The 255,033-nt window shown below is 35.2% G+C and overlaps 4 protein-coding genes across 9 annotated transcripts; 3 read left to right on the plus strand and 1 right to left on the minus strand.

Annotated features, from left to right (window-relative positions):
* Positions 1–5,356: 5,356 nt before the first annotated feature.
* On the plus strand, positions 5,357–15,490 carry LOC145672570 (uncharacterized). The gene is made up of 2 exons (XM_081741728.1): positions 5,357–6,146; positions 15,327–15,490. Exons 1-2 carry the CDS (start codon positions 5,357–5,359, stop codon positions 15,488–15,490), a joined length of 954 nt encoding a protein of 317 aa, XP_081597854.1.
* Positions 15,491–29,569: 14,079 nt separating this feature from the next.
* Paip1 (Poly(A) binding protein interacting protein 1) lies at positions 29,570–74,433 on the plus strand. 4 transcript variants are annotated; one of them, XM_081742972.1, is made up of 10 exons: positions 29,570–29,591; positions 34,364–34,608; positions 38,376–38,515; positions 40,422–40,550; positions 40,722–40,913; positions 57,284–57,393; positions 58,851–59,073; positions 61,872–62,096; positions 65,803–65,915; positions 73,082–74,433. In XM_081742972.1, the coding sequence occupies exons 2-10, from the start codon at positions 34,398–34,400 to the stop codon at positions 73,182–73,184; spliced, it is 1,446 nt and encodes a 481-aa protein (XP_081599098.1). In that variant the 5' UTR covers positions 29,570–29,591; positions 34,364–34,397; the 3' UTR covers positions 73,185–74,433. The 4 variants fall into 4 exon arrangements, with proteins under 4 accessions (XP_081599098.1, XP_081599097.1, XP_081599094.1 ...); XM_081742971.1 differs by lacking the exon at positions 29,570–29,591 and adding an exon at positions 29,655–29,808; XM_081742968.1 differs by lacking the exon at positions 29,570–29,591 and adding an exon at positions 29,739–29,895.
* A 24,219-nt stretch (positions 74,434–98,652) lies between these two features.
* Positions 98,653–150,299, minus strand: Gem2 (Gemin 2). Of its 3 annotated transcripts, XM_081742975.1 has the most exons (8): positions 150,143–150,287; positions 142,378–142,475; positions 139,703–139,815; positions 131,132–131,213; positions 116,164–116,316; positions 106,147–106,305; positions 101,310–101,489; positions 98,653–98,857 (listed from the first exon to the last, which is right to left on the minus strand). In XM_081742975.1, the coding sequence occupies exons 2-8, from the start codon at positions 142,405–142,407 to the stop codon at positions 98,765–98,767; spliced, it is 810 nt and encodes a 269-aa protein (XP_081599101.1). In that variant the 5' UTR covers positions 142,408–142,475; positions 150,143–150,287; the 3' UTR covers positions 98,653–98,764. The 3 variants fall into 3 exon arrangements, with proteins under 3 accessions (XP_081599101.1, XP_081599102.1, XP_081599103.1); XM_081742976.1 differs by lacking the exon at positions 142,378–142,475 and having other exon boundaries at positions 150,143–150,299; XM_081742977.1 differs by lacking the exons at positions 142,378–142,475; positions 150,143–150,287 and adding an exon at positions 149,858–150,015.
* A 1,199-nt stretch (positions 150,300–151,498) lies between these two features.
* Positions 151,499–243,578, plus strand: LOC145673348 (uncharacterized). The gene is made up of 12 exons (XM_081742974.1): positions 151,499–151,966; positions 169,519–169,674; positions 174,531–174,681; positions 177,354–177,685; positions 181,997–182,168; positions 205,572–205,649; positions 208,904–209,108; positions 211,130–211,332; positions 218,506–218,658; positions 226,474–226,614; positions 227,926–228,136; positions 243,116–243,578. The coding sequence occupies exons 1-11, from the start codon at positions 151,925–151,927 to the stop codon at positions 228,114–228,116; spliced, it is 1,824 nt and encodes a 607-aa protein (XP_081599100.1). The 5' UTR covers positions 151,499–151,924; the 3' UTR covers positions 228,117–228,136; positions 243,116–243,578.
* Positions 243,579–255,033: the final 11,455 nt, after the last annotated feature.

A 255,033-nucleotide genomic window follows, 5' to 3' on the forward strand; every position in this document is an offset into this window, starting at 1 on the left:
GTAAAAGAAGATCGAGTAAGACTTCATTGAACTTGCAAACGTATTCTATATATGCCCCGACGCAGTCTATTGTTGTTAATCAATTTGGCACACTTTTGTTATGTAGCACCTATCGACACAGATATAATGGTTGGTATGTCTTTAACATATGTTACAGCTAATACATTTCCAGTAAAATGTAAGTGTCGATTCAATTTCACAAGCATTTTAAAATATGGTATACCACATGTAGTGTTAACATATAATCTGATAAAGGAAACTAATGAACGAAATATCAGATATACTTGGGATACACCTAAATTTAGTTGAAACTTGAGCCTATGTTACAACGGGATCAGCTGAAAGCATAGTAGTTTGTAATATAACTATCGAATCATACATATTCATGTCTCGATATTTTGATATTGTAGCAGTTCTTAATGATATGTTGTAATTACATTCACGGGCGGTCGACTGTTTGAATTATTGATGCACCTTCGTCTGCATATTAATGATCTTGTAAATGACACGGAAGAAATACGATAATATATGCATCTATGAATTACTAAGCTTACGGAGGTTGTATATGGGAAGAGAATGTCACGTATAATGGATGTTTTCCGCTTGAAATAATACTAATGTGACAAGCAGGATATAAATAAAACCTGTAGAAAATGAAATATAGGCATCACACACGTATAACAAGGTAATATATTGTTGTTATATTTATATACATGACATGTAACACGGCAACGGATGTTGGTCGTTGGAGAATATTCTGGAATGTTGGTCGTTGGAATGGGGGAATGAATAGTCTGGAATTTTGGTCGATGGAATATGGGAAACAATATTCTGGAAGTTTCGAGATTCGTCTCAAGATTATTAGAGTTATATAAATAGCGATTCATTTGCATTATGTGTAGACTTACGAAGAAAAACATATGAAGAGCAAGTGCTAAGTTTGCGAAGAATACAATCGACACGTAAAAGGCACTGGAAGAGAAAATTATTGGTAAGTACTAACTTCGTAGCTTTTTTCGTTTCAAACTTGTTCATTTTTTATATGGGAAGTGACACTGGAAAGGAAATACACGTAAAACATATTGTATTTAATAATTGTCGGGAGGATAAGGGGAAGTAAGTGTTTGTCTTTTAAGCGGAAATTGATTGCGGGTTTTCCGGCATTGAATACCATATGACTCGGTATACTTATATGTAATTATAATTAACTAACATAGTGTAATATAATATGGAGGGTAGAGGGAACCAACATTGGTTATTGCACCGGGAATCGAACCAGGATTCTCCCACGTGGAGAACCGTACGCTAAATCTTGTGTTTGGAGTGCGGAGTTTTCACTTAATAATGTTATAAACGTTACTTTATCAACAAACTTATACTGAAGAAGAAGTCAGCAAAATTCTCTCCGGGAATCGAAGCAGGTCTCTCCCACGTGGAAACCGTATGATACACCTTTTGCTTAGCACGTTTTGTTACTTATATGTAGCTAGGAATTGTGTAAGACGTATAACTGATATTTATAAAATATATGTTAACAAGGAAGTTATATTGGACACGGAGCCATGACACTGCCATGATGAAGCAGGGGTTTTCCATCTTGAGAACCGTATGCTAAAGCTTTTGCTTGCACTGTGGACTTTTCAGTTATAAATGTTATAAATTTTACTGTGTAAGAACAAATTTACATTGGACAGGTAATTAGCATAATTTGCAAAAGGAATCGAACCATGTTCTCTCACATGCAGAGTCAATATGGCTGGGAACGTGCTACCTTGCTGGGAACGTGCTAGTGCTACCTTGAATATCATATTTTTGTAATCTGAAAAGTCGTAATACGGTAACTAATTGCAGTTTTTTCTGTTCTAGGTTCTGAAGCAAATAAAAAGTGATAGAATCAAGAAAAAAGCAGAGCGACAAAAGTAGTAAATTTGAATTGGATCATTAATTAAACAAGAGATAAACTAATATTCGGTAAGTATTATTATTATTTTCAAAATTTTGTTCGCTTTCAGGTTTTTATTCATTGTATGCATATATTGATTGCACTTTTCGTCTTGTATTTTGCAGAAAATGGAGTTTTATTTTGAAAAGATAACGTTGTTGACGAAGCAATTTTCGAAGGAAGACTGAGAGGTTTAGATAGTGCTGATTGTGTCTTACATACATGGCAACAGGTAGTTGATCTGCAAGCAACAGTGTACATTTGGTCTCCCGAAATTGTAAATGATCTACTACCGCTTTTGTACTTATATTTTAAGAAGAATAATCAACATATCGTATTGAATAATGTGCGCCCAGCAGCGGTTATTATAATCTCTTTCACTACGGTTTTATCCGTGAAGATCGATTGTATGATGCGGCTTTTATGTCGTATTTAAATTATATGGCCTCTAAGAAGGGACAGTTACAGCGAGTTAGTGATAAGAGTGTATCTGAGTTTTTTCATTTATGGGAAATTGTGAAAATGCTCAATCAGAACATAATGTTGATGACTCATTACATATTGATTGGGCACTATTAGACAAGGGATAAACTACAAGAGATAACATAATTAATTTGGACGAACGAATAAAAATTTAAAATTCCGAAACAAATAACGAAGCCGACTTTACAGAGATGTGGCAAAAATTGCAAGAAATTGAGAAAGAAAATGCGCGTGTGGATCATCTCAATAATGCACAGACTGTAATATGTTTGAAATTGTGGGGAAAATGTGAAAGAGTATCCATATGAAATAGGAGGAAATTATTGTAAAACCAAAAGCGCAACATGTATTAACAAATCACATGGATTATATTACATCCATGATGGGCTATGCACTCTGAGGGATACACGCTCCCACGATTTTGTCGGTTTAAGAATAAATTCCGACAGAGATCTTCTGAATAAAGAAGCGTTTGTTTCATGGCGAAAACATCATAATTTGAATACTGATGTTGTTCTTAGAACGGTGTAGAACGTACTAAATAGCAACGAATCATTTCTTTTGGGGAATCAAATAGAATTTTGGTTTGATATCGTTGATGGATTACACGGACAGGGTGTGCCTAAGCGCGCAGCGGTGAGAAAATATGCAGACACGTTAACTTTTTGAAGGATCATGTGATAGCCACAAATGTTAGCGATTTCTTGTCTGCCAAAATCCATAGTATATTGGATTTCAAAACATGAAGAAAGTAAGGATTCACTATATGTTATGACCCTGCCTACGCGAAAAACATGGCAGAAATAAGCAGAGAAATTATGTAAGGACCCAAAAATGTATGTTGAACGGAAGCAAGGATTTGATTTGGAAAATGTAGTTGCTTTCCATAATTATCTACTTAAAAAGAATTATCAAATTGTAGTATATGAACTACCTTAAGGTTTAACAACACCTGTGGTGCGCTACCCAGGAATAAATGAGGAAAAAAGATATTTATTTTGTATCAAAGAGGGGGTACTGTGGGCCATTTCCAACCCATTAAGAATGTTACTTCATTTATGGGTAAGACCAGTTTTTGTTTTCCGTGCTTGGAAGGATTTTATGAAACACGTGCGGCTCATCAATGTCAGATAAAGTGTTCGTACTGTGAATATTTACATATTAAGGAAAATAACGCGAAAATGGTACATTGCACACAATGTAATAGGAACTTTGCTGAAGGCACTTGTTTTAATAATCATTTAGCACTGAATAAAGTAAAGAAATCCACGTGTGATTGCGTAAAATTGTTCAACTCATATGACGTAATTTACGATATGCGAAAAATAAAATCTCCTGATGTATGCGTCAACTACTATTGTAGTCTTTGTAAAGTGCACGTAACTGTTGATCATTGATGTTTCGTTCAAAAGTGTAAGCTAAAACGCACTGAACGGTTTTTGTACATTATATTTGATGTGGAAACAATGCTATTAGCATCAAATGAGAAAGGTGAACGGGAGCATGCCGTAAATTTGTGTTCTTATTTGAATGTATGTTTTCACTGCATAAATACTAGACAAGACAGCTTGGCTTTAAGTGCGGAGATAAAATAACCGGGAACCGTATATTTTATTTTACAACTATGGAGGCATTTATTGGATATGTGCTATGGAAAGACGACAGTATCAGATCATTGTGACACTTGCTTCCAATAATTCGCGATATGATGGTTTATTTTGTTTTTGGACACTTGAGAAACAAAAAATAACTCCTCATGTTTTTATTCACTGCTAAAGATATTTCAAATCAGTATCAATAATTCATTTTATTTTCGGGATACTTTTCTTTATCTTGGTTTAAAATTATCGAAATTATCGAAAACATTAAGACTGAATGTTGCATTGAAAAGAGTGACTTTCCATACCTCTTTAATACAGAGGAACATCAAAATTATGTCGGAGAACGGCCGGCATTGCATTATTATAACCCACACTCACGTAGTATATCAGAGGGGGCAGAACTTATTCTGTGGCATGAAGAGCGAGTACGGAATGGTGATGTTTTTTGTTTTTCAGAAAGAATTGTTAGGGTACCGCCGGAACGATGTGCGTATTTTGACCATTGATTAAATTTACCTCCATGATTGAAGAGAAAACGAATGGTATTCAATGTTTTATTTCCAGCTCAATGATTGCCAGTCTAGCAATGTTGAAAAGACAATTCCAGTTATTCCTACAAACGGGTTTCATCTTGCTTAACAAAAGAGTATTAGAGCTTTAAAGTGGTTGAAGTATATGGAGCACCAACAAAGAGATCCATTGTTACTACGAATAGTGCGTTGGAGGAACGGTTTGGCAGACATAAAGTCGATGGTTTTGACGCAAAAACAAATACTATATACCAATTTATGGGATGTAACTGGCATTCCTGTAAAATTTGTTATAAAGATAATTGAAAAAGCATTTTATGCAAGTAAATGGTGCGTACAAAACTTTTGAGAAGAGATACGAACAAACAGTGCACTGCTGCAACTATCTGAGAAACTAGGTTATAACTTATTAGAAATCTGGGAAAGTGAATGGGATGCAATGGTAAAGCGTGATAAACATATACAGGATATCCTCGAACAACGGTGCAAACATATTCGTGATCCTCTCATTCCGAAATTTGCATATCAAGGAGGTAGAGCAGAAAATTTTAAGTATATGTAGACTGTGCAGAGGTCAAATATGTGGTTTACGTAGATGTTACATCCCTTTATCCAATTGTAATGTGTAAACGAGGCATGCCTATGAATGTACCTAAAGTACACAATGGCCCCAATTTCCCGAATGTGCGAAACATTCATGGGCTTGTAAGGGCAGTGTTCTTCCACCCTCCGATTTATATTTTCCAATCCTCCCTTATGTTACGGGAGGCAGATTGTTCTTTGGATTATGTAAATTGTGCATGGACGAACAAAATGATGACGAATGTACGCACAAAGATATTGAACGTATCATTACCGATACATTGTGTACCCCCGAACTGCACAAGGCATTAGACAATGGGTATGAGCTAATTGAAATTCATGAAATATGGGAATTTGATTTATTAGTCCCGGAAAAAGATGTTTGTAAAGGATTATTTGGCTCATACATGAAATGCTTTTTACAACTGAAACAAGGAGATTCAGGCTTCCCTGCTGAATGTAGTACAAAAGAAGAGCAGGATAATTATATTGTAGAATATTTCAAACATGAGGGGTTACAGAAAACAGAATATAATCCAGGCCTGCACAATACAGCGAAGCTGTTTTTGAATTCGCTGTACGGAAAATGGGGACAAAGAACAGACCTATCTCAGCGCAGAATTGTTGATATAGCAGAGGATTTTTTGAAAATTTTAACAGATCCTAAATATGAAATTCAAGCTGTAACACCAGTTGGTGAAAATCATCTAATTATTCAATATAAAGACTGTGAGAATGAAAACATTCCATTAACGTTTTCAAATGTTGCGTTAGCGGCATTCATAACATCATGGGCACGACTGTGGTTGTATGATCTACTAACGAGTATTGGACAGCAGAATGTAATCCATTGCAATACGGAAAGTATCACGTTTATACAAAGAAAAGATGAGCAACTTTCATTAAAATTAAATTCTTATTTGGGGGGATTAACAAATGAAGTTCCCGAGGGTTGGGAAATACGTAAAGTAAAAGCATTAGGTGCTAAGAATTACGCCTACGCTTTACGTAATGCTAGTGGGGAAATTAAATATGTATATAAAATTTGTGGAATAACATTAAATCACAGAACGAGTGATAAAATTAATTTTGATAGTTTTTATGATTTAGTGACGGGGAATCCGGAAGCAACTATAACTGAAATGCCATCCAAAATTGTTCGGAAACCAGACATACGCATCTTTTCTCGAAGAGAACTAAAGACACATCGAATGGTGATCAGGAAACGCAGACGAATAGACGCTGACATAGTGACTGACGTACCAAAAAGTGTTATTCCGTATGGCTATAGATCTCATAATTGATTGTGGACATACTCGTTTCTTGGGGGAATAAAAAGCAGAGTTTCTATCACATTCTGTCATTTGCAATGAATATGTTACGTTTTCAACATCCCTGCACTATTCTCGTCGCAGATCCGTCACACGCTGGTAAAACTCACTTTCTTAATCGATTAATCAAAGAAAGAAATGAAATGTTTAATGTTTCCTTTAAAGAAATTGTGTGGTGTTATGGCTCAGTTATACCAAACTTGAACGTTGATGCAAAAATACATTTTCTGGAAGGTATCTCAGAAATAAATACTTTTGATATAACTGAAAATTCATTACTCATATTAGAGGATTTAATGTCAAAAACAAATTATGATGTAGCCAAATTATTTACCAAGTACGCTCACCCTAAGAAATTACCCGTAATATTTATTGTTCAAAATCTATTTCCAAAAAGTCGCCATGCTCGAGATATTAGTTTAAATACACATTATATAGTGGTATTTAAGAATCCACGCGATAAGCTACAAATTGAATATTTAGCGAGACAAATTATTGCTCGTGAAACCAAACAACTCGTGAATGTCTTCGAGGAAATTACACGAAAACCACACACGTATTTATTATGTGATCTTACACAACAAACACATGATGCCCTACGACTGAGAACGAATATATTTCCGGAGAAATAATGCATGTGTAGAGTAGTGTTAAAAACGCAGCCACACCGTTTTATGTTTAGTTGGCATCAAGAAGTTGTAGGTAAAACATCATTATAATACGCTCTGCACGCTTGCGAAATACATCCGATCGGAAAGTTACTCTTCAAAACGCACCTGGTGATTTGACTCATACCAAATCACAAGTAGCACAAAACGCTATAAAGGGAAATATTTCCATATCATTAATTCAGAAGCATAGGCTCCGTAGCATTAGAAGATCTTAATGCACCACCTTGATTGATGTGCTCTCTCCTCAAAACCTTCTCTTAAAAAGAAAAAGAAATTATTACTACAGAAAGGTGGTGCATTACTTCCATTAATTCTCGGGCCACTCATTGGTGCTTTAGCCTCAACAATTTAGAAGATAACATGTCGGAATTACGTAAAATGCTGTTAGTTTCGGAAAATGCACTTCATAGAATACAATCTAATTTAAAGACTCATGAAGCACATCAATCAAGACTAGAGAAAGATATGAGCGAAATCTTACAACGTACAGATTTGAGTAGAGAACACAAATGGAAATTGTATCAGCAAGTATTACATCGATATTTACATTATAAATCGGGTCGCACATCGCAAAATCCTATTGCCTTACCAATTGTTGACTCAGAAAATGAAAGTATTCGTACAGATAGCGGTATTTTAACTCTTGTACCCGATATATTACAATCAGTACCGAAAACACTTTGAAGGAAAACGGATTTATTACTTAAACACCTCATTAATTCACAGAAAATCTCCTGGGATCAAAATGGTACAGTGGCTATCGATGGAAATATCATTTCCGGTTCCAATATTATCGATTTAGTGAATGATGTTGTTCGTACACGGAAATATTCAATACAACCAGTAGGATTACAGTCGTTTAAAACGTTATTGTATGATGTTAATGTTCCTCGGGAATTTATTAGCTCCCATACACCAGGACCGTCTTCACCTGCTTTTGCAATCTCGAAAGTGACTGGCCATAAAATTCGAAAACGGCATTCTTCTTCGACTGCAGTGTTTCCCGCAATTGCAGGTAAAGTATTTCAGTATTAGAAAGAATATAAAATGTAAATAAAATGACAAAATTATCAAAAATCTATTACAAGTATTAAGATCCTACATCTTTATCCAGTGTAAGTACATTAGAATGTAAAACAAAATTATCCCGAGAGAAAATTAAAGAATTTTAGCATCACAAAATGAATATACACTGCATACCCCAATGCAAAAAACATTTCCACGGAAACAATATTATGTTAGCGGTACTAATGAAGCATTACAATGCTATTTGGCGCATATACAAAATATTGCAAAGTATAATGATAGATATTGCCAGGCCTGAGGCCAGCCCAAAACTGTAGAGGGGCCGGCTGAAGTTAGGGGGGCCCGATGCAACCATATTATAGCTCATCACCATATTATAGTTCATTTGCCAGTCTACTGTGAAAATTTTAGGGGGAGCAGTGAAAATTTATGGGGGCAGTCCCCTAGACCCCCCTGGGTACGGACCTGGATATTGCTATATTTTATGTGCAATTGACATTTTTTCGCGGTACTTGTATTGCATTTCTGTGAAAACAAAGAAAGGACCTGAAATTGCTAATGCAACAATTTCAATTTTAAACCAACTGCAATCACTGGTTCACGTTCAAACTGATTTAGGGTCAGAATTTTATAATCGCCATGTAAAGAAAGTGTTGAAAGATTTTGGAATTAATCATTATATTGTACATTCGGAAATGAAATCTGCGTTAGTAGAAAGAGTGATTCGTGCCATTAAAAGTAAAACATATCGTTATTTTACTGCAGAAAATACATGTCGGTACATTGATGTGTTAGATCAATTTCCACACAATTATAATCATAGTTATCATTCAACTATTAAAATGGAATCCGCAGAAGTAAACGATTCAAATATCAATCAAATGTGGAATATACTGTACGGAAAGACTGTAAAGAGAAAGAAATTAACGTGTGAATTTCAAGCAGGAGATTATGCTCGCATTACCAAATATAAACATAAACTTGAAAAAGTTTTTTTTGCCGAATTGGTCTCGAGAAATATTTCTCGTTGATAAGTGTATGAAATCAAATCCTGTAACTTATAAATTAAAAGACTGGAATGGTGATAAAATTAAAAGAATATTTTATGCTGAAGAATTACAAAAATATTTCTAAGCTGAAACAAGACCTATTTAATTGAAAAAGTCCCTCAATGTAAGAAGGGGTGGGTTTTCGTAAAATGGTTATGCTAACCAGAAAGTATGAATTCGTGGATTCGAGTATCTAGTATTCAGTCTGCATAATGAATTCGTCAATGAAACACGATTTTACGTGACGTTACCTTCCAGTGCAAGTAGTACTCTTTTTGATAATTCAACATCCTCATTTCCAGTAAAATTTGCACGAGACAGAGATTTAACGGACGGAAGTGGGTTGTGGGCTTAACACAAATTAATATACCGTGAAGTTTTTATAAGTCGGTCCGGGTGAACAAATTACAATCGATACATTTATTGATGGGGAATATATTCGATAGTCCGTTAAAGTAACGGAGGGATATTATGCATCCATTAAAGCCATCTTAAATCTAATTCCTGAGAAGGTACGTATAATAAAATATAATTATTTTAAGAATCAAGTGTATATTCAAGTCCTTCCGGTCACGTGATCGGTGAATTCTAGACATAATAAAAGATTTGCAGCATATACTCGGTTTTATGAATGAAAATTCATTTTTTTATGATTCAGTGATGTATATAAAAAATGAAAATAGGGAATAATTCCTGACACCTCAGGGAAGATATCCCTGTATCCTTGATTATAATATCCCAACAGAAGTTAACGTATGTGTGGATATTGTAAAACAACAAGAAATTGGACCTTTACTTCGTAAAATTAGTATATTTTACGAGCGGTATGGACGTATCAAAAATATTTTATTTAATAACCCGCAGTACCTAAAAGTCGAAAAGAAATATTTTGACACGATAGAAGTAGACTTAAAAGATTAACATGGAATAAACTTACCATTTCGTTTTGGAACTTCGAACTTGACACTTCACTTTCAACGAAAATTATTTCTTAAAGCATTGAAGACCGCTTCTACACTACACTGGTTTCAAATGGAAGTACAGACGTTTATCCTAAAAATAGTCCAACCCATTTCATTAATAATTTGCAAAATACTGTACGTTTAACAGATACGGATTGGTGTGTCGGATTAAGTGAAATACATATTCCTTTAAGGTGTCATAATGTCACTGAAGATGAAAATATTGTTTGGTACAAATTAGAAGGTCATGAAATTATGAAAAGTAAAATTACTCCTGGATATTATGCAGACATTGAACACATACTGAAAGAATTAAATAAAGGTTCAGAATTTATACGATCTGACGCTTCCAATATTGTTCAGGTTACTTCTGAACCAAAGGTTGAATTCATCACACTTTCACCTACTTTAGCTATACAACTAGGATTTCATGAAAAAATGATCTCGTTATTCAAAAACAAGGATTTAAACAACCATACTTACACGGGAGGATCCTACAAGTTGTCGCTAAAATCTGATTGTCATATAGCACATCTGATAGCGCATCATGAGAAATGAAAATGAGCAAAATTTAAAGTGCTATGGACCAGAAGGATAGGAACTATGGGGCTTCAAAACTTGAATATCCAAAAAATTATATCATGGAATTATGTACCTTTAAAGTAAATATCTTGAAAACCGTTAAAGCAATCAAAACAAAAGTTGCACAATTTAATGAGAACAAAATTCCCTATCGTAAACCATAACTATATTGCCATAGATGAAGCAGTGTTGCCAACTCAGCGTGAAGGTATTTTGTTTCAAATAGTATTATATACAAGTGTTTACAGATTTAAAACGCTCTATTATTGCTAAAGATAATAGTGAAGTATAGTGGCACAGTGTTACACACTGTTAGAGCTGCGTGTGCTGTAATGTACTATGGAGAAGTCTTATATGTTACAACAGATGGTTATAATGGAATCTGGTTCTCATAATATGAATTTAGTTCAAATGCATAACACCGATAGTATAACTTAGCAAAATGTCAACAGTGTCACAAAATATTGATGCATTTGAAAAACAAAATTGAGTGATGCTATATTAACGTCTTGTGTCAGCTCCGAAGCTATATAGGACGGGATCTATAGTATAAAATAGGATCCGAACTACTATGATAAAGGAAGATAACAATGAAATGTAAGGTGAAAAGTACAACAAAAACAAGTCCGAGGCAGAATTGGAACCCGCATCCCTAATAGGTTGGTTGTCTAGCCTTCTAGACCACACGCTATCCGGGCCGACTAAAAACAAAATGAAATAGTCATAAAATAATTATATTTCTAACGTGAATATGTTAATATTACAGTTTACAAACTTACTCATATTGTATATAGGAAAGGAAGTAAAAGAGTATGTCATTTAACACGAAAGACATACGGCAAGAAACTACTCTTCCAAATCTGGAGAATCGTTTTACAGAATTAGAAAACACGTGTTTCTTTACAAGCGTGTATTATTTGTTTTCCCGAGTTATCTGCTTATTCGCCGTGGCTACGGAAGTGTAATGCAGATCCGTCACTTTTTTCAATGCATTCTTTTATTACCCTGTGTTGCCATATATCAGACTTCCCCATTGTACATTTTCAGCATAGTAGCTCCAACAGTGTCCAACACTGTACCACTACACTTCACTGTTATGTTTAGTGATAATAGTGCGTTTTAAATCTGTGAACATTTGTATATGGTACTATTTGAAACAAAATATCTTTATGCTGAGTTGGCAACACTGCTTCATCTATGGCAACACTGTTTGTGGTTTTCGATAGGGTATTTTGTTTTCATTAAATTGCGCAACTTTTTTTTAATTGCTTTAACGGTTTTCAAGATATTCACTTTAAACGTACATAATTCCATGATATAAATTTTTGGATATTCAAATTTTGAAGCCCCGTAGCTCCTATCCTTCTGGTCCATAGCACTTTAAATTTTGCTCATTTTCATTTCTCATGATGCGCTATCAGATGTGCTATATGGCAATCAGATCTTAGTGACAACTTGTGGGACCCTCCCGTGTTGGATATTGGATGTCCCTTTCAAATTTTTGTGTATACTGATCTTATTGAATATCAAATGGTGGGAGATACGCAAGCTCCCTTACTACGTATTGCAACTGTTGGCAATATGAATGATGGGAAAATTCAAACGTTACGATATAAGATATTCACTATATACCACTTCAGTAGCGTAGCGTGATATTCCGAAAGGGGGATGCCAAAGTTAGTCATCTGTGCGATATAGTACTACTGCAAGCAGCAATACATAGCTATTCCGAATGGAAATATAGGGTTATACAAAATTTAGGAGGAAGCCCCCCTAATTGGAGGTCTAGTGGGGCATAGAGAAGCGAATGCGTGGATTACGTTAGAATTTAATAACCAATTGTCTCAGCTCCTTCTTGCCACTACCATTGTGACGAGAAAACTAGGCCCCACTTTTGTATGAACATTGTTTCCAGTATCGTTCCCTTCATTTCTTTCTCGTGGGCGGCTGTTTTCTCCACATACCACACGTCAATCTCGTTCTTTCAAATATATATATATATATATATATCGCCCCTAAAAATTTGTCATCTTGGGTCCGGAACTCAGACGCCCGTTCGTGAATATGGGCCTGAGTGTATATATCATTTGAAGATGTAAATACAAAGCACTTAAACCAACTATGGGGGCCTGGGGCCCAGATACTGAAGTCAAGGGCGCAAATCTGTCTTCAACGTTCGTGGGATGGGTAAGACTGTTCCCATAATCCTTTCCTTTTTTTAACGATGTTCAAAATATTTATGAAGTTGAAAAAAATGCTGTGGAGGATTAGGGGAGCAGAGTTGTCTATAACATCGGCAGGAGGGCACATTTTAAGGCTTATTGTGGGGGAGGGGAGAAAAGAGACTCATATTACAGTAGATGAATCAGATTTCTGAGGTAAACCTGTTGTACTCGTATATTATATACCAAGTGATGTAGATGAAATAGTGGTACATATCATTATTACAACTCAGTGCCGTGAGCACATTCTGAAATTTGAATATATGCATAATAATAGTTGACATGTTTCTACTTACGCATCCACAATGATCCACATTAAAATTTTAGGACATTTGTTTTATAACAATACAAATAATGACTTCCCCAAAACTATGAATGAAAATCAATCAAGCCTATATTTGGCGTAACAATACTCTTATCTGAGCAAAATTATGATTACCACAATAGCATTATAGGAATTGTTACAGGAATTAAATAGTTGAAAATAGACTACTAATAATTAATGACAATGAAATATTAAAGAATACGATTCTTTTTTAAAAATGAAACAAGTCAAAGGACATCAGTTTCCTTTGTGGCAGTCGGATAGAAATCATCATCATCACAATCTCAAATCGGATTATTGGGGGGGACAAGATTGTAGGGAACATGTTCCCCTTGTCCCTGAGATTTGTGGCAGTGACTGAAGGGCCCTGGCACAATCTTTGCGAGTGACGGGGAGTGGTGGCTCTCTTGTCCTACCAGATCGGTGACCGTAATTCTACAGAATGCTTTAAATTTATGCTTGTGTCTGTGAGCTCCTTTACGATGAAGATTACAATTACGATGCATTTAGTTACGATTGAGGCATAACTATTTTAATACTATTATTTACATAACCGGCATGCTTCAAAAATGCGTTGAACTAACCATTTCCGTTTTGTTCTATTTCCTTTATATTAGGGCTCGTACGTTCTGTTCAGAAACTATAGCTTAGTGCAAAATATATATAGTTGGAAATACTTGAATATGCCAGCGTATATCTAAAGCGAATGTAGGGTTGCAAGGGATGAGGAGGAGTGAGAAGGGAAGTATTGCGCATGCGCATTCAACAGAAAGCAGACGAAAACCCCGATGATTTCAGTAGGCCTTGAAGCCCGAGGAAAATAGCATACGACGACAGGAGGAAAGACAGAAAATGTGCATCTGAGCGACGCGCATGCGTAGGTTCCTCTTGTCAAAGTAAGTCCAGAGAGCGCGCCAGAAGATTGCAGTGGAAATAATTGTGATAATTACAAGCAGACAATTTATATATAATGAAATACGTACTTTTTCTTATTAACAGGGGATGCCGGGCATACCGGCGTTCCCTTACGCTACGCCGCTGTACCACTTTCTAAATTTTGCTTTAACAGTATTGAAATACTACTAAAGTACCACGCAGGACGAAATTTACCACTTCGTTCCGGGACATTGACAGTGACACTTTATTTTAAACGTTCTCCTGGAAAATGAAAAAGAAGCATACGTGACGTGGACTCCCCTTCTTTTCAGGTCCAGTTTATCAGCGGGGTCATGGGATTGGTAGTTTCTTTAAAAGTTTATTTCGTTTTGAATTACCTTTGTTAAAGCAAGGTGCCAAAGCTGTAGGCCGGCGGGCGTTACAAACGGGATAAACAAGTTGTAGGTGATGTATTGGAAGACCGTCCATTTAAAGAATCCGCTCGTGCTTGCGTAGAAAAAGCTGGAGAAACATTAAAACGAAAGCTGCTAATAAACTTAGTCAGCTGTTAACCGGTAGTGGTAAGAGACGTCCACGAAAACGTAAGGCTCCTGCTGTTGTACAATTCGGTCCTCCGGTCAAACGTAATCGAAAATATTCTGGTGATGTATTTAGTTAATTATGGCTTTACTCAATGGAAGTAGTCCTGAATGTTGTACAAGTGAACTTGATTTGTTTACTATTCCAATGACTCAAACTGCTATTGAATCATCTTCCACTGTTGAATATCGTCCGGTTTCTAATTTATCGTCAGAAGGACCAATTGAATTTGTTGTTCCTGGTGAAACTGGTAATTTTATTCACAGTGCATACTTGTATCTCTATGTAAAATATAAAATTACAAAAACCGATAATACAAATTTAGTTGAGGCGGATATTGTTGCATCTGTAAATAATTTTCTTCAATCATTATTTAGTCACGTTGATGTTTTGTTAAACGATAAATTAATTAGTTCATCATCTGGTTCATATCTGTACCGTGCTTATATCGAAACATTATTAAATTACGGTAGCGATGCCACTCGAATTCATTTAACTGGGGGATTATGGAATAAAGATACTGCAAAGTAATTTAATGTATTAGACAATGCAAGTACTGGATTTACAAGTCGTGCCCAGTATGACAGAAATAATGCATCGTTCGATATGTATCGCCGTATCCATGCTGATATTGCCGGTGTGGGATGTATACTTCCTAATACAGTAAGCTTACGTGAAGACCGGCGGTACTTCACGTGCGGTGTCTAGATATTGCTGCCGACTTAGCTATGCAAATCAATGCTGGCATGGAACACATTACGGCCAACATACCTCTTACCCGTGTTGGAACTCGTACATATACCATTCTCGCAGAAGCAAGTTCATATAATCTCGATTATTTATTTTTGGGTAAAGTACCAAAAGGGTCGTTATAGGTTTTGTATCAAATGCTGCATTTAACGGTCAACCACATGTGAACCCCTTTTGAATTTCAACATTTTAACGTTAACATGTTGCAATTACAAGTTGGTTCAGAAGTATTTCCACGGACACCTCTCACTCCTGATTTTGCAAATGGATTATATGTTCAAACATATTCCACTCTGTTTTCCGGTACCGGTATATATTATCAAGACCATTCACATACTATTACCCGTGAGGAATTTCGACATGGATACACCTTGTAGCCGTTCATTCTATCTCCAACAGGAACATTAGATGATTCTACGTGGGATGTCATACGTAATTCTCCTGTTAATTTAAAATTATCATTTTATCAACCTCTACAAAGTTCCATTACATCTATTGTGCACGCTCAATTTGATTATCTCATTCAAATCGATAAAGACAGGAATGTATATACTGATCATACAATGTAAAATTTCGTCATTTGAGTGCCATGAGGGTTATTGTTCACTTTTCCGCATTTAACGATAATGATGATCATATTATTATTAAGAAACTTGCAATTGTAAATCCTGATATCCCCTTTGTACAAAGCTGGATTTTTAAACCACATATCCATTACACGAATTATGTGTGCCGCTCATACTTTCGAACAAATATCTAGGACAACATGATTATAGTATTCATTGGTACGATTTCGATGAAGATTACTCATTGTTACCTACTATATTGAAACAATATTATGCTAATACCTGTACCTTGTATACTTATGGTAAGACACATCATGACTATCTGCAGCAATTATCGGAACGCACTGTTGTGAATTTAAAAGATTTACAGTGCCCAAAAGCTTCTTCCTTAGGATTTCATGTCTACTCTTGTGCTTATTTAAAACACAGATTTGGACAATTTAAGTGTTATGTGCGTGAAGCTTTATTATATGCCGAATACTTAAAAGTCTATGGTTATGTTTTATACGTAAATCCAAATAGTGCTACGTATGTTCCATCAAAAGTTAAAAAAGAGGAAGAAAGTAAGGACTAATTAGACTAATGAACTTGTACAGTCATCAATTATTGAAAGTCTTACTAAAGGACTGTATTAGTGGTGCAAATGTGACTGGAATTTATCCCATTGATCGTTTGCCTATACTTGTTCAACACCCAGTAGGGCTGATTATTAATTTGGACAAGTCTAATTTACCTGGTAGTCATCGGGTAGCGATCTATATCGATAACAATAAACGTGGGTACTATTTTGATTCTCTGACACAGGGTGTGCCTAAACTAATTCAACAGTTCCTACAAAGAAATTGTAAACGCTATTTTGTAAATACTGTACAAATTCAAGATAATCATTCTATCATGTGTGGATATTTTGTATTATATTTTCTGTATTATATGATACGTGGTGTCTCATTTGAAAAATGTATTGCAATGTTTAATCATAAAAAAATAAAAAAAATAATGATAAGCTTGTCAAAAAACATGTAGAAAAAAGTAGATGTTTGTAGATTTTTAGAAATAATTAAATACCATTTTTTTGAAATTTTATATTTTTATTTCTCCATAAAATATTTGTTTCTGACAATAATTTTAAGGTTACAATGAAAACATTAAACTTGCTATGCCCTTAGTAAGTACCGGTATTGTGGATCGCTCATTTTTCCACCACTAATTCAATTGCTGTGCATTTCGATATGCACATGCCGATTTTTATTCTACTTGCTTATGAAATGAACCAATTTCATTACAAACTGTACCTTGTAATTCTGCTAATGGTGGACAACCTTTTGCTTCCAGATCCACAACGTTTGCCAGTGCAAAGATTTTCTTTATTCAAATGGATTTTCCCCATATTTACAAAGGAAAGTTGCATCTGATGCACAAAAATCATACATAATATTCCGAATATGTGATACGAGATAGCCAGTCTTACTAGACTACGACAAGAAATGCAAGTGGTTTGTAAGCCAATCGATTTGCTTTTGGCAACCTCTTGGTAAATCGTTAAATTCACATGGTGCTTTTACTAAAGAATGGAAATTTAATGTATCATCACACGCAGTAAGACAAAATTCACGTATCACAAATTTATTCGGGGAAATCTTAAATCCCTGTATGTCTACAATATACATTTTAAATCAAACTGAAATTTCACACGAACGTTCCATGACAACTGGAATGAGTTGTCCAATAATTTCAGTATTCTTTAAACATTCACCACTTTTTAACATAAAGATTGTGATTGAAATTTCACAATGCCGTTCATGAAAGATTTCAAAGAGTTCTACTAAAGTCTCATCATTCAACAAGTGTTTTTCAAGAAAAGTTCCAGGATTATGCTGCATACCACTTATTCCATTTGAGCGTAAATATACAGTTATAGTTTCCAACACACAACTTTAACTAATGTTTTGTCCACAATTCTCACTATCACAATACATTATTATTATTATTATTATTATTATTATTATTAATAATAATAATAATAATAATAATAATAATAATAATAATAGTAAAAGGAAATCAAACAATTAAAATTGAAAACAATACACAATTCACCATATGCCCACGTATTTCTCATAATCTTTCTCTAGTAAAATTTGCACTAGCGTCGGCCTATATTCAAAGTACCACACAAGATCTCGAAAACGTTCAATAAAGTTCCATATCATCGCAAAATGCTGTCCATGCTTTTTCTGTAAATTGATAATAATTCTTCACGAACCTCATATTTTGTTATGGCATCTATAGCTTTCCGTTCAAGAGATTCCGTATCTAACACCAAACAATCGTGTGTCCATTGACTGCCGTCTCCGAACCCGCAAGCGAAACAAACACATATATCGTCTGGTTTCCAGTATATTATATAGTCTTTTATGCAATCTAATGATATTCATTGCACAGTACACTCACATGGTAAATCCAAAAATTCTTCCAACTCCCAATTCTGCACCGGGGAATTAATCACTGTTGGTGAAGGTGTAGTGGAATATTCTTCTTTTTCATGATCGGCCCACAATACGTCCAAGTTGGCCGGGGCAACTTCTGTTTCCAGTGACGGAGGTTGCGGGCTCACCACCGGTTCAGATGAAAACTCTGTTCCCGGTAATGATATAAATACATCCAATTTAGATGAAATAATTTCTGTTTCCAATGGCGGAAAATGCTGGGTCACTTCCGGCAATGTTGAAAACTCTGTCCCCGGCAAAGATAACAACTCTGTGAAATCACTTTTACTTCTTGTACTAAGATTCAAAGGTTTCGGTAAATCCATGTTTTAAAATCAAATTATAACACTTTTCGCTAAAAATACAGGGTATTTAATATGCTTAGTCCATCACGTAATATCCCATTCCACATCAACCGGATCTCCACAAATATATTAACTTGTTATACGTGTGTGATCTGCATATTTCATTTCTAAAGGCAAGTTATATCCTGCTGGTCAAATTAGCATTTCTTCAAGCGGAAAACATTCATTATACGTTAAACACATTATTCATTCTTCACAAAGCAATATCCGCCCTTCTTAATATATGCTAAGAATCTACACAGAAAAATAATTATGAACTATCAACATAATTCAGTATCGAACAGAGCAGCTTCTTTTGCTTTCATTCTAATATCACAATTCAACGTTTGAACAACCTAATGTGTCGTATCTAAAGAACACGTGCCATGGATGTATAACTCATTCATATGCAACAGAAATGTAAATATATCATTAAAAGCTATTCATCAATGTCAAGTTTGATTTTAAAATGCAAAAAAGTAAAGCAGCTTGCTACGTGTAATGAATATATAATTAGGAACTTGCTTTACTATTGTCCATGAATCTACTAAGCATTAACGATGTTGTTGAAATGTACTTATAACCCATGATTTAATGCTAATATTTTAGGTGGGTATACGCCCCATTCTTTGTTACACACACACTCAAACAAACACACACACACAACGCTTGGGGATTGGAACTAGACACGAAAACAAGCAAAAAAAGTTTACTACACTGAAGTCGAAAGCGGTGACCTTTTCGAGTTACGAGCGCGAGTAAGTGCAAAAAAATTGAACTTTGAGCATTAATGGTGCAAACACTAATAGTGTTAGAAGAATCTGTAATATGGTAAATTTCAGGATAAACCATACAGGTTTACTTGTATTGCAGAAAAATACTACATTAAAGATATTAGGGAAATTTCGCAAGACTTAATTAAACCTTGCTCCATTTAATCCACAATTATCTTTGAAGTACTGTATCTACTTTCTCCATATTCTTAAACTTGGTATTTCCTGACAACACAGGTGTGGTTTCCTCTGAAATTCAGCAGAACGCTTCCTCTAACACTTATTATTCTTTGCGTTATTAAGGTTCGAATAAGCAGGATGTGTATATGAAGTAACAAAAATAAAAATCTGGATGGAGATCTACATTTTGGAGAATAGTTATCGAGCCATTTAACCTATCAACCAGAGACCAAGGAAACGATTACTTATAGTATCATAGATTACGTATAGTATCATAGGCTTATTTGAGTATCTGCGTTAAGTAGGTCAGGTTGTATAAATGGTTTTACAATCAATTCGAGGCCAATTTATGACTGAATTAAGCCCAGATGCCAGCTCCGAAGTTAGAGTCGGGTAGTATCGATGTACCTAGCCATTTAAAACTTTAGTCCAATAATTTCGATCGGGTCGAGGCTCAACTCTTCCAAACGACAATCTTATCGAGCGAAGTAGCTCAATTGCTAGAGTGTTCGCCTCGCATTCCGGAGTCGTGGATTCGATTCGCACTGCCGACTATCCTGACTGGGGTTTTCTTCAATCCTACCAGACAAATTCCAGGATAGTACCTACTGAACAGGCCATGGCCGATACTTTCCCAAATCCTTTCCATTATTATTGTTCTTGTTAGGTATCCAGTATAAAATGGCCTTTAGCTGTATCTGGGTATTGTTAAATAAATTAAATGAAATAAAATAAAACAAATACATACCCTTAAAAAAATGAAAAATAGATAAAGAGAAAAATGCTCTCCTATAAGTCTTTCCTAAAATAAATAAAGTTGTAAACTAAAAAATGTGAACTTTTCCACTTTTTAAATTCAAATTTGAATTTTAAAGATTTTTAAAAAATGAAAACCGAGGAAACAAATAAGAAAACCCACAAGTCTAGCTCTTGTAGGTAGAGTACAATTTCCGTGATCCAGACATTTTCTAAGATATTGAAAGGTGTTCCATCACTGCTATATTGAAAGGTTAAATTATTAAACCTTGAGCACAATGTCAGATAAAAGGATTTGAAAAGGACGCTGTCCAAACTCATAAGCTGATGTACTATTCCAGCATTCACTTAATCTTTTAAAGGAAAGCTTAGAAAAAACGGTGAGGATGGCCGGCTATCATTTAAAAAAAAAAAAAAATAGAATTACTCGCACAGCTGCTTCCAGCTAAATTTAAACCTGGTTCGTCCACACAGGTGTAAAGTCCTATAATAATAATAATAATAATAATAATAATAATAATAATAATAATCTTTATTTTAGTGCCGCGAACAGCTTTTGACAAAAATACAGCACTTGGCATCAAAGTATGCGATGGAATAATAATACTACTAAAAATAAATAATAAGAGAGAAAACAATAAAAAGAAGGGTACTAATATAAAACACAATGTAGATAAAAGTCAGTTAAGCAGAAATAATTCCTTGTCAACGCAGTAAAACTTATCAAGTTTTCCATCCATCTAAAACAACAAGGAGCTAAGAACAACAGTCATAAAATTACATTTGTCTTAATGTTTCTAAACGTCATTGATTAAAAACTATCAGTCAGATCACATAAAACTTTTACATTGTTTAATACAATAAGTCTGAAATGGGCTTAAAGAATATGTCAATCTTTTTAAAATTCCACATTTCCAATTCAGAGGAACTAAAATCATGGTATTTCTTATGCTGATTTGGCACTTTAAAACCTATGTTTTGTAAACAATATTCACTGATATAAATGTTATCTAGTATTTTTTGCATGCATACTCTGTCGAAATTTTTTTGTCTATTCATAAGGCTTTCTAAACCCCAATAATCAATCAAATATTCATAACTATGGGAGTAATAGCTCATTTTCATTTTAAAACATAACAGTCGAATAAAACATTTTTGCACAGATTCAATCTTGTTTGTCAAAGTTTTAGAAATGCTATTACCGAACCAAATTCTAATTTTGGTCTTACAAGTAATTTATATAGAAATATATACGTTTTTCTATAATAATAATAATAATAATAATAATAATAATAATAATAATAATAATAATAATAATAATAATAATAATAATAATAATAATAATAATAATAAATAAATAAATAAATAAAAAATATAAACATCGGTGAAGAAGGTGTGGAAACCCCTTTGCAGATCAAGTATCTTGACAGGTTTTTCTTCATTCGCGCCACGCAAATATCGGAATAGTGCTAACTTATAGGCCCCAATTAGTATCTTTTGCAATGTCTTTAACGAAGGATCTTATCCCTCTGATATCTTCGTCATCAAGCCGGAGATGCTATAACAACCTTTATAATGTGAAATAAATAAATAAATAAATATACTTACGTCTTTTTTTGAAATAGTAGCTGGTCAATTAACTTGTTCTTTGGATTTTTCTGCCCTATTTCTCGATATCTTTGCTTTTACACTTTCGTCAACGGAATTTACACGGCTATTGCCTCTTTTCCTTTTTAACAAATTTTGTAACATCTTCTTGGACATCTTGAAAATTGCGAAGCAACTCATAATTCGTCAACCCAAAAAGAAAGTATAAACACTACTAAGCAAATGAAGTTCGGCTAATACAAGTGACGGCTCTACTGAAATGTTCATAGGTCTTTCCTGACTTTTTTTTTTCCACCTCCTCCTGTTAACAAATCTTCTTCAAATATGTTTTTTATCTGAACGAAAACGAAACAACAAAGAAAAGTGTTTATTTTTACCCCATTCCTTTTTTTATTATTTTACCTAGTAGGTTGCGGAAAAACTACTAAGCTCACTAGTACTAGCTGCTGAGTATTTACGAAAATCAGTCGCCACTTTCTTTAATGTCAATTGCGGCTACAAATGAGCAATACTAATCCGCTGTTGTATTTGATGGTATTGGGAACAACGGTGAAAGCTTTAACTAGACCGACGATAGGTCACGTTGTTTCATTATTTCTGTGAGGGCCAACGATTTCTTGGCGTAAATACTGTATATTCATTAAGTATTTCCTCCTCACCCTTGAACTAAACTAAAGACTCATTTTTTCGGAACCTCCTTACACGATTGGAAAGGAACTGGTTCCATCCCGTATTGCCTTGCTCAAATTGTATCAAATAGGTAGACTTTAGATTTGGATCAAAGAGGTCGTGAAAACTGTGGCCATTGCTAAATCAAAACAGAACTACTTCAATGTCACCAGCTGGATATACGCCCTACTCCTTACTCTCCACATCACTCAAACTCTATCTCCCACTGATCTGTAGAAACAAAAGAGTTTCTAAGTTTCCAAGAAAAACATTTAGAAACAGATTGGTTTTATTTTATTATAGTACCAGAGGTCAGCTTTCAGAAGATAAGGACAGCGCATGTGATACCTTGAGAAAAATCACTGCAGGTTTAGAGTGATGTTTTCTATTATAGAAGGGATTCTCAGAAAACTCGATTCCCACATCCCGAAAACGCAAACATTTTTAAACAGCGCGCTCCAGTCAAACGAAAGAATTTCTTCTGTTTCATATGCGAAACCCCTTGTAAGAATAGAGTGGGTAATGGTTCAAATCAAAAGTTTAAAATATATTCTCAGAAATAGCGATAAGAATGGGAACGCGAGGAAATTTTCAAGCGGTAGTTACGATCGCTAACAACTAACTCCAGAAAAGCGTTTACCGTAAATGCATTGCGGCGATAGCCACAAAACAGAGCCTTATTGTAGGGTTATGTATGTATTTATGTATACATGCAGGGTTCGTCACCAGTCATGTTGGTGTCTAGTAGCGTCTTCAAATCCCTTCTGCATGATTCAATTTATACAAGCTGTATGCTCTCAGTTTCTCAAAACAATATAAATATTTATTTATAAAAATGAAAAGAACTGAATAAAATTATTAGTTTAAAAGATTTCGTATAAACCTGAGAATAAAAATAAAGATTAGAGAAAAACACGTTACGTAACGAAGACGTTAACCCCTACTCCCTCGTGTCATACTTCGTAATGCAAGGCCGAAGACCGTCTCCCCCTTTGCCGCGTTACGTAATATGTGAACGACCCTTTAGATATGTATCACATTCATTGAACTCGCAGATCCCAGTATGCCGGACAAAATGACGAAATTCGTATTCAAATGTCTATCTGCCCATTCAAATTTCTGTCTGCCCGTTAAATTGAAACAATTGAAAGTTGTTTGTTTTGACAACAATAGAAGCAAGCGGGAAAAGTGCAGAAGTGTTTTCACTATTTTGTTTGGCTTCTTTCTTTCACTCTTGGTTAGGCCATGCGTATGTGTGTTTATGTCTGGGTATAACAAACGGTTCTGCGAACTCGAAACATTTTAACAACCGGTTCTAGCGAACCGGCATGAATAGGCTGAATAGCACCACTGTCTTTAGGTGTTTTACAGATACTCAGTAACACAAAACAATTTACTATGTACCGAATACGATGTTACTGGAAATTTAGTGTAGAATTAATGACAAAGAGATCGTGTTTTGTTTTTTTTTTAATTTATTGCATATGTATCACGAGGGATGTACTAGAGAGTATGGTGGCAGAGAAGAGAGGGAGAAGGCGAAGGAAATTACAATTAATGGACGATGTGAAAACAGAATAATCGTAAGTGAAGACGAGAAAATTAGCCGAAGACCGTGGAGCAGGGAAGCTTCTCGGTTGCAGCAAGTGGTGTGCCAAAAATGGCAGAATATCTATGATGATGATGAATATGGAAATAAAGCATCACATGTTCTTTTGAAATGTAAGACTCAAGCTTACTTTTTGGTAACTAGAGGGCATATTCGCTAACGGTTTTCATGAACCAATGCAAAATTTACTATTTATTTTGCGATAACTAGCATAGCAACTGTAATGACTTTTTCCATTGCAATACACAGAATTTTGCGAAGACTCGTACGAAATGTGGCCCTAGATTACTAGCAAAAATACGGACTTCAGCAATACCCTTTTTCTAACCTTCTAACTCTTCATATTTCTCAGTGGTAGAGCGTTCATCCTTAGTACCTGGCATCATTGGTTCGATCCCAGCTCGCACCAAGTGAACTTTGTAGTGGACAAACACCATGTGCGTGGGTTTTCTCGGGGTTCTCCCATTTCCTCCCACTTTCTTCATTTCACCATTTCCTTCATTTCTCATCATCACCGTCTCCTTTAGCCTAGCCGACACAATCGTGGGACGTAAACTTAAAGATTTCATTTTCTTCATATTTCTTTCAAGCTCTGACACTGGATTTATTATTGATAGATCTAGTTGTTTGATAATATCGATCTAGGAATATAATTTCTGCGGATGTGCCACTAAATAATAATAATAATAATAATAATAATAATAATAATAATAATAATAATAATAATAATAATAATAATAATAATAATAATAAACTCTAAAAGAAAAGTAGTATTTGATTTCGACAGTTTAAATAAAAGGTACGGTCCACCGCACTAAATTTTCTCGCTCCAGTTCTCTAAACGGAAATATATTGTGTTGAAGTTATTATTGAAATATTTTCTTGTGAAATACGAACAAAATTATGACGTTTTGGGAAAACTTAGCCCGGAGAAAATTCATTTCCGAAAGTAAACTATCCTTTGCAAATTCTTCCAAATGACTTATGCCATACACTAGGGTTATTAATGTTATATTTGCTTATAAAATATCAACAAAATCGAATGAGTCATAGTGCACAAAACTGCGAGAAAAATTTATCCCCAAGAGTAAATTACTAAACAACATTGTAGGATTACTAATGAAATATGAACAAAATCGCCTGAGTCATTTTCTTGAGAAAATTGTCCGAAAAAATACATTATTCCAAGAATAAAGTACCTGTCTTGAGAAAATTGTCCGAAAAAAAAACTATTCCAAGAATAAAGTACTATTCCGGAGATCTTTCAGAACAAATGGATTATGCTTCATTGTCAGGTTATTAATGAAATATAAACAATATCGCCTGAGTCGTTTTTGAGAAAATCGTCCCAAAAACTCATCCTCAAAAGTAAACCACTTCTCAATTTTTCCCAGAAAAATTACTTATACCACAGTTTAGGGGGTGTTAGTGACATATTGATATTATGAAGTATAAAGAAAATCGTTACAGCCACTTTTTGAGCCAGTCACAATTTTTACTTTTATCCTTCAATAAACAATCCTTATTTTATGGATAGAAAGAATGTTTCAACCTTCCTGGGGAATCAGATAAAAACTCAAATTTTAAAATTTTGTTCAGATATGTTGAACGATATGGCCTCTAGCCGAGCAGACATCAGAATGAACGAACAGGGGCCTATTTCTCAAATCAACAAGTCCTGTAATATGTTTTTGACAAGTCGTAAGATATTATGAAGTAGAAATTCTAGAATAATATTATTAGTCATTTCTAAATACTAATGCTGATACTTCTTGTCATGATTTCATGTATGTAAAATTGTACAACTGAACTAACGGACAGGAGTTTATTTCTCGAAGTAACAAGTCTTGTAATATATTTTTGACAAGTCGTAAAATATTATGAAGTAGAAATTCTAGTAGAAGTAGAATACTAATGATACTTCTTGACATGATTTCCTGTATGCACAATTGTACAAGATTTGACTTTGAAAAATTTTACACTAGTATTAAAAGACTAGTATTTTTGTGAAATAGGCCCCAGATGTCAAAAAATCACTTTTTCGATATCTAAGGGCCAGGAAAGGTATAAATCCGTTGAAATCTCGAATTCGATTTTTTCCCACGATCACAACACTTCCTTTTGATTTCTCGTTCCTCGAAAGCAAAAAAATGAAAACAGAAGAAACGTACTGGATTTGAGTAGCGTTGATAAAATATATAAGTTAAAAGTTTAAATGTCTGCTCCCCACAGACAAGTAGAATAGCTTTGAGAGAAGTATTTGGACCTTTATCGTCAATGAAGATACGCATTTCAATGAAAATGTAATAACATTTCATACGATATTATATTTTTTGCATCAATTGTGAACCCCCTCCTTCCTTAGGATATGACCTTTAATGAAAATCATATGATAAAACCCAGAGTGAGCTAGGTACTACAGAAATTCATTTCAAATGGGTCAACCGTTTTCCCGTGATGAGATCACAAATAACAGACAGCGTTGATTTCAATATAGTGAAAACAATTATAGAAATTGTCTCCCTTTTAGAATTTTGGAAACACTGGTATACGTCCCCTTATTTTTAATGAGGAACTTACTTATCGAGTGTCATTGTCCGAACTTCAGATGTTTGTAAGACACTCTGTTTTTGGTTGAATTTATATACCGCCACATTTCCCTTATGATACGCTTTCGAATAAAAGTGACATTGATAAAAATCTAGCTCGAGGTAGATAGTAACAATATTCCAGAATTCATTTCGAAATATTCAGATGCTTTCGCACGATAAGATCACAAACAACAGACTACATCTCTTTTAATGTGTTGAGAAAACACTGGAACACATATGCGTTTATTTTAAAGGAGGAGATACTAATACTGGTCTTTTCGAATACCTTTAAGTCCTCATACTTTACCCTTCCTGGCCCAATGACGATAATGTGATAAAAGCTGTTAAGCCATGGCCTAGTAATGTGCAAAAAAGCAAAAATCATCAAACAAAGTGCAGCAGACTAGGAGGAGTTGACCGTCAATAACACTCAAATTTCATTTTTATTTATATTTAAAATCCCCCATCCTATGGACGGAGGTAAGGGAGACACTGCACCCCTCAACTTTTTGACAACTTCACCATCTTTATTCCTGACTTCATGACCATCTGTATTCCTGAAATAAATGGTCCGAGACCGACCAAAAGCTCCGACCCCCCAGAGACAATTCCTTCTCCGCTTATGCCCTACCCTCCACTAAAACGGAAATTTTCAAAACGCTGAGGCACTGTCCCATTATTTCTAATGAGGATTTCATAAACCGTGTGTGATATTCCTAACTTACGGGCTCATGAGATATTAAATTTTACACATAAATTATGATCATGATTTTCATTTTCCTTCTTAGGATATGCATTTTAAACAAAGTAACATGATAAAAATCCAGTTAGATGTAGTTGATAACTATATACAAAATTCATTTCAAAATTAATTCCTATCCTGTAATTCGATCATACACAGAATGGCTTTCTCCTTTATATACTAGAATAAATAAAGTGAATGATTTTGTCATAAAAACGAAGGTTCACTTCCTGGATCGCATAATTCTAATTTTCCGTTTCTTGACGGTATGAGAAATTCAGAGCCTAATAAAAAGAACTCTATATGGACATATTCGAAACGAATTAAATGCTTAATCAATCTATGTACTGTAACAACGTGAGTATTTCTTTCTATTCAACACCCCTGATACTACTTGTTTTCTGTTATGCTTTTTATTATCATAGTTGTTCATAACATACGACATACGAAATGGCTCTTTCAATTTAAATTTCTTTAACAATTTGTTACACACAAAGCAAAATCTTCAAATAAAAAGAAAATCTTGATACATATTCATAGTTAATACCAGTGCCTTTTCTTCCATTATAATACAAGTTGAATTAAATGATCCTAAATTACTTTGAAATAAAATCGCGTTATTAAATTTACCTGTATTACGGCGATTTTAAAGGATATTCATTTTCCTTTCTCACTAAAGTTACCCTTCAAAAGAAGAAGTATACTTTGATTGGCAATACTGCACCGAATACATGGAGGCTTATGAAAGTGACGTTGATTGCCGAATACAGTCGAAATTACACGAGGTAGTGTAGCAGTATTGTAAATTTTAGAATATTTTTTGTGCTCATATCTCATGCAGATTAAAGAAATGAATGGATGAAATAGGATATGGAGCGTATTCCGCAAAAATTGGACAACGTGAGCAACATAAAATTTGCAAAAATTAATTACATATGCAACGCCCATTATGGCAAATGAAAGCTCAGATTTTGTGTTGCGTTGACGCAAACCGTTACGAAATGGAGGGCCTTTAATAATATTGATTTACGAAAAAAAAGAAACGACTACATGATTTTAAAACATTTAAATTTAATTATTTCCAATAAAAGACCAGTTTGGAAAATAAAAATTGAAGTTGAGAAGGAAAATTATCAAAAGATTAAACAACCATGGACTAAGCATTCAATTTTATTTAACCCAAATTAATATATATCCCCCCCCAAAAAAAAAGATACATGTCATAATTTGCCTCTTGAAGAAAAGTACTAATTATGGGGTTCGGCAAAAACGCCCAGTATTCGAAATTCAGACAAAGCATCTCACTACAGGAGAAGAATTTGATTTCCCTTTCTGCGTACCTCTCTGGACTTGTATATAGAATAATAGGCCGTGACTGGTGGAATGCATTTGTAATCTAGCTCCCTTGAAGGGCAGATAAAGTGGTGGGGAACAGTACATTTTGTAATTTGCTTCATTTTTTAGTGGTTTGCAATAATCGGCATATAACAATTATAATTACTTTACGCATTATTAGCGTCACCTTTTCATTGACAAATTTTGAGAAGACTGTTACAGGATGTTCCAAGGTTGATTTTCCTGATAATCTGTGTGTCCCCCAACTGCACCGTATTCATCTCTGGTTGTGGTTCTGAATCTACATTAATACTAGATTCTATCCTTCATAACCTCGGCGCTACATAAGGACATACACAACTCACGAAGATGGACTTTCTTGTGCTTGACTAAGGATAGTTTGGTTTGTTGTAGTAATTATTTGTAGATATAGTCAATTAATTTGTTTCTATATAAAATTTTAAGCTTCGGCTTCTTAAAAACTTTCTCATCTATCGTTCAATTTTTCTAACATCTTTGTCTTCTTTTTAAAAAATACAAAAGTTTACAATCCTGGAACAAGCTAAGCAAAACAATTGACGGGTTGAGGTGGAGCAGAAATCTTCATATCTAGATCGAGGGTTGGTAAAACATATCTCGTTGTTTTGTTCTTGAAAAAGAGTCTTAGTTGAAGAAATTAAGTAGTTTGAATATTACTTCACCTAAAGGTAAGAGATGTTGACACATATTATGCTCCGAAGCTTAATAACAAACATTAGCATGCTCCGGTCAAAGTGAGATTACATTTGACATCTTCCCTTAGTAACGAGATGTTTAGTATCTATTTTGAGCGACTTGTGTGTTGAATTAACGAAAGGAAAGCATTCACTTAATATATTCGTACAAGCACAAAAACGTACTGATTAATTAAAAATGCATTTGGAGGGTCTACTGGGTATTTAAGTAAATAAAATGTTGAAACAGTTGGCAGCATTGATAGCTTCTTTGCATCATGCCATAGTTAATGTTTTTATTAGTAGTGTTCTAATTGCACTTAGTATTCGCACTAGAAGAAATTAGTTGAATAAATTTTATGATTTTCAATACCTGGAATCCAATGTTCAGACACTTATATACATTGGCAAGTGCCAAGAGCAATGTAAATAGTCGATTGTGAATCGATGCGGAACAGGCTGTTTAGATAGGTTCAGTTGTAGATTTTTTTTTTTTTTAATTTATCGTTGTACATTCTTCTATTTTAGTTAAACAGTAATATGAATGCTATATAAGTTTAACTTGGCGGTAGTTATATATTTATAAGCGTTGCTTGGGTAGAATATTGTCATAATTTCTAAGTAGATAAATTTACAATTTTCAAACTGTAGTTTACATAGGAATAGGATAAAATGTACAATGCCCGCTCTAGTTGGTATCCTCACGCAGATACGAGAAATTACACTCAATTAATTTTAACAAGAATATTAGAAATGAAAATCTTGTGCAGGTTCTACTTCATCTGGGTTGAGATGTTCAGATATAATCGGTATTCTGTTTTGTAGAAATCACGGGCTGATATTTAGTGTCTCCCCCAATCTTGCACATATAAGATATACAGTGTGTTACTTACTTTGCAAAATATAGCTGAGCTAGGGACAGCTAGCGAAGAGAGAATGCCCCAGGGCCCTTGTACTTCTACCTTTATCGCAATTTAGACAAAAACAAGGTACTCTGTACTGGAACCATGAAACTGAGTTGGGGGAGGTACTAAATGCCATCCGAAATCACGATTACATGTGTACAATACAGAGGAGAAACCTGATAACAGCAGCACAGATAAGTAATCGTGTAATGTAACGTAAGTTAAGAATTGCTTTGCTTCTTTACATCAAGGGCTTCATTTCGTATCATTTTGCTCAATAAAACTCAAACATGCTTTAATTTGCAATATTCGATACAATTACATACTAATTTTATAATTTAACGTCAGTGACGCAAATTATGCGCTTTGGAATCCTCTATCCTTCTCAGGTTTTTTAAAACACTCATAATCATGATCTACCGGGATAAGGTTCCAAGCATATATATTCATAACTGACACAGATGAATAAAATATTTGTAATGTCCGTGGTGTGTACGTCTTTGAGAAAGTTATAGAATACAGGCCCGCATACATGGTAAAGGTAGATTAGTTCCTTTCTTTATCAAAGCTCAGTGTTCAGTTCACACACTAATGCTGCCTGAGCTATTGCGAGTGAAGGCTGGTTAGTAGCCAGGTTAATTACTTTCTTTATTACAAGTCAATGGATGCGGGCTTAGAACCGGTCTAGAACTCTACCCATCCTTTCTCGTTTCGTATGTCTTTTTGAGATTTAGCATGTTTTTTCAGTACCGAAAGAAATGAGACGAACACGCTGCTTAACGTGGAATCCGATCTACGTTCTTCCAGCGCATATTATTTCCTCCAAGGTAACTGTGCGTAACTACTAAGTCATAAGAGAGCTTGTACCCTTCTTATGAAGAGGTATTAATAATTCTGTTTGAAACATACATGTTTGAATAATATTAAGAAAAAACGCAGACTGACATAAATGAGAAATGGAAGTAAATACTCAGGTGTACTTCATTCGAAGGCTGGTAACCGGAAGATCTTTCTGTTTCGGTTTCGAATCCCGCTCAGGGCATGATTTTTGTTTGTAGAAGGTAGCAGAATTGTAGAAGTTAACATACAAAAATTCACCAAATAAAAAGGAAGTGTTACTTGAAAAGTAGTCTTGTTAAAAACACCTCTCTTTAAGTAGCTTGGTTTCCCTGTGTATAAGTGGAATTCGAAAGATAGTTCTAATTGAAGATATGAAACAGTTGACTTCCACTTACCTGTTCATTCACAAACTGATGGACACATTGTAAATGAAAGTTCAACGTTTTCCTAAAAATACCCGAATTTAGCAACTACTGCTAACGTTTCAGCTATAATTTGTTGTTTTAAGTTATAGGGCAGATATTACATGAATTTCAAGAGACTTACCTTTGTACTGCTATGAATATCGTGCTTTAATCCTGGCTAATTTCAACAAATGCTGTGATCTTAGTCACTTAACGATTTAAAACAAGGGATATTCATCTCGGTACAATAGTATAGGTCCACTGAGGTTTAAACGATAAAGTTTCACTATCATCGAGGCATTTTTATTGAAACTCTTAAGCTGTTTGAAGTACTATATTTTTTAAGAATATTTTTTACTGTAGAAATAATGATAAATAATTGCTCTTCGGCGTTGTAAACGTACACTATGTGATCAAAAGTATCCGGATACCTGGCTGAAAATGACTTACAAGTTCGTGGCGCCCTCCATCGGTACTGCTGGAATTCAATATGGGATTGGCCCACCCTTAGTCTTGATGACAGTTTCCACTCTCGCAGGCATACTTTCAATCAGGTGTTGGAAGGTTTCTTGGAAAATGACAGCCCATTCTTTATGGAGTGCTGAACTGAGGAGAGGTATCGATGTAGGTCGGTGAGACCTGGCACGAAGTCGGCGTTCCAAAACATCCCAAAGGTGTTCTGTAGGATTCAAGTCAGGACTCTGTGCAGGCCAGTCCATTACAGGGATGTTATGATCGTGTAACCACTCCGCAACAGGCCGTGCAGTATGAACAGGTGCTCGATAGTGTTGAAAGATGCAATCGCCATCCCCGAAGTGCTCTTCAACTGTGGGAAGCAAGAAGGTGCTTAAAACATCAATGTAGGCCTGCGCTGTGAGAGTGCTACGCAAAACAACAAGAAGTGCAAGCCCCCTCCAAGAAAAATACGACCACACCATAACACCACCACCTCTGAATTTTACTGTTGGCACTAGACACGCTGATAGATGACGTTCACCGGGCATTCGTCATATTCACACCCTGGCATCGGATCGCCACATTGTGTACCGTGATTCGTCACTCCACACAACGTTTTTCCACTGTTCAATCGTCTAATGTGTACGCTTCTTACACCAAACGAGGCTTCGTTTGGCATTTACCTGCGTGATGTGTGGCTTATGAGCAGCCGCTCGACCATGAAATTCAAGTTTCCTCACCTCACGCCTGACTGTCATAGTACTTGGAGTGGATCCTGATGCAGTTTGGAATTCCTGTGTGCTGGTCTGGATAGATGTCTGCCTATTATACTTTACGAGCCTCTTCAACTGTCGGCGATCTCTGTCAGTCAACAAACGAGGTCGACCTGTACGCTTTTGTGCTGTACGTGTCCCTTCACGTTTCCACTTCACTATCACATCAGACATAAGTGACACCCAATCACCTGACCACGTTCGAAGTCCGTGAGTTCCGCGGAGCGCCCCATTCTGCTTTCTCACGATGTCTAATGACTACTGAGGTCGCTGATAATGAGTACCTGGCAATAGGTGGCAGCACAATGCACCTAATATGAAAAACGTATGTTTTTGGGGTTGTCCGGATACTTTTGATCACATAGTGTATGTTGTCTTCCCATTATTTGGGATAGTACTTGAAGTGAAGAAACATCGACGAATTGTAAATTGTGTACGAAAATATTGTATCATTTCACACCACTTCCTTCCAATTAGCCTTAAATTAATTTGCACCGCATTTGAAACATTAGCAAAATACAAACATCAGTGTGTATAAAATTTTAACTTTACTAATTTATAGCTTTCCAATGTGTTGATAATAAGTCTAACCTTGATTAACTGAACTACAAGAAAGTTAATCAAAAAGAAAGAAGATTCTTAAAAAGGTGAAGTGCTTCAAGCAACATAGATTTTCAATAAAGGGTGCGGTGATGATGGCAAAAAACTTATCGCTAAAATTGCTAAACTCGTGTTTTCAGGTAAGTGTTGTACTTTCATTTATATATTACGTGCATTCTATTGTTCCATGAAGTGATGCATTTAATGTTATAATAGAGAAAGAATATATAAACTCGACTGTGTAATAAGAGTTTATTTTATAGGAAAATGGGCTATACATGGCATTTCTTCAAGTATAGTTCTCATACGTTACGAGACAATTCATTCTAAGTTAACCAATTTATTGTGTTCAAGCTCTTTTCTTGACATAGGAAAATAGTGAGATGGACTTTCAGCCTTTTCTGCAATTTTCATAAGAGAGTCTTGGTTCTGTGTTCCCATTTAGTTTACTGTGGTTACTTTTTTTAATAAATGTATATTTCAGAAATTGTATGTAGTGTGTGATACAGAAGTTTCCTATGAATCCCACGGGAGAAGCCAATGTAATGGAGGCAAAAGGAAAAGGAGATAGTAGTTTATGGAAGCCTTGTGATCTACCTGAGTTACGTCGTCCACGCACCGAAACTGGTGAGCCTCATCGTCCATACAGCGAAACTACTGAGCTGCGTCGACCTTTTGCTCATATATCGCAGCCACAAGAGAGTTCAGGAGTTCAAGCCAGCACTTCGGGTAAATATAAGGATACCGTATTTATTTCGGATGCATATTTAGTATATAGAGGACAAAAGATTATTCATGCCTTGCTTCTAGTATCAAAACAAACTGTTTCAAGGCATCAACGATCCCTTTTATCTGTGTCTGTTTCCACTTTGCTATCAATTAAAATATAATAGGTACTGTTCATCCGTAAAAGCCTAATCTTAAAATAGGAAACCTTTGTCTTTCTATATGATGCAGTTCTACATCTTTAATCAACGTATTTAACACGTGTAGATTGAACTTAGTTATTTGCTCCTTGCAAAGTTTTCTATTTAGGAATAGGCTTTACGGATGGACAGTACCTATCACCAGGGCCAGATTTACAGAATTGCAACCTTGTGCAGTGCACAGGACAGCATTTTTATTGTTAAACAGAGCCAATTTCATACAGTAATGCTGTTTATTGCACAAACTAAAATGATGAACTACCTGTAAATTATATTATGTATATATATATACGTAAACTGTCATATATATATATATATATATATATATATATATATATATATATAATTATAATTATAAAACAAATGTAGTTCTATTAAAGAAGTCGGAGCATTAAATTTATAAGTTGTATTTGAAATATCAATGGAGAGGGAAGTCTTATTCGATAATTGAGCTATTGTTGTAAGTGGGCAAACGAAACGTGGGCTATGTAGCGTACAACCTGTAGGGGTGATGGTGCCTGGTTCTGTAAGAAGGTGGCAAGTTTGGCTGTGCATGTGGGCAGCAGCTAGCCAAAATCCGGCCTTCCTTGTCACCACGTTTTTAATTGGTAGCATAGCAAAAGATGATACATTAAGAAAGGAGCCAGTGAAGCCTTGAAACATAATTTTTGTCTCTACCGTAAACTATAAGAATATCCTGATTCTAAATAAGATTATATACTTTTCGACCTTCGTCCGGATCATGAAGCAACTGATTCTTGAAGTAACCGTTAAATGTAGGATGACCAGACCTATTGTTAACGGAATTTTCCTTTTTTTTTTTTTTTTTTTTTTTTTAACCCTCATAGAAAGTCGTGGGGTATCCCGAGAAAAATGGAAATGAGATACGGATTTTTTTGTAAGTGTTCTGTTTTTAGCTCACACTTACGTAGTGTAACTTTTACGTATTCTGAAACATCGAAGTTTAGCTTTTGTTTGAAAATATTTCGAAATTTTGTAATATAGTTTCATATTTTTCGGGAGGGGGGTGGGTGTTAAGACATTTAAGAAACAGTCGGATCGCGTAATCTTGGTTTGTGTTAAATGGTAATATAAAAATTAAAGGTAGACTAAGGTTGAAAATATGTAAATCTGTTTATTCTCAAAAGCGAGAGACTACCTCTTTACTTTCATGAATAAGAACATAATAATGACAATACCTAGGTGGATTATCAAATTATCCCAGTTTCCGGAGTGACTTTTTTCTTTTTGTTTGTTTGTTATCTAAATGTGGTCACCTTGTTTAACTACCAACGCAAAGTTACCTTAAACCCCAGATAAGTAGTCATTTTTTAAGGTTTCCCGAGACCTGTAAGATCTGTGTTACTTTCCATGATATTTGAAAAGAATCAGTGCTGCACTGAACAGATCAAACTTCACGATAAATATGTTGTGATGATTGATCAATGTGTGACATTACGTATGTCATGTACTAAAGTAGTCTCAAGTGCAAGGAGGGGGGATGTTATCCCATATTTAACAGCTGCTGGACGTCTGTTGTACATTAGTACACGAAATAATCCTGCGTACGTTTTGGTACTGTGGCTCAGGAATTGCGAATATGTATCCCTTAGAGTCATAAACCATACCATATTGTGTATTGGTGTTAGTATTATTTGCATCGCTCAAGTGAGAGTTACAAGCGATGACATATTGTCTTGCCTCTAATTATTCAATTTTCTAAATTTTAAGTTGTTTGCAACCATGAAGTATGGAAGTTGCTATAAGATTTTTCTAGTTTTTTTTGTTTTAAAGCCTAGTTAAATAGAGAGAGGAAGGCAAAATAAATTTGGGGAGCAGTTGCACTTTGGAAACCTGGTGCGCTGTTCAAATATTCCAGTTTGCCCTCAACTGAAGTTTCAGGCTTTCGGATTTCCAAATACGCATTTAGTAACAGTAATAATCCATAAAACTTTTTAAGTTGTAGGGAAAAAGGATGAGATAATTTCCGTAGCATGAGAACAGTCCATAAACAGTTCGTGTGATTATTGTAAGCCTAAGCTAAGGAACTAAACTATTTTCTTTGTCTGTCAATGAATGATATGCACAAAGTGGCAGACAGTGTGTAGAAGAATGCAAATCATAATTTCCGATCGATTGATTCTCGCGGAATATTTAATCGATCAGTAGATTATCAAAAATTTAAAACGGTTTTGTTTATCGATGGCTGGAACCGATGTCAGAAACGCCGTATGTTTGAAACATTATACATAGATATTAGTAGTAGTAATTTGAAACTGATTTTGTCAGAAAGTAGTAGGTTTCCTGTTACGAGGAATGATTATCCAGATATATATAATCAGTCTTTGTTTAGAAAATCCCGTATCAGCAAAAGTGCCCTGCTCACTACATTAGTAACACTTACGGTTGTTAGTCCTCGAAATCTGGAATTCCTGAAAAACTAGTTACGTTTCTAAACAGGAAATAATTTTCCTTCATTGATTTTCAATACAATTTTGTTACATTACATAGAAGAGAAAATGCATTACTTCACGCAGATGTTTTCTTCGATTTTCCGATTCAGTGCGAATACTCTAAAACGTTATCTTTGCTTGAAGAACTACATTACTTATCATCTTCCTTCACCATAGTGCTATTTATATGTCTTTGCTTATAACCTGACCGCATATCCGTCCGTCAGTCTGTGAGACAAATCATCTCAAGAATTTCTTGCTGGATCACCATCAGTTCGGCCAGGAAGCAGAGAGACAAAGGTAAGAAATAAAGAGTTCGTTAATGGAGATGATATTCAATGAACCATTTCCGTTAGATTGGTAGAAATCAACCATTTCCGGTTTTACCGTTGATCAGTATAGAGTAAAACGGCAATAGATCGCGCGAAGCACTTTTCTGCAATATATTAAGCGTCTTAAGAATGTATTTCATAATTTCTGTAGTGAAACCCGGAATTAATACCATTTACGGTTTCAGTGTTAATTGTGAAAATATTACGCCATTCAAGCCAAACTCCTTTACGGGCTGTACACATGACACTGCTACTTATATAATGGTACCCTGTAAAACTTTTCTTTACTGTAACCTTTTCTTCACCGAAGAATGTTATTTATTATCCTTGCTTTTATTTGCATTATTTACATTAGATTATTGTATTAATTGTATTAGAATTACTTTAAAAAATCCCATCTTCTCTATACAATTAACAGATGGCTTTAATTTAACCTTGGCCTTTACAACTTTGTTCTGTGAACTGAACATAAAAGTAATATTATATGAAAATTGAATGTTATATCATAACCACAAAACCCTAATCGATCCCGACCGATAATTTTTTGAACTTGTTTTGTATTAGATATACATTCTATCAGTTTAGTAAGATAGAAGAATTATTGATAAAAGTAGATAAGTTGAATATGAGAAGTAATTAATGTTATTGTATTTCCTGAATATGCACCTTTTAAGTTTGAATTTAGTGTCTATTGGATAGTAAATATCAGGCATCTACGTGACTATCTTTCATACAAAATAACTTTTTGAATATTCTCGCTGTATCTAATATTTTTTCTCCGTTAGGTTCTACCTCCAGTGCTAATTTGACTGATGCGAAAGCTGGAGGAGATACGAGCAAAACGTTCAAATTATCCGCAGATGCAAAAGAGTTTTATCCTAAAGGCTATCAACCAGAATCATCAGCAAATCTTCAGGTTGAACAGGTAATATTTGCGTGTTTCTCTGTTATTCTATATTAAGACACACTGTTTAAAAGGTGGAAAGTAGTGTAATATTTTAGACTCCAGTACGATGTGTAATTATTAACTATTTGTATATAGTAGAGTAAAATGATTTCTGTGACTTAGTTTATTATAGTGTGTATATGCAGTTGCATATTCAAAATCGGTCTCAAGGCAAATGTCTAAGTTACTTCGGTAAATAACTTATCAATAGGGCTCGGAAGTTGAAGACCTAAAAATTACCCAAATAGGACCTATAAAAAGATCTAAAAATATCTGAAGAAGGACCTAAAAACAGGAAAAAAGGACGTAAAAATAAGATTCAATGTAATTAGAATTACATACTTAATGAACATAATGCTCAAGAAATACAAGCTTCTGGTAGTATACAATATAGAGTTGAAAGAAACAGTGCAGCGGTGCACATACTCCTTTCGGAGGGTCGACTAGTCAGGAATCTTCTGACTTGTATACTGCTCCAGAAACATTTTGAAAGTTTCATTGTTTATCTGTGCCAACAGGATATTTGCTCCAACTAAGGCACTGCAAAGATCTTTGTAAAACGAAGACGACGACAGTATATCCACTAATACTTTGCTCTAACAGAAGCTGCTTTTCCTTTTTCTCCGCGGCACGGGAAGCTGCTTTCACCACCAACGTGCTACTGGACATGGAATCATTTTTTCTGCACTCACTTTTACTTCGCAATATTTCCAGAAAAGAATATTTCCATCCCAAGAAGAAACTTCTGCTCCAAATTTAGACACAAACTGACGCAAAAAGGAAGTTTTCTTAGATTTAATTTTAGGCATGTTAACGGTCTGTCCTTCTTCCACAAACTGAAGTTCAAACCAAAATACGAAAACTTTCCCACCCTCATACCTCTGCTGGAGGACATTGTTACGCCTCCTTATCTTACTTGTAATTTTGCAGATCTTGTCTTATCAGTACAGTCGTTGAAGAATGTCTTAGTTTTGAATTCTCTTTAGTAAAGAAAAGATGTTTAAGATTTGGTGGTGATTCGAATTAAAGGCCAGTAAATTTATTATCGAAAGATGAAGTGCCAGAAAAGACGTTAAGACCTATAAAAAGCTATAAAAAGACCAATAAACAAAAAATCGCCGAAAAAGGCAAAAAAGGACAAATAAAATCCACCATTTTCTGGCCTACAATGACCCAAAATGAACATATGTTAAGCCTCATCTTCGGTCACTCGTAAAAAAGAGGATTTTTCCTCAACTTCCGGGCCCTATTTATCACTGTTCACTCGGTCTCACTTCCAGCATAAAATTGTCTCAAAATTAATAATGGTATATGGGGAGTAAATTGTTTACAGTTGAGGGAATCGTGAAACTAAGTGTTAATCAGTAATACATTGTTACATAAAAGAGCACTATGTGGTGCAGCATGGAATGTTATTTTATTAAGTTTCATAAATTTCTCTGCTTTTTCAGCAATCCTTTTCTCTGAATTACTTTTTGAACTCCTTTTTATTCATGTTTTCCCTCTTTAAGTGGTGAAAATCCTTTTACTTTTCTTTTTCTTTTCTTTTTTCTTTCTTTTCAAATATAAGAGGAAAAGCGGTTCAACAAGTAATTCAGAGAAGAGGTCAACTGGAATAAGTAAACAGTAAAGTTTGTGAGAAGCAGCAAGATAACACTCCAAGATGTACCACACAAATAACAATATACATAGGCTTATATATTTGTGTAAAAATTAGTGCATTAAAATGCACACATTAATGTTATGTAGTTACATCGAATTGATATACATTTGTACTAAAAGAGCAGTTGAACAAGTTTAGGTATTTCTAATGCTGTATGTGGGGTGGAGGATATAGAGAGCTTACTACATGCATAAGTATGAGAGTTAATTTTTATATTTATAGGGGCAACCCTCACCCGTTCCAGTAGCAAACAATGCTGGCTTCTACAAATCTACATACAATTCAAGGCCTGGAAGAGGCCGAGGCAATTATCACCAGCGTGGGAGATATTCAAGTTGGCAGGCCCCCAAGGTTTGTCATGCAAACTTTTGTGTGACATCCCATTAGTTATGTAGTTGCTTGTGCCTGATAGTGCTAGCATGTAGCCTGAATTAAAATTAAATGTAATAAAATTAAAGTTTATACCTTTCTATAGTTCGTGTTTAAAGCATTTCATGGTTATTTGTATTTTTGTATTTTAAGGTTACAGAAGCTGGTGACTATTCACAAAACGCCCACTCTGTTGTAATGGAGCGACTGAATGATGTCATGTATCACTTGACCCTAAATCCAGGAAAGTTTGACAGTTTAGTAAACCCTTTAGCTGAGACTCTTCGCACCATGGTCAGTGATCTGTATACTGTACAACATATAGTTAATGTCATATTTGAGCAGGTAAATTGATTTTAATGTTCATGTTTGTGTTAATTATAAGTAATAGTTTATCAACTAACATTGCATATTACTAAATTGAATGAAAAGAAGAAAATTCAGACAGAAATCGAACAAAAGTTAGTTACTAAAGTCACGGAACAGAGGTTCATTGCAATATAAGTCACAATGCTAAACTGGAAGTGTTGCTGTGAGACTAAAATTACAACTATCCTCAAATATTCATGTGACTTACGTTAATATGTGTTCCTTACGTTTATTTAGCATTCATTTTGCACTTGGGTTCTTCAAGTACTGCCAGTAAATTACTTTTAAGTCTACGAATCCATTCAGACTCTTTGTGGTCCTTTGAGATGAGGGATAAGATTAAGTATATAATTAGAAGTTGGAGTAAAAGTTGATAAACCACTAGATAAAGAAATAGGAAAAATGCATTTCAAAGTTTGCAAAAACATATATTAAAAATATGTTTGTGATTCATCAGTGTCCTCCTGCCTTCAACCAGGTACTGAATGAACGTCGTTCAAAGTGGTACCTAAGTAAAATACATGTAGAATTCAAATTATGTACAGTTAAATTTCGACAGATTTATCGAAATCAAATTTGTCTCAAGCCACACAAATTAAAGGTAAAGATGTCAGAAAAGGGAGGAATTTGCTTGGTGAAAGGAAGAAACTTCCTTAAATTCTAGACGTAAGTCAGTTAAAAATTGCAGATTATTTGCCGATTGTGGTTGAAGTATACCATTGCACAGAAGAATCAGGAATTGTCCGAAGGGTTTGCTTAACATGTAATAATAGGGCTACTGAACTTGAAAAAAGATAAATACTACAGAAATATAATCAACGTAATAAACAAGAATATCTCAGTTTAGATACAATGTTGGGAGCGTGACTTGTCATCATCACAAAATGAGAGCACAGTATGATCAAAGCGATAGTTCATTTAACAGTGGAAAATGTTGAGAAGTGGAATTTCGAAATCATTTACAGTATGAAATATAATTCCTTTGATTATGTACACGTCGAGATACTGGTATTATTCAAAGACAATAATTGACGCGAAGTAAATATTTCATTTATTTCTTTAACAATTAGATTATATATATATGCATGATCATCAATAAATGTGTATCATGCAGGAATTACTAATTCTGTAATCTCTGATTTGTTTTAGTTGTTTTTGTAGAGGCAATCTGATAAAAATTAAATTGTCATCATTTATAAGCTATCCTGATGTTTAAATTATTAACAATGCAATTTGTATGTTTCTATTAAAAGCTTAGTCCATGTGAAGTGACAAATCGTAAGAGGTGGCTTATGTTTTTCCAGGGGAATTTCGTTATTCGTTAAGGCTAGTAAATAAGATTTTACTCTTGTAGGTTACTCAAGGATTAGGCAATGAAAAATTAATAACGTGTTCGATAATCCTAAAGATACAGTAAGTCTTAAATATATTTGAGGATTATCCGGTACGTTATTCGTTTTTCACCAATGTTTTAATTTAATTACGGTATATTTTGTCACGTTCGGCCTTTTGAAACACTTCCATAATTCATATTTTGAACAAATCAGGTCTAAGAAGTACCAAACTTGCTATTCCAAACTACGAGTTCTAATTCCAGAACGTTTCAGAACTAATCGGGTTCTGTCATTAGTGAAACTATTGCATTAAGAAAACCATGGAATATTTACTTCAGCCTTGTAATTAAAATATCTTGGATAGGCAGAACTGCGTCAGTCTACGTTGTCTTCATATACCATGATGCACAGGTATATATGGAGTTGTGACTGAAATTTCCAGTTTAATGTCCAACTACTATGCACCGACTCTTAAGGTAGACAGTGATGATGACAATGAATGAAATGTTGGAATTAAGAAGTGCAAGGAAACGGGAAAACCTCAACAAAACCCACGTACACGGGTTCATTGTGTTTGTCCACCACAAAGTCTACTTACCGCGAGCTGGGATCGAACAAGGGACCCCACCCATCAGAAATGAACACTCTACCACTGATCCACCAAAGTTACAAAGAAGGGAACCTACTATTAACGTGAGCCTCAAAACTATACGTGAACTTGTAGATCAGTGATTCCCAACAGGTGTGTCGCACAGCCCCCTTAGGGTGTGCCGCGAAATTGTAGAATGTAAAAATATTTTTTTTTTTTTTTTGCTCAACTTGTTCTCTTCCCCCTGAAGTTAATGAAGCCTTTAATATTAAGTTAAAATTAAGTTTGAAGGTCTTGATTTCGGTTTACATATAATCAGACCCGTATTTATGTATTTTTCGCTCCTATGCTCTAAGTAATTTGCCGCCCTCCGCGAAAACAATCAATATTAGAGTTGAATTCACAGTTTTGGGGTCGATGAGATGAATAGTGGTAGTTTTAATCCAATTCAACTTCAAGGTCGGGGCGAGACTTTAAAAGTAATTGAAAAGGACAAATATTAGTGTTAAATTCATAATTTTCGAGGTCGCCGAGTTTAACGTTATCAGTTTTCATGATGTTCAAGTTTATCCTCACCTCTTGGGGTGGGAGTGGAAGACGATGACTTTTTAAAAATAATCAGATAAGCTAGCTAATAGCTGTAATTAGAGCGAATTGAACACTTACTTACTTAAGCCATCCTCTTCTACCTTCCAATGTAGAGGGGTTTCCAGAGAGCTTTCCAATCATCTCTGTTTCCTGCTGTTGTTTGCGACGTCTTCCATGGAACCTTCTTGTTCTTTGCGATTTCTCGAATACCTTTCAGCCATGTTTTCCTCGGTCTTCCTTTTGGTTTCTTTCCTATAACTTTCGCCTCGTATACTTGTTTTACTGTTCTCTTTTCATCCATTCTTGTTAAATGATCAAACCATCTCAACTTTATCTTCTGTATTTCATCTTCCAATGGAGCTACTTTAAGCATTTCTCTTATTTTGACATTCCTTATCTTATCTCTTCTGGTTTTACCCTCTATTTTTCGCAGAAACCTCATTTCCGTTGCTTGTAGTTTCATTTGTTAGTTTGTACTCAAGGTCCAAGACTCACAAGAATGTGTTAATATCGGCTTATATATCGTTTTGAATACTGTTGTTTTTGTTCTTTTTGTTACTTCCTTTTTATTCAGGATCTGTGTCTTTAACCCATTAAAACATCTTCCTGCAGCTGCTACTCTGTTAGAAATTTCTGTGTCTAGTTTTCCTTCTTTATTTATCTAGGTTCCGAGGTATTTGAAGTTATCCACTTGTTCTGTTGTTTCATTTCTGATTTTGATGTGGTGCTTTTTGTCTTCGTTAGAAATTATCATCGATTTTGTTTTGCCTATGTTTATTTTTAAATTTCTCTTTTCCAACTACTATTCCCACAGCTCTAAGTTATAATTCACATTTTCTTCTGATTTGGCTATTAGAACTACATCGTCTGCAAATGCTAATTCTGTGATTTTTTTATTGGTTTCATTTTCCAAAAATCTACATCGTACCATTTGTTCTTTTTGCGGCATTCTTTCATAACGTCATCTAGTACAAGGTTGAACAAAATAGGGCTGAGTACACAGCTTTGTCTTACTCCTGACGTGTGTAAAATTCTTTTGATGTTTCATTACATGTCCTTACGTAGTTCCTTGTTTGTCTATAATAATTCTGAATTACATTTGCTAACTTAGTATTTACATTTCTGTTTTTGAGGCTTTTCCATATTTCTTCTCTTCTGACAGTATCAAATGCTTTCATTAGATCTATGAAGCAAAGATGGATTTCTTTATTTTGATTTATTCCTTTTTCTATGACTTGCCTCAGCGTATTTGATCTTGTGTTCTTCTGTTTGGTCTAAATCCGCTTTGAGAATCTTCCAGTTGCGGTTCGATCTCCTTCCTTACTTTTTTATGAAGAATCTTTGCAAAGATTTTAGCTACTGTACTCAGGAGCAAAATCCCTCTATAGTTATTGCAATTTTTGTTATCTCTTTCTTATAAATGGGTACTGTCACTGTGATTTCCCATCACTGGGCAGTTTTTCGTTCTTCCAAATCAAGTTAACTAGCTGTAGCAGTATTTTTCTTCCAAACGTTCCTAGATGTTTTATAATTTCTGGAGCAATTCCATCATGTCCTGATGCTTTTCCGGATTTCATTTTCTTTGTTGCCGTCTCTAATTCTTCTTGTTGGATGTTATTTTCTGTTTCTTCTGTTTTGTGTCTGTCGTCTTCTTGTGTCTGTTTTTCGTTTCTCTATGTGCATATTTCCTTAACTTTTGCCTTATGTTTTCGACTCTTCTTTCTCTGTCTTGTATTGGGCCCTCCTCCTCTTTCCGTGTTTCTTCGAAGTATTCTCCCCATCTTTTTATTATCTCCTCTTCCTTAACCAATATCTTCCCCTCTTTATCATATATTCTTTTAATTATTGGTTCTTTTTAAAGAAATAATAAACACTTTTGACCAGAGTATATACACTTGTTTATTAAAAACTAAATTACAGTGTAACGGTTTCGACAACTTAACGTTGTGTTCATCAGACACTAACTGAAAGAGATATCTTAGAGCGTACTATAACTATCTACGCTCTAAGATATCTCTTTCAGTTAGTATCTGATGAACACAACGTTAAGTTGTCGAAACCGTTACACTGTAATTTAGTTTTTAATAAACAAGTGTTTATACTCTGGTCAGAAGTGTTAATTATTTCTTGAGTGAGTTCCAGAGTCGTGATGGATGGTGTTGCATGGTTCTTTTTGTTCTTTTCTCATAGATTTTAGTGTGCCATAGATTAACTTTACGTGTCCTTGATAATTTTCCTGTAACCTTTTCCTGAAATCGTCCCAAGCTTCCTTTTTACTAGATCCTTAACCTTTTTTCTCTGTTCTTTGTATCTTTCATAGTCGTTATCCGTACTCGTTGATAGATAGTTTTTCCATCTCTTCTTCTTCTCTTTGACTTCCTTTTGAATTTCTTTATTTCACCATGCTGTTCTTTTGATTTGCGATCCCCCAATTTTGGATATCCCGCATATCTGCTCTGCCTTTTTTATGATTGTTGTTTATCCAAAGTTCTTCTAAGTCCTCTATTTCTTCTTCTTGTAGTAATCTTTCGAACACTTCTTCTGTTTCTTGTGTCTATGCTCTTCTAGGGCTTTCTTCTGACAATTTCTTCTGTTATTTTCTGTTCTGTGTTCAAGTTATTTTCTCTAACTTTCCTTTTTCTAGTGGCTGGTTTTCTTGTGTCTTCTCTAGTAACTATTAATTCTATTGCTAAAAGATAATGATCGCTCCCTATTTCTAGTCCTCTCATAACTATTACATTCTTGATTTCTTTCCAGTTATTTTTAGGTACTAATATGTAATCTATTATAGACTTCTCGTTCTTTGATGGTTCTTCTCTTGTATACAAATGAATAATTTTGTGTTTAAATTTTGTATTTGTTATTACGAGATTGTTTTCAACGCAAAATTCGAGGATTCTTGTTCCGTTGTCGTTTTGTATTGTTTCCCCATATTGCCCTAGTAGCCCATTATAGTTCCTGTAGTTTATTCCAACTTCCATTTAAATCTCGAATTACTATTGTTGATATGTTGCTGTTGTCTATTGTTTGTTGTAATGCGTCCCAAAATACTTCTTTCGTTCTACTGAGGCATCTTCACTTGGTCCTACCCTATAACTTATTTTTTGTCGTCTATCTTCTTTCTCATCTAAAATGATTGTAACTGCCATTATATTTTCGTTCACAAACTCCCAATCTTATATTCTCTTTATAATGTTCTGTTGTACTATACAACCTACTCCTCTCCTTGCCCTTTCGAATTTTGATACTCCTGAATAAAATAAAGTGTACCTATTCCCTATGTTTTCTGTACCTTGTCCTTTCTTTTTGGTTTCGGTTATTCCTATAATTTTCACGTTTAGCTCCTTTGCTTCTGCTGTTAATTCTTGTTCTTTTCTTGTTAATCCTCGGACATTCCAGGTTCCAATTCTCATATATCGTAATCCTCGCCTTGTTGTCATCAGATCATCCCAACCGGCTCTCTGTTTCCCTGTTCTTTTGATGGTTAACGATTTCGGACATACGAGTTAGCAGCCCGTAGTATCCTATCGTGATGAAGATGTTGCCTTCTTTAGATGCTCACGCTCACCTTAGTCTGGCTGTTGGTCTGCCGACTTCTTGTTTTACAGGGAATTAATGCCTAACCCTCCTCCTTTCTCATCCGGGCTTGGGACCGACAATGGCGGAGTTCGAATTGAACACATTAACATATTTTTCGCGCTTGCACGGGACTCTGCGGGTTGCTAGTTTTAAATATTACTTTGTGAAGCTTTAAAAAAATCCAAAATTGTGCCGCCCCCTAAATTCTGCCGCCCTGTGCTCGAGCACAGAATGGCACTTACCTAAATACGGGCCTGCACATAATATATCAATCAGTAGTACAGTAGTTAATCTAAATATATCGCAGTGTCGTGGGCTTTCAGTAAAGTGTGTCGTCAGATAAAAGAACGTTGGGAATCACTGGCTTAGAACACCGTACAAGAGCAATCCTCTTAAGCAATGACTCTCAACTTGTGAGTCGCGACACTCTAGGAGGGCATGGAAAGATTGTCGGAGGGTCGCGTATACTGGTAAGAAGCATCGTATTGAAAATAAGAAATAAAGATGATTTATTAACAAATCACTAAATATTACATGAAATGTCAAAATGCCACTGAAACAGTACTACCTAAAGATAGAGAAGACATATGGAATAAACACTAAAATTAATGCACTTGTAGAACACTTGAAATTACAAAAAATAATATTATACATATAAGAACTAATGTGCAATTTGACATTCCTTTGTTTAGAAATGATTTGAGGGGATAATCTCAAGTCTAGAAGAAAAAAAGGGGGTCGTAGTGTTCAAAAGTGTGAGAACCACTGCTCTTAAGTATAGCCCGTTTCCCACCATACAACCTCCTCCAAGAGAACTGGATTATAGAACTACGCCACTGGTTTCGTCTACACAAGTATGTGGAGGACATCGTGTATACACCATTAATTCTAAAACGTCATGAAATTGGAACTTGAACGTTGGAATGGTTAGCTTGATATTTTTCAGTTCGATAGTAAAGAATCATTCTTGGAGGCTATAATCTAAAATATTTTAGTTAAGAAAGAAAAGAAAGAAAGAAAAAAAAAAAAAAAACTTTTAGATATTTATTATAATATAAAGTCTAAAATTTATAAGTAGACTACAGTAAGCTATTTATGTTGTTCCAGTGCTTTGATGCTTTGTAGGAGGATACAAATGTGCTGCATTAATAATGTTACTTAACCCTTTTATTAATTATGTTTCGTATATAATTAAATTTGTAATGAAGAAGAATTATTAATACGATAGGATGCACATCTATTACCAGTAAACATTATCAGGTTGTCTGAAAAGTATTGAGCCTTTGAAGGTCAAACTTAAGAATATTGCTGTTTGAAAATAACATCATGAAACTATATATGCTTCATTTTGTTCGATGATCTATTATTCCGGCAACATCACAGTTCCGTCGCTAAAAAACTTCTGTGGTTTCTGGTCCAAAAAATTGCGAAACGTGGTTTCACAGGCCTTTTTTGAAACTAACGTAGCACCTATTCAAGGAGCTCTGCAGAGACCAAAACAAACAATAGTCTGACGATGCCAGGTTCGGACTATACGATGGATACATTAAAATATCCCAGCCAGATTCTCTCAATTTCTGACAGGTCGTTAGGATGTGTGGAATCTGGTGTTGTCAGCGTAGTATAAGATACTCTTTCTGTTGTCTAGTTCTGGCCGTGTTCTTTGAATTGCTAGATGCACTTGTACGAATTGTTGACAGTACATGGCCGAATCTACCCTTTTGCCCGGCCGTAGAAGATCGTGATGCACGATACCAGTACAATCCTATCAAACACACAGCATAACTCCCATCAACGTCAGTATGGGTTTTGCTACAGACTGTGGAGCTGCTGCTCGCTTCGGCCACAATAATTTTCGCACATTTTGTTGTAGGTTATCCACTTTCCGTCACTCGTAATCAACTGTTTCAGAAATGACTCGAGTTCGTTATGTTGCAGTAGATAATTCGCCGATAGAAATTCGATAAAATAAATATTTTGGCATTCAAATTGCGATTTTTTTTTTTTTTTCAGCTTTCTTCAAATGATTTTACGTTGTTTAGTGATGAATATTTAGGGCATTGCGATGTCATGATTGCTTACATACCGGTTTTGCACGATTTTTTCCAGAATACATCCGCTTTTGCTGTGACTGGTCGCGCATTGCGAGGAGCATATTGGATTTCGAAATTTCCAGGACGAAAGCGGCCGTACCATCTTTTGGCTGTTACTTTTGATAACGTACATTGCCTATAAACAGCACAAGTTTTCTCACGGCCTAGCGCAGCATTTGCGTCTTAATCTTAATCAAACTATAAAATGTAGCACATTTTGCGAAATTCACTCAACTTTATACTGTAATACCTTCCGTCTGAGTATATGAATTCCAACACCTTTTGCATATCTACAAGCTCCAACTGTCAGTTGTCAATTGAGGTTAGATCTGACTCGCTGCGACTCATAGCCTGAGATTTGGGACAGAAACGCCATCTCATACACTATTTAGATGACCTGATTTAAAAATTCTTTCACCTTAAAACATTCAAGAGCACAAAATCTGCAAACTGTTTTGAGCCACTTCTCACCTCCTCGTCAGCGCATCTAAAGAAAACTTGTTACCACGTAAAAAGACCTGTATTAAATTCTCTAATTGGTCATTCTGTAGAATGAATATGATGGAGTAACTTTGTAGTTCGATAGTAGTAGGTTTCATTCTTTTCCAAATTTATGGGTAAGTACGTTCATACCAAGGAATTTTCGTTATTCATAAATCACCACGTTTTCTTCAGATCTTCTGAGGAAGAGGTGAGAAGTGACTCGAAACCATTCGTAAGCTTTATGCTTTTGAATGCTTGAACGTGTGAGAATTTTTATTTAGTGTTGTAATGAAGCACTTTTACTTTTCTGAAATAAATAAATAAATAAAATAAAAAGTGCACGCACTTTTAAACTTAACGATTTCTGATATTAATATTCTAGTTCAAGTGATTATTGTGAAATTATTTTGAATCATGTTGTGCCGAAAGAGTGTTTCATGGTAATCATTTTTATTGTTTCAAAATTTATTTTTTTACAGACATATTTCTAGCACCACTTGTACATTGTGTTTTCAAGAATTTGAATGCCATTTGTTGCATGGTTTTTGCAATACTTTACTTTATGTAAATCCTAAAAAGTAAATATAGTTGGGACATAATATGCCCCAATTGTATTGAATTTGGGTTGAAGCAATTAAAATGTTCTCAGTTCTTGAGTTAAACAATTTTGCTACGCTTTGTAGTTAAAAACAGTTGAAAATGGAGGAAACAACACTCTTGAAGTTGTTCAAAAGATGAGCTCCTTCGTGGCTAAGCGGTTAGCATACGCGCCTTTGGCGTGGGAGACCCGGGTTCGATTCCGGCGGGAGCTCGTGGCTCGGATTCCGCTTTAATTAGTAGGTTCCGTCTCGTGTAGCCTCGCTGCTGGGAGGGACGTTAAACTTATCAGCTCAAAAACTTCTACAAAAGATTTCAAAATGAAATTAAATGTTTGTTTTACGTCCCACAGTTATGCCGGCTAGGCTAAAGGAGATGGTGATGATGAGAAATGAATAAAATGGTGGAATGAAGAAAGTGGGAGGAAACGGGATACCCCAAGAAAACTCACACATATGGTGTTCGTCCACCACGAAGTTCACTTGGCGCGAACTGCGATCAAACCAAGGGTCCCACACACCAGAAGTGAACGGTGTACCACTGAGCCACCGCGACCCAGAAAATTTCAAGTACATTGTTCCTACTGATTAGGGAAAACTCCAGGGAAACTCGGGGAAAAGACTGAAAATCAGGGAAATTTTATAAAATTTAATTTTTCTAACATTAATTGTACACCAGTTTCAGCTTAGCCAACCATGAATGATAATAGTATGGAATGTTGCTCAGATTTTTATGCGTGGTAAGTGGATGTACGTATGAGCAATTGATTATTATTTGTCTCTATAGAATAAATGTTCTCAGATATAAATATTCACCGTTATTTACTCCTTATTTATATGTCAACATCATCCTACACCTGTCACGAGTCAGGGAATTTCCCACCAAAGATCAGGGGAATAGATTTCTCCAGATCAGTAAGAACCCTGAAGTATCCTAATAGTTTTCGTACTATTGACAGTCGTATTTAAATGAAAAGCGGACAGATGGAGAAACCAACAGTTTTTTTTTTTTTTTAATTTTATAATACAAGTAACTGAAGTGACTGTTCTTTTCCCCGTAACGCAAAATATTGAAAGGAAAATAAAAATAAATACAGGGTTATTATAAATGATGGACCGATTTTTAAAAATTCGTAGTAATTAAAGTACAAATCAAAATGAACAATCTTTATACCAATGGAAAGAGGAAGGTTGAAAGTTTCGGTGGGCAGTGATGGTTCCCGAAGCGGGCGGTAGAGTTTGAAAGAGACTCACCAAAGATAAACGTGTTCTGTGCCGTATCCCGTACAAAGGTTCATGGACCATTTTTCTTTGCGGAAAGAACTGTAACTGGAACAATGTACCTGGACATGTTGAAACAATGGCTTTTCCCTCAAGTTATGGAAGATTCAAAGGACTTCATTTTCCAATAGAACGGAGCTCCGCTCCATTGGCACCTTCCTGTATGAGATTTCTGAATGCATCCCTTCCTCAGCGCTGGATAGGTCTTAGGAGAAATCACACTCCCTGGCTCTACACTTCTGGCCACCGATATCTCCTGATCTCACCCCATGTGACTACTTCTTATGGGCTTATGTTTAAGGAAGCTGTTTACGTCCCACCTCTACCAATAACTCGGGACAATTTGCGAAACCGTATCGCAGCTGCCGTGTACTCAGTAACAGTAACTTGCTCGTGTGTGGGACGAGTTCAGCTACCGCATAGATGTTTGCCGTGCAGCAGACGGTGGACATATTGAACATTGCAACATATTAATGTATTGCAAAAGAACTTGGAAACTTCCACTTTCCATTTGTATAAAGATTGTTCATTTTGGATTTGTACTTTAATAAATACACATCTTTAAAAATGGGTCCATCATTTATAATAACCCTGTATTTAGTTCAACGTTCCGCGGGTATGCTCTTTAGGTTAAAGGAGACGGATGATTGATAAAATATAAATGATTATAGAAGAATTGTTGGGATGAAATTGAGGAAGGAAACGTGAAAATGACGAGAAGTCCCACGGAAACAGTATTGTCTATCACAAACCCGAATGAGCTTGGATCAAACCAGGGACTTCTCGCACCAGATTTGATGCTGTATCTTTCCGGAAGAAAATATTAAAGAAAGACATTTGAAACATATACAGACCTCTGACTCCTCTATCGGAAAATTATGTAACGTGCGTTCAAATTCAAGGGCCTTCCCCGTTAAATTCTCGGTTTAATCCAACAATTCCATATTGAATTTGCTCCCTTCTCGTTCTGGTAGATTTTTCCTAAATTCAAATAAGTGAATGAAATATGCAAATGCTGTTTATGACGAGTTCACCTACACCAAATTTGATAGCTTTATATTCATTGGTTCAGAAGAAATATAATAAAATTTTAATTACCCCAACTTTTTTGTTCCTAGTCCTCGTGGATGGAATTTCCAAAATAAGTCCTTTGGGAGTCAAATTCTCGTATCATGTGTATTAGAAACCCCATATACCGCGATTGTCTAGCCGTTGAGAAAAAATATATAATAGTAATTAAATTTACGCATTCCCTCATTCACCCATTCTAAAATTTGTGTAAATAAATGTTACATTCTAATTATGTGATAGCATGACTCAGAAAAAGCTTGTAGTGGTTAAACTTTTCCCCTCCTCTCCCGTCCCTTCAGATCATGAAACGAGAAATCTGTATTCTGTATATTGTAAGATTCTCGTATAGAAAAATTCCATATTCTAATATACCTTCTTTTGTATAGTCCGGTTGCTAGGGGGCGTCTCTGTGCAGCACAACACCTTTGATTCGATTCGCCGTGGGAGAATGTTTAACGCAATAAGTGTAAATTCTCTTGCGTCTTCCCATCCCTTTGAGCCATGCAAGTAAAAGAAATCTCCGTATTCTGTTTACTAAAAACTTCTCATATACCGTGACGAAAATATAATTGAACTTAGCGATTAATTCAAAAAATAAAAGATCTGTGTTTCATGCAGTTGATCTCAAACCTCAGATTTCATTTCTTCATACCAATATTTTAGAAGAAACATGTAATGCTAATTAAATATCCCCATCACTTGTGATAATAAGTAAATATCCTGTCACTCTTCATTTCCTTTGGAGTGAAATTTCCCAGATATGTGCAAATGGATATGTTTACATTTTGTATAAAGCTTCCATGTGCAGTCCGCAGCAAAAAACCTGCAACATGAGCATGTAAGTTTATTGTGGAACTACGAAGTCTTTTGCTTCAAAATAAGTGTGCAGGGGAGGACGCCGAGATTTCTCCTGGCGTGATTCGTGCCACTTAGACGTTATGTTGATTCCTTGGGCTGTTAGGCATAGTTTCACAATAAACTTGCCCAATAAATCATGGTGCAGGTTTTTTTTGCTGCAGACTGTATCAAATACCGTAATCTTATGTTTACTGATCAACTGCTGAGATGAATCATATAATATAAAAAGAAGAAAGTACTCACCATTCGAATTTTAATATAATTTGTACTGTGCTTCGGACTACTTCGGCTCTCACCCAAAGGAAATATAAAAGTAAAGGCAAGTGAAAGAAAGAGATAAACATACGAGACGCGTTTTGTAAGTAAGTACCGATATTTTTTTTTAATGAATAGAATTTCTTATATTTAATATTCGGTTTAATTAATCATTTCAACATACTCTGATGTTTCCTTCAGTAATCCATAACCTAGTTACACACCAAACTCATTAAAAGCATATTCTACATGCTGGACTATTCTAGGGGAGTTAATGAGACGTAAGTCATCGAAAACAAATTTACACAGAAATTCCGGAGAAACTGTAGATAATGATTTAGAAGAAGAGCTTTCGATTAATGGATTTCTGTTAGTAAAGTGAACTTTTGGTCCTCATAATAATCTTCTAAAAAGTACTTGTTAATATTAAAGTGCCACTTTACAATTAATCTGGATTAGGAGACATAAGTTGCAGGCGATTTTTCATGAAAAAAGTAACTTTAATGCAGAGTTTCTCTACCTCGAGTTTTTGTGGAATTTCTGTGTAAATTGTTTCCCATGATTTAGGTCCCATTGATCACTCTAGAATAGTCCAACATATGGAAGATTCTTTGAATAAATTTGGTGTATAAGTAGGTTGTGGATTACTGACAGGGTTTGCCCAAGTGGGCCCAGCCCGAAAAAACCCACCGGGTTTTTTCGGGTTGGACCCACCTGAAAAAACCCATCTTAAAACCCACCTGGGTTTTTGACTTTTTTGTTAGTGTATTATTGGTACAACTAAGGTGATCACATTGAAAGTTATTTTTATCACATTTTAAACTTTCTTTGGGCGAATTATATGCTTTCATGTTAAGATAGACAACAATATTCAACATAAGACCTTTATAAAGCTCCAAATGCACTGAATGAATGAATAAATAAATAAAACTCTCACCTTAGTTTGAGATAATTGTAGAACAAATTAATGTGTGGATTATGCTTATAGCCTATTTGAAGTAAAGTAAACGATTGTATATTTTAGAAAATACTTTCCATGAATAGTATGTTATCCCTCATACGTTGACGGGTTTAAGGTCATAGGTGCCGGTACTAACAGTAAATATGTAAATACATTAGTAAAACTATTAGTATTGTTTCTTACCTTTGATGGTAACAAAAGTATTCAGTAAAATTTTGTTTTCCAACAACAAGAGTTAAGTTCAGTGATTTGTTGCTAGCCTTCAAATAAGCATTCTGTAGAATCAACACTAGCAATAACGTAAAAATTCTTGTCAAAATTAAGAAGCTTAATGCTCGGAGCTCCGAAGACTACGTATCGCTTACTATTTTAAGTGCTGCATTCAAACTTCAGTATTAATGGAAGTTTCGATGTATAGTAAAGCAAGCTGCATTTTCAGGGAAAACTCGTCGTGGAAAAAGTGTTCGCGAAATTCCCGCAATTGAACCCACAAAGCATCGAAAGTGAATACTTCAACAATAAAACTATTTATTTTACGCTGGTGGATGTTTCATTTCATTTTAGACATTTTGAAACATTTACTTTATAAAATATGAATTATAGGCCTATCTTTGTTAATTGTTTTAAATTAATTTTCGGAAAAGAACGGTCTTGCAACAAGTGCTCGGGTAATTCCCGTAATTGAATGCACAAAGCATCGAAAGTGAACTTCAACAATAAGACCATTTATTTTACGTTGAAAAATATTTAAGACTTTTTGATGAACTATGTCTTTGTTTTAAATTAATATAGCTATTTGGTATTCATATTTGGCGAACACTGATTCGATCTACATTTGTTCGTTTGTCTGCCTTTACCACACAGTGTTCAACTTTCGGTCTTTTAAATTTTCAGGATACAAACCAGAGGCACTATAAATTTTCTGTTTAGATTTTGGCATCATACCAACGTAAAATTACAAAATGGCGCGCTTTAAAAAAAAAAAAAAAAAAAAATAGCTGTTATCCACTGGCAAAAATCCCGGGGGGATGATGGGGACATATCTCTTACAATCTTGGAACTGTCCCCCCTCAATAATCCGATTGGAAATGTGTCTTTTAGGAAGAAATGTGATGATTTGTGTCCAACTGTCACAAAGGAAAGTGAGATGAAATTGATACCTCCCAGAATAAGCCTCAAATCTGACCGCCTCCCAATGTTGAAGACAACTCTGCTCCCCTACCCATGTTGTCCCTGAGTCCCACAGAGGGGACATAAAATATGACGATATTATTATTACTTTACAACTTTAAAATCAGACTGGCAACACTGAAAACTGTTTACAGGGAATGATCATATTTGGATCATCCCTTGTAAACAGTTTTCAATGTTGCCAGTCGGATTTTAAAGTTATAAAGCAATAATAATGTCGTCATATTTTATGTCCCCTGTGGAGGACGCCGGGACCGACATGGGTAATCCTCCCCAGCATTGTTTTTCTCCTTCATAAATATTTTGTACATCGCATATATATATATATATATATACCGTCTTACCCGTCCCCCCAATGTTGAAGATAAATTTGCGCCGCTGCTGATATCCACGCTACAAAGCGCAATTTTAGGTCTTTCAAGTTGAAATTTTCAAAGTAGAAGCACGAGAGACTAAATTAGCTGTATATATTTTGGCGGCATAAAATTTCAAAATGGCGGCCATTTTTCAAAATAGCGGGTATGCATGCTACAAGGTGCAATTTTCGGACTTCTTAGGTTGATATTTTGAGGGTAGAAGCACAAGACCTTCTAAAGTTGCTGTATAGATTTTTTCGGAGATCCAATATAAAATTTCAAAATGGCGGCAATTTTTTCAAAACAGCAGTGAATAGAAAGTTGTTGCAAGTTGTGACAATGATACTCATAAAATGTAAATCATATTTTAACATTTTTACCCCAAAGAGATTGAAATATTTCGAAAAAACCCAATTAAACCCGAAAAAACCCAATAAAACCCGAAAATACCCGAAAAAACCCACATGGGCCCAGGTGGGTTGGGTTTTTTCAAAAATACCCGGGTTTTTTCAAACCCTGATTACTGAAGAAGATACCAGTGTATATTGAAATGATTGAATAATAATTTGTTGAACAGTAAATATTGAATAATAATTTGTTGAACAGTATACTAAAGTAAGAAATTCTATCCATTTATGACAGTTTTATTTTCTCAAGCAAGAATTCTCCACTTACGAAAAAAAAAAAAAAAAAAAAAAAAAAAATTCGTGTCTTTATGTTCAATCATTGAAAAGATAGAAGTAATAATATAAAAATGTTTCGTGTAGTAATAGTATTTTCACACACTTTGATCCACCTTTTATGTTAGTGGTCAGTTCCCTTGAGCCAAAACGTAGATATAACAACCATTCTGGCATTCGTATAGGTTTCAGTTGAATTTGATCTGGAGTTTTTGAGCGATTTCCAGCTAAAGTAGGTACACACCTACTCATTAGTAACTAAAAAGGCAAAATAAGTATTGTATTAATACTTGTCTTTTTAAAGTATTTCTTCTGCACACTTTATCGGAAGAAAGAAAAAAAAAAAGTATTAGTTTGTATGTGATACCTCCTTGAATATATATTGTATTAATTTTTGTGTAAATTGACTTATGCTAAATTGCTTTTTCCAGTCCGTTGTAGAATCAAACTTCCGATATAATGGGGCAAGATTGTGTAGCTACCTATCATACCAAGGAATACAAGTTGATGGAACAAATTTCAGAACACTTCTCTTGCACAGGTAAGTTCTGTGTATTAATGCTATAATCCTGTTTAGAGAACGATCTATCACTTCATTTATTTTTTAATTTAATTTAATTTCTTTACTTGGTATTTATACAGTCTTGTAAAATTATATATATAAAAATGAAAGTCACTATGTGTGAGACTTCGTTCCTCTTGAACCACGCGATCAATCTCGATCAAATTTTCAACATAGATGAAGTTCGGACCTAGGATGGTTTTTATCATTTCACTTTGACGGTGCAACGTAGTGGAGGGGGAAAGATATTTAAAAATGATCGAAAATGACCAATATTAGTGTCAATCCGTATTTCGGGATCGCTGAAATGAACAGTGCACTTTCGATGCCGTTTAAATCCGAATTCAGTCCCGCAGCTTGTGGAAGGGAAAAGGGGGAGATATATAAAAAGTGATCGAAAATGACCGATATTAGTGTCAAATCCATAATATTCGGGGTCGCTGAGACGAACAGTGACACTTCCGATACTGTCGGTGAGCAACTTTTAAAGTCTTTTCACAGATGCAGGTCATTTCCGTTTAAAAAAAAAAAAAAAATCACATGGGGTAATTTACTCGTGAGATTGAATTCTTTATGTACGATTTCGTCATAAATGATTCTGAAGAGTTTGTTCATATTTCATAAATTTCATTGGTTACTGATTCAGTTTTTTCTTTAATAACTTATAATATGGTATAGCTCATTTGTCCTGAAAAAATCTACAGGGTTGTAGTTTGCTCGGATTTTTTTTTTTTTTTTTTTACAATTTGCAAAAAAAAAAAAATATTCATGTGATTTTATTTATATTTCATTAATACAATATGGGGCAAATAATTTTTTATGAAAAAACCCACAAGGGATAATTTACTCCTGGAAGTGAGTTTTATGTCCACAGTTTCCTCAAGTATGACTCTAGCGATTTTGTTCATATTTTATAAGCAAATATTTCGTCAATAAATGCAGGGTTTCGAATCAACGGTGTGGGAGGATGAGGGGAATCCCCACCACTCGTCAGTATGTTTCACATCAGTGAAAAAAGAAAAAATACATTGGAGAAGCTTCCCCCTTTTCGTAAAAAAGCTTGATTTGAACCCTGAATAAACCTAATATATCATTAAGTCGTTTGTCATAAAATAAATCTATAAGGGTGTTTACTTTTGGAGTGCGTATCTGTTAGTAAAATACCGGACAGTTGGCAATCCTGCAGATAACACGTCTTTTGTGAATGTGAATTCGTTTCGAATTTTTGCTCTGAGTGTAACAAATGATTATCAGTTCGTGATGTACACACTCATTTGATTACTTAACGGGATTCTAAGCAAATAATACCTAACAATAAGCAAATCATTACCTGACAATTTATGCGACCGCTCCGAGAATTAAATGACCAAATGCATATCGGTATAGGATCATTGTCTCAGTAGACCTAGTATTATATGTTACATTTTTTCTCGTAGGTGCAATGACGAGCACAGACGACGAGAAGAACTCATCCTGTCCACTCCCCAACGATTTCATGGATTCGTTCTTTTCCAAGCTGAATTATACCTTCAATTGGAACCAGTGAAAGGGTCTGGAGAACGATTAGAGGTACTGGGCAATGCCCTTATCGAGCTTATCCAACTCCTCCTAAGCCATTCAAATTCAGATAATTTGAAATGCGCTTGTCAAGTGTTGAAGGTAAGTTCAATGAAGTAAAATAAAGTTCTCAATTTTATGCAAATTCTGTATTGAAGATGGTACTGCTTACCTTATATTGCATAAATTTTATTTATCCTTGACTATCACTCCAGTTGATTATTCTTCAACCTTCAACTGGTTAGTTTTTAAATGTAGACAACACAAACTTGCTGCATGAACATATCAGGGACGCCAAAGATAATAATCCAGCTTATCAAATTTATCTAAAGATCTAAGTGACTGTAAGCCTCTATTAAAGGCGTAAAGGTCGTACATAAGATATCATGCATGGTAGAAAGATCTGAACACGAATCTTACTGCATCAGAAAGGTCCAAAATTAAAATTAGACAATTTAGATATTCAACGGGATTGTATAAAAATAAACTGGGCTACAAAACATTGGTAAAATTTTCTTTAGATGTAATTTGGCACCGAAATTTCCATTGAAATAATTTAGTTGTAATATGTACAGAAGAATCCATACAAATCGTGGTATGGCAACATTAGAAGCTAATGTTAAACAAGATGGCGGTGACTTTATTGTTTAGAGCGTATTACATACATTTCCTTAGAAGTTTAAGTTTACATTAAGCGCACAGCAAATTGAAATAGTTTTGATGCATACGTTGTTGCTCAAGAAGTAGAAGATATACAAATGATGTAATAAATAAATTATAGACCTAGCTCTGTAATCCAGAACGAATTTTCATTTCATTCATAAATAATATCGATTCGTTCTGTGACCTTCCTCAGCATCAGTTATGATTGTAGTACTTGATTTTTAAATAATCATTGTTGAAAGCTACCCTGGAAAATTACAGGAATGCAGGATCATCAAAATAAAACAGTTTTGGTATATTATTTGTTACTCCCCCAATTCTTCATTTTTGAAATGTTTTTCTTCTTATTGTAGGAAATTTGTATAGGGAAATATCACCGCTATTGTTTTCTTGTAATCCTCCTATCGAAATGATGAAAAAACTTGATCATTCCTTTTAATGAATTCCTGTAAATGTTGTTTCTTAAAAACCAATAAGTTTTGCACTGATTTTTTTTTTTTTAAACACGTAAAGCCCTTGCTTTACGTTACAAACTGAACTTTTAGTAGAAATAACAATTAAAATTAAATTATTTAGTATGTACACACTTAACTAGATATTTCTGCTTCATCGTACTGACATCGAGTAACGCCATAATATTCTGTTTGGGTTGTTACTTGGGCAACGCAAGGAAGACACATGACTGTTCATTGCCATATAAATCCTACTGTGAGACATTCAAAACAACATTGTGAAAAATTAGTAACACTTTTTGTACAATATTATAGATAAAATAAAATATACAAGTATAAGGTTTTTCTTTTCTGAAGTTGGTAGTGACGTCATCCCATTTGTGATCTAAATTATCTTTATCAAGATTGAATAGGGGATCTTGAGCCCTTATGAGAAAGGATTCAAATACATTTCTATCCGTGCTAGTGGAGCAAAAGTGAAGTACTATAATGTGAACTATTTAATGTCCAGTTTCTTGCAGATGCCTAGACAGACCAGGTGTGTTTAACACTTAACGTGTTCTTTTGCTCTGGTCATGTTCCTCTTAGTCATTCGTACACTCCTGCAGTGATTAACTCACTATGGTAATATTTTAAAACACAGGCAAGAAACATAATCCACAGAAATTCGTTAAAAGGAATAGTCACATTTTTCTTTATTCTGATAAAAGGACCTCTAAGAATAAGATAACCAACAGTAAGATTTTCCCTACACAAACTTTCTACGATGAAAACAAAAGTTTCCAAAAGTAAAGCGGACCGATATTATTCACGAATAAAAGGAAATTCGTCATGGGATACAAGGGTAGGTCTATCGTTTATGTGGTATGTATCCTGTAGCATCTATTAGTACATATTGTGCTAGTAATGATGTAATATGTAAAAGTAAGTTTAATAAGTGGTAATAAGTTTGGGTTCAATCTAGATATAAAACTTGACCAGTTGAAGGTTCAAGACTAATAAACGAAAATTATAATCATTAACAAATAAAATTTACGAAATAAAGATAAGCAGTACCGTATATTCTTTATTATTCAAATAATTGGGGAACTTCGGAGAAAATGACAACAATTTTCGAAATTTTTCACGAAAATAGGTTTAGAGAGTGCAGTGTTGTATAATGTGTGATACATCATTATTATGTATGGATTTATCAGTGACAGTTGATCTTAAAACTAATCACTCCTTTGCTGACCCTACTGCACAAGAAAGTTACTTGTAAAACATCTTGAAAAAAATGAAGGGGCGTCACGACTCACGAGCGTGAAAATTGATTTAAACAGTGATTTCTTAATTTTTGAGCATGATGTTCCATTGTTAACTTGCATAGCTTTGTAAGCTGAAGTATTAATTAGCCTTTGTTTTACACATCGCAATTTCAATGGAACGAGAGCCGCGGGAGCAATCACCTCCTCTTCATTATTTTATAGAGAAGCAGCGTCTTCCGCTATTTTTCCTAAGAGTCAAAATCAAATATTAGTGTGTATGATGAACTATGCATCGAAAATCGAAGTTCCGAAAGATGATGAGCTTTAGTTTTTTCGTATTCATGTTTAAGACTTCAATCCGATGCTTCTGCACATTGTTGTTGGTATGAAGTTCGTAAAATTTGACGTAAAATTACATTGTAGCCATTAGCAATAAAATGCATTAATAATATGCTTTTAAATTGATTGCTAATAACCTTACGTTTCTTTAATGACCGTCTATCTTTTTAATAATAAATTAATTTCATTTCATTTGTAGCTGACAGGTTTTGCATTAGAAGACGATAAGAAGAATGAAGTACAACAATTGATGCAACAAGTGGCCAACACAGTCCAAAATTTGAACGAAGATTCTAGTATACAACGGATGCTTGCTAATGTGGTTGACCTTTGGCGACACGGTTGGGGAAGAAATACCACAACAACTGCTCCACAAAATCAGATTTGGAATAACACTACACAGCCTCAGATCAATCCTTACGTCGTAAGTTATTATCTATATTATTAGTATAAGCAGGATCGGTCTCGGAAAGTGTTACACAGAGAATAAAAATATATGACAGATATTCTACTGTTTAAATATTATTTGTCTCTGGCTAGTTTATTATAAATAGATATAAAATTTCTCAAGAAGTTTAGTTGGTGATAACAATATAATCACATGGGAACAATTTTGTGTGTAAATATGTGTCGGTATATGAAGCTAAAAGTTTTGTTAAACTCGCGTGGAATTCCCTTATCACGTCTAATTTCATTTTTCTCTCTAGCTACTTCCTTCTTTTATATATATGAGCTCCCTACTTGGTATATGGTTAGCATACGCGCCTCGGGCGCTGGAGACCTGGATTCTGTTCCGGTTAGGAGCTATTGCCGGTTGGATTTCTGTTTAACTGTAGACCAATGCCTCATATAGTCTCACTGTTGAAAAGATCACTAAACTTTAATCCACCTATCCATATAAAGAAAAATAGGTTGCTGTTTACTGATAAATAGGTTCATTGTACAGAAAACAGGAAAATTTACCCAAAAAGAGAACATATGTGTCTTTATATTCAATTTATTATTTAGAGTATTGTGTTGTTTTTCCATATATTTAACCTATTTGCTAGTGAACTGCAACCAGTCCTTTTAAAAAATACCTTGTTGAAGAATTTAGGGAAAAACATGAAAATATTAGGCGTAATCTTGTAATAAAAAGGAATTTTCAGGTGTGTTGAAACATTATCCATGTAGTTTGCATATCACGTAAGTATGCATGTACATTTTGTATGATCATAGTATACAAACTCGAGAAATGTAATTTTATTTTATTTTTTTATTATTTATTTTTATTTATTTATTTATTTATTTATTTATTTATTTATTTATTTTGTAGTCTCTACATAGTTGTTCGCTTGAACAGTAGAATTGTAAACATGTTGCACCTCCTCTTTCACTCTTTAAATTTGTATTTTGCCTCTGCCTCAGTTGGCCTAGCCGTGGGTCGTAAAGCTGAAAGATTTCATTTCATTTCTTTTTTTTTTTTTTCTTTCTTTATTTTGCCTCTTCATATATATATATATTAGTAGAAAGAATACGAGTTTATGCTTATGCTTTAATAGTAGGTTGTTTCTTCTGATACAATCAACTTGTCGAATTTTTAGTGTAATAGAGCACTTTATATCATCTAAAGGAGCATCGGAGTTTCCCAAGGTTAAGGTTGCAAATATTGTGCACCGTTAAGTGCTTGGCGAATCAATTTTCTCCTACTGATAATTTCGAACACCTTCTTATTAGCAGCTGGATGAGGGATCAAATCCATCTTCATAAAAGTACTAATCCACTAAAGAGTATTTCCGTATCTTAAGCACAAATACTGTTGTATAAATTGCACCAAGGCCACCACTGCCAACAGCATTAAATAAAAAGTTATTCAAAAATATTCACTAAAAAGTTATTCAAGAATAAAAATTCCTTGGCAATCCAAATCTTGTTCTGATTTCGTTTTGCAACACAAAAAGTGAGGAAAAGAAGAGTTCTCTTAAAAAAAAAAAAAAAAAAAAAAAAAAAAAGTAGGTAGTAGGAAAACTGGAATTAATTGTTCTTAAATCTCATAAAGTGCAAGAAACAAACTTGTAACAAACGTATAGAGGCTACCAGTAAATGACAACAAAATCAATTAAAGAAAAATGTTCTTACGATTTCTTCATATTTCGTTAATCTTATTGCACCGTGTGGTATTTCCCCTCGTTTTTTTGGTATACAGGTATTCTACAAAATAACGTTTTACACACAAAATGGCGGTATTGTCCCAAATCTCAGCGTATGTGGGTCATGACAGTAGATCTGCAAATAATATTCGAATTCTTATAAGCAGACGAAAAATATTGCGCCGTGAAGATAACTGAATTTTCTTCAAAATTGCACTACATTTTATAATATTATTTCAGTAAAGGCGCAGGCCCGTGAAGAAATTTGTGTTGTTTATAAGCATGATACATTATCAAAGGCAACAGCCTAAAGATGATTCAGTCGCTTTCGTTCTGAAAATTTCGATGTCTAAGATGCTCCTCGCAGTGGGTGACCAATTATAACAAAAGTGGATGATATCCAGGCAAAAACCGAGCAAGACTGGCGTGTAAGCAGTCATGACATCACCAGTGACCCTAATATACATCATCCAACAGTGTTAAATCATTTAGAGAAAACTGGCTTCGAAAAGAAGCTCAGTGTTTGAGTGTCACGTGATCTAAACCAAAAATATTTACTCGATCAAATTTGTGTGCGAATCTCTACTGAAACGTAACAAACTCAAGCCATTTTTGAAGCGGTTGATCACAAGTGATGAAAAATGGATAACCTATGACAACAAGGTACAAAAAAGATAGTTGTCGAAGCGAAGAGAAACTTCACAGTTTGTAGCAAAGCTCACATTGACGCCCTTGGTGGGATTGGAAGGGCATCGTGCATCACGAGCTGCTGCCGCCGGGTAAAACGATCGACTCGGACTTGTACTATCGGCAATTAGTGCGAGTGCACTTAATAATTCAGAAGGAACGCCTGGAACGGGTCAACAGTAAGGGTCTCATATACTACACGGACAACGCAACACTGTATATATCTTTAACGACCCATCAGAAATTGGAGGTCTTTAACGATCCAAACTCTATGAGAAGAGGACCTAGAGTTTAAGATGGAATCCGAACCATCGTAATGCGGTTAGTTGCGCGCGCTATCCACTAGACAAACGAGTATATATATACTCGTTTGTCTAGTATATATATATATATAGAAAGTAAGAGTGTGAGTAAGTGTGTGTGTGTAAGTAAGTAAGTATGCACCTATAGAAGATTTGCTCCTCCAAAATATGGAGTGTAGTGTATATATCATGTGTGCCATTAATTAAACTGTCGTACGTGTTAAATGCAATTTACGTAGCGGTCAATATACCTCACGCTAGTTTTGAGCCCGGGGCCTTGTAAAGCGTATATAAGTCAGGAGTCACATAGTTCGCAGGTAACTCACTCTGCCATATCGTGGTATATATATGTTATATGATGGATGGCTTCCTGGACAAAACCCTGCGGCTGGTTTTTGAAAATGTAACTTCATTTTATTTTTTAAATTGTTATTCTATTCTCAGAAGACATAGTGTCTCCAAATATTTCTTTTTCTGTCTCTTCTGGTTTTCATCCCTAATGTGGCAGTCACTGTGGTATTTAATGTAAGTACTGGACTGTGAAAGTGTAATAATTAACAGTTGTGGTACAGTTTATGTGGCCTAAATGGTTGAACACCGAACTTCAAGAGAGAGAGTGTTTACTGATTTAGGAAAGACTGAGTATCATACTTGTCAGCCGGAGACCCTGCATTCGATCCTTGGCCCACTCGCATTTTCACTGTGAATTTCATAGCATGTTAGATAATTTGCTGTATATAAAACTGACATTCCTTAGAGATAATTTGCTGTATGTTGTTGACCTGCCATGTACACGTATACACAAAGTAATTGCATTAGCAGACAGCCCTTCTTTCCTAGTTAAATCTGTTCAATTGAATTTTTACATGTAAATAAGTAATAATGTATGGTTTTATAAGTGTACACATGTTGCACCATACGTAAGAAATTCGTTATATGCAATATTATTACTATTACTATTATTCTTGTTTCTTAGCACTGGTTAATTATTTTTTGCCTGTTTTATTTGTAGAATGGCCCTGTGTTCTATGGCCCAGACGGTAAAATTCTCACACCTGAAGAAAGTCGCTTTCTACAGGAAAGTGTTGAGAGTTCCACAGATACAGAGGAGTACGAAGACTATGGGTAAGTATCGTAGCTTAACAACCTCTGTATAGTTGCTTAGCGTGTATGATAGTAAGGAAACTTAATATGCTTTACATTCAATCATTCAAATTCTATAATAAACATGATAATAATAAAAACATAGCCTTTTCAACTCTGAAAAGTTTTGGTCGGACCATATGTTCTTCTATTTGATGATTGGTCATTGCATCGTCTTTCAGGGCTTTATTTTTGGCCGCCTTGATACACAATCAGCTAGATATCAGAGAAATTTGAATGATCTTGATTCGTGTTGTGGAACCGCTATGTATACTAGTTTACAATTGCTGAATGACCTTCAGTAATATCTGCTGGATTTCAGGGAAGTTCAGGATTGCTTACGTATTTGGCACTGGGTTTACTAACTGTGTCCTAGTTCTTATTTGTGCTAATGATTTCGTTCACATCTTATTTCTTGTGTTGTCGTGTACTAGTATTGCATTCGGTTTTGTTGTGTGCTCTACAGTAGTATTTCTTCTTATATCTCGATCTGTATTATTTTTACTACCTACTATTCTGTAAACTCTCTCTCTCTCTCTCACCTACAATCACATAAGTACAAAAATAATAAGGCTATACAAATCAACTTTACCATGCGTACTCATCAAAGTACAACAGCGTGAAAAAGACTAACATTATTCAGAAAGGTCTACCTTATTCTTAATAGAAATTTGCAAATAGTAAGGTCACGCGTCTACTTCCAGCCTGGCAATCCGCACAGCTGGTAAACTTGGGGGCTCTGTTCGCGAGCCGCTCGCCTATTGTGTTGGCCTTGTACGGAGGAGCAGTCCTATTAAAAAACCCAATGTGTATTTTTAAAGAGGATATTGTTAAGAAGTATCACTACATGATCTGACAAATTGCTGATACAAACACACACTCTCTCTCGCTCTGTCTGTGTGTCTGTCTGTCTTCCTTTCTTTTTTGTGAGCCTGAAAACTTGAGTTAGAAACTTCTAGTGATAGGCACACCTTCCAAGATCATAATGAATAAGACGTGTCACGGTTCTGGGGGATAATTTTATCTCCCTGGCCATGATCTATTGGTATCGCACAGGATTTCAAGGGATTGTGGCCTTGGCAGCTTTTGTAGCCTGTGGAATTGGCACACTGCATGGTCTGCCTGATCTTGGGGTAACGATGGTTGTGTTAATCTCACTGAGTCTTGCAGTAGTCGTGTAAACAAATCGTTCGTTACATCCAAGCTTTTCCAGGAGTCAGAATATCGTTTGTGTATCGTAGCCAGCTTCGTACAAGCCAGTAATTGTTATTCTCTTTTTCTTTCGATCGCCACTCCATTTTATTTGTCGAAGCTATTGAACTGTTTCATCTGCAGTTAAGCAAAATATCAGTACTGGTAAACAGGATAAGATTTATTGCTATATGCAGAATTATGTGGAATAGTTGTATACTCATAGGTGACAGACAGGACAGAATTTATGGCATTACTGGGTACATGGTGACGAATTTTTATTTCCTTTTATCGTTGTTTATTTATTAATGGTTTTAAGTTTTCGGGTTAATTTTCAAGTATTAGTTTATTCTTTTTCCTTTCCTACTTTTTGTAAGGGGTATGGTGGCTATTTGGAAAGACATGAGCATCAGAAGCACATATTAGTTGCTTATTACATTAAGAATCAAATCTAATAATAATAATAATAATAATAATAATAATAATAATAATAATAATAATAATAACTTACGTCATTGGTTGTAATCTTCATAATGACAGTTGAGTAGGGTTCATACTACATGTTCTGTATTGTACGGGAATATCCCTTATTACGAAGTTGTGGCCCAGTGTCCAGACAATATTCTTCGGGACGCAGAATTATCCTGTAATTTGTGGATTTGTGTTCAGCGTTCTCATTCTTAAATTTAAAACTTGGAATTGCCTAGAAATTGTACAGTTCTTCGCAAAAATGTATCAATTGACAATACCGAATGTTGCGAGATTAATGCCACTAGCGGACACAATAATAACTGACTTGATGTGACACTGATCTACTATGAATCGAAAGTAGTTTTATTATTTTATCTGCCTCCAAAATTCCGAAAGGAATGTGTTCTTACAGGAAATCTAAGGAGTAAATACTCCTTTATTATGTCATGTAGAATTGTGAATGGACAGTGTCCCGTATTATTCAAATCGAACACTTTCCTTTTTTTCCGTGTTTCTTCAAAAACACACGAACTTCGAGAGTTGGCCCAAAGAAGGGCTTATAAATCTAAATGCCTTTGTTCGGCAAAACACGTCAATGTTTCATTATTAGGACAAATTTTCATTTTAATAGCTTGATTCTTTTGAACAGCATATGATCTATCGAAGTAGTGTAGGAAATGCGTTCATCAAGATGACATTGGTACTCTGTGGCCCACGTGCTACTTACATGTGCCAATAAGTATAGGTTTGAACATGATCCAAAGTATTTCAATATTGCTTCTTCGTTCATTTTTGTGCTATAATAGTGTAGACAAATTGTTTGTTAAGTCCATTTTTTTTTTCAAGAGTCAAAATATATAACATTTTAAATAAGGTAGAGATAATTGTTTCCCTGAAATGTATTCATGTATTCGAAGATGATGCTTACGATTTTTTGAATAGTAACAAATTTTTAGTTATAGTTATGAAAAGTTGGTAAAAGGCTTACTTTTTTTCTATTGGGGAATGTGAGTTTATTCTGATTTTTCAAATAATATAAATGCAAAACACATTTTTTCGCATGCCTGATTAAAAAAAGAAGAAGTAATTACTTAATGACCTACAAACTTCAAATCTAGCATTGAGATAGTGTTCAGTCTCAATGAAAGGAAAAGTTACAAAAAATGGTATTTTCGAAAACTAAGGGACTGTGGGGGGTGTGTGATTTTTTTCATAAGAATAACATTAAAGAAATAGGGTGCAATAACTTGGAAACGAATTAGTGTATGGACATACTCCCCAGTTATTATCCTTGTGATTGTAGTTGTAATGCATGTGCTCGGCAAGACATACCGTAATTCATTCTGCATTGATCGCATAAGCATTCCAGTTCATATTTTGATTATTCCATACAAAACCTCGATCTGAAATATACATTAAAATACCCAGCAATATGAATGAATGAAAGAAAAGCATCGTTCAATAATGATTTTGTTGTTTATGCTACAAAATGTGAAGCTTTTGAAGTATGTTCTTAGGAGCTGCCTCTTCAATATTTTGTTTTCAAATGAAACTTTATTCTTTTCAATCCTGCAGTCATGGTTAAATTTACATGTTAAACATTCAGCATTATTTTAAATATTATCATTTTTAATCATTAGAAACAATAGGAAGGATACCAATTCTTATACTGATTTCTATATTGGAGGCCTGGATTAGTTTTCAACATTGTTCATACAATTCATAATATATGAAAGCGAAATAAATGTTGAATTGAATTGTGTTAGGAACCAAATCCGGTATCTTCGTAAATAGTATAATGGTTACAATGTTGCCATAGTTAGCTTTCCTCCAATAATAATATTCGGAGACACGGTTTCATGATGCACTCTTACATGTGAAAACGTCAGTGGTAGACATTCCGTCGCCTGCAACTTGAAAGAAAATAAGCACAAAAGATATGCTAGTTTGGTTTGCTTATGCAATACTTGTCTTTGGATTCCATTTGTCATTTTTAACTTGCGCTTGACGTGCGCTACCAGAATTGTGGATTGGAAGAGTTTCGTGGATTTTCCATTGCGATTGTCTGACTATTGTTTGTGAACTTTTACTTGTGGAATCACGTGAGGATAGAAATCTGCAGTGAAGGTTATGAGCATGGAACGTCTCAAGGAAGAAAAAAAAGTTGTGATCTCATAAGACCAGAGACTGTGCAATCTGTTTAGCTTTAAATAATTGGAATATATTTATATCTGAATTGTATCATGAGGGACGTCCTAGAGGGTATGGTGTCGGGAAAGAGAGGGAGGGGGCGAAGGAGACTACAATTAATGGATGATATAAAAACAGAAAGATCATACGCGAAGACGAAGAAGTTAGCGGAGGACCGTGGAGCATGGAAGCTTCTCAGCTGCGGCAAGTGACCTGCCAATAAAGGCAGAATACCTATGATGATGATGATATATCTGGAATAATGGTAGTTACTGAATGTAGTACGTCAAAGATCGAATGCAGGTGCTTATATATGTAAACTTCTACCACACTCTGTACAGAAAAGATGTATTTATGCCTTTTTAATATCGATGAGCCAGAATAATTATTTCTTTTCGTGTTCACTTTGCAGTTGATATTAATTGGTGCTGATCACGACAGTTGTTTCGTAGGGCTATCAGACTTCGTACGTGACAATATCAAAGTAAATGCTCATTCTTACTTTAAAACATCCACCTAGCATATCCCGAAATATCCACCTAACAATATATTGCCTTCACAGAATACACAGAATCAACAGAAGTTGAGAAGTCAAGGTCGGACAAGTGAACTGTACAATACAGAAGACTGATCTGCTGCTTATAGTTATGGCTGATAGATCGTCTGCTCGGTTTTCAGAAGGGTTTATTTTCTCTCAAGTCATGCAGTTTTTAGTTTTTCCAGATAGAATCGCACACTCAATAATGTGTTTTAAAGTACTATCATGATATCTTAATAAAAAAAAAAAGCTCTTAATATTGCTCCAATTTTTGCATTACATCTCGATAAATAATGACAAGAAAGTGTTTTAAAGACAAAAATAATTTCACAGATATTTTTTATAATATTTGTTGTGTTTCGTACGAAAGAAAAATCTGGTTAGTACAGAAACTTAGAGATCATTCTGAAAAATATATATATAATGTGAAAATGGTTGGAGTGATCAGTATAAGACAGATGCATGTACATTACTAGAATTTTAATCTACAGAGTACAATAAGTATTTTCCCATCTAAACGCTCTGGCAGCCAACACACGTCTGCCAATGTGTGACCAATTTCATTAATCCAGTCATTATAAAACTTTTTATCTTGATGATAGAATCACAGCGTGACCACTGCATCATCAAAATCAAAATGAACTCCTTTCATGTGTTCCTTAAGTTTTGGAAAAAGATGAATATCTGATGGAGCCAGAACTTGACTGCATTCAGGATGAAGTATTATAGTAAAACCAAGGTGCTGGCTGAATCTTCTCAGTTGTTATTGCACTAGTGTAAGATCGAGCATAGTGCTGAATGAGAGGCTCCATCTGTGGACGAACTCACTGAATCCGTGCCTTCAGTTTTGTGAATATGTTACCATACTAATCAGAATTAATGGTAGTCCTTAGACAGGAATTCTAATGACAATCCATGGACAATCCAGATGACGATCAGCATGACATTCCCTACTGATCCCACAGCCATTTAACATTTTTGGTACAGGCGGTACTCCTTGGAGGTGCTCTTGTTTTGAGGGTTGAGCTAGTATACCGAAGTTCCATTGCCTGTGACAGTTTTGATCAAGAACTAATCCCTTTCACGTGCATGGCGCTGAAACAAGTGTTTGCTGTCATTCTGCTCTGCTTCATGTCAGGGATCTGCTTTCACGACACCTACCGTGCACAAACTTTCGGGTATCCCAGATCTGCGTTTGTCTTTCGCACTTGCTCTTGTAATGTGTTGTATTTCATAGCAAACTCTGCGTATGTGATGCGCCGGTTCTCTCCAATCAGTTCATCAACACGATTGCAGTGTAGTGTTTATTCATTGCAGTGCGTGACCTTTCACTTTATTGTTTATCAACCAAGGGGCATTCTATATGAGCACTAACAGCTCAACCTCTTACTGTACTGATGTGTATACAGTCTTCCCCGTAAACAGCAGTTATTTTTCGATGCATGTCAATGGGGTGACACCTCCTGCTGAAGAAATTCGACCACCAACGTACTGCTGTTCCATGCCGCCATGTTTTTTACTATAGTTCGTGAACCTCAGTAGTAATAACCCGTGTGAAACCTTCAACATATCAAGAGAAAAATATAATTAATACAATGTAATGGTAGTCATAATCATGTATGTGTTTACATCCTGGAAAACAAATATGAGAATTCATTTCATCACCTTACATATTTAAGCTGACTTTTTTTTTTTTTTTTTAACTACATTATTGAAGCGAGCGACAGTTCTACTTAACCTGCATTTGTGTGTGTGTCTCATTCAATCTTAGCAGATAAAGCTTTTGTTTGGGGTTGAAATCCATCAAGAATAAAAGAGTAAAATCCAACCTATTTAATATATTGCAGGTTTGCAACACACCATACTGTGATTTTTTTTTTTTTTTTTTTTTTAAAAAAGTAACTGACGTAAAAATTATTTAATTTTATACAATATAATGTATATTTTCTTTTGAGCTTGTCAGTGATTTATTGCGATTGAAATCATAAGGTTAAAGAGATAAAAAGGATAAGTCTTCCCAACTCAGAAATTTCCTTGTAGTATGATAAGGAAATACTTTTTTTTCCTGATAACTTTTATCAAAATTATTCTGAGTCAGTATGACGTTTATTTCATTTAAAGCTTGCGAATCATCATCATACTTGAAGTTGAAATCTGTCAAGAATGAAAGAGTGAATACGTCCCCTGTCCCCTCCCTCCCACACACCGATTTCAGAATGTTCCACATTAACTTTTCTGAAATTATTCGAATTTAACCTATTTTCTTTGGTCCTTTTCAGTAATTCACTGCTTGGTGTTGAAATCAATCAAGAGTGAGGAGTGAATTTAGCCTTCCACTCCATTCAAAAAATAAATAAATAAATATGGCTTTTCTCCTGAGTTTTAATTCATCTACGTTGCTTTGAGTTGATATCGGTTAGTAATGAAGGAGTGAATGTTGTTCCTTCCGCATAAAAGAAAATATTTTCTACTTTTTTTTTTCTTTTCTTTTAATGAAATAATGAACGTTTTGTTTGAGATTAGATATCCCTCTTTTGTAGTGTTGCAATCGTCAAAGGAAACAGGGTGAATTCGTTCCCAATTCACGAAAGTATGTTAACCTTTAGTTTCTTAAATAATTATCCCATTTTTGTCAACCATTTCGTAAGCTTCCTTTCAGGCTTCCCAACTTTTTTTTTTTTTTTTTTTTTTTTTTTTTTTTTTTTTTTTTTAAAGCAGAAAGTATAAAATAAATTAATTCTGTTTTATTTCCTTGCAGCGACTCCGAGTGGAATGAAAATTGGTCTTTGGGTGATGATGAAATGGATGATGTAATGCAAGCGGCATTTGAACAATTTTTGAGGCTTCCAAAATCAACTTGATAAGATAAAATTAATAACAACGTGTTACTGGTGACAAGTGGGGATAATTTGTTTCATACCCATGAAATGTTAATTTTTTTACAGTGTATATTTTAAATTTAAAAAGAAAAAAAAAAAGAATTATGTATTAACTTTTGTACAATGTTGTGTGTTGAGGAAATGTATGTGTGTGTTTGTGTGACTGCATGGAATGAACGCATGTGTAGTTATTTATTATAACGGTGTTTGTTATTGTGGACATTAAAAATAAATAAATAAATAATAATAATAATTGTATAAAGAAATGGGGGAGCGAAAATGAAGAAACAATGAAAAAAAAGACAAGTCCATCTCATCACATAATGACTGTTTATCATTTTGGAAATGTACGTACTATCTTCTATTTTGTTTGATTGCTCACGTTTGGAAAATTAAGTTCGTTTAATTGCTGGACAGTGTGAGCACTAAAATGCATGTGATAAAAATAATAGGTATTAGGAATCTCTGCAAAAAACTGAACTGCAGTTAAATATGTCGGTTGTGACGAAAACTTGTTACTAAAAAAACAAGGAACAGTTTAGGGAAATGTGTAATGTCATATACTTGGTTGTATTTATTAGGTTAAATATGCACTCTTTCTTTTCTTCATTAAAAAAAAAAAAAAAAATACAATACATATATTTTGTTTAATATACGCTGTATATAGGTTGTATGGGTATGGAATTTTTGATAACAGTCCATTCTAGTTCCATAGATGTGTAAACAGACTTTTCAAAAATTAAGTAAATTAGTAAACAATGTTTTTTCCTTTCCATTTTTTTCTGTCTTTTTGGGGTAAAAGTATTCGTGGTTTAGAAAAAAAATTAGAAAAAACAAAAAAATAATAAAAAAAAGGTTGGGTTGAAAGACTTTGTTACCAGTAACCATATCAGCGTTGTAGATATATATATCTGTTACTTCTCAGAATTGGTACTGTAATAATGTATACGTAGTTTAAAAATAAATATTTGAGGAAACAAAATACTTTGTAGCAGGTCTGGTTTCTATGATGAAAATGGAAACAAAGTAACATTTTAAAAAATCTTAATTTAGGCAGGAACATCTTTTGGAAGTAGTCATTCAAGCTTTTTGGTAACTATATAGGTTTTTTTCTTTCTTTCCTGGAAAGGCATGTCAAAAATTTTCATTGTAAGATATTTACTGTATTATCATGTCCTGTAAGAGCAATGTACATTTAGCTGCAGTTGAAATACATGAGACTAAATCCTCAGTTCATTTATTTTATTAATTTTCCCAATTTAACTTTGCAGTGACAAACAGTTTCGGTTACGCCGGATTTGTAACAACATATAGTATGCTTAATTGTATTTCATTAAAATATGTTTTTCTTTGCTATGGCAAGCATTTTGATTTAACTAGTTCCACGGATAAATAAGGTGTATAAGAATTCTCAGCTTGTTGAACTTTCCAGAAAGTTCAAAGCAGTCAGTCATATAAAAATCAAATTTACTGGTTTGGCGTTGTTGCTTATTAAGATGATATGTTTTAAAAAATAAGGGAATTAGATTTTTTTTTTTTTTTTTATTATGAAAAAGGTGAAAACAAAATTTCTGAAGAATTAAAAATTAATGTAATAATAATGCTGGTATTGCTAATGAATGCAAAACAAGTTAACCAAGTTCTTGGAGTTCTGATGAAAATAATGAGATTCTTTCAGAACACTCAACATCGACATCTGATCTAGACAAAAATAATAACAGCGTGCTATATTTGCTATACAATGGTTCATATGATTGTTTCATTACTGATGAAACTATTGATTTTTTAATAAAATAGGTATAGGCTAAAACAAAATGATGATTCTGATTTTTCAAAATCAGTTCATCTATATGATGAGGTAGAAAGTACTGTACTGATAGTTAATTTAAAAGAATTTTTTTGAATGGGGATGTTGCAAACCAAGAATATCTAGTTTATTTACTAAGTCAATAAATTATATATATATATAGATAGATAGATATAGATATATAGATAGATTCATCTACGCAAGATTGTTTCACCTCTGATTTTATTTCTCTATTGCAACCCGAAGTTATAAACATCAATTAGCACTTCCTGTTTCAGCATAGAACAAAAATAGTAAGTGATGAGCGAGTAATGGCCATTTGATATGAATTCAGCGTCCGAGGAACGGTTTTAACATCATTCCTTTCTTGCAACCAGTAGAGTACCGAGTTCTCATAGGTTGAGAAGTGTACCGTAGTGTCACACTGTGAAACAAAACTCACTTTCTCTCTCTCTCTCTCTCTCTCTCTATATATATATATATATATATATATATATATATATAAAATGGCGCCCACAGACCACATAGCACTATTCTAAAGGCCAAAATAAAGCGAAATGTTATTCCCTCCGGGGCCTCCTTCAGCCGCTACGAGAAATCAAAATTTTATTTTGTGGCAACGTCGCAGATTAACTTGGAGCCATTAGCATTACTCTACTCTTACGAATACAACAAGCAGTTGAATCGATTGCTACACTAATAAGTGATGCTAATGTCAATCAACATCGACTTTAGCTGCCATCTGGAAAGAATCGATATAATTATTTGATAGATTGGTAGATCTAATCTATGGTTCTTTATTTGCGACGTTCCTACAAAGTGTAATTTGTCTCTCCAGACGAAGGCTCGAAAGGTATACAAATATATATTTTTTGCTTTATTAACTCTTATAGAATAATGCTCTGTAGTCCGTGGGCGCCAGTTTTAGAACACCTGATATATATATGTTTGTATGTATAGAATACAGTATACGCATACTTTCTTATTGTAAATACTATAAGTCAATATTCTTTATTTGAAATACAATACAACTTAAACTAAATTAATTATACTATCGTCTTTAATATCTAGGCATTCTAAATACACTAAATGTAGACAAGTAAACGTAATTTGGCCTATCTACTTGATTATTTACAACAAACCTATTTTTTTCTGTAGTATTTGAATTTTTGATTTAATCCGTTCTTCTTTCAAAGTTCGAAAATTTAACATTTTTTAGCGCTCCTCAAGCTTATTTCTAAAGATAATTTTCTTATTTCAGCCTTTTTGGCTTGATTTTTAATATGTTCTTCATATCCTCCGTGGGCAGGGCAGCTAAAAAAATATCCCTGACTTGTGAAATACAGCAACTTTTCTGACTTGTGGGATATTTTGAAGCATTTCCCTGATTTCAAGGCCAGTGTGAACCCATGAATATTCGTATGCACCACAACGGTGCATTTATGAATGCAGATTTCAACTTTGCAAAAGCATCATCTTATACGCTTGTCCAAATATTTTTTTCCTAATTAATGCATTTAATGATTCTATTAATAATGCATGATCTTCACAATATTTCCTAACAATTGCACAGTCCTAAAAATAAGCGTTTTTAGTTTCTTGAACTTCTAATGCTATTTATAATTTTGTCACTTATACACATAAGAACTTACTTTTTGTTCCACTGCCACAATGTCAGAAAATGTGCATTTATATTTTCCTACTGATTCTTAGGAAAATTCAACATGTGCAGTACATCATTTTTTAAATTTTTGTTACTGTTAAGTATGACGTAATCCAATATAATAAGAAACATATTCAAGTGCCAGATTAAACAAATAAACCGACATTTCTGTATTAAATATACCTAGTGATGATAACCCATGGATATCGATGTAACACCCAATACCTCGAAGATCGAAAGCTGTTTATATCTCGCTAACCTCCGTCTAACTTTGCCATTGATAAACTTGCGAGTATCGCAAATCGAATAATAGTAATGTTCTCCAACTTATGCTAAAACATCATAAACTAGTAAAAACTTACTCTATGTATGCTTTATTTTAATACCTAGCTTCAAAAACAACTCTAATATGCGCATTGACTTTCATATGATTAACATGGATGAATTACATGACTTTCAACTGGCGCTATTAGAGGAAAGTGGGGGAATGGTGCACACCTGAGAATGACATCAAATTGTGAACCTATTTTGTTAGCACAAAGTTCAAAGATTTATGACATACATTGAAGGCTTTTTGTACTGAGTAAGTTTTTTTTTTATTTTTTTTTTTAAATAATGAAATAAATGGGAAAATAATAATGAAATAAATGAGAACAAAGGTGTTCTACTGCGAGAACACATCGGTGAGTAATAATGCGCACTTGGCAAGAATCGTACACACATCAATAACTACTAAGTTTTCAAGTGAACATTGAATTAAAACACAAAGCCAGGAATGTATCGGAGGGTATACGGTATATGCTCATCTAATAATTTTATACAAGGTGTGAATGTAGTTGCACAGTGCCATCTATCGATGTTGTATCCATTTCAACTAGTAAGCTCGGTAGCCTAAATCTTTGATACAGTCAATGTCGACTTTGAACGAGTTGTGACATGTTAGTTGGCTTCCAGAGGCAAAAGAGTGAGGGCGTGTTAAGAGTGTGTCGCGGGCCAACATTAAGCCGTGGTCTAAGCTGCAAAAAAGTACCAAAGAAGCTTACGAAATGTCAAAATCAGTGCATGACGATGAAGCGGTGGCATTGAAGACTGTTTACAAATGGTATGAGCGGTTCAAAATCAGCAGAGCCGGTTGAAAGCGAGCAACGATAGGGATGTCCTTTAACGTCAAAAACAGATGAAAGCGTGCAAAAAGTGGCATAAACGATTTGTTCCAACAGGCAAATGATTATTCGAGAGCTTTTCGAAGAACTAAACATCCCGTATGGGTCGGTGAAAAACATGTCAACTGCCGATTAAATGGTCAAATGGCTTCCTTCTTCATCACGAAAACGCGCCGTGCCACACCTTGCTTTTGATCCACTAGTTTTTGGACGAAAAAATATTCGTGTCTGTCCACCTGCGCTGTGTTTCCGTGCGACTTCTGGCTCTTCCCAAAAATTAAAACTGAGCGTAAAGGAAAACGTTTTGACACCATTCCTGACATTGAGGGGGGCACGACAGAAGCTGAACGCCCTTTCAAAAGAAGCCTTCCAGAAATGATTCCAGTCATGGATTCAACGTTGGAATGACAACATTGCTAGCAAAGGAGAGTACTTTGAAGGAGACTTGAATCAAATTCGATGTAAGCTTATTACTTTTTTTTTCTAATAAAATTATTCATCGTATTTTTTGATCACACCTCGTAGTTGAGCGTATATTCACTTTAAATCAGGGATGTAATGAAGGACATGGTGCGTTTAGAGCACAAGGAAATCAAGTGCGATTACTAAAATTGTGTGTGTGAGAGATTTACTTCCCTCACAAAAGGGACCTTATGAAGTTTGTGCGGTATGCTTGTGTGTTGGGAAACAGATTAAAAAAAAAAAAAAAATGGATAAGATAATATGTGGTTAAGTGAATTTTAAGAAGACGAACTATTAAAATGTTTTGTTCACTTAACTTGGCCTAAGGGACAAGATAAACAAATGAACAAGGCCTCTTAATTCTTTAAAGCGTGATAAAGTTGGGAATATAAGGAGAATCCAGGCTGGCTACGGAGGGACGGAGGCAGCCATAACAAGGAGAGAAGTTATTCAGCCATGTGAGTGAGAGGATTCCACACACTCATGTAAGATCACTTCCTATTAGTAAAACTTAGCTAAAAAAGACTCTGAGCAAAGAAAGTTAGGTCTTCTAGCGAAAACAGTTTTGTGATCAGAATTAATATTTTGTGAACGTTCTCTCATTTTTTGTATATTTTACTCATTCATACTGTGTGAATAAAAGTTAGAGACTAAATATTATTTTTGCTAAATTAAGTTCTTTTACTGACTTCCATAGAGAAGAGATAAGAATAAATCCCCAATTATTATATGACAGCGTAGGATACTGACTACCGATACTCAAGAATGTTGAATTACCATTTTTATTAATCATGGCTCCCCTGGCGACATGCTAATGCTCAGATTCTTTGTTGGCTAGATTTTACATATTTTATACCAGATTCTATTTTTTAAATTTTTTTTCTCTATTTCTTGGTTACGGCTGATGGGTTTCTCAGTGCAATTATTTTTATAAATTTAATATCCTTATATTTTTTGTTTGGTTGAGTGATTCCGTATGCCGTTAACGCGCAGTGCAGTTCAATCACGGAAATTAGGTGTAAACTTCACCGAGATGCAGTCGGTTACAAACAATCTTACTAATTCCTGGTTACATTCCAACCCCCAGCACCAGCTCCCACCTCACATCATTTCTCTCATCAGATTCACAATGTTACATCAAGTCCTCAAGTTAATTAACTAACATTTCAAACCTATCCGTTGTTAATCCCCCAACTCACAGCTCAGGGCCGACATTATCGGCCACTTCACCACCCACACAAGGACATTCAAGTGATCCCACCATTCCCATACATCCAAATTCACTCACCATATTTTCGGCTACCCCGTTCGAAAGAGCAGACCTATTCATTACTAACTTTGAGCGTACATCTAAAATTGCGGGTTGGAGTGAAGACAAAATGTGTTCCATCTTTCCGTTATGTCTTGCAGACATTCCGCTATATTGGTATAAAAGTACCGATTCATTTTCCACCCTTCCATGGAATACACTTAAGGATAAATTCCTAAAGCAATTTGGGCCAAACAATTTACCGCTTTCCGCAGCTGAAAAATATAGATCCAGAGTTCAGGAACCAACAGAATCATTCCTCCACTATTTATATGTCAAGAAGTACTTGGCCACTCAACTCGATCACCCACCCTCCTTTGAAGATTTTCTGTTGGATTCAATTACAGGGTTATTGCCCCACTTTACTGTAGAATTTTCTCAAAAGACTATTAAGTCATTTGATGAACTTATCGAATTAGCAGCCACAAGGGAGAGAGCAGACAGGTTAGCCCAGCGGCGCCTAGCCAGCTTAACCAATCCTACCCCCCCCCACCACAAACACATCAGCAAGACCCCTTAAACAACATCATTTCTCGTTTAGATTCACTTCAAGTGCAACTTAATACCCATCTTAATGCTCAACCCGTCCAACATACTGTTGCATTCATGGAACATAATCAACCGCAGTACAGGCATCGCAACTCAGATCGTTCACCGTCTCCTTCCTACTCCCGAAATTTCTCCCGGGGGCGGGATGACCACACTCATCGTTCACGGCAACGATCACACAGTAGGGAACGGAATGACAGGAACCCACCTCAATCCCCACCTCCTACTCCCACACCATCCTCAGCTCACACCCATAAATGTTGTTCTTGCCAAACTCCAAAGCCACAACAAAACTCTAAGCACACCACTCAGACCCCTCCCCAGAAGAATGTTAATAGAAAAAGTCGTCCTCCTTTTAGAAAAGGTGGGAACAATCGAAAGGGAGCAAACTATAACGAGGCTGCCTTGGCTACTATATATCCTATGCCTTACCCACAGTTTTATCCTCCACCATACCCATCTCCCTTTCCACTTCCACTACCTACAACTTCCCAAACTCCTTGTGGTCCCACCCCTTTTGTTCCAACTTTACCTTCGTTACCCTCAACAGAACAGCCGCCAAAAACCGGCTAAACTTAGAGGAGGACCGTCCTCCTCCTCCTCCAACTAACCATTCTCTCAATGACTTACAATCACAACAAACATCCGACCTACACAAGAACACAAAGCTCCAGCAACCTTCTCCAGTTGCTGAAAATAATCATATTCCTCCTACCATACTAACAGACGAGCCTATTAATCAGTCTGGTAAACAGTGTACATTGGATGTCCCATTGATCTTTAGAAGGCATTTAACTTACATTGAGGGCTCTATTGCTTCAAAACGACATTTAATAATCCTTGACTCAGGAGCAGAGCTAAATTTAATTCCTAGCTATTTAGTTCCTCAAAAAGCGCGACATTTTCCTTTGGCCACGGTTCTTCACGGTGTCTCTAACCTCCCGTTTACCCTTACCCACGCAGTTACATTACCAATTACAATAGCGGGTCATACATTTTCGGTTCTTTTTCGCATTTCACCCCTGCAGTCATTCCCCACCATTTTAGGAAATCAATTCCTCAAACAGCATCTGGCGGGGACGCGGCAGAAGTCCTAAATGGCAGAAGTCCTAAAATGCAGAAGTCCTAAACGGCATTAGACCTAAAATGCACAAGTCCTAAAAATTATTTCGCGGCACAAGTCCTAAATGGCAGAAGTCCTAAAGTGCAGAAGTCCTAAAATGCAGAAGTCCTAAAGTGCAGAAGTCCTAAAATGCAGAAGTCCTAAAAATCATACCGAGGCAGAAGTCCTAAAAATCTCTTGTGGCGCTACGATCGCGTCCGTAAGAAGAATACTGTCAATCTGTTAGTCAAGTTTTAGATATACTGTTTCATATTACAGAGCCTTCAAGTTATTTGTATAAATACATATTCTATCGTTCTGAAATAATAAATAAATAAATAAATAAATGAAGCCTATTGTCCTTTCTTACTCTTTCCATGATATATTTCTATGTTGACAAAATTTTAACTTTCTACCAAATGTGATTCCCAGATCTTTCATAATGTCTGTTTTTCTCTATTTCCACACCATTGACTTCATATTAGTAACATAATATTGTGTTTTAGTTATGTACGTCATAAATTTTGCTTTCCTTGTGTTGTTTTGAAGTAAATTATTTTTACACATATATTTCTTGTACAGAAGTCTTTCTGTAGCAAATAATTGTCATATTCGTAATTAACTACTCCTGGGATACGGCTGTTTCGGTGTAGGACGTCTTGGTGCAGGGCGTTTCGATGTACGGATTGCTCGCTGTAAGGACGTTTAGGTGTGAGGCTGGTTCGGTGTAAAAGTTCTAATGTTTACACCGAAACGTCCACTCTTCAAAATGAAAATTATTCGTTAGGGAGAAATAAATTCACGAAGTAGAATATATAAATTAATAAATAAAATAAAAATTAAATGTTTCTGTAATTGGCAAGGGTTACTTATTTATAGTGAGTCCCCTCGCTTCACTCTATGTCAGAACTTCTTATATCCTCAAATGTTATAATTATTAATTGATTGGGAAAACGTTTTACGGTAATGATATATAGTAAAAAAGTGTGTGATGCATAAACATTGTGTACACAACACACACCTTATTACGGCAATAACTGTGCACAAATCGCAAAATGCTGCACAATCTTTGAAAGAAAATTTTCAAACACAGATGGTTTTTCTTCCAATAACCGCTTTTATATCATGCATACCCAATTAGATTAGCAAATCTAGGAAAAGAAAACTGATTATGAATCAGTGATGAGATCTTAATTATATTATTACGGAGATGTAAATTCATGTTATAGTTGTAGAGAAGGACAGTGTCAGAAAAATGTCTCAAGAAAATTTTTAACGGCCTAAAGAACACAACAAGAGGCTGAATCCTACCAGTTGTTCCTGCAGAAATTGTTTCTATTATGAGTTACTCTTTTGTTCTTAAACGTGTTTAATAATTACAGCAAATGAAGGATGTTTATAATAGAATGTGAAAGAATACAGTTTTAAAAGAATTAAACTACGTCAACATGTTAAAATAATTAAAAGAACCTAATTAATTAGCCACTTTGTACTCTCATTTGCTTAACTGGAATAACCGAGGCCTAAAGGAAAAGAGTTTTCTGCCCAAATCTTATAAGCAGTGGGATATTTTAATATTATAGAAATTGACCCTCCTTCCCCTTAGAAGTGTAATTTTCAAGATACTGAAACATATAGTATTTTATTACTTTTAGTTAATAGTTCAAATACCGAGTTTCACGCATCTAGCTTAAACAAATCCTTCCTTAATTTATTTACATATTTTCTGAGTAAGTAATGGGGAATTCGAACATTAAAAAAGTGCTCCCTTTGCTCTTTCCTTTTTATGTGTTCAATTTTCAGTTTTTTTAAACGAAAGATTATATGCCAAGTTTCATTTTACTAGCTTCAGAAACTTGCGAGATACACTACCCTTTAAAAAAATCTTGCCCCACCCGTTTTACGATACTTATTTCCGAAAATTCTTTCTTATGTCCTGCTTTCATAAGAAAATTATATTTTATAATTAAAATTTAACGACTCTACTTGTAGTAGTATGCCCAAAAAATCACTCATCTTTACTCTTTTACATAAGAGTACAGAAGATAAATACAGTCAAACAAATGGATTTCCATGAACAGTTTCCGATTTCTTATAACTACCTGATTCGTACATTTCCCACAAGCTGTGATTTTAAATTTACGCTCTGTCAAGGTCCAGGTTTCAAAAAGGAACTAACTGGAAATATAATAATATTATGTATTTGTGTACATGTGTAATATGTATAAATTTATTGTCTTATTGAAGCTTTCGTAATCTGGAAATAAACTTTTGATTTGCTTTTAATATATAAAAATCATGCTCCCCTAGAAAAATTTGCAGGCTACACCCCTAAATGACTATGTAGTAATTTCTGCAAAAATGGCACAGGACCTAAAATTTAGGTCTAATGCCTATATTTTTAGGACTTGTGCCATTTAAGACTTATTAATGTCACCCACTGTATTGCATAATAAATGTTGTTTGCTCAATTTTAAATTTACTGCGTTCTTTATGTATACAGTTGGTATTTAATGTTCACTCGTGAAATGTCTAGTGAGCTTTTGTCCTAATTAAGTAAACTTTGGTGGATTTTTGTCCTACTCTTAATAAAATACGCTCCGCACAGTATATATTGCAATTCTGAATGTTTGCTTGGTTTTAGAAGTCTGGTAAAATATGCTTTTTAAACATTTTTTATTATTTATTTATGTATTTATTTATTTTTGTTTTAGGAATTTGTCTTGGGATTCTCGTATCTCCATTCGAAATAAACGAATTTCTTAACAAATTATGTAATTAATTCTTAGAATGAAATAGGTTGTATTATGTAATTCGTGTATAAGTGCAGAACAGATAGTGATAATAACGATCTTAGTAGTACAAATATAGCTGTTACTGTTGGAATTAGATACGTTCGTAACATTATTGCCAACTAGTTGCTGCATCGTCCCAATTTCGTGTAGTGGTGGCGAATTTCAGAACTAAAGCAAGTGAACGATAAAGGCACAAGTCCTAAATGGCAGAAGTCCTACAAGGCAGAAGTCCTAAAAGGCACAAGTCCTAAAAATCATATCGCGGCAGAAGTCCTAAACGGCAGAAGTCCTAAAAGGCAGAAGTCCTAAAGTGCAGAAGTCCTAAAATGCAGAAGTCCTAAAGTGCAGAAGTCCTAAAGTGCAGAAGTCCTAAAATTTAGGTCTAGTGCCCATATTTTTAGGACTTCTGCATTTTAGGACTTCTGCACTTTAGGACTTCTGGATGTCACCCCATCTGGCTAAACTTGATTACGAAACAGGCATACTAAGCTTAACATATTTTGGGCGCAAACCGGCACAACCCATATCACATAAACCTGAGGAGGTTCGTTTTCTTTCAAATTTACTGGCAGTTAAGAAAAACCACAAGTTTGTTTTTCAAATTGCTAAAACACAAACCATTCCGGCAAATAGTGTTGGCATGCTAAGATTAACAATTCCTCTAAAAACAAACATAAAACATTTTTACATAAATTCCCCTATACATGCCAATCTTAAAGGGTGTTACACGGTTCATACGGCAACCTCAATTGACAACCTTCAAATACCAATTATTAACCTCTCTCCCTACGATCAAACTTTTTTCAAGGGCTTACCTAAGGCATGATTCAGTATAAGTGTCGTGTGGTGTAACGTCATGCCAACACGGAACAAATTGCACGAGAAGCGCCATCTATAGGTCCTTGTAAAGTGTGTTTATCACAGTTTCTAGCTAGTTAGTTGTAGTGTAAGAGTGGATGCAGAATGAAGTGCGAAGAGTCAAAATACCTGAGCAAGGCGATAGGCAAATTTTTCTAGAGCCAAAACGGGAATCGAAAAGCAACTTTAGAGCATTTCCGGAAGCAAGGTTTGTCTGACAGGACAACCCAGAGAGACATAAAACGTTTTGTGGATAGTGGAAGGACTGATCTAAGGCCGTCATACCGACCGAAACCAAACACCAAGTTAGATGTAAGGCTCAAGAGACTATTGGTCCAAAATCCATCATGCTCAGAACATCAGTTGGCAAAGCGCGTGGGAACGTCGCAATCTACAATGAATCGAGCAAAAAGGAGGCTTGGGATTTTCACTAGGAAGAAGCAGCATAAACCAAAGTACGTGAAAAATCAAGTGGAGCGAGTAAAAAGGGGCACAAGAAAACTACAAGATGAGTGTTCCTAGTGGCGGAGAACATTTTTTGTAATGGATGACGAAACATACGTGTTCGCGGGTCCCAAAGAAACGGCTGGAACTGGGTACTATAGCTTAGTTCCACGACATGCTATCCCATACGAAGATCGAGTGCAACAAAAAACGAAATTTTCAGCTAAATACTTAGTTTGGCAAACCATTTCTGAAGACGGTGATGTGTCCGAACCATTCATTACCACCGGTACCATGAACCAGGATATATATATAGAGAAGAGTGCAACAAGAAACGGCTGTTGCCATTTTGGGGGAAGAAGAGGACCATGGGTAATGTATTATTTTGGCCAGACCTGGCAACTTCACATTATGAGGGTACAATAACGAAGCTTTTAGAGGACAACATCAACTTCGTTCCCAAAAACATTAACCCCAAAAATGTGCCTCAAAATCGACTTAATGAAGGATATTGTGCAATATGCAAGGCTGAATACAAGAAAAGGAAGACGCCTCCAAATAATTTGAATGGTTTCAAGCGCGTGTGGTCAACCATTTCCAAGCGAGTAGCAGAAAAGTCCGGAAAAAAGGCTGTTCATGAGGCTCTGCAGCAAGCTAAGGAGACCTACAGGCATGGACCCACGTCAACCAAGTTGTAACATTTTCTTGCAGCGTTATGTACCTTCTGTTCGTGTAAGAAAGAATAAATAGTTTATGGCGCTTTCTATCTTGATTATAATTTCGCGACACTTATGCTGAATCACACCTTATTGCCTCGGGCACAATCTTCCCTACAGAGCCTCTTACCTACAAGGCATATTCTGTTAGGCAACTTTTTGAACCGACAGAAGAACATGCGGAACAAAATAGAAGGGAAAGGATGGGAAAAAATAAAGGATCACATTGATCTCACTAAATTCAACATTAATCCTGCACTTTCTCCATCCCAGAGGCAACAAATGTTGGAAATTTTAGAAAAGCGGGTCACTAACTTTAAATGGACAAAAACTGATTTTAGTAAAATAAAAACCTTCGAAGTCTCTTTGGACTTAATCGATGATAAACCTTTTGTTATGCCCAAATTTGTAATTCCACATCGCCTTAGGCCTATGGTGAAAGAAAAAATCCTACAGTTTCTTGAACAGGGCATAATCCAACCATCTAAGAGTCAGTATTGAAATAATATTATTGCAGTGCTGAAACCAAATAGTAAATCGGACATTCGTCTAGTTTTGGATCTCAGAACTTTGTCTAGCAAATGCCAAACATTAGCAGATCCCATACAGCCCATGATACGTTTTGATGTCGGCTGCTCGCTGGATTATTCACCTTGACCTAGCACAATCTTTCTATCAGTGTCCTTTGGCTCCTGAAGATCGCAAGGCCACGGCATTTTCGGTTCGGGGTCTTCATTTGCCCCACACGCAATTTGAACTTACAGTGCAACCGCAAGGACATAAATCTAGTGCGCTTAACTTACAACGCATACTACGCACTATCTACCGCGATATACCAGCTCAAAATTTCTCCCTGTATGTTGATGACTTTATTCTTCTTCATACTCGCATTTATTGGAACTATTAGACCAAGTCTTAGCTATTGCTGAAAAATATTTCGGGGAAATCCAAAAACATTAACCTGGAATTCTGATATGGATGAGGCATTTGAGACAATGAGATCAGCTCTGGTCAATCCTCCAATCTTACAATTATATAGTACACAAAACACAGAGCATATGTTAATTACGGATGCTTCGGCAGAAGGCATAGGAGCGTATCTCTTTCAGAGAAAAGTAGGCGAAAAAATTATCATCCGGTATGCTACGTCTCAGCCCGTCACCCCCACAGAATCAGACCTCTGCCAATTCACAATTTAGAACTTTTGGCTATTTTCTACTCGCTAATGAAGTTAAAGAAATATCTACTAGGTAAACATATTACACTGGTAACGGATAATAAGAGTCTGCTAGCATTAAAGACTACTACCCAATTAACTCCTAAACTTACGAGGTGGTTGGAACAGATACAAACCTTTGATTTCACCATAATCCACGTCAGGTCATATCAAAATTCACTGTCAGACCTATTAAGTCGGAACCCCTTGCCTTTTGATGAAAAAGACATGGAACTTCTCGACACTGAAATTCATCCCTTTCATCTCTTGACATTAGATGGAAACACTGACATTGCGCAACTCCGAAGGGATGATCCCTTCTTCTCTAAAATAGTGCGAACCTTACTAACGGAAAATAAAAACGATAAAAACTACAAAACATGACAAAAACAATACGTTTTCAAAAAGAATTTACTATACCGTAACATGTATTCACCAACACAACCGCGCACCTTGTTATGCATATCGAGGGTACTGCGTGATACGGTATTTAACGAGTTTCACAATAACTCTTTAGTTCATCCTGGATACTTGAAATTATACTACCTCATTCGTAGCAAGTATTATATACCGAATCTGAAAAATTGGTTACATCACAAAGTTAACTCATGCTTAGATTGTGGCCCCTTCAGCGGACTGGAGGACTGGGTCATGCCATATTCTTGTGTTCATGGAAATTGAGATGTAGTGTAGAACATCTTTATACAGTGATACAGTGCGATGTTGTGAATGTGAATTGTGATTCCTATTCTCGTTTATTCCTTTTTTTTATTATTTTTTTAAAAACATGATTCACATTATTTTGAATCTTAATACATTCTGTGACAGTGTTAAGTAGCTCACTGCCAGGACAGATAAAAAAAATGAATATGACAGACACACACTAAACGGTGTTATTCGAATCATATACCATTTCAGTGCGGGAATGTGTTGGGAAACAGATTTTAAAAAAATGGATAAGATAATCTGTGGTTAAGTGAATTTTAAGAAGACGAACTATTAAAATGTTTTGTTCACTTAACTTGGCCTAAGGGACAAGATAAACAAATGAACAAGGCCTCTTAATTCTTTAAAGCGCGATAAAGTTGGGAATATAAGGAGAATCCAGGCTGGCTACAGAGGGACGGAGGCAGCCATAACAAGGAGAGAAGTTATTCAGCCATGTGGGTGAGAGGATTTCACACACTCATGTAAGATCACTTCCTATTAGTAAAACTTAGCTAAAAAAGACTCTGAGCAAAGAAAGTTGTCTTCTAGCGAAAACAGTTTTGTGACCAGAATTAATATTTTGTGAACGTTCTCTCATTTTTGTATATTTTACTCATTCATACTGTGTGAATAAAAGTTAGAGACTAAATATTATTTTTGCTAAATTAAGTTCTTTTACTGACTTCCATAGAGAAGAGATAAGAATAAATCTCCAATTATTATATGACAGCGTAGGATACTGACTACCGATACTCAAGAATGTTGAATTACCATTTTTATTAATCACTTAAGTACGTGAAAAGTTACATTATAAGCAAGTTATTTACAATATCTAGACATTAATAATGATTTAACAGGGTGTCTATCGGTCACGAAAGTCACGAATGTCACGAAAAAGTCACGAAATCAGAAAATGGTCATGAGTCACGAAAAAGTCACGAAATTTAGCTTTTAGGTCACGATTTTTTAAAAACTGTTCAAATGTAAGTACAGATTGGAAAATTTTGTTCTATAAAACGTCAAAGTGCACCACCAAAAACGTCTATGATCGGCTTTAGACGCTACCAAATCGCAAGTAAAGTACGTTTTAATCGCATGGATGAAAATTCGGCCTAATTCGCACCGAAATTCGCTCCTGAAAATATTAGGAAATTTTATAATTTGGTAAAGAAAAGGTCACGAAATTTCGTTTTGGAATTTTAGTAGAAACCCTGTTTAAGCTCTGAAAGAAGCTTCAGGTAGAGATCTTAAAGATGAAATATGTCAAAATGACCCAAAAAACTGGACTTGATTCCCTTGTGCTCTGAACGCACTATGTAAGGGTGAATATCAATATACACTATATTTTTTAAAACGGTCGAGTGTATACCTACCAAGAATTCTAGTAATACATCACTGCACGAAGTTATTGTTATAAGTAGAAGGTATTTAAAAACTAAAATATGTTAAACGAGAATATACTTCGGATATTCGCATCAAAGAAAATACTTCGCTTAACATTCTTTGACGATGGAAGTATCATTTTCTTCAATGTAAGAGGAATGAAAGAAAGTACGTTTGAATGTGATAATTATATAGTTCCAGGGGCGCACCCATGGGGATCCATCGGGTCCGGACCCCCCCCCCCCGTTCCAAAAATGCTAACATACATCTGTACACTTTCTGAATAAAAGTGTACTTGTTTAACTTGGAAATGACTGATGCAGCATGAAAATTTGATCTTACACTTCATTTATACTTTCTCTTACAAAAACAATCTATTTCTCTCATTTATTTCTGAAAATATACCTGGAAGAATTTTACAATTATTTATCGTCTTTTCGGATGCAGGATAATACTCGTTTAATACTACCCAGACGTAGTAGCTTGCAGTATTTGAATCCTCCCAACCGCCCCCTTTCCCAAAGTTTGAATATCCCCCCCAAAAAAATTCTGGGTGCACTCCTGTCACCACAATTCATTTCAATTTATTTCATGCAGAAGTCATACGTATAATTTTCTGCGCATCCCAACCACTGCATTCAGTTGGAACCAAGCACACAACGATGGCATGATTCTCTGACTCCAAAACCATTAGAGATTGAGACCATGTATTATATTAGAATTTTATAAGCCAGCATCATCTAATTCATCATCATACAGCAGTTCTTCATCGATGTCCTCAGAACCAGAATCTTCTACAAATTCAAATTTTCTTCCATTAAAAAAAAATCCCATTGTCGTTTTGTGTTTTAGGTGCAATCGTGATAACCTTCCGTGTTGTTGACTGCGTTGTATATATAAAGAAAAATTAGTTTTCACTAGTCTAACTGTAAGTATTATTAAAGGTTATTTTCTGGTAGTATTTGACTCAATTCTTCTTGTTTTGAGTTTATTCTAGTTGATCAATTTTGACATGTGAATTTACTTTCCTATTCAAAATGAAGTCTTCATAAAATGACCACGTGAATCCTTCAGTTTCTTTTTACACTTTTAAGAACTGTATTTTTAAAAACATTGTACTATTCACGGTAAATGATTACGTAGTACAGTACAACCCCTCAAATCCGAACTAATTGGGGCTGAAGCCTGTTCGGATTACCCGGGAAATAATATTACGTACTTATTTCGTCACTGAATTGGCGGTAAAACAACGACTGAGGTTAGACAGGGTGGCCGAGTGGTCGAAAGGGCAGTGACCTTGACTGGCGGGTGTACACTCATGTCCAAAATGATTGTCGCATATCTATAACTGTCTTCTTGTAAGAATATAATTAGATAATGATTTTGAATAAGCACTAAGTCTAAAAATGTTAAAACCTTAAAAAAAACTAAATTTGTGTGATTATTTTTTTTTCATTTTCCAGCTGTAGTTTTTTTTCTTCTGAGAATGTGTTCGGATTTGCTGGGTTTTCGGATTTGAGGGGTTGTACTGTATTTCCCCTTACTTCATTTGTTGAACGTGATTTATCGAAGACTGAAGATTTTACACGAAACGAAAAAGAGTTAATCTTTAATCTGTAAGTTTTAATCGTATAGCAAGGTTATACAATAAAAGTTTCCTATTTTCACCTACCTCTCAAATTTCTTTAGCGAAAAATTAGATCACAAGTCATTTTTTCTTAAATCGTCCCCTCACGCGACAAATAAGATTCGCATTTGCTAGATACTTTTAGCTGCTCTTATTAGTCCTAGTATTGTTTCCAGCGTTGCTAATACTGCAGTAAGCTTCTGCGCAGTATTCCCACATGTTTCTAAATATTGGTTACCTAGTACTTCTATTAAATTCACTGGAACAGAATGGTGTTTATTGAACGGAATCTTGCTTAATATGATGTTCACAGTTCTTAAGGCGAAGAACTTAGTCTTGTGACTACGCGAATATATCTGAAAATTAATACTTTTTCTATGCACTTTTCTCCTACCTAAATCACATTCTTTTGGTAGAAATTTTTACTTTTGACTATTTCGTCGCCAACTTCTGTCGTATTGTACTACTTTCTTGTTCAGTTGAAAAAGAATTCCTAACATTACGAAACTTTGCTTCTTCTCCATATCCAAAACTTTTTTTTAATACTTCAAAGGATTTACAAGTACCACTTTTATTATCTTGTTTTCGTTTGAAAATAGTATTTGAGAAATTGAAGTATTACATCTTTCTTGGACTTTTTGTTTGGCTTCCATATCCTTCAAGTATTATCTTTCAAATTTTGTATTTCTACAAGAATATTATATTCGATATAACTGGTATTTCTACAGTACACGTTAGAACAAATATTATATTTTAATGATTGACTCAAACAATTGCCTATATTATCCGAAACTAACTGGATCTACATTTCTATTAACAGTACAGTTTGTCCCTTGCCAAATCTTCGGAACACTATTTCCTTAGTTTTGTAATTTATTTGAGGCTTTCGTGATCCTAAGAAATCAATGCCCAACAAACCTGCATGTGTAAAATTCTATATTCTAAATGTATGATAAAATCCAAAATTTACTACATTAAATTTCACTAAAGTCAATGGGCCTTATGCAGAGTCGTTTTTTAACGTGATTAGTGCCATACTAAAGACTTCGACTAAGATATGTTTCCTGCAGTAGTCAGTCATTTAGTATGACGCTAATAATGCGTCAAAACGACTCTGCATAAGGCGGAATCTATTTATAACTCTGTTCTTGTGTAACTCCTCTTATTTTATTCATTTTCTAAATTTTACATTCCACGATCATTCACTGAGACTAAGCAATACGAGTCTTCTTTTTTGCGTTGACATTAATGATCTTTGCATCGTTTGGTAATAGGAGGAGTAGACCATAAGTAAGTTTCCCCATGCTGATATTGCCCATGTAGTGCTAGAACGTTTCCATCTTGTGCAGAAATAGATACATAATGTCCTCCATTTATCTACACAGTCACCACTGACATTAAGTCACTTGTCATAACGCTCCACTAGCTTGAAGAACGCCTGTTGATAAAACCTTGTATTCTGCATACGAAAGGAAAAATCTGTGAACCCCTGCTTTCATTTCTTCATTGCTTGCAAAATGCTTTCCGCACAACCATTTTTTCCAGGGCACGGAATAGGAAAAAGAACATTCGTTGCAAGACCCGAACTGTAAGGAAATGTTTAATGCGTTCCGATCCAAGGTTATGCTTATGTTCCACAGTTTTTGCTATATGAGGTTAACGTCAAGGAGAAAACACCTGATGTGAGCATGCCAGATTGTTTTCATTTCATTGCAGTCTTCAAACGCGGTTAGTCTCCAGTAAACGATCTACTGTTAAAGCAAGTACGCTAAAAGTAGCACTGGTTGAGGGAACCTGACGCCACACAGTAGACAATACTTCGCTTCTCCGGGACAATACATAGTTGCTCCAACTCTGGCACTTCGAAGCTTTAATGAGAAAACGAGGACCCACGAACGGTAATAGGATGCCAATGACGAGCAGAGAGAGCCCTCTTATGGATGTTTGCCGTGGACCAAAAAATGGGACGCGCCGTCCTGGATCTTTCCCTCTGCATTCTAAGATGAAACTACGGGTAGCATCTATCACAGTCTTCTGAAAGAGATGTACAGAATAAACTAGGAAGAGCTCATCAGGAAGGTGAAATTTACTGATCTCCCGAAATGTTTGGCAATGAGTACGATTTAAGTTAAAACAGGTAACATTCAGATAAGCGTCAGGCAGACCACCAAGAGAATACCATTTTTACGTTTCCTGATGTTATTTAACTTGTCCGAATGTGCATGTAATACATTTGCTTATAACAAAAGAGGACAGACTTAATACTATTCGGACCGTTAAAGTCTACATATACGTATTGGGCAAAAACATTCGTAAATGGAACTCAGGAATCGCATTTTCTTTCTTTATTCTCTATAGAAGATTAATCTTCGGACTCACGTCAGATTTGAGAATTCCACTAGAGGGTGAGGATGGACCTGAAATGAAAGATTTTTTACTCATATGAGTGAGTTCGTAACATTTTAAAAGAGAAAATTCTCTGTGGACACCGCAAACGCAAACTATAGTGCAACGTTCATATATATATATATATATATATAAACTAACGCTACTCGAGCAATCCTGTAACCAAACCATGCCTGGAGAATGAGTGAGACCGACGTGGTAAATGGGAGGTGTACCAAGCCAACATTCTCATCGATAATCACATTTGAACCCTGAACATGGACATAAACAAAGGAGAAAGAAAAAAAGTATCGTAAGTGAACAAATTACAGCTTCAGCAACGAAAATAAATATCTTATGAACACAACGAAAATAAATATCTTATGAACAAAGTTGTGGTTTTTTTTTTTTAAAGTTATGCTAATACATACATTTCAGAGGTTTATTATTATTTTTAAGGAATTTGGTTTACCAAAGCTCCATTATGTATTTACCCTGTCTGTTCATGTATTCATCTGACTGAAAGACAAAATACTTCAAGAAGTACTGATGGATTACCACAAATTTTAACCAAGATGTTGATGGCCAAAAGATTGGAATCTTGCTTGTTGATAGAGGTGTTATTCAAACCAGAGATTGTAGAAATAGACCATTCCCGATTTAAACCATATATTTCTCGAATTGTTTTTCGTCACGGATTTCGATGATATTTATAAATATTAATTAGTGTCAATAATTGCTAAAATGGTGAAAAATAGTTTGATAGTTGTAATGAGTGCATCTGTAGAGGGGTGGGTCGAAATCGACCCTCAGGGAATACCGTGGCTAATACTCTGGGTCGTTTTCGACCCCGTGGGAAGATAGGTATAGGTTCTGTGTATATATTTGAAATATGTATTTACGTAATTTTATTTTATTTTCAATTGTTTACATATACCATTTCTTTATGCGTCTTTTCTTTTTTAATCCACATCTTTCTAACTATTTTTATAGATGTATACTTGTCTATGTATTTTCCTTTTGTATAATATATAGTTTAAGAAAAATCTCAAAAAGACACCTTGAAACGAATCTGTTTTAAGGAATTACAAATCACATATTGAAATGTCAATTTACTATTAGTAATAATGCACATTCACAACATTTTTGAATACAACAGTATACAGTAAATAAAGATTTTTTTGTCAATGTACTTTCTAACCAGTACTAACTGTAATATGCATTCTAGTTGTTAAGTCCATGCAGCTTCCAGGAACTGCACTAATTTCTTATTCCTTGTGAAACTTTTCGGGGGCATTTGTCATGCTAAAAGACATCAGAACGAAAAGAACACCTATTTGTTTTGTTTCTACACTAAGCAAATCATCATCATCATCTCTCAATATTTTGATGGCATGATCGACATTGTTTTATCGTACACATTCTTCAACTTTTTTTTTGAAGCGTATAAAAAGTGTTTGCGGTCTCCCTGGTAAGTCCATTCCTTTGGCATATCTACTCAACGTAATAATTCCAATGCATCTTCTAAACTGCACAAAGTCTCAATTGCACCCATATTTTCGTACGATTATCCAACACATATCAATCATCCAAAATAGCCATGGAAAGTACAATTTTTACCTCTTATTGCGATTTTATAATACTGGAAGTCTTGGTCTAGCTTATCCACGTCATCTATATTAGCACTGTATACAGAGATGATAGCAGGCATTTGTAGCTGAATTCTGTCTCTAGTTGCTGACGAGCTTTTAGACGTTATCTTCAATTGCGCAACACCATCACAGGAAGACTGTAAAATAACCACGGTGTTATTATTTACTCGAACAGCTGTGATGCCTGAATTCTTTCCAATTTTGAAATAGTATGTGGCTCTTCGTTTCCCCCCCCCCTTACTTTTATATCTACCAATGGTCAATTTCTCAAGCCTAATCGGTCTAATTGTACAAGTTGCCTCATAACCTCGTCGCTGAAGCTCTTCAACTAACTTGAAGGATGTGAAAAACTTCTGAAAGAAGAATGAAAATGATAGGCGAGAAAAACTTTGTGCTAACATATCAGCAAATTTTAGTAACACTGATGTTTTTGGCGTGAGTATCTTTGTCCTTTCCTTGATACATATCAAAACTTATCACACAACCCAGTCGAGTAGACAACATCCATACTTTATAGCCCCAACATATTTTCCTTCCAAAAATTGTTTAGCTCCGTGTCTTCCGTAATATGGAATCATTGATTCATCAACGGAAACAACATATTCTATGGGGAAATTGCCAATAGTGCGTTTGTTGAGTTGCAAATCTAATGAACCTATTCTCGAAAGTCTGTCACTCATGTCTAGTTGTTATTTGCCAAGTGCAGTGCTGCCATAATTTTGTCGAACCTGTTACGTCTCATTGAGTTAGAAACTACAATGTTGTGGATGTCATGTTCATTTTCCTAGTACACACAAGGCGTCGTATGTCTAGGAGGCAGGACATACAGGAGTCGTATGTCTAGGAGGCAAAGGTACGTAACCACTTAGTATAAGAATAGCAATAAGAGTACGAAAATCCTCACATAAAAGAGAAAAGTTATGTTTTTCTTTCTCTGTTTTGTAGATATTTTTTGTGAAATAAAGTAGCCCTCATAATACATTAGTACTTCAGTTGTTACTAATAGTTTTAGTGTATATGAGAAAATGTAGCTTCTAAATCGGACAGAACATTAGTTAACATATTCCTTTGTTAGCCACGGTATTCCCGCGGGGTCGTTTTCGGCCCCTTCGTATAAAACTTGCAAATATAACTACTGTGCGAAATATAAAAGAATAATTTAAGTATATATAAAAAACAGGGTAATTAATAAATATTATATCCAAAAAATAAATTAATTAAACAGGAAACGAAAGAGTATTTAACTCTTTTCTGATACAGCTATAACGCAATACCATATTTTCAAGCACGTAAAACAAAACACTCGTATCATCCCTTAAACATGAAGAAATAAGTTGCTGTACTAGTAGAATATGGAAGATTGAGGTGTTCACTGTAATTTTTATGACAACAAATACGTAGTTGCGAAACTTACAGAAGGTAATAAAAGCTGAAGGATAGAAACGGGGTTGAAAACGACCCCATGGGAATATATGTTTTAATGATGATTACTACGGTAATAAATGGCAAAAAGTGGTTTCTCTCTAATCAATTAAGCGTCCAAGGAATACATTTCAAGTGACAGAAATCCACTATAACTTCGTGTTTTAGTATTGATCTGTCTAGAGGAGAAACGATAACAAAGAGCAATAATTTTTTTTTTAATCGATTCAGCGTTCTAGTATATATATATATATATATATATATATATATATATATAAAATCTCTTAACCTTCTATTGAAATTGGAACTATTCTATCAGGCCTTGTTTTCATTTTGTACTAATACACAATAACACACTGAGCAAGGCTATGTGATAATATGTAAAAAAGGCATCACGTAACAGTTTCAACACAATAACTGTTACGTGATACTTTTTTTTTTTTTTTTTTTTTTTTTTTACATATTATCACATAGCGTTGCTCAGTGTGTTATTGTGTATTAGTGAAATTGGAAGTGGTAGAGATCAACTATTTTCGGTTTTAACGTTGATCGCTATAGAGTGAAACCGTAGTAGAAGAAAAGAAGCGACTTTCTGGAATCAAATGTTCCACGAATATATTCTATTTCCATTTTAATCTACTCAAAACCCGAAGTGTACAGTCAATGACAAAAGTTCTTTCCGTTTGGTAAAATTTATGTGGGGAATAACGGTGATATGGCCGGAACGTACAACGGTGGTATAGCTGGAATAGTCAGAAAATTACATTCTTCTTAATTTCCTGAAAAACTTTACTCAAATTCTCTTTCCATTCTGAAGTTATTTACGAAACTAATTTCATCAAACAGAAAGAACTTTTGTCGCTGACTATACGAATCTACTACTACTTTCGGTTTCAATACTGAGAAAATATCACCATACAAACCAAACTCCTTTACATGATGCACGTGTGACACTGCTACTTATTATCTTTGTCATTTTGTATTTAACATAACGAAGAAAAATGAAGCCCATAACCAACAGGTTGGGATGCGTATACATTCATCTCAATCAGAGGACGACGTCCATTAACACTCGGGCCATTTTTGACCTATAAATGTTTTACTTTTTCCTATTTCTTCTTTTTTTTTTTTCCGGTCCGAGCTACGTATGCTTCTTTTAACCTATGTACCATGCAGTAACACTTCTATTACCGTAGCATTCTCTATTTGTCAACCACAAATAAACAGTTCTTTGTCTGGGTTTTGAATGACCCGATCTTCGTTGTTTACGTGAAGGATATTTTATTTGTCTTGTCTGCCTCACATCGTCCGTTTTGTCGCCATTTTACGCATTCCGCATGATCACTTCTACTCTTTGCTCATTCCCTTAGCATGCTCCAACGTCATCAGTGTTGCCAAGTGGCAAAAATTCTCACAAAACGGGAAATTCATATCAGTGTCGGGAATGCGGGTATTTCTTTCCAAATAATGTAGGATACAAGATAACTTTCTTCAAAATATGTACCAATGGAAACGCATAGTACAAACTTTATATATGCATATCTAGATATGTTTGTGTGCATTATTTATTCGCGGGGTACATTGAATTATATTGGGAAATTCCATATCTACGAATGGGAAATTTCCCTTCATGAACTGGTAACACTGCCTGTAAAAGTAAATATCAAATAATTTAGTCCAGTCTCACTCGTGCAGGCGAAGAATGTAAATGAACTGTGCGCGTCTGTTCTCTGTGTGGTAATAATGTCCGAGCAAAAGTTTTTGAAATCTTCAGATAAGATATTTCGTGAACTGATTAGACAGCAAGAAGAAAGTGCTGACGCTATCATAGTCTGGGTTCTGGCAGCCCCCTCCTCCAATTTTTGCCTTCTAGATCCACCACTGAAGACCAATATGCTCATCACTAATATCAAGCTTTAAATTAATTGAAATCTAGTAATAAAGCCATGCTCTCCTTAAAAAACAATGAAAATATTGATGGGCCAAAAATGACCTTATGTTCGTCGGATACGTTACTTCTAGCATCTTCGCTGGGCGAGTGTTAATCATTCTCTTTTCAGATTCTCCAAAATCAACACCATTTCACTACACATGTATCACGAAGTCTCAGAACATCCCGGATTACACTAATGAAATTATATGGCACACCTGAAGGTAAAAACACAACAAATTCGGAAGGAACAAATAACTTGTTTATTATTATAAAATTATAAACTTTATTTACACGTTATCTAAAAATACAATACGCAATGCAGAAACACTTATCCGTAATTTTCATAACACACACTTTAAAAAAAAAAGCTAGTTATCCGCCAGATCCGTCTGACCAAAATATCTTGCCACCAGGCAAATAAACAAATTAAGTTGTGGAAGATGAGGATGCTCAGCTGAGTCCTAGAAAACAAAGAAAAATAAATAAATACCGGAGGTTAAAAAAAATACCTACGTATTTTTAATATTCTATATACTGATTCATGTTGAAAACAGTTCCATAATATAAAAGTATTTATGAAGATTTCACATTGCCTGCTTTCCTTAGTTCAATCGCTGACCACTGGAAACAGCACGCGCAATGTAAACAAACACGGTGGACCCCTTATTTGCTTATGATCGACTTCAGACCGTTGCGCAGGGCCTCACGAATGGCTAGCAAGAAGTCCAGGTCTTATTCCGTGTGATTTTTATCTTGTGGGAGGAGATGTAAAAGTTCAAACCTCGCACAGTGGAGGAATTGGAGGCACACATTTAAGAGATTATTGCCATAATCCAAATTGACTTCCTTCAGAAAAAATATCAATTGTATCTCTGGCCGTTTGCGGAAACCGATTAATGAAACAGGTGCCTATGTCGAGATTTAACTTATTCTTTGGTTTTCTTATTTAACGAAAGACATGTACCTAGGTACATGTTCTTTTTAATAAATAAAAATCAATATTACAGAATTTATACGTTTTTTAATGCCTAGTTGTTTTTCACCCACTAAGTATATTTATAAATAAAAACAGCAAAATAACTTGCGATTTTTTTTTTCTTTTTTGTTTGTTTGTTTGTTTCAAAGGGCAATAATATCGGCATCTGTAAGAATACCTGGTACACTTTACCAGTCCGCTTTACCATGAAGAATGAAGAAACAAGTTGATTACCTACATTTTGAGGTTCTCTTTTTTTACATATTCTGAATTCTTTAACATTCACTTGCTGCAATATTATTCAACGAAATTGTTAATGACTTACATACTAGTTCAAGTATTTAATTCACTCAAACTATGAATTTTTATGTACTGCACTTTCTTCCTGTCCTTCTTTTAGAAGTAAAGTCTACTTATCTCTTCTTCACTAAACTTAATGCTTGTGTTTCAGCGAGGAGATAATTGCACAAAAACAGCAGAATGTGAACTGTCATACAAAATTGAATCATAGCTTTTTTCACAATGTACGTGTGCGCTATTTCAAGTTTAATACAGCAGATTGCTTTTGTCTAGTGAGAGGTTTGAATTTATTTTCTTATACGAATAGAATCTTGATGATCAAACGTCGGTAAGTTTAACTGTTTTCGTTTAACACTGCAATTGTAAACACAAGGTTTGTTATATTTAAAACGTTAAAGTACTCATTGTTTATTTATAATAAAGTAAAATAAAATACGAGCGGAGATTAGAAAGTAAGTTTACAAAGTCTACAGTGAAACGTGCATATATTATTTCATACAACCAAGAAGCCAACAGATACTGCATACATGAAGTTATTTTTCGACACAGTTTCCATATCGGAGGCACGCATCATGAGATGAGTTTGAAAATTCCTTCCTGGTAAAAATCCTGTCTGGGCTGTATGCGGGTGCGCGTTTTCTCTTCCAGCCGCAAACTTTCGACACCATTCTGCGACATGCTGACGAGACATTAGTCTCTCTGTAAACCTCTACCAGCTTCTGGTGAATTTCAGTCGGGGTTACATCTTTCGGCCACAGAAACCGAATAACTGAGAGGACTTCTTCGCAGAACTAGTTTTCCAAACGAGTCGCCATTTGTGCTTATCTACAACTAGCGCCGTAGCTGGCGAGTGGCTGAAACTTTGCACAGTTGCCAAGTCCATGTATTACGATTACTACACACTCCTCTTTCCTCTGTAACAGAAGAAATTCCAGCAATATCGGCCTTGTAACCTTAGTTTCTCATCCTCCCTCGTATTTATCTTCGTACGTCGTCTTTTGTTTGTTTACCCTTCATTTTAGAACCTCTTGATTGTTACTTTTTTCCAAGGACGAAAATTCGACGAAAAGACAAAATTCCAACTTACATTTCTGATTGGTGTGCTTAAATTTTTCTTGTGTATATCACAGAATCATTTATTTAATTTGGTCTAAAGAGTCTGTAAATCCAACACACATGAAGAAAGAAAGAAAAAAAAAAAATGAGCATAAACTCCCAGTATTTACAACTAAGGACTTAGAAATCGGTAACGCTGAAACAATATAGAAGCGAGCAAAGGAAGTTGTAAATAATAGATGTTTATGCTTAAGGCCTTCATATTTATTTTTTCGTAATTTGAACTGGGTTTACGGACTCCTTATACCAAATGGAAGAAGTAAGTCGATGGTATATACAAGAAAAAACCGAAAAATCCTCAACATAGGATAAAGGACCACAAGTTTTGGAAAACATCAAAAATGTAACCAATTCGAATCTCGTTTTTTCGTCGAATTTTCGTCCCTTGAAAAAAATAATGAAAAGCTGCTGAAATATGCGCTAAATAAAGGAAAGATATACAAAGGTAAATATTTTATTTTTCTTTAATATGTTACACTTACTCATTTAGAAGCAACACCTCTGCGAAAAGATCAACTTACCAAAGACGCTCTCAGTCGACAACAAGTGCGAACTAACGACCGTAGAACACTTGTTATTTCCGGCGTAAGTGGTCTCTCTAAGCACACCAACAGGGCATACAACCAACATCCTTGTTGCTCTGAAAATCCTTCATCTTCTAACCATTCTACATGATATTCTACAACTTGCTCTACATTCGACTGGAAAAGACAAAAGAAAGCAATTGGAGATTAGAACCCCCAACGTAATCTTGTAGTTACTACTAAAATACATTTAAAAAATTACACAACACTAGTTGAAAAACACATTAAGCAGAAGCAAAATTTTATCTGAAGAACCTTACATCCCAATTCTATCTGAATAATTTCAGATGCGTTTCTTTTATGACAAGTAAGTGAAGTAAATTTCATCTAACAGTTCCAGGTTTGAGATTGTTGACTTGATGACTTTAGAGGCACCAATATTTTACTGAAGAGTTTAAAAGTTAATTTGGAACTCAGCCGTATCTAACATTATAGTTCTAATCAACTTTCAGAAAACATCTGTAATAGCGAATAGTATGTATTTTAGGTTTGGGTACAAAACCTCGCCGCCCTGATCTCGGGACACAGAATCTCGCCTGGGCTAAACTACGTGAGACCTACTCTTGCCTGGGAAGAAATGTCGTCAGTATAAAACCTCGTCACGACGATTTCTTCGATGTAGAATGCTCTATATATTGCTATATGTATATATGTTCTATTAACACATAATTGCATTAAAATGATGACAAGAAAAATCCTAAGGAATGTTTTGACAATCTCTCTCTCTATATATATATATAAAAATGAAAATGACTATGTTTGTGACGACATACCTCTTGAGCCACCCGACCGATCTCGATCAAATTTTCAACATAGATGAGATTCGTGCCTAGGACGTCTTTTGTAATTTCAGTTTGACGGCACAACGAAGAGGCGGGGGAAATATATAAAATAAATAAAACTTAATAACTCTTGAACCACGAGACCAATTTCCATCGAATTCCCCAGACAGATCAGGTTATCACCTGGGATGTTTTTTATCATTTCACTTTGACGGGAAGGGGGAGACATATAGAAATACATAAAGATGAAAGTGGCTGCGTTTCTGACTTAATAACTCTTGAACCACCCGACCGGTCGATCAAATTTTCCACATACATGAGGTTTGAGCCTGGAATGTTTTTTATTTCACTTTGGCGGTGATCTTAGGAAATTCTAACAAAATCAAATAATATTTGTGAAAGTATGAAATACTATCTGAGTTTTTACGTCCCTCGATTATATCCTGTAGGTTAAAGACAACGTAGATGATCAGGATGAAGGAAATGATGGAATGAAGAAAGTGGGAGGAAACGGGAATACACCGAGAAAGTTCACGCATACGATGCGATCTTCTTTTTTTATTATTATTAACAACAACATCAATAATAATAATAATAATAATAATAATAATAATAATAATAATAATAATAATAATAATAATAATAATAATAATAATAATAATAATAATCATCATCATCAATTATTATTATTATTATTATTATTATTATTATTATTATTATTTTATTATTATTATTTTATTATTATTATTATTATTATTATTATTATTATTATTATTATTATTATTATTATTATTATTATTATTATTATTTGTAACATGGAATTGCATATTAAGAAACTCAATGGGTAAATTTTAAGGAAAGTTTTCATTCTGCAAGTTTTTGGCCCGGCGAGATTTTGTCCCGCAAGGTTTCGGGCGGCGAGGTTTAGGGCAGCGATGATTCGGCCGCGAGATTTTGTCCGTATCCCTGTATTTTAATTGATGCAATTAATAAGCGTAGGTTCGGATCCTATCGACTACGCCTCTGATAAAAAAAACTCTGCCTTAGTACTTGGGGAATGGGAGGGACAACCGAGGCGTGGAGAAGAAAAAGAAGAAAGAAAAGAAGACATGTGTGTATATTGTAAAAGAAAATAACTTAATAGTGCACTTTTTATAATGTGCTTTCACTAATATTTGATCAACCAACCTACTGATTCAATACTAATACCTTACATGCAACTATCATAAATATTAGTCATTAAATCGTCGGAAAAGATAATGAGAAATGTCCACAACTGATTTAAAATTCGAATCGCAAAAAATATGACATGCATCTTATATACATACACATTTTTTTTTTATTCCTATTATATACTAGGTGATGCGCCCGAGTCTCTAGCCCGCTGCTGCACACTATAGATCAAAATCTTGCTTAGTTAAATGATCTAATTGTTTACGTTTATATTTTTTTAAATTAGCCGCACCAACGAACATGAGGTTACGCAAATATTAAAGCTCAAATCTAAATATATGGTTACGGCCCTTGTTCTAATAATAAAGAGCAAAGCACGTCAAAGCACGTGTATATTCAGTTTCGTCACTATCCGTTTTGAAATAATTAAATTCAAACAATACAATGGTTAAGTTTCAATTAAATCGTCACAATAGCTTTAAATCAGCAAATTGCCTACACGATAGAGCACTAGTGACATCTATTAGCGAGACTCTTTACTTTTGGAAATTTGTGTGGCGCACTAAGATGTTTGCTGTTTATAAATAGAATTATATATTTATACATCCTATATAATTTTCACGGGGGTATCTGTACTAAATAAAACACGAGTGGAATACCAAAAATTGAACCTTTTTAATAAAGGAATATATTTATTAAGATTTAGAAACCACAACAAATATAACATAAAATAGAGCCCTTCAAAGTTGTCAAGTAAGTTCCATAATGTTTTATTAAATCCGAACATAACAACTGATAAACAAAATAATATAAAAGCTGCCTCAGGGTTCAGTCACACTTTTCTACCACTTTCATTTATTTGTGCCCAGTTACAAGTTGTAGGCAGTATTTTGTAAATACTATTCCAACAGCAACCAGAAGTCCGGCCTCCCTTTTGGTTCTTTGGCTACCTGCTATCACGAAACAAACATTTTTCCAGAATAAATGAGTTATTAAGATTAGCCAATGTTAAAAGAATTGTAAGTGCAAGATATGGCAGAGCGAATAAGGTGATTATGAACAAACCGTACGGAAGTTAAAAATTATGATTGTATTGTTAAAACTTACATTAAATGAAAACATAATTCTTAAAATTTTACGTCAACATACTGTGATTTATAATAAATACATCAGGATTTACAAATCTTCCGTTTCCTTTCACACGCTGTAACACTCTGCTGAGTAGGACTTGTCTATAGAAGTCCATCAAATCTGACAATACCGTACGATACACAGAAGAGCTTTATACTTCCAGATCTTTCCGTCATTGCAGAACCCATTTTCTCAAAGTTCTTGATCCATGTTTTCATGAAACGTCCAGACGGCTGAGGATCATTAGGTGGAACATGTTTTCGACATGCATGCTGCACGCAACTGACATTGGTATTATAATAGGCTTTTACAGCGAATCCTCGTAGTACACTATTCCACGATTTCATCACAACTACATGATAGAACATTAGTGGCTGCAAAAGGCAAGTCACACGTAATCTCTGACTAAATAACTATATCCAGTATTGTCAAATCACCGATCCAATGTCGCATGCTTAGGAACGAAATTATCGCAACAATTTTGATATTTTGTAGCATTAATTATCACAATTTTCGCATTTGTGTCGCATTTACTTTTTTTAAATGTAGCATAAAAAAATATGGTACTTATAAACAATATATTTTTGGTAGTAAGGTGTATCTGATACAAAAATAAGGATATGCCTTGATTAGGTGCATTATAGCTAATGTATTCACTGAAATATAGAAATGAATGCAAAATTTTAAACACTTTCTCTAACCTCATCCTTAGATAACATGCAGGAAGACATTACCATTTCTTCTTTTAACTTTGTTGTCCTGTCAGTAACAATGATATTATACTTGGAAAAGAATCTCTCGGCTTTAATACTCGAGACTGGCAACAATATAGAATGTAACAAGCTGACTGCGAATGACCTGTGGTTAATTTTAAAATGTTTAACAATGATACAATGTCAACTTCCTTATCCTCACTGCTGAGAACTTCAATAACCTTACTTTTAAATTCGCCGTAAGCAACCTACAGACCATGAAGGTTTTCAGCACAAAACACAGTCAACGCTTTAAACAAAAGTTCAGTTTTGTTGATGTCTACATCTTTATGAAGTGAAACAGATTCTGGATTAAATAGCTTGCAGAGCTTTTCGTAAGCTCTCCACACAAAATTGTCGTCACTTGCTTGCGTGTAATTTTGCAGCTTCATCAATACTTTTGATATACAGGTTTTCAACTTTACTTCAACTTCAGCCTGTGAGAAGCATTACCCCTTTTAATTAACTCTGCAGTAGCACACCCAAATTTTCCTGCTTGAGCTAACTTGCAATTTTGCAATAGTGACGCACAAAAAGGCGTTGAAAATCCCAGAAAGTGACATCACGCCATGCAAGCTTACGGATTTTATGGAGAATTTAATTTAGCGTCGTACACGTTTTCGGTAAAATGAAACGATTTTTACGTTATATAATATTGGAAATACCTTTTTAATTATTATTAGCAATAATTCAACTTTTTCGCTTTTATTCGCGCTTATCGCAAGTAATGCCGAATTTCGCGAAAATTCGCGATAATATAAACATCATTTCTGGCTCTGAAAAGAAAAGTTTGATGTTTCCTGAAATATATACGCAATTTTTTAACGTTTCGCACATATAGCATTAGCGAAAACGTTTCGTCTCTACTCATGCTGTATTAAAGGTGAATTCACTATTGTTAAATTATTATGTTTTTCATTATTTCTACCAACTTACTGGGGTCATTGCTGTTACAACACTTAAAAGTGGAGGTACTCCTTGTTCTGAGGTGTCAGTTCGTTTAGATAATACTTCTTCCCCTTCTTCTTTCAATACTTTTTCTAACTGACGCCCAAAACAAAACAAACACCATCCGAGCTTATCATCTCGATCAGGCTAAAAAGACACAGAAATAATAATAATAATTAGCTGATATGAAAGGCACACTGCAATAACAACAGGTCACAATGAAAAAAGAGAAAGAAGTAAATATACTAATCTAACTAGAAACACGATAGTCTTCCTAGTTGGCAACTGTTTCGTTTATTGTAACTATTATTTCAAATGTTTCGTCTAAATCCGCACTGATAATCTCAGTGCGGATTTAGATGAAATCGATCAACTATGGACCAAATATTTACCATTCGCCAAATACTCGAAAAAAAGTGGGAATACAATACCCCGATGCATCAACTATTTATTGATTTTAGAAAAGCGTACAACTCGGTTAGGAGAGAAACATCATACAACGTTCTTACAGAACTTGGAATACCGAGAAAGCTAATTAGATTAATTAAGATATGTTTAAATGAATATCAAAGTAAAGTCCGGGTAGGAAAATTTTTGTCCACGAGCTTTCACGTCGAAAATGGCCTGAAACAAGGAGATGCGTTGTCGCCATTATTATTTAACTTTGTTCTGGAATACGCTATAAGGAAAATCAAAGATAGCAACCAGGGCCTAGAGTTGAACGGTATTCACCAGGTTATGGCATATGCTGACGATGTAAATTTAATAGGGGATGGTAGGAGAACAATAGAGAGAAATGAAGAGAAAACTAAATACATGGAAGTGCGTCGGAACCGTAATACAGCAAATTATGGATGCGTTAAAATATTAAATAATACTTTTGATAAAGTGGATAGTTTCAAATATCTAGGATCAATATTAACAGAGGAAAATCATATCCACGAAGAAATTGAATGTCGATTAAAAGCAGGGAATTCGTGTTACTATTCGGTTCAAAATCTCTTGTCGTCACGAATTCTGTCGAGGAATTTGAAACTTAAAATATACAAAACGATAATCATGCCTGTTGTTTTGTATGGCTGCGAAACATGGTCACTTACTCTGAGGGAAGAACATAGACTGAAAGTATTTGAGAACAAGATCCTGAGACGAATATTCGGACCCAAGAGGAACGGGAATGGAGAATGGCGGAAACTTCATAACGAGGAACTACACAATTTATACGGTTTACCCAACATTGTTAGAGTCGTCAAGTCTAGGAGGCTTAGGTGGGCGGGTCATGTAGCTAGAATGGAAGAAAGTAGAAACGCTTTCAAAGTCTTGACTGGAAGACCAATCGGAAAACGACCATTAGGAAGACCTAGGCGCAGATGGGAGGACAATATTAAGATGGATCTCGCAGAGATTGGAATACAAAGTAGAAACTGGATGCAGTTAGCTAAGGATAGAAGTCAGTGGAGAGCTTTTGTGAACGCGGCATTGAACCTCCGGGTTCCATAGACCATGGAGTTAGTTAGTTAGGTAGTTATTATTTCAAATGTTACCTTAATAAAAAATCTCAGTATAGTAGAACGAAACATATACGCATTACGAAATTTGGCCCATTTGGAGCAATATTAATGTGACCAAGATATACATGTTATTAATTTCTATAATGGAGAATAGTACATATCGAACAGTTAAGGATTTCAACGGCTGTTTCCATACTGAGAGAATAAGTTCTACTCTATGAAAAACTACAAGATTGGCAATGTGAAAATTACATTTTTACTTCACAAAGAGAAGCAAATGTGATTTCGGATCATTTACTCATTAACGATGCTATCCAAGACCAGTTTGTTTGTGGTGTATTAAGAAAGAAGAAAACGGATACGAAAATATTTGGCACCTCTAAACTTGATAATGACGAAACCGGGTTAATTGTTCTGATTAAACTTCTGCAGTTTTTTTTTTTTTAATTTTTTTTTTCCAAAAACAAAATCACTGAGTAATTACATTACCAACAGAAGTTCCAGTAAATACACGTATTATCTGTTAAGACAACAACCAACCACATTTAACAATTGTGAAATTTACGGGCGACACCATAGTCCTTACTGGTATGCAATAAGAGGCAAGCCATATTACAGATGTGACCACAATATTATTTCGCATAGTATTGCAAAATCAGGCAAAAACTAACACATCACTCGAAGGTACTAGTAGCAAAGAAGGATAAATGGCAAATTTCATACGACAAAATAGAATACTTCGTGATATAACCAATTTGATCAGAATACAACAGAAATGATGGCCTATAAATATTTTTTGGCGACACGCGAAAACGCGAAATGCATCACTTTTGTATGAAAACGTTATGCACCTAAATATATATTTTTTCACTATTTGCTAGGCCATATAACGCTCGCGATTAAACGCGAAATTCTGTTGAAATAGCGAAATTCGCAACAAGTATCGATATTTCACGTAATTTATGCAAACGTGGCAATTTTTTCGACGTTTTTACAATTTATTTATTACCAGAAGTTCAAGGAAGTTGGCGGCATGCAGCAACAAACTGGCTGATATGCTTAAGAAGTATCCAATTGGTGAGATCTTTGACATTGACATCATTATTTCATCTTCCCCAGCTCAAACTTGCAAAACTTGATGGTAAGTTTTCTAGCAATGTGATGAAAATTCCAATTTTTGAGAAAATAGACCACCATGAGTTTTTGAAATTTCACATGCTATTACAAAATGAGCTCCAAACGGTATCTACTGATGAAGTGGATAGTGTGGAAAGAGTGTTGCAAGGTATGCTAGATGAGCATTCAGTAATCGCATATCTATAACTGTTTTCTTGTAAGAATATAATTTGATAATGATTTTGCAGGGTACTTTTAACACTGATACTATGTGTATAATTAGGAAATGTATATTTGTGATAAATTTCATAGGAAAAGAATTATGAACACGAAAATTAGAATGAGTACAACAAAGTGTTGCTAAATGGACAAGAAAGTTTTATTTTCGTTTTATTGTTCTTATTTACTGCTCTTTTGTCATGAAATTTGCCAAATATATGTCTTTGCCGATTATACACATACTAACATTATAAGAAATACCGGACGAATTCGTTATCAAATTATATTCCTACAACAACATATTTATAGACATGCGACAATAATTTTGGACATGAGTGTACATATCAGTTTCGAATGTTGATGGAGAGGGCTCTACTCTTATGACATACTTACCGACAAAAAAACAAATTTAACACCAGAAAACATTGAAGCAATGCTTACGTGTTATTTGCATAACTAAACTGTGAATACTAAAGTTATTTTTTTCTATTAATGTTCTCTGTGCGCTTTTTTTCTTTAAATTATACTTTTATTGAATGAGAATGCTTAGTGTTATTAAAAAAAAAAAAAAAAAAAAAAAACCCTCAAGTTTGTTTAATATAGTCATGCATGAGCTCTTGAGTCATGATGATTGATGAGTGTAAATTAAGGTGAAATAAGAGGTAACTAATTATAATTGCCAAGGAAAATATTGTTCTTACATTGAATTGTTATTTACCGATTTTATCCTGCTTTAGCATGTTTTTATAACGAAGTTAAGAATTCTTATTTACCAGAAAATCGTGTCTCTACCTATAAAGAATTCCAATTACATAGACTTGAGCTGGCACAGCAATACAGTACTATTGACCAATCAAGAAGACAGAAATAAGTTGTCCTTGATACGCAATTCCCAACTAGATCAGAAGGACGTATGCACTAAAGTGAAACATCACATGGTCACTACTACGACTGATAAACTTAACACAGCTTTACGTGGAATAAATATCAACATGGATTCAAAGGATAATGGCACTACAGTCATAAACTGGAACGGCATTGCTGACACATGAGCGCAATCCATCTATCCATGGACAGATAGATAGATAGCTAATCTTCGATCTGCATGTTACAAGACCGAACTTTAGTGTATAGACTAGCCGTCGGCTATCTGGGAGCTCCGCCCCAGACCCCTTCGTTCTCTCGGCCTACGGCCTCGTACCTCTTAAACCCACAATTCTACGGAATTTCAACTTTTATTTCCTATTTCATCTAAAAGATAAGATTTTGCATATCCCAAGAAAACATCCATTTAAATAACATGGGAATTTCTTCTCTCCTTTAGACCCCTTAAAAACTAAAAATATTCACTTTTGGCAATTTTCCTGTGGGTTAGTACCGGAAGGTTACAATCATGCCAAACTTCACTGTTGTAATCCTGTCGGAATTGCCTAAACATTTTGGGGTGTAGAAGATGTCTCATATAAATAACATGTGAAAGATTATTCAGCTCCCTATAAAACCACTGTAAAGTTGGAAATTTTAAATTTTGGTGATCTAGTTACGTAACGCTAACGAAAACGTACAAGCATATCGAATTTCAAGTTTTTATTCCAAGCTAAGTATCTAAAATATGAGATTATAGGTCCAGAAAAAGCCCATTTAAATAACATGGTGAATTTCTTCACCGTCCTTTTAGACCCTCTAAAAATTAAAAATATTCACTTTTGGCAATTTTCCTGTCGGTTAGTCCCGAAATGCTACAATCATGTCAAATTTAATCATTGTAGCCCGACAGGAAGTGCCCAATAATTTCGGGGTGTTAAAGTTGTCCCATATATATGACATGGGGAAGATTTTTTTAGTTTCCCATAAAATCACTCTAAAGTTGGATTTTTTTTTTTTTTTTATTTGTAATGATTTTGTTAAGTAATCCTATAGAAAACGTACAAGCATACCGAATTTTAAGGTTTTATTCTAATTCCAAGTACTTAAAACATGAGATTATAGGCCCAGAGAAAGGCTCATTTAAATAACATACGGAATTTCTTCATCCCCCTTTAAACCCCCTAAAAATTAAAAATATTAACTTTTGGTAATTTTCCTGTCGGTCAGTCCCGAAATGCTACAATCATGTCAAATTTCAACTTTCCACGTCAACCAGAAGTAGCCCTTTATTTCAGTCAGTTCATGTAGTTTTATATATAGTTAGGATTGTGACGGCATAATTTTGCCAACTTTCTTTTTCTAGACAATCGAATATATCGTCATAATTCAAGATCTGCCTCAACAACTTTTATCTAATGCTATCAGCAATAATTTTATCTAATATACTTCGTATTTTTTCTACTTGGAGGTATTATAATATTTTAAAAAGCTACAATACAATTTACGTTAATATACTATACAATTACATTAACAGCAATAAGAATTATTTGTTTTTATTGTGACATACCTCTTTTCACCTTTGAGCTGTTCATCTGTTAATTAAATGGGGTTAGGAGGTTAGATAAGGCCTACGTTATTTTAAAAGATTCTTGAACCAGCCAATTATGATGATATTGACAAAAGATATTACAGTCTAAGTGCACAACAATACAGAATAACAATTAGTTTTGTATATTACTTGACAGTCTACTTAGACTACCGAATAAATAAATCTAAAAGTTTTAAATGTTTACAATGCAATAAGAAATTAAGTTTGTTGCTCATGTTTTATATTTTAGAGGAAAAATTCTACTCAGTTTTTAACATTTTGTAACAGAATTTATACAGTATAACCTCGTTTATCCGGACAAAATGGGACCAAAGGCAATCCGGAAAATCGTAAATCCGGATAATATGGGTAATAATCAAAACAAATCCTTAACAAGCAGACTTACAGTTTATTATGATAACTTTTCACATCATTTATTAACAAAGAATTGGTTCACTGTCTTCTGTTTCAAACACATATAGCGTTTGAGTGAAACAGTCACACAAGCGCTTTATCATTAATAGTTCAGCTAGAGTGGTGTCCAAGTACGGCTGACACTCCAAGTACGGCATGATGTTTGTTACCTAGTGCGCAGCATCTGTATGTGTCGACAGCTGTTTTTTGAAATGTCTACAAAAATCTGATCCGGATCAACGAGGGCAGGATAAACGAGGCTGTACTGTAATAACTTTGTAAAATCAAACTGTTCATACGACAACTTCATAAACTCTTCATTGCCTATTTCGATTCAAATTGTTATTTCTTTGATATAATTGCTTTTGTGAATTTTCTTAGTCAAGGAGCTGCTTGACTCTTATCTTTCTTAAAACATCTGAAATTCCAATACATGATATGGATATATTGAAATAAACAAATTTCAGCAGTCTATTTATCTTCTTATTTTATATGTTTCATACTGCTGAAAATCCTTTCTACTTAAACGGCTTGGAGGAATAGTAAATACATATATTGCATTATGTTCATTAAATTTGGATTTCGGCCACTGTAATATATTTCTATAAAGTCTAGATTTAGTTGGAAAATTAATTAACCAATTAAAATAAAATTCTTCCAAATAAAAAGGCCGAATAAATGGCGTTTAATTAATGAACCAAACAACGGACAGTAAAACTGAACTGTCCGGCTGAAAACCGAACGGCTGGCCACACTATGGTGGTAAATGGTTTATTCACTAAATTTAACAGAAGTCGATCCACCAATAACAATGGAAAATGATTGAACTAAGGCTCTTGTTTCGTCGTGGAGACATATTTTTACTTGTGAAAATGAAATGAAATCTCTCAGTTTAACGTCCTGCGATTATGTCCTTTAGGCTAAAGGAGACGGGTGATTAATGCAAATGAATGATGGTGGAAGAACTGGTGGAATGAGAAAGTGGGAGGAAACGGGAGTACCCCGAGAAAACCTACGGGCACAATGTTGTCCACCACAAACTTATTTCGCCTGTGATCGAACTAGGAATCTCACGCACCAGTAAGCGCTCTACCAGTGAGCCACCGTGACTCCGTATTTTTACTTGTGTAAAAAAAAAAAAAAAAAGAAAAAAAAAAGTTCAACGTGTGATGATAATTTTTGATCTGAACAAAATTTTCCATGACAGGCAGATAAAAAGTTAGATTAATTGGATGATCAATGGATAGAAAGTCCTTATCTACCAATTAATATTGACAAGACATATTAGAACCAAAAATGATAAATGAAACTGAACTGAAACGATAAAACTCGGACGAACCACTAATGGTATAACTAGGGTTTGGATTTTTGGTGCTTCCACCAAATCATAAAATTTGGTGCGGGGTTGCTGAAACTGTTTTCAAGTCAGCACACGATTTTTGGGGTTCCAAACTCGAATTTTATGTCCACCAAATTTCACCAAAAAGAAATCAAGAAATTTCTACACTGAATCAAGAAATTTCCACTAAATAAGCACTAAATTTTATGTTTCCATTCGTTACCTGTACATATTTTAAAGATATACATCTCAGTTCTTTCTCGTTCCCCGCCCAGTATTAACGTTTATTTATTGCACCTTTATATTATCTATACAAATGTACGTAATTTTGTTTAAAATGTGTCAACAAAAAATATGTTTTTTCAGCTTGCTACCCATCAATTTCAGAATTTTTTCCTCATCAAAAATCCTAGCACTAATAATAACCGTGAGATTTGGTATGAAGTGAATTCAAGAATTTAACGAGAGTGAGGAGCTCAGAAAATAACTGTATGCAATTATCTGAGTGGTAGCAGCTTAGGAACAAATTTACTTTGATGAATGTTCTTCACGCAAATACAAAATTACCTTGTATAACGAGGTTAGTAGTTTAGAAGAAAATGTACATGCTGTTCGACGAGGTTTGTTTGCAATGGATTTATGCAGAATTTTTCCACCACAAAAGTTTTGGATAATAAGTTTAAAAATGAATATAAACTAACCCTGAAAATACTTTTAAAAATATAAAAGTTGTAAAAAGAGAAAGTAAAAATACGTATTTCAATTGTAAATGAAATTGGGAGCTTTTAGATGTACATTCCAGGTTTATGCCTTGTAAACTAAAGGAGACGGATGATATGATAGAATCAAAATGTGGAACAAAACGGGAGCATCCCGAGAACCTACAGACACAATGTTACCCACCACAAACTGATAGCCTGGAATCGAACTAGAGGCCACTCATAACAGAGCTGGTTGCTCTAGAACTGACTAAGATTAGGGTTAGGAATTAGATTTGTGGGCTTTCGGCATCTATGGCCATGTTAACCCGTCACATATATTAGGGATGATGTCCGTCGGCGATCACACTGCACGGGGAATTTGAGAGGAAGAAAGGAACGGAGGAGAATGGAAGTGACCTGGGATTATTATGTTAGGTACCATTCGTCATTTGCCTGGTGTGAAAGAGGAAAACCCAGGAAAACCTCACTTACGATGGCTGGCATGAAAAAATTGTTACACCTTTTGGATGGAGTGTCCCCACCGGAAATCAAACTCAGGACCGCTCGCATCAAAGGCGAGAGCGTTAACACGCTCTATAACTGAGTCACCATGTACTTACTCTTCAACCCTAGTTAATATTGTTATACTACAAGCCAATACTTGAATCGACATATACAGTATTTCCATCTATATATGCATACGTGTCATTTACTATTTTTGAACTGGGAAACCTGTCGCCAACTCGTAAATATGTGTAATAATAAAATTCATGTTAGATCAAAAACGTGCAAGACATACCTGTAAAGTAAATAAATAAAACGGAAGATTATAAAAAATTATTTATAAAATTGACATTACATGGTAGCGGAGAGAAAATATTTTGGTATAATAACATGTCAAAAATAAAGAAAAAATTACTATAGATAAAGAAAAAAGCTCTTGATTTTGATTAAAACTAATGCAAAGTTCAGTATGGAGGCACTAACTATACTATTGTGCAATATTATAATGATACTCGTATAATGGTTCCATGGACATAGGAATATTGCATGAGATGACTGCAATGCAGGAATGCTTTCGGAAATATATTTTCTTTGGTAGGATGATGAGTAAGTGAATTGGTGTGTCTAGTCTAAGCTCCCATCAAGCAAGACAATTGCGAGGAAGCTCCTGAAAGAAGGAAGAACTTCATAATGCTGTCAATAATACGAAATAGTACTGGTAATGCACCGACGAAAGTGGAAGTCAATGCCTTTACCTTTTCGAATTCTAATAAGTTTTACAATAAAAGACATAAAAATGTTAATATATATATATTTATGTGTACGTTATTTTTTCGCATTTTAATACTTTTCTTCTCAGCTTTTGCACTCCAACTCAAAGAATACTATCACTGAGTGGCAGTGCTTTTCAGTGGACTGGAAAAGGAAACATACGGAGTAGTGTTTATCTGTGAGAGAACTAACATAGTTATCACGTGCAATTCATTCGGCTAGTATTTTTTGTGCAATTTAGTGAACAATAAGCTTAAGATTGAGTTGAGTTGATTTTGAGTTTATCGTCCCGTTCAGCAGCGAGGCTATGAGACGTGGACCTACTGATTAACGTGGAATCCGAACCACATGAGCTCCCGCCGGGAATCGAACCCGGGTCTCCTGCGCCAAAGGCGCGTACGCTAACCGCTTAGCCACGGAGGAGCTCTAAGCTTAAGATTGAGTATCTTCCCACACACGCGCACTGTGATTCATTTTATATACCAAGAAGAAATGTACTTCGGGCTTTGCACCAAGTGACGTTCATCGAGTCATCCAAATAAAACTGTAGTAGATAAATAGAAGTTCGGAACTGATGAAATGCTGAATACATGTTTTTTTTTTTCTATACAAAAGTAACTTTCTTTTAGATGGAGACATAGACACTCTTGACCTCTAATCAAAACGTTTAAACATATGTAGTGACTGCACAAAGGTAAGCAACTTTACAAAATCAGATTTTAACTCCATGAAGCTGAGCAAACAAGGTACACCACACAGGTATTGATCATAGAATTAGATTAAATACTTCCGAAGTGGTCTGAACTTCAAGAACACATTCTGTGGTAATGTCTCTATGCAAATGTTTATTAGATCAAGATCTCTTCTGAAAAATGTTAATGATTGAAATTTATATGGATCAACATATTTGGTCAACCACATAGTGGTTGGGGTAAATCCTAAAATGAAGTTAAGTACTACTTTACGTTTCCTTACCAATTCCACACTAGATGCTTTACTCTTCTGTTGTTTGATTGCAGTCTTATACCTGGCGAAAGAGAAGCGCACAGCAGCAAAATGTGCCACCTGGCGATTTTGCCACTCCCGAGAAGGCAAATAACTCGCTGGCGCAGATACAACTCCAAATGTCTGAAATTATGACGGTGAAAACTCATTAAATAGGCTTGGAACAATATAATTTAGAACTGTTTACTTTATTACTACTGACTGCTCACACAATTACACAGAACATGAACATAATTCTAGGCACATATATTGTTAAAAAATAAATTAATAATTAAAGTACATAATGCTCACGCATTACGGGACCTCTTACCATCCTTTAGTTCAACCTGAACTCTCATCAGTAAATAGAATTGTATCCTATATACCTTCGGTGACTCCTTTGAGACTTCTATTAAGAAATGAAATGAACTTAAATTTCTAGTTTTACGCTATTTTGACTAAAGGAGATGCATGATAAATGAAAGAGTTGATGGAATGAGTGTGTGGGAGGAAACCTGAGAAAACCCATGGATAAATGTTGTATGCTACAAACTCGAGTGGCGGGAGATCAAACAAATAATCCTTTGCACCAGAGGTGAGCGTTCTACCACTGAGGCACCGCACTCCCGTTGTATTTTTATTAAGGTTGAACGAACCTGACTACCTTCACATGGCTTTTAATAAGGTTGAAAAACACTACGCAAAAAAAAAAAAAAAAAAAAAAAAAAAAAAAAAAAAAAAAAAAAAAAAAGTATTGAAGCGGGAGTACCACATTCAATCTGCGGCGGGAAGTGGCTCAAATTTCACACTGAGAAGTAGTTACATATTTCAAACAGCTTTAGTGATGAAAAGGGGAGTTACACCTCAAATAAAACAAACATGTAGACAATAGTTGATATTTTGGTAATTAAAATGCACAGTTAAGAATCGGTATAAATCTAACCCTGGCGATTTTGCACCTGCTATGGTTTGTTGAGCACGTATCAAGGCAATGTAAGTAAATATTGGTTCAACAATACTGTCAGTTTCGAAGCAAAAGCAAATTTCAAGAGAAAAAGTTTCTTTCAAATGATTTGACATTTCATTTATACAGAAATGAAAACTTTACTTATCAAATGTTAAAAAAAATCTTCATTTATTCAAAATTTTTATCTAACCCGTTGAAAAAATGAAGAACCTACTTGATTTGAAAAGTTCAAAAGATTTGCAAAGGTAACAACGGTATACACAACAGCCGGTCTTTCCGTCCTCAGAAACAAAACATGAGGGCAAAGAATTGTTTAATGTTTTTGGTCGCCTTGTATAATTAGTTTTGTATGTCTGAAGACGAATTTAAAATGTAGTCATATATCGATAGATGTGACGAAGAAACGTAAATGTCCGTTTTTATTATTATTAAAGGAAGTAACGTGCCAATCGGTTTCAAGAACTTCAGCTGAAATGCACCACGAATCATGCCGTCAAATGATTATATATATATATATATATATATATATATACAACATTTCAAAGAAAAAAACATATATATATCACGAAAGGTTGCAACATCTGGCAACAATGTGCTTCCGTATCGGGCGACTGCACAATGGGTCTAAGAGTTTCGTCCACATCTGGAGAAGTAAGTAGACTGGACCCATAGCGGTCATCCGTTCGTTATGGAGTAGCAGGTAGAGATAGTATAGTGCAAGGTCTTCTTGTGATTGATTGTCACTGGGCTGTGGCGGAAGTATTTGTAGAAATTGGGCTTAAGTCACCAAACCAGTGTGTTACATTTTGAAGGAGAAATTACAATGCTTATTGTTATTGGCAATACAGTGATCTAATTGTTGGCCAGGTGGCATTAAGAGGCCTTGGAACATCTACCATACTCGTCAGATGTTAAAATACCTTCCGAGGGACCAAGTTTTCAGATATTCTGTACTTGCTGAGCGCTGTTGAGCGGTTCATGACAGATATAAATCAAACTAACCAATAAAAATATTTGAATATTTGTGTGCGAACCCATTAAAAATTTTTGCAGATCATATACAGAAATTATAATCGTATGTACGACTTCCATCACGAAATTTCGATTATGACTAAACAAATAAAATCTTTGAGTTTTACGTCCCACGGTATGCCGCTTAGGCTAAAGGAGAAGGTAATGATGAGAAATGAAATGGTGGAATGAAGAAAGTGGGAGGAAACGAGAGAACCCCGAGGAAACCCACGCACATGGTGTTTGCCAACCACAAAGTTCACTTGGCGCGAGCTGGGATTGAACCAGGGACCCAATGCAGCAGAGGTGAACCCTCTACTATGACTAAACAGGTAAGAATAATGCCATTATTGTTGATTTACAATTCCATATCTCAAAAACTTTGGAATGAAAAAGCCAATTTGGGAGTATCGTCTGGTGCTACTTGGAGGAAAAGTTAGGATACTTACTCAAATCATTTACTCCGCTTCTAAGTTACAGACACAACAAATTACACAGTGAATTTTTGTTGGCGACTGGTATAAGTTTGCAAGTCCACTGTAAACATTCTTATGTATTAATTACACACTCTGTATGAATGAAATATTATGTACCTGGATACTTAGTAAAAGTAAAAACATAATCGCGCCTGGTCTAGTAGTATTTGTGAGAAAGGAAGTGGATGCACGACGTAGTAGTATCTATGATTACGGCTAAGATCACTATCACGTAAAAAAGATAAGGTTTATTTTGATATCTATAAAGCCAACCCATAAGTAAATCTTTAAAAAATTTGCCGACAAAGTAAACCAGCTACATGAATACCTGAAGCACTTTTTTTTCTCAACTTTAAAGAAAGAATAAACCATGTTAGAGATCTCTTCTAACGACGAGTCATATAAGAACATTACAATTTCACAAGAGGGGAACTTTATATAATTTTCCATATAAATCAACGAGAAAAAATAATGAAAAAGGTTTTGTATTATTACATCACATCATTTGATGTTTGCAGCGACTAAAAAAGGTTAATACCTTACATGTCTATTAGGCCTTTCGGTACTATCGTTCATCTGCTTTCTTTATTCCCATAGATTTTTGGTGTAATCAATTTTCAGTAATTTCAAGAACACGTTAAAGCTTTGGTGTCGAGCAGAACTGGAGATTAAAAAAAAAAAAAAAAAAAAAATCTTTGCAATGATCACACTACACTACATAAACAAGATTTCTGACATCATGCAATAAGAGTTAATAATTAACTATAATAATTATAGACATGAATCCCACTATATTGTTTTATCTTGTGGTAGAATCCTACGGGATGGTTGGTCAGGCCACAGCCTTTAATGCCATTATTTCTCTTGTTTTCTGAAGTAAACTTCGTTACTTCTTAATTCAAGTATCTTCCTAAATCCAAGGTTAATAACGAAAACTTCTATACCCCTACTAGGAAATGAATCCGAGACCATGCACAACAAAAGAGCACATGCTAATGGTTCGACTGCACGGAGACATTGTTTCCTTTTAGTATTTCATCATTTTTTTTGATAAAATTCAGTGTCCCTTTCTAGCATCGAGGCTACATGAGACACAGACCTACAGTTTAATACGGAATCCGAACTACCGTAATACGTTCCAATTTTAACTGCCATTGGGAATCAATCCTTGGATCATGTGAACAAAAAAAGCACACGCGCCAGTCACTAGACCAATGGGGAGGGCTCCTGATAACAGGTGAGCTCGCTATGAGGAGAGACCAAACTATACGTAAGTTTGAAATGTGAAGATAATAATTCTTTGTGAACGACAGGGATAAACACACAAGAAAAAAGTGGAATGAACTCTTTATATGTACCACAGTTATGCCATACAGGCTAAAGGATGAAATGGTGGATTGAAAAAAAAAAAAGTGGGAAGAAACGGGAAAACCGTGAGAAAACCCATGCACATGGTGTTTCTCCACCACAAAGCCTACTTGGTACGAGTTGGAAGTGACATAGGGACCTCACGCACCAGAAAGTGGTGGCAGAGTTCAATACGAGTAAACTGTTCGGAAATGTTAATAAGCCACGTTGCAATTTAAAAGTTTAATATATATATATATATATATATATATATATATATATATATATATATATATATCGCAGAACAACATTAAGCCGCATAGATCATCTGTTACATGGACAGACTAACACTGCAATATTTGCCAAATTTTATCCTGCCCTAAATGGTTTAATCAACACGGAACGCCGTATAGTAATTGCGAAATCGTATATTGCTGGTTGGATGACATGTTTTCAAGATGTTGGGTTGGAAAAAGAGGGATTCTAAAGTGGGTATTATCATCACCAGACACTACCTCCAAGGGCTATCATAATCGGGAATTTTGAAATCGGAGATCTGCCCGGCAGGTATGGAAGAAAATTTAATAGAACAAAGTAAAATATATTGAAATAGTTTGGGGGGGGGGAATACCTAGGTATATTGAAAACAGTGGCTGGATCAAGACTTCAGAACACCGTAGGATTTACAAATATCTACCTACTCGTTGGTATGACGTTCCTATCGGTTTGGAGAGACTCTACTTCTTCTACAAAAGTTCGTCCAAGACTAAAATAATCTACTTGTACATAACAACAGCTGCAAATTTTACTTAAAATCTGAGCAAAGAAACAACTTATTATAAAGAAACTGTGTTATAGTTTCGGCAATATATATATATATATATATATATATATATATATATATATATATATACAGGATGTCTCAAAAGTCCCCTGGCATAGGGTAACTCTGTTATTATCAGAGTTACAACAAAATGTAAAAAGAGAAACCGTCTCCAAATATGATGTTTTAAATCTAAAGTGAAGGAATTTTTTAAATTGGACGAGCCATTTGAGCTGTACATTTTTTATGCGCCCAATGTTGAATGAAAATGCAACGTGCCATTTACCTGAACCTGCAACATAAATAAATGAAGTTACTGTTTGACATGGGGGCTTGCCATCGACACGTCACGTTAAAAAAAAAAAAAAAAAAAAAAAAAAAAAAAAAAAAAAAAAAAAAAAAAACCTGAGTTTTATGTGCCATGGTTATGCCTTGTAGGCTAAAGGAGACGGTGATGAGAAATGAGTGAAATGGTGGAATGAAGAAGTGGGAGGAAACAGGAGAACTCCGAGGAAATCCACGCACACGGTGTTTGTCCACTACAAGGTTCACTTGGCGGAAACAGGGTTTGAACCCGGGACTCCATGCACCAGAGGTGAACGCTCTACCACTGAGCCACCGCGGCCCTACGTTAGCGTAGAAGACAGTAACGTCATTCACTTAGGTTTTTGGGTCCAGGAAAATGGCAACGTTGCATTTTTAATTAACATTGGGGGCGCATAAAGAGTGCAGCCCAAACAGTTCGTCCGATTAAAAAAAAAAATCCTTCACTTTAGATTGAAAACATCATATTTGGAGACGGTTTTTCCTCGTAATTTTGTCGTAATTTTGATAATAACAGTTACCCTATGTCAGGGGACTTTTGAGACTCTCTGTATATATCCCTTTATCAGACACATTATGAAAGTAAAATCTTACAGTTCTAAATTTTTAATCAGGTTAAACCTTTCATTTTTTCACATCTCAACTTTTACTTGGCCACACAACTGGGTTTTTTGGCTCTCATAGCTTACACAAACTGCATGTTGAGTATTATTGTCCATTCTCTTTTCTATCTTATCTATTACCTTGTTCCACAAATCATGTATATTTAATCCACTAATTCAATTCACTAACCTCTCTTCTCTTCATATCCACTTTCTTATGTCACTACTACTTTATATTTCTGGTTTTCTGCACCTTCCCAGTTTACTTTACAATATGTTTCTCTTACATGTTTATAAACTGCATTATTATCCGTCTTGAATCTACTGTCGTCCTTATTTTGTTTAATCATTTCTTCCAATCTTTTCCCTCTTTCTTCTATGTAATTTGTATCATATTCTTTGCACTCAATTATATATATATATATTTCTGTACGCTCTTATTTCTCTTTTTCCAACGCTTCTCGAAGATTTCTGTTTTCTCTCCGATGCTTTTATTCCAAATAACCTTTTCTTCTTCTTTCACTCCTTTTTCTTTTATTTCCTTCTTTTTTCTTCTCCTTTTTAAGTTTTTTAACGTATTCATTTTCAACAAGCAAATCAAGGAACTTATCTATGCGTTTTTTTACTTTTCTCATTCTCGCTATCAGTTCTATCCTTTTCTCCATGTTCCTTAAAAGTTCTTTTTAATCTTCATCTAGATCACTTCTGTGGCAACACACCCCCAGTGAGCACTTTCCTGGACCACTTCGTCCTAAACTTTTCTCCTTTATCGCTCTACCTAAATAAAATGATTGTAGCCATTTCTTCATTTTACTTCTAATCTTATTCCTTTTTCTTCATCTTCAATTCTTCGTATAAACTGCTTCAAATGTAACTGTAACCATACTACTAAACAATCCACATATCTGCAAAACATTATTAACTTCTTTCCACCTCTGTTTTCACTTTCTGTCTCTACTTATTCACCACAACCTTCGAGTTAAAAAGAAGTTTGAACCTAATCAAAAGGTTGAGATCTATAGTAATTAAAAATTTAGAACAGTAAAAATGAAAGGAAGTGTCTTATTGGTTGTTAAAAGTGACCTTTCCCTGTAACCTTAGATTTCACTTTTATAGTGTGTCTGAGGAGAGCAATAATAATTGCCGAGTAACAATTTGTTAGTAATAAGTGTTCGCTATGGTTAGATTTTATTGTAAAGTTATACGATGTTCCAAAGCTTAAATGAGCAGTCTTTTACTGCAAATTTTGTAACAATAATTGTTTACTCTCATGAAAGACGCTAAATTACCTGTTATATAACACCATATTTCGTATTTACAATAAACTTTGTTATGAAACTCATATGAAATTAACAGTCATCGTTATTAAACAACTAATAATGAAGACTATAACTGCTCGGATGTGTGTATCGGAAGTCGTCAGGAATTCTTAAGAATAGCAGTGCTTGTTCTTACAGGTTTTCGTTCTCATCCTTGAACAATTCTGAATCTGTAAATAATTACAAACTATTACATATATCAGTGATGTGAGTAGTTTTTCAGTAAGGAATTCCGATTTACCGAGCAAGACAAGCATCAAACTGCATAAGGATGGGAAAATTTTCACAAGACGCATTCAGTGGTTAGTTTTGTCTTAATTATTTTAACAGCATGATTCCTTTTGTTACACCAGTCAACAGAACAAGAGGTAATCCAACGACAAAAACTAGGGAACAGATTTTCTTTACATGACTAGTCTTGATTAACCAGTTCAATCTGTGAGTGAATATACAAGCAAGCCAATGCCTAAAGTTTTTTGTACCGAAAGGTCTAATGACATTAGAATTAATTAATATCCTCTTACTTCCAGGTGAAGCAACCTTTCTGATATTGACTGTTTCCTTCCTCATATGTCCATACGTGCATGGTCCGGGTTCATAGTTTTGTAGAATCACCTCTGATATTTCCAGTCTTGACCTACAATTGATTAGAGATTTACTTCTCTTACCATTAAATGCTTTTGATTGAAGCATATTTAATGTTAAATGAGTACCAATTAATTACAACTCTGGTTTCCTTGTAGGAACATTTTATTCTGTTTACTCTTTAAGAAGTTTGAGTCTTAATCAAAAGAATTATATACAAAATAAAAGAAGTTTATACAAGACCGTAATTAAATAACAGACAAATTCTGACCAAAGCATATATTAACTAATAAATAATAGCGTTACAGTTTCGGCAAATTAACTTTGCCTTCATCAGACACATTATGAAATACAATTTCTAAGATTACAGCTTATATACTTCTTAAAGTGAGAGGAGGTATTCCATGAACCAATCATAGATGGAGAAAGATATTGGATAAAACAGAGAAGAAAGAAGAGGTTAAAACAGGTGTGTTGAACAACGGATAGACAATTAAAAGTTTATGTTTTTCAAAAGTGAAAGTTATTCATACACAGGTGTGCCAATTAAAAGTTTAGCTCTTAAGTGAAAGTTGATCATTAAAAGTTGCATTTGTATTAATTAAAAATTGCTAAAGGAAAGGACGAATTTGATTGGTTCATGGAATACCTCCTCTCACTTTAAGAAGTATATAAGCTGTAATCTTAGAAATTGTATTTCATAATGTGTCTGATGAAGGCAAAGTTAATTTGCCGAAACTGTAACGCTATTATTTATTAGTTAATATATTCTTTGGTCAGAATTTGTCTGTTATTTTATACAAGAAGTTCCAAAGCTAGAATGAGTGGTATTCAGAAAGACCGTAATTGATCAATCAAGAACAATTCAAATAAACTTCCTATTGTTAATTCCATTTACATAAAGAGTCGAATTGGACTAAATCAGACACGATACAATTTTTCAAATTTCTTTCAAACCATAATGAAAATACATGTTTACTTACACACCATTCAAAATATTAAAATGAAAGAACCAAACTAGACTATTCAACCTGGATGTTCATTTTTTAGGGAACTCAGGGAAAAATAACGGTTGCAAGAAAAGAAAGAAAGAAAGAAAAAAAACTCTAACGTAAGGACGACACATTATAGTCGTGCAATTTCGTGGATTGAGATTAACGCCAAACTGTCTAGGAAATAAAGCTGATACTTTGGAAGCATTGGAATTTCACGGGAAGTTGAGAATGCATAGGCAAACAAAAAAACAAAACAATCAAAGAAAGAAAAGCTAAGTATGGACTAAATATTCAGTTTTTGGTTGACCCATGATCTCATTACCTGTACACAATACATACATATATACCGGCAAAGCTAGTGATGAACAAACGTTTGCAGATCATTAAAAATCTCTAAGTATTCCATCGCAAACTGTTCTGAGGTTAGTAATAGTACGAATTAGTAATATCGCTCCTAATATATATATAAAATTTAAGTTACTAATATAAAGAAGAAAGTGGTCGTACAATTTCTGTAAGTTAGATTTTTATAAGTTTCAGATGAAAAAAAAAATCGACCTGCAGTGAAAAACGTGTTGTATTTCTGTAGGCGCGTTGTTCTGATTAGGTTCTAACTCAAAAAGAAATATATATCTTAACAGTTCAAGATTCTGGAAAATGGCTAGAACATAGTTGCGTTTTCTTTGTCTGTCTTCATTTCCTAGCAGTTCTAGTAGTTCATTTTGTTCAATTATTAAAACCTGCAACGCACACTCTTTAGTAATCATTACATACAATGCCACGTTCTAGCACTGAGACTGTGCAAGATGTAAACCTATGTCTAATGTAGGTGTTGAATAGCGACTGAATGCGAGACTTATGACTCTGCAATGAATAACTCACATCCAATTCATTTAAAATATAGTTGAGTTCCTCTAGGAAGGCTGAATGAAATTTGCGTACTGAAAAAAATTACAAGGAAGCATACTTTATCATACTTTATTCTGACACAACCACAGACACTGCCTACTACGAATCGAACCCGGAACCTTTACACTAAAGACGAGAATTATACCCAATTAGTTACGACGGCTCTCAAAGGCAAGCAAGTGACACGTTTGTTCATTTCGAGAAATTATGAAAGCAGGAAATGACATTCCTTTGCATAGTTTTTGCAAATACTTTAGTTTTAATTTTCTGACTTTCCTTCATTTCAATATAAACTGTCTCTGACTTCTTCCCCTTATAGTCCACCATACCTCGCCTTCATGTTTATGTTTTCAGGTTGTTTTTAATATTACAACTTAATATTTAGCTACAAAGTAATATATATATATATATATATATATATATATATATATATATATATATAATCCTTTCTACAAATATTTGTATTACATTCCTGTTTCAATTTCTATTGTTTTAATTCCACCTGCTTCATGAACTACGTGAACAATGTACATATTCCACGTATACAGCTTGTACGGAAATCTTTAAGTTTTACGTCCCACGGTTATGCCGGTTAGGCTAAAGGAGACGGTGATGATGAGAGAAGAGTGAAATGGTGGAATGAAGAAAGTGGGAGGAAACGGGAGAACCCCGAGAAAACCCACGAGCACGGTGTTTGTCCACCACAAGGTTCACTTGGCGGGGCCTGGGATCGAACCCGGGACCCCAAACACCAGAGGTGAACGCTCTACCACTGAGCCACCGCGCCCCCCACAGCTTGTACGGAGTCACAATTAAATGTTTAGTTACATATTAACAACTCAATTGATACAAACTACTTATGAAATTAATAACACTTAAAATTTTTTAAATGTTATTTCTGGTCCTCACTCTCTCTATTAAAAAAAAAAAAAAAAAAAATCTTGTAATACTTTATATCAATGACGACTTCCACGAATGTACTAGTTTCTTTATGAAACTAATACACGAAAGAAATTTTACTTATACTTAAAATTTTCCCTAGTTCTTGTAGTTTGTTTTCAATGTCTAATTCAGGTGTCTACTAAAATTCCAAAATGAAATTTCGTGACTTTTTCTTCACCAAATCATAAAATTTTCTAACATTTTCAAGAGCAAATTTGGGTGCGAATTAGGCCGAATTTTCATCCATGCGATAGAAATGTACTTTGCTTGCGATTTGGTAGCGTCTAAAGCCGACCATAGACATTTTTGGTGGTGAATTTTGACGTTTTATAGAACGAAATTTTCGAATCTTTACTTACATTTGTACATTTAAAAAAATCGTGACCCGAAAGCTAAATTGCGTGACTTTTTCGTGACTTTTATGGCCGTTTTCTAATTTCATGAATTTCGTGACCGACAGACACCCTGTAATTGTATGGAGTTTTTTCCTCGTTTTACTTGCTTCTTTTGCTCTTCAAGCTTTTTTATCTCAGTCGGATACTCTACTGAGTGAGCTACATGCCAGCCCATCTCAATTAATGGACTAATTTACAAATAATATTTTCTAAATATGCATTTTCAGCCTACTAGCAGCCTGCTGTAGTCTACTTTCAGTTTCTTTATTTATTCGTAAGATATGTATATACTTGGTCAATTTCCCTGACTACTTATATGGTTTCCTGACCAAATGAAGTTCTCCTGACTTTACTGGTTTGTAGAACCCCTGCATTATGGTAACAAGAGCGTAACGCTGTAAGTGTATGATATTTAGCTGGAATGGATTTTTGCGTCCCTTTTAGCACCAAGGCTTACCGTGACATCCGAATAGCATGAGCTCTCACCCGGAATCGAACCCAGACTCCTCATGTAGAAGATGCATATGTTAATAATACAGCTACGAGGAAGCTCCGTGTATGATATTTAATTTTTTTTTTTTAATTGATTTTCAGTCCCTTTCCAGCACTAAAGGTATACGAGATATGGAGAGCTGCAATTTAAGGTGGAATCCAGACGGCATCACGTGCACCAAAGGAGCGCGCGCTAGGCACTACACCAACAGGAAATGCTATGATAATTCATATCTTCATTTTACCTGTAAATATTATTATTCTCGCCAACCCTAACAGAATCTCAAAATCTTAAAAAGATGTCCAAGTTAGGAGATTCGTGTGACATAGAGAGAAGCAAATCGATTTATATAATAAGAGAATATCATGAACGTAAGGACTGAATAGCATCCTTTTTTAGTTCAATTTGCAAAACAAAATCTGCATACAAATAATACCGTTCATTCGAAACCAACAGTAACTACGAACTTACGCATTTAGTCACCAATTTGTCAGTAGCTGTTGAAAAAATGATATCTCAAGTACACCATGAAATGCTCGAACTTGTGTGCACAACCACTACAAATGAACGATTTCTAATTACTTTACTACATTTTCAAATTATAGAGCAACATTTTGATTCCCTTATACAGGGCTTACTGCAAAATACCGTCAATGACGTTCTAATAAAGCCAGATCTCGCCCGCAAAATGATTGCTAATAATCAAAATCTACGGGGCTCACTAGTAGAACGCGACCTAGGTCTGTTCTATCAATGTTCAAAGGCTTACCTTATCGCCTTTGACTCCTCATTGGCAAACTTGGATATCATTATCCAGACTCCTATTATACATAATAAGGATCATTATATGCTCTATAAAATTTATAATAATGGATTTTTAACGGATACTGCCCATATCCACCTTAAATTGCCAAGTTATGCTATATGGACTACCGAAGGAATCTATGAATTAGATCTCTCTATATGTCAACCTCACCCTATGTATTCTATCTGCAAGACACAGTCTCAAGCCCGCTCCCAGGGAACAGATTGCCTCTACAACTTAGTATTCCGAAATTCGACGGCTAATTGCCACTTGATCCCAACTCTTTCCAAAAATGAGGAATTCTACTTATACTCACCAATGGGTCTCCATCTGACGACTAGGAAATCTGTAAAAGTTACCAAGCATAGGAACCACATAATCGCTGCAGATGGCGTTAATACATGCTCTACATACTTCTTTCAATATGAAGATTTCGAAAGAGTACTTACTGACACCCTGAATTTGCCTTCACGTCATACGGCCAATTTTACAATTGAATTTCGGCTCCTGCCTGCTCAGAACGATATCAATTTTACCCTGAATCTTCAAAATTTCCAATGAACCATAACATCTATGCATTCCCTCTTACAACATGAAAAGAACTTTCTCCCAGACCATTTCTCGGATTTTCATCTTGCGCCAACTTTTCCCTGGACACTAATAATCATCGCGGCCTTAATTGTTTTATTACTAATTGGAATTGGATGTTTTCTTTATTATTTGTACAAGCGCGTGGTTACGAACAATCGCTAATCTCACAACCTCCTTCTTTTGCAGTATGTTTCATCTTCTTCCACTCATTATCACGGCCGCCATAGTTCTTCTATTTTTCGCTTTCCTATATATTCTATACCGCCGCCTCAGGATACGGCCAAACTTAACATCCCCTCCTCGCATCGAGATCTCATATCCACTACCGATGGCCTCGTCCCAGTCGGTGCCAGAGACAGTGTTACCATCACCACAATCTGCTACGGCCCTCACTATAAGCGACCTAGTATATGTATACCAACTGTGATCACCAGAGCTTCGACAGCCTCTCCTTTGAGGGAGATGACGTAATATACGGATCCTGCTTAGATTAAGAGGACAAACTGTCAGTGCTCCACTTCAACTTTAAAACTTATGTGATAATATCTCAAACAGTGATATCAGTGACCAGTGCTTTTTAACTTTGATTTGTGTTTCAGTGTTATAGTGTTTTCCAGTGTATACTGTGCCCAATATGCAGACTCCACATGCTGGCACGAACACGAAAAAATAATCCAGTGGCTTATTTTTTTTCTACGCCCCGGGGGTGTAAGGATCCCCACGTTGCCGTACCAGGCAATAACCACGTGTGAACTACATGTTGTGATAATAAACACAAACAAACAGACGACGTTCCCGAAGAGAAGTCAATCACCATCGCCAACAGTCGGAAGGACGAGAATCGACGATGGAAGCCGACAAGACAGAATAAAAAGGACCTGCACACCTCGACCAACATCAATCTTCCCGGATTGATCACAACACCGGGTTCCTTTCCTCTTTCTCACGACGCACGGTCACCGAGAGAAAGATACCTAATCTACACCCCTCTCACGACGCTTGGTCACCGGGCTCCCATCTAATCTTACCTGATATTAGTGGAATTTCTTATTATTTGTGTACATAAACTTTTTATAATAAAAGGTGAAGGGAAAAGTCCAAATCCCGAGTACATTTATTGCTCTACCCGAGAAATCTTTACTTTCTTTGTATTAACAGAGCAAAAGTTATTATTATTATTATTTATTTACCTATTTATTTTAAAGGTATCTGCTACGAACAGTAATTCTGGATAACCCACTGTTGTCCTTAATATGCTAATGAGTTTCTATATTGAAATTCTATTTACTTTGCAGTGATTTTGTGAGGGGGGGGGGGGTAATACATAAATGGAATTAAACTTTTCAGTTTGATGTCTCATACCTATGCTCTATAGGCTAAAGGAGGCCTATGATCAATGAAAGTGAACGATATGATATGAAAGGAATTGAAATCTTTGAGTTTTACGTCCCACGGTTATACCGGTTAGGCTAAAGGAGACGGTGATGATGAGTAATGAATGAAATGGTGGAATGAAGAAAGTGGGAGGAAACGGGAGAACCCTGAGGAAACCCACGCACACGGTATTTGTCCACCACGAAGTTTACTTGGCGGGGGCTGGGATCGAAGCCGGGACCCCAAATGATATGAAAGGAGTTGATGGAATGAGAATATAGGAGGAAACAGGAGATCCCGAGACAACCAATGGACATGACGTTGTCCATCAGAAACTTTTACGGCCTGAGATCGAACCAGGAACCCTTCGCACCAAAGATGAGCTCTCAATCACCGCGGCTCCAATTTCCATTATAATTCAAAGAAATAAACAGTAATAACAAAACGAGAATAAAAGTTCCATGACTTCCATGCAATCTGTATAACTGCATTTTACTCGTAAATCCACTTAATTTGACAATTATCATTATTATTTTCTTTTTTATGGTTCCACGATTATATCCCGAAGGCTTATGAGTGTTTCTCACAGCCTTTTCTGAATTTATGCAGAAATCCATGCGTACAGAAATCTCTACTGATCACTCACCTATTTAGAAGTTTTGAAGTGAATCTGAAGGAAATGTGTAATTAGAAGGATGAACTCTCTGGTTAAGTACCGTGAAACGATATTTGTATATTGTTCATTACAGTTTTGGAACTATTCTGTGTGTCTGATGAAGGCAAAGTTACATTGTTGAAACTGTTACACAAGGGTTGTTAATATCTCTTTAGTGTGTTTTGATCAGTTTTGTTTTATTAATACTGTTAAATATAATCTTCCTAATAACGTATCACGCATCACCTACTGTTATCGACAGCACAAAGTCCTTACAATACAAATAACTATATAATGTATTTCATACTTTATATAAGTTTTTTTTTTTTAAAAAATAAGTACTTACATGGAAGGATGCAGTTTGTTTTTTCACTTTACTTCTGTCAAGTGGAACCCTAACAACTGGTTCACATTTTGCAGCTTCAAGCCTGAAAGACATATTAACAGGTTTACAATATGATTATTCAAAGTACGTAATAGTAATTATCCAAATTTGCTTTAAGAATCTAAGACATTACCAATCTTCTAATCAATGAAGCTAACTAGCTCGTGGGTCTTTGGTTCACGTGGTCTCGGATTCCATTCCCGGTGGAAGACAACAAAACTCATTACAGTGGTTCGGACTCCATCTTAACCACTTCCCGGTCCACTTTATCCAAACTAACCATATCCTGACGTATCAACCCGAGCTATTACGTTTTCCGCATTTGTTTCAATTTAGACCAGCACGAGTAAATTCGCACTTTGTTTCGTTGAATGTTCTTTCGTGATTTACTGCGAGATATTCCGTGCTCAACATAAGTCACATTTGGGAAGAAAATTCGACCACAAGTGACCTACTTAGTAAGACGAAATAACTCGGGTTGACCGAGAAACGGTTAAACTGTACGTCCACGTCTCATAGCCTCGGTGTTGAAAAGGAATGCTAAACTTTAAACAAATAAAGAACAAAATATATGATAATAAATACTAATAATTGAAACACTTACTAAATTACAAAACATACTACATACACTACACTACCTTCGATTTGGATAGCTGAATTCAAATTGCTAATAATTTCTATTAAAAAAATCATATTCCCTGGTGAAAATATATATGAAAGTACACTACATCTTTTAAAAGTGGCCATGCACGCACGTTTAGTTTACTTATAACTTTCGCCTGTAACTTGTGCTATTTATTAGAATGAAACCTTTAATTTAAAGTCCAATAATTATATTCTATTGAATATAAGAGATGAATGACAAATGAGAGTAAATGTTTATGAAGTATTGACAAAGACAAGTGAGTTTCATTTTACATTGTGAAACTATGCTAGACTTACTGGGACTTATGCAGAGTCGTTTTGACGTATGATTAGCGTCATACTAAAGGCCTGACTACTGCAGGAAATATCCGTTAGTCGAACTCTTTAGTATAACACTTATCACGCGTCAGAACGACTCTGTATAAGGGCCACTGAGTTTCATTTCACACTGTGAAACTATGCTAGACTTACTGTGTTTCATTTCACATTGTGAAACTATGATAGACTTAGAAACTAAGGGAATTTGTCGACACTAGAACTGCAAGATATATCATTCCGGCTGCAACACACGGATAATATCGGAGATTGAATCTATCTTCTAAATTAATATCGAAGATGTAGCTTCTAGTTGCATATTACTGTTTTTCTATATGACATTGTATTGAAACCGGAAGTCGAAGATTTCTACTATCTCCATTCCGAATAACCTAACAGAAGTGAAGATGAAACCTTTCTTGAGAATACGGATCCATATTAAAAATTATTTCTCGCTATCCCTTGCCATCTTTGGCCTATGGAAATCAACAGTGAAACCGGAAATGGTAATAGATATCTATCACTTCTGTTTTTAGTAGAGTGATAAAGGTGACTTGAAACCTATTCTTAGGGCGGTGAATTCATTCCAAAACAACTGTTTCTCCCTATCTATTACCATTTAGTTCAATGGCGACTGAAACAAGAAATGGTTGATTTCTACTTCAGGCTTGAATGTAGGGTTGAAAGAGATCGAACTTACATCGGAAAAACACTTCTAACTATATACTGCCGATTTTAATTTGCAGTATTCTTTCACTCCTGAAGATGAAGAGAAGGATAGGGAGGAGGAAAATATTCTTAGGACGCTGAATTCACATTAGAAAGTCGAATCTTGGTATCTCGTACCGCTTTTGATCTATAGAAATTGATACTGAAATCGGAAATGGTAATTTCTACCACTTCTGATTTTAATAGTGATAAGAGTGAACTTCCTTTAGTTATTCCCGTTAAACAATGTGACATAATAATAGCCTTAAATTCAAACGAGTAAGCCGTTTTCCGTGACGCGATCACAAACAACAAACATCGATTCCAATGTGAGTGGAAAAATATAGAAACTGACCCTCCTCCTTATAAATTGAATTTTGGAAAAATGCTGGGTCAGGTGTTCGCTTATTTGCAATGAGGGTTTATATACAAAATTTCATATTCCTACCTTAAGGGATATTAGCTACTCTTTTTTTTTGCAATATTTCTCAAGCTACAGACGCTGAAATACATATTCTCTTATTATTATTATTTAAGAGTTTATATACCAAATTTCACATCTTCAACTTAAGTGAATCCATAAGGGAAAAATTAAATATTATTGAACTTTTTCTTAGAAGCGGAATTTTCAGAAACGTTAAAATATGGCTTTCAATCTCCAATTAAGCGAATCCCCACATTCGCCACTTTGTGATTTAAAAAATAAAAAGTATTTTAGAAATGTCCCAGATTTCCCATAAGAGCGGATCAAAAACGCTGAAATATGTGACCTTATTTTTAAAGAAAGGTTTATGAGTTTCATCTTTCTAAATTCAAGTATTCGTGAGATACATTATTCTTGACTGACTGACTTCTCTCTCTCTCTCACACACACACACACATTCTCTCTCTCATATATATATATATATATATATATATATATATATATATATATATAAATTGAACCCCTCTTTCGCCCATTTAGGATATCTACTTCCAAAAATCCTTCCGTGCTTTCGTGAAAAACGGAATATCCAAAATTTACGTTTCTACCTACAATATTATGGCCTGGGCGATGATGTCACCTGCGAGTCATTTCTACTCTTTTATATAATAGTATAGATACAGAATATTGTATACCAATTTTCTTAAACGAGAACAGTCAAGTAGAAAATACCTATTTTCAATATTTTTTATTCCTAGTTAAAAGAATGTAAATCGGAAAAAAAAAAAAAATGAACACCTGCGCAAAATCAAACTACGAAATACTGATACATTTGAGGCTATAACATGAGCTGCGGCTGCCACCTGAAACCATATTATGCAGGAAGCTGATCTTATCATCATCAATTCTGTGCTAGAGAATCCGTTTCATTAAGTGCAGACCATGGTTCAATTTCTTTCAGAATTCAACGATCAACTTTCAAATTTGTATGTTCAATAAAGACTAGTAATTACCACATTAATGTTCCGTAAATGTATTTAGCAAGTTCATGTATCTTTTCCCATGTCTGTGTCAACTTGTATTTATATAACACTTACTTCCCATTATATTTTAAACACTAAGCATTGAAATAGTGGATGATGGGCATCGGAATACTTAATACGTTAGGTAGGATATAAAATAAACTCTTATCTTGCATCACGAACCCCATTCCTATTTAAGTTTCCGTTTTCATTATATTTCGGTCATTTCTATGAGCAGTAATTACAAAAATTGGTTGCAAACCAAGGCAACTTTGCTCAAATTTGAGAAGCTGCGATGTAAGCTGGAGGCTATTACTAAAGAGATAGAATTTCTTAAGATCTGTAAGAAGGAAATCATTATTTCCTACATTTTTGACAAGAAGCATTATTTTGAATGGAATTAAAGTGATAGTCTTAGTTCATATCGCACATGCATAAGATCAGGATGGCTGAAAAAAAAAAAAAAAAGTACGATGAAAACACTGATATATAGCCGAAGTTTTAACACAAATTAGTAACAATATATAGTTTTCTTTGGTCAATTTTATTTTTATTTAAATTAATACGTTAATGTATGCATTTTACGCACACGAAATGATTTATTACTTTGTTGCGTAAGTTATATTTATCCTTGACAATAATTTCAGCTAACAAATTTGCAGCTATCGACAGGTGTTCATGACTTCCTTGCATGAACAATGTAGTATGCCCTAAACAATTCAGGTATATTCATTGTGTACTAGCAGCGTTCACCCCGCTTCGCTGCGGTCACCCTGGAACGCAATAAACTTTGTTACTTAGATAATTTTTACTTTTTCGCTTTCAAGTGATATGATAAAAACCATAGAAGAATGTTAACATTATATCGCCTGTCATTTATGTTAACCCGCCGAGTGACACGGTCATGTGGGTTGCATATAAATACGGCTAGATTTAGCTATGATGAGCTAACAAAGGATTTGTACGTTATGGACACTTGAATGGTCAATTATCTCAAGACACTGGTAATTAAAAATTAAAGTGATATGATAAAAACCATCTAGGGTCCAAATCCTAATAACCCCCCAAAAATAAAAGAAATTGGTTCAGCCGTATTAGCGTGATGAGGTAACAAAGGATTTGTGCGTTCTCTTTTATATATATAGATGTGAAGACAGTTTATTAATTGAAAAAAAAAATCTTTAAGTTTTACGTCCCACGGTTATGCCGGTGAGGCTAAAGGAGACGGTGATAATGAGAGATGAATGAAAATGGTGGAATGAAGAAAGTGGGAGGAAACGGGAGAACCCCGAGAAAACCCACGAGCACGGTGTTTGTCCACCACAAAGTTCACTTGGCGGGGGCTGGGATCGAACCCGGGACCCCAAGCACCAGAGGTGAACGCTCTACCACTGAGCCACCGCGCCCCCCTATTAATTGAAAGCAAACTGATATTTAGTTATATATGTGTGTGACGTACAGACATCGTTAGCGTGGGATTTCTCTAGGTTCTCCAGTTTCCCTCCACTTTCTTCATTCAACTATTACCATTCATCTCATCATCCCAGTCTCGCTTAGCCTCGGTGCATAATCGTTGGACGTTAAACTAAAAAAAAAAAATAACGCACATTTTTAACGTATTTTCGTATACTTTCAAGTTCTCTTCAGGTACACAATAATATAATTAAAGGTGTTTATGCGGTACTACGTTGTTGAAGCAAATAAGACGTTCAAATAGATGTAAAGGAATTTCGGAAATGAAAAATGAAATCTCTATTTGAAGAGTCCGTGAAACTGAAAGATTTGCCTTTTCTTTTTCTTTCTTTCAAATACTCAACAACGAAGCTGAAACATAATACTGAATTTCGTCAAAAGATGGCTCTGCCTCAACAAAGAAAAAAGAAGTCTAATGCCTCAAAGAACCGCTGCTTGCTGAGACTTATCTCTCGTTGATGGAAGCTACATAGTTCTTCCTTGTCCCTGCGATGAAAGATAGATAAACAACTACGGGAAACCTGGCCATCAATTTGCTTCTTAAGTTTCTATCTCGCCAAAGTAATAAATTGCCGAAAGAGAAATACAATTATGTAGGAGACGAAAAGAAGTCATAAGAGAATGTAAACAATATTGTATTGTAGCATTACTGCAATACAACTTCATTTTAAAATTCGTGACATTCACTGTGAAATTATTCTTGCTGGACAGCATTCAGTTCATCGGCTCTCAATGTCATATTTCTGGCTTTATACGAATTTGCTACTTATATGTATAAAATCCCCGATTACCTCTTCAACTGTGATCAATATAAAAAATGTAAACCCATGATTCGGAAATTCAATGTGATCACGCACATCAAAAACATCAACGATTACAAAAAACTCTCTGGCAACTATTGATTGTCAACATTATTTCCCAATTTTGTGTTAATTAATTTTCTTTTTAAATTATGCCCGTATTTCTTCATCCATTCTCCCCCCCCCCCAAAAAAACTGAGGGAGATTAAATGCCTTTTTTTGTTGTATAAATTGAAGAATTTCGGGGTAAGGAAATTATCACTCCTGGTATTGCCCACGAGACAAGGCGAGACAGAATTTTTGAGACGAAGCAGAACTTTTCCAACAAAAACAGATACACCTTCTCGAACTGAGACAGCATTTTCACGAGACATGTATTCTCAAATCTCATCTCATGGTAAATATTATTCATTTCCAAATACTCGCCCCGGATACGACCTTCACACTTCGACTTTTACTCTTTATTATGTACAAAAACATCTCACATCATTTATTCGAAGCGTAATAGGGTAAAAATAAGTAACATCACTAATTATTTTTAAAACCTAGTTGACACAATTCAACTGCGTAAACCAACAAACTATCTTCGTAATATAGAACAAAATTTAAAATATTTTGTTTTATTAATATAAGGGAAAGAATTAAGTAAACATATACTACGTTTATATACATATAGCTGTAAGCACCCGTCGTTGTCGGGTCTTAATTCAGAACCTAAATAAAAAGAGAGAGGCGCCTGGGTACTAATCCCATGCAGTTATGTACGCCCACACAACCAAGTCATAATGTCGGTGACAAATAGATAAGCCGTTGTTAGAAACTGCGAAAAATTTGAATTCGTTTTCACCTCCAAGCCGAAAATTGAAAAAAGAGCTTCATACGCGACTACCTCTGATAAAGATCTAGAGCTGATGACACACACACACATTACTTTACTACTAGCTGAAATGTCCATCCTTCGTATGAGGAGAACACGTTTATGAGTAATATTTGAATCCCCTTTCCCCTCCGAATATTTATATCAATGGAAGTGTAATTATAAAAGTACAGAAGGTACTCCACTTTTGGCATGAATATTGAAACACCTTACCATCAGAGAATACGCCTTTAATTAAACTGATATCATTTAAAGTCCCAGCTTAAAGAAGGTACACCCCGTCTTCCCCCGGCCCCGAAAACACCTCTGTCATTTTTGACAATTTATTTTTCACTGCTTCCCTTTCTCTGCTGGTTGGAATATAGGACTTGGGCCTTAACGGCATCGAGACTGTCACTTTTTATTTCAGCAATTCCGAAAACAATGGATTGCATACTAATATCAGATGGTTTGCATTACTTTTACATGATATTGCCTCCAACTTCCACAGTATTCTTTCCATATTGAAAGTCATATATCTACCGAATTTTGTTAAAAAATGCTCCAGACGTTCCAATGTTACGCTGCAATATACTCTCATATATATATATATATATATATATATATATATATATATATATATATGTGTGTGTGTGTGTGTGTGTGTGTGTGCGAGGAATGCGTTCGACGTTGCCCTTGTAAATTCTCAATTTAGCTGACACACCCGTTCATGCCTCAACTTTGGATTAAATGTTATCGCGATTGTAACCTAATAACTAGACAAACCCAAAATATGTACTCGACACTAATCTCAGTCATCTGAGACTTTTTTCACCCCCATCTCACCCTCCATGCCGATGAGGGCTGAACTTCGATTTTAACTCTATCGTGGGTGTAATTATTAATCTCAGCGATAACGAGAACTATGGATTCGACACTAATATCGGCCGTTTTAAATTATTTTTACATGTCAACCCCTCCCCACTATCGTAGGGGTGCTAATGGCGGTTAAACGTAGACTTAAATGATACAAGGAGGGTAGCCAATCAACTTAGGGACCCCAAAAACTATGAATTCCATACTAATATCGGACGTTTTAATTATCATTATTTTTTTATGTCAGCAGTCCCCTCTCCCTCCCAATGGTACTAGTGAGCTGAATTTGGATTTAAACGGGATCGAGTGTGTCGCTATTCATCTCAGCGACCCCGAAAGTATGGACTCTCTCTACTAATAACGGTCGTTTTTGAGCATTTTATGTTACCCCCATTCACTCTCCCTAAATATGCTAGGGGTCTTATCCCTACTGGAGGCTGAACTTGAATTTTCTCCCTATCGGTTCGTTATCAATTGACATTCTACACAGGGTTTCAAGACATTTGGCTTTAAAAACGTTCCGGTGTATGAAATATTTGTTGAGGATTACTTTCAACGTATGATGCGTGTGTATTATATAGACTGATGTAATACGAGCAATTCTTGCTTAAAAAAAAAAAAAAAAAAAAAAAAAAATCGGAAGTGACTTTCATTAAATAACAATGGTATACATGTGTTTGCCATTACGTCAGGTGGATGCGCTATGACATTTAACGGCAAATCTGCGCATTGCTTCAGTATAAGAGAAAATGAAGTTTGCAAAAGCGAAGAAACATATAAAATTTATTTTCTTTAATTAAGTTATAATTTCTTACATTAACACAATATGAAAAAGTTTTACTTCAGCGTCATTCTACAAAACAAAGACTGAACTCCCTTTTATATTTTATCTGCTAAGCTGAGGTGTCTCCTACATATTTTAAAGATTTCCGTATGGGAATTTCAATTATTAAATAGTTGATTTCAAGGTCAATAAATTTCATAAGCTATTCAATATATGGAGCTTTGCGATTGTATTCATATTTCTCGTTTCATGTTAAATCGAAACAACGTTCCCTCTGAGACGTAGCTCGCTATCATCGACTCTGCACGTCCCCATTAGGCTCAAGGAGACAGATGATTAAAGGAAGTAAATGGTTATGAAATAATAGCTGCAATTTAGAAACGGAAGAACTCCGAAAAAATCCATGAACGAGATCGAACCAGGGACACCTCATACCAGAGGTGAGCGCTCTTTTAATAAGCCACTATGCCCCTAAGAAATTTCAAGTTCAATCAAAATTCAAATAATGGATCTGTTGATGGCTGCAGATTTGTCAGCTGAAATTATTGTTAAGGATAAATAAAATTTGTGTAACGAAGTACGAAACTGGAATATTTAATTCTAAAAGACGTTTAAAAATGGATACTTACGTGACTTGTTTTATATAATCTTGACCAGTTGCTGGAGGTACACTAGGATCAAAATTGTCATCTATATCCTCTACAAATAACGCCTTCTCAAGAAGATCACACGCCGACATTTTCTGGAATATAAAGAGACACTAGAATGTTTATTTATTTACTTCTGTACTTCCGACAAGGGAGCTACTGGCACTCTTTTTCTATTTGTGAGTTTAACATCCTACATGAGGCTGAAACACGATGATTATGATGATAAACAAAGTTGTGAAATGAAGAAAGTTGAAAGAAACGGGAAAACCCATGCACACAGTGTCTGCCAAACCACAAAGCCCACCTGATGAGAGCTGGGATTGAATCAAATACCCTCTGCATCAGAGATGAGCGCTCTGCTACTGAGCCACCGCAACCCAGAGGATACTTCCATAGGCACTACTATATACCACTAAATTAAAACATTTTATAGAGATCTGACAACTACGTGGCGTCTCATACATCTCGTACAATAGTGTTTGAAAGTGCATTTTCCCCTTATATTTCTATCAATAATCTCCAAATGCACTGACTAATGGAATAAATTCTTTGTGTTTTAAACTGGAATCACTTCTCTTTAAAAAACTACCTAGAAACTATACAAGTTATTGTTAAAGGAAAGTATAAACTTAAAGATACTAATGGAAGTGTTAAGCGTGAAATATTTCCGCCAGTCGTTCCGACATTATTTGTTCCCGGTGAGTTCCAACACCATGAGATATATATGAGACTTACAATGGTTATGTTTTGGGTTGACCGATCAATATTATAATGGAAGAGAGAATTGCAATTTTTTGTTAAAATTTCTGAAAAGGATCAAAGAAGACGAAGGTAAGTAAATGTATTCAAAGTGAAATAAAGCAGAGTTGGCAAAAACCATGGGTTTTATTTAAAAAAGTTTTTTTTTTTTGTTTAAACCCGTTTTTTTTTAAAGGTAAACCAGTTTTTTTTTGTTTAAATAATTTCCTCTCTGTATTTATATTACATATTGACTGAAATAAGTTTGTTTCGCCTTGGTGTTATTATGCAACAACGGGATTATGCTAGAAGGGGTCACATAAGCTTAAAGCGGAATCCAAATCGCTTCTCGGCTTACATCCGAGAGAAACAGGCATCGGAGCGTCTAATGGCATTGAAAATAGCTACTTTATAGACCAAATGAAGCACAAAAGGAGACTCTGTAGACTAAATAAAGCAAAAAAAAAAAGGAGACTTTGTGGACCAACCCGCCTCTGATAGGAACTTCACAAATCAACTTTAGACCAGAAATAAAAAATACATTTATCTATTTTCCAATCTTCACAAATGATTAGACATTTTTAATTTTCGAACATACGTATATATACAGGAAGCTGAGAGAGAACTCAGCTGTAAAGTCTTCAACAGAACAAAGCTTTTATTTCTAGTCTTGGATGGGGATTGGCTTTTTTCAAAGATACAATAACATCATTATGATTTGACATCTTAGGAACTTATATATAATATATGTAACATAATGTATAACAAAACCATTGCACTTCGATAAATTTTACTACTTCTCGGACTATGCATTAGTGATTTACCCTTACCAAGATGCCGGTTAAGTTCAGAAATAAAAATATATTTATCTACCTTCCAATCTTCACAAATGATCCAAGGCATTAATTTTTGAACACATATAAAGACAACTCAGCTGTAAAGACTTCCAACAGAACAGAGTTTTTATTTCTGGTTCTGGATGGAGATTGGCTTTTTTTTTTTCAAATATACAATAACATCATTTTAATTTGACATCTCAGGAGCACTATATATATATATATATATATATATATAAACATTTGCACTTGGATAAATTTCAGTTCTTCTTTGATTGTGCATTAAAAAACTATGTAATTAGGCCATTTATCTTCTTTTCAACACTTTTCTGAAGAGCCTGAATGCTTCTGTGCTCTTTGCGTCCCTCTTCTTTCAATGACATGACACCTTACAATATCCTTTGAGCGATATGTGCCTCCTTCAGGTCCCCTTTTTTAAGAGCCTTCCGAAGTCTATCTGTGGCTTCACCAAGCAGAGAATTTGCAGATTCTTTGGTCTGACTATACTTCCGCTAAGCTGGCTTTCAATTTCCTCTATGTTCTTTTTAGCACTTCTTATATTTTCCAGTTTTTGTTCTTTTGCTTTTCTCAACTTCTCTTTCCCTTCTTTAAGTGTGGCACTTCTTTCCTGGGCTAGTCGCTGTTCCTTCAGAAACTGTTAATGAGCATTTTGATCCAAGGTAATAATCTTTTTAGAAATTGGAACGAGATGAGGCTTGTTGTCACAAAACTTAAAGGCATTTTCCACAATCAAAATACTGTTTAAAGTTCTACAAGACATCTGAGTCTTTTCCTTTGTCAGAGCATTGTTTGATACTGAAAATCTCCTTTCAATATCTGCATTACCATGGGACAGGCAAAGTGCAGCTTTTATTCTTTACTTACTAGAGAAAATTTTTGTGAACCATCCGCCTTCTTAAGTCCCGTAAAAAGAGCCCAGTAATTGTCAATACGTGAAGTAATATAACTTCCAGCAGGGTCATGCTCAAGCTGCAGACTTAGTAGATTAATGTTTCAAAAATAGAGACTGATAGAGACTTTGGCCAAAAAAGGATACTTTTAGATGAAATAGAGACTCACTCTGATGCCTGGAGAGAAATTGTCCTCCATTTGTACTAGAAACCGGGACTAATTGGGCCACAAATGCGTGAGTCTGCCGACTCGCTCACGAAGGACTCCTGAAAAAAAAAAATACGTAGTACTGATCTTTACATACTTGTTAATATAATTGTCAAGAGTCACTTCAGAAAGACAAAAAAGATAAAGTTGTAGAAATGAAATCATTATACGGAATTATATATATATATATATATATATATATATATATATATATATATATATATATACTGTATATATCGGGAAACTTCCGCCTTAGCCATTGGAAAAATCCGTTATTACTTGGAATGTTAAATTTTATGGCCAACGTATCATAATCAGTACGCTAAAACTGAGGTATTAAATTACAAATTTAATATGCAGATATCATTCAATTAAATTAAAACTTAAAAGTCCAATCCAAGCTAACGTTGGAAGCTACATAGGCAGTCGATAAATTTTCATTCTGACTACATGACTTGCCAACCTGAGTCTCCTAGACTTAATGACTCTAACGTTAGAGGAAGCAGTATAAATTATGCAGTTTCCGCCATTCCCCATTCCTATCACTCTTGAGTCCGAATATTCATCTCAGGAATATTCACACATTCTCAAATACCCTCAGTCTATATTCTTTCCTCAAAGTACGCGACCATGTTTCGCCACCATACAGCACATAGGCATAATCATCGTTCTATATATTTTAAGCTTAAATTCTTCGACAGAATTCCCGAAGACGAAAGAATTTGAACTGAATAATAACGCGAATGCCCTGCTTTCACTCGACATCTTTAATTTCTTCGTGGATATGCAGTACTTTTACTCTGTTTAGATAAACTTATTGTATAATATTTTATAAAGCGTCAACAGAATATGGAAAGCTACATTTATCGTACGTAATAAAAGTGCTTTACTGTATGATCAAACTCACTTTCATCCTTCTCCCGCTAAGAAGTAGTGCATGAAAAGCACATTACTACTTTTACTGAAATATGATCGAAATAAATGGAAGATCTCTATATGACACTACATTAAGGTACATATATATAAAATATAAAATTTCATCCTCATGTCATACTGTTTGTATATACTCTACATTTCACGTTTTATTATAAATATGTTCTTCACGAATTTTACAATTTGCCACACATAAAATTAATAGTTTCAACAACTGGCAATATTTTATGTCAAACATGTAGCTCTAGTTTCAAAGTAGTTAGTTGTACAGTTCTACATTGCCTCCCTTACAAAGCTATCGTGGTTTGGATACCATGCTAGATTGTAAGCTCATGTCTTACATATAGTCAATGGTGAAATACTCTGTTAAATTCAAACAAAATATAACCAAAAACTTCAATCAGTAAATTAACAATAAAAACTTTAGATGCAGATAAAATCTCTCAAATCCAGATACTGGAGGACGACAAAATTTCGTTTGTTGATATTTTAAACATTGTTTCAGTAATTCTTCTTCTTGTTCATCTCAACCATCGGTTGGTGGGCAACATGGAAATTTTAAAACTTTTCTCTCCCTTGGGAGACTTGTTTTATACTTTGATAAGGCCCCTTCTTCGTAACGCATCTAGATAATCTATCCTTGGTCTTCCTCTTCCTGGTTTTCCTTTTCCATTTCCCTTTATCAGCACGCACGGTGATCCAATCGGAGTGTCGAATAAGATGACCAAGCATGCTTTTTCTCCTATTTCCTATTATCTTCATGATCTGTCGTCCTTTATTAGCTTCCTTTAGTATGTCTTCATTTCTTTTCCTTTCGGTCCATGATATGTCCAGCATTCAGCGCCAATACCACATTTCAAATGCTTCCAGCTTGGATAAATCATAAAGCTTCTAGACTCGCAGTAGCGTAGTTGGTAAGAAATCTATATGCCAACTGGACGAACTGAGTTCCATTTCCATTGAGAATTCTTTCTCCTTCTACCGAGAAAATTGATGCTTCAGAGTGGTCTTCTAAAATACAGCACGGGAGATGTATCGAGAAAAGTTGCAAAGACAAATAAGGAATAAAACATGCAAACACAAAGTGGATTAGATAAGCAATTATAAATAATAACCAAACTAACTAACTAACTAACTAACTAACTCTATGGCCTATGGAACCCGCAGGTTCACTGCCGCGTTCACAAAAGCTCTCCACTGACTTCTATCCTTAGCTAATTGCATCCATTTTCTACTTTGTATTCCTATCTCTGAGAGATTCATCTTAATATTATCCTCCCATCTGCGCCTAGGTCTTCCTAATGGTCGTTTTCCTATGGGTCTTCCAGTCAAGACTTTGAAAGCGTTTCTACTTTCTTCCATTCTAGCTACATGACCTGCCCACCTAAGCCTCCTAGACTTGACGACCCTAACAATGTTGGGTAAACCGTATAAACTATGTAGTTCTTCGTTATGAAGTTTCCGCCATTCCCCATTCTCGTTCCTCTTGGGTCCGAATATTCTTCTCAGGATCCTGTTCTCAAATACTTCCTTCCTTCCTCTATGTTCTTCCTTCAGAATAAGTGACCATGTTTCGCAACCATACAGAACAACAGGCATGATTATCGTTTTATATATTTTAAGCTTCAAATTCTTCGACAGAATTCGCGACGACAAGAGATTTTGAACAGAATAGTAACATGAATTCCCTGCTTTTAGTCGACATTTAATTTCTTCGTGAATATGATTTTCGTCTGTTAATATTGATCCTAAATATTTGAAAGTATTCACTTTATCAAAAGTATTATTTAATATTTTAACGCCTCCACAATTTGCCGTATAAATAATAACCACTAATCTTTATATCTGGTCTGAGCAGAGTTTGAAAAAACCCGGGTTTTTCTGAAAAAGCCCAACCCACCTGGGTCCATATGGGTTTTATCAAAATATTTCAATGTCTTTGGGGTAAAAGTGTTAAAATGCTATTTATATTTCAAGATTATCATTGTCACAACTAATCATTGCTTAAAAAAGGCAGCCATTTTGAAATTTTACGTTGGATCATCGCCAAAATATATACAGCTAATTTAGAGTATCTCGTGCTTCTACTCTAAAAATTTCGACGTAAGAGACCGAAAACTGAGCTTTGTAGCGTGCATACCCGCTATTTTGAAAAAAGTAAATTGTCACCATTTTGAAATTTTACGTTGGTATGCCGCCAAAATCTACACAGGAAATTTAGTGTGTCTCGTGCTTGTTCTCTGAAAATTTACATTTAAAAGACCGGAAGTGATTCGCTTTAGTATGTGTGGTACAAGAAGACGAACGAACAAATGCAGATTGAATCATCCCAAAAGCCTCAGTGACACCAAATATGAACACCAAATATATTTATTTAACAGCGTAAAATAAATGTTTTTATTGTTGAAGTTCACTTTCGATACTTGGTGCGTTCAATTACGGGAATTTCCCGAGCACTTGTTGCAAGAGGGATCTTTCCAGAAAATTAATTTAAGACCATTAAGAAAGATATAATTCATATTTTATAAAATAAACTAGCTTTTGGCTAGCTGGGGGCTCTGGCCCAGACCCCCGAGTTTGCTCGGCCTACGGCCTCGCATTTCTTATCAAACGCCCTTTGCATCAACAGTGAATTACATGAACTTGCTCTTCATATTTCCTGAATCTGCCCACCCGGGGGCATCGCCCCTCACACACTGTCTTTGCTCGGCCTACGGCCTCACATCTCTTAAACCCACAATTCTATAATTTCTTTTCCTATTTCAACTATTTAAAAGATAAAATTTTGTATCCCAAGAAAATGCCCATTTAAATAACAAGGAAATTTCTTCATCACCCTTTAGACCCCTAAAAATATTAAAAATATTCACTTTCGGCTATTTTCCTGTCGGTTAGTCCTGGAATGCTATAATCATGCCAAATTTCATCATTCTAAACATGCCGGAAGGGCCAAAACATTTTGGGGTGTAGAAGACGTCCCATATAAATAACATGGGAAATATTTTTCAGTTCCCCATAAAACCACTCTACAGTTGGAAATTTTTATTTCTGATGTTTCACTTAGGTAACGGTAACAAAAACTTACAAGCATACCGAATTTCAAGATTTTATTCCAATTCTAAGTACCTAAAACATGAGATTATAAGTTAAAAAAAGGCCCATTTAAATAACATGGGGAAATTCATCCAATCTTTAAACCCCCTCTAAAAATTAAAAATATTCACTTTTGGCAATTTTTCTGTCGGTTAGTCCCGGAAAGCTACCATCATGCCAAATTTAATCAATGTGCTACCATCATGCATAACCTATAGGAAGTGCTCAATAATTTATGTCAGCTCATGTAGTTTTATATATAGTTAGGATGTTTCAGAATGTCTTAAATGAATTTCCAATCTTCCAACATAAAATAAATAGTTTTATTGTTGAAGTATTCAGTTCCGATGCTTTGTGCGTTCAATTGGGAGAATTTCCCGAGAACTTATTTCGGGACGTGTTTTTCTTTCCTCCTCCCTCGAAAATGCAGCTCCCTTTACTGTACATCGAAACTTCCACTATTACGAAAGTTCGAATTCAGCACTTGAAATAGTAGGCGGTACGTAGTTCGGAACTCTGAGCATCGAGTTTCTTAAATTTGACGAATTTTTACGCTTTTGTTGGTGTTGATTCTACAGAATGCTTATTTGAAGAGTACCTACAAATAACTGCACTAAACTGTAGTTGTTCGAAAACTAAATTTTACTGAAGAATACTTGTGTTACCATCAAAGGTAAGAAATAATACTAATAGTTTTACTAATGTACTACATGTTTACTGGTAGTACCGGCATCTATGGCTTTAAACGCGTCAAACGTATGAGGGACAACGTCCCTCGGCGTCGCCGAGTTGGCGAGCACACTATTCACGGAAAGTATTTTCTAAAATATAAAATTGCATTTTTTTCCTTCAAATAGGCTATAAGCATAATCCATACATTAATTTGTTACTTAATTATCTCAAGCTAAGGTTTTTTTTTTTTTTTTTTTTTTTTTTTTTTTTTTTTTAAATTCATTCAGTACATTCAGAACTTTATAAAGGTCTTATGTTGAATGTTGTATACCTTAACGGGAAAGCATTCAATTCGCCCAAGGAAAGTTCAAAATCTGATAAAAATCACTTTCAATGTGATCACCTTGGTTGTATCAATAATATATTAACAAAAAGTTCAAAAACCCATGTGGATTTTAAGGTGGGTTTTTTCAGGTGGGTCCAACCCGAAATGGGCCCACTTGGGCAAACCCTGGGTCTAAGAATCGTAATTGAATGATTATTTTCTGGTTCGAATTCGGTAACGAACCATGTTACTACCGATTGCCAGACACTAAATAAAGACCTACGATAAAGATTACTGGTTCTTATTATCAAAATGTGCCAAATGTTATCTTTGTTAAAGTATAATGCGTTTAAAATTAAACTATCAAAAGCGCCCGCTCCAGTGACTTAACTCTATGTGCTACTCGTATATCTTCGCTTTTTTAGATTCTACCCACATGTAACAAATCTCTTAATCCAAACATCCTAGGAAAAGTGGATAACAATTTTTGTCGTAGTTTGGGTATACTTTCGCTCAGAAAACGCTGTATTTAGAGCCATAATGTTTACATTCTTCTAAAATAAATCCTGAATCGATGAATGTAACGTCGCTTATAAAATACAATTTCTGATGACATCGAGAATCGATTTTACTCATAAGGCAGCATATATGTAATACGTGTCTCCTGGTGAACTTATTTTCAATCTGTACCGAATAATACAATAAAATGCAATAAAATTAACAATGTCGCATGCAAAAAAAAAAAAAAAAAAAAAAAAGTCCGAGAAAAAAAATGCGTTTGTGCTGCAGACTAGGTCCAAAATGTTAAAATTTAGCTAACGAGCGAAGCAGCTCAGGTGGTAGAGCGTTGGCTGCGCATTCGAGAGATCGTGGGTTGGATTCCCGCTGACGACCGCACAGACTGAGGTTTTCCTCACATCAGTCCTACCAGGCAAATGCCCGGATGGTACCTACTAAACAGGCCCTCACAAATACCTTCCCTAACCCTTCTATTGTTATTTTTGTTGTTAGATATCCAGTATAAAACTACCTCTAAGCTGTATCTGGTAATTGTTACATAAATAAATAAAAGAACATTAGATTAATTTATGCTTGATACTTCTGGACCTACTCTCTTGAACTTAACTAAAAAATAACATATATATATCGCAAGCGACTTATTTATATAATGCAGCTCAAGTGCAGGACAACACATGCTATAAAATTTACAGGTAAAATTCAGTACTTTGCACTGAAAGACATGTTTAAATGAGACAAACTTCACCAGGCCGCAGAATTAAATAGTAAATAATAGTTGTATTTTATGTTTACAAGTATAGGGTTACTAGTGTAAATCATTACAAGTGATATACGACGGTAAAATAATTACGCACACATGAAAAGAGTCTATTAGATATTAATTTCTGACGGAGTTATATTTTTACACAATATAAAAGCTATATTTTTATTTTACAAGTAGTATTATTACTATCAAAAATTATAAGTGCCATAGAAAGTCGTATCACTTCGAAAACTCACGTGTTTTCACTACTCTCACTTACACGTATACTCACCGTCACTAACGTTCCTGCTCACTACAGACGTATTCACGCAGGGACACATGAGCTTCGCCCTGCCCTAACCCGGTTAGATAGCATTCGTGCATTTTAATGGCCACCTAGATTGGTTTGTTTTTTGCACTGTAGTTTTTATGGCACACGCTCAAAGGTTGTATTTATATGCAAATAGTAAAGAATTGAAATTTTAAAACACTTTTGATGATCCGCTTGAACTTTATCTATACTAAGTGAGCCGTATAGAGGTGTATGAACAAAGACTGATTAACCGCCTTGCTCTGATACATCGCTGAGGCAAGGTTCTAGAACACAGGTCTCCCCGTATAGGTTAGTACCTTTCTGTACAAAAGTTTAAATTTTAAATCACAGAGTATTGCCAAGCGAGCGTTAGCGAGTGAAGGCGGGTTAGAGCCCCGCAGGACACGTTGTTTTCTGTTTCATTACCGCTAAATAGGAAGGAGGATCTGTGTTCTAGAACCTTGCTCATTGCTGAAAACTAACATGTAATGTGCCACTCTAATGTATGTTACTGACAATAACTACGCGCATGCAGATATTGCTAGTGACTATCGGAGCGAGAGAAACGGGTTTCATTCTAAATGGAGCTCATATACTTCGGTTCCCACAAGCTAAAAGTTTAAAACCACACTTACGATAATAAAACTCGGTGCTGAAAAAGACGTTTTACTCGTATTCAATCAATCATAACAAATTTGTAATCTCCGTTAACAAGAACAGTTACACCAAGTTGAAACTAATTACATAATTTTGTCTTAAAGTTTCAAAACTTTGCTCCACTATTATTTATCTGCACCATACATTGTACTGCTTACATTACTTAATACTTCATGGAAGTACTAACATTGTAGGATGTATAAGTTCACGAAAATAATCCAGTAATGTATCTTTATCCGTCTTACAATCCGAAATTTAGACTTTAATGTTCGGTTTTGGAGAAATTGCACGCAAATCTATGTAATACACGTTGCATAGTACCATAGACAAGGTAAAATATTTCCTACATTTTTTACATCACACACCTAGAAATTACGAGCTTTTGACATTTTATAACACGAATTATTGAATCGTAATTCAAAGAAGAAGAAAATACTAGTGTTAAGATAAAGAATTTATTTTAAAAAATTACCACACTTAGATATTTTGAAACTGTCACTAATTATCGTAACTCAGTACACACTCTTTCTTATCCCTCAACTTCCTATCAAAATCGAGGTTTGTAACATTGTATCAGTATTGCCACCCAATGAAATAAATATATCAGTTTTCTGATCCTTCTAATTCCTGATACTACGGTACACAGAATAACGATCGTATAGTCTAACAATGAAACAAAGGAAACTATTAAGTTTAAGCTTAAAGTTATTAGGCTTAAAATAAGGGACACGACGGTTCAGTGGTAAAGCGTTCATTTCTATATTAGAGGTTTCTTGTTCATTCCTGGGCCAAGCTAGTTTGTGTTGGACAACATCATGTTCGTGGGCTTTCTCAGCTTCTCCCGTTGACACTTACATTACCTTCCCACCATTTATTTCGTAAGCATTCACTTTCGTTAATCAACCGTATTCTTTAAGCTAATGGATATAAACTGGGGACGTTCAACTTTAATACATATAGGCCTATGTTACGCTTAACATTTTGCATTATTATTGAGAGATACAAATTCATCCCGCCACTTCATTTTTTAACTTTCTCGTATTATAATAGTTTATAGCATTATGAGGTCCATATAATGATATCAAGTTTAATAATTTTATTTTAACAGATTGTGAAATGAAACGAGAAATGATGACAGAAAATATACCGGTAGCTACACAAGTGTGATGATTGATTGATTTTCATTGTAACCTTTTTATCGAGACTATAAAGATGTAGATTTCTGATTGGATATGGGGCCCTATTCTGTACCATACGAGGCTTCGCACATATATGTGGAACATAAACACAACGCAAAACTGGAAAAATCAATGATAACTGCTATGTCTGTTATCGCAACTTGCAATACCAATTTTGTGTAGTGATGTCGCGAATATTTACAGAGCTGGGCCAATGGGATATGAAACATGAGCTACCAGCAGGCATCGAATGCGCTTGTTCCAAGGCAAAGCTGCTTATACGAATGATTTAGCCACAAATGAGTTCTAAAATGTGTGAGTTTCTACTACGAAGCATGCACGATCTTACATGATCTAGAATAGGAGCAGGGTAAGAATCAACGTGGGAGGGGGAGAGAATTTACTCTCCCATTAAGTAATACCGCAGCTCGTCAAAGAAGAATTTCTTTCTCACTACAGAAACATTTATTCCGATTTCGTATGTAGACCTTACATCCTATATATATGTGTGGAATACTTTACCTTCTCGTAGGAAAAAAAAAAAAAAGTCGATTCGTACTCTGGATAGGAATCACGTGACCCTGCTTAAGTAAACACGAAAAACCTTATTTGAAGAAGGACGCTAAACAACAAAAAGTATACAAAACCATAATCAACACTGGAGTTGCAGAGGTGTTAATCTTCAGATAAATGTTTGTTCCAATGATATATAAAAGGAACTTAGATACACTTGTTTTATGTACTCCGCGTAAGAAAGAAATATTTAAATACAAGTTCCGCTACAAATACCGATTACATCATTAATCTAAAGATAAAATACTCCAAAAAACAACAATGCAGAACTGACGATTCTACTAGTATAAAATTACTTTAAACGGTGAAAAATTTAACATGTTAGCAACACTAATCTCCAGGCTACACCAATGAACGTAGCTTACAGATTCATCATGGCTGGATACTTTTCTTCTTATATCCAGACATTTGGCTTATAAGATCGCAGAATTATTTCAAAACGTCTGCTCGTTTAATGGTAGTTATGTGGTAGTGTGATACCATACATAGTGTCACTATAGAAAATGACAGGAATTGCAACAATATTACAAGAGTTTATGAGCAAGGTAAGTATTTATATTAGAGATATTCACAACAGGTTTTGTCATTGACCAGTCCTGCCAGTATACGGTTTATGTCCAGGCTGATTTTGTCAATAATGACTTTAGTTATTCCAGGTTGTTATTAGCAGACGTGCATTTTTAACATAGGCATGCTGTTTACATTATGAGACAATAATGTAGTATATTTAAAGATACAGAATGAATGATACATGTCAAGGCTGATGTAAAATTTGTACAGACAGAAAGCAAGTTACCGCTTTTGTTCACAAGGCGTAACACTACAATTTCCAAGAAAATAATCGCATATTGATGCGAATAATATGCTACTATTATTTATGTTTGCACTTGCGATAATAGTGCAAAGCTGCAATACGGTGATTCTCATGTACTATGTGTATTACACGGCACAGATGCAGTAATGCTATCCAATATAATTTATGATGATGTATTATAAAGTAACATAATACAGAAAGCACATTAATCTCATAATTTAGACGACCCTTTAAAAGAAGGGAAAAGAAGTAAACCATTATATATACCTTATTGGTACATTTTAAAAATTTAAAATTATATTAAAAAAACAAAATTGTACATACAATTATACCAATGAATTATTAAACAAAACCGAAATGACATAATTACACTGAGTTTGCATTCATATAAATTACAATTTAAATATATAATTATAACGTCAAAAGAAAAACTATTGTCCAGGGACTAATATATAAAAAAAAACTATTCTTATTAGGGTACAAACACTTCATCCAGTTCCTTTCCAGTTGGTAAAGTGCCAAGTACCGACGAGACGTTACCACGTTGGATAGAAAGAGATATGCGATGTATTAGATAAGAACTTCGCCGGAAATACAAGTAATGCGTCTTCCTACCTCCCTAATAAATTCAAGACTTCTTGCACCCCAAGTACCACTGCTTTCAATAGCGATTGGAGTGAAAACTTTCGAGAAGGTCGTTGTATTTTCTTTGCTTTTCAGGTTCTATACGATTAACAATAGCTCCAGCGTTCATTACTGATATAGGGAGACGAATGAGCGTATGTATCAGCGCAGGTGAAGTCCCACAATAAACATTTACCTCTCATCCATCGAACCCATCCGAACGACAGCAACCAGAAGGTTCCCATATTGAAGGAATTCCAGCTGTGTTAAGGGTTCGTAGTATTACATCATTAACGGAGGAGTGTCGGGCGAATCTACTAGCGCTCTTCATGCATGAAAGGCCATGCAGGCCACGTTGGTTAACTTCATGTCCACAAGCTGGTCAGCGATGAGGCTCACAAACAGGGTTTGCCCAAGTGGGCCCAGCGGGTTGGACCCACCTGAAAAAACCCGCCTTAAAACCCACCTGGGTTTTTGAGCTTTTTGTTAGTATATTGTTGGTACAACTAAGGTGATCACATTGAAAGTTATTTTTATCAGATTTTGAACTTTCTTTGGGCGAATTAGATGCTCTCATCTTAAGGTAGACAACAACATTCAACATAAGACCTTTATAAAGTTCTGAATAAACTGAATGAATGAATAAAAAAAACTTCCCTTAGCTTGAGATAATTATACAACAAATTAATGTGTGGATTATGCTTATAGCCTATTTGAAGTAAAATAAGCAATTCTATATTTTAGAAAAATACTTTCCGTGAATAGTGTGCTTGCTGACTCGGCGCCGCCGAGAGACGTTATCCCTCATACGTTGACGGGTTTAAGGTCATAGGTGCCGGTACTAACAGTAAATATATAAATACATTAGTAAAACTATTAGTATTATTTCTTACCTTTGGTGGTAACAAAAGTAATTAGTAAAATTTGGTTTTCCAACAACAGTCATTTGTTGCTACCCTTCAAATAAGTATTCTGTAAAATCAACACCAGCAATAGCATAAATTTCTTGTCAAAATTAAGAAACTTAATGCTCGCAGCTTCCAAGACTACTTACTATTTCAAGTGCTGAATTCAAACTTCAGTATTAAGGAAGTTTCTATGTACAGTAAAGCAACCTGCATTTTCAAGGAAAACCCGTCGTGAAAGAATTGTTCGGGAAATTACCGCAATTGAATGCGCAAAGCATCGGAAGTGAATACTTCAACAATAAAACTAGTTTACGCTGGAAGATATTTAATTTCATTTATTACATTTTGAAACATTTACTTTATAAATTATGAATTATAGAGGCCTATCTTTGTTAATTGTTTTAAATTAATTTTCAGAAAAGAATAGGGTTGGTTTTTCACCGACCTGGCCGGAAATATTGGTTATTTTGATTAAAGCCGGTGACCGGTGCAAGCTTCTTACCAGCCCATTTATGACCGGTTTTTTCAAACTTGTATCTAGTCAAAGTATAGATTTAAAAAGTAACTTTCATTCTGTAAATCCAAAACTCACCTCTCACCATCTATCAACGATTAATATATTTTGTTCATCTGCTTACATAATTTTGAAGAGATGACAGGGACTGTATCACGGAAAATTTGAAATTTATTTGTAAGGTACTTGATACATTTATTGAGAGTAAAAAAAGGACTTCTGAAAGCAATTTCCTGTAGTTGATGTGTAAGTTTAAAGAATAAATTTCATTTTCCAAATCCAAAATTGTCACGTAAAGATTAATTTATTCATTTGTTTCGATAATTTTAAAAAAGTGGTGATAAATACAAAAAAAAAAAAAAAAAAAAATATCAATGCCGATTTCAGTTTCTCATTTATAGTAAGGATGGCCAATTCTGGAATTCGGAAAAATTTCTGAATTCTGGAATTTTCCGAAATCCGGAAAATTTTGGCCATTCCTAATTTATACCATTAAGCTTATTATTGAATGTACTAAGGAAATGCAGAATACAGGTGCTAATGCACTTTTGTTCACGATAGTATTTTCCTTCCCATGGGGGAGGGGGTCCGAACAGAGATACGTTCTCTTAGACCTATATCATAGGGAATTTTGCGGGGGTGCGGTTTTTCTACTTTACATAGTTGGCAAACACTAGAAAAGAACCGTCTTGCAACAAGTGCTTGAGAAATTCCCGTAATTGAACGCACAAAGCATCGAAAGTGAACTTCAACTATAAAACCATTTATTTTACGTTGAAAAATATTTATTTCATATAAGACATTTTGATGAATTATGTCTGTTTCAAAATAATATAGCTATTTGGTATTCATATTTGCCGAACGTCACTCAGGCTCCTAGGATGAACATTTGTTCGTTTGTCTGCCTGTACTGCACAGTGTTCAACTTTCGGTCTTTTAAATTATCAGGATACAAACTGGAGACACTGTAAATTTTCTGCATAGATTTTGGCGGCATACGAACGTAAAATTACAAAATGGCTCTTTAAAAAAATAGCGGATATCCACCCTACAAAGGGCAGTTTTCGGTCTTTCAAGTTGAAATTTTCAGAGTAAAAGCTCGAGAGACCAAATTAGCTGTATATATTTTGGCGGCATAAAATTTCAAAATGCGGCCATTATTCAAAATAGCGTGTATCCATGCCACAGGGTACAATTTTCGGACTTTTTAAGTTCAAATTTTGAGGTAGAAGCACGAGACATTCTAAATTTGCTGTATAGATCTTTTCCGCTATCCGATAAAAAATTTCAAAATGGCGGCCGTTTTTTCAAAACAGCAGAGAATAGAAAAATGCTGCAAGTTGTGACAATGACAATCTTGAAATGTAAATCATATTTTAACATTTTTACCCCAAAGACATTGAAATATTTCGAAAAAAACCAATTAAACCCGATAAAACCCAATTAAACCCGAAAATACACGAAAAACCCACATGGGCCCAGGTGGGTTGGGTTTTTTCAAAAATACCCGGGTTTTTTCAAACCCTGCTCACAAACAGCTAAAGCAAAACGTAAGGTAACAACAATTCGAAAGCTTTCCTTTGACAAATGAAGGACTAAAGGCGGAGAAGGTATCGCCATCAACCATGCACCCGCTTCGGGAGATGAGGCAGCAAGGAGCCTGGCTTTATCTATCGGAACCACAATAGATTGTAACAGATGATTATGTAATTGAGATACAACTGATATATACCAAGATGACTGATAATACTTTTTGCTAATTTCTGGGAGGTTTGTATCTGCTTAGCTTGCCCACTTATTAGAGCCTTCCTGAACTGAACCATCTGGGTCTAAACAATAACCCTGCGGAAGGAGAGCTTCGATTAAACGCAGAGATCCGTGGTATGATGCTAAGAATGTAGGAATCGCCATATCCACAGCTCGTCGAATCAGGCCGGTAGCCAGCCCAAAAATGTAGGGGGGGGGGACCCAACCATATTATAGTTAATTTGCAAGCCTACTGTAAAAATTTTGCAAGCGTAGCCGGCCCCCCTACCCCCCGTGGATACGGGCCTGCTTCGAATACCAAGACCACCCAAGCCAACAGGTAAACATGCTTGCATCCAAGAGTCGTCATTTAAGGAGCAGTTCAGAATTGATTCAAGCCCAATTCTTAGGACAATATCATCATCTTCTAACAAAGAACTCTCATGTCAAGATGGAAAGCATCATATAAAAAAAAATAAATAAAAAAAAAAAAAAAAAAAAAAAAAAAAAAAAAAAAAAAAAAAAAAAAAAAAGGTTAAGCGAGGGATTGATAAAGATGCCCGTAAAAGGAAAAAGGCTGAATGGGCTGAAATTGAGGAAAGTTGAGACAAGAACAATTCTAAATTAGATATTTTATTCAATAGCACTTCGTGAGTGCTTCCGACGTGAGAGCAGCGCGTAGAAGACAGGCATTCTGAATTGTTAGAGGACCTATGCCTGGTGCAGCCTCATTAAATCTTCTAAAGATTTCGTCGAATGCAGTTTCATCTGTTCCAAGACAACCCACCTCGCATTTAGAAAAGTTAAGATGCAAGCCAAGAAGTGATGCCTTCTTATTTATTTCTATTAAGGATGAAAGAACCACCTCGGGTTCACCAGCAATTGTTCCATCGTCTAAGTACCAAAAGTTTAATTCGGAATTCAGTGATTTAACTAAATAGTGTATAGTTATAGCGGAAAGTGCTGGGCCCAGAGAATCACCTTGTTGTACACCTCTCTGAGAAGAAATAGTATTTCCGTCGAAAAACAGGTCACTGGGCTCAGCATAACATTGATATACATATGGTTAAATTGATGGAAAATCATTCATGATGAAATGGTCAAACGTAAAACGGAATACTGCGGTAAGCATAGTATCCCGGCGAAGCTCATTAAATGCGTTACGAAAATCTAATTTTACAACGGCCTTAGAAGCACTGTGAGTAGAAGAGAAATAAACTCGGGTTGCGTAAACAGCTGCGTCAGCCCCAGTAGGAACACAAACACTAAGTGATGTGGGGATAAAAGGTTCTTAACTGGCTTACGTATTCTAAAGCATACAATTTTTGCCGATATTATTTGCCAAACATTTCCAACCGCTATCGGCTGAATACTATCATCCTTTTTTCTCAGCGCTGTAAGTTTGGCACCGAAAAACAGCGGGCGAACTTCCATTAGTACTTTTTCAGAAATGATTAGATCAGAAAAGGATTTTAGGAGTTTTTCCTTCGATTCCAGTATTTGACAAGAAAGAAGGTCTTTAAGAATTGAAAGACGAAGCCCATCTAGACCTCCCGCGCTGCCTGCGTTTTGAACCTCTATAATCGAAACTCCTTGAAAAGTGTGTTGATCATCAGGAAGATCCGGCGCAATGAAATTGCCAGGGTGGGCAGGATGTTTCTCCTACAGGACTTCCAACACAGAGGTATCCGAAGGTAACAAAAAGGTACGGCAAAATTTCAGGAGTGGGTTCCTTATGGGTGGGCAACTAAAAGAGTTCATATGATCGGGAAATGCATCGTTACAGAGTTACGGCCATTGAGCTACCTGACGGTGTGAAGTATTCACATTCTGGACGCTCCTCAATGTGTCTCAATTTAAACCTCAATAGGTCACTTCCTAAGTAAGCTAGGAAGATAATTTTGGTATCAATGTCTTCCTGAAGGATGAAGCTTTCACTGATATCTATTTTCACGGTTGGACACAGAGCCAAGGGCAAGTTATCCAATGCATCCGGAATGTGGGTTTCCAGGAAGTCGCGATAGGCGTTTCCGTAATATGTGTAGGCCTAGTAAAGTGTCACCGACAGTACCGCACCACACACAGAGCATACTGTTGTTACTATCTCCTGGAATTGATCGCGTGAGGATTGTCGTCCGCTCAAACATGTACATTATAGTAATTGAAGATGCCTTCTCGTGTGAAGTGAACCTCATCTGTATACAAGAAGTGTATAAAATAGATCCTATTTGTTTCATAAAACATTTTTAAAACAAACATTTCTTTGTCCGGTTTAGACAATGTGATTTTTTTTTTTCGCGTTTTACGTTTGACCATTTCATCATCCGTTTCTCCATCTCACCTTCCTTCTATTCAATATATGAACTCATGGTTGCTGAAAAAAAGGTGCAGACATCTAAATGGTACTTCATAAATTATTGCACTCAAAACAAACTTGACTTCTTCGAGTCTCGGAGAGCTGATGCAATTAGGCAGGAGCAAGACTTTTTAGTTTTACTCGTACAACTGTTCCTTGAATTCTTTCGTAGTGAATAAAATTCACATTACAAAATGTTTTAAAAAGCTGTACAAAATGTTTAAAAAATGATTTTCAGTTTTTTTTTTTTTTTTTTTTTTTAAAGGGGGTTACAAGACCTAATTTTAGTAAGGAAAGGTTAGAAAGAAATTCACATCATAGAAAGAAAACTGAAATCTTAATTTCAAAAACTGTAAAATCAGAAGCTTTAGAATTCATTTCGTTTGTATCTGTATGATTCATCTGTGCTGAAACAATGAAATCCTCAGTGTGGAACGTCTTTCTAAATCAACGAGGAAACTAACCACGTTCGTAATAGAAAAACTGGGAATGATCCTTTCATGAAATAGTGATTAATCAAATTTATAAACTGTTGTAATACATTTAAGACTCAGGGTAACATAGCGACAAAATACAAATATCATAGACGATAATTATAGCAGGATGAAATATACAAGCTTTTACCAGTTTTGATGACATAAATTAAAAGACAGTTAATTTAGTTCATAATTATATTTCCAGCATGGACAGTGAATGTTCTAAATTTTACTAGAATAACACTTTTTACGTTGTGAATTACTTTGTCAATTAGTTTGTCGTATTCATAGATGGAGAAAGAGCGAGAAGGGAAAGGGGAGTCTGCAATTCAGCAACGCTGCGCTAAATACCACGTACCACTGGCTACTGCTTTGTTGCTTCTCATCTGAAAAAGCGCTTCAGTGGCTCAGTGGTAGAGCGTTCACCTCTGGTGCATGGGGTCCTTGGTTCGATCCCAGCTCGCGCCAAGTGAACTTTGTGGTGGACCAACATCGTGTTCGTGGGTTTTCTCGAGGTTCTCCCGTTTCTTCCCACTTTCTTCATTCCACCATTTCATTAACTTCTCATCACTGTCTCCTTTAGTTTAGCCAGCATAACTGTGGAACGTAAAACTTGGAAGATTTCATTTCATTTTTGCTTCTGAAAAAGCTGTAGTTGAACTTACTTTCATTGTGAAACTGGACCAGTGTATTAACCTCATTTCATGGAGATCAGTAGCCTCCCCGATAAGTAAGCCCTATAACTGCACTTCAGAATAAGCGTTTCCATAGTCAAGACTTAGAGAAAGTGTTCTTCTCGTACTTGAGATGTAGATTTTAATCTTACTTTAAATAGGTCCTTCCCAAATCAGAGTTTAGATAAATCGCTCTCTCCGGTAAAAAATTCCATGAACATCAGTAAAGAAATGAGTTTTATTAAAGTTACCCATAATAATTAGTTTTTGGAAAGTCGAAACCTGGCAATCGCTTCTCTGCACACTGAAACCATAGTTTCATCCCATTTCTTGAAAATCGTTAGGTGTCTCATAAAAAATTTCCAAAATTATTAGCTTCCAAACTCGAGATCTACCTAAACAATTTCATGTACCCGAAAATGATATTCGTTTTGTTTCATATACATTCTTGAAAGAGTTTTTCTGAAGCTAAATCTTTGATGAGTCTCTTTCTCACACATGAAAAAGGTAAATTCGCTCTCCTAAAAATCGCTTCGTCAAAACTTTCCCCAATATATCGCTCTGAATGAGTTAAGTGGAAACCTAAGTTTGCTGTCTTGTACACGAAGACGTCACATTAACTTAATTGCATTAAAATTGCTAATAGCTATCTTAAATTATTTTCCAAAAGAATGGGCGTATATTGCAGTTGGAAAGATAGATTCACAGCTCCGAAATAAGTTCTTATAAGATCTCCCATAAATAATTTGATCTCAAAGTCGAGATAAGTTACTTTTCACTCCATTTCATGAAGGACAAGTTTCCCAATCTCTCCTTAATTAGCTTTTTCCAAAGTAAAAATATTGCTAAATAACTTTATTGCACTCGAAGAAGTAAGATTCATACTATTTCATAAAACTATCATGCCTTTTAAAAGTTTGTTTTGAAAACAGAAATCGCTCTAAGATAATTTGATCTCAAAGTAAATGTCCAGAATTATTTCCTCGTAGTAAAAAGTTAATTTTTGTGGAAAAAAAAAAATAACTACGTGCAGTTTCAGTCTATCTGCAAGCTATACCGGTATCTTATAAAAAAGGGAGGGAGGAGGGAATTATACAACTTTTGGTGGGATCCTAACGTACCTAGATAAAACACTGAAAAAATTCAATCTTATTGGTATAAACGGCTATTTTCGGGATCCTTCTGTGATACAGTTTGTGCCTGTAGAACGGATTTGACAGCCAACAAGCGTGAGTAGTTCTCTTGAAGCAGCAATTCTCTGCACGTATCTCAGTGACGTATTGGGTGTGGGGAAATCAGGTTTTCACGCCGTCCTCACTGTCATTGGAACGTACGACTAATTATTTTTGTATATGTCTTACGTATAACATGAGAATTAGCATCTAAACAAATAAACATAACTAAAAATAAATTTAAAATTTAGTAGTGGTTCTTCTAAACCTCCCACATCCGTAATCTCTCTTATTATGTTCGAGAAGTCATACAACCTTGTCATCCCCTTCCTCAAACTGTGCCCAAAAGGGAAGAAAAGATGCGAGAAGCAGCACAAAGGATCTAGGAAAAGAATGGCGAATTAGGGTTCTCCATTGAATGATCCAATAAAACGATAACGTAGAGACATCAAGCAATATCTTTTCATCCAGGGTGTTCCTAACATCAGTGCCATCTATGCTTTGTCCTGCGCTGCCATGGATTCACAAAAACGTCACCCACACATAGTCTGTCCTCAGAGCAATGATAGCAATACAAACTTTACTAACGTGGATTTTCTAATGAACTTATCATCTCGTTTAAGTAACTAAGATTTTAGTCAACCATGATATAGCTATCAAAAGAAGAAACAATCAAATAGCTGAGTATGAAGAATCCGATATAAGGAATGATCCACATATGTAAAAAGGCATCATTTCAAGGATTTCAAGGATGGAAATAGTAGAAAAGTTAACACATCTTCATAGGCAAACAAAATACTTAATAAGGGAGCAACAAACACTAATGAAAATCATGTCCAAGTTCGTACAGAGAGTTTCCATCGACCTGGAAAACCTGGAAAGGAAATCCAGCTTACTCGTAAAGAGACCTAGAAAAGTCAGGGACTTTTATGAAGATCTGAAAAAACCTGAAAAGGTCGACTTTTCAGAATCTATTTTTCTTTTTGCCTTGCCTACTGTTTAGCAGAATGAGTCTGAGGAAGGCTATGTTACCTAGCCGAAACTGTAACACAAATATATAAATTTAAAATATATATACTGCTTTGGTCAGTTGGAGTTTTATTAGTAATCTTGGTAGGGAATATTTTATAAAATAAATTAGTTTGTTTTGCGAAACTTCTCTATCTACACAAGACAGTATATACATGTACGTGGATAGTAGATGAGGAATCTCTTTGTCGGGAAAATATAGTTGTTTTTCTATTTTATATATAGACCTGAAATTTCTATATCATGACCTGGAAAACCTCGAGAAGCCAGGGAATTCGTGCTCGCCAAACCAGTGTTAACCGAATTAATAATCGATAGCGTCTTTCATCTCTTAGAGAAATCTAGAAAGAAGAGACCCATTCCACGTGTAATATGTTTTCCAAATGGCCGTACAACAGACGAGGAAATTAAGTCAAAACTTGCAGATCAATAAATAGTTGAAATAGCTCGTATTAAAAGTAAAAAGTCAGGTGAACTGCTTCCAGGACAGTCACTGATTCTTATTTTCAGTTTGTCTACACTCCAGGAATTTATGAAGACTGCTTAGTATTGTCCCAAAGTTCGATCATACACACTTTGTCCACTTTGCCGCTTTGAAGTGTCAACATTTCAGGTATACCAACTTGTAGTCCAGTGCAAACATTGCTGTTTGTGCGAATTTTCACTAGGGAACTCATGGTACGAATCCACGTACAGCGACAAAATCCTCTAATGTTAACCATAAGGGTGATCATTCAGCTTGATCTAGAGACTGTCCAGCCTTTCAGCAAGAAAGCGTATACGAGAACTCATGGTTACAGAGATTTCCGACAGCCAAAGTTAAGCGTCGCATAAAAGAGAGCATTCCAGCTGCGCATCCTTTTCCATTTGCTACATTACAGAAATCTGTGTCTACCCAAACATCGAGCTCTGTGCATCTAATAATAATAATAATAATAATAATAATAATAATAAAACAAAAAGAAAACTAGTTGCTTTATCAAACGAACCTGCGGAAACACCACATGTTCGTAGCGATAGTCTCAAATTAACGTAAAGACATAGTCACTCATCATAAATTGCTGGCATCAGATTAATCCAGCTCACATGTCGTCTTCTTAACGACCGTATCCTTTCTCAGAGAAAACCGAAATTACCATCAGTTCGGAGGCCACCTTCGATTTCGTTGAAATCTGATATGATGGAAGCTTTTATAATAGAACGTTAATGGCTTTACTAGTCACATTAGGGAATTGTAACAACTGATTTCTAATCACTTACCAACTGTCGTCTATTACAGGAAATTCATTTTCGGCGAACGCAGTAATCTGTTTTATCACGCTGCGCGACGTACAAGTGTGATAAGCACACTGGTAGTCTTGTCGTACTGTACTTGGTGACTTTGATTCTCGGCGTATAAACATTTCAAGTAGTTGCAGTGAGGCGAGTTTTCTTCCCTCGACCGATCACTACCTGCTTATTGCACATTTCCGTATGCTAAGGCCTTTTCGGCAGCTGATCTGATACAGCTTGTAGTAATCGTTATTTTACGTTTTCTGGACATGACTTTTGTTTTGCTAACAGAATTATTGGATCACTTTGCTATGCAAATAGAATTTTTTTCTGATTTCTTCATTGATATATTATAATAGTGCATTTTTTCATGGTTATCTCTCAACCCATGGGAAAGGTTTGATAGCGAATATCCCACCAAGTATTCTGAGAACGGTAGAACTGTAATAGCCTATGGGAGCTTTCTTGTAGACGAGGCGAGTGAAAAATTATAATATTCGAGGGTTTTGAGAGTGCTATTTCTACTGAAAAACTTTCTGAGTCTGACAAGGGAGGGTCACGAAGTGGCTCCGTTGAGATCTGAACCACACAATTGTGTTTGCATTTGATGTTATAACTAGACGAATCCTACAGTTATACGTGACACCGGGCGGGATATTGTGAGTTACAACATATTTTGTAGTGTAAAAGCTACAAAGCTGGCAGAATAGTTTAAACCGGGTCGTTTGTTCGGACGGTTGGGTAAATGGAAAACTCGGAGAACACATATCCCATCATTTTCAAGGGCACACTTTTTGAGATAAAAAGTTTGTTCCAGGGTTCTCGCAGGGTCCTAGACGGAGTGCAACTCAAAAGTTTCCAATAGCAAGGTGGATTAAGTAGCACATCATTTGAAAGCTGTTGTGAAATAAAAGAAAATGAAGCAAGTTTCGACTCTCTACGACAACCCTGTGAAAATGGCGGCGGGTCAAAATGTAAACAAAAACTTAACTGAAAAGCCCACGGGCACCCCTATAAATCGGAAACAGTGAGACAAATGTGAAAACAGGAAAGGACATGTGGCATTATTTTCAAAGTACAACGATTTAAGTTAAAACGTCTTGTCCCAGGGTCCCAGGTGGAGTCCAACTAAAAAGTTTCAAATGTCAACGGGGGTTAAATAGCACATCGTTCGAAAGCTATTGTTAAATGAAAGAAGATGGAGCAGGTCTCGACTCAACGATAATCCTGTACTAAATGGCGCCGGGTCAAAGTGTAAACACAAACTTAATTGAAAAGTCTATAGCCACCTTGAATCCAAAATCGCCGCTTACAACCTATGTCATTCATAACAGTACAAATCTAAATCACTGTTTTTCTGTATTATGTATTTAGAAACAATAGGAAGACTAAAGAACAATTAAATTTCGATTCTTTTCAACTATTATTTCATTCCGTAACAACACATTCACCTGTTTATTTCAAGAGTGACATAACTAAAAATCGCCCTTATTGACTTATGGTCAGAAAATGAAAGCTAATCTTGATGTCTAGCTCTGGTAAAACAATTCACAGATGTGCTTTCAAAACTGGACGCTAGAGAGCACTTTGTGTCTTTTTCCGCCCATTTGTTTCCAATGCGTTTCGAAACTTCCAAACGCTTCTCCTGAAAAGTTAGGAATTTTGAGTCATGTCATTCTTGAAATAAACAGGCGATGTTTTGATCCTAATGCACGTTCGTCACGGTTCTGTCGATATTTACGTGAATATAACGAATATGCGATTAACACACAACTCTAACTTCGTATTCACACTGGTAAACAAAAGTTGAATACCTTCGGATATGTTTCTAATTTTATCATACGTAGTTCATACGTAAAGGATTTGCTGCACCAGTCAGGTTGGGGGCTCTATTGTAACGTATTCGTGATGGTTACATTTGTATGCCATTCGTTGGTTTGATCGCAAATTTGAAGTAATACCAAATAAATAAAAAAAAAAAAAAATTCATTTACATGATTGACGAGCAATACTAAACCGCGTGTAAGTCACTTCAGTACATCAAGCTGCGTCGAACTTTGTTGGTTTGGTCACAATATTCCAAGAAATAGCATATTTATAAACAAACTCATTTTTCATGCTGTCAGCCATATTGGATTACAGATGGTACTGTTTGATATTTTGTGGATATCTACTATTGACCATAAATGTAAATACCACATTTCGCTTCTCCAACACCAGCGGTTTGAGCTGGACATGCGTTCGATACATAATGCGGCATTTTGTACTCAAGATACCACGTTTTTTTAAAAAATATTTCGCATCTTTTCGTCACCTACTGATCTACATTCATGGCAATTTTGGTTTTCCTACCTTCAGCAGTTTGATATGCCTATCCTTTTGACATAGGTTTTAAGCGGTCATCTTGGATTCAATGTGGCCATAGATTTTTTAATTAAGCTTTTGTTTATATTTTGATCCGGTGCCATTTTGTACAGGGTTGTCGTAGAGAGTCGAGACTTGCTTCGTTTTCTTTCATCTAACAACAACATTCTAACGATGTGCTACTTAACCCCCGTTGACACTTGAAACATTTGAATTGGACCCCACCTGGGAACCTGTGGGAGCGCTGGGAAAGACGTTTTAACTTAAATTGTTGTACTTTGAAAATAATGCCACATGTCCTTTCCTGTTTTCACATTGGCTCACCGTTTCCGATTTATAACACTGGACATGAACTTTTAAATTAAGGTTTTCTTTACATTTTGACTCGCCGCCATTTTGCACAGAATTGTCGTAGAGAGTCGAAACTTGCTCCATTTTCCTTCATTTTACAACAGCTTTCAAACGATGTGTTACTGAACCCACCTTGCCATTTGAAACTTTTGAGTGGGACCACGTCTGGGACCCTGAGTCAAACTCTTTTACCCCAAAAAGTGTGCCCTTGAAAATGATGGGATACGTGTTCTCCGAGTTTTCCATTTACCCAACCATTTCCGAACAAATGACTCGGTTCTAACTATTCTCCCAGGTAATTTATTTGTAGCTTTTACATTACAAAATATGTTGTAACTCACAATATTCCGCCCGGTGTCACGTATAACTTTGGTATTCGTCTAGTTATAACATATCAAATGCAAACACAATTGTCTCGTTCGGATCTCAACAGAGCCACTTCGTAGCCTTCCCTTGTGAGACTATACGCTGCACGCTGGATTGAGCAAAAGGACTAAAAGTCAATGTGCAGCCTACGGTCATTAAAGACACATCATATATTGAAATGTGTATTCTTCAGCCATGGCATTTGGTTGAAGATTATTTTGTGCCGTGTAGTTCTATTATTCTAGTGCTTTGATAATTTGTTTTATATGATTTCTACCAATATGTAAGTATGTAATGCTTAAATTAACAGTAATTAAACTCGTTTGTGTTACGTATAAGTTGGCATGATTTTAATTGCACGCACAGTTTCCTATGTTAATAGTATATGTATTTATTCAATTTTCATGATGTTGTTATGTAAGAATCATATTCCTTCATCCAGGTTTTCTTTAATATATTCGTACATACAAACAAAAACGGTGCCTGCTGCCAGGATATCTTATTATAAACTTTTGTTCTTACCAGAAATCTCTATATAAAAATAATGTTCTTTCACTCAAGATCTCTCCAGAAAACATCCTCATATGAAGGAATCTCTATAAGCGTTACAATCAACTAGATTTACCATTGTTGATTGTCGGAGATCTGAATGCGTACTACCGCCTGTGTGGATCCATATGAATTGATGATCGTCGTCCCAGGTAAAGGAATTGCTTGATGAGCGTGGGATGCTTGTCCTAAATGAAACAATCCTACTCACTTTCCTATTGGATCTAGGGGAGCGCGGTGGCTCAGTGGTAGAGCGTTCACTTCCGGTAATTGGGGTCCCTGGTTCGATCCCAGCTTGCGCCGTGTGGACTTTGTAGTGGACAAACCGTGCTCGTGGGTTTTCTCGGGGTTCTCCCGTTGCCTCCCACTTTCTTCATTTCACCATTTCATTCATTTCTCATAATCACAGTCTCCTTTAGCCTAACAGGCATGACCGTGGGACGTAAAACTTACAGTGTCATTTTCATTTTTTCCTATTGGATCCAGTATCTACTCGCACATTGATCTCTCCCTGTATAGTGGTTCCCGTGCTGCTTTCATCGTATGGAGAGTGTGTCCAGATTTCTGTGGTAGTGGTCATTCATGGTCTGTCTGTTTCTAATTCATTTCATCTTCAACGGTTCAACTCGAGCTTTCTGATTGACCTACCTTTATGAACCTCTCTAAATTTCATCCTTCTGACGACTTGTCTGTATGTCCTAGTGGAGACTTAATGGAGCAGACTGTGACCAACACTCCTTTAGTTCCATACCGGAATGTGGAGACGATGATCCACGATGGTGGGTGCCTTGGTGGGTATGCGGAAATCTGTGAAGTTATCCAGGCTCGTCGGCGGCAGATTCAACTACTGAGAATCTTTAAGAACTTCGCATTCTTCGTACCCGGGATATATATATATATAGCCTTCTTGAAGCGCCAAAGTAGAAAGATTACGTAACCTCTCAGTAGTCGAACCCCTGTGACTTGGGTTTGATATTGGGTTTTCTCCATAACTGGCAGATGGGCAACATATTTCTTTTCTTCTGTCTCTGACTCTACACAATTTGGTCGAGTTTAATCGTTTCTGCACTCGTACCGAGAAGAATCCTTCAATTTTAAATAGCACCAATGTTGAAGAGTATCATGGCATTGTAGCTGTTTAATCGTATTTGATCGGAAGAGACGTTTCCACCTCGATAACCTTAGGCTTTTGACCTTTAGTCTTAAAACCAAAGAAAAGTGCAACAGCAGCCGCGAGCTACACGCTCGTTGATCTTACAAGTTGCGTCTGTAAGCTTTTTAAGCGTACGGTGAACAAGCATCTCGTTTGGTGTTCGGAATCAAACTCTGTTCAACAAGTTTCAGAGTAGTTTTCGCTCCTTCTGATCCACTACAGACCTTGCTAATCTCGAAAGTCAGACTTAAGATTCCATGTTAGCACCTTGTTTGTACATTTTGTTATTTGGAAAAGACTTATTATGCAACCTGCGTTACAGAATTTTAAAAACTATGTGACTGGAGTCTTCGTGGGCATATGATAAAACTTATTAAAAACTTTCTGAGTGAACGTTATTTCAAGGTGTATGTGGGCACTAGTCCCTCAGAGCGATTTCTGCAAGAAAACTGTGCCCCCAGGGTAATGTTCTCAATGTTACACTGTTTGTTATCGCCATCAACAGTATTCTGTGACCGATTGGTACGTTAAACTAAGATTTATTTTAACACGTTGCCCACTCACCCGTGAAAACAATGAGACCGTGAATAAACGTTGGATTTCGTATACCGTGAAAAAACCTGAAATAAGCCATGAATTTCGTTATTAAACCTTGAAAATCTGGAAAATTCTAATGTTTTAGTAATTCCCTTGTTTCTCGTATGTGCAGCTGACATCGTAAAGTTGAGTGAGGGCAAGTTTATTTATTCCATTGCAATGTACCGACTGTCGTACCTCACCTTGTGTCCTGCCCACGTGCAGTCTCACACCAGACGAATTTTGTGTCGTGCGCTCCGACCGTGAGATTGAAAATTTTTAGACCGTGAAGACCATGAAAAAGACGTGAATTTGATTATTTAGTTTGAGTAGTAAGAAATGCTACCTTTTTGTGAAGAGTGACTAATGTACATTCTTTCTGGTGGTCTTGAGTTGAATCTTTTATGAAGATAATTGCCTAGAAATAATCCCCAAGCAGAACTTCAGCAGTAGATCTCGACGCAAAAGGGCCCTTCAACCTCAATCAAGTAATCATTTCAAGAAATGAAATTAATAAGTATCTAGTTTTAATTCTTTATTTCGCTTTTTGTTTTACTAAAGTTATTCGTAACATCTTTGCTCATTGTTATGCTCGAAAGAAAATTGTTGTAGAATATCTAGGTGCAGAATTAAACCTTAATGCAGAAGATGGGGAAGTAGACAAAGTTACCTCAAGGAATTAAGGTTCCTGACTTCAATACCCAGTTACTTGTAATCTTTACTGTTTGTATAATTCTTTTCTCTGCTCGGGGGCAAGGTGGCTCATTGGAGAGCTCTTACCTCTGGTGCGTGGGGTCCTTGGTTCGACCCCTGACCAAGTAAGTTTATGGTGGACAACATCGGGTCTGTGGGTTTTCTCGGGATACTTCTGTCTCCTTCCACATTCTCAATCCACCAATAATTCCGTCATTATTCACTTTCCTTAACCATCCGTCTCCCATAGCCTAAAGGGCATAATCGTGGAACGTTAAACTGAAAGATTTCATTTTTTCTCTTCTCAATTACATCTAGCATATTCATAGATTGATACTTGAAAATTCTAGTTTCTCCTCTTGCATTAATGTAGGCTGTATAGTTAGCAAATCAGAAGTAACAAGCCAAACTCTTACCTGTTTTTTTGTTTCACTTTTGACAGTTATTTCTATTATTTCAGATCGAAGATGCAGTGGCGATGGTTCCTGCGATGCCGGCCGAAGAAAAACTCAAGGCTGTGCAGTATTGGAATGCAGTATCGGAGAAGCTGCAGGAAATCGTTAATGACTCAGCAGCTGATATTAGTGCGTTGGCTTTCAAAGGCGAAAAGGCAGAGGTGAGTCAACAGCAACAAAGAACGATTAAGATAGTTTACATAAGTAATTGAACTACTGTAGTCATAAGTAACAACGATCTACTACGTGGAATTTCTGTTGTGGTTTATCATACATTAGATAGTACTGGTAGAAAGTGAAAAGTGAACTCCCGGAAGGGAATGACGTAGGAAAACTGTATCTGCATAGATTACTGAAAGCGAATACTTATGTGATGATTAACAGGTTGACTGCCAAGGCATTACCGTCAGCATTGCCCCCGAGGTCACATTACTTTTTTTATATTATCAGTTTCGTTAGACCCCATAGTTGCCAAAAATGCAGACTTTGGTTAGATATGCAAGTTGATGACGTAATTATGTCCGAGTACCATCTTTGGTAATCATGGCAACTGGAATAAAAATTTGCTCTTTTCCCATGAGTACCAAATGTGATACTCGGGCATAATTACGTTATCCACTTGCATATCCAGCCAAAGAATGAATCCCCAGGGAGGGACAAGGGGGAAAGTTGCATAAAGTCAGCAAGATTTTTATTTCCAGGTGGGAGGGACAAAGTTGGTTGGATATGCAAGTTGATGACACAATTATGCCCAAATACGAAACTTGGCACTCATGGGGAAAGAGCAAATTTTTATCTCGGTTGCCATGAGTACCAAAGAAGGTACTCGGGCATAATTACGTCATCAACTTGCATACCTCATGAAAGTCTGAATGTTTTGCAATTGTGGGGTCAAACGAAACTGAGCATGCAGAAATCCACATTATAAACCTCAATTCGAGCAGTAATATACGGGGAGAAAACTCACTTCTATAGTGCAATAGTGCCGAGTAAAAATAAAGATATTTGAACGCTTAAGTTACCGTTTTAAAGAATGACTTTTACTCTGTCCAAATACACGATAACACACATGAATACCGATATAGGCCCATGTGAAAGAAAACAAGTGGCGAGTGCCAAATTTGGTACTCGCGGCAACACTGAGTGTGGAAACTCCAGCCCATAGCAGCAATTAATGACGTGTCAAAATTGTGGCCGAGTATTACCACATTGTACTTTTGCGTCAAATTGAGAGTAAACGTTGAGGACTGTACGTAGTTAAGGGAGTTTGAGCAATAGCATATTATGAGCAGGATCAATGTTATACTCGGCAGGCGGGATGACAGGAAGACTCTGTTTGCGAAGCATTGTCAAATTTCTTACCTGTCAAATTGCAGCCAGTGAAAAAGGATCAATAATGGTTTCCTATCATCCTACCCAAACGTATGGTTTGTGTGGATACTGGGTATGATGTTCCCACATCCAAATAGGATTTTCAGCGCTCCAATTGGGTAAGATGTTCATAACGCGATTTATGCCAGTTTACCTGACGATTCGAGGTAAATGTCGTTTCATCAGAGAATACAATCCCATTTACATTAATAGTGGAGTCATTGATATTGTGCACCATTACTTCGCAAAATTCAGTGCGGTGACGAAAATCATCTGCTTTCAGTGTAATCACTCCCTGTAATCTGGTCGCTGTTCGTGGTCCTACCAATAAGTATTCTCCTGAGACTGGAACTTACCTTGACAGAACGATGAAGGACTTCTTGAAGAAGAGGTTACAAATTGTTTCCAAATCGCTCGTCGGTCTCAATTATGAGATGAACATTAGGCGCCGAGAGGTTCGGATGTCTCGTCCCGAAAACCTCACGGACGATCAGACGGTCATCCAGACTATAATGCACACAAACATCATTCACACAAACAACGAAAACACCCTGGATTAAATAACACTATACTTATTTATTAGGATACTAATATATATAAAAAACATAACGAAGAGAAATGAACACAACACTTAACACAGAATATGTGTGATAATTTTCATCACTGAAATCACACTTTGCCTTTTTAAATGCAATGTAGCCCATATATATATATATATATATATATATATATATATATATATATATATATATATATATATATATATATATATATATATGAGATTAGATCTGAAATTTCACTATGAATGCTTCTGTCACACCATTGACGGACTTGGGGGATTAGCACTGGGGAAAAAGTTGCCGGGATAATCCCACGTAGAAATCCAGTTGCTGCGCCAAACAATCCTGAAGCGTAAAAATGAGTCTTCAGCAAGTTAAAAAAAAAAAAAAATCTCCAAAGTAGAAAGCTGATGTTCGAGGGCGCGTATATAATTGACATGTACGCACAAAGTCTGCGAGCCTGGGACTTCACTGGTTGGGGGCTAGCCGTAAGAAAACGTCCTTCGCCGGCTAATAGCTTGTGCCCCTTAACACAAAATCATACTTAATTCCCAACGCAACGTGCGTGGTGGCTGCAGACAATACCGGAGTCAAACTCCCCGAGTTCAAAAGTTCAAGATGAGAACGGCAATGGTTGACTGAAGAGTGTTGGCAGTTCATCCCAAAAACCACTCAGTTAAATCACTTGTATGCACATGCAAACGGAATACAGAAAATAATTTATGTTAATTTTAGTCTACTGGCTACGATGCACGATACACTGCGATAACTCGGGCGTGAGAAAGTACAGATAAGGAACTGCAAAACCAATGTGACTGGCGTCACTTTGGTCACTTGAACATCTGGTCAGCCAGTATTTCTCTAAACTACTGCAATATTTCCATAAGCGATTAAAGAAAGTACTTAATTCAGTTCCAAATAACTGCATTATATATACTGTGCATAATAATAAGTCAGGGAGAAACACTGAGAAGGTTCATGGCTCACTGAAATTTTCTCACCAAAAGCAATGTTTTAAATATATATATGAAAAAGCAATGAAATACTTCTTTGTCCAGTTGTGTGAGAAAGAAGCAATTCCCACCGAAGAAAGAACTGATTTGCGTCGCAGAATAAAGTATAAATCGAAAAAATAATCACTGTCTCTACGAAATATACAGAGCTTCCACAAAAAATACTTCTATAACCTGGTATCGGTTATATCAGCTCGTGTACTAAACGCACTTTGTAAGGTTTAAAAGGTAAGGTAAGGTTTACTGCGCACCAGAATTCGTTCTACTGAACTCTGAGAAATCACCTTGTGTTGGCAACGCTGATTTGTCGCGGAGTTTCCACAAATGACTGTAACACATCCAAAGAAACTGCCTCATTGCTGCAGATCTTTACAGGCCTTCCTGATCACACATGGTCTTTATTACTTCCACTTTCTGCAAAATGTCGAATAATTCTTTCGACGATTGACTTTGAAACTGGGTTACGTTCGGGGAAAGCAGCTTTAAATTACTATCACATCTCGATATACAATCGCATGCAATCTCCTTAGCCATACATCATTAGTAGCTTAGTACTTTCTCGTTCACTTTGCTCCATTCTGACCACTAACACGGACCCAATTCTCCTTCCTCCCGCGCAACACTCACCAACACTAGCACCTACATGCAGAACGTTCGACAATAAGATAACAAGTGCAACTGACTGTTTTATTCTTAAGTTATCTAAAGTTGCAGTCGTTATGAGCTAATTGATCTAATAAATAACCGTGTTTGTCGTTTATTACTAAAAACTTCTGACCCATGAACAGAAAGGAATTCTGATTGTAGTTTCCTTTATTTGGTTTCTTCCTTAAATCTACGCAGAGCTATAGATAACCACTAAGGGTCCTTTACGCTAATACTTCAATAACTGCCAATACTCACTAAGAGTACTCATCATCACAACATTGTACAACTAAAATCACCTCAATTCTTTGAGCTACTTCACACAGCAAAAACCATAGCAACTCCTAATCTCAGGGTATGTGCAAACATTCTCGAACACTTTTATCCTAATTATAACTATTACTTCCAACACTAACTTTCTGCGCTTACCTTCTATCCTATAACGTATACTTCCTATAGTATTAGTTAAATAGCTAATACTGCCTAGTCTTTGCCTCTCCTTCACAATAGTATTTCAATGGGAAAGTTAGGTTAAATATCTTCTTTGTAAAAGAATTAGTTGTTTTAAAATCTGTTCTCGGCTTTCTCGAAAACTACATAGAGAATTTACTCTACACTCTATCATTTTGTTCAGCGCAATGAGATTTATCGCTTTGTAGATGCCTCATCTTTGGACATTTTTCTTTTTCATTAAACGCCAAAAAATGTAGAATTGGACCATTAACAGCAATAACTTTGCAGAAAGTTACATTCTTAAGGGATCTGCTAAATCCATTTTTTTAAAGAAAGATTTTCACAATTATTTTTTCTCCAGTTGGACACACCTTAGTGGAAACCTTTTCTATCGCGACTAATGTGGAATAGATTTTATTTGTTAGAAGTTTAATGATCTTTTTCGGCACCGAGGCTATTGGAGACGTGGATTCCAGCACCAAATGCAGGAATAATAACCATTTTATTACAAAGAAGTCTGAGTAAAAAGTAAAAAATTAAAATATGTAACGGCATGGTTTTGTCTGTTGTGTTGTGTTGTTGCGAAAGTTGGGATCTAACTTGAAACAAACGCGAGTTGTGATTTTTTGGAAGACAAAGTATTTAAACCTAATTTGTTATTTCTCCAACAGTGTTGTCGTAATTTAATTGTCTTATCTTACAGTATTCTTTAGTTTACTGGGAAATTCATAAAGCATTAAACAAAAATGTTAATTTAAAAAGTAAAATTGTATGATTGTATATTTATGTAGAGATTTAATTTCAAGAACTCTCTTGTTCCTTTTATCTCTCACGATACGAGAAATAACTTAAGAATTTGCATATCTCACAAGTCAATATTAAATACAGGCATAATAATATTAGTTTTATTTTTACTTAATAATAATGTGCCAGACATTTTGCGCATTTTTAAAATATCACTCTTTTTATTTGCAGTTTCTTGCTCCAGCACACTTTGGTCTTGCAGTATCGTCTCAACCTCATTTCCTTGCAACAGGAGCTTTTGTGAGTCCAGCTGTGATGAGCAAAGTCACTCAAAATGTAGGACTTATCACTACGAGGACCAAAAATAAAAAAATGAAAAACGGTAGGTGTGTCGCTAGTTTTCTGTAGTTGTCTGTAGTATTTCAACAAATGTTTATAAAATCTCATTTCAGTTGTGCTATCGTAGATGTTTAAACATCCATACCTGAGATTTTCTAGCAAAAAGGATTAAAAAAAAATATTTTCTAGATTTTTTTGTTTCCTATGTTTAATTATTGTTTCCAGCCTCGAAAAATGTTTTCCTCTTAAGTCATTTTTGTATGGAGTCTTCTCTCAACTTTCTCATATCACTTAAAAAAAGAAAAAAAAAAACTTTGGATTTCTAGATTAAATTTATATATTGTAGTTATTCTCATTCTTACCGTACGTATTGTTTACATCGTGGTTTATTGCATATCGTACGTTTAAATCCGAGTTTACAAGACGTAAGTATTCAGTTTCTAAAATCTTAACAATTCGATTGGAAATGTCAATGATAAAACACTCATTAGCAGTGATGTTATTCTAATTTATTAACCACCGGTTTTCTCATATATATATAATAAGTGGCATAAGATTGTATATTCTGGCGATTACTGTTATGCTTTGTGAAATTTGTGTACCAGGAAAGATTTGCTTTACTGGTTTCGTGTGCCAAAAGCGTCATTTACTGAAAATAGCCTTTCAAAGAGCCGAATGGGATGCCTATTTATCTCTTAATATTGGACATTACGAAAAACTAAGAAATCAATTATTAGGTACTTAGCTTAATATGTAATGTTATACAGGAAGTCAGTTTCTCATTATTGTAGGTAATTTAGATGTAAAATATGAAACACTCATCTTGCGAATATTAATTTACATTCATTAACTTAAACTATTACACTATAGTTTTTAATATTATGAGTTGCAAATACATTTTTATGATCGGACTTATTTACTGCCATAGTTATATATATATATATATGAGGACTCTATATGAAGATTTGATACTTGTCTTTTATTATGAACTGAATGTCTGAATTAAGCGAAAGTTGCTTGCTATCTTTCCTACAAATTTTACGAATCTTTCCTATTTATATTTTCTTATAAATTTTATGAGTTGATACGTGTATAGGGATGGAATAAGTATTAATATACAGGTCTGCACAAGTAAACCCGAGTCCGATGATACGTAAATAGAAGCCCGCCCTGAGCCCAAAAACTTAATTAAAATTATTTTCCAATACAAATCTAACAAACGCATTTCTATTGAATTTCAAATGTGCATTCTTATACTTCGTTAACTAGCTGTAATAATAATTTTGAATACTGACCTTGGCAAAAATGTTACCGCTACTGTTGCTACTTCTGCTATGAGTGAAATAATATTAACAAAATATCCACTAATATATTTTTTAAAAAAAGAGTACTCACTGATTGGTTAGTGTCCCATTTTTCTGTGAAGAAAAAGAACAGAGTCCACACTTCGAAAACTGAGGCTGGTTCTTCTTTCTTGAACCAGCAACCCATCTGCACTAAAATTTCTTTCACTGAAGTTGGTATTTATAAAAGTTGCCTGATAGGTCACGATAAATGCTAGTTCCTGTTGGTCATTTTTCTACCATTCTAATAGATCTTTTTATATCAATTGATCTGTAACTTTGATTTAAATATTTTTCAACATCATCGCCCTTGTTTTGACTAAGGGTATCAATGTTTTCATCTTCGGTACATGAAATCCAATATGAAATTCAAAATTATTCGTTTTTGACTGCTTGAGAATGAGAATTGTCAGAAGAACTATTTTGCACAGAGTATTCTATCAATGAAGATTCTGGCTTTTTGTGCTTGAGATCCCATATTAATGAATACACATCCAGTCTTGTTTCCTCTTCCTCTTGATTTTCAGACACACTTAACTGACGAAAATTAGGCCATAAGAAGGAAGCAATCTTACGAAATTTGTGCAAAACAAATTTCTCGAGAAGTAAATTTAATGCCATTTGTTTTAATTCAACAGATCCTCTGGTTCTCAGAGATTCTAGTCATAAGGGAAAATTGATTCGCAAAGATAGCACAAGTGGTAGTGTGGGGGTATGTATTTGCTTCTAATTGCAGAGAAGCGTCTTTTAGTTGTTCGAGAAATTCGATAAGCATTCTCAGGACATCACGTTAAACGTGTGCCATTCTTTCTTCTTCCTGGTGTTCGATAAGAATGTTTTCAATGTATCAGAAAATGTCGTGTAATTGAAGTACTACTGCATTCACTGTAGAGATAGTTTCAAATAATACGAAATAATATCATCTCTCTTTTACTCTAAAAGTTGTACAAGTAACACCAGTTATTATTATTATTTACTAGCTGAAATACCCATTCTTTCCATAGAGGCTGTGGGAGTATCACAGGCGTTGACTTCCAAATACAGCCTCCATCACCATTCAGCCCACAAGGAGTATCACCATTCGTCTCAGCGACCGCGGAAACTATGGATTTGATACTATTATCGGTCATTTTGGATTATTTTTACATTTCTCGGTCCCCCCCCCCCCCGCAGTCCCACCTAGCTGAATTTGAAAGTCATCGCTAACGCTGAAATGCTGCAACGTTTTCAATGTAACTCCCATTATCTTCTGCGGTGTTCTGTAAAATATCAATTGTTTCTCCTAATCACATCTTTTGAAGTTGATCATAATATCGATGAAGTTTACCTTTTTATTCCTATTTGGAAAAATAATTGTAGAATTTATTTCTAGGTATTACTGACGCAAGTCCTACTAGAGAGACGTATATGTCACTTCTAGCTTCGTTACCTTCTCAACCAGTAGATGGCACTGCAGTAACTATTGCTACCGATCCTGTAACTGAGCAAATTGCATTGGAAGTCCAGAAGTCAATTCCAACTCCTGAAGTTGATAAGTCGGAGCGGAAAGTAGACGAAAGAGTGATGGACTACGATGACGACGGTATAGATAACGAGGGTTCTACGCCGGAGGTAGAGGACGATATAACGAACAAAGCGTACGTTGACCTCAGTGTTGCTGTAGCAGAACTTGGTTCACAAAATGGAATTGCTGCCGGATTAAAGGTAATAGTTTGCTGTTATTTCTTCTAGTCTAACGAGATCAGAAGCAAAATGATTTTGAGTAATCGTATGCATACAGCACTTGCGTATTTGGTTTCTATCGAATGAGTGTGTTCTGAACCAGAGATGGTTATCACTTTACATTTGACACGTTTAAATGATGATTATGAAGTTAGAAAAAAATGGACTTATATAAAAGATGTATACCTAATACAATCCATTTTATCGTATTAATTTGAAGTGTTGAAAGCAAGAGTGATCTATGTTACAAAAGCATTATTTGAAGAAAAATGGCCTCAAAGTGCTACATCTCTCATGAGTAGAATATGTGCTGTTAGAATACTTTTGTGTATAGCTTCTCAGTCAGTTGAGATACGCACGTCAAAAATGTAACATAGACCATTCTTGCTTTCAACGCCTCATATATACGATAAAACGTTGTGTTAGGTGTTAGATATACATCTTCACTTCCAGAAGTGCTCGGAGCACATCTTTTTTCCACTCTACATCTTTCTTGCTGTACATAGTTGACATTTTTATCTGTGACATGGAGGACCAAGATCGGACCAGGAGAGGTCATGAAGTATATCGCCTTACTGTAAGAAATCATCATTATCACCATAGGTATTCTGAAATTAGTAGCAGGTCACTTGCAGCAGATGGGAAACTTCCATGCATCACGATCTTCAACTAACCTCTTCGTCGTCACGTACGATTTTTCTGTTGTAATACTGTCCGTCAAAGTAAAATAGTCTCTGTTTTGTAGTTTCTTCTTCTGTGTTTAAATATTCTATTTCTTTCGTATTCTTATAGCCTCTTTGCCCCCTCCCTCTCTTTCCTTCTACCATACGCTCTAGCAAGTTTTTCATGATACAGTTCCTTCTTACCCAATATCCCAAGCAGTTTCTCTTCCACGTTTCAATTACATCTAAAAGTGTTCTTTTCTTCCCCGTGGTTGCTAACACCTTGTTCGTTTTCCAAGTGCTCAAAAAGATTTTTAATTCCATATGTAGTAAATTAATGATTTAACAAACCTCAAGTCAACGAACTTCGGACAGAATTTGACTAATGTACCAAATGTGATTGTGAGAAATAAACCGTTGAGCAAAAACTTCAACCAAATTTTTAAATAACTCAGCGATAAATGCAATTGTAATACGGCAGTGATTTGTATGCAGAACAACTATGCAGTCTCTTGTTTCACTCTTCTGACACGCAGTTTTAAGTACTTGGTTATTAATATATATTAAAAAGAACTCAGTCGTGGAGTTCTTTTTTATTAGCCTCCACTCCCCTCTATTTTGGCCAATTACTTTCGGTATGATTAATAACAGACTCAACTTCTTGCCTACTTTCTCTCTCTAGTTTTTGAGCTCCCTTGTGGCTAACCAGTTTGCATATGCACTTTTGGCGTGGGACATCCGAGTTTGATTCCCGGTGGGAGCTCATGTGGTTCGGATTCCACATTAAGCAGTGGCCTATATCTCATATAGCTCCCTGCTGAACAGGATGCTGAACACAAATCCAATCCAATCTAGTCACGACGGGATCTAATGTGGTTCGGAACACACGTTAAACTAGTTTCACGTCTCATATTTCCTGGTTGCTGAAAGGGATGCTAAACTCAAATATCTATGCTTTTTATATTTCTAGAATATGTATATATCCTCCTTTAATTTTTTTTTCAAACCTCAGCAAGATGAAGCGAGGCACTTTGTGTTTATTGTGATACCTTAAATTTAAAACCATGCCCTTTCTTTTATCTGTTTTTGTTTACTCTTTATTTTATGTATTATTAATACACAAAATATAAATTAACATCAAATGTTAATTACAAAACACAAAGTAAGATACAACATAAAATCATTTCTTAAAATACCATTCATTAACTTTTTTGTTCCTATCTTGAATTTTTAGTATTGTTTGCTTTTGTGTTGTTATTTCCAACCTCCACCAAATCTGAAAATAAATAAATAAATAATTTTAAAAAACGGTCTGCAAAATAGCCCTTGTTTTGTAGTTTCTGTTCCTGTGTGTATTTCCAAGGGAAGTGGAGTGGTCTAATTCTTAACTGTATTACAAAGGACCACAGACTCGATCATTGACCATGGGAGTCTGTCATTTCCTCTAGTACTACCAAGTCTTTCACCATCGTACACTTAAATTTATCAATTCATCATGGTACATTAAAATTATTTCATGTTATTTCTCGGAAATGTTTATCTTAATATCTCACAAAATAGCACTGTTCATCTTAATGCTCGAGTTGATAATCACTGTTAGAAGATAAAACTGCAATAAATCAAAACCATCATTGGGAATGAACAAGATACTTTTTACTTCCATAAAAACTCATTTTCTCGGAAACTACGCATGAGATGTTATCCTTAAGCGTGTAATTTTGTTCAGCTTAGTATGATCTATCGAATGATATATGTCTCATTTCTGAAAAGTGTTTTAGTGAAACAAAAATTAAAGCTTAAGTGTTAATCGTAATCTGGGTCTGTATCTCATTAATCATACTGTGTACTATCATCTTATTAATGTCATAATTAAAAGCGTATTGGGTTCCTCTTAATATTAGGTTGGTGCAGATGAAATGTCCACCCTGACATATGGTTTGAAACTCACCTCAGCAACACAACATAGGGATAGACCTAACGTCACAAACCCAGTACACGTCCAGCAACAGTCTACGGTACCCAGGCAGTCAGATGGTTGTGCGTTATTGAAGAGGGTCGTATAAAAGCACAGCACGGTGAACACACAATTGCGATTCATTTTTCTTTACAAATTCAAAGTGAAACATTCTGCACAGCAAACAGAAAAAAAAAAAAAAACCGCTTTTGGTCCAGGAATAGCGAATGAACGCGTGATTTACAATTAGTTTGTAATATTTCGTTCCGTTGACACATCACGGTAAAATGAGCCCTGTGGGCACAGATCAACATCGTGGTCTGATGAGCCTCTCAGGAACACTATATAAGCAGACCATCAGAAAAATTTTCATCCCATTTCAGAGGAGTTAGGCATACACCATTTCACTGTTCTTTGGCGGGTCGGTGCAGTCGGTAAAATGTACAAGTTGGATTCATTGGTGCCACATGAGTTCATATCAGCCAACAAGAATCTCCGTCGTCTGGAAATGTGTAGTTTTCTGAGCGTAAGGAATAATCGGAGAAGTTTCGTGCGACGGAAAGTCATTTAGGATGAAAAATGGATGTACTATAACAAACGTCAAACGTTAGGACAATCCAACAGAACCTTTACATACATAAAAGATGTTTCTAGTGTGGTGGTCTACGAAACGAGTGACTCATCATGTCTTTCTCAGGCGAGGTAAAACTATTAATGTGAATCATTACTGTGCGGAACTCCATGAAATGCGTCGCAAACTTGACCACAAGCTTCCAGCAGTGATCAGCAGGTATGGTGTTCTCATGTTGCACGACATTGCTCGCCCACATTTCGCGCAAAGAAAGATACGGACTCTCCATGAATTGCAAAATGACTCTTCTTCACTCATCTTATTTCCCTGTTATCTCCCCAACTGATTGCTACCTCTTCCGGCATCTTGATTACTTCTTGGGTGGGGGCACGGTGGCTCAGTGATAGAGCGCTTACCTCTGGTGCGTGGGATCCCTGATTCAATCCCCGGCCAAATAAGTTTCTGGTGGTCAATATCGTGCTCGTGGGTTTTCTCAGTGTACTCCCATTCCTCCCACTTTCTCATTCCACCAATTCTTCCATTATCATTCATTTGCTTTAATCATCGTTTCCTTTAGCCCAACAGGCATAATCGTGGGATATTAAACTGAGATTTCATTTTCACTTCATTTTACTTCTTGGGTAAGAAGATCTTATCTGGTGGTTGGACGATGCAACGTACAGTTGACGAATTCTTCTCATCGCAGATACTATACGTGTTTTGCCATGGAATTCAAACGTTGGCTGAGCTATGGATAACGTGTGTAATTGTAAACTGTGACCATTTTAATTAATCAGGCTTTAAAAAAAAAAAAAAAAAAAAAAAAAAAAAAAAAAAAAAAAAAAAAAAAAAAAAGAATGAAATGACATGCCGTTTACTGTGTAGCGTGAGTTTTGCTCAACATCAATATTTAGGGTTACAAAAAATCCTTTTTTTTTTTTTTTTTTTTTTTGGCCTGTTTTCTCAAAAACTACTCACGAGAATATTCATGTCATTTTGTTTAACTGTATGAAATCTACTGGTTGCTATATACGTCATCTTTGAACATTTTCTCCCGTTTAATCGCTAATAATATTTTAGAGTTTATAAATTACATAATCTTACAGGATGGTGCCGATACTGCAACCTTACATTTGATGATATCTGCTGATCCAGCAACTGCTCCTGAAGTTCCTGAAGTCCAGAAAAAGAGGAAAAAGAAAGGAGAAGAAGAGGAAGAAGATTGTTATATATGTGAATACTGCAAGAGAACGTTTAATACAGGGTCACAGTTAACAGGTCAGTAATCTACAAATGATATGGTATACATCTTTTTTTTAAGAGTCTTCGCGTATTATTCATGTGTTAAAACGAAAACTTCGATGTGAATGGCAAATTTACTCCCTTTACAGAGTTCGGTTCACTTTCGCTAAAAGGTAAAGGAAAATGAGATTCAGTAAACTCCCGGGTATCCGCGGAATTGGGTGGTGCGGCAACCGCAGATAATCCGTAAAATAGTCGAAAGAAGATAATTTACCACAAAAATGCTTTTAAATAATTGTAATTTACAGTAGGGGCCTATGACTCAATAAACAGTGTACTTACTTACAAGTACCTACTTACTTGTAAATACTAACAAGTTTTCTGTTTTTTTTTTTTTTTTTTTTTTTTTTCGCAAAAGAAATCTGTTTTGTTTTTCCATTTTTCATACTGCTTTTGTTCTTCATCTTTTGTATGAAGTTTACAGTACTCTTCCATCAGCGCAATCCCACGTCCAGCTATGTCATTAATAACTTTAAGTGAACTAGCTATTGCCTTGCTTTTCTCTTAGGATTCGTTGTCTCTCCAGGCAGTTACATCTGTTTGCAAAAATTCTGATGGTAGATTCAGGATTTTGAAAAACCTCATGGTGTTACTGGATACAAAATCTTTCAAGTCCTTTGTGAGAATGACATCAGGATCAATTTGGGTCATTGTCTTCATTTTTTAAAGCATCCAACATTTTCCTTTTAGTTTCCTGAGGAACATCGTCATCAAAAAAAGCAAGCTCGATCCATTCAGTTTGATCGAAAAAGCAAAAACAGCAACTGAACGGGAAATTAAAGAATCTTATTACATTCATAAGGAGAAACCGGCACTCAATTCAGATAAAGGTGACTTAAATGCCATTTGGAGAATGTTTTTGCTACTCATTTCCGCCGTCTGGAAGATAATGAAAAAAGAAAAACAGTAAACAACAGTGAACAGTGACAAGTGAATTACTATTAACATATGTCTAATTCTAGTGACAAGAAGATTTTTACTTAGCCCATTTTTTAAATTCTTTTTATGGTTTAAATCCTTTTTGAAGTGCGCTGACGATGAAGACGATGTTCTTCGAAAGTACTTCCTAGTGATGAAGTTTGTTTCTTGCGGTGACTATTAGCTTTTTACTTACATTATTGACATTGATATTAATTTAGACCCACTTCCAGTTTGAATAGAGTGTTAACGTAGAAAATGAAATCTATTCTTGGGACAGTGAATCGATTGAAAAAGAAAGAAAAAAAAAAACACATCTCGATATCTCGTACCGTCTTTGCTCTAGTACCTGTCGACAGACGGACAGATGGACAAAGCCTTTCTATAAGACTTTTGCCACTTACGCATAGCATAGTTTGGGAGTCTAAAAAGAAGTGCAAAGGATATACAAGGTGAGTCAAAAGTCCTTGGACACCTGCATAAGTTTGAAAATCGACGGGAAAAGTAAAAAGTGATGATTGTGAACAGAGGTTTGATGAGGGGCCGCAACTTTTGGAGTGTATGTCATTCATGGCCGCCATCTTGAAATCCGCCATTTTGAATTCAAGTCAAATTTTTTAAATGGGAAAAGGGTGTATGACACATCAAATAACACCAGCTTGAGCTCAAGAATTTAGTGGTGTAATTTGTTTTTTTGTATCTTGTACAGCTTAGAAGTTATTAATGTTCAAAGGTGGGAAATTACTTTGATACTGAATGCTACAACACATGTTCTGCGTGTTGTCCATCCCGTGCAATGCACAACTGTAGTCGCCGCAACTACTCTGACTGCACACGGAGTAGAATGTCTCCTGAAATTTGGTCACAGGCTTGTTGGATTCGTTCCTCCAGGTGTCTCAAATCACGGATTGTCTCAGCATATACTATCTGCTTAAGATGTCCCCATAGATAAAAATCAAAGGGCGTTAAGTCATGGGATCTGGGCGGCCACTCCACGGGACCACGGCGACCAATCCACTTCCCTGGCAGTTGTTCATCCAACCATTCATGGACACTAAGTTCATAGTGTGGAGGGGCTCCATCGTGCTGAAAATAAGATGGGAAAATGCCATCAGCGTTCAGTGTGGCAGGGAACACAAGGTCCTGCAGCAGCATCAGATACTGTGGTGCAGTTAAGGTGTTGTAAATGAAAAATGGCCAAATGATGCGGGTGTCCCATATGCCACACCACACCATCACCTTCGCTGGACTATGTTCTCGAATCGGGTCAACCCAGTTCGGATTTGCGTCACACCAGTATCGACAATTATGTATTTAACCTCCCCATTCAAAGTGAAATACGCCTCGTCGCTGAACAGTATGCCCTTGGCAAACGCAGGATCCAGTTCGTGTTGTTCAGTAGCTCACATGCAGAACTCCAACCGGCAATCAGGGTCATCCTCGTTCAGTTTATGTTGCATGTGCAGCTTGTAAGGATGTCACTGATTGGCGTTCAATATCCGGACAACGGAGGATTGGCTTATTGCACATGCTAGGGTCACGCGACGGGTACTTCGTTTAGGACTTTTCACAAACGACGCAACAACCGCCGTTGCAGTTTCCTCATTGGTGACAGTCTTTGGTCGCCCACTATGTGCCCTATCTTGAATAGAGCCCGTCTCCCGGAATTTGGTGATCACGTGAGCCACCGTGCTGTGCGATACCGGTTCTCTGTCTGGGTGCCGTCTGTTGTAGTCAGCTGCTATTGTTCGGTAGCTGCGTTCCCCTGATATAAGGATGATTTCGATCTTCTGTTCACGTGTCACTGTTCCCATTTTAGATCACCTGGAACAAAGAGAGAACTGGGTCAGTATCAAGGTAATTTCCCACTTTTGAACATTAATAACTTCTAAACTGTACAAGATAGAAAAAAAAAAAAATACACCACTAAATTCCTGAGCTCAAGCTAGTGTTATTTGATGTGTCATACACCCCCCTTCCCATTTTAAAAAAAATGACTTGAATCCAAATTGGTGGGTTTCAAGATGACAGCCATGAATGACATACGCTCCAAAAGCTGCGGCCCCTCATCAAACCTCTGTTCCCATCATCACTTTTTACTTTTCCCGTCGATTTTCAAACTTATGCAGGTGTTCAAGGACTTTTGACTCACCCTGTATAATGAACTGAAAGGAATTAATTCTTTTCTTTTTGCAATCATCCCTCTTTTAGATAGGTAATAACCAATAACTTTTATTTTTTAATTTATTAAATGATCTTGGTTTTACTTTATTGTTATTGTTATTATTTTTCTGAGATTTCCTCTGGTGTTGTAGTCGGACTTAGTCAAGACTGTTTCTTCTTTGACAAGCTTTCTTATTATTCTGTTTTCTGATAGTAGATTTTTTTTTTTTTTTTTTTTTTTTTTTTTGTAACAGTTACTTGTTTCAGTTGTTTTTAATTTCAATTGCTAGATCAATGTACTGTCCCTTCTTTTCCACGTATATTTTTCTGCCAGTTCTTATCCGATGATATTGGACGATGATATCTATGATATCTATTGGGAACATTTCTGAAATCCGATTTTACCTATCACGAAGGTTGATTTTTATTCTTGAGTACTAAGACAATATCTGTTCTGTCGCATGCTATAGTTTTATCTGTAGTGAAAGATCCGTCCCATTATAATTTGAATATTTTATTTTCCATGACTGAATCGGGCTTATGTTTGTAATATGGTAGTTTCTCCTATATCAGTTTGCATTGTGTTGCTGTTGTTTGGTGCAATTTTTGGTACGTTATTAAATCTTTGTGTATGTGTGTGTTCAGTTTGTGCTTAGTTCTTACATTCTCCCAGAATATGTTCTGTTGTTTCAATTATGTCTTGATATGTTCCATCAATATCTTTATCTCGTTATTGAAACAGGCATTTGTTTCTTATGTAATCTTTTAAAATGTGTTCAATATAACATTGTAAAATATAATTACATAAGACACATCAGGCTTAGCACCAATAATAAAATAAATAAAGTTTGGTTATTTATTATTTATTGAATATTCGTAATAGAAATTCAAGAGATCTCCATGATTCATTAAATATGAGCTTGATAATATGCCTACGTCTATATATATATATATATATATATATATATTATATATATATATATATATATATATATATATATATATATATATATATATATATATATATATATATGTTATTTTCAATTAAACTTGTTACATATATTACTTATAGTCTGGAAAAGAATACTGTTGGGGTAAAAACCTCTAGCACTGGGGAGATAAAAGTAATTGAAAATTACCGATATGAGTGTTAAATCGATAGTTTTCGGGCAAACTAAATTGATTGGTGACAGTTTTAGTGCCCTATTAGACCAAGGTCAGCTCCTAGTTGGAGTAAGACTCCGTAGCACTTCTGGGAGGGAAAGAGGGGAAGATACATAAAAATGATCGAAATCGAGTGATATTAGTGTCGAATCTATAATTTTCGGGGTCTTTCGGATAAATACTGACACTCTTGATGTAATTTAAATTCAAGTTCAACCCCCATTAGACACGAGGTGGGGTGAGTGAAACGATGGCATTGACATGTAAAAATATCGAAAACGACCTATATTAGTGTCGAATCATCAGTTTTTCAGCGTCGTTCAGTTAATTTGTGTCAGTCTTGATGCCATGTAAGTTCAGGTTCGGCCCCAGTAAGTGTAAGATCTTAGCACTCCTAGGGGAGTGTGATCAGCAGGCATAAAATGATAAGAAAGAACGACCGATATTAGTATTGAATTCATAGTTTTCGGGGTTTCTAAGTTGATTAGTGGCAGTTCCGATAACCTTTAAGTTCAAGATCAGCTTCCAGTAGTGTTAAGATTCTAGCACTCCTAGGGAGAGTGGAACGGAGTGGCAGATAAATAATAGAAGCGATCGATATTAGTATAGAGTTTATAGTTTTCGGGGTCGCTGAGATGAATAGCGTCACTTCAGATGCCGTCTAAATCCAAGTTCAGTTCCCGTTAACATGACTGAACTGAAAGAAACATGAAAAAATAGTCAAAGACGACCGATTATATCGAATCCATAGTTTTCGGGGTCCTTGAGTTGATGGGTGACACTCTCTATAGCATTTAAGTCCAAGTTTAACCTCCATTAGCACCCCTAGGGTGGTGGAATAGGGTTGAAAATTAAAATTAATCGAAAGCGACCGATATTAAGTTGAATCCATAGTTCTCGATGTCGCTGAAATTAATAATTACATTCCCGATACTGTTAAAGCCCAAGTTCGGCTCTCATTGGCATGAGGATCAGAAGGGGTGAAAAATAAAATCTCTCAAATGACTAAGATTAGTGTAGAATCCATAGTTCAGGTTCGTGAAGCTATTAGGCTACAACCGAGATGATAGTTAAGTTTAGGCATGAACGAGCATGTCAGCTGAATTGGGAATATATAAGAGCAACGCCAAAGTCTTTGTTCGTACATGTATATACACATTTGGATGTATGTGTATGAACGTAAATTCAAGCGTAACTCCGCAATGTCTGGAGCAATTTTAACCAAACATGGTAGACAAATGATAGGAATGATATGTAAAAATAATGAAAAACGACTAATATTAGTGTGCCATCCATAGTTTCCTGGGTCGTTGAAATAAACAGTGATGCTCCTAATGTTGTCAAAGACCAAGTTCATTTCCATCGGCAGGGGGATGGTGGGGGGAGTAGATGAAAAATAAAATGTCAAAAATGACTGAGATTTTTGTCGAATTCATAAATTTCGAGGAAGGAAAACGTCTGTCCTGTTTGAAATGACTTTTGGCAGATAGTACTCTCTTCAAAGCTGTTTTTTTTTTATTCTATCTATTTGATTAAAGGTGTATTCTGTAGGGGAGGCTATTTCAATATTTATGGCAAAAGTAGTGTATCTTCTGTATTGTTTCCATTATACTTTTATTGAAAGAGTGGCCCCGCGTAGCGTAGTCGCTAACATTCTCGCTTTCGGTCCCGGGTTCGGTTCCCGGTGGGGCTACTCGGTCGAAAAAGTGTAAAAAGCTTTTTCAGGTCAGCCATCTTGAATGAGATTTTCTTGGGTTTTCCTCATTCACACCAGGAAAACTTATAGGTCCCAGGCCGCTTCCTTCCTTCCCTTTTCCCGGATAGTGTGCTCGCCGAGGGACGTCATCCCTCACGTGACGGGCTAAATGGCCATAAATGTCGAAAGCCCAGAAATTTAAATCCTAATCCTAAATTTTATTGAAAGAAATATTCTAAGGGAAAGGGGATTCAAATATTTCCCATAAACCTATTCTCTCCATGCGAAGAACAGGCATTTAAACTAGTATATATACAGTAAAACCTGTGAACTGACCACTTCTCAAAGTTGGCCACTTGTTCATCTTGGCCTAATTCGTCTTAAACTTGCATTTTCCCATAAGACATTCGTTATTACTCTGTAAGTTGGCCACCTGTCTATCTTGGAAGTTGGCCGCATTGAAGCAATTTTTACACTATGATGATAGTGGTAAATTTACCTGTGTATCTTGGCCATGCAAAATACCGTTTTGTTATTTTTCTTAACTCTTTCGTATTCCCATATGAGATGCAGATGTTCTGTATTTGTAACTGGGGACAAAGAAACATGGATTTCCACGATTTGTTCTTGGAGGTTAATGGCCAGAACATTATCCTGGTCAAGAGAATGGTGAAGGAAGGTGTGAATAAGAAAAAACATATACAGAAATTCAGGAAATGGTTGTACGTAATTGTTTACCCTGTTTGTTTTGTAAAACCTTTAGCTATTTCAGTTCCTTTCATCAATGGGGAGCTTTAATAATTCCGGAAAATTGTCAAAGTTAAAGCTAACCATCTCAATTGTCAACTATTTTTACCCAACGACTTGTCGAAAGGTAGCGAAGTTTTTGAGATATGAATTCCCTTAAGATTTTCTGATGCATCTTTTGCTCCAGGGAAGCACTTGCAGCTCATTAACAAGGTGTTAACTACAAAATTAGAATGTATATGTGTGCCAAAAGGACCGTATTTTGCAATAGAAAAGAAGAGTAACGACTGAAAATAATCATATAAACTGCATATAAATTATTCAATTTATAGTTTTGCTTTTCTTGTTTTCAATCTGAATAACTCAGTGTGCTACAATATCTACTTCAATAAACTGCGTACGTATGTTTCTATCTTATGATTGTTTGTGTTATTGTGTTTTCAATCCGAATAATTCAGTGTACTAGGCTAGTTTCCAGGAAGAGAAAGGTATTTGCATATATCAAATATAATGTAGTAATTTTTTTCTAGTACTGCATCTTGTTATGGTTACTCTACATACATTATTTGAAAGTAACTGTCGTGCCATTGCTTATTAAAATTTTACAATCAAGTAATATTAGAAATCCTTTTCTTTAAAAAAAAAATCACATTTTTTTTCTGTAAGTTGGCTACCTAAGTTGGCCACTTTTCAATGGAATCGATGGTGACCAACATAGACAGGTTTCTCTGTATATACATATATTTGTCTTTTTCTAGTAACTCACCATTCATTTTGAATTTGAAAGTAAGAGACACGTGTGGTGCCTGGAAATATAGTTATTAGAGCATTTCCGTACATTGAAATTATTTCTGTCAATGATCTGGTTTCTTGTCACTGTAAGAAAGTTTATATTAAATGAACATTTAAGTAGATACCACTGTAGTTACGCTAGAGTGACCCCTCTTAATTATGCTAGATAAATAGGTAAAAGCTACCTTCTAATAGAACACTCAGGGAAGACAATGCAATGGTGTAGAATTATGTGTAGAGATCATTTGTAGCAGTAATATCTGAAGCATCTAAATGAAAATGCTGTACTTCGAATCATTCTTCTTCATTTTTTATTTATTTACTACTACCACTACTACTACTACTAGCAGTAGTAGTAGTAGTAGTACTTCTTCTTTGTATCATTAGCATATACAGGACATTTAAAAATCAAATGCAACCTCTCATATGTTATTTATAAATAACAAAATTAAATAGTAAGTAAAGATTACCAGTTTAAACCTTGAGTAACACCTGAATTTACTTCAAATACAACTGTCTTTACTTGTCTATATTTTACAAACTTTTTATGATTATGAATATCATGAATTTATTTGTAATAAACTGTTACAAAAATCAAAATTAAATAGTTTAATATATGTTTATAATGAGAGAAGATGTGATACAAAGATAGGAATATATGTTGATATGGTGAAGGTTATTATAGATATATACTGAATTAAGAATAGATGTTGAAGTAATAAGTTCAAAGTTAGTGTACACAAGATCTATGACAGATTTATGTGGGCGAAATTTTGAAAAATTAGTACATTTCTACAATAGAGATTATACCGATGTGGTATTTCGATTTAAATGTATGTAAGAAACATTGTTGTATAGTTTTGAAAGCAGAAAATTTATCAGATTTTTTTTTCTATATAATATTATATTGCGTCTAATTTTGTCTTTATATATATATATATATATATATATATATATATATATATATATATATATATAGGGTGTCCGGGAAATAGGGACGAATATTAAAGTGCTATAAAACTAATATAAAATATATTGAAAAAAAATTTATAAACACATTGAGTAACTTCTCCCATTTATGTATACATACACATTAGGTAATTTTCTCACATTTATCCGGCGAAAAATTGTATCCGGCATAAGATCACCCAAGGCTGCACGGCAATGAGCAATGCATTCATTGAAATTTTGCGATGACGCGTTCACAAACATCTGGTGTAATGCCGTTAATAACCCTTTTAATTTCATCCTTCAGTTGTTGTATTGTCTGTGGTTTGTTCACGTACAGTTTAGATTTCACAAAGGCTAATAGTTACCGCAAGAAACAAACCACATCACTAGGAAGTACTTTCGAAGAACATCATCTTCATCTTCAACCTAGGCAACTTTTTACCTATCCATGATTTCTTCTCTGTGGTTTAAATCCTTTTCGAAGTCTCCCTAGGCTGAAGATGAAGACGATATTCTTCAAAAGTACTTCCTAGTGATGTGGTTTGTTTCTTGCAGTGACTATTAGCCTCTTACTTACGTTATTTCTAATGTGTTAACTTGCCCAGGAATTTTAACAATCGTCTCACTTTAAATTCTAATCTTTGAAAACTCCTTGCACTTTCAAGGTTTCGGCTGAAGTTTGCTTCACTGAGGGTAAATTTGGGAGTAAAAGACATACCAAGCAAATATAAAGGAATGAACTCACCGGCGAAAAGCAGTGAGTCTATTCCTTTATATTTCCTTTCGAAAATGCAAGCAATTTTCAGAATTCTGAATTTAAAGTAGATGAGATAATATTTTATATGGTTTATTGTAGAAGCCTAAATACAGTTTTCTTCTTCTTTTCTTACCTGCTTTGTGTACGTATGGTCCTGGTTTCCTTCCTCGAAGGTTCACCTGTAAGGTTAAACTGTAAATCTCCTCTCATATAACCTCATGCAGAAAACAAAAGTTCAATTTAAAACATTCAGAACAACTTAATTCCTTTGCATTTGATTAGTCAAAGTTATAATAAGTATGAATTTAAAATTTTGTAACTGAAAACAAATACTAAGCAGTTAAAGTTATTGCATTATCATCCTGCATATACAGTATTTCATTTGATTATTGTTATATGTTTTAAAATTACAACGTCGTATATTTTTGTAGGAGGAGAGAAAATAGTATAATAGAAATGTCGAAATATTCCAGCTTCTATTACGGAAGACTATGACACCATCTTCGTGGAAGTAGCAATATTCGGCTTGTCAGTTCAGAACTGAACATTTTTTATTATTCATCAGTTAATATAAATAATTTTCATAAGATAAAATTTTACAATAAAGGCTTCTTTGACGAGTGGTTGTTTGGACTGAATTATTTTGTCACTTACGTAAATTCTTTTATCAGGAGTTAGAAAAATGAATTCAATGAATTTCGTTCATCTCTTTATCAGTTGTGAAACGTTGGCAAGACAGAATTTTTCGGGGCTAATTTATATTATACTTTATTTAAAATTTAACGGGAAACTTGGGGACACGGTTGCCCAGTAGTAGAATGCTTACCTCTGGTGCCTGGGACCCCTGGTTCCATCCCCGGTCAAGTAAGTTTGTGGTGGACAACATTGTGTCCATCCCACTTTCTCATTCCACCAATTCTTCCATCATCACTCACTTGCGTTAATCATCGTCTCGCTTACCCAAAAGAGCATAATCGTAGAACGATAAGCTGAAAGATTTCATTTCAGTTCATTTTCATTTTTTGCAGGAAACTTTTCTAATTTTTCTGAATTATGTTCAACTTTATTTCAGAAGTTAATTTGCTGAATGAATGCAGTAGCGAACTAAACGGAAAGAATAGTGAGTTAGTACTAGTGAAGTAGTGGGTCTAACCTATCCTATTTTTTTATTATAAAATCTCTCCTTTTAAAATTTGACTCTTGATGCTTTTGTAAGATTAAGTCCTCAGATATTTCTTCTTCTTGTACCTCTTTAAGAAGTATATTATTTATTGAGATCCATATCGCCTATATCATGTACAGATCCTCTTAGATTCCATTAAGTCCATCTTGAAAAAAGTGACTGTGTTGAACAGAAATATTCACTGTATTGAGTTTGGAAGTGTCATTGTGAGGTGGTTAAAATAATAGTAATAAGAAGAGCTTAATTCAGGATTTTAGATGATTAAGGCATTATTTCCAGGCGGTGTATTCTCTTTATTTTTATTAGTACTATTTTTATTTATTTTTTAAATCAATTTTAGTCTATTCATATGAATAAATAGTATGAATGCTTTATTATTTCCTAAAGATAGCAATATTAGATTTGAACTGAGAGGTCCATGTCTTAAAAACTGATATTTTCTTATATTTCCGTGGTGTTGGTTTGTAGCAAATTTTGTCCTTAATATATACGTATATAAAATCATTTTTCACCATGAATTGAAGGGGTTAGAAGATGAATATGTAATGTTACATTTTTGAGAAGAGAATTCTAATGGTGGATGAAAGTGGATTTCTACTATACATCATCTCATTTTAGTGATTCCTCGTCTTGATGAAGCGATAGAAATTTGTAATACAGGCATGTATAGCGAGTCACTAATAAGTGCAATCATAAAAATTTAACCTGAATTTTCTCGAAATGTATCGTTACATACCACCTTCATTCTCTATTCCCTTCAATTATTTAAATGATTTACAATACAATAAAACACTAGCATTCATTCTTACTTGCTGTTGATCGCATTAAGACTATACAAATAAACATTCACTTAATAACGGAAATAAATGATTCATAGAGCTTCCGGCGAAAATAGGACCCTTAAAGATTTATTCATATACTACATCAAGAGAAAATTATCTGTTATCGTGAGTCCATTATCTGCAGTACATGACGACATAGTATATGTTAAACTGAGCATATGTTGTTTGCTTAGCGAGTCTCATCACCGTTCAGTATTTGAACATAGGTACGTTAATCACAGGGTATTACTTTTATATTCCAATAGCTCGCATTTATCAACACACGTTGAGCGAAGTCCTAAAGTTTTAAGCAAAGTTCGTTTTTAGTTACTATACAATGCTTCCAAATAAATATTAAAAATAGTAAACTATTGTGTGTATATAGTATTGGCAATATTTCGAAATATATATAATCATCTCAAATGGAATAGTTATAATATTCTCAAAATGAATATAATAATAATAATAATAATAATAATAATAATAATAATAATAATAATAATAATAATAATAATAATAATAATAATAATAATAATAGTAATAAAATTACATCAACCCAGAAAGGTTATCAAATTTTCTCAGTTTTGTTTCCAATTTTTCACAACTTGTATTATTAGCAATGAAGTTCACTTTTCGTTTATGTCTCTACATTAACATCCGGTGGATGTAATGATTACGAAATGATTTTAAAATACATCAATTATGTGTTATTTGAATAGTAGTTTTTATATATAATCAATTATGTTGACTGTCAAACATGATGATATATTTTCTTAATTCAGCTTCGAAGTAACAATCTTACGAGCATTTTTTTTTCTTACGAAAACATATGACACTTTTCAACTACCCCGTGACTTTATATTTACACAAGTGATTTGCATTCTCTTTCCAGCAGCTCAATGATTTCTCATTTTAACTTGATTAAAAATAAATTAGGTTCACAATGAAAATAAATTAAACTTTATCACCACTTGAATGACTACAAATAAAGTACAATAATACGATTATAACCCAATTCATGTAAATACAAGGGTAGGTCATAAGTCTTGCATATTTCCACAGCCCAAAGAGTAGGCACCGTGCTTGACCATAAATACAACATCAAACTGACCCAAGAGGTGGTGTGACAAGTGGACTGTTTAACACGGATGCCGCCACTCCGTTAGTATCTAGTGAATTGTAGTTGCAGTGGCGATGAGTGGTCAACGACGTCTGATGCGTGAACTTTTACTGTATGAGTTCAAACTCGGGCGTAACACTGTGGCAGCAACCCAAACATTTGTCTTCTGAAAGAGGAAAGGGGAAGGTACAGTGAACCACGGCACAGCAACTTGTTTATTCTAGAAATTTCGTACAGGTTGTAAAAATAGCGAAGATCACCCAAGGTCTGGTTGCCCCAGGGTAATAGATTTTGAGGTCAACGTTATATCATTGAGGAAGATCCATTTACTAGCACGCAATGATAGTCAAACGAAGTCGGCATATCCCAGTCTACTGTAGTGCGTCACATTCACAAACTCGAGAAAACCACCAGAAGTTGCCACTTGTGCCACATGAATTGACCCCTGCCAAGCCCAGAAGAGAGTGAATGTGTGCCGACAGCTGTTGCGAAGTCTGCGTGATATGCGTTTCCTAAAACGAATTGGCACATGCGACAAAAAGTTTTTTCCGAACTCCGAATGTCCAAAACAGGGGTTAAACAAGGGCCAACTTACAGAACCGGTCTTCAAATAGGGCTATTTCGAACATAAAGTTATACTTTCTGTGTGGTGGAACTACGAGGGAGTAATTTACTTCGAGTTCGTTCCTAACGGTCATACCATCAATTCCGACCTTTATTCCGAACAATTGGAGCGGATGTGTGTTGCACTATGCCAAATATATTTTGCATTGGTGAACCGAAATCGCACTTTGCTACAAGAGGGTAATGCAAAACCACACTCGGCTCGAAAAACGCAACAAAATATTCAAGAATTTGATAGCATCGAATTGATGCCATACTAGGCATATAGACGTAACGTTGCCTCTTCGGATTACTGCCTGCTTTGGTCCATGGCACAGTTGCTGAAATGACGATGCTCCATCAACCAGCAGGAGATGGAAACACCAGTGACTGAGTTCTTTGCCTCTCAGGAAAAGGCATGGAATAGAAGAATTGGCAGGAAGGTGGCTTCAGACAATCGAACAAGTGGCGATACTATGAATGTTAAACTGCTTTCATTGTATTGTAATAAACATAATTACTTTGTGTACCAGAATATTGCAAGACTTATTCTTATCCTTGTGCTTCTCTTTTGCAGTAGGGTTTGCTTCCAAACGTCAACATGATAAAATATTTTGTTTACATTTCGAAAACAGATCCTTTGTGGAATAATTTATGGTGCGAACCATACGTAGCTAAGCACTACCCATACCAAGATGAATAATAACACAAACATGATCTACACAATGAAGAACATAAATGGAGTAATACTTAACCAGACAGCAGACAGTTCGCATGGGCAAGCAGATGGCACGGTTATGGTGAGACGGTTGTGGCCAGAGATCACTGGTTGTTTGTGCAGTTCGCCAACGGATAGTGGGTATTTGATGCAGTTTGAAACTACACTATTTTAATCCTTTCTCTTTTCACAGCTCTTTAATTTTATCTGATAGCAAGCTCACGAATTATGTGATTTTTGGCATGATATGAGTTGTTTTATTATGACATCTGAAATTGGAAAAGTTAACTAATATAAAATGGTTCTCATTGTATAATGTGAACCAATGGTTCTCATTTGGTTCTCATTGTATTATATTACCTTTATTTAAATATAATAGTCGTCATTCAGTAAACTCTGTAGAATATCTGTGTGAAATAAGTATTTTTCATCTTTCCACATTTCAAATTACAAAAGAAATTGACTATCCTTTGTACACTACTCTATAATTCATACAAAGTAACGTAAAACTACATAATTAAAGAATGGCATGTGAATTCCCAATATTGTCATCGTTATGGCAGAAGTCACTTATTTCTTGGATAAGTGTATGTGTGTGTGTGTGTGTGTTTTTCTTTTTTTTTTTTTTCGTTAAATAAAGAAAATTGAACAGCACAAAAACACTTAAATATGTGTACGGTAATGATAAGAACATAACATGGATAAGAACAAAACATAAAACTAGAATGAACATTTAAAACGTATAGATTTTTTTTTAATATTGCCAAACCGATTTTAGTAAACGTTTTCTAACTTTAAAACAGCTATGGAACAAAATAAATAAAATAAAATAAAATAAAATAAAATATACTTCTGCCAAAACAACAACGATGTACCTGGTTGAAGAATCGTATATGAACTCCTAATATTCACGGAATATACCATATGAAATACCAAAAATGAATTTATTTAATTAAATACACGGGAGTGGTTGGTAGATCAAGAAATGGACGCTACGCAAATTAATCACACTACAGCTTATTTGATCATGGATATCCCCGCACTTCCATCGTTCAGTCAGTTCACATGCTCACAGTTTTTAAGCTACTCTAGTTTTCAATCAGCCTCTAGTTGCTTAGTACTAACGACACAAAGAATTTAGGACTTAAAAGATGCATTTTGATTTCTTCATTAACCTTTATATTATTTAATCAGTGTACTTAATAATAAAAGTTTCTCCAATGATGAGAAAATATTCTGAATTACTGAATAGTATTTTAGTAGTACTAAGTATAAAATCATGGCTTAAAGGTGGACTACAATGTGTGGTTTTGTAATAGTGATTATCCAAGTTTCAGTCCAGTTTTCTTTTACTAAGAATCAAAATATTTTTCATTGCAAATTAGATTGTTAAAGGACATAATCTCATGGAGAATAATGCAATTAATAGACGTACTCATAGATTTCCAGGAGTTTCACTTGTCGTACAAATCATTTGCTACTTTCCAGAGAATAAAATATGAAAATCATTTACCACCTTTCCTGAGAAGAAATGTAAATATCATGTGCCACTTTCCAGAGAGTAAAAAGGAAAGACACTGATAGTGACTATCTTCCCCTCACTAAAGTGAGTGACTATCTTCCCAAGTTTTCGCAAAAGTCAATCGACAAAACGATCTGTTCTGGAGTAGTAAATGGAAGACAAAATTATGCCATACTATCTAATGAAGAAGATATCAATGTAGAATCGAATATTGCAAATAGGGGTGCTTCAAATGACATTGTTTCTCCTCAAGAAGTTACATCACATCAGGACAATATACATAGGAAATCAAAAAGACAAAGAAAGCCTCCAACACATCGTCCGGATTATTTTTTATGGTAGGATCATCAACCCAAAACAAAGACATCCGTAAAGACAATTGCAGTTTTGATAAACGTCTAATTGACAATAAATTAAATCTACGGTGTAGTAAGAGTGATACTGTTGGAGTGCAGACATGTTATCAAAGTATACAGTCTGACAACTTAGGTTACAAATATAATAGCAATAATATAGTCATTTTTCATCAAAATGTACAAGGGTTTACGTTTCATAAAAAGAGCATGTTAGAAGAACTACTTTTGGACAGACTGTTAGGAGTACATTTAATTTGTATAACAGAGCACTGGTTACAATCAGGCTGCTTAGAATACCTAGGCATTCCTCAATTGAGCTAAGAGCACAATACTGCAGACATAATAGAGATAGAGGAGGGGCTTGTATATATGCAAAAAGGGACCTAAAAACGAGAGAATGTACTAAGTTTAAATATTTAAATGTAGAAAAACACTTTGAAAGTTGTGCATTAGAAATTGTAGATTATAACTTTGTAATTGTATGTGTATATAGAACTCCTGACAGTGATATAGAAATCTTTATAAATAAGATGGACACCATACTAAATTATTTTATAAAAATCAAGAAGACTGTCGTAATTGTCGCGGATATCAACATAGATTTTTTTACAGCCGATAAAACACGAGGTAGAACTTCTTCTAGATTCATTTAATATGGAGGCAGTTGTTAAAGTTCCCACACGAATCACAAAATGCTCCAAAAGTGCAATTGACCAGTTCATAGTGAGCAAACATCTTAACTACAACACAGTAGACGTCTTCAACAGTGGTTTTTCAGACCACCTTGCCCAAGTACTCGATATACATGTAACTCCCAATAAAAGTTTTTGTAATACAAGAACAAGTAATGTAACGTACAAAAGAAAATTTAATGATGAAAATATACAACATTTAAATCATCTCCTCAGGGAAGAAAATTGGAACGAGCTTTACTTGTATAACCAGGTCAATGAAGCTTTCAGTTACTTCATTGACACCATAACATTCTATTTCAATCTAGCATTCCCTGTTGTAAAATGTGTAACTTCAAGAAAACAATCAAAACCCTGGGTAACACAAGGGATCAGAATAGCAAGTAAAAAAATGAGACTTCTTAACAAGGCTAAAACACAAGGAAATCTATCACCATATACAGAGACATATTACAAAAGATATAAGAACATATATAAAGGAGTTCTGAAAGCAGCAAAACAGTTACACAATGACAAAATCATTAAAAAATCCGATAATAAGTCGAAGGCGTTGTGGAAACTAGTGCAAAGTGAGTTAAGTGTAAACACTCGTAATGATGACGGTAATTTAGAGGTAATTAAAAATGGCAACGTAATTAAAGACCTTCGTACAATAGCTGACCTATTTAATAATTATTACAGCAACTTATCAAAAACGTACAATAGTGAGCAATGCCCACGAAAATATTCTCAAAAACTTGCAACAATACAATGTATCTGCATCCAGTTACAAATGCAGAAATAATAAAAGTGGTGAAGAAAATGAAAAGTAAATGGTCAGCTGGCGTAGATGGTATACCGCCAAGTATTGTAAAGAAAAGCATTAAATATATTGCTGACTCCCTGTGTTTCCTCATAAATATGACGTTCTTAAGTGGAGAATTCCCTAGTATATTAAAAATTGCAAAAGTAAAACCAATTTGTAAAAAAGGCGACAAATCAGAGCTTGAAAGTTATAGGCCTATTTCACTTCTCTCAACTTTTTCAAAAATTTTAGAAACCATAATGAGTATCCGGCTATCATCCTTTTTACTTAAACATGATCTAATAACACACGAGCAACATGGCTTCCTAAAAGGGAAATCAACGGAAACAGCAATATATAATTTTGTAGAAATTGTACATAAAAGTTTAGATAGTAAGGAGAAATGTATAGGTGTTTTCCTTGATCTTTCCAAAGCATTTGACTTAGTGTCACATAGAAATCTTCTTTCAAAGCTCCAAGATTATGGAATAAGAGGCATTGCGTCCAAATGGTTTAAATCGTATTTGGAAAATCGGCAGCAAGTAGTAGAAATTACATACAGTGACAAAGATACAAACCAAACTACATACTACACATCAGGAAAACAAGAAATATCATGTGGAGTGCCACAGGGATCCGTATTAGGTCCATTATTATTTTTGATATACATTAACGATCTACCATATAATATTGCTCCAGCAGAACTATCCCTTTATGCAGACGATGCTAATATCATAGTAAAAGGGAACACAAATGAGGATGTTGAAGGTAATGCAAATGAAATCCTTCATAAACTATCTAGATGGATTAAAGAAAATAAGCTTAAATTAAACATTGAAAAGACACAAGCAATCAATTTTCATCATATCCGCAACAAACATACGCAGCCTGTTAATATTTTAATTGAAAATAACGGAATAGACTATGTGAACTCCACTAAGTTCTTAGGAATCTGGATAGATAAAAATCTCTCCTGGGATGTACAAATAACTAAACTTGGTAAAAAATTAAATCAAATTTATTTCGCAATTAAAGTACTCAAAAATGTTTTAAAAGAGTCTACTTTAAAAACGATTTACTTTGGATTATTCCAGTCAAATTTAACATATGGCATTATATTTTGGGGAAATACACACAAAGCCAAGGTAATTTTTACAATACAGAAACGAATAATAAGAATGATGGCGGCTGCTAAACCAAAAGATCATTGCAAACCAATATTTAAAAAATTTCGTATACTCCCAGTACCTTGTTTGTACATTTTAAATCTACTGATATTTGTAAAGAGACATTTAGAAGGTGTTCTTACGCGGATAGAAGAAAAACATGATCATGATACAAGAAACAAACAAAACTTTTCCATTGTAGAACACAGAACCGTATTATATGAAAAAGGGTGTAAATACGCGGGTATCATGCTATACAATAAACTTCCCAAAGATATAAAGACTCAAAAATCTGTTGCTAAATTTTAAAAAGAACTACAGAAATATTTACTAAAACACTGCTTTTACTCGATAGAGGAATACATGAATTGCTAACAGAAAAAAAAAAAAAAAAAAAACTACATTATCTACAGTAACCAGTGTCGTTGCTTGTTTTTAGCATTTGATATATGTTCAAGGATTTCTACATACATTGCAAGTAACAATTACTCTTACTTTATTTTTAATAATATCATGCAAAATGTAATGGATAAGATGTAAGGTGTAATGTTTAATTATTAACCTAGTGTGTGTAATTTTCATTATTATTGTTCTTTTTACTTTTGTGTTTATATATAAATGACGTGTCCACTTCATATGCATTGCAATACAGTGCTAAATGTATGAAAAAAGGACGAAATAAATACAATACAATACAAAATCAACATATGTTTACGATGAATTGTAGTTGATAGTTAGTAATTCCTGTAACAAAAATACGTGTTATATTTTAAACTATGTGTGTATGTGTGTCAAAAACTATTTCACATATTTAAAAACTATAAAATCAAGTGCTCTTGAATATAAAAAGTATCAAGTAATCCTGGACAGAGTAGTCAAATATTACTTCCTGTATTCCTTTGCGAAGTAATTTGTCTTATTTTAGTCACTGTTCTGATAATAGGACAAGAATAGTTTGTCATCTTTGTTGCACTGCTTTCCTCCTTTCTCGCAAAAATCTATGAATGTGATTTAAAAATACATGACGATAACCAAATAAAATATTATGCTTGCTAAGAAAAGATTACTAAATACATAAAAGTTCGTCGGGATCGTAATGCGGCAAATCATGGATGCGTTAAAAAATCGAATAACACTTTCGATAAAGTAGATACTTTCAAATATCTAGGATCAATATTCACAGACGAAAACCATATTCACGAAGAAATTAAATATCGACTAAAAGCACGGAATTCGTGTTATTATTCAGTTCAAATCTCTTGTAATCGCGAATTCTGTCGAGGAATTTGAAGTTTAAAATATATAAAATAATAATCATGCCTGTTGTTCTACATGGTTGCGAAACATTTTCGCTTACTCGGAAGGAAGGACATAAACTGAAAGTATTTAAGAACAAGATCCTGAGACAAATATTCGGCTCCAAGAGAAAAGGGAATAGGGAATGGCGGAAACTTCATAACGAGGAACTACATAATTTATACAGTTTACCAAATATTGTTAGGATCATCAAGTCTAAGAGACTCAGGTGGGCAGGTCATGTAGCCAGGATGGAAGAAGGTAGGAACGCTTTCAAAGTCTTAACTGGAAATCCAATGAGATAACGACCATTGGGAAGACCTAGACGCAGATGGGAAGACAATATTAAGATGAATCTCGCAGAAATAGGAATACAAAGTAGAAACTGGATCCAGTTGGCGAAGGATAGAAGTCAGTGGGTAACTTTGGTGAACGCGGCATTGAACCTCCGGGTTCCGTAGGCCATAGAGTTAGTTAGTTAAGAAAAGATTAAGAAAAAAACTTGGTTATTGAATGACTTTGTATTCAAGTCAGACATTAACAATATAGTAGTTGTATAATGCCTAATATTTTGTTTTCAGTTATAAAATTTTAAACACGCAATAATAATCTTTTCTAATCGAATGTGAAGGAAGAATAATTATTGAAAGAACGCAAATGGTAGAGGGTCAACCCCTAGCGTTCACCCTGAGTAGAGGGTGAAGTCTCTAGTTCAATCCCAACTCCCGTCAAGTGAACTTTGTGGTGAACAAATACTGTGTGTGTGTGTGGGGGGGGGGTTAACCAGGGTTCTTCCGTTTCCTCCTACTTCCATTACTTAACCATTATCATCCATCTTATCATCACCCTTAGCCTTAGTGCATTAAACTTTAAAAAAAATTACGTAAATTATCATCCAAGTTATAACTTTTTGAGTGCGTTTGACAGAAGATACACACAACTAAGAAAACTCAATATAAAATATGTAAGAAAAAGGAAGACTTACAAAAGTAAAAAAAGTAGAAACTTAATTGCCGGAATGATTTTAGAAATCTTGCAGACAGTGTAGCTCAGCATGTTTCCTCCAAGGGTGAAGAAGGATCCATACGTAGAGAAAGTACGTGAGCAAACAAGAAAGTAAGATGGAAAATAATGTTTTGTATAGCGTTCTACAATAAGCAATGTAAAATGTGCATTTATTACATTTTCTAAGTTTTACTTGTAAAGATTTTCAAAAGCGATTATTAAAAAGAGAAAAAAATTAGAGTTATCTGGATTTGAGAAAACTTACAAAAGTAGCTTAACACTCTAATAACGAAGACTTTTATATTAGTGCAGTCATTTTTTTCCAACATGTATAAAACTCAGATTTTACCTGAACAGTGGTGGAGTGTCAACTATATTTATTTTGTTTGTGCTTGATTCGTTCTATCTAGAAATTACTTGTAACTCCAAAGATGTGCCTAGACTTTCGATAACTACGGGAAAGGAGGATAGCCATTGCTGGCGTATTTTGGATTTTCTGTCGATCTTGCTCATATACAAAATTTTAGATTAAAGCTTTTATTTATTTTTATCGTACACCGATAATCCGGAATTTGCTATTTCTTTTTTGTATAATGCATCCATATTATATATTTAGTACAATATAACTTACCCCATTGAAATCAGTACATACTTTTACTATGAATCTTACATTATGATACTAGTTCTCCATTGTACTGTACTGCATTTATAAGTTCTCATTGTTTTAGTTTATACTTTACTTTTGTCATGTGTTAATTCCATTAAATTCATGTGTTAACTCTATAAAATGTGCATGTGAAGAGCAATAATACCTGGGTATATAATCCTAAAAAATTTACATATTTCGATTGATTTTAACTTTAAGAAATGTTTCTGTTTTGAAGCAAAATTAAATATATTTTCTCTTTTAGTAATTATCATATGCATAATGTATAATACTTAAGGATACATTGCAAATATTTTGTTAAATTGTTGTATTTGCTACTTTGAGTAAAACTTTCCCTTTAAAATTGTTTCATTTTTCAGTAGATTTGAAGATATAGTATTTGAAAGAAGAAAAAAAATACACTTAAAACATTATTATTATTATTATAGTTATAGATATACTTCTGGTTGTTTGTACAATGCATATAGAAATGAAGAAAAGTACTACATATAGGAATGAAGAAAAGTGCTTACTGATGCAGTGACAGATTTAAAACTGAACAAAATTACGTTGGTAAATTTTCGAATGCTTCCGGCATCTCAGCGAGAGAAGGTTAACTGAAAGAAAACTTCATAAACAATAAGTGATATCTAGGAAATTTGACATGAGAACACATATTTCTAATCTGTTTAGGCATCGAACACAAAAGATGAAATAGTCAGGGTGTGTGTACTTAGTTATAGTAGAAATAATGTACTGTATTTGAAGCATAATTTATTAAAGAAATAAGCATTAAATTTAGACAGCATTATTTTGATCAAAATTGCTCACCTTTTGTGATGTTTTGTATAATATTTAGTTGGACAATTATATACTTTGATATTTCTACCTTTTTTATATTTTCTAAAATATTTCAGTTGTACAGCGTTGCTGTACAACTTTCTGGTATATAATAATACAAAGGATATCCCAAAATAACTGTCAGTGGGGTTATCCTTTGTATTGTTCGTATTATCAACTTATTGTGAAAAATCCGCCTTCAAGTGAAAACAGAAGGGATTAAATCGACTTCTTCAGTTTCATAGAGAAATATGAGCTGAGATGAAACATACTCTTAGGACGTTGAATCCATAGCAGAAAACAATGTTTCACTATTTCCTATCAGTTTTGCTTTGGTATCTGTCGACAGACAGACGGACATAGTTCTTTTACATATAGGGTGATCCAAAAAATCACAACCTGTGGAAGTACTATTCATTGCTGCAGTGATATCTGTCAATTCTTCCTCTGTGAGTTTCGTCGGTTTACCACTTCGGGAGCATCTAATATGTTCCAAATTTTCTTGAATTTATCGTATAAATGTTTTTATGGTTTATTCATTCAGAAATGGCTTTCCGGAATTTGCCTCTTCATAGTGTGCTGCGGTGGTTTCGCAACTCAAACTCCTTCTGAACTCTTCCAGAATGAAAGTTCTTTCCCCCAGTGTGTACACTGTACTGCTGTGGTCCTGTCGTAGTTCCTGAGTTCCTTGTCTCAGTTATCACACCTGTCACCTGCAACAAAAGAGAGAAGAAAAAGAAAAAAAGATTAAATATTTGCGCCATATGTTACGTGACTCTGTGCCCCCTCTATATAGGACTTCCCATACTTACGCATGTTGAGGGAATAATATACTGTATATATTAAGATTGGGCAGAGAATGCTCTAGAAGTGGAAAGTAGCTTAGTTATTAGAGGCTTGTTTACGTGTATTAAGAAGATGAATAGTGTTGAGTTTGAGAAAATTGTGTGAGACCTAGTGGTCAGGAAGTTTATTGTGAATTAATGAGAGAGTTGGCTCACATTGTATTTAAGTATGTAATATATCATTGAGAGACTGTATTATCTAAGTGGTGAAATAGAAATAAAGAGGTATGAGTTAGGTGAAACAAGCGTTTCCTGTTCGCTTGGCAGTACTTGTAGTTGGTGGTGCTATGAGTAAAGATATTTATACGTGCATCCGTATATGCTATCTGCTATTTTAGGCCTGATATAGAATGTTCCAGTGCAAACCCAATTTATCAGGATCAAATATAGGAGAGCTACATTACCCAACGATAAGTTTGTTAGATTTATACACTTATAGAAAACCAACTTATCATCAACGTACAGTAAAGTTTGGAAGTCTAGAAAGCACAGTACTAGTGGGATAACTGACCATCCTTCGTTTCATTACGCTTGCTTTTAAAATATATTTTCTAGCGAATAATGTAATTTACTGTTGTGATTGATCTTTTACAGCACATCGATGGACACATACGAAACCTTACGTGTGCGTAGACTGTAAAGCGAGGTTTTCAACGAGAGGAAATCTTCTGGGTATGTATAAGCAGCAATTTTATGATTGTATTGTTTCTTCTAGAAAGTTGTTTCTATCCTTTTTTCCTTATTTTGAAATACAAGACGATTGTGACAAAGCGAAAAGTGTTCTAGTTCATTTTTTCCTGAAGGCTTTTTGTTCTTGGAAAACCATTATCAATCAATTTCCTATTTTTACTGTTTTGCTGTTTCATAGCTTTACTTACTGTTAACCATTGGCAATCTTAACATATATATCTTGCTTAAATATCGCTTTCTATTTAAAAAATTAAATTAAAATTTTTTTTTTTACATAATATTAGGTTGTCTAAAAAGCATTGAGCCTTTTGCGCAAGAGATGCTGTAGAATATATGAGTCACAGCGGATCAGGCCTAACTTCGTTCTACAGCTGACGGTTGAAACTATAGCAGGGTCAACAAGAGAAAGTCTCTGACAGCTCGCAGTGACGTTGCCATTACTCACGTGTGAATGCTTTTTTCAGTGCATCTATAATGGCAATTTAATTAACGGTGTAAGATAGAGTGACCGTGGTTGGTAATACTAGTACGAAAGTAGGGACTGCATTGTCCCAACGCATGTAGTAAGAAGCGTCAAAGACCATCTTTTGTTGGCCCTGCTATAGCAGATTTGCAAAAAGTGATGGAATTCTTAGAATCAATCGTAAGGTATTGCGCCGTGAAGATGAGTGAACTTTCCGCAAAATTGTGCTTCAATATACAATTTTACTTCGGTAAAAGCACATTTCCTGCGCAGACCTGGAAAGAAATTTGTGTTGTTGATGGGCAAGATACTTTATCAAAAGGAACAGCCAAAAGATGATTCAGTTTTGCGTTCTTTCTGGAAATTTCGATGTCCAAGATGCTCTTCGCAGTAGGCGACCAATCACAACAAAAGTGGATGATATTCTGGCAAAAGTCGTGCAATACCGGCATGCAAGCAGTCATTACATCGCCAATGACCTAACCGTCCATCACCAAACAGTGCTAAATCATTTGGGAAAGGCTGGTTGAAAAAACAAAGCTCGACGTTTGGGTGCCACATGATCTGACTCAAAAACGCTTACTCGAAGCTAACTGAAGCGTAACAAACATGAGCCATTTCTGAACGCTTGATCGCTAGTGATGAAAAGTGTATAACTTACGATAACAAAGTTTGATAAAGACCGTGGTCGAAGCGAGGAGAATTACGATAACAAAGTTTGATAAAGACCGTGGAGAAGCTCCTCAGTCTGTGGCAATATCCACACGAACTCCCAGGAAGATTATGCTATGCGTGTGGTAGGATTAGGACAGTGTGTATCATGAAACTGCTGCTGCCAGGCAAAACAATAGACTCGGACCTGTAGTGTCGACAGTTAGCGCGAGTGCACCTACCGATTCAAAAGAATCAGCCAGAAGTAGTGTATCGTATAGCACGGTGACAAGGCCAGACCGCAAACATCTTTAACGACCCGTCACGAATTGAGAGAACTTTGCTGGGAGGTTTTAATGCATACACCATATAGCCTGGGCCTGACACCGTCAGACTATCATTTGCTTCAATCTCTGCAGAACTCCTTGAATAATATTAAGTTAGTTTCATAAAAGGCCTATGAAAATCATAAACTACATCAACGGGATTATGGTTACCGAAACAATGGCAGAAAGTCAACGAACAAAATGGGACATACGTGATTTCGTAATGTTATTTTCAAATCACAATAAGTGTATTCTGAATTTTTACCTCTAAAGGCTCAATACGTTCTAGACAACCTGATATGCAGTAAAATATTTTTCCTCAGAATTGAATACAAAAACTGAGGTGAGTCTTATATGCCGGCAAATACAATATCTAGCTCTATATGAGTTCAATTTACTGTGTTTTATTTCTATTTAATTATTTATTTGTTGCGTAATTTCGTATATGTATAAGCTGACTTTTAAAAATAATTTTCCTTAGTGGAAAATAAAATTTCAGTGGTTTCAATGAATGCTATAATAGTTATTAGTGGTAAACTATATTGGGCCATAGTTGAGTTGAGTTGAGTTGATTTTGAGTTTAACGTCCCGTTCAGCAGCGAGGCTATATGAGACGTGGACCTACTGATTAACGTGGAATCCGAACCACATGAGCTCCCGCCGGGAATCGAACCCGGGTCTCCCACGCCAAAGGCGCGTACGCTAACCGCTTAGCCACGGAGGAGCTCTATTGGGCCATAGTGTCGTCATAATTAACTTGAAGACTTGTAAAAGAGCTTGACATAACAACATTGAGTTTGAGAAGAAACGTTTGAGAAAGCAAGCACAAACTTGTATCCATTGTATCTAGGTATACATGTTTCAGAATTGTTCTGTATTTGCTCAACAAATTTTAGAAATGAACTGAGTTACAGATAGAAATCTTTACGTTTTATCTTCCATTGAGTGATTTTAGGTTCAAATCCTGCTAGCTAGAACTACAGTGCTTATGGTATGAACTTGAGTGAGAGTTCGTATCCTAATTTTAATTCCTCATAAACTTGCTGCTACATGAAGTGTAAAACACACTCTCAATTCTTAATTGATTACGGTATTCACTGAAAATATAACTCCGTAGTAGAGTACTCTCGTCCTGAACCGGTTGCACAAAGGTTCTAGTCTTTTAATACAAATATAGAACCTACGAAAGTAAATCCTTTTACAATAATTGTTTATGTCGTAAAGTTTTGACAAAATCGATGCCATCACGCTTGTATTTACAAATATTACTATTATTTTAGTGTTTCTACTTCATATGATATATTAAAAGTAAAGCAACATGTAGAGCTCTTCAAAACCAAAACCTGGCTATTTCTGTTGGATTTTGTGATGGACGAATACTCTCGCTCTTATATTATATCGAATCTGAAGTTTTACATATAAAGTTGTAAATATGCTGTATTTCATTGTTCTTGTACTTGTTGCGTGGGTTACCAACTTTCCAATGGCACTAGTTATGAAACTGTAGACTAAATAGTTAAAAGATCAGTTCTCTCTTACTATAAACAGAAACGAATTGTACAAAACCAGAATCTAGAAAGATCAAATGCTTTTTTACTGGTAGAATTCATTACTGAAACATGAGGGTTTAACATCCAGCTTATCCAAAAGATTTAGATATAAAATGTTGATATGCTTTTTCAAAGAACTGTACAACATTCCTTTTTTTTGGGCTTGCGGTATTTCAGTTTTGATGGAGTGTATTGACATACGTTCTGGAGTTATTAAAAGAGTATATTCGTGTTTTCTCCCGATAGTCCATCGTCGCCGTCATACAGGAGAGAAGCCTTATCCATGCGACAAATGTGAAGCAAAATTTAGTACAAAGGGAAACTTGAAGCGTCACATAAAAGCACACAGCGGGGAGAAGCCTTGGGAATGTACGCAATGCGGGGGAAGGTTCACTGAGAAAAAATCTCTTAAAGTTCATATGCGACGGCATACGGGAGAAAAACCGTACCAGTAAGTATATTTGAAAATACTTTTTTTCTTTTTCGAATGTATTTCATATACATAAAGTATATTTATTATAGTTTCTCTTTGTTGAGTGTGAAATGACGAATGTAGTAAAGGCAGATTGTAATCTGAAATCACTAACAATGTTTTTTCATCGTTGTAGTGCGGATTACTCCGTGGGTGTTTTAATGTATCTTTAAATGTATTCACTTTATCATATATTCACTTAAACACCTTCCAAATAAGCTCCTTGAGAACACCTTGAGAGCTCCTTATGCTATTGCTGGAAACAACGCTGAAAGTCCCGTTTTGATATGTTCCGAAGTTGGTTTGGATGTCTTCTACGGTGGCAAAACCTTTACCTTTAAGGCCCTTTTTGATCTTGGGGTGAGCCAGAAATCCTCCTCTACGAGCCTCCTTACTCATCGGATTTAGGACCAGTGGATTTCTGGCTCATTCCGAAGATCAAAAAGGGCCTCAAAAGTAAACGTTTTGCCACCGTAGAAGACAACCAACACGACGGCTGAACTACGGAACATATCAAAACGGGACTTTCAGCGTTGTTTCCAGCAATGGCAGAAACGGTGGAACAAGTGTGTGTGTGTGTGTGTTCGCAAGGAGCCTATTTGGAAGGCGATTAAGTGATGTACCTATGTTCCTAGATTGTGATAATAAATAGTTACGAACTTTTTGACTGCCCCTGGGATCACAAATATAAATTAATATAGTAAAAGAGTGAATTATTTAAGAAGAGATTTTAGAACCACCTTTCATGTTATCAGCAGTCGCAGGGATATTTTCTACTCCCTTGTGTGATAATATTAACATTTGACGGAAGATTCGGGCTTTATCTCCTGTGATATAGTGTATGTGGTAAAGATCTTATGTAAACTGTAGCTTTACGTCTTGGAAACACCAATTTAGAAAATAAACACTAAGCTTCAAAGTAGCGAACAATGCATATAATTTTCGACTAATGAGATGCCACGATTCTCCATGAACAAAATGCTCTAGTTCCTTGAGAATACTTGAAAAGAATGATGATATAGCTTCTCAATTTTGCTAAAATAGGCCACAGTAGCTGAACAGTGTATGCCATTATGGAAACCGGAAAAGGTGATTATCAAACCCTTGATTGCATGTAAGTTAAATAACGCACGGGGTAATAGATTTTGAAAACTTATCGTAGCTAAACTTTCTTTATACACTTACCTCACTTAAATCTTATGCTTCAGGATGACACCAGCAGGATAGTTGGCGAAAATATTAGGTCTGAATTAATTTGGATCCGTAGATTCTCTGTGTTACGATTACGGAAGATAATTTGTACTGATAGTAAAAACAATAATTTTAATTTCTCGTTTGTAACTAGAAACTAAGCACTACTCTTCATTTGTTTTCTTTCATTTTCACGTATTGGGAAAACAAGTTAAACTAGTTTATTACCCTTTTGGTTTCGAAGTAGGAGTTCGCTTCTCGTACATTTCTTATCTAGTATTCCGTTCCCTGTTCCTTTTTGTTGAGAAGGGAACAGACACAAATTCCCGAATGTCAGCACTCACTCATAAAAGCTGTACATTATGTCTGATATCATAATTGGACATAGAAAGCGATGTGAATTAAAGCTTGAAAAATGTAATCTACTGTAGGAAACAATAACATTGGTATTGGATGGACAAATCAATCAAGGTGCTATCATAATCCCTGCCATTTAAAGTGATAATGAAATATCTTTCTTTCAAGGTAATAATGTGGGACATGCTAAAACCCGCGAATGACCGTTGAAACCTTAAAGAACTTCTATTATGTTTCACAGTTGGAAGAAGAGTGTAGCGGATCCTTCTGTATCTATTCTAACACGAACTAATTAATATAGCAAGATGTGACTGACCAAAATAGTATCTAATACATGAACGAAGTTCTTGCAAAAGGAATATATCTTTCGCTCCATGCTATTTACTCAAATTACGATTAAATTAGAAGAGTTTTTGTGTGGCTCTCATATTTGTCTGATTTTATTCTTCTAGGTGTAAAGTGTGCTTCAAACGGTTTGCCCAAAGTGGCATTCTGCAGACTCACATGGCTATGCATTTAAATCAAAAAACGCATCTATGTGAGCTTTGTGGTAAATCATTCCGTCAAAGATCTCAACTCCGTCTTCATACTCAAAGGCATGCAGGAATACGGAAGTTTGATTGTGATATTTGCCCAGCCAAGTTCCTTACGAAAGGTAGGTGGAAGAGTGTGTTACAGTATTTTCCAAATTATATGAAACTGGTTGGGTGTGACATATTCTGAGTAACTGACTTATTATGAGATACTTTTCATTGTATAAGTCAGAACTCACTGACAAGGAAAGTTGAATTTGAACAAAGATACCTGTATGAAATTTTATTTATAGAACCATTCCCTGGGTATCGTTTCTCTATAGGACTGTAAACTTTTATAGGATGTTACTTCAGTGGTCATTATGGAAGTTAAATGCAATACAGATACCTTAACTATAAATGAAAGTAAAGGGTGTCAGTACAATGATCGATAGATGCTTTATCATGAAATTGCATTCTGTCATTTACAATCAGCTATCTGCAGAAGTACTCATATAAACCAATGCTTCGTTACATGCGGCAGAACGTCGGCTCTGATATTAAGAAACTTTTAGACAACTTCAAAAGTTTCATCGACGTGGCGTGTTGTTAAGCATTTATATTACAAAATGTGCATTTAAGGCATGTGACCAATATTAAACTCAAAATCACGTAATAGTAAACAGTTTTGTCGAACTTCCTCTATATAAATCTACTATTCTTATAACTACGCAAATGCGTTATCGATACATCAATTCTGATCATGGTACCGTCCAGATACAATACAATTTCAATGTCACACGTTTATTGGTATTCCATTAGTGCAAATTGTTACTACAACCTCTCAACTTTGGTTTCGCAAATTAATCACCCACTGTAAACTCACGAGTCATCTATATTAAACGATACTCTATCTACAAACTAAACTGTCTCGGTATCTATCAATAACACAAAAGTACAGGTCAACAGTTATTCGTATGTCTTTTCATAAACAATCACAATTTATGAGAATGCGAAGTATTTTTTTTCACACTTCTCATCATATGGCACAAACTAACGATACATTTCAGCCATACAAGCAACATCACTTTTTCAGCTGTGCATTTTATAGTTTTATTGTAGGTTTGAACATTGTATTGACCAGTGCTATTCAACCTTTTTTTCTCTCTCTCTCTCTCTCGTGTATCCCTTGACAGAATTCGCCATCCAATTGTGTACCCCTGAAGCTGTTTAAAAGATATTAAATCGAAATGAACTTATTAAACTTAATACGCATGTCCTGTTGATTTAAAAAAAAGGGGGGGAGGACAAATAGAAACCCAAGAAAAGGACAATCAGTGTGCCAATCAAAAGACTATTTATAGCGGGATAAAGTACACATAAAAAAGTAAAGAAAATAAATAAATAAATAATAAATAAGTAAATAACATGGGAAATTCCAAAACATATGGAAGACATTCAGTTTTACTGAGGAGGATTTCTCCCTCATTCTTTATCCATGATAATTCATACACTGAGAACAATGTTAAAAATTCAAAAACTAAAATCGAAATTAACTATTAATGAGATGACTGAGCTTGTTTCCGGGATACCAACTCCTCGAGTTTTGGTCGAATCTTAGAGAGTGAGAGAATCAGTGCTGATTCTGGATTCAAGGAATTTCTGTGCTTCGTTTTTATTGATATTAATGCAGGAAAATCCTGTTCACACAAATATGATGGTGGAAATGGAAGAAGTTGCGAAATAGCACTGTTACTAATTTCATTATACTTTTTATGAACATAAATACAAAAGTCACAAATCGACAAGTTATCGAATTTCATTTGCAGTCAACTGTCAACAGACGTTTCCAGCAGACCCCCAGAAGAAGTATTACGTACCCCCAGAAACATCTTCGCGTACCCCCGGTTGAATAGCACTGGTATTGACATCTCTCACATTTATACTTAAGATACCCATCTATATTGCGTTAAGCTTCCACAATGACCGCTGTAATGGCATCTAGTGAATGTTTACAGAGTCTTACAGAAAAACGAATGTCTATATATATGTTGTGTCTATGTGTACGCATAAGTTCGACATAAGTTCTCCGGTTTTAGTGAAGTGTTTTGTTGTTGTTTGAAATAGCATACTTTCTCAGTGATTCCATGTAAATTTGATCAGGATGTAAATGATAGTTTTCGCACTTAGAGCATGAAACACCTCAACAGGAGCAAAGTAAAAGCCGTAACTAACAGACTTTAGCCGTATGTTCACACATGACTTCGACATAAGTGCACCGATTTTGTTTTTAGTCTTCTCGGTGGTCCCGTATAAACTTCATGAGGATCTAACAATATTCTTCGGAGCTAGACCACGAAACTCTTCAACAACTGATAGTGTTCATACCAGAATTGTGTATATAATCATGCATAATTTTGGTATAGATGCACCAATTTTGATTGTTTGTTTGTTTGACAATATATTTTCCCAATGGTTCCATGTAAATTTCATTAGGATCTGATAGCAGTCTTCGGAGCTAGACTACGAAACTTCTTAACGACTAATGGTGTTAATATCGAAATCAACCGACTTCCTGGGTATATGTTCATGCATAACGTCAACATGCACTAGTGGCATTAATTCTGGACACTCTTGTGAAATAGAATATTTTGCATTGAAACGTCTCATCAAGTGTTCATTTATGGATACTATTTTGTTGTATGAAGTCTACAATACGTGTACTCCTATTATTATGTATTATATAGATCTAAAATTGCTTCACAATTACTAATTACATTAATATAAACCATGTATACGTAACTTCGTAATCATGTGTATAAGACGTGATTGACCAGCCAAATACCAAATGTTTAGTCCGTTACAGACTCTGCATTCTTGCGTAAGTCGTTCTCTGCAGGGAATGGTTCTGCAGGGGATAATTTAAAAGCACTTTGTTGATTCTTTCAGTTTGGCAGTGGCATTCACAGTAGATTGGTTTGTAATGAGAGCTGTACTCTGATAAAGTGTTATAAAGGCGCCAAAGAAGACAAAACGTTTAGATTGGTCATCTTTGTAAGAGAAGGGAGACAGTTATTCTTCACGAACAAAGATATACCTCTGAAGATATTGTCAAAAAATTAGGTAATGGCGCCACAAAATCAGGAGTTAATGAAAGTATGCAAATGTTATGAAGAAACTGGAAGTACAAAAACTACCTCTAAAATAGGCAGAAACCAAAAATTACAGCTCATGATGTTCGTAGAATCTACTATCTGTCTCTACAAGACCCCAGTCGATCATCAAAGGATATTAACCGCATATTAAGAGCAATAGGAGGACTGATCTGGTCTGGAAATTTCTGACCGAACAGTGAGAGACAAGTTATGTGAAAAAGGATTACGTGCAAGAATCCCTCGAAAAATGCCTATCTAAATCACAAGCAGAAAGGGAAAACGAGTGGGGCTTTAGCCCACATATGTTTGATAGAAGATGACTGGGCTAAAGTCATTTGAAGAGACTAAACAAGGATTTCTATCTTCGGAAGTGATGGAATAGTGAGGTTTGTCCGTAGCCGATCTGGGGATTTTTTTTTTTTTTTTTTTTTAACCTGAATGCACTACAGCCACAATGAAGGATCCACATGATATGAGGATGCATGTCAAGGCAAGAAGTAGGGCGTCTTGCAGTCATTGAGGTTAACATAAATGACGAAAAATACAGAAAAAGGAATCTTACTGCAGAAATTGCTGCCTTCAATCCCGGACTTTTTTGAAACAAACCCAGAACAGTGCATCTTTCAGCAGGATGGTGCACCATGTCATACTGCACGAAGCAACAAAAAATGGTTCGTTGACAATGACATCAACGTATTAGATTGGCTGAAAATAGGCCTGACCAAAATCCAATAGAGAATTTGTAGTCAAGGCTGAAGAGGATGGTATAGCGTAGGAATTCCAGCAACCAAAGGGAGTTGCTTGATGCTATCCTCAACACATAGTGTAGGGTCATCACGCCAGAGGATCAGTCAAATCTCGTGGACTCAATGCCTCAGAAAATCAGTGCAATAATTAAATCAAAGGGATATCTTATTAAGTATTAAATGTGAATTGTGCCATATTCGAACATTCCCATATTGAAATGTTGTAATACTTAAAATATTATACTCTTAGAGCTATTATAATTGTAATAGTGTAGAGCTCCTTCGTGGCTTAGCGGTTAGCGTACGCGCCTTTGGCGTGGAGAAACCTGGATTCGATTCCCGGTGAGAGGTCATATGGTTCTAATTGCACCTTAATCAGTAGGTCCCATCTTGTATAGCTTCGCTGCTGAAAGGGACCTTAAACTCAAAATCAACTCAACTCAATTCGAGTTCCACCCACATCCTACTCAACTCCCCGACCAATTAGGGTGTGCTAAATTATGTTGATTTAGTCATGGATATCTTAAATTCAGACTTTTTAATCAAATTTTGGCATTGTGAGTCTTGAGAGCAATTTTGCTCTAATGTACCCTTCTCTGGTTTCTTGTCCACACACTTTTCCTGCAAACTCCGTAACAAGTTTAACACATTTTTCAACTTCCTGAGTATGGCATGGAAAATTTAAGAAGTCAAACTCATGAGCAGATTTGTCATGCATAAGTAATAAGAAACTGGAAGGAGTGATAGCTTACATTTTCTCCAATCTATCAGCTCACTGTAGTTCGTGGCATCAAAATTTATTGAAGTTGCCATAAAAGTTCTAACAGAGCAATTCAGACAGGGCAGTGTGCTCCAGATGTGGCTATAAGAGGTCCTAGACCTCTCGGTTACTTCCGGTGATTGACATGTGCAAACCGGGTCTTACACAAATCTTACACCGGATTCTCAAACAAATCCTACAAACAAACTTAAAGTGCTTGTAAACTATTTTATAAAGACATATGTTTCTATTTAGTTCGACATAAAGGATATCATTCAGTGAAATATGGACCTAAACATATTTTGAAATTAGTTCAAACAATTAGACATTTGCCAAACAACATTAAAAGAATTATCAATCCTGTGATTTAGAGAAACGCGTTGTTCTGTTATCCAAAGAATATATTGTTAGCTATGACAATGTATGAGAGACAACAAATACGAGAGTTGGGTTATGGGAGAGTGCAACAGGGAAGAAATCAATATCCTAAGTTGAAATCTGTTAGAACTTTTGTGGCAACTTCAATAAATTTTGATGCCACGGACTACAGTGAGCTGATACATTGGAGAAAATGTAAGCAGTCGCCTCCTCCAGTGCTCGAAAGTTTGACAACAGAAACTATCTTATCACTTATGCATGACAAATCTGCTCATAAGTTTGACTTCTTAAATTTTCCATGCCATACTCAAGAAGTTGAAAGATGTGCCAAACTTGTCACAGAGTCTGCAGAAAAAGTGTACGGACAAGAAAACAGAGATAACTACATTAGAGTAAATTTGCCTTAAGACTCACAATGCCAAAATTTGATTAAAAATCCGAATTTAAGAAAACGTCCTTGACTAAGTCAACATAATTTAACACACCCTAATTGGTCGGAGAGTTGAGTAGGATGTGGGTGGAACTCGAATTGCAGCCACCTCCTCGTGATGAGTTCTGGGCCATTTCCGTTATTGTCCCATTGATTAGCACGCAAATACGCAACTTTTGAACCCTTTCGATACTCAAAAATTTGATTTTTTTCGCATAAAGGTAAATTTAGTGTTTTCTGTCACTTTTTTAAACTTTAGGCCATTTGCGCGAACTGAAAACCCAAAGTGTGGATTTCTTCGTTATTATTTCATTAATTAGCATGCAAATACGCTACTTTTGAGCCATATTGGAATTCGATACTCAAAAATCTGATTCGCATAAAGGTAAATTTTGGTATTTTTTGGTAACTTTTTTCAAACTTTAGGCCGATTGCGAGAATTGAAGATCCAATGTGTGATTTTTTTGGTTATTTTTCTATTGATTAGCATGCGAATACGCAACTTTTGAGCACTATTAGAATTTGATACTCGAAAATTTTATTTTTTCGCTTCACCCTAATATATATATTTCACTTTTATTTCATTTAAATACTATTTGTGCCCCTGAGGAATTACCTCATAATAAAATGCAGTACTACAAATGGGAGTGAAAGTATGCATATGCAGCGATTAATAGATTTTTATTAAGTCATATCTTTAATTTCCGTAGTATATGTACTACTGTTGATAATTTTTACATAACTGAGTAGTATGCATATTCCAGTTTAATTTCTTATCTAACTATATCCCTAATATGTTAACTGAGAAACATTCTTCTGTGTCAACCACGGAACTACTGATAGGTATGAAAATGTAACGTCTCCGTTGTATTTGTGGCTCTATTTTAATTTATTGTAGTGAAAGAGCCAAGTAACAAATTTATTTATCACTTCACTGTTTTTAGTGTATATTACGTAGACATTGTTGTCTTTCGTTAGGAGTGTCGTGCCACCAGCACACATAACAGTCGATTCTAGTAAGTAGTCAGGTAAACCGTTAATGTACACCACAAGGAGAGAAGGCACAATCACGCTTCGATGTGCGATTCCTGTTAATACCTCGAGAATGCTTGACTCTTAAACGTTGGAAATGCTTAACTATCTATGTTGGCATAATCTTTGTCTTTTTTAAAAAAAAATCTTTATATTATACACGCAGTATAATTCCAAAAATTATATTTTTGTATAATAAAATAGTCAGTAGTTCTCGAGTTTATAGACCTTATGCAGTCATTCTGACGCGTGATTAGTGACATACTAAGGAGTAGGACTAACATATGTTTCCTGCAGTAGTCAGGCCTTTAGTATGACGCTAATCATACGTCAAAATGACTCTGCATAAGGCCCTATGTGTTTTAATAAAGGAAGGATCGCTATATGAGAGATTTTGAGATTTCTTAGGCAGTGTTGCTTTCCTTATCATGCGGTACCGGATGATCCAAACAGTGAGACTGCATTCAAATTCAAATTTAGATTTTATTTTATTTTTACTTACCTTTCTGGTGCTAGTTTCATTTATGTAATAGTGCGCGGAGAACATTTTTAAGTTCTTATTCTTATATATATATATATATATATATATATTTGCTACTTGAAAATATTAATGTATATCTGTATAGATATTATTACCTAATATTGCTGTCCTTTTTCGTCCGAGCAGTTTAAAGGCTTTTGTCTGCCCTCCAAATGTCTGTAATTATGTTCTGTCACTCTCTCCTGCGGTTAACTGACGTATTCTTTACTTTATAAAATATATGGTGTAGTTAAATGTGTTTGCATTATAGTCAACAATGTATTGTCTTTTCCAGGTGATATGGAGCGCCATCGAAGAACTCACACGGGAGAACGTCCATTCGTTTGTGAGTTGTGTGGGAAACCATTCACGCGACAACAGTCTCTGAACGAACATATGAACAGGCATTATGGACTTAAACCGTACCAATGTAAATACTGCATGAAAGGTAAAAGACTAAAGTTGATTTCTATGTTTTCCTTTCGTGCTGCTATATCCTGTATAGTTATACTAAGTGTCATTTTTATGTTTTGCAACTGATAAAAATGTTCTCTATTTTCCCGCTTAAGATGTACACTTGTCTCTCAGTCTTACGTACCTCATTTAAACGGGTATCAGGATCAACGGACAAAAGCTGGAGGAATCGATTCAGTTTGAAAGTCCTCATTTTAAACTAAATATGATGAACTTAATGTATTATAGTGTATATTAACAGTGTACACATATTTTGATTGTTAAATTGAGTAATGCGCTTGGTTAGAAATGCAGCACTGTATTTTTCCTCTATCTTTCATAATGTAATTTTTGATATTAGCCACTACAGACTTAATGCCACAATTTACGGACAACTGGCTACATCGAACGTATATTTCCCTTTTTTTCGCTCCGTTAAAACGAGGGATGAGTGTTTGTCACATTTTTGTTTACTTTTCTTTCTGCGTACACACGAAATATATTTATCAACTAGAGCAAATAAAATGAAGTTTTATTTGGATTAGATATAAAGTAGTTTGGATATAAAATATATAAAGTAATGCAGTATCAGAATAAGATGTAACATGAATTAAGTAAAGCAGTTTTTAGTTTGTTCCATAAGCAATTTTACCGAAGAAAAAATTATATAATGTTTAACGAGTATTATGGTTGACTTCAGTATTGTTTCGATCCGCAAGATTCTCTTTCCTTTCCGTGTCAGCCAGTGTTTAAGTTGCACGAGTTTGCATTACTGGAACAACGAATCTTAAATTAACTGTGGAGAGCGTGTTTGTTTTACAATGTTAATGGTAAACAAATCAGGTATAGTGTGACAGTGTTTGAAATGTTCGCAAGGAAACGTACTGAAACTTCAGTGTCGACTCGGCAAGCAATCCACAAATCAAATAAAGATTTTAGATGACATTTAGCGTTAATGAATTGGAAGGCTTCTGTTATGGTTAGTAGAGCTAAAACCTGTAATCAAATTGTACCAAGACGTGGTATAAAGCACTAGAATGTTAGAGAAGCATCTGCAGAATTTGGTGTTTCGATTACTAGTTTCACCTAAGTTAGACATAAGAAAAGAAAAATTCTCGTTTGTTGTAAAAGCCTTTAAGAAGGTTATTTTGATCAGCATGTAAAATTCATTTGCTGCAATGTTTTTATTTTTCTGTGTGGCAAAACAAGAATTCCCACGGTGTGATTTTGTTATATGCATGAATTAAAACATAACATATTTGCTGAAAAATAAAGGGAAAGGAAGCGGGCTACTTTTGACAAAGTTAATCTTTTGTAAGAAAGTTCTTGATCTCATAAAGATATACAGTATTTTTTACGCGTTGCATCTCAGAATTTCATTTATCTTCGGTAAACTGACTTATATAACATCCTGTACATGAGTTTTTAATTTGACATCTCAGTTAGTTGCTTATTCTGAAAACATAGCTATGAGTAAGTCAGTTCAGTTATACTACGTATTATAATACAGAATAATACAGTTCGAATTTTATACAAAGCCATTTGACTTTTATATTATTATGAACAGGGGCGGCGTAGGCTCACTGGGGCCGGAGAAATGAAATTCATCGAGATCAGCTTGCGAAAACAATTTGAACGGCGTCCACGGCAGCACACGCAGCCAAGTTCCGGCCGCACTACAAGCTAGCTTTACACGAACGACTATATAAGCCAAATAACTATATAGGTCATTTTCAAGATATGATTGCTCAGTAATTAACACCAACCACGCTAAATTATATACAGTTATTCTTAATGACATGTACAAAAGTACCAAATCTTACGTGTGTAAGATTATCGGAAGTTGAGATAGGTATTCCCTTAAACTAGATTTTTCGTGGTTTCGTGGCTGACTTACTCCCTCACTCACTGACATAAATGTTTGGTATGTTCGCGATTAACTAGAAATACGAAATTTCGTACATTGATACGGGGAAATTTGTACATCTCCAGAAAATACCAACTTTTCGAGTACCACTACTAGGAAGCGGAGGAAGGCGCAAACAGTGCAATCAACCCTCTAGATAGACCGAAATAGTCAAGACATCACTGCAGAGCAGCTGTTAATGTCAGCAATTCAAAATTACACTAGTAATGCCATACAGAAGTACCAAATTTTACGTGTGGGGGACCATGGTGGTTGAGACATGAGCTCGCACAAACTGGACTAATTGGTTGACATAAATGTTTGGTACGCTTCCGACCGGCTAGAAATACGAAATTTCGCATACTGATAGTTGTAACATGCACATTCACAGAAAATTCCAATATTTTGCATACCACAACTAAGGGGGCCAAATAGTACCATCAACCCCCAGATTACTCAATGTGTAGACCGAAATGATATTCAACATGACATGATCAAACATGCCCACTTTGGACCTACTTCACCCAAACTCATGCTTACGACATTATTTTGACCTGACACTAACATCCTTTCATCACGCTCACTCGACCTCACACTCACAATAGCATTTCGACATCACACTCACTCAACCTCACGCTCACTCTCTGAGGGTGAGGTCGAGTGAGCGTGAGTTCTGAACTCTTGAGCGCTGACCTCGTGAATTCGGGCACCTTTAGACATGACTGCTGAGTAACTAATGTAAACAACGCCAAATGACAGACAGTTATTAGCACTCTCTAGTGCTAATGTATATTTTGTTCATTGCGTAATGGATCATTAACTCAACCACTCATTGGCTCGAAAATTAAAAGAAACTACATTTAAAAGTTTGCTAGTCATATATACACTATATACTATACTGAAGGTTGTTCAGTTTATATCCGACCGATTTTCAAAATGTACTTTTCCGTGACACCGTGCCGTCACCATAGGTTGTGTTCTATCGGACCACCAACATCATGGACCATTACCCGTTATTGCTATTTCCGTTGCAACAAACTAAGAGCACAGGGATTGAAATTCCATACCATCCCAGGGTTGGCGATGTTATTAGAGATGCAAAAAAGCCGGCTTTTTTGAATCGATGGTTTTTTGCACATAAAAAGCCGGCTTTTTTGAAAAAAAAAAAACGAGAATTTTGGAAATTTTGGCTTTTTTCATTTTCATGATTTTTCTGCTTAAATAGCTTTCTTATAGTATACTCTAAAGTTAAATAAGATTCCATGACCTAAATGCCATATTTCGCTCTGGAATTCACCATCATGATGGATGGAGCACATGGTTTATGAATTAAAGTAAACATAAAGTACGTAGTACTTGAGGGCAATTTTAGACAGGGGTGCCCACAAAGGGGGGTTATGAAGCAAACTGCGTCATTGAAATATTTGGGGGGTTAAAAATCTATATAAATATGTTTGAGGGGGTGTAAAAATTAAACAAAAAGATTTTTTTTAAGGAAGAACACCTACGGATAGACAATTGAAGGGGGGGGGGTGCGTCATGGACATGAGGGAGAGTTGGCAGCACTGTTTTAGAAGTTATTTAACTTTATTTTAACTTCTGAATTATCGACATTTTTTCTTCTATAGATCATTTCCTTTTAGTCATCCGTGTTTCATTTCTTAGGGCTTAGTACTCTAGCTTCTAGCACATAATTAAACTTATGTTTTTCAATATATCCATCAGAGCATACGTTTTTCAATATATTTGTCAGAGCGTACTTCCACATTTCCGTTATACTGTAGCTGTGCAATGATTTAACAATAATCTTCCGGACACAACCTTGAATACCATTTGATAGAAATATTGAGTATTGAATTTGAAAAATGTTTGGGAGGATTTTTTCTGAATATTTTTTTTTTCTAAAAATTCCTAACTTTTATTTAAGAGCAGCTTAAGTTTATGAGTACAGGCATAACAAATATTTCGTTTCGTTTGTATATTCAGCTATAATCTTCCGGATACAACCTTGAAGACCATTTTATACTGATAATCAGTGGCGGATTTAGAAAAGTATTTTGGGAGGGGCTTTCCTTATTAATGCTTAGTTTTTCTAAAAATTCCTATTTTTTATTTGAGGACACCTTGAAGTTTATGAGTAAAGGCAAAACTAATACTTAGTTTGTTTTAGAAATTCCGTAATTTCGGGATAGAGGCTTCAATCCGAAAGACATTCCCACCCTAACCCTCTTCGCAAATCCATCACTGCTGGTAATTAGCAATAACAAAGATTTAAAAACGATTAGAAAGGAAGTCGGCCAGGACTCACAGTACACGCACTATCTCTACATTCACAGATGGAATTAAGAAAAACTTTTGTCAAAATGGTTGAATGCGGGGTTGAATCCCGGACTTCACGATAGAAGCGCGAAAGCTAACCACTTACTCATGTTTGTTGTGCAGTTGTGCTTAACTTTAATGTATTCTCTCTCTCTTTCTCTATGGCCACAAAAGCTCTCCATTGATTTCTGTCCTTATCTAATTCAATCCAGTTTCTACTCTGTATTCCTATTTCTGCTAGATCCATCTTAATATTGTCCTCCCATCTGGGCCTAGGGTTGAAAACTTTGAAAGCGTTCCTACTTTCTTCCATTTTGGCTACATGACCTGCCCACCTGAGCCTCCTAGACTTGACTCTAACGATGTTTGGTAAACCGTATAAATTATGTAGTTCCTCCGTATGAAGTTTCCACCATTCCCCATTCCCGTTCCTCTTGGGTCCAAATATTCGTCTCAGAATTTTATTCTCAAATAATTTCAGTCTGCGTTCTTCCCACAGCGTAAGTGACCATATTTCACAACCATAAAGCATAACAGGCATGATTATCATTTTATATATTTTAAGCTTTAAATTCCTTGACAGAATTCGCGACGACAAATTATTTTGAACTGAATAATAAGAATTTCCTGATTTCAGTCGACATTTAATTTCTTTGTGGGTATGATTTTGGTCTGGTAATACTGATCCAAGATATTTGAAAGTATCCACTGTGTCGAAAGTATTAATTGATATTTTAATGCATTCATAATTTGCCGTTTTACGATCCTTGTGAACTTCCTTGTATTTAGATTTCTCTCCTTTTACTCATGTCCCTGCAAGCGTTTAATAAGGCCTCTGCATTTCTTTCGATTGTTCTCGTATCAGATTTACATCATCAGCATACACCATAACCTGGTGAATACCATTCAACTCTAGGCCCTGGTTCCTATCTTTGATTTTTCTTATAGCGTACTCCGAAACAAAGCTAAATAGTAACGGCGATAACGCATATCCTTGTTTTAGGCCAATCTCGACGTGGAAGCTCGCATTTTTTTTACTCGGACTTTACTCTGGGATTCTTTTAAACACTTAATAAATCTAGTTTTTTCGGTATTCCAAATTCTGTAAGAATGTTGTACAATGTTTCCCTCATAAACGTGTTGTAAGCCTTTCTAAAATCAATAATCAGTTGATGTACTGGGTAATATTCCTATTTCTTTTCGAGTATTTGTCGAATGGTAAATATCTGGTCGATTTCGACTAAATGAAATGAAATCTTTGAGTTTTACGTCCCACGGTTATGCCGGTTAGGCTAAAGAAGACGGTGATGATGAGTAATGAATGAAATGGTGGAATGAAGAAAGTGGGAGGAAACGGATGAACCCCGAGGAAACCCACGCACACGGTGTTTGTACACCACAAAGTTCACTTGGCGGGGGCTGGGATCGAACCCGGGACCCCAAGCACCAGAGGTGAACACTACTACTGAGCCACCGCGACCCCGATTTCGACTAAATCCACACTGATAATCTCCAATAATTTTATCTGCATATGGGGTCAATCTTATTAATAGAATGTTAAGAGAAATACCTCGATAATTATTACAATCAATTTTGTCGTCTTTCTTGTGAATTAGAACAGTGATTGATTCTTCCACTCTTTTTAAATGTATTCCATAGTTACAGAATTTGGAGCTTTACCGATTTTGCAGATCCGAAGCACCTGATAGGTGGTAACAGATTATTACGTATGTGATCAATCAGTGAAAAATTTGTTCGAAATATTCATATGTATAATGTATATGAAAGTTAAAACTTAACTGAAAAATTTCAAGAATGTACAGAACCACCCGAAATGAAGCTCTTGATGAGCAGATTTCTCTCATTTTTTTTTTTTTTTTTTATTATTATTATTAATGTTGTTTCAAAAAGAGGGTGTGTGATATTTTGAAGTAAAAATACTACATATAATTTTGCTAGTTATTTGTGTTCCATTTTTTAAAGTACTTATTGTATATAAGAGGTCAAAATATTATTACATATATTGGTTAATCCTTTGGAATTCATAATGTAAATATGTTAAGAATTTTAAAAAATCTTTTTGAAATTCATGGTTTATTTTCGAGGTTTCATGTTATTATCTGCATCAACCACTAATTAAATGAGTTTTTTTGTTGTAGAGAAGCGAAACAAAGTCTGCTTTATCAGTTTAAAGCAAAATTTTCAAAAAAAAAAAAAAAAAAAAAAAAAGCCCAAAATATCCCAAGCAAAAAAGCGAAGCAGAAAAAACAGTTTTTTTTTTTTTTTCAAAAAAGCCGGTTTTTTTCCGAGCCCTTGCATCTCTAGATGTTATAGACGTTTTAACATTCTAAATACAGAGAAATTAATCGTGTAGCGGGAATGTCCTAAAGGGAATAACACGGATTCTGGTTTTCTCGCTTCATGTTACACGGATAAAGCCAAAGGGTATGAGTGGATTCTTTGTCCATGTGAATCCGCACCTGGTTTTTGTTGGCTTCAACGAGCGAGGGATGTCTTTCCGATAAATTGGGCTCGTGATAGATTGCTGAGAGTAGGCAGCATTGATCTTTACATTTTTATCAACCGCATGTACCTCCAACTTCCCCTTTTAAACGTATCCAGTGACAATCACGATTCCTTGCGATGAGAAACTTTCTCTCCGCTGATGGTAAAACTCGATAGGTCCCTTGCAAGAGATGTTACGGTACGAAATTCACCCAATGATACCATTATGTGCGAGATAAATGTAGACCTAATCCAATGTGACGACAGTCTTCCATTTCTTACAGTTTTCCGGCAGTTTGTCCTTTGTTCTTCAATGTGGTACCTGAGGAAATTGCAGCCGATAATGGACTGCGATAGATCTAATTTTTGTGCCACATCATGTTGAGGTGGTTAATTCTTCTGGCGTACCAGTCGATGAATTCCACGAAGCACCTCAGGCAACACTTCTTCTGAAAACCTCGAATAGGCTCTTTTTTGTTGTTGTTGTCGAATGTTTCTACATGAGTCCTATTTATCTTTGCCTGGGTACGATATATCTAGCTGAGCTCACTCCAATAATTAAACATTTTCCCGACACTATCTCACCATTCGATTGTACAAAAGATTGTTTGGAAAAGAGTCATAGTATACCGTTATCAATAATACTTCACTTTCGGAGACATTTCAGTTGCATCAAAACGACTCTTCAGCACCTGGAAGTTGAGAGAGCACAGTAGTAACACCCATTTCATGTTCCTGTTTTAACTACAGAAGTGACACCAACGTTACAAAATCGATCGTATATAAACCGAACAACCTTCTGCATTAAAATTTACGAAAAACTAAGAAATACACTGAGTTTTATCTGAGAGGATTTTACAACTGAGCAGTACATTACCATCGAGTTATAATAACTTTGCACGAATGGCTTATAAGAGGAATTCCCTTGTTTATTACATCCTCGGCTTTCAGGCATAGGCTTTGGTTTAAAGAAAAGAAAAAAATAGATAGATACAGTAGTTAAGTTTACATTTTTAAAATTAGAATTGCAGTACATTTCTGAAAATAATCATACGTATACACTGTTGTATTTCGTTTCAGGATTTGCCGAAATGTCAGCGTGTTATAAGCACATAAAAAGCCATGAGCGTTCATCGAAAGACTTCGCGGAGGATGTAATAATTAACACAATGGCCACTCAAGGGCAGGGATCTCAGTGTATCTCTTCCCAAAATGGATCAGGTATATTTTTCCTTTCTTCAATAGAAATATAAAATTGTTTTTAAAAACTTCTATTAATGAATTTGAAATTGACGATACGTATATCTTGTTTATATCAAGTATTCTGGTAGTGATTTCTCTTATGTTTATTATTATTATTATTATTATTATTATTATTATTATTATTATTATTATTATTATTATTATTATTATTATTATTATTATTATTATTATTATTATTTACTTATTTTAAGAAATGTAGAGAGAATTGACATAATTTAATTTTTGTTTTCATTATGGAAGTATGTCATTGTGTCATTAATTTATGATAGCGGGAAAAGTATTAAATGCGACATTTGGAACTTCCTTACCTGAGAGAATGTAAGGGTTCTTAACTAGAGCCTTGATTATGGAGGATAAAAATAAGAGGAGTCGGGGTGGCTTAGTGGTACATGGGGTCCGTTCACCTCTAGTACATGGGGGTCCGTAGTTCGATCCCAGCTCGCGTCAAGTGAGCTTTGTGGTGGACAAACATCGTGTGCGTAGGTTTTCTCTTGGTTTTCCCGTTTCCTCCCACTTTCTTTATCACATCATTTCATTCATTTCTGATCATCACCGTCTTCCTTAGCCTCAGTGCATAGTCGTGGAACAAACTAAGTATTTCAGTTCATTTCATCTCAAAAGAAGTGTCACATTACAAGCATACCTTGGCCGCCAGATTGTTTTCTAGTCTTAGCATCATTTAGTTAAACTCGTGCCACTTGTTCAGTTAGAGTACTTCCGTGCACTGAAAAGACTGTATCATGACTTATTTGTAGGTTCGTATTTAAGCGTTGTATACGCACGGTAAGGACTCGATAGTTCATCTCTTCCTCACTTTTCTTATCATCTGCAGCAAAGAGTAAGTTCTCAAGCAATAAATGGCAGTGTGTTTGTGTGAGCATTTTGTCTCTTATCACATTAGTAAATTTACTCAGAAGGATACTGCAAATTATACGCGGTGATTTATATCTTTGTATCATTTTATCAAGTTAGTAACTTATCATTGATGTGAATAACTTTTAAGTTGTTGTAAATCAATCAGCATAGTAATCATTTGCTTTCAAGATTGGCCTCTGCGTAAAATGAGCCGCCTTGGATGTGTTCTTACAAATACCTAGGTACAGTTCTACTTATTGGCTACTTAGCAATATAATCCATTATTGATCAATCACAGCTACAATTTGAAGATTGTATTCAAATCCTTCAGGATATTTCATATTCCTGAGATGTAGAAAATTGTTAAATAATATAATGGTGTTAATGTTCATTTCTTAATGTGTTTAATTTTAGCTAAATATGCCGTCTTAGTGCACACCGACCAGTCCCTTGATGTTGGAAGCGAAATGGTTGTAGCTGGTGTTGCAAACTCAAATCTTCCAGAGAATTCCAGGCAGGTAACAGTAGAAGTGTCCGAAGATATTCAGGATTTTGAAGCTATTAATCTTCTAGCTTCTGCATCGACTTTTCAACAGGCGTTTTGAAACAAGATCTAAAAGCAGTGGTAAGTTTTAAATAGTATGTATACATAAATAGTATACATAAAAGTCATTCATTATTGTTCGTGTAACTAATGATATTTGAGAAGCTGTATGCAGAAACAGCGTAAGTCGTTCAAAAGTCATTGCTTAAAATAGTTTAAAGAGGAAGCTTGGATTTCTCCGTACTTGTATAATAGCTCTCAATTCTCCACTCTTCTCACGCAGAGTAGCAAATTTTATAAGTAACTGGGAGCTATTATTGAGTATCTGTGTACACCGTTCTTCAATAGTACAACTTCTCGTTACCGAGTATTTCCTAAGTTCGTGAGTTAGTATATGGGTAACGTACAGTGGTTACTCATATGCAAAATGAGAAATTATTATTGATAATAGTTCATCTAAAGGGGATAATTTGGTTATAGATGATAAAGTTCATCCTTTTGAGGAATTATTTGGGGTGGGAGAACCATTTAGTGAAAGATTAGACTGGGCTTATCCCGAATGTTTTTTAAAGTTTCTCCTGCTAAGGGATATGAAGTGAGCATCCAAACATTTGGAGGATGTAGTATAATAGCGTAAATAGTGTCAGGGTCTGAGACATATATTGGTATGAGTTAATAATTTCAGTACGGAAAGTTAAGCGACTTATATCCGATCAATTTTTAAAGTGTACTTACTTTATAAAAAGCTGTAACGTCATTACCGATTGTGTTCTGTCGAACCACCACCATCATAAACTATCGTCAGACACAACAATTTGCACTTCAACAAACTACATTGAGGTGGGGTACAGGAATAGGAATTCCATATTTTTCCTGCACATTCTCCGTATGCGTGTAAGGGAGAAGGTTTAAACGGCGTTTTTATCAATCCGAATTTGCAGAAATCCGTTGGGTTGGCGTCAGAGCTTTTCACTGGAGTGTCATGAAAGGGAATAACATTGATTCCCGTTTCTTGTTCCATGTCATAATAAAACCGAAGGATGTGGGTGAACATTTTGTTCAAGTGTATATGCGCCTCGTTCTTGTTAGCTCAAAACTTCATTGAGCAGATAAAAGCTGTTAAAACTTGAATATGTCGTATTTTTCGTGAAACACCTTAGGTCAGAAAATACTGATTGGATTTCCAAGGTTCGAGCGTAATGGTGTTCTTACATGGTCTAACTTTGTATGGCTGATTATTCCAAAGGTTTTCTACATACTCAAATCAAATTTGAAATTTATTGAACTTATAGATGCCCTTTTTCCTACAATATATCTTATGCCAGAATAGATGGGTGGATTTGTAATAATGTGTGGGGTGATACTGGTACTGAATCTGATATTGACTTAAGAACACTGAGACAGATTTTTATTGGATGTATCGTTACTGGCTTCATATCTGGTATCGTAAATAGTATTATAATATGAGTAAAAAACATTAGACAACATTGCATTTAGTTCCATGCGAAGAAAGAGCTATTTTAGTATTATTCTTTGTATTATTTCTAACATGTAGTTAATTTGTATAGAATGATCTTGAATTAAGAAGACCGTAAATTACGTTTAACAGTTAAAATAAGAATTTAATTGGTATACGTTTATGATTTGTAGATAGTCGCTTAGATATTACAATTGAAACGCACTACTTTTACGTTCTACGAGTTATATTTAAATTGAATAACTTTCTAACGAGTCAGGCTAATTTCGAACTTTCTAACAAAGGTGCAACAAAATTTTATTCAAATTAGACCTGATAATATTTTAGGGTTATTGCATTCTAAAGCAACCAAATGAACTTATAAGAAACAGTATCAATTAAATATAACCAGACAATCTTACCTTATTTCTTACTTCCTTTGTAGTCTTTTAAAATCTATCTATTCTACTATTATTTGGAAAAAACATATATATATATATTATGTTGAACTATGTTTATTGTTGCACAAACTTTCGATAATACAATATTATAATAGTCTTTGGAGTAACTGGGAAATAAAACGAAGAAAAGAAAAGAAATCAATTTAAACCATTGAAAAAAAAGTAGTCAGTGAACATCAGCTCAGTATGTAGTCTTTGATTTCCTCATAATCGTCTTTCATGTGATTGAACCTGGTGTGTCTGTTTTATCCAGTCATGCAATGAATGAACAAACTTTTGACGCCTGAGAAATAATACGCAGCTCCAGCCAACTTCAGAAGAACGATGTACTAACCTACTCTCAAGGACGCATGACAAGGACGATGTACATAATAGCACCGGCCAAGTATACTTAATACATAATTCAGTTATAAGGTTCGAACATATTATTTACTTTTCTTACACACCTTTATTCTCTCTAATAAGAAGAGCGTAAGGCAATACATCTACAAATTCGCTCAATTCATACAATCAGCAATAATAGTGATAACATCTATTTCTTTGCTTAATTTATTAATTCATCAGCGCAGACGTCGTGACTTGCAATAAATCATAAGGCTATCACAAACTAGTTCCGAACTTCAACAAACGGGATTACACTCTCAAAAACCACAAAATAAGCTAGTATTACTCTGACAGCGGGACGTGCGATTTATTCAGCAACCTTCACCCAAATATATTCACTGGTGAGACGTGAAATTTACTCAGCGACTGCCATTCACCTCTCATACATCTAAAACGTAACCCGGGTAGACAGAACTCAACTGTATTGACATTTGCTATTTATGCCAATAGCCCTGATGGACTCCACTGTACTCTGAAAGTTTACTGAACATCATCATCCAGTGTGATAAGAATATTTCTGGTTTGTTTAGCAACAACTTCCCAAACCGGAGTATGTAGTTTCGCTGAAACTGGTGGCAGACACTTTACTATTTTTGACTAGAGAGTTATCGAGGAAATATATGTACTTATTAGCAGGAACCAATTCTGGTTAAAATACACTGAAATATGAAGACTAAACACGACGAATTATCTGAGAAGGTCTGCTATTCGGTATCATCTCCAGTAACACAACACACATTTTGTTTATAGAATAGTATCGATAGTAAACACCAAATCAAAAGAACATTGATAGCATAATTATTTTCAAGAGAAAAATAATTATATACTGTATTAAATACCAATAATAGCAATAATTTCCAATAAACATATAGAAATTTCGTCTAAACACTTTTGGTCGTAGAATTTTTAATGGTTGAGGACAAACGTTTAAGCTAATAGGGATGAAGATTATCGAAGTTGTGGGAATTCACTGCAGGAAAACACGTTTACAGTTCAGCACTCATTGTAATATTCTGCCACGAAACTGCTCAAACATAAATATATCCCTCGTTAAATTATAATAATGCATGCATGCAATAGGCTACCTCAATACAAACCAATAAGGTTGAATTACTATATAAAAAAAAAAAAAAAAAAAAAAAAAAAAACTTTTTATTATATTATCAAAATCGTGTCGTGGCAGTATCTAAGTGCCTATTTCCTGTTCCAAATGGATAGCTTCACAGTCAATGTTTCTATCAAGAAAGTCCCAATAAACTCACTATAACTGATACGATCACTAGAGATACTGCTATTGTCTTCTGTTGTTTGAGTTTCATAATCACGAAATACGCATAGTTATGTGGATTAACTTCCACTGACAAAAAAGTTGTCTTCATCAATTCATGGTATGTGCTTTGCCAAATGGGAGTTGTTATTTAGCTTTTCAGTCATTTTTTTGGGCGAACTTATCAATTATCGTGATTGTCTTCATTTAAAGCAGGGATTAATATTTGATGGCATAGACGAAAATTAATATAATAGATTATGTAGGCTAGAATGCTTGACTTTTATTATTTTTTTCCTTTAGGGAGGCGGGGATATACCAGCATATGTGTAAGACTGTGTTCATTGGCTTCTATTGTAATAGATTGGTGCCTAATTTATTTTTTAAACTTTTAAAACTTTTCCACTGCTTCAAATATCTTGCTGATTCTTGATATGGTATAACGTTTAAGTGATGAAGGTCCATTTTCGCGCAGAATTTGCCACTGAACTTCTGACATATTATCGGTAATGAAAAATAGACATACACATTTAATAAAGTTCTCAATACTTACAAGGTACATTCTAGAAGTGTTCTCTTGGGACTCGTGTAAAATTGATTCAGAAGCAAAGTTCTCCATGGCCTAATGTGTTTTGTACTAACTTTAGTGGCCCATGCATATATATATGAGCCTTCATATATCCGGAATTCAGTCATAAACTATTATAACGCTCGGACACAAAATTGCTTTTAGTTTCTTTACATGTAACTGGACATGAATGTGGGCATATGCAAAACAATTTGGATTAAGTACACATGTTACACACCCATGCCGCCATTTTAGATCCACCATATTGGATTCAACTTTCGTTTTTTCAAATGGGAATAGGTGCAAGTGATACATCAAATTCATGTACAATTTTCTCGGAAATTCGCTGGTGTAGTGAGTTTTACCATATCTTGTATCGTTTGCAAGTTATTGCATGTTAAATGTCGAGCACTTCACGAATATTGAACCAAATAAAAAGTTGTGCAGGGCCCCGTGTGTATTGTGCTAATTGCTGCAGCCCATACAGTGAAATATACATTGCTTATGAGACTTCATGAATCAATACTGTAAGCACACAACAGGGCACACGACATAAATATACACGACGGTAAGCACACTGGATGAAAGTCTAAAATGTCTAACGCAAATCCAGATACGACCAGATTTGGGTGCAGACTTACCATTCCCGTATTGACTGTGTCCGTATGTATGCACGTCCAGAAAATATTTCGTCAACGATAAATCACGTAAAAGGTTACATATGCACAAGGGGTACACTACATAACACAAATTTCTGCCATGCCCTGCACAACTTTCTATTTTGTTCAACATTCGTTAAGGGCCTGACATTTAACATGCAATACCTTGCAAACGGTACAAGACACGATAAAACTCACTACACCAGCGAATTTACGAGAAAATTGTACATGAATTTAGTGTATCATTTGCAGCTATTTCGATTTGAAAAAACAAAAGTTGAAGCCAATATGGCAGATCCAAGATGGCGGCTGGGCTGTGTAACATGTGTCAGAGAAGCAGTACTTGATCCAAATTCTTTTGCATTTGGCCACATTCATATCCAGTTACATCTAAAGAAACTAAAAGCAATTTTATGCCCGAGTGTTATAAAAATTAATGATTGAATTCCGGATATATGAAGGCTCATAAATATGCAAATTATCAGTATGGGCCGCTAAAATTAGTACAATACACATTTGGCCGAGGAGAACTTTGCATGTGAATCAATTTTACATGAATCCCGATGGGACATTTCAGAAATGTACCTTGTTAGACAACTCTCGGTCATTGTAAACGAAGTCCATTTTCTTAGCGATGTATATGAATTTTTTTTATCCACCAGTAAATAATAATAATAATATATATATATTTTAAAAAAAACTACGTTACATCAAAAGTTATATAGTGACAAGAGGTGTCGGTGTGGTCCCGCGTAGCGTAGTCTCTAATGCTTTCACGTTTGGTGCGAGCAATCCCGGCTTCGATTTCGGGTGGAGACATTCGGTCAGAAAGGCGTAACGGGTTTTTAAAGCCCAGCCATCGTCATTCACACCAAGCAAATCCCAGGATTGTACAGTCCACAGCAAAAAACCTGCAACATGAGCATGTAAGTTTATTGTGAAACTACGCCTAACAGCGCAGGAAATCAACATAACATCTAAGTGGCACGAATCACGCCAGGAGAAACCTCGCGTCCTCCCCTGCACACTTATTTTGGAGCAAAAAACTTCGTCGTTTCACAATAAACATACATGCCCATGTTGCAGGTTTTTTTGCTGTGGACTGTACCCAATATAAAAAGTTTCAGGTCGCTTCCTTCTTTTCCAGTTCCTTTCTACTTTCCCTACTTCGCCGGATATGTGATCGCCGATGAACTTATCCCTGATACATGACGGGAAAAGTAACCTTAAATGCTGAAAGCCCAGAAATATATACATAGAAAAAGATAATAAAAATTTACGTCTCTCTCTCTCGCTTGATTTAAATTTTAAAATCTGAGATTGACTTTTCTCAAAACCTGGTTTTGTGACTTACGCTATTACTCATACAACTTCTTAATTATTATTAACTAGTACGAGGGTTTGGGAGTAAGTCATGGCAATCGAGTAATATTTCGACAATCGAAGGATGCATTTAAAATGTGTTATATACAACTGAAGGAGACTCTACAATGGATATTTTGTTGATAGGAATCATAAAGAAAGCAACCCTGTGACATACACATGTATTAATGCATATGTTTCAAAAACTCCCCCCATTATGATAAGCCCTTAAAATAATCTCCCGTACTGTCTACAGCACGCTGCCATTGATCTGAAAGACGTCGAATACCATATGCAGCACCATCCTCTGCACCATGCCTGAAGCGGTGGATCTGTTGGCGCACAGCGTTTTCAGTTTCTATGCAGATACATATTGTCTACCACACAGTGATTTCTTTACCTTGAGAGTGAGATCAAATTCGTACGGTGACATATCCAGTGAATACGCTGGGTGCTTCAACTCTTCCCGTTCTCATTGGTGCAATGGGTCCCATACACAAGCTGCATTATGTGGCTTTTCATTATCGTGCAGTATGATTGCATTATGCAGTAGATCTACACGCTTCTCCGTAACGGCACATCATAGATCTTTCTGCAGGAAGTCATTGTAATATGATTGTGGTGCCATGAGGAACGAAGTGACAAACAAGTACTCTCCTTGCGTCATATGCCACAATCACCATCAGTTGTGTGGGCGAGGGATTCTGTAGAAACTTCTGCCCACGCGATGATTCTGGATGTCTCCATTCTGAGAATTGCTATTTCAACTCAGGTTCATACGCCCAGTCCAGAATTCGTCCATAGTTATGACTGTGGAAATTAATTGGTTGTCTTCATTCTCATAGCGCTGTAGATGACAGGATTTCAATGCAACTTTTCCTTTGTTAAGATCTTGTGTCAAAATTTTATGAATTGAGTGCTTCTCAATCCCAGTCTCCGTCTCTGATTTACCCAGCGTCCATCGTATCTCGTTCTCCAACAGATGTTCCAACACAGCACGTGACTCATCGCCCGCTCACAGGCTGGCTTGACCACTCCATGTCGATGGTTGCTTTGCGTCTTCACTGAAAAGCTGCTGCCCATCTTGTGGCAATGCTGCGCGTGTTGAGGGCATTATTCTCTAACGCTTCTATCTATTCTTGGTGACACACACTCGCATTTCTTCCCCGAAGAACAGTCACTTTGATGTACGTTCGCTGTTCCACTCAGGTCACTTCCGTTTTAAACCGCGACTGAGTCACTGCTATTTTTCCAACGACCCGTTTTTATCCAGTACAACACACAGAGCCATTTATTGACCAGAGGGTAAGTACTGGTGTCAGGCTTCATTCCTCGGTCTGCATTTTCCGTCCACATTTGCTATGACGTATTTTGAAGGTTCATCATAATGAGTCGTTTTTGTAACATGGTATGTCACATGGTTGCTTGAAGTTTTCTTTCATGATTCCTACCAACAAAATATCCACTATTAATACTCTTTCAGTTGTATATAACACATTTTTAATACAGTATTCGATTGTCGAAATATTACTGGGTTCCCATGACTTACTCCCCAACCCTCATGTTATTATTTTTCTTTCATCATACATGGTAAACATGGTTGCATATATCAAAACAAGCTTTAATTGTTACAGTAGAGCAATTTATTGTGGTGTAATATTCTTTTTAATAGGTTTGGTCGAACAACTAATTCGATTCATAGTAATGTAGTCTTGATATTGTTCTAGTTGTTGAAAGCAGTGCTTTCCACTATAAACTGGCAACATTATTCACGAGTGTTTAGGTTAAGTGTGATGTTGGTATCTACCAAAGTATATTCGTACGACGTGTTCTAATTTCCGTACAAGATAATTTAACCAAACAGAGAAACAAATAACTTCTGAAAAGTAGCTTGATATTTTCTGCTTTTATGATCTACGAACATAAAAAGGTTGAAAACCATTGGTTATAGAAGCGAAAATGGGATTTGAAAGGAAAGACTTGAGAGACAACGGGTGCCTTTTATTTTTCAGATTGAGTACGAAAACGAAACTGTATAGGATAGTACTCGCTTAACAGTGTAAATTTCTCCATTGAACAAAGTATAAGTTTCCATTCCTCTATTGAAAAGCAACTTCCGCACTGTTAATTTCTCTCGTTAACAAAGTAACTAATACAATTGGCCTGTGTCTAGGAAGTAAGATTAGATAAATAGTATTGATATGTCTCATTAAGAACATATCACTTTAAAACTACAGGAATACCTTGTATAACACAATTTTTAACACCGTGAGTTTTGCGCTTTTATTGTACATATTTACGATGGATGAGTTGAGCATGACGTATTTCCGCCAGCACTTCCCTGCATAATTTGTTTCCATGGGTTCCAAAGACATGAGCTTCTAATAATTATGTTTTGCATTGACCTATAAATATTATACTACAAAAGTGAGAATTGCAGTTTTTGTATAAATTTCTGAATGAAGAATGGATCCAAGATAAGGCAGGTAAGGCAATGTAATTACATAATAATAAATTGTAAAATATACCGGCCTATGCTTTCCTTGTTTAGCAGATGTATTATATGACCGAAAATATGACTTTTGGAACCTTCCGCAAGGAGGAAGCAAAAATTACGAAATTACTTGACTCATTCATTGTCAGTAAGCTTCCTAATTTAATTTGTTTTTTTTTTTAAATAACTAAATAAAAGTAATAAATAGCACTGTTCATAAGTTGAGCTGATTTTGAGTTTAACGTTCCTTTCAGCAGCGGGGTTATATGAGACGAGACCTATTGATTAATGTGGAATCCGAATCACATGAGCTCCCGCTGGGAATCAAACCCAGGTCTCCCACGCCAAAGGCGCGTACGCTAACCTCTTAACCACAAAGGAGTTCAGCACTGTTCATGTGCAGATGGCAATTCTGTATTAGTCTAGTCCCATATTGGCTTGTGATATGATGATGTTAACTACAATTGAAGAATAGGAATATGATAGCTCAGTGGTAAAGAGCTCACCTCGGGTACTAGGGATCCCTGGTTCATGTGAGTTTGTAGTGGACGACATGGTGTCTGTGGGTTTTCTCATGGTTCTCTCGTTTCCTCCCTCGCGGTGGCTCAGTGGTAGAACGTTCACCTCTGGTGCTTGGGGTCCGGGATTCAATCCCAACCCCCGCCAAGTGATCTTTGTGGTGGACAAACACCATGTGCATGGGTTTTTCTCGGGGTTCTCCCGTTTCCTCCCACTTTCTTCATTCCACCATTTCATTCATTACTCATCATCACCGTCTCCTTTAGCCTAATCGGCATAACCGTGGGACGTAAAAGTCAAAGATTTAATTTCATTTCATTTCTTTCCTCCCACTTTCTCATTCCATCAGTTCCTTTCATAATTGTTCACTTTCGTATGTATCATTCGTCTTCTTTAGCCTACAGGCATAAGCGTGGAATGAAAAACTGGAATATTTTTACATACATACTAATTGTTTGCTGAGCAAAACCATATATTTTCATTAAAATTGAATATGTGTGACGGTTTCACGCTTCACAGAAAGGACATTATGGGCAGGCGCATTGTCTTGGTGGAGGATCATGCATCGTTCTTCCACAAATTCGGTCTCTTCTTCCTTATTCTTTCCCTCAACTTGATTAGGACATCTTTGTAGTAGGCCTGATTCACCGTTTGACCCCGAGGCACCCATTCAGTCATGATGATACACTGATGTCGAAAAAACGATGAGCATTGTCTTCACTTTCGACTTGCTCATTCGTGCTTTATTCATTCTTGGCGATGTGGGAGTCTTCCAGTGCATGGAATGGCGCTTAGTCTCGGGGTCGTACTGGAAAATCCATGTTTCATCACATGTGATGTCACGTGTTAGCAAGTCTGGTTCTGCTTTGAGTCGTTCCATGACGTCACAGCAAATGGTCTTTCGAGTGTCTTTTTGTTCCTGAGAGAGGTTTTTCGGGACAGTTTTTGCACAAACTTTTGTCATGTTTAAATTGTCATGCAAAATTTGTCTTATTGTCTCTTTGTTAATGTTTGTCATGTCTGCGATCATCCGAATGCTCAGACTTCTGTCTTTCCGCACAAGTTCATTAATGTTTTGAACATTTCCGTCCGTTCTTGAACTCAAAGGGCAGCCGGGTCGTTTATCATCTTCAACCTCCTCCCTACTTTCTGAAAATCGTTTGTGCCATTCGAAAACTCGCACACGTGACACACCATTATCACCATACATCTCTTTTAACATTGCACAACATTCCGTCGGTTTTTTTCTTTTCTTCAATTTCACCATAAATTTGATGTTAATGCGCTGCTCAACTTTACTGTCCACCATGATCCCGGAACTAGTACAGAACTCTTGTCCTCTTCATGGAAGCCTGCAAACAAAAGAAAAGCTTTCAAAATCATGAAACAAACAGTGGCTGCTCACGAAGGTTCAAGATCAACAATACATAATTAGGTACCTCTCCCCCCCACGATCCCGCACGACAGGAGGTGGGCAGTCTTGATATTTAATTGCCACACCTCGTATATATATATATATATATATATATATATATATATATATATATATATATATATATATATATATATAGATAAATAGATAGATAGATAGATAGATAGATACAGGGTGTTTCAAAACAACACAGACAACGTTTGGGTGGTGATTCCTGACTAGAGATGCAAAAAAGCCGGCTTTTTTGAATCGATGGTTTTTTTCACATAAAAAGCCGGCTTTTTTGGGAAAAAAAACGAGAATTTTGGAAATTTTGGCTTTTTTCATTTTCATGATTTTTCTATCGAAATAGCTTTCTTATAGTATATTCTATAGTTAGATAAGAATTCCATGACCTAAATGCCATATTTCGCTCTAAAATTCACCATCAAGATGGATGGAGCACACATGTTTTACGAATTGAAGCTAACATGAAGAATGTAGTATTTGAAGGCAATTTTAGAGGCTATTTATCTTTATTTTTAACTTTTGCGTTATCGACATTTTTTTCTTCTCGGGATCATTTCGGTTTGTCGTCTGTGTTTCATTTCTAAGAGCTTAGTACTCTAGCTTCTAGTGCAAAAGTTAAACTTACGTTTTTCTATATATCCGTCAAAGCGTACGTTTTTTAATATATCCGTCTAACCGTACTTCCACATGTTTTATACTGTAGCTGTGCAACGATTTAGCAATAATTTTCCGGATACAACCTTGAATACTAACTTATACAAATAATCAGTAGCGGATTTAGAAACGTACTTTGGGACGGGTTTCTCTGATTGTTTCATTTTCTAAAATGTCCTAATTTTATTTCGGAGGAGCTTGAAGTTTATGAGTACAGGCATAACTAATAGATACTGTATTTCGTTTCGTTTATATATTTAGCGATAATCTTCCGGATACAACCTTGAAGATCATTTTATACTGAGAATCAGTGGCGGATTTGGAAGAGTATTTTGGGAGGGGATTTTCTTACTAATGTTTAGTTTTTCTAAACATTCGTAATTTTTATTTGACGGGAGCTGAAAGTTTATGAGTAAAGGCATAACTAATAGATATTTCCTTTGTTTTAGACATTCCGTAATTTTGGGGAACAGGCTTCAGTCCGAAAGACCGCCCCCCTAACCTTCGCAAAACCGTCACTGCTGCTAATTAGTAATAATAACGATTTAAAAACAATAAGAAATGAAGTCGGCCAACTCACAGTACACGCACTATTTCTACTTCATATATGGAATGAAGAAAAGTTTTGTCAGAATGGTCGAATGCTGAGTTGAATCCCGGACTTCCCGATAGAAGCGCGGTGTGCAGTTGTATTTATCTTAACTTAAATATATTCCATAGTCTTTTTTGTGTGTGTGTGTGTTGGTGGGGTGGAGGAGTTCCATAATGATATGAAGGGTGTGAGCCAAGAACATGGTGACTAACAAATTTTCAATTCCTGAGTTATGCAGCGCCAGATAGACAGCAACGCATACCGCTTCGTTTAATCCCTCATGCATAGTCTTATGTGAAAAATCAGCTTTCCGACTTTCAAAATGGATTGTGCAGCAGAAAATTTCTAATTTCTTAAAATAGTAAAATTGTGGGTTACCATGTTCTTACCTCACATCCTTCATATGTTGAATCCCTCTTGTTAAAAACAGAAAACTTGAGGACTGAGTAAACCGTGATGGTGCTTAAATAAAACTGTAGAATTTCAAGAATATACAAAACCAAAAGCTCTAGATGTGCAGCCTTTAAGTGTATCATATAAATCTAAGTATTTTTCTTATGTTTTATTTTAATTTTATTTTGTTCCAAAAAGAGGGTGTGGAATATTTTGAAGTAAAAATACTACATAAAATTTTGCTACTTATTTGAGTATTTTTTTAAAAAAAGAAGTATTTACTTTTAGGGTTGGCTGGTTTACACCAGCTGTTTTTCTTCTTTTTTAAAATAAAAAACTGGTTTAAACCGAAAAAAAAATAAAAAGAACGAAAAATGCAAATCGTGTGAATTTTCTTGCTGACGTTTCCATACATCAAACCATCTGCATTAGTTTTATTTCCTTTTCACCTTTTAATCAAGGTGTCCCATGTTCAATTCTCGGTCGAACCACAACCCTTCTTTCATGCGTAAACAAAGTAGCGGTTCGGATGTCACTTTAAGCGAAAGTCTTCTCCTTGATAACCTCGGTATTACGTAAGGATGTTAAGCATGAACATACGAAACGTAACAAAATTGTATATTTCTGCATGCCTGAATGCCTGTTGTTTTATAAAGAAGCCAAGGTTGCTTAAATATACTGATATAAATTGGCAAAATTTATCGATTGCCTACGTAGCTTCCAACATTAGCTTGGATTGTACTTTCAATGATATGTACGTACTAAATTTGTAATTTAATACCTCAGTTTTAGCGTACTGATTATGATACGTTGACCTTTAAATTTTACATGCAAAGCAATAACATGATTTTTCCGTTATTGTTTTACATTTAGAGTAATGACGGGATTTTCCCGATGGCTAGGCCGGGAGTTTCTCAATTTAAGAAATTTACTGACCGGACTTCTTTAAGCTTATGTGACCTCTTCCAGCATAACTCCGTTGTTACATAATAACACCAAAGCGAAACAAACTTATTTCTGTCAATATGTAATATAAATACATAAAGCAAAATATCAAAACCCCAAAAAACCTGCTTTAAACCAAAAAAGCCTAGTTTAAACTCCCCCCAAAAAACGGGTTTTTGGCATTTTCAAAAACAACCATGGTTCTTGCCAACCCTGTTTACTTTTGTATGTAGGAGGTTAAAAAAAATCTTATTATATACATGGTTAATCCTTTGGAATTCATAATGTAAATATGTTGAGAAGTAAAACTGTGTGAAATATCTTTTCGAAATTCATGGTTTATTTTCGAGGTTTTATATTATTATCGGCATCAACCACTATTTAAATGACTTTTTGTGTTGTAGAGAAGCGAAACAAAATTTGGTTTATCAATTTAAAGCTGAATTTTCAAAAAAGCCCAAAATTTCCCAAGCAAAAAAGCGAAGCAGAAAAAAACGAGTTTTTTTTCCAAAAAAAGCCGGTTTTGTTTCCGAGCCCTTGCATCTCTATTCCTGACACCAAAATAAACAATAAAGTATAGACCAACCTGGATGCACAAATGCTTCCTTTCGGAGTTATAGGTTACCGAAAACATGAAAAAATGAACTTTAAAGATCTATATCTCCAATACTATGGGACCTACCATAGTCGGGTCAAGACTTCACTTAGGAACTAATATGTGCCCTATCCAAATATCGAAGTTTCAGAATCCTGCGTACTTCCGCAACAATTTTTATAGAGGTAGTTGATGAATACTTTAAGTTATATGCCAGTAGTCAAACTCCCTCTATAGAAACTGTTGCGGAAGTACTGCAGGATTCTGAAACATGTATATTTGGGTAGGGTATATACTAGTTCCTAAGTGAAGTCTTGACCCGACTATGGTAGGACGTTATTCATTAATTCATTCGTGTTTTCGGCAGCCTATAACACCGAAAGGAAGCATTTGTGCACCCAAGTTGGTGTACACTTTTCGTCTTATCTTTGTGTCTCAGGACTCCCCTCCTATATATATAATATCAATTAACAACTTCACAGGACCTTCACTGAATTTGAATGCGAATTTCCCAACATGTGTAAATAAATTTAGACATATTATAGATGGGGTAAAGTAAATGAATCAACTGGGATGGCTCTCTAGAGAGATAAAATATGAATTCTTAAATCGGCAGCAAATTATATTTAGTCAAGACATAATTGCGTAATATAGCAGAAAATGAATGAAAATAACTTCTCTTTTGGTAAGTAATAAGTGTTAATATGTTTTTACTCCGTTCTCAGAGGCTTAGGATATGAACTTTGAAGTGTAAAATTTAAATTGAATCTTTAAAGGAGATATTCGCATTTGCGAATTTTTGGACCCAGTGGAGGTAGCTGAGTTCGCAGTTCGCATTCACAATTGCTTCGTCTTTGGTTCTACTGAAGGTGCACTCTTGTATGTTTAAAAATATTTTCTGTATCATTTAGTTCTATGATTTTTTCTTTTCATTTTAAAACTTATTTATATCGTAAATATTTGTGCTGAACAACTTCATTTAAACTCATTGTGAACAGATTTTTAATAACGTGTTTTTTTGTAGCGTCTATTCGTATGGATTTTCGTTTTTCTTGGAAATAATTAACCGCGTTATACAAGGTATCCCTGTATTTACCTTTACATAGACTGGCCTTACTCTTCTCAATAATATTGATCTATCGACTAACATTACTAACAGGTCAAAGCGGATTACGAAATATATTTCTAAATCTTTGTAATTACAAAGTGTGAAATGCTGCAAGTAAATATTGTTACGTTATTTAAGAAACAATTTGCCCTCTCGTTTCAGGTAAGAAAGCATAATTTCAGTGAACAAGAATGGCCGTATTTTGAGAAGAAACCAAAGATATTTATTCTGTATATACAGTAGAATACAGAGAAACTTAGAGCCTTAAGTTGGTAACAGATATGTATAATCTATTTTTCTGATGTGTAAGACTGATTTGTAATGAGTACCAAAAGGGAATGTGACTTCACACAGTGATTAATGATCTCAGGGTATTTAAAAAAAATAACTAACTTTGACATTTTTGTATATAGTAAGCTTGTATATTTTCCATGATGCGTGACAACAATTACGCCAGTAATTCTAAACATTGTTACATTTTATCGAGTTATTATAGTGCCAGTTTTATGGCACGTGCAAAGTATTTAGCTTGAAGTATTTCATGTGCTTTTGTTACTTAATTTATCGACCAATAAAATGACATCCAGATGGAACAATAAATATTAAATTTTTGAAGTTAATTAAAGGATTTTGTGATTTAATATTTTTCCTTTCTTTTTAACGAAATAACTGTCCGACCTTTCAAACATACATGCTAAGTCGGATCAGGTATGCCCAAACCTAAACGCTGGATCGTGTCAGTTACAGTTGTATATTCTCGATTCAGAAGTGTCAGCTGAAACTGTCATGAGTGAAGTATAAGAGATAGGGTTGCCAACTCTGGAAAAATAAAAAAATAAAAAACGGCACCCCTCAACATTCCCAATGATATAGATCTAAGTGTGAAGTATCTCTGTTCGGATCCATCCATGGGAATGAAATATCTTATCGTGAACAAAAGTGCATTAGCACCTGTATTCTGCATATCCTTAGTACATTCACTAATGAGCTTGATAGATACAATGTGCTATAAATGAGAAACTGAAGTTGGCATTCAGCATTTTATTGTATTTACCAGTAACTGCCACTTCTTTAAAGTTATCGAACAGATGAACATAAGTATATTAATCTTTAATTTACAATTTTGGATTTAGAAAATGAAATTTAAACTTATACTTCAACTACAAGAAATTGCTTTAAGAAATCCTTTTTCACTCAATAAATGTATAAAATTCAAATTTAAGTAAATTTCACATTTCCCCTGATACAGTCCCTGTCTTCTCTTTAAAATTATCTAAACAGATGAACAAAATATATTAATCGTTGATAGATGGTGAAAGGTGACACTTTTGGATTTACAAAAAGTTACTTATTAAGTCTGTACTTCGAACTAGATGAAATTCCTTTGATCTAGATACAAATTTGAAAATAAAACAAAAGAAAACAAAAAAAAAAAAAAAAAAAAGATCATATGGGGGTTGGTAAGAAGCTTGTACCGGTCACGGGGTTTAATCAGAATAACAACAATATATCCGGCCAGGCCGGTGAAAAACGGCCAGTTGGCCCCCACTAATAAGAGAGGACATACTATAGTTTTTTAAAACATATATCTATATATATATAGGCATGTGTAGGTGTGTGTGTGTGTGTGTAGGGGAAGAAAGAGAAGGGATATACGAAAGAATTGAGGCGTTCCGGGCAGTAAGTGGAACTCAGTAAAACTTACGTACAATCTGAACACTCGAAAATTGCATTTCACATGTTACAGTTCCGAAAAAAAAAAGTGAAACGCTGGAGAGTAGTCCTCGAAAAATACTATAAGTTACTAAGTTAAAATAAATGTCGTTTAAAAATCTAAAATTTTCACTGAAGTTGAAGCTTTAAGCATGTGAAGATCTTGTCGCATATGTTTTACGCTCCTCCGAAATATCAGATATTATTTCTTTAGGAATAATAATAATAATAATAAAAAAGTTAGTACTATTTTATTTGATGATATGTACCGGTATTTCATTCACTCTATTAGTCATGAATACCAAACTGCTCTGTGGCACCCAGTTCTTGTGCCTCTGTGTATAGTTTGTGGATGTTCATTTTCCCTTAGAGAGTACCGTCTCAAAATAAATGAACAATTATTTCAACTATTCAGAGTGTATTTTCAGGAAACAAGCCTTTATTGATTTTCCCGTTATTACCTGAATTACAGGTAATAAGAACAAGAAGAAATAAATGTTGAGGTGTTGGACGGAGAAATGAAATTGGAAAGAATTTGATGGTGCGATGACAGAGATTACTGTATATCTATTAGAACATTAGTTTTAGTCCACTCTTCTTTAACGATGTAGTCCGTCCTTAAATCTCTTGAAGACCTTTTATTTACTAATCTTCTCCTTGATGATTTGTCACACCGTGCAAAATTTGGTTAAGATTGCTTAAAAAGCGTAGGATGAGTATTATGACTCCCTATTTCCCCAAAATAACAAAGAAAAGAAAAAAACGCAAGGAAACCATCTCCTAGCTCACTAATCGAAGATCGAGGGAAATTTTTGAAAGGAAGTCTATATATTGAAGAACATATCGACATTCACATAGTGAAACTAAAAAAAATCCTTGGAAACAACTGAAACTTCTCGGCTGCTAGGGAAGAACGCTAGGAGTTCATCGTAGCATATAAAGATTGCATTTCACCATCGTTATAAACAACTTACTGTATTCCATTTTTAAAATTAAATGAATTTGAATTATTTTACACAGAAAATAAGTCCCAACTTTGAACTGCGCATCATTTTCAGAGTTGCCCATTTCCTTACGATCAGTACTCCAAAATTATCCTGATATGCACTTCTAAAAGCGTGTTTTTGAAATTACAACGCCAATACTTTCTCCTCAGATCCTGGTAAATTCAAACGTATCGTTCATATTTAGATTATATATATATATGTTTAATGTCCAACAATTATGCACTGAGGCTAAGGATAACGGTGACGATGATATTGATGATAATGGTAGGGTGACGAAAATGCCTACTTACCAATGACTTCTAGAATTACGGAGGTTCTGTATGATGGAACGTTGTTTCTCTCTTCGAAGGAAGAACAGTAAAGAAATACTTCCATAAATATTCGTCATGTATTGTGTATAACTGCAAAAATCGATGGGACAATATCGAAAGTCCCACCCACTAAAATTTATTTAATGAGATCTACGACTACCAACATATGCGAGTTAAAATAAGTTATATATATATATATATATATATATATATATATATATATATATATATATATATATGTGGTGGATACATTAATAATTGGCAGGTTAGATAGGATAAGTGTATAAGAACATCGACTTAAAAATCTCTTGAGTTGCTTAAAAACCAGACTTCCGTGTATACGCACATTGCTCTATAGACGTCGCAACCAGGAAATATGGTAAAACTTCAGAGTCAGATATAAGGAAGTCTTGCTACAAGGAAGTCACCTACAAGGTAATTGCATCGATAGGAATTCAGAATATTGCAAGAAATACGGAAGGTAGTTTTTAACCTGCAAATAGAGCTCAAGGAGGACAGTCTCGACTAAACTCCCGTTTCGGAAAGATCCCGCGAGTCGACATCCAAGTCTGTATATTCTTAGTAATTATAATCTGAACACTTCCATACCAAGACCAAAGTACTTCAACGGCAATCAGGTTAGTAGTTTCTCTTGAGATGTCTAAGTTAAGCAATTAATAACAAAACCGAACAATCTTTAGCTTCAACTAAAGCCAAATAAATTAACTTAAGCTTAAACTATAAATCCAACACTTTACGAATGAAATAGGAAGATAGATAGTAGCCACACTGCCCATGCAAAGCCCTAAGTTGTTTATTAATCTAATTGTCACGATAATCAAGAATAAACTATTTAATAATATATGCTAAGTGTATTTATTTAGCTGGTTGTCTGGTTCGCTATCATCAAACCCAGATTGACCGAATTACGGTAATGCTAGCATCAAATGATTAATTACGATCATAAATCATTAACACCGAACCAGACACCACATGGTGGCCAGTGAGGGGATCGAACCCACGACCTTCGCGTTATCAGACACCACATATATAAAATTAACTTTCGCTCAATAAGAACAGTAAGTCTGTGCCAGTATTCTGATTGACGTTTTCATAGCTATAGGGTATTAAGCGAATCTTGAATAGACAAAACTTGAAGCCCCGTTTTCCATAACTTCTTTTTTTCACGTTAAAAGTGATGTTGCTGTTGTTTGTGATCGTATCACGTGGAAACGAATGAAAAGTTTGAAATGAATTTTAGAACATAGTACCTACCTTGAGCGGTGTATTTTATCATGTTATCTTTGACGGAATGGCGTATGCTAAGGGTTTATAATTTAGGTAAGAAGTACAGTATCTCACGAGCCTGTCAAGTTAGAAGTACAGTATCTCACGAGCCTGTCAAGTTAGAAGTAAGTATCTCACGAGCCTGTCAAGTTAGAAGTACAATATCTCACGAGTCTGTCAAGTTAGAAGTACAATATCTCACAAGCCTGTCAAGTTAGAAGTAAGTATCTCACGAGCCTGTCAAGTTAGAAGTACAATATCTCACGAGCCTGTCAAGTTAGAAGTAAGTATCTCACGAGCCTGTCAAATTAGAAGTACAATATCTCACGAGCCTGTCAAGTTAGAAGTAAGTATCTCACGAGCCTGTCAAGTTAGAAGTACAATATCTCACGAGCCTGTCAAGTTAGAAGTACTTCCCCGTTGTAAGTAGGGAAGGAGACTATTTCTGCGTTTCATTACATCACAATCGAAGTTCTTTTATTGTGGTTACAGTGAAATGGCTGAACCATTTGAAATTAATTTTGGAACACAGCAGCTACCTGAAATTAGGTTTTTATCATACTACTTTGATAAAAGACGGCATCGTAAGACGATGGAGAAGTTCAAAATTTATCCTAAAATAGAAAGTTCTATGGGTTTTTATCACTATTTCTTTTTTGAAATGCATATCTAAACGGAGGAATGGTGATTTAAATATTTTCCATATACTGCTTTCTCCGTGCGAAGAACGGATATTTCAGTTAGTTAGTATAAAAAGCGCAATTAGGAATTTATCCAAACATGGGTACCTTTACTATTGGCGTGAACAGTAGTTCAAATGTTCCACAACATAATTAACGAAAAGTCCCGAAACATTACACCATAAATTCCAAATAACTTATGACCAATTTGTGGTCGAATGTAGGTAACTAAAACAAATGAATCATTCCTCAATAGGTACTTTCGGATTACTGTATCCAGAATACAAAATTCTTTAAAATTCCGCCTAATTTTATGCCAAAAGAACTAAGAAATGTGCTTTGCAATATCACAATGTATGAAATTCTACTTTACCTGATGAGTTACGTTTCAAAATTTCGAGTACAAGTATAAATAACGAAAGAAAAACAGAAATTAAAAAAAAAAAAAATTTGGAAAACCTATAAATAGAACAAATATTTTCAGTTTCTTGTTTTCTTAGCTGATTTTTATTGTGATAACATCCTGTATATCTCTTCTCCAAATCATAGAATGATCTGTCTGTGTAAATGTAAAGTCGTATTCAAATATTAAAAAAAAAAAAAACATTCAGCAAAAGTAGTTAGGAAATAATGTTTTCCCTGAAACTGAAAAACGTACCTACTATATTTTCATTTCCCGTTACTAAGCACTATCTATCTATCTATCAAATATATAATGGCTCGCAAAAACGAACATTCTCCTTCTCTAACAGACTCCTTACTGGATTTACCACCAGCGGATTTCTGGCTCTTCCCCAAGATGAAAAAGAGTTTCAAAGGTAACTGTTTTCCACCGTAGAAGACATCAAAGCCAATGGGATGGCTGGACTTCAAACATACCAAAACAAGACTTCCACGGTGTTTTCAGCAATGGCATAAGCGGTGGAACAAGTGTGTATGTTCTCAAGAAGCCTATTTTGAAGGGGTTTTGCGTATCTATGTTGTGGTAAGAAATTGCCACAATGAAATTCCAGGAAATTTGTGACTGCTCCTCGTATTTACAAGTGTTTCAAAACAACACCGACAACGTTTGGGAGGTGATTCCTGACACCAAGAGAAGACAAATAGTACATACCAACTTGGATGCACAAATGCATCTTTTCGGAGTTGTAGGCTGCCGAAAACATGAAAAAATGAATTTTAAAGGCCCATAGCTCCAAAACTATTTAATCTACCGTAGTCGGGTCAAAACTTCACTTAGAAACTAATATGTGCCCTATCCAAAAATTCATGTTTCAGAATCCTGCGGTACTTCCACACAATTTTTATAGAGGTAGTTGGTGAGTACCGGTACTTCAAATGATATGCCCGTATCCAAACTTCCTCTATAAAAATTGTCACATGAGTACCTTAGGATTGTGAAACATGCATTTTTGGATAGGGTACATATTAGTTCCTAAGTGAAGTCTTAACTCGACTGCGGTAGGTATAATAGTATTGAAACTATGCACCTTTAAAGTTCATTTTTTCATGTTTTCGGCAGTCTATAACTCCGTAAGGAAGCATTTGTGCACCCAGATTGGTCTATACTTTTTGTCTTATCTTGGTATCAGGAAGCACCTCCCAAACGTTGTCGGTGTTGTTTTGAAACACCCTATATATATATATATGAAAGCAGGAAAGAGAAAAAATGAACATCCAGCCTTGCTCAGGAGGTGAATTGGCACGTGCCGAATCAGCTTGTTTGCTGTGCGACGTTTTGCCTTCAGGCGAACTACTGGCGATCGACTAGATAAGAGTCAAGAAAGAAAGATAGATAGAAAGAAAAAATATGCTTATTTCATGGAGATATCTTTACTTCATGGCATTAGGTGTTTGAAAACCAAAACTGTCCTGAATATCCATTTTCTAATTTCCATAATAAGAATAAAGGGAAATGTTAATTCTCATATATAATAAGAAAAAAAAAAATATATTTCAAACATAACAAAATAAAACATTCTATTTAACTACGCCTTGGCCTTGTGCGTTTCAAAATTGTTCAGAATGTTTTTCCTAATTCCAATAGAAAAATTATGGAATAAGAATTGTTAATTTCCATAGAAAAAGAAAAAAATATAATTATAGTTACTAAACAAAAAGAACAAGATAAAATATTTCAGTCTGCCTTGGCAATTCCAAATGCTTAGAACTATTTTTTTTCCTTCTGGTCGTAAACACTTCATATCTTCAAACTAATATTAGTCTTGAACAAAACACTTTTCAATAAACATAAAAATCTTATAATTTTAAATCTAATAGCGTGTCAACGAACCATGATAATTACCGCATTGATTCGAGGAGGCATTGAATCAATTAGTGACGAAGGAAGACAGGAATGGGAAAGGAAGTGGACTGGGACTTCCTGTATGTTAGGTGCAATCCCGGCATTTGCTTGGTATGAATGAGGAAAACCGAAGAAAAGCCTCACTCAGAATAGCTGGACTGAAAAAGCTGTTACACCTTTTCGACCAAGTGTCCCCGTACACACAGTGAATTAAATATCTTATTTCTCAACACTTTCAATCAACAGTTTTGTTGGAGCGTTTTATATGAGATCTGATCCTTGATTATTTAATGGACGATGAAAATGAATGGGCCATTGTCCATCTGAAAATAAAATTTTTCGTTTGGTGTGGGCAGCATAATATTCAACTACAAAGTCTTTCTTATTTCTGTTACCTAAGGATTTTCTTCCTGTTACCTAAGTTTTTTTTTATTACTTCCTTCAAGACTAAGCTCGATTCTTCTTTAACCTCCTAATCTCATTTATATATATATATATATATATATATATATATATATATATATATATATATATATAAATGTGATCCAAACTTTCCCCTTAACAAAGAGAAATAATGAAACCTGTTGATTTAAACGATTGAAACAATATTGGTGAAAATTTCACGAGCAGCAATTATGTAATAGATGATTAGGATATTTAAAAACACAACCTATACTATAGTAGAGATGCTACAACTATATGATCTTTTAATTGAAATGTATGACGAGTAAACGAAACGTTATAATACTGAAAACTGATACACTTGCTATTTACTCATATGTGTGTTCTTGTGTGCAGAAAGTAGTGTTGCTGAGGAAACGACACAAGACGGTATCGTCCAATAGAAATAATTAAACCATTTTGAAAACAAAATTGAATCTCCATGATACTTCACGAGACGAGAGAGGCCCCATCGTGTACAACACTAGCCAAAACCACGAAGTTTTTACGTCGTTGATAATGGTATATATGCGTTTCGAATATAAACTCTAACAGCACAATTACATAGCAGGCATATGCCTATCATGTTCCCTCAGGTACATGGGAATGTGTCCAGTATGTGCCTTATGTACGTCTGGCAGAGAAATCACATGGATGACAAGTGATAGTCAAATCTATGTCCGCCCCTAGGCACATGCTTGACATGTACCTGGGGAACGTGTCTAATCTTTGTTTCACCCTAGGAAGAATATAAAACGGAAATACGTCAAACGCGTCAAACCAGTGTAGCCAGTAGCAAAAAGTGCACTTTTCTGTCAGAAAGGATGAAAGACTATTGTCCCTTTATACATGTGCATATAGTCTCATACAACAAGGTTACAGACCTTACGGTTGCCTCTATTCGTAGAACAAGTGGGAAGTGAACAACACAAGTCACTTTATGTAGTTATTTATATCTTTACTTAAAATAACTTAATAGCGTGTGTAATCCAATTTTATGTATGGCCAAACGGCAAAGCAGAATGAAAAGATTTTCGGTTTATATTAGACCCCAATCCCAATTAAGATGTTATCATATCACATTAATTATAATAGCATACCAAGGAGGAGTGGGGAGGAGTCCGAATTTTTGCAAAAAAAAAAAAAAAAAAAAAATTAAGTATCTCACTAGCCGCTCAACTTAGAAAGCTGAAATTTGACATTTTTCAAAAATAAGCAGACAGCCCAGGAATTTTAGCGTTTTTGAGAATTCCCTTCAGATTCTAAACCCTTCTAACATTTAATTTTTTTTACACCCCCCCTGGATAGAAAAGGAATCCAATTCTTTCTTCAAATCCAATTCCATCAATCAGTGTTGTATGTTTATTGCATCAATTAAAAAAAAAAGGTTTGCTAATTTCTTTCCTTTCAAAATATGAAGTAAACACATGCTCATGTCTGGTTTTGTAAAGCACATGATTTCATTGTTTCGGAGTTTCGATCAAGACAATCAACAAAATAGACATGCTTAATCCTTCTCTTTTGGGCGCCGCAGTTCCTTCCGAGAAATAATTAAGCTTTTTTTTTTTTTTTTTTTTTTTAAAGGAAAATTGATACGTATAAATGAAGGTTGAAAGGGAAGAGACCATTAAACCAGTTATCACTAATAGTTGAGTTACAGAATATATTGCTTTGTGAATACACCCCCTTTTATTTTGAACATCCCTGTAAGAAAAAGTTCCTGGCGTACGTATTGACTCCCTTTTTAGTGGGAGGTCGCGCTTTTAGTATATTACGAGTTGGTAGTGGGTTGATATGTAAAAATAATCGGAAACGATTGATATTAGTGTCGAATTCATAGTTTAGGGGTCACTGAGATAAATAGTAACTCTCCCGAAGCTGTTCAAGTCTAAGCTTAGCCCCATCCACATGGTGGGGATGAAAATTAAAATGCCCAAACTCATTAAGATTAGTGTAGAACTCATAGTTTTCGTGGTCGCTAGATGAATAGTGACAATCTCCAATTTGTGCAAATAGTGTTGCTCACGAGACGAGAAATTAGGTTTTCTCGTCTCGTCTCGATCATGGAAGACTTACTTCTCGTGTCAATTATCGAAGGATTAGTTCTCGTCTTATCTCAAAATTTATTCGGATTGTTTTGTAAATTTATTTATGCCCTGAGTTTTCTTAATTTCATCCACAAATTATGAGATTCCCTCCTCATCACGAAAGGTTTACGAAAGGTAACAAAAATTTAAACTATGTTAACTTTTGTAGCAGTAGTGTGGCCGGGGAGGACGATCCGGCGCTATACACCCCTAAAAGTTTTTTTTTTTTTTATTCCTGCATTATTATTTTTGTCAAAGTTATAGGTAACCAATTTTAAAACTGTCAAAGTTAATAGCCTATGCTATTCTTATTTTCAGTGCACTGTATTTTTTATGTATTTTATTGTTATTTACGATGTAGAACCTGTTTAAATGCGCTTGCCCTTTCTCTATTGAAAGTATTTAAGCAAAACTAAATTCGCTTGAACAAGTCATTGAAACGGTGGGGGAATATAAATTTGTAAAAAATGAAGCCTAAAACAACTTTTACGGGGGAGGGTTCCGGACCACCCACTATCCTGTGTGGTATTCCATACTACTGGTGCGTAAAGAAATAACGGTTTTTAAAAGAACCGACAGATTTTTTCAAAAACTGGGAAGATTATGAAAATTCCGATTTTCAGAGAAAATTCTTTCGAATTTAAAAACTGTTGCGTTTGTAACTGATGCCGATTTTAATAGAAAACCGAACCGTTTTTTAGTAGAAAAACGAGCCGGTTTAAGACCAAAAACAGTTTTGGTGAATTCGGTTAGTGACAGAATTTAAAATGTTTTTGAAGATTGTGGTAAAAACAAATTAAACTTCAGAGTTGACTTGCGCGGCAGTTTATAATTGTTCGTGTGTCCAGCGTAGCTGGTAAGTTCATCTATCTTATTAATATAAGTGCTTGCAACCCTAACGGTAGCCGACAACAACAGCAGAAGCATGACACAAGTAAGATTGTCAGATTTACTCTCACTCAAATATTAGTGTATTGAAAAACTTTTTTAAAATGGAGCTACTTTTGCAGTAGATAAACGAAGAAAGTAAGACTGACTGTTAGAATAATAATAGAGGTATGCAAACTCATTCTTTATCAGTTAAACTTCTTACGATAAGGTAAGTTTGGCAACATGAGCTCAGTTGTTGCCACGTCGGCGGAAGCGGGATGACAGTTTTGATTCATTGTGTTCTGTGATAGTTCAGTGAATTTTGTTGTGCAAATTTCTTCTGTTTTGTTTTATTTTGTTATTTTCTTGTTATAGTTATTCCGTGTTATCTGTGTTACTATTAGTGCTGTTAGTAGTTAATTTTGTGTTTAACTGCTATAGTGGTATTTTTGGAGACAGTGGCTAAAAATTCCCACATTGTTATAAGAAGCAAAGAAAGAAGGGAAACCTCTTTCTACTGGTGAAAAAATCATGTTATTAAACGTTTATTCATATTTTCGAAACCAGGCAGTGAAGCTGGAGAGAGGGTTTGTCCTTAGGCGTCAAGGCATCTCTGAAAAAAAGGGGGGGGAGTAATAGTGTGATTCATACCATGACTGAGAGTGGGTAAATTCCTGGAGCTGACCTCGTTTTTCGTGGCACAAAAACAGCTGATTATCACAAAGAATTTGAGCAGCAGAATATGAATATTTCCAAGAAATACTCTTTCCGAATGTACCACCAAATTCCGTGAATGTTATAGATAATGACCGCACATACTCAATAAAAGACGAAAAAAATCCTTACGAAATCATGTTCCAAAAAAGAAATTGTAGAGTGGTTAAAAAGAAAAGTGTTGAATGTGATTCAAGCTGCAACAAATTTGAAGTAATACAAATGTTAAATAAAGTTGCTTCTAACACAGAAGTCTCCTACAGAATAGAAGGCATTAAGTTTTTCGTCTCCCCCTTATCATTGCGAACTCCCTCCCACTGAACTTGTGTGGAGTAAAGATTTGGGTGCTTCTTGCCTCCAGGAATAAATTACGTGAGGTAAGTAATTACAATTCCTCTTCTATTATTATTATTATTATTATTATTATTATTATTATTATTATTATTATTATTATTATTGAGTCGCTTACCGCTGCGCAGTTTGGTTTGTGTTCTTTTTTATTTTCTCAAATCGGCTTCCTCCTACTCATAATAAGTGGCAACATCGCGCTAGTTGAACGTCATTTCCGTTTTATAATCTTCCTAGGGTGGGACAGAGAGTAGTATATTCCCCATGCCGTAAGCGTCAATGAACCACAAAATTACTTCCCCAAAATATGTTAAGTC

The sequence above is a fragment of the Thermobia domestica genome, chromosome 16 (assembly GCF_964235325.1).
Source record: "Thermobia domestica chromosome 16, izTheDome1.hap1.1, whole genome shotgun sequence".
Classification (NCBI taxonomy): Eukaryota; Metazoa; Arthropoda; class Insecta; order Zygentoma; family Lepismatidae; genus Thermobia; species Thermobia domestica.

Bases quoted from the DNA above. Each gene is read 5' to 3' on its own strand.
- LOC145673348 (XM_081742974.1), top strand. From the start codon at position 151,925: ATGACAGGAATTGCAACAATATTACAAGAGTTTATGAGCAAG. The intron at 205,650-208,903 runs GTATGTATAAGC...TTCTCCCGATAG, and splicing joins AACGAGAGGAAATCTTCTGG to TCCATCGTCGCCGTCATACA. The intron at 211,333-218,505 runs GTAGGTGGAAGA...TGTCTTTTCCAG, and splicing joins AGCCAAGTTCCTTACGAAAG to GTGATATGGAGCGCCATCGA.
- Paip1 (XM_081742972.1), top strand. From the start codon at position 34,398: ATGAATCCCACGGGAGAAGCCAATGTAATGGAGGCAAAAGGAAAAGGA. The intron at 40,551-40,721 runs GTTTGTCATGCA...TTGTATTTTAAG, and splicing joins CAAGTTGGCAGGCCCCCAAG to GTTACAGAAGCTGGTGACTA. The intron at 65,916-73,081 runs GTAAGTATCGTA...ATTTCCTTGCAG, and splicing joins GAGGAGTACGAAGACTATGG to CGACTCCGAGTGGAATGAAA.
- LOC145672570 (XM_081741728.1), top strand. From the start codon at position 5,357: ATGGACGAACAAAATGATGACGAATGTACGCACAAAGATATTGAACGT. The intron at 6,147-15,326 runs GTAATGCTAGTG...TTAATGTATTAG, and splicing joins GAATTACGCCTACGCTTTAC to ACAATGCAAGTACTGGATTT.
- Gem2 (XM_081742975.1), bottom strand. From the start codon at position 142,407: ATGGAGGACAATTTCTCTCCAGGCATCAGA. The intron at 139,816-142,377 runs GTGAGTCTCTAT...TTTATATTCCAG, and splicing joins ATTTCTCTCCAGGCATCAGA to AAAATGTCGGCGTGTGATCT. The intron at 106,306-116,163 runs GTAAGGAAACGT...GTGTCTTTTTAG, and splicing joins AAGCATCTAGTGTGGAATTG to CCTGATCGAGATGATAAGCT.